Consider the following 287,588-nt stretch of genomic DNA (forward strand, 5'->3'; position numbering starts at 1 on the left):
ACTTAACAGCTGCATGATTGATGTAACAACTGCGCTTATTTGCTTAACGTATTTGGCATGAAAGGTCGTAAAACAGGACATGACTCCCTTAACAACTGTCTTGCTTAGCAACGAAGATTGGAGGCTCCGTTGTGGTCATAAGCCAAGGACTACCTATATTTCAGATAAACTTTTGGCTCCCAATCAGCCCCCATGCATGAATAATGAAGAAGACTGAAGGGCAAAAAAACACAGAAAAGAAATAATGGTTGAAGGCCAGGCATGCTTTAAATTAAAATAATCAGTCAGGGCTTTTAAGTTCCAAAGTAGCTATTTCCAGATAACATAATAACAAAATAATAGTGTTGAAGGGACCTTGGAGGTCCTCTAGTCCAACCCCCTGCTGGAACAGGAAACCCTACAGCACTTCAGACAAATGGTTATCCAATCTCTTCTTAAAAACTTCCAGTGTTGGAGCATATGCAACTTCTGGAGGCAAGTTGTTCCACTGGTTAATTGTTCTGTCAGGAAATTTCTCCTTAGTTTTAGGCTGGTTCTTTCTTTCTTTCTTCTGTCTTTCTTTCTTTCTTTCTCTTTCTTTCTTTTTTTCTTTTTTCTTTCTCTTTCTTTCTTTCTTTCTTTCTTTCTGTCTGTCTTTCTTTCTTTTTTTCTGTCTGTCTGTCTGTCTGTCATTGAGAGCATATACACCAAGACAAATTCCTTGTGTGTCCAATCACACTTGGCCAATAAAGAATTATAGTTTTAATTCTGTTCTGTTCTGTTCTGTTCGTCTATTATCTCTTTCCATTTATCCTTCTCTATCTATCTATCTATCTATCTATCTATCTATCTATCTATCCATCCATCCATCCATCCACCTACCTACCTACCTACCTACCTACCTACCTACCTACCTACTTTCCAGAGGTGGGTTTCAGCAGGTTCTGACCAGTTCTGGAGAACCGGTAGTAAAAATTCTGACTGGCCACACCCCGATCTATTCTCTGCCTCCCTAGTCCCAGCTGATCGGGAGGAAATGGGGATTTTGCAGTAAAATTCCCCCGGAGTGGGGTGGGAATGGAGATTTTACAGTATCCTTCCCCTGCCACGCCCACCAAGTCACACCCACCAAGCCACACCCACAGAACCGGTAGTAAGAAAATTTGAAACCCACCCCTGCTACCTTCTTACCTACCTAATCATCTATATCTACCCATCTATCTATCTGAATGCAGAATAACAGAGTTGAAAGACCTTAGAGGTCTTTAAATCTAGCCAGCTAAACCAGGAGATCTTGTTGGAAATGGTTGTCCAATCTCTTCTTTAAAAACTCCAGTGATGGAGCACCTACAATTTCTGGTGGCAAGCAGTTCCACTGGTTTATTGTTCTCACTGTCAGAAAATTTCTCCTTATTTCCAGGTCGAATCTCTCCTTGATCAGTTTCCATCCATGATTCCTTGTCTGGCCTTCGGGTGCCTTGGAAAATAGCTTGACCCCCTTCCTCCTCTCTGGGGCAGCCCCTCAAATATTGGAAGATGCTCTCCTGTCTCCCCTGGTCCTTCTCTTCCCTAGATCAGCCATGTCTTCTGTCCATCTATGGTTCATTCAGATGTCTGTCTTTCTTTCTTTCTTTCTTTCTTTCTTTCTTTCTTTCTTTCTTTCTTTCTTTCTTTCTTTCTTTCTTTTCTTTCTTTCTCTCTCTCTCTTTCTTTCCCCCCTTCCACCTTCCTTCCCTCCCTCCCTCCCTCCTTCCTTCCTTCCTTCCTTCCTTTTGCTTTGGAAAATAGCTTGACCCCCTTCCTCCTCTCTGGGGCAGCCCCTCAAATATTGGAAGATGCTCTCCTGTCTCCCCTGGTCCTTCTCTTCACTAGACCAGCCAGGCCCAGTTCCTGCAACCGTTCATTGTATGTTTTAGCCTCCAGCCCCCTCATCATCAGATGGACTGACAGGTGCTGTAACCTGAGCTGAGCTCCCTCCTCTGCACATCAAGGGTGACATCTGATCTCATTATAAATATCCTTAATCCTTTTTTCCTGGCAGCCATCTGGAGTGGATCATCCCTGCCTTTTTCTGGAATGTGGTTTTTTTCAGATTCCCAGGCTATTTTCCACCCGAGAGATTTCCTGGTTGTCTCTCATCCAAATACTAACTTGATACCATCCCGCTTGGCTTCCTACGATTCACTGAGACGTCAATCGTCAACGAGAGGACAGGCAGTCCTCGACATACGACCGTTCGTTTATGGACCGCTCGGTGTCACGCAGGGGGCTGCCTTCAACCACGGTGGCAAAGAGCCTGTAGTACAGTGGACTAAAGCACTGTTATTAACATCTGCTGCTTGCAATTACTGCAAGTTCGAATCTCCCCAGGCTCAAGGCTGACTCAGCCTTCCATCCTTTCTAAGGTAGGTAAATTGAGGACCCAGTTTGTGGGGGCAATAAGCTGACTTTGTATAAATATACAAAAGTATGAAGGCTATTGCTTAACGCCCTGAGTCTCCGGAGAAGGGCGGCATATAAATTATTATTATTAAATTTCTATACCGCCCTTCTCCCTGAGGACTCAGGGCGGTGTACAGCCAAAATTAAAAAACATGCAGTACAAATATTAAAAAAACAATTAAAAGATATATAAATTTGGCCCAATTAAAACTCATTACCAATTAAAACATTTAAAAATTTCTTCTTAAGCCAGCCCGGCATGCTTGAAAAAATTAAAATTTAATTAAAATTAAAGCAAAAAAAAAAAAAGGAAGGTCATAAAATGGAGCAAGACTCACTCAACGCCTCTCACTTAGCAAGAGGAACGTTCGGGTCGTAAGACGAGGACTCCCTGTAATTTCAAGCGGTTGCTAAACAAGCGGTCGTAAGTCGAGGACTAACCTGTAGCATTTCCCGGAAGCCTTGTGGAGGGGGTCTATGTTCTTATTTTGGCCTACTTCGTAGGGCTGACATTACGCAACCCCGCCAGGACTTACCTTGATCACAATGGCGGCCACTATGCCCAGCACCGCGAGGGCGACCAGGCCCAACTTCCACATGCTGAACCGCTTCAAGACGAAGAATTTAGCCCAATCCACCTTCTTCTGGCTGTTCGGGGGGTACCGAATACCGTTGACGGCTTCCATCTTGAACGTCCTGATGAGGCAGCCGCGCTTATGGGAAAAGATATCAAAGCCAAAATGGCCGTGGTAGGCGCCCATGCCACTGTTACCTGTGGGGAGAAGCAGATTTCGAGGGAAGGGGTCATAGCTGGGGAGAGGGGAGCTGTATAAAAACCAGGAGACGGCGAGTTCTAGTCTCCCCCTTAGGCATGAAAGCTGGCTGGGTGCCTTTGGCCCAGTCACCAGGAGACGGTGAGTTCTAGTCCTGGCTGAGGTATGGAAGTCAATTGGGTGCCTTTGGCCTAAACACTGGGGGATGGGGAGTTCTAGTCCCGCTTTAGACATGAAAGCCAGCTGGGTGCCTTTGGGCAAATCACCAGGAGACGGTGAGTTCTAGTCCCGTCTTAGACATGAAAGCCCACTGGGTAACTTGGGGCCAGTCACCAGAGGACAGTGAGTTCTAGTCCTGGCTGAGGTATGAAAGTCAACTGGGTGCCTTTGGCCCAAACACTGGGCGATGGTGAGTTCTAGTCCTGCCTTAGACATGAAAGCCAGCTGGGGGACATTGGGCAAATCACCAGGAGACAGTGAGTTCTAGTCCTGCCTTAGACATGAAAGCCAGCTGGGTGCCTTTGGGCAAATTACCAGGAGATAGTGAGTTCTAGTCCCGCCTTAGACATGAAAGCCAGCTGGGGGACTGTGGGTGAATCACAAGGAGACAGTGAGTTCTAGTCCTGGCTGAGCTATGGAAGTCAACTGGGTGCCTTTGGCCTAAACACTGGGGGATGGGGAGTTCTAGTCCCGCCTTAGACATGAAAGCCAGCTGGGGGACATTGGGCCAATCACCTGGAGACAGTGAGTTCTAGTCCCACCTTGGGACACAAAAAGCAGCTGGGTGACTTTGGGCGGGTCCCTTTCATCCCAACCTACCTCACAGGGTTGTTGTTGTAGGGAAAAAAGGAAGAGGAAGGAGCACTAGGTATGTTTTGCAGGTTTGAGTTACTTATAAAGCAATAAAGGTGGGATACGAATAAATAAATAAAACAAAAGTACATTGAAAAACCTAATTAACAAATAAAAAAGTGAGGCTGTTGATAAAAATAGGATCGCCAACGTCCAATTACAGATACGGCACAAGAATAGTAATAATAATTAATAAACAAAAATAAATATACATCTCTTCCCTTTCAAACCTACTTATCTATTGTGCAAAAGATGTCTAGTTACTTTGGGCACACCTGGCCAAATGGGGACGTTGAATAAGTCAACAGGTGTTGTGTTTAATGTTAAAATGTTTGTGTCCTTTTCCAGCATTCCTGCTCACTGGCTAGCTTTGATCAAACCTGGTTAAATAGCAATAGCATTTAGATTGATTTGATTGATTGATTGATTGATTGATTGATTGATTGGTTCGATTTATATGCTGCCCTTCTCCGGAGACTCAAGGCGTCTTACAATGCGTTAAGCAACAGCCTTCATACTTTTGTATATACCTGCTTAGTAGGGCTTTCGGCCCTCCCCAAGTGGTGTTCTTTTTTATACAAAGTCAGCTTATTGCCGCCACAAACCGGGTCCTCATTTTACCTACCTCGGAAGGATGGAAGGCTGAGTCAACCTTGAGCCTGGTGAGATTCGAACTCGCAGTAATTGCAGACAGCTGGCAGCTAAGTGCTACTTAACAGCACTTTAGTCCCCTGCGCCACCAAGGCTCTTTCAAGACCTATTTAGACCTATATACCACTTCACAGTGCTTTTACAGCCCTCTCTAAGCGGTTTACAGAGTCAGCACATTGGCCCCAACAATCTGGGTCCTCATTTTACCAACCTTGGAAGGACAGAAGGCTGAGTCAACCTTGAGCCGGTCAGGATCGAACTCCTGACTGCGAGCAGAGTTAGCTTGCAATATTGCATTTATAACCACTGGGCCACCACAAATTCCTTCCTTCCTTCTTGCCTTCCTCCCTCCCTCCCTTTTCTTCCTTCCTTCTATCTTTTCTTCCTTCCTTCCTTCTTTTCTTCCTTCCTTCGTAAAGAATATCCCTTAGACTTATATACCGCTTCACAGTGCTTTTACAGCCCTCTCTAAGCGGTTTACAGAGTCAGCCTTTTCCTCCAACGATTTATTTTACCGACCTCGGAAGGACGGAAGGCTGAGCCGACCTTGAGCCAGGTGAGATTCGAACTGCCAAACTGCAGCTAGCAGTTTGTTTGTTTGTTTGTTTATTTATTTATTTATTTATTTATTTATTTATTTATTTATTTATTTATTTATTATATTTCTATACCGCCTTTCTCCCGTAGGACTCAAGGCGGTGTACAGTCAAGAAAAATATAGACACACAAACATCATAAAATTGCTAATTAAAATTATTACTTAGTTTGGTCAATTAAATAAAAACCCAGAATTAGATAACATTTAAAAAAATAAAAAATCATTCACATGTTCATATGTTTAGCCCCGCCTGTTGAAACATCAGGGTCTTGAGGGCACGGCGGAAAGTCAGCTGAAGTAGCCTGCAGTGCTGCACTCTAACCACTGCGCCACCTTGGCTCTATGCATAGCACACTGGGACTGGGAAAGTGGCCTTGGGGGAAGGAGGAATCTAAGCAGAAAATCTTTCTAATTAGGAAACCCAAAACGACTTCCATTCTGAGACTCACCAACGCCTCCGAAAGGTAAACCTGGAATGGAAAAGTGCATGATGACGTCGTTGGCGGTCACTCCGCCGCTGGAGGTCTCGGCAATCATTTTATTGATGACCTGGGAGGCAAGAGAGAAGAGAACAGAGAGTGCAAAGGCTGTCGATACGTCAGTTCGTTTGGATGAAAAACGGAAGGACGGGAGGGAGGGAGGGAGGGAGGGAAAGAGCAAGGAAGAAAGAAAGAAAGAAAAAAAAAGAAAGAAAGAAAGAAAGAAAGAGAGAGAGAGAGAGAGAGAGGAAGGAAGGAACGAAGGAAGGTAGGGAGGGAGAGACAGAGGGAGGGAGGCAGGGAGAAAGAAAGGAAGGAAGGAAGAAAGGAAGGAAGGAAGGAAGGGAGAGATGGAGGGAGGGAGGCAGGGAGAAACGAAGGAAGAAAGGAAGGAAGAAAGGAAGAAAGAAAAAGAAAGGAAGGAAGGAAGGTAGGGGAAAGAAATAAAGGAAGGAAGGGAGAGACGGAGGGAGGGAGGCATGGAGAAAGGAAGGAAGGTAGGAAGGAAGGAAGGGAGAGATGGAGGGAGGCAGGGAGAAAGAAAGGAAGGAAGGGAGAATGAAAGAAAGAAAGAAAAGGAAGGAAGGTAGGGGAAAGAAATAAAGGAAGGAAGGGAGAGACGGAGGGAGGGAGGCAGGGAGAAAGGAAGGAAGGAAGAAAGGAAGGAAGGAAGGAAGGGAGAGATGGAGGGAGGGAGGCAGGGAGAAAAAAAGGAAGGAAGAAAGGAAGGGAGAGACGGAGGGAGGGAGGCAGGGAGAAAGAAAGGAAGGATGGAAGAAAGAAAGGAAGGAAGGGAGACACAGAGGGAGGGAGGCAGGGAGAAAGAAAGGAAGGATGGAAGAAAGAAAGGAAGGAAGGGAGACACAGAGGGAGGGAGGCAGGGAGAAAGGAAGGAAGGATGGAAGAAAGAAAGGAAGGAAGGGAGAGACGGAGGGAGGGAGGCAGGGAGAAAGGAAGGAAGGGAGAGACGGAGGGAGGGAGGCAGGGAGAAAGGAAGGAAGGAAGGAAGAAAGAAAGAAAGGAAGGAAGGGAGAGATGGAGGGAGGGAGGGAGAAAGAAAGGAAGAAAGAAAGAAAGAAAGAAAAGGAAGGAAGGAACTACACCTCTGAATAAAAAAGAAAAGTTTTATATCCGAAGGAGATCCCTCCAGGTACCCAAAAGGAAGACAGTCCTGAATTTAAAGAGATGGAGCCTGCCTGGAACCTGGGAAGGCAAAGTCTACCTTGTTGCTGTCGGAGAAGACGTAGAGGGCGAGGGGCTTCTCGCGCTGGTTGATGAACTGGATGGCTTCCTCCACCCCCTTCACTGTGACGATGGGCAGGATGGGGCCGAAAATCTCTTCCTGCATGATCCGGGCTTCCGGATTGACGTCCGTGAGGATCGTGGGAGCTAGAAAGAGAGGAAGGGAGAGAAGGCCACAAAAATAGCCACGGTTCTCGGCTGCAGGCTAAGTGGCAGGGCTAGCCACAGCACTGGGTGACACAGAGCAAGCATCTGTTTTGATGTATCTGTATTTATATTCATCGAGAATTTTACAGAAACTGAAAGACAAAGGAAGGGAGGGAGGGAGGGAAGGAGGGAGGAAGGAAGGAGAGAGGGAAGAAAGAAGGAGAGGAGGGAGGGAGAGAGAGAGAAAGAATGAAAGAAAGAAAGAAAGAAAGAAAGAGGGAGGGAGGAAGAAGAAAGGAGAAAGAAAGAGGGAAGGAGGGAGGGAGGAAGGGAGGGAGGGAGGGAGAGAGAAAGAAAGAAAAAGAAAGGAAGGAAGGAAGGAAGGGAGGGAGGGAGGGAGAGAGGGAGGAAGAAGGAAAGAGAAGGAGGGAGGGAGAGAAAGAGAAAGAAGGAAAGAAAAAGGAAGAAAGGAAAGGAGGAAGGGAGGAAGGGAGGAAGAAGGAAAGAGAAAGAAAGAGGGAGGGAGGGAGGGAGAGAGAAAGAAAGAAAAAGAAAGGGAGGAAGGAAGGAAGGAAGGAATGGAGGGAGGGAGGGAGGGAGAAAGAAAGAAAAAGGAAGAAAGAGGGAGGGAGGGAGGAAGAAGGAAAGAGAAAGAAAGAGGGAGGGAGGGAGGGAGGGAGAAAGAAAGAAAAAGAAAGAAAGAGAGAGAGAGAAAGGGAGGGAGGAAGGGAGGAAGAAGGAAAGAGAAAGAAAGAGGGAGGGAGGGAAGGAGAGAGAGAGAAAGAAAGAAAAAGAATGAAAGAAAAAGAAAGAGAGAGAGAGAGAAAGAGAGAGAGAGGGAGGGAGGAAGAAGGAAAGAGAAAGAAGGAGGGAGGGAGGGAAGGAGGGAGAGAGAAAGAAAGAAAAAGAAAGAACGAAAGAAAAAGAAAGAAAGAGAGAGAGAAAGACAGAGGGAGGGAAGAAGAAGGAAAGAAAGAAAGAGGGAGGGAGGGAAGGAGGGAGAGAGAAAGAAAGAAAAAGAACGAAAGAAAGAAAAAGAAGGAGAGAAAGAGAGAGAGAGAGGGAGGGAGGAAGAAGGAAAGAGAAAGAAAGAGGGAGGGAGGGAGGGAGGGGGTTGTTGTGTTTTCCCCCTGGGGAGGTTTTGGGGCATCTGACTGGTTTGGGGGCTCACCTATGAAGCAGGCGGACTCATCCGTTTCACCCCCGTAGGCCACCTTCTGTCCTTCCAAAAGGCCCATCAGTCTCTTGAAATGACGCTTGTTCACAATCCGCTCGTAATCCGGGGAGTCCTTAACGTTCTCGCCGTAGAACTCCTGCAAGGGAATCAACACGGATGGCTCCCTCCAAGCCGGGGGGGGGGGGTCAAACTTGATTTCATCGAGGGCCGCATCGAGGTTGTGTTTGACCTTGGGGGGGGCGGGGTCACCGTGGCCAGCTCGACGTCACTCGTGTCGGGGGCGCCTGGGGTGGCCCAAGCGCAAACAGTCTCCCGAGCTCCGTTTACGGCTGCGACGGCCTCCTGCAACGCTCTGCCAGCGAAAACGGAGCTTGGCCTTGAGTTAGCACCACGCAGGCCGGATCCGGCCCCCGGGCCTTGAGTTAGACACCCCTGCTCTAGGTAATCAGGACCGGCTAGTCCTCGACTTACGACCGCAATAGGGACGGAGCTTCTGTCACTAAGAGAGACGGTTAAGTGAGTTGTGCCTGATTTTTAAGAGGGAGGGAGGGAGGAAGGAAGGAAGGAAGGGGAAAGTAAAAAATAGGAAGGAAGGAAGGTAGGAGAAAGTAAAAAATAGGAAAGGAGGGAAGGAGGGAGGAAAGAGAGGAAAAAACAGAAGGAAGGAAGGAAGAAGGGAGGGAGGGGAAAGTGAAAAATAGGAAGGATGGAAGGAAGAAAGGAAGGAGGGAGGGAGGAAGGAGGGAGGGAGGGAGGGAAAAAGGAAAAAATAGTAAGAAGGAAGGAAAGAGAGGAAAAAACAGAAGGAAGGAAGGAGGGAGGGAGAAAGGACAAAATATGGAGGAAGGAAGGAAAGAGAGGGGAAAAAAGAAGGGAGGGAGGGAGGGAGGGAGGAAGGAAGGAAGGACAAAATTGGGACGAAGGAAGGATAGAGGAAAAAACGGAAGGAAGGAGGGAGGGAGGAGGGAGGGAGGAAGGGAAAAAGGAAAAAATAGGTAAGAAGGAAGGAAAGAGAGAAAAAAACAGAAGGAAGGAAGAAAGGAGGGAGGGAGGGAGAAAGGACAAAATAGGGAGGAAGGAAGGAAGGAAAGAGAGAAAAAACCAGAAGGAAGGAAGGAAGGAGGGTGCGAGGGAGAAAAAAGAAAGGAAAAAAGAAAAAATAGGGAGGAAGGAAGGAAAGAGAGAAAAAAAAACAGAAGGAAGGATGGGGAAAAAAAGACCGATTTTTCCAGCCTGATTTCCTTCAATATAAAAGGGAAGAATTTGTAAATTTGTATTTACTGTATTAAGATTCTGTTATTTTATGCCTGTGGGGTTTGTCTCATGGCCTGGCCTACCTCGAAGGGTTGGGGTTGGGGATTACGCCCTTCTCCTGCAGCTGCACCACCAGGAGGCTTTTGCTAAACCATCAGTGCAAAAGACAAGCAACTTCCCTTTTACTGTTACCCCAAAATCTTTGTGCTACAGCTTGCAATGGAAGCTGCTTTGCTGCTAATCCCGGCGGAGGAAAAAAGTTTCCTCTGGAGTTTTGGTCAAGGAGCAACGCACGTTTCTCTGTTTTTGAAGAGTCAACTGGCATTTGCCCAGAAACTCCCAAATTCTGATGCCGTCATGACCCTGTCTTGCCCCACAACAGGAATTGGCCTTTCCCAGACACAGGAGACCCCCGGCCTAGTTCTTACCTTGACGGTCTTTTTAATGATCTCCACAACGGTCTTCTGAATGGATGGATTGCATAGGATATAATCCGGGGCAATGCAGGTCTGGCCACAATTCATGTACTTCCCCCACGCAATCCGCCTAAAAGGATTAAAGAATCCCAGAAGGTTAAGAGTAGGAAGGGGTTCTCCAGAGGTCATCCAGCCGAACCCCAGGTTCAGGCCAGGGATCCACATTACAGGTAGAACTCGACTTAACGACCGTAATTGGAATTTTAAAAAATTCCAATTCACGAAATCCTAAATTGAAGCGTGCAAACCAGCGTCTGCATTTCCTGCGTCGGATGAGGAGAGCACCTCTTTCTCCTTCTGTCCTGGCCACTTTTTACAGAGGCACCACGGAGAGCGTTTTAACAAAACCGCCTCCCTGTTTGGTTTGGTGGCCGCAGTGCCTCAGATAGAAAGTCCCTACAGAGAGTGGTGAGGACAGTGGAGAAGATTACAGGAAGTTTGCTTCCCGTCATTCAGGATATTGCTTAAAACTGCTATGTGCTTAGAGCTCAAAGCATTGTTAGAGACCCCACATACCCACTTCACGGTCCATTTCTGTTGCTCAGCTCTGGGAGGAGATTCCAAAGTATCTATAGAAGGACTACCAGATTCTGGAAGAGCTTTGTTCCCTAGCCCATCCGTCTGGTAATCTCGCAAGATTCGTTTTTCTCACCATGTACACGTATACATCCGAACTAGACTGTGTTGTTTCTCTGTGTCATATAATCTATGTGGGTATATGCATAATTTTGTATTTACTTATTTATCTTGTCATGTTTATATAGTGTATATTGGAGTATATGCTGATTAGTGTAGACTCAAAGTGACAATAAAGTTATTCTATTCTACCCTGTTTCCCCGAAAATAAGGCATCCCCTGATAATAAGCCCAATCAGGCTTTTGAGCGCAGGCGCTGAAATATCCCCCCTCCCCGAAAATAAGACCTCCCCGAAAATATTTAACTGCATGCACAGCTGGTCCCCACCATTTCTTCTGATTAGGGTTAGGGAGACAGAGCTGAAAATCAGGTAAGACGGCAAGAGAAGCCCCATCTTATTCCACGCGGGGTGGAGTTCGGGGTTCAAAAAAATATAAAACAGGGTCTTATTTTCAGGGAAACACAGTATTCTAATCTATTCTATTCTAGTCTTAATTCTATTCTATTCTATTTTAAATTTTATTCTATTCTATTCTAAATTTTATTCTATTCTATTCTTAATTCTATTCTATTCTATTAATTCTATTCTATTCTAAATTTTATTCTATTCTATTCTCTATTCTATTCTAAATTTTATTCTATTCTATTCTTAATTCCATTCTATTCTATTCCAAATTTTATTCTATTCTAAATTCTATTCTATTCTTAATTCTATTTTATTCTATTCTAAATTTTATTCTATTCTATTCTTAATTCTATTCTATTCTAAATTTTATTCTATTCTATTCTCTATTCTATTCTAAATTTTATTCTATTCTATTCTTAATTCCATTCTATTCTATTCTAAATTTTATTCTATTCTAAATTCTATTCTATTCTTAATTCTATTTTATTCTATTCTAAATTTTATTCTATTCTATTCTTAATTCTATTCTATTCTTAATTCTATTCTAAATTTTATTCTATTCTATTCTAAATTCTATTCTATTCTATTCTAAATTTTATTCTATTCTATATTCTATTCTATTCTAAGATTTTATTCTATTCTATTCTTAATTCTATTCTATCTATTCAATTCTTAATTCTTAATTCTATTCTTCTCTTCTCTTTTCTTCTCCTCTCCTCTCCTCTTCCTTCCCAACACTCTCCACTCCTCTCCTCTCCGCCTCTCTTCTCTTCTTCTCTTCTCTTCTTAAATACATGCCAGTTGCCAAGCATCTCAGTTTTGATCATGTGACCGCAGGGATGCTGGAACAGTCGTAAGTGTGAAAAACGGTCATAAGCGGACTTTTTTCAGTGCCGTTGAAACGTCGGTCACTCAATGAGCCATTGTTAAGTCGAGGGCTACCTGTAGAAGATGCCAAACTACTCACCTGCAAGCCACCTCAAGATTGCAGTCCTCATCGATGTAACAAGGGCTCTTCCCGCCCAGCTCGAGAGTGACGGGGGTCAGATGCTTGGAGGCGGCTTCCATGACAATTTTGCCAATGGCGCTGTTGCCCGTGTAGAAGATGTGGTCGAACCTTTGCTTCAGCAGTTCCGTCGTCTCCGGCACCCCTCCGTTGACCACCGGATACAGATCCTGGGGTGGGACGTGGGGGGGACACAGAGGGGATACAGAGAGTCCTCGAATTACGACCACAATTGAGCCCAAAAGAGATGTTGCAAAGTGAAATATTTGTTAAGCAAGTTTGGCAAATTTTATGACTCTTCTTGCCACCGTTGTTAAGCGAATCCTTGCATTTGTTAAATGAGTCACATGGCTGTTAAGTGAATCTGGATTCCCGGTGGACTTTCCTGGTTAAAAGGTCGCAAAAGGGGATCACGTAACCACCACTCCCCCGGGACATTGCAACCGTCATAACTATGAGTCCGTTGTCAAGCATCCAAATATAAATTATGTGACCTTAGGGAGGCTGCCACGGTCGTTAAGTGTGAAAAAGGGTCGTAAGTTCACTTTTTTCAGTGCTGTTGTCATTTTGAACGGTCACTAAATGAACTGTTGTTAAGTCGAGGACCACCTGTAGATAAATAAATGGGTTTTCATCTCCGCATACAGGGAGTCCTCGACTTACAACGATTCGTTCAGCGACTGCTCAACGTTACAACAATACTGGAAAAAGTATTCGCAGCATCGTCCGTGGTCACCTGATCAAAATTGAAACAATTTTATAATTTCAAAGGTTCGGTCTTCAAAAGAGCATTCAACATTTTAATTTCTAATCTTAAATGTTTTTTAAAAAAACTTCAAAACATTTTCAATATTTTAATTGGTCCTGTTTAATAGGCTGAGGTTTACGCAGGTAGTCCTCGACTTACGGCACAATTGACCCCCAACATTTATGTTGCTAAGGGAGAGAGAGTGGCTAAGACAGTCCTTGACTTACAACAGTTTGTTTAGTGACCAAAGTTAACAATGGCGCTGAAAATGTGACTTATTTTTCAGAGTTATGATCTTTGCAGCATCCCCATGGATCATGGGATCAAAATTCAGATACTTGGCAACGAGTTTCATATTTATGACGGTCGCAGTGTCCTGGGTCAGTTGATCCCCTTTTGCGACCTTCTGACAAGCAAAGTCAACGAGGAAGCCGGATTCGCTTAACAACCATGTGACTCACTTAAAGAATTGCAATGATTCACTTAACAACCGGTGGCAAGAAAAGTTACAAAATTGAAGCCCAAACTTTCCCTTGCTAAACGAGATGTTCAGGGAGTTTTGCCCCATTTTACAACCTTTCTCGCCGCAGTTGTTAAGTGAATCACTGCAGGTGTTATAAATTCATAACATGGTTGTTAAGTAAATCCGGCTACCTTAATGACTTCGCTTGTCCAAAGGTCGCAAAAGAGGAGCACGTGACCCCAGGGACACTGCAACCGTCATAAATACGAGTCAGTTGCCAAGCGTCCAAAACTTGATCACGTGGGGATGCTGCAACAGTCATAAGTGTGAAAAAAAAATGGCCATATACAAGTAGTCCTCGACTTACGACCACAACCGATCCCCAAATTTATGTTGCTGAGTGAGAAATTTGTTAAGTGAATTTTGCCCCCTTTTTACGACTTTTCTTGCCACATTTCTTAAGGGAATTCACTGCAGTTCTTCAATGAATCACACGGTCGTTAAATGAATCTAGCTTCTCCCTGGACTTATCAGAAGGTCGCAAAAGGGGATCATGTGACGGTCACATTTATGAGACCATCATAAATGTGAGTCAGTTGTCAAAGATCCAAATGTAAATCATGTGAACCTGGAAACACTACAAGGGTCGTTAAGTGTGAAAAACGGCCCCAAAGTCACTTTTTTTCAGTGCCGTGGTAGCTTTGAACGGTCACTAAATGAGCTGTTGTAAGTAGAGGACTACCTGTACCACTTCTTTTAGTGTTCTTCTAACTTCGAACAGTCACTAAACGAATGGATGTAGGTCGAGAACTTCCTGTAGTGTGTTCTGCCCCAGCTACGGACCCCAAAGAACGCAGCACACACAAAGTCTGTACAAACCTTAGTTTACTAAATTAAATCAGTCTTTTTTTCAAACAAAGGCTGTTAATTAACTCTCTTAACAGCCTACAAGAATCCAAAGAATAAAGAATCGTAATCTTACTATGGTTGGCAGAAAGCCCAGAAGCAATTTGCAGGAAACTGATAAAGAGAATTAAGATCAAGATGCGAAGGAGAGTGAATGAAGTTGTTCCCTGCAAATTGCTTCAGTCGGCATTCCTCCTTAAATAGGCTAAGGGAGTGGCCAATTAGCCCCAAGCCTTACTCTCGAGGAGACCTCCTCCTGAGGAGCCACTCCTGCCTTTTGGCAGCTCTGCGCGCCCGTGCATCGAGAAGAGGCTCCTCCTCTTCTTCCTCTTCACCCGTGGAAGCTTCTGGAAGTTCTGAAGGCCCTGGCTGAATCCCTGTCTCTGGCACCACGTCTTCTCCAGCCTCCTCACTGTCTGACTTGAGTGCCAGCTGCACAGGCTGCTGGCGCAGCACCACACCAGCCTCCTCGCTGTCGGAATCAGCTACTAGCTGCACAGGCCGCGTACGGGCCACAACATAGTGGCCTTTTGGAGTGAAACACAACCACACGCACAAAAACACACAAGCCCTGGCTGTTGGCAAATGAAACGCAACCACACCGCGAAGCCACACAGCAACAATTGTTCACCCTCACCTTGTCGAGGTATTGAGGCAACAGCTTTTCAAACATCTTGGCTGTGTTCTCGCTGACCTCTGACGGCTTGACCACGACAGCATTGCCTGAAAAACAACACATAATGCAGGAATGGAGAATGAAAGGACACCCTGAGGTCATCCAGTCCAACCCCCGTGCTCCATGCCGGAACCCAAATTACAGTTGGTCGTCAACTTATCATCACATTTGGGGAGGCCAGAATTTCCACCGTTAAGCAAAACGGTTGTTAAGGGAGGCGGGTCTGACTTTACAACTTTTTCTACCACGGTCACTGAGTGAATCTTTGTGGTCCTTAAGTGAATCGTGCAGATTTTAAGCGAAGTGACTTCTCCCGCTCCTCTGGGTCATAGGTAGCTTTTTTTGGAAAAAATTGTTTTGGTAACAATTGGAAAATTGTTTTGGTAACAATTTTGGAATTGTTGCTAAGCTACCAGTTGAGGCCTAGCTGAATTTATTCCGTCTTTAAGAATGAATTGAAATGAATGTTATTTTACGGGGTTTTTTTGCTATATGTTTTATGATACAGGTCGTCCTTGACTTACAAAAGCTCATTTAGTGACCATTCGAAGTTACAACGGCACTTTAAAAAGTGACTTATGGCCGTTTTTCACATTTACGACGGTTGCAGTATCCCTGTGGTCACGTGATTCGGATACTCAGCAACTGGCTCCTATTTATGACGAAGGCTGCAGTGTCTCGGGGTTACGTGATCCCCTTTTGATCGGCGAAGCCAGATTCATTTAGTAACATGTTACTAACTGAACAACGGCAGCAATTCGTTTAACAATTGTGGCAAGAAAGGTCGTAAAAAGGGGCAAAGCTCCCTTAACGGAAGTCTCACTTAGCAACGGAATTTTTTGCCTCATTCCTGAAGAAGCTTCTTGGATGAGAAGCGAAATGTCTTCAAAGAAAAAACAGAAAGTCAAATTTATTTATTTATTTATTAATCAAATGGTATGGTTAAAGAGATAGAATAGTGGGAAATAATTCGAAAATTGTATTGTAGTCTTATTTGAATTAAGAACTAGGTTTCAAGGTTAAATTGCTATATTTTTGGGATTAGAGATGGGATCTAAATTTGGTGAAGTAATAGGGAAATAAAGATTTATTGAGCATTATACGAAGTAAAAAATGTGGGGAACTTTTAGAAAGGGAAATAAGATTTTTAAACATAAACATGTTTGACCTGTATTCTTAATAGGATTTAGGCTAAGAATTGTGAAATGTATTATGAGGTATTAATTGAATTGAGATTTAAAATGGATTAATAGAAGGGTAATTAGAAGGGTAAGTTGCCCAGAGTCCCTTGGGAGTTGGGCGGCATAGAAATATGATTAATTAAATTAAATTAAATTAATTGTTTTGATTAAATAAATAAGAGTAAACTTTTTATAAGATGGTAATAGGGGAGATAGGTCATTTAAGATTAAGCATTGTTAATAGTGAGGATTTAGGGTAAGAATTGTGAAATGTACTATGAAGTATTAATTGAATTAAGATTTAAGGGGGGTTAATAGAAGGGTAATTGTTTTCATTAAGTAAATTTGATTTAATTTTTTTTAAAGATGGTATTAGTTGAGATAGGTGAGTTAAGCTTAAGAAATAAGTGTTATGGCAAAATAGAATATACAAAATTTTGTTAAAGATGGGAAAAAAGAAACCTGTATAAATTGATGACTGGATCAGGGCTCTGTTCCAAAAAGATGTTAATTTGTGTGTTGGAAAAAATAAAAATATAAAAAAAACCTTTTTGCAAAAAAACAAAAAAACAGAAAGTCCAGTTGCCTCTTGGAAAAAAAAGCACCTTTGGGACACATCTGGAATCCTGCATCCAGTTTTGGTCACCACATTAGAAAAAAGGATGCTGAGACACTGGGAAAAGTGCAAGGAAGAGCAACTAAAATGATCAAAGGTCTGGAGATTAGAAATATATAAAGAACGGTTGCAGGATTTGGGTTTGGCTAGTCTAAGAGAAAAGAAGGACCAGGGGAGACATGATAGCATCTTCCAATATCTCAGGGGCTGCCCCAAAGAAGAGGGAGTCAAGCTATTCTCCAAAGCACCTGAGGGCAGGACAAGAAGCAATGGGTGGAAACCAATCAAGGAGAGAAGCAACCTGGAATTGAGGAGAAACTTCCCCACAGTAAGGACAATTAACCAGTGGAACTGCTTGCCACCAGAAGTCGTGGGTGCTTCATCACTGGAGGTTTTTAAGAAGAGACTGGACAGCCATTTGTCTCAAATGGTATATAGTGTCTCCTGCTTGAGCAGGGGGTTGGACTAGAAGACCTCCAGGGTCCCTTCCACCTCTATTCCGATGGTGAGGATTTCAAGTGAGTAAACCACCTACCGGCAGCGATGGCTGCTATCAGAGGCTGCATGACCAAGACGAAGGGGTAGTTCCACGCCCCGATGACCAGGACCACCCCCAGGGGCTCCCGATGGATGTAGGTCTTGTCGCTCAATGTCAGGACCGTCTTCTCCACGGCCTGAGGGCTGGCCCAGTCGGGAAGCTTCTCCAGCATCAGGTCAATCTCGCCCAGGACGATCATAAATTCGTAGCTGAAGCTGTTGAATTCACTCTGCAAGAGTCACGTCCGTGTCGGTTAGGGGTGGGTGGGTTTGATATAAAATTGTGAAACAAATACAAGAAAATCAATAAAGACAAGCAAGGGCCACCTTGCAACGGGAGGGGTACCAAATAAATTTAATAAATTTAGTAAATAAGAGCTCTTATGTTTTATGTTAGTATGTTTCCTTGTTTTCTTGTAGACGTTTCATGACCCAACTAGGTTACATCATCAATCCTAGAAGGGAGAGGGGTTTGCAGGGAGGAGGAGGAGGAGGGTTTTCTTGCAGACGTTTCATGACCCAACTAGGTTACATCATCAATGCTAGAAGGGAGAGGGGTTTGCAGAGAGGAGGAGGAGGAGGGTTTTCTTGCAGACGTTTCATGACCCAACTAGGTTACATCATCAATCCTAGAAGGGAGAGGGGTTTGCAGAGAGGAGGAGGAGGAGGAGGAGGAGGAGGGTTTTCTTGTAGACGTTTCATGACCCAACTAGGTAACATATTCAGTGCTAGAAGGGAATGAGGTTTAGGAAGAAGAGGAGGAGGAGGAGGAAGAGGGGGAGGAGGAGGAGGAGGAGGAGGAGGGCGACTGCAGGGTCCTTGGTGCTCTCTGAGCTTGCTTGTAGACATTTCATGACCCAACTAGGTAACGTCATCAATGCTACCAGTAGAAAGGAGTGCTGTTTGCTGTCAGTTTATATTCCTGTGTCTTGCCTGTCTGCGTGGGTGTGGCCGATTTAAGGGATTCTTGGATTGGGCTGAAAACCAGCAAAGCTCAGAGAGCACCGAAGACCCCTCATGTCAACCCTGAGCTACAAATATTCTCCTTTATTGATTGTAATTGAGCCTGAAATTTCAGTTCTTAAGTGGGGACAGTTGTAATGCGGGTCAAACCTGATTTTAGGGTCTTTTCTCTGGAGATCATTAAGTGAACGTGGAGGTTGAAAAGTAAACACAGCCGTCATTAAATGAATCCATGGTTTGCTAAGGGACTTTTTTACTAAAAGCCACTGCTATTTCTTCCATATATGAAGGAGAATCAAGATGGGAAAATATTGAGTTTCTTCCTCACACTTTCCTGACTTCCTGGGTAAGCTCCTGTTTTACTAAAAGCCACCGTATATTTCTTCCATATATGAAGGAGAATCAAGATGGGAAAATATTGAGTTTCTTCCTCACACTTTCCTGACTTCCTGGGTAAGCTCCTGTTTTACTAAAAGCCACCGCTATTTCTTCCATATATGAAGGAGAATCAAGATGGGAAAATATTGAGTTTCTTTCTCACGCTTTCCTGACTTCCTGGGTAAGCTCCTGTTTTACTAAAAGCCACCGCTATTTCTTCCATATATGAAGGAGAATCAAGATGGGAAAATATTGAGTTTCTTCCTCACACTTTCCTGATTTCCTGGGTAAGCTCCTGTTTTACTAAAAGCCACCGCTATTTCTTCCATATATGAAGGAGAATCAAGATGGGAAAATCTTGAGTTTCTTTCTCACGCTTTCCTGATTTCCTGGGGTAAGCTCCTGTTTTACTAAAAGCCACCGTGTATTTCTTCCGCATATGAAGGAGAATCAAGATGGGAAAATATTGAGTTTCTTCCTCACACTTTCCTGATTTCCTGGGTAAGCTCCTATTTTACTAAAAGCCACCGTATATTTCTTCCATATATGAAGGACAATCAAGATGGGAAAATATTGAGTTTCTTCCTCACACTTTCCTGATTCCCTGGGGTAAGCTCCTGTTTTACTAAAAGCCACTGTACATTTCTTCCACATATGAAGGAGAATCAAGATGGGAAAATATTGAGTTTCTTCCTCACACTTTCCTGATTTCCTGGGGTAGGCTCCTGTTTTACTAAAAGCCACCGTTATTTCTTACATAAATGAAGGAGAATCAAGATGGGAAAATCTTGAGTTTCTTTCTCACGCTTTCCTGACTTCCCGGTGTAAGCTCCTGTTTTGCTAACAGTACCATGTATTTTCTTCCTCTTCGGGCTAAAACTTTACTGCATCATCAGGGGAGAGCAGCAGCCCCCACTTCCATCTCCCCAGACCCCCTCCCCTCCAGTTTTCCTGAACCCTGCCAGGAGAAGAAATCCTGAGTCTCTTTCAACAATTAATTCCTTTGCAAGAGAAACTCGGTGTATTGTGGTCGATTTTTTCTTCTCACCCTCCAAGCAAGATCTCTGTCAGCGTTTCGACCGCTGGCATAGAGAGCAGAGGAGAGAGAGAGATAAGCTCTGAACTTTTGCCTGCTAAATCCCTTTGAAGTCGGGTTGTCGTGGAAATGAAGGGGGAGACATTCCTGGGAAATGACGAGACAAGAAGTCTGAAGAATGACTTGGAAGATAGCCAATGAGAAGCAGAGATTTGGGGATCGGAAAGGGAGGGATTGGGGGGGCAAAAGGTCAGTCTTGTCCGCATCGAGTCATGATCCGGTGGCTGTGCTCAATTAAAGAAAAGATTTCCTTAAAGATTGGCAGTTTGGAAATTCATTTTATTTTGAGATAGCATCGAAGTCTGACAATCTCCCTGGCCCGGGGAGAAGTGGGCCCTCATCCCACCTGCAATAGGGAACCCCAGGTCAGCTGCATTCGGACAACCAAACGGCTACTTGTGTATCCGCTCCATCCCCAGCGTTCTCTGCACCAACGTCAACACACCCAAATGCGACAGCACCAACCTTGTTGAGATCCGCCTTCAGGGCTGCGGAGAACTCCTTCTCTTTCTCCTGCATCATCTTCTTCAAGGCTTTCAGCTGCTGGATCCGGAAAGCCAACGGACGCGTCTTGCCCGTATTAAAGGCAGCTCGGGCCTGCTCCACCGTCCGCTTCAACTTCTCCATCGCAGTTCCTTGGAAGCTGCGAGAAGACAGAAAAGGTCAGTCATGGCAACTAGGATTGAATGAGGGCGAAGGCGAGATAGCACTGATAATGTTCCCTAGTTTGGTAATGAAACGTCTACAAGAAAACAACAAAGTTTAGAGAGCATCAAGGACCCACAGTCCCTCTCTTCCTCCTCCCTTTCCGCAAACACCATTCCTTTTCAGCACTGATGATGTTCCTTAGTTGGGTAATGAAACAATCAAGCTCAGACAGCACCAAGGACCCCCCAGTTTTCCTCTTCCTTTTCCTGCTCTTTCTCCTCCTCTCCAGCAAACCCACTCCCTTGTAGCACTGATGATGTTCCCTAGTTGGGTTATGAAACGTCTTGCCAGAAAACAACCAAGCTAAGGAACCCACAAGCCTCCTCCTCCTCTTTCTCCTCCTCCTCCCCTTCTCCTTCACTCCATAAACCCCTTCTCTTTTAGCACTGATGACGTTCCTTAGTTGGGCCATGAAACATCTGCAAGAAAAGAAACTCAAGGAGCACCAAGGATCCTACAGTTTGACCCTGAGCTACAGATATTCTCTTCTATCAGTAAGGTAAGTTTTTTTTTAACTGTTTGACTATTTTAATTCGGTTAACCTTGTTCAATTTTTTTTTAATTGCTGTGTTTGTGTTTGTACTACTCCTTGATCGAACACCTTCTGCCCAATGACTGTAATTTTGTGTAATCTGGATATCGTAATAATAGAACACTAGTTTAACCATAGAGTATAGCCTCCTCTTCCGTTCTCGTCCTCTGGAACATTAGCAATTAACCAATAAATAAATAACTACTAACCTATGAAGGTAAAATGGATTTTAACCCATTTCTTGGTTTAGGTGTCAATTACAAGGGCTGGGCCTTCCATTTTGTGGTGGACAGGTGTGGCAATGAATTCATAATTTAAACCTTCTAGGCGTGGATCATGGCAATCGCATCCTGCCCCCCATTCCCCCCCCCCCCCAATCACCAATGCATCTCTTGGTTAATTTACAAGCCTTTTAACAATATTCAGTCGTGAGGGCTCCTAGCAAAGTAATCTCCAAAATTGGCAATTTTAAGACTTGTGGACATGCTGGCTGGGGAATTCTGGGAATTGAAGTCCCCAAGTCTTAAAAGTTGCCAGCTTTGGAGACTCCTTGCTTTAGAGTTAGTCAAAACATATGAAGAACGGTTACTGGGCATGGCTAGTCTAGTGAAGAGAAGGACCAGGGGAGACAGGAGAGCATCTTCCAATATTTGAGGGGCTGCCCCAGAGAGGAGGAAGGGGGTCAAGCTATTCTCCAAAGCACCCGAAGGCCAGACAAGGAATAATGGATGGAAACTGATGAAGGAGAGATTCAACCTGGAAATAAGGAGGAATTTTCTGACAGTGAGAACCTTCAACCCATGGAACAGAAGTTGCCTTTGGAAGTTGTGGGAGCTTCATCACTGGAAACTTCCAAGAAGAGACTGGACTGCCATCGGTCAGAAATGGTGTAGGGTCTCCTTGCTTAGGCAGGGGGTTGGACTAGATGACCTTCAAGGTCCCTTCCAACTCTGTTAATCTATCTATCTAACTTTGCTCTCCAATCTGTCCTGGGATTTACAGGTTAAAATTTTGAACAGGTGCTTTTTTTGAGGCCAGCTGGATTTAGCTCATCAAATTGGAATGCCATTGTCCTTTCCGCAGCAGGTGAGAACGTCAAAGCTTGGCCAAGAATTTGTGGTCTCCTGATCGCAACCCCATTGTGTTCTCAGCCAACACCCACACCAAGTTTGGATTTCTTAAGAGGCTTTTTAGCAACGCAGTATCTTGGCAGGCCACCATGTCCAACAGCACAACTCCTTCTTCAAACAGCTTGAGTGGAAATTCAAAGCTTCTCCACTCTAAAAATCAGGTTTTTTCTTTCCTGTCTTTAAAAGGTTTCACGGTCACTAAGAGGGGTTATGGGAGAATCAGGGCCAAGAACGAGAAAGGAGGAAAGCAGAACCCTTGATGTGGTCTCAATGGTACAGGGAGTCTTCTACTTACGACTGTAACGTAGTCTGCTTATTACAATCGGAAGTCTTTGACTTACAATTTAGAAGAGGAGAGGAGAGGAGAAGGGAAGAGAAGAGAAGAGAAGAGAAGAGGAGAGAATGGAATGGAATTAAATTGATTAGAATTAGAATGGAATGGAATGAAGGGAAAGGGAAGGAAAGGAAAGGGAAGGGAAAGGAAGGGAAGGGGAGAGGAGAGGAGAGGAGAGAATGGAATGGAATTAAATTGATTAGAATTAGAATGGAATGGAATGGAATGAAGGGAAAGGAAAGGAAGGGGAGGGGAGGGGAGAGGAGAGGAGAGGAGAGGAGAGAATGGAATGGAATTAAATTGATTAGAATTAGAATGGAATGGAATGAAGGGGAAGGGAAGGGAAGGGAGGAGAGGAGAGGAGAGAGAATAGAATGGAATTAAATTGATTAGAATTAGAATGGAATGGAATGAAGGGGAAGGGAAGGGAAGGGAGGAGAGGAGAGGAGAGGAGAGACAATGGAATGGAATTAAATTGATTAGAATTAGAATGGAATGGAATGAAGGGGAAGGGAAGGGAAGGGAGGAGAGGAGAGGAGAGGAGAGACAATGGAATGGAATTAAATTGATTAGAATTAGAATGGAATGGAATGAAGGGGAAGGGAAGGGAAGGGAGGAGAGGAGAGGAGAGGAGAGACAATGGAATGGAATTAAATTGATTAGAATTAGAATGGAATGGAATGAAGGGGAAGGGAAGGGAAGGGAGGAGAGGAGAGGAGAGGAGAGACAATGGAATGGAATTAAACTGATTAGAATTAGAATGGAATGGAATGAAGGGGAAGGGAAGGGAGGGGAAGGGAGGAGAGGAGAGGAGAGAGGAGAAGAGAGGAGAAGAGAAGAGAAGAGAGAATGGAATGGAATTAAATTGATTAGAATTAGAATGGAATGAAGGGGAAGGGAAGGAAAGGGAAGGAAAGGGGAGAGGAGAGGAGAGAAGAGAATAGAGAATAGAAAATAGAATAATAGAATAGAACATAAAAATAGAAATAAAACAGAATAGAAAATAGAACAGAATAGAATCTGGAAGGGACCTTGGAGGTCTTCTAGTCCAGCCCCCTACTCAAGCAGGAGAACCTATACCATTTCAGATGTGACTGTCTATAGTCTTTTTCTTAAAAAAAACCTCCGGTGATGGGAGCACTCACAACTTCTGGAGGAAAGCTGTTCCCCTGTTTAACTGTCAACACTCCCAAAGGTGCTTTTTTTCAGGAGGCGATTGGACTTCCTTGTTTTTTCTTTGAAGACGTTTCCCTTCTCATCCAAGAAGCTGCTTCAACTCTGACCGGATGGTGGGGAACGGAAGGATTTATACTCCTTGCAGACAAAGCTGGTCATCTGCATCCTTTTAGAGCAGTGGTTCTCAACCTTCCTAATGCCGCGACCCTTTAATACAGTTCCTCATGTTGTGGTGACCCCCAACCAGGGGTGGGTTCTGTGGGCGTGGCTTATTTTGTGGGTGTGGCTTGGAGGTCATGTGACTGGGTAGGCGTGGCTAGCTGGTCATGTGACCGGGTCGCCATGGCTATATGTATAGGGACTACTCAGAGGGCTGAAAAAAGTCATTTCTGACAGGTCCTCGCACTTTTGACTGGTCCTCACACTTATGACCATCCTCACATTTATGCCTGTGCAGCATTCTTAACAACCATGTCACTCATTTCACAACTGCTTCTCTTCACCATGATGACAAGATAGGGCAAAAAACGTAAAATGTGAGGACAGTCGTAAATTCGAGGACTGGTCAAAAGTGCGAGGACCAGTCAAAAATAGCTTTTTCAGCCCTCTGAGTAGTCCCTGTGCACAAAAGGACTACCCAGAGGGCTGAAAAATGTGATTTCTGACAGGTCCTCGCACTTTTGACCGGTCTTTGCAGTTATGACTGGTCATCATTTATGCCCATTGTACCATTCTTAACAACCGTGTCACTCATTTCACAACTGCTTCTCTTCACCATGGTGACAAGATAGCGCAAATACGTAAATTGTGAGGACAGTCGTAAGTTCGAGGACTGGTCAAAAGTGCGAGGACCAGTCAAAAATAACTTTTTCAGCCCTCTGAGTAGTCCATATGCATAAAAGGATACAGCAATAGAGAGGGATGAAGGAAGGGAAGGGAAATTAGAGGAGGAGTGAAGGTAAGAGAGGGAGGGAGAGAGGAGGAGAAAGAGAAAGAGGAAGAAGGGAGGAGAAGAAGAGGGGGGGAAGAGAAAGTAAGAAGGAAAGAAAAGAGAGAGGTGGTAGGTTTGAGGAGAAAGATTGCTGTACAATAAAAAAGATGAAAGGGAAGAAAGTCAACCCCAAACAAATATTAAGATATTAAAATAAAGAATGAATTGTTAAACTTTAAAGAATAAAAGAGAACAAATATGAATAAATAGCAATAATTAGAAACACACATACAAACATACAACATATTTTCTTTGAACAGAGTATTTGGCCGGTTCACAAATTTAAACAGTTGTAGGAGGTTAGCACCCACCCCTTTCCTAGAAGAATGAAATATTTTGGGAAATATTAAAAAGGCAGAATATTATATTTCCCTACCTGGATGAGAAATGGAGAAGCATATTTTACAGACAAAGCAGCTCCCACCTTCCTGCCCCCCACCCTTTGTTAATGGGCCAGAGGCAGAAAGTCAATCCTTTGTCAAAGGATATTTGCAACACAATAGCAACAGAAACTAACACAATAGTAACAGAAACTAACACAATAGCAACAGAAACTAACACAACACATCAAGCCATGTGATCCTGTCCACCATTAAACCATCTTTCCAAGCAGTCTCCATGTTTCCAGTGTCTTTTTCCCCACTTGGAGCAGAACCCAGAAGGATATTTCTTCCAACACAGTATTTAGTCATTTCAATTAAATTTACAATTTCTATATTTCCTTTTTACCATATTTATTCCTCATCTATTTTTTTTAAAAAAAACAATATTACCCTTCATCCTCATCTCTAATCTTAATCAAATTCAATTTTTCCCTTCTATTCTATATTATACCCCTTCGCATTGTCATCTATTTTTATATCCATCCTCACATTGATTATGTAATACAGTTGTTTAATACAAATTCAACATTTTAATATAAATCAATTAGTTATATAACTATCTTTTTTGTATATTAATCAATATGAACATGAATATTCCAATTATTTCCATGCAATCCAATTTCTTACACATCAATTAATTATATTTACCAATAATAACAAACCAAATAATTTCCCCCGTATATTCCTCCAAACCACAACTTAACCAATTAATAGTATCTCAATTATTACAATTCCCTAGTTAAATAGAACTTTTTTTCTTTTGTGTTTTAAAATCTTGGAACTCTCCTCTTTTGCCCTAAATTTCCCATTGTTTGCAGTTTTGCACCTACCTTTTTTGGTGAGGAAAAAGAAAAAGAAATCTCTCTCTGCCTCATTTTGTCACGTTGCAGCCATTTACTTTCGCTTTCGCTTTTCAGCATAGCTAGAGGGAAAAAAAATCTGCTCCAGGAATTTACCTCTTTGAAGCCCAGCGGCAAGAATTTAAAGTTTTTTTTCCCTCTAGCCACCAGCTGGGACTCCGGAGGCAGCAAGATTGGGAGTGGGCAGGGTAAGCGAACGGCGACCGGGCGATCCAACAGATGCTGAGGGTGAGGGTGAGTGAAGGCGGGGGGGGGCGAGAGAGGGCTTTGGCGGCCCCTGTGAAATGGCCATTCGACCCCCAAAGGGGTCGCGACCCCCAGGTTGAGAACCGCTGTTTTAGAGGGTCGTTGAGGCCACTTGGAGGTTTCTCTGTGTCCTCGGGGGTCACCTGAGTGGTGCAAACGATTCCTGTAATCTGCATTTTTTTCCTCCTGAAATCCATTCCTGCCCCCACACCATTCAAAGGGGGTTGATCCCAAATTGTATAGCTAAACGTCTGTACAGATTCTCAGTTCTCCAGCTTATGGTTCCATTCCTCACCATCCAGTCAGAGCGGAAGAAGCTTCTTGGATGAGAAGGGAAACGTCTTCACAGAAAAACCAAAAAGTCCAGTTGCCTCTTGGAAAAAAGCACCTTCGGGACAACCATGATTAGAGAATCTCTAATCAAATTAGTCTCACTTAATGTCTTGGGTGAATCCAGTCCAGGAATCTAGCCCAGGAATGCGGATGATACTAAGCTGGCATGAATAGCCAACGCCCTAGATATTAGGCTGAAGATCCAGATGGATCTTGACAGATTTGAACCCTGGGTCCTATCTAACAAACTGAAATTCAACGTAGAGGAAAGTAAAGTCTTCCACTTAGGCAAGAAAAGCCAAAAACACACATATAAACTGGGGGAAACCAGGCTTAGAAGTATAAGTATAATTTTATTTCTATACCGCCCTTCTCCCGAAGGACTCAGGGCGGTGTACAGCCTATTTAAAAACACAAGACAAACATCAATTAAAAATTTAAAATTATTAAATAAATTCGGCTCAATTTAAAACCCCAGAAATTTAAAAAAAAATTTAAAAAAATAAAATTTAAAATTTAAAAGAAGCAGTAACTGTGAGAGGGATCTTGGAATCTTAGTGGACAACCAATTAAATAGGAGTTAACAGTGTGCGGCCGGCAGCCAAAAAAGCCAATGCAGTCCTAAATTGCATTAACAGAGCATACAATCAAAATCAAGGGAGGTACTAATACCATTCCATAAAGCCTTAGTAAGGCTACACCTAGAGTACTGCATCCAGTTTTGGTCACCATAGTATAAAAAAGGATGTTGAGATTCTAGAAAGAGTGCAGAGAAGAGCAATAAAGAGGATTAGGGGACTGGAAGCTAAAACATGCGATGAACGGTTGCAGGAACTGGGCATGGCTAGTCTGGTGAAGAGAAGGACCAGGGGAGACAGGAGAGCATCTTCCAATATTTGAGGGGCTGCCCCAGAGTGGAGGAAGAGGGTCAAGCTATTTTTCCAAAGCACCTGAAGGCCAGACAAGGAATAATGGGTGGAAACTGATCAAAGAGAAATTCAACCTAGAAATAAGGATAAATTTTCTGACAGTAAGAAACAATCAACCCATGGAACAGAAGTTGCCTTCGGAAGTTGTGGGAGCTTCATCCCTGGAGGCTTTCCAGAAGAGACTGGACTACCATCTGTCAGAAATGGTGTAGGGTCTCCTGCTTGGGCGGGGGGTCGGACTAGATGACCTCCAAGGTCCCTTCCAACTCTGTTGTTCTATATTCAATGGAACAGAAGTTGCCTTCGGAAGTTGTGGGAGCTTCATCCCTGGAGGTTTTCCAGAAGGGACTGGACTGCCATCTGTCAGAAATGGTGTAATGTCTCCTGCTTGGGGGTGGGGGGCAGAGGGGGGTTGGACTAACAGTAACAGAGTTGGAAGGGGCTTTAGAGGTCATCTAGTCCAACCCCCTGCTCACGCAGGAAGACCTATACAAGGGATTCGAACTGCCGACCTTACAAGGCCCCTTCCGACTCTGTTAATGTTAAGCTATTCAGTTTCAAAACAGAGCCAAACTTCCAGAAGAGAGAGAGAGAGAGAGAGAGAGAGAGAGAGAGAGAGAGAGAGAGAGAGAGGCAGCTTCCCCTGTTGAATTCCTGACTCTGCATGAAGAAGAATTAGCATTATTATTATTATTATTATTATTATTATTATTATTATTATTTTTGCACTTAAACCTGCACAAAGCTGCCTGGACCGTCCTCTAAAATCGACCCCATCTCTCCTCCGCCCCACATCCTTCCAGTCCCGGCCCATCCTGAAATCCTGTTATTTTTCCCAGCCAAATTCTTGCTTTTTTTTTACCAAGGCACAGAAATTCAAGGTAGCCCATCTCTCTCCCCCTTTTTTGGAGCAAAGCAGTCAGACATTCCCCAGGAAAGCTCACCGTAAGACTTTTTGCTAAGAAATCTCTCTTTTTTTTCCCCCAGCCAGCAGGCAGCAATTCAACAGGGCCAGCTGTGCAACAGGGAAATGCAGGCAGACATTCCCCAGGAAAACTCACCGTAAGACGTTTTGCTAAGAAATCTCTCTTTTTTCCCCCAGCCAGCAGGCAGCAATTCAACAGGGCCAGCTGTGCAATAGGGAAATGCAGGCAGACATTCTCCAGGAAAGCTCGCCGTAAGACGTTTTGCTAAGAAATCTTTTTTTTTCCCCAGCCAGCAGGCAGCAATTCAACAGGGCCAGCTGTGCAACAGGGAAATGCAGGCAGACATTCCCCAGGAAAGCTCGCCGTAAGAAGTTTTGCTAAGAAATCTTTTTTTTTTCTCTCCAGCAGACAGAAATTCAACAGGGCCAGCTGTGCAACAGGGAAATGCTTGGATAAGAAGGACCAGCCCTGCAAAAGGTTTAGCAAGAACTTAAACACCCCCACCCCCACACAAGCCCCAAATTAGGCAGGAATCCCACAGGTCGATCCCCCCCTACCCAACTTTCGCTTTACCTCTGCAAAATCCGGGAAGCGGCAGGCAGACACTCAACAGGAGCAGCTGCCTTCCCCAGCAGTAGATCCAAATGGGAGGGAGGCTCCGCACCTGTTGAACTTCCGCCTGCCTTGCTAGGAAATAACAGCCCCCAGTTGTTATTTAAAGCTTGCAGCGACCGTTCCCACGTTTCCACTCCCACCCGTGTTCAGCGACACGCCACTCCCACGCGTGACCCTTCTCCAGACGGGTCTTTCCGCCTTCCGGCTCCATGCCCGACTACTGGCAAAGCTCTCTTCCGGTTTAGGCAAGCCCCGCCCCCTCTCCCTAGCGCTGTGCGGTTATTTTTTGTCCTCTCTCGCGTCCCTGGAATTTAGTCTCGCGAGATAATCTAACCAGGCGCCCCGGGATGAGGAGACAAAGAAGCTGCTCTCGGCTGCCGCCCGCGGTGCTCTGCGGTACTGCAGATGATCCGCACGTTATAATATAATAGGCTGGATGAATGGATGGATGGATGGGGAATTCTGGGAGTTGAAGTTGCCTGGCTTAAAAGTTTCCAGATTTGAGAAACACTGCGCCTGCTCAGTTTAAGACCGTAGATACAAGGTAGTCCTTGATTTACGACCACGACTGAGCCCAAGATTTCTGTTGTTCAGTGAAACAAGTGGATTTTGTCCCATTTTACGACTGCCATAGGTTGTTCAATTAGTAACAGGGCTGTTAAGTGAATCTGGCTTCTTCCCCCAATTGATTTTGCTTCGCAGAAAGTTGCAAAAGGGATCACATGACCCCGGGACGCTGTGACGGTCATAAATACGAGTTAGTTGCCAACTTTGATTATGTGACCGTGGGGATAGCTATAATAAACGGTCGTAATTGTGAAGGACAGTCGTAAAATCCCTTTTTTCGGGGTTGTTGTAACTTCAAACAGTCACTAAAGGTTAGGTTTCCTGCCTAAGCAGGGGGTTGGACTAGAAGACCTCCAAGGTCCCTTCCATCTCTTTCTCTTCTCCCCTCTCCTCCCCTCCCCTCCCCTCCCCTCCCCTTCCCTTCCCTTCCATTCTATTCTATTCTTAATTCTATTAAGAAGAGCCGAGGTGGCGCAGTGGTTAGGGTGCAGTACTGCAGCTACTTCAGCTGACTGCTAGTTCAGCAGATCAGCGGATCAAATCTCACCGGCTCAAGGTTGACTCAGCCTTCCATCCTTCCGAGGTGGGTAAAATGAGGACCCAGATTGTTAGGGGGCAATATGCTATTTAGTGTACTGTCGATTGTTGTAAGCCGCCCAGAGACCTCGGAGAGTGGGCGGCATAGAAATATTAATAATAATAATCTTTTTTTTTTTTAATTTGATTTATATGCCGCCCTTCTCCAGAGACTCAGGTCGGCTTACAGTGCGTTTTATTTTTATTTATTTTATTTTATTTTTCAATTTATATACCGCCCTTCTCCCTAAGGACTCAGGGCGGTGCACAGCCAGAATTAAGAACATAAACTACAAATATTAAGAACAATTAAAATATATATAAATTTGGCCCAAAAATTTAAAAATCACAAACCAATTAAAACATTTAAAAAATGTAAAATTTAAAAATTTCTTCTTAAGCCAGCCCGGCTTGCTGGAAAAAGTGGGTTTTAAGGGCACGGCGGAAGGCACTGAGTTAAGCAATAGCCATTGCGTTAAATAATAGCCGCCCTTAATACTTAATTCTTAATACTTAATACTAATATTCTTAATACTATTTTACTCTTTCTCCTCTCCTCTCCTCTCCTCTCCCCTCCCTTACTCTATTCTACTCTAAATCAGGGGTCTCCAACCTTGGCAACTTTAAGCCTGGTGGACTTCAACTCCCAGAATTCCCCAGCCAGCAAAGCACTTAAGGACCACACAATGCTACCCCCTCCTCTTCCTCTTTCTTCTCCTCCTCTTCCTCTTCCTGATACTAATCCCCCCCCCTTGTAGCACTGATGATATTACCTAGATGGGTCACGAAACGTCTGCAGGAAAACAACCAAGCTCAGAGACCACCAAGGACCCACAGTCTTCCTCCTCCTCCTCTTCCTCTTCCTCCTCCTCCTCCTCGTCTTCTCTGCAAACCCCAGTCCCTTCTAGCACTGATGATGTTACCTAATTGGGTCATGAAACGTCTGCAAGAAAACGAGCAAGCTCAGAGAGCACCAAGGACCCCCACAATGCTCACCCCCTCCTCCTCCTCTTTCTTCTCCTCTTCTTCCTTCTCTTCCTCCCCACTTCTAGCACTGATGATATTACCTAGATGGGTCACAAAACGTCTGCAGGAAAACAACCAAGCTCAGAGAGCACCAAGGACCCCCACAGTCCTCCTCCTCCTCCCCCTCCCCCTCCCCCTCCCCCACCACAAACCCCACTCCCTTCTAGCCCTGATGATGTTACCTAGTTGGGTCATGAAACGTCTGCAAAGAAACACCCAAGCTCGGAGACCACCCAGGGCTCCTCTACAGAAATATTCCTGCAAATTTTATTATTTCTGGAAAACTTGCTGCTACTCAGACAAATTTGGAACTCCTAAATTAGGCTCCCATGCCAAATGATTTAAAGTTTAAGTCCTTTCCATTTAAATTGGAGAGCCTTGGTAGTACAGTGGTTTAATGCACCCTGTTATTAACACAGCTGCCTGCAATTTCTGCAGGTTCGAATCTTACCAGGCTCAAGGTTGACTCAGCCTTCCATCCTTTCTAAGGTGGGTAAAATGGGGACCCAGTTTGTGGGGGCAATAAGCTGACTTTGTATAAAATATACAAAAAGAATGAAGGCTATTGCTTAACGCCTTGTAAGCCGCCCTGAGTCTCCGGAGAAGGGCAGGATATAAATCAAATTAAAAAAAATAAATAAAAAAATTTAAAGCAGTCTCTTCTTTATAGCTAACAAGCACCCTTCCCACGGCATCAGATAAGGTTCGGCTCAGTGGTGCGTTGCTCCCGGTTCGCAAGAACCGGTGGTAGAAATTTGTAGTAGTTCGGAGAACCGGTAATAACATTGGCTGGCCACGCCCCCGAACCCGTCCCCGGCCCGATCGCCGCTCGCTTACCCCGCCCACCTCATCAGAGGCTTTTTTTTTTTTTTTACTTTTAAAAGCATTTTTTCTACCACCTCTTCGGCCGAAAAAATGTTTTTAAAAATAAATAAATAAAAAAAAAGCCTCTGCTGATCAGGCAACTCAGCTGGGATCGTCAGAGGCTTCTAAAAGCATTTTTTTCTGCAACCTCTTAAAGTTGTAGAAAAAATGCTTTTAAGAGTAAAAGTCACGTGATTCAAAATTCAGACTCTTGGCTACTGGCATGTACTTATGACGGTTTTCCCGGGATCACGTGATTCCCTTTTGCGATCTCCTGACAAGCCAAGTCAATGCAGAAGCCGGATTCACTTAACAACCGGGGTGTGGGTGTGTGTGCTAATTACAATGACTCACTTAAGCGTGATAAAAAAAAATAATCATATAAAATAAGGAGAAAATTCGCTTCACTGTCTTGCTTGGGCGGGGAAAGTTTGAGCTCAATTGTGGTCATAAATCAAGGACAGTTGGCAATTATTTGCTTAATCTGGAGGGCCCCCGATTGGGAGAAGAGGCCAAAATGATTAAAAACTCCCATGCCAGATAAGATAAAATTAACCGAAGGTCACTGACTCTCCTTCTCATAGGAAATGAACAATGCCTCACAGTTATGAAAAGGAAGATATTTTAAGAAAATTATGGAATGTGCTGAAATGAGTAAATTGACATTTGAAATTAGAGAACAGGAAGATAAACAATATTACAAGGTATGTAATATTGTAATATTGTTTATCTAAGATATGGGACTTATTTTATCAATGGCTAGATACTAAAACATGGAAATGAAATATGAAATCTAAAATATGTTATAATATAATATGTGAAGATATTTTTTTCTGGAATGATAATGCCATTGTTAGATAAATGATAAATGAGGATCATGATACAAAGATATATATCAGGTTGATGATATGAGAAATTAGATAATTAGTAAAATATGAATATGGGGACGAAGCACAAGGGATTTGTAACCGACCGACACGCTGTTTGCAATTGTTATGGAAGATGGATTTTTAATGTTTTGTTTGTTTAAAAATTTAAAAAAAAAAATTTTTTTTAAAGGAAGATATTTTCACCCACTGAATTATTAGCTGGCTTCGTCACTTTGTACTAAATATGCCAGTCTTCCCCTCAGAAATGGGCTGTAAATGCTACAATCCTCGATTTACGACCACAATTGAGCCCCAGATGTCTGCCGTTAAGCGAGACAGTTGTTAAGTGAATTTTGCCCCCGTTTTACGATGTTTCTTTCTACATTTATTAATCCCTGCAGTTGTGAAATGAGTAACATGGTTGTTAAGTGAATTTTGCCCCAGTTTTACGATGTTTCTTTCTACATTTATTAATCCCTGCAGTTGTGAAATGAGTAACATGGTTGTTAAGTGAATTTTGCCCCCGTTTTACGATGTTTCTTTCTACATTTATTAATCCCTGCAGTTGTGAAATGAGTAACATGGTTAAGTGAATTTTGCCCCCGTTTTACGACGTTTCTTTCTACATTGATTAATCCCTGCAGTTGTTAAATGAGTAACACGGTTGTTAAGTGAATCTGGATTCCCCCCCTTGACTTGGAATGTCGGAAGGTCGCAAAAGGGGACGTCACGTGACCCCGGGACACTGCGACCATCATAAGTATGAATCAGTTGCCAAGCATCTGAATTTTGATCACGGGGATGTTTACACAGGTCGTTAAAGAGTGAGAAACACTCCTAAGTCACTTCTTCCGGGGCCGTCGTAACTTGGAACGGTCACTAAATGAACTGTTGTAAACCGAGGACTACCTGTACTGGCAAAGTGGGCCTTGCTATTTCTAAGATACTACTTGATGCACTCAAACAGGTCAAGTCCCAGGTAGCCAAACACGCTTTGCAAGTTGCATATTCAGTCCTATTGCAGCACAGAGCGGACTCTTGCTGACAAAGTGGAAGCGAATGATCAGGTAGCTAGTCCTCAAGGTTTTGTTGTTGTTTTGTTTTAAATTCCTAGCTGAACAAACCTTTTTATTGGCAAGGCTGGGCTGCAAACCCTTCAGCCTAATTTCAAAAACTCATAGAATCAGAGGGTTGGAAGGGAGCTTGGAGGCTCTTCTTGTCACAGGTGGACTTCAAAAATTTTAGCAAGGGGTTTTCTGCCCGGTTGCTGGGTGGGCGTGGCCATGGTGGGCATGGCCTTTTCACCCTCCCCGGGCTCCGGAGGCTTTTCTTGAGCCTTTGGGAAGGCAAAAATGGCCTCCCCGGGCTCCGGAGGCCCTCTGGAGGCCGGCCCGTTTCCGGCCTTCCCGAACTTCCAGTAGGCCCGTTTTTCGCCCTCCCCGAGCCTCCACGCGCACCCGGCACTTTCCTGCATCCAAAACGGGCCGCGTGGGGACTTCTGGGAGAGGAGTAGTGGGATGGGAGGGGCCAGCCAGGAGTGGGATTTGGGGGTTCTCCGAACTGCACCGAATCTTAGCTAGAGGGTCTCCTGAACCCCTGCGAGCCCCCAACAGCCCACCCCTGGTTCTAGTCCAGCGGGCCCCAACCTTTCCCACGGCGGTGGGTGACCGCAGTGGGTGGGGAAGCGATGCTTTCACACACGCAACTTAATCTTGCACATGGGCAAATGGAGCTTCACGCGGACTGGTTCCCAATGGGTCACGGACTTAAAGTGGATAAGGTAAATAATACAATAATGTGAATAAAGTGAATGATATAAGGTCAGCTATATGAATATTGGAGGACCCTCTTTATTCACATTATTATAAAGAAAGAAATGGGCTTGTTCAAAGACTACACTGTCAGCGAAATTCCATTCTTGGCAAACATATATCTTCTGAGGGGCCTATCTGTCAAAGATGCAAGGACCATGTATAATATATATCTTCTGAGGAAGATATCTGTCAAGGATGCAGAGACATCCATCTGAAACAAAAACTTACTTATTAATCCAAGGCCAGCCATGAATCTACGCATCAGCGGATACGGAACTAAGGAGGATATTTAGCTAAAATTATCTCATGTACTATAAATTAAGGCAGGAATTTAGTAATTAAAAAGTGTCAATTATCATGTAACGGATGTATGTTAACCATCTATGGAAAACTGCTGTGCCAGCAAAGTCCTTTGTCTTGGATATGTATAAAAGCAGATGTATCAGAACTCTTCCTTTGTTCAGAATTGCAGATACAAATCTGGTTCGGAAACTGCGCAAATAAAACTGTCTCTGGCTGACCCAGGAATGTTGTTTGGTCCCATCATTCCATAACAGACTGGTATCAGTCCGTGAACCAGAGTTTAGGGACCCTTGCTGTCGTCGAATGCCCCAGCTCAAACAGGAAACCCTAATCCAGTGATGGCTAACCATTTTGCCATCGTGTGCCAGGAGTGGGCGGGGGGGGGGATGTCGCGCGCGAACGTGCCCACACCCAAAATTCTATGCGCCCTGCCCCCGTGCATGCGTATGCAACCCCTCCAAGTTGGCAAATGGGCCGTTTTCGTCCTCCGGCGGGGTGGAGAAAGCCATTTTCGCCCTCCCCAGACTCCTAGAAAGGCTCTGGAGGCTGGGGAGAGCCAAAAACGGGCCTTCCCCACCCCCACCCACCCCCGAGGCCCTCAGGAGGCAGGAAACAGCCTGTTTCCTTACTTCTGGTGGGCCCAGAAGGCCCGAAAAATCAGCTGGCGCGTGTCAGAGCTGAGCTTGCGTGCCCAGCGATATGGCTACGCGTGCCATCTGTGGCACGCGTGCCATAGGTTCACCATCACGGCCCTGTTCAATTCCGGACAAATGGCTCTTGTCTTGTACGAGTACAGATGAGATGAAACCTGGCTCAAAAACAGTCGTTGCGAGAGGGACCTTGGAGTCCTAGTGGACGATCCCTTAAACACGGGCCAGCCACGTGCGACCGCCGCCCAAAAAAAGCGAATACGGCCCTTGGTTGTGTAAACAGAGGCACAGAATCAAAATCACGTGAAATATGACTATCGCTTCGTAAAGCTTTAGTTGGGGTAGATATAGCAAATAAGAAATAAGGTATAAATATATCATGTTTATGTTGAGCTACATGGCAAGAGAGCTATGCTGGGGCATGCAGAAGATCTGGTTGTTACCCCATTATGATGGTGGGAATTAATAATCCTGAAGAAATCCACTATTACAGATATTATATGGAATACAATTATAATGTCACTCGGGTGGTTGTTTCCTTTTTATATATATATGAAGATACTCATTATTGATGGGGGCAGATGATAACTGAGGACTTTGAACATTCTTGCTGCAATCAGGATGCTATGTTACCCTAATATGGATGATGGAGTTAACAATCCAGTGGAGAGACATCAAAGAAGACATTATATGGATTATAAATTTAAAGTCATTGATTTTATCTATATAAGGGAGTATATATATATATTTTTTAGTAGGGTGGGCAGAAGAATAAAGATATTAAGAATTGTTATGTATGGTAATTTTGTAGGAAAGTGGGTGGAGACAGGCTAGTTTATTGATTGTTTAGTTTAAGAAAAGGGATGTTTAAGAGATACATTTATGGGAGTGGAGGAAATGGATAGAGTTGAATAAATGTTAAATTAGGATTTATTATATAGTTTTTTAGGGGAAGGCTGCTTTGAAATGTTATATTAATATATACTAAAGATTAAATGTTAAATTAGGATTTATTATATAGTTTTAAAGTGGAAGGTTGTTTTGAAATGTTATATTAGGAGGAGAAAAAGGGCAGATTATTGCTAAATTGGGAGTTATAACAATATGCTAATTTAGAAGTTATTATACAATGTTATAGTAGAATGTTATTCTGAAATGTATGGTAAAAGGGGGATGTAATAATATTATCAGAAAGAAAGGGTCAGTATTTGGGGGATGGAGTAAGGGGATGGTAAAATATTATATAATCTGTTACGATTTTGGATTTTATTTTGAAGATGCCACAGGGGGACGGGTGGTGAGGGGGGGGGTTAGGGAGGAGGGGGGAGAAAAAAGGGGAAAAATTTGTATTTGAAAAACTTTTTCAATAAAAAAAAAAAAGAAAGAAATAAGGTGAATAAAATAAATAATCATACCAAGTCAGATACATAAAGTCAGATCAAATCCATGAACTCTGAATAACCTTCTCTATTAAACTTTCACATTATTATAAGAGAGAAATGTGCTTGTTGGAGGCAGCTGAACCCCATTATTGGTAAATATATCTTCTGATGGGGCCCAGCTGTCATCCATCAGGAAAGCTCAGGAATGGTGTTCTGGTGGATGAAAGACTCTGATAAGGAGGAGAAGCTAAGCAATTACATCATAGATTTCCTCATAATTACTTGACCTATGGCCCTGTGTCAAAACACACTGATTCTATATATTTTCTTAATAGAATCAAAACTACGGAAATACAGATATATGTGAACATCTGAAAGGACATGCATAGGGAACAGAAAGTTACTTATGGTTTAAAGTACAGCCATAATTTCTGCATTTAAACATTACAGCACTTAAAGGAAAGTTGTAAACTATAAAGTGATGGGAGTAGTAAAAATGCGTAGCCAACATAATTTTATTAACTAGCATGTAATGGTTTGGTAATTAGTAAAGTGTAATGTAAGTATAATGTATTTATAATGTAACCATATATGAAAGCCGGAAAGGCTCATAGAACTCTTTTGTCTTGAAAACATATATAAATCATGAAATCATAACTCGTCTTGGTTCAGTTTTGCAACAACCAAAAACTGCACTGAACCTTTGCGCAAATAAATGCATCTGTCTGTTTTCCAGCTTTTCATTTCTATAACATAGTAAGGCCCACACCTGGAATACTGCAACTTATTTTGGTCACCGAACTCCAAAAAAAGATGTTGAGACTTTGGAAAAAGTGCAGAGAAGAGCAACTAAGAGGATTAAAGGCCTGGAGACTAAAACATATGAAGAACAGTTGCAAAGAAGGACCGGGGTGAGGGGACATGATAGCAGTGTTCCAATATCTCAGGGGCTGCCCCAAAGAAGAGGGGGTCAAATTATTCTCCAAAGCACCAGACAAGAAACAATGGATGGAAACCAACCAAGGAGAGAAGCAACCTGGAATTAAGGAGAAACTTCCTAACAATGAGGACAATTAACCAGCGGAACTGCTTGCCACCAGAACTTGTGGGTGGTGCAACACTGGAGGTCTTGAAGAAAAGACTGGACAGCCACTTGTCTGAAATGAGATAGGGTTTCCTGCCTCCGGATGGGGGGGGTTAGACTAGAAGACCTCCAAAGTCCCTTCCAGCTCTATTCCAATTCTGACTCTGATGGTTATCTTAGATCTCTGCCTTCTGCAAAATGTCCCGTTTTGCAATTTGGTTAGAGAAGGACAAAGGAGAAATGAGATTTGGGGGGAGAGGGGAAGCAAAATATAAAGAACGGTTGCTGAAATTGGGTATGTCTATTTTGATGAAAAGAAAGACTAGGGGTGACATGATAGCAGCGTTTCCGTATTTGAGGGGCTGCCCCGAAGAAGATTTGGGGGGTCAAGCTATTCTCCAAAGTGCCAGAGGGCAGGACAAGAAGCGACGGGTGGGAACTCATCAAGGAGAGAAGCAACCTGGAATTGAGGAGAAACTTCCCAACGGTGAGGACAATTAACCAGTGGAACAGCTTGCCACCAGAAATTGTGGGTGCTTCATCACTGGAGGTTTTGAAGAAGAGACTGGACAGCCACTTGTCTGAAATGACATAGGTTCTTCTGCCTGAGCAGGGGGTTGGACTAGATGACCTCCAAGATCCCTTCCAACTCTGCAACTCTGCTATTCTATTCTATTCTATTCTATTCTATTCTATTCTATTCTATTCTATTCAAAATATTCTATGTCTGAGTGGTGTAGGAGGCTAATGCCTCCTACTAAGGCAGCATTTAACATCTACTAAGCATTTAACTCCTACTAAGGCAACATTTAACATCCAGCTGCCTGCAATTACTGCGAGTTCAATTCTCACCAGGCTCAAGGTCGACTCAGCCTTCCATCCTTTCTAAGGTGTGTAAAATGAGGACCCGGTTTGTGGGGGCAATAAGCTGACTTTGTATAAAATATACAAAAGTATGAAGGCTATTGCTTAGCGCTTGTAAGCCGCCCTGAGTCTCCAGAGAAGGGCGGCATATAAAAACAAATAAAAATAAAAAATATGTCAATCCTTCCCTTCCTCTGCAAGAAAAGGTTTCCTTACCTGCTTTATTAAGATCCAGCAAATTTGTCCGTGTCAGAGAATTTTCAGGCTGGGTTTTAAACTAAATGTTGAACAGGCTGGACGAGAAATTGCAACAGACGGAAGAAACCGTGCACTTCGTTTACGCGTGCCCATTCCTAACTATTACCCAAGTTTCAAAGAGCATCAAAACACTAGGCCATAAAGGAATATATTGTGGCCGATGATCTCCTTTGAAGTAAATCTTTTTTTATGCCATCGATAAAACGGCAACAGATCTCTGGGAGCACCTGTGCCTTTATCGCGCCGTAAAGGGGAAAAAAAACGAAGAAGCAGAAAACAGAAATGGAGAGGAACCGAGTGGCTTTGAGAGAAGAAGAAAGTTAACTGTAGGTTCAAAAGAAAAGTGCATTGGCAGTGCGAACCAGTGGTTAGGGGGGGAACGAAAGCTTCAAAATACAAAGTTCCATTTTTCAAATACCTTCCCGAGTTCTCTTGCCTTCCTTTGACGATTTCTCAAGGGTGAAACGAAGCATTTTTGGGTATATAAAGTGAAAAAACCTGTTTATCGCGTTGTGACATTTTAAAAGTCCTTGGCGTTACAATTGCTCAACAGTAGAAGTTTCTATGTACCCTAATGTTCAGCCAAAATGTTGGAGATGTGACTGCTTAGATGCTACATATTATCATGTTTGGTGGACTTGTAAGAAAGTTAAGGCTTTTTGGATAAAAATTTGGTGGGTCATGCAGAATGTTTTTAAGAAAAAAAAAATTCAATTTTCTCCACAATTGTTTTTATTGGGTATAGTTAAGGGTTTTACATTGGGTGAAATTAAGTTGATATTGTATATGGTAACAGCAGCGAGATTATTGGTAGGTAAATACTGGAAAAATGAAGCTTTGCCCACTATCGAGGAATGGACTTTGAAGATGGCCAGTTTTGCAGAGATGGCGAAGATTTCAGCATACTTAAAAGATCGCTCACAAGAGACTTATGAATGGGAGTGGAAAAAGTGGATAGATTATGTGCAGAACAAATATCAAACTAGGAAGTATCAAATAGCTTTTCACTGAAAGTATTATATAAAGATAGAAATATTTGAGTTTTGTGAAGATGAAAAATTATATGGGGGATGGAGGGGTTCAAGTTTTATAAAAAGGGGGTTTTGATTGGATTATATTCTGTGGAAGTCCGGGGGGGAGGGGTGGGTTGGGGGGGTTGGGGAGGTTGGGGGGGGTTGGGGGGGGGAAAATGGGGTGAAAATGTAATTGTAAAACTTTTGCAATAAAAAAAACAACAACAGTAGAAGCTTCTTTCTCTTTTTTTACTTCTGCTAGAAGTTCCCCGTAACAAAATTCCTTAAGAATTAAAAAAAAAAAAAAATCAGGGGCAGCTGCCAGATTGTGAGTGACGCCTTAAAAGTCGGATGAGACTTTTAAGTGGCCGCAACGGGCACCTGATGGTTTAAAAAAAAAAGAAAATAAAAATATTTTAGGATTCATTGCACACATATTCCTCTTTCTTTGGAAGACGCCTCAATTGATTGGGCTGATGGATTCAGTTCCCCGAAACGATTTGGAACTATTTGGAAGACGGTTAACCTGAAGCTCAGCTGATTTAGAAGAATTTCTTAACAAATCCCACTCCCTCCTAGGCACTGATGGTGTAACCTAGCTGGGTCGTGAGACATTTGCAAGAAGACCGCCAAGCTCTGATAGCACCAAGGACCCCCACGGTCATCCTCAGTGTTGAGGGTAAAACTTGCCCTCTGCAAAACGGTACAACGGACCAGACAGCGAATCGATACGTTGCTTAGCAAAACACACAGATACTCACAGACTCTGAACGTTTAAAGAAAAATAAACAGTCTTTACTTGTAGTAAAAAACAAACTTGGCTTCTCAAAACAAAGATAACACTTCTTCAAATAATCACGGTTCAACACAAAACATAGTTTGCTTACAATCCCAGTTCTCTTCGGTAACACAGACAAAGTTATAGTTTTCTATATATTATCTACCCAACCGTAGGATAAGCATCCAACACTCCTCCTCCTCCTCCTCCTCCCCCCCCTCCTCCTCTTCCCTGCAAACCCCACTCCCTTCTAACATTGATGATGTAACCTAGCTGGGTTGTGTGAGACATTTGCAAGAAGGCTGCCAAGCTCTGATAGCACCAAGGAACCCACAATCGTCCTCCTGCTCCTCCTCCCTGCAAAAACCCTTTCTAGCACTGATGATGTTCCTAAGTTGGGTCATGCAATGTCTTCAAGAAAACCACCAAGTTCAAAATGTACCAAGGACCCCCCCCCACAGTCCTCCTCCTCCTCCTCCCCTCCTCCTCCTCCTCCAAGACCCTTCCCTTCTAGCACTGATGATAGTAACCTAGTTTAGGTCACAAAAACTCTGCCAGGAAACTACACAGTTCAGAAAGGACCAAGGACCCCACAATCCTCCTCCCCGTCCTCTTCGCTCCACAACCCCCCTCACCTGATGATGATGATGTTGTAACCTAGTTGGGTTGTGAAACATTTTGCAAGAAAACCACCAGCTCGGAGAGCACCCAGGACCCCAGGACAAATTCACCCCTTGAGCTACAAACCTTCTCCGCCCTTATATGCCACCCTGAGTTTTCGGAGAGGGGCGGCATATAAATTTAATTAATTAAATTAAATTAAATTAATTAAATTATCTTCTATTTATTTCTCCTTTCACCCAAAGGAATCAATAATAATAAAAGATTATTAAGTATTGTTGTTTCACAATCAAAACATTGTGAATTAAGGCATGGATCCCCCACACACAGCCCTTCCTTAACCGTTGAAGTCCAGCTGGGCTTCAAGGCAAAGACTTCAACCCAAGAGCCTTGGTGGCGCAGCAGACTAAAGTGCTGTTAAGTAGCACCAGCTGCCTGCAATTACTGCAAGTTCGAATCTCACCAGGCTCAAGGTTGACTCAGCCTTCCATCCTTCCGAGGTAGGTAAAATGAGGACCCGGATTGTGGGGGCAATAAGTTGACTTTGTATAAAAAAGAACACCGCTTTGGTGGGGGGGCGAAAGCCCTACTAAGCAGGTATATACAAAAGTATGAAGGCTATTGCTTAACGCATTGTAAGCCGCCCTGAGTCTCCGGAGAAGGGCGGCATATAAATCGAATCAATCAATCAATCAATCAATCAATCAATGGAAGGAAGAAAGGAAGGAATCTGTGGTGGCACAGTTGTTATAAGGCAGTATTGCAGGTAACTCTGCTCAAAGTCAGGAGTTCGATTCTGATCGGCTCAAAGTTGACTCAGCCTTCCATCCTTCTGAGGTAGGTAAAATGAGGACCCGGATTGTGGGGGCAATAAGCTGACTTTGTACAAAAAAAGAACACTGCTTGGGGAGGCCCGAAAGCCCTACTAAGCAGGTATATACAAAAGTATGAAGGCTATTGCTTAAAAAGCATTGTAAGCCGCCCTGAGTCTCCGGAGAAGGGCGGCATATAAATCGAACCAATAAATAAATAAATAAAACAAATCTCCTAACAGGGAACCTCTTCAGATGCAAACAAAATTTCTCCCAAAGTTGACAGATCAGTGCAAAGGGATTCCAACTTCAGCCTTGCAACTCATGAGATATTCTCTGGGTTTACTGCTTTTCCTGTCTCGGAACAATTTCCCCCCACTTTTAGCTAGACTAAGTTTAAAAAATCTGAAACACTCAACGCAAAGGAAGAAGAAGCCAACTTACCCGGCGCTGAGATCTCGTCCGGAGTGGCCTTTGTCCTTCGCAACCAACAAAATACTGTTGTTTTTTTTTCCTCTCCACCCTTCACAGCCTCCCTCCCTTCCCACTGCATTGAATTTTGGATCTGAGCCCAGGACACTGTACCGTATTCTCATTAAAACACCATGCATGTAAAAAAACACACACAGCTGTGCTCTCCCAAGGAAAGAAAGACAATCTGGAAAAAAAAAAACCAAATTAAATTTAACTCTCTTTCATCTGCAGTTTTTTTTCTTGGTTTTTTTTTGGGGAGTTCTTTTTCTTTTAATTTACTTGACCGAGGGAAGAGAGAGATGGTTTGCTATTGTTGTTGTAGTAGTAGTAGTTGTTGTTGTTTAAAGCTGTTGTGGTGATTGCCACAATTTTTAAGAGCCCGGTTGCAATTCTGGGAGAAAAAAAATAAATAAATATGTGTGGGTTTGATTTTTTTTCTGAGATTCCCGGTGTCTTTCAACCGCTTTGAAATAGAATAAAATAGAAGAGGAGAAAATGCTGGCTGGACAATTCTGGGAGTTGAAGTCCACAAGTCTGAAAGCTGCCAAGTTTGGGGACCCCTACCCTATAGAGACAGTCCTCAACGTACGACCACAATTGAGCCCCAAATTTCTGTGGCTAAGCGAGACATTTTTTAGCTCTTTTTGGCTTTTTGGCTTTTTAGCTTTTTAAGTGTAACTTGGGTTTTAATTGGATTGTTTTAAATTGTGGGTCAAAGCTGTATAATTCTTTTAATTGACTTTAAATTTTGTATTGGTATGTTTTTTATCCTTGTCTGTGCACTGCCCTGAGTCCAATAGGAGACTGGGCGGTATATAAATTGAATAAATAAATAAATAAATAAATAAGTGAGTTTTGCCCCATTTTGCGACCTTTTTTGCCCCCCGTTGTTAAGCGAATCCCTGCAGTCATGAAATCAGTCACCTGGTTGTTAAGCGAATCTGGCTTCCCCCCATCGACTTTGCTTTGTCAGAAGGTCGCAAAAGAGGATCACGTGACCCAGGCACACTGCAACCGTCATAACTATGAGTCGGTGGCCGAGCTTCTGAATTTCGATCCCGTGACCGTGGGACTGCTTGCCATGGCCATAAGTGGGAAAAAATGGTCGTGTCACTTTTTTTTTTCCAGGGCCGTCGTGACTTCAAACGGTCATTGGAATGAATGAACCGTCGTAAGTCGAGGACTCTCTGAACCATTCAAGCGGTTGTCCAATCTCTTCTGAAAAAAAAAATATCTGCACTGGAAAAAAATTCAACCTTATTTCTGTTTTATAACAGAATAAGAAGAAGAATAGAATAACAGAGTGGGAAGGGACCTCGAAGGTCATCTAGTCCAACCCCCCGTCCAAGCAAGGAGACCCTACACCATTTCTGACCGATGGCAGTCCAGTCTCTTCTCGAAAGCTTCCAGTGATGAAGCTCCCACAACTTCTGTTCCATGGGTTGATGGTTCTCACTGTCAGAAAATTCCTCCTTATTTCTAGGCTGAATCTCTCCTTGGTCAGTTTCCATCCATTGTTCCTTGTCTGGCCTTCAGGTGCCTTGGACAATATTTATTATTCATTATTTATTACATGTATTTATATGCCGCCATTCTCCCGAAGGACTCAGGGCGGCGAACACAAGTTAAGAAACATGTACAATAAAATCCCATTTTAAACCAAATAACTAGAATAGCTTGACCCCCTTCCTCCTCTCTGTGGCAGCCCCTCAAATATTGGAAGATGCTCTTTCTTTCTCTCTCTTTCTTTCCCTCCCTTCCACCTTCCTTCCCTCCCTCCCTCCCTCCCTCCTTCCTTCCTTCCTTCCTTTTGCTTTGGAAAATAGCTTGACCCCCTTCCTCCTCTCTGGGGCAGCCCCTCAAGTATTGGAAGATGCTCTCCTGTCTCCCCTGGTCCTTCTCTTCACTGGACTAGCCATGTCTTCTGTCCATCTATGGTTCATTCAGATGTCTTTCTTTTTCTTTCTGTCTTTCTTTCTTTCTTTCTTTCTTTTCTTTCTTTCTCTCTCTCTCTTTCTTTCCCTCCCTTCCACCTTCCTTCCCTCCCTCCCTCCCTCCCTCCCTCCCTCCTTCCTTCCTTCCTTTTGCTTTGGAAAATAGCTTAACCCCCTTCCTCCTCTCTGGGGCAGCCCCTCAAATATTGGAAGATGCTCTCCTGTCTCCCCTGGTCCTTCTCTTCGCTAGACTAGCCATGTCTTCTGTCCATCTATGGTTCATTCAGATGTCTTTCTTTCTTTCTTTCTTTCTTTCTTTCTTTCTTTCTTTCTTTCTTTTTCTTTCTTTTCTTTCTCTCTCTCTCTCTCTCTTTCCCTCCTTTCCACCTTCCTTCCCTCCCTCCCTCCCTCCCTCCCTCCTTCCTTCCTTCCTTTTGCTCTGGAAAATAGCTTGACCCCCCCCTCCTCTCTGTGGCAGCCCCTCAAATATTGGAAGATGCTCTCCTGTCTCCCCTGGTCCTTCTCTTCACTAGACTAGCCATGTCTTCTGTCCATCTATGGTTCATTCAGATGTTTCTTTCTTTCTTTCTTTCTTTCTTTCTTTCTTTCTTTCTTTCTTTCTTTTTCTTTCTCTCTCTCTCTTTCTTTCCCTCCCTTCCACCTTCCTTCCCTCCCTCCCTCCCTCCCTCCTTCCTTCCTTCCTTCCTTTTGCTTTGGAAAATAGCTTGACCCCCTTCCTCCTCTCTGGGGCAGCCCCTCAAATATTGGAAGATGCTCTCCTGTCTCCCCTGGTCCTTCTCTTCGCTAGACTAGCCATGTCTTCTGTCCATCTATGGTTCATTCAGATGTCTTTCTTTTTCTTTCTGTCTTTCTTTCTTTCTTTCTTTCTTTTCTTTCTTTCTCTCTCTCTCTTTCTTTCCCTCCCTTCCACCTTCCTTCCCTCCCTCCCTCCCTCCCTCCCTCCCTCCTTCCTTCCTTCCTTTTGCTTTGGAAAATAGCCTGACCCCCTTCCTCCTCTCTGTGGCAGCCCCTCCAATATTGGAAGATGCTCTCCTGTCTCCCCTGGTCCTTCTCTTCGCTAGACTAGCCATGTCTTCTGTCCATCTATGGTTCATTCAGATGTCTTTCTTTTTCTTTCTTTCTTTTCTTTCTTTCTTTCTTTTTCTTTCTTTCTCTCTCTCTCTTTCTTTCCCTCCCTTCCACCTTCCTTCCTTCCCTCCCTCCCTCCCTCCCTCCCTCCTTCCTTCCTTCCTTTTGCTTTGGAGAATAGCTTGACCCCCTTCCTCCTCTCTGTGGCAGCCCCTCAAATATTGGAAGATGCTCTCCTGTCTCCCCTGGTCCTTCTCTTCACTAGACTAGCCATGTCTTCTGTCCATCTATGGTTCATTCAGATGTCTTTCTTTCTTTCTTTCTTTCTTTTTTCTTTCTTTCTTTCTTTCTTTCTTTTTCTTTCTCTCTCTCTCTTTCTTTCCCTCCCTTCCACCTTCCTTCCCTCCCTCCCTCCCTCCCTCCCTCCTTCCTTCCTTCCTTTTGCTTTGGAAAATAGCTTGACCCCCTTCCTCCTCTCTGGGGCAGCCCCTCAAATATTGGAAGATGCTCTCCTGTCTCCCCTGGTCCTTCTCTTCGCTAGACTAGCCATGTCTTCTGTCCATCTATGGTTCATTCAGATGTCTTTCTTTTTCTTTCTTTCTTTTCTTTCTTTCTTTCTTTTTCTTTCTTTCTCTCTCTCTCTCTTTCTTTCCCTCCCTTCCACCTTCCTTCCCTCCCTCCCTCCCTCCCTCCTTCCTTCCTTCCTTCCTTTTGCTTTGGAAAATAGCTTGACCCCCTTCCTCCTCTCTGTGGCAGCCCCTCAAATATTGGAAGATGCTCTCCTGTCTCCCCTGGTCCTTCTCTTCACTAGACTAGCCAGGCCCAGCTCCTGCAACCGTTCATCGTATGTTTTAACCTCCGGTCCCCTCATCATCCTGTTTGCTCTTCTCTGCACTCTTTCTAGAGTCTCAACACCTCGTTCTCTGCCGTCCCCTTCTTCTTTTGCCCTCCGTCTTTCCCAGCATGAGGCTCTTCTCCAGGGAGTCCTTCCTTCTCATTAGGTGGCCAAAGCATTTGAGTTTCCTCTTCAGGATCTGGCCTTCTAAAGAGCAGTCAGGGTTGATCTCCTCTAGGACTGACCAGTTTGGTCGCCTTGCAGTCCAAGGGGCTCGCAGGAGTCTCCTCCAGCACCATCGTTCTCTAATATAGGCGTACGTTAAGTATGTCTATACACACACTTACACTCCCCCTTTAAACCTAAACATATTAAACTGAAATGGGAGGGCCCAGCTGAGTTTGTGGTTTCTTCCCCAAATTCAACATCTTTTTCACATTGTGGCAATGTCAAATTTTTCACAAGTCACTTTTTTTCAGCGCCGTGGTAACTTCAAATGGTCACTAAATGAACGGTCATAAATCAGGGACCACCTGTATCATAAAACATAGCAAACAAAATATGATTATGTAAAATAACATTCGTTTCATTCCTGTTTTGGGAGGGCGAGGAATTTAAACCTTCCTTCTTCTTCTATCTTTTCTTTTAAAAGTTCCTTCAAACGGATGCCTAAAGCAGACTTTTTTTCAGTCACCGAGTTAGAGTTGGTTTATGTCTCGGAAACCCTGATAATTTTGAGGTTCCCGACGGAAGGTCGGTACACGTGATCCTCGGTTTATGACCACAATTGGGCTCACAATTTCTGCTGCTAAATGGAAGAAGTTTTTTTTTTTTTAAAAAGTGAACCGTGTCTGATTTTAGAATTATTTTTTTTTGCCCTGGGCTCTTAAGCAAATTGCTGCTGTTGTTAAGCGAATCATGCGGTCGTTAAGCGAATCTGGCTTCCCCCCTTGACCCTTGGCTTGTCAGAAGCCAGCTGGGAAGGTCGCAAAAGCGGATCGCAGGGCCCTGGCGGGATGCTGCACCTGTTTGTAGATATAGGCTGGTTGCCAAGCACCCGAATTTTGATCAGTGACCACGGGAATGCTGCAACAGTCGTAAGTGTGAGAACTGGTCATAAGTCACTTTTCTCAGTGTTGTCGTAACTTTGAATGGTCGCTGCACGAATGGTTGTAAGTCGAGGAGTACCTGCACTTGCTAAGGGAACATAGTCTCCAAATAATGTATTTTCTTTGCAAGACAGGCAACAATAATATAATTACAGGTAGTCCTTGATTATGACCACAATTGAACCCCCAAACTTATGTTGCTAAGCGAGACAGTTGTTAAGTAAGTTTTGCCCTATTTTACGACTTTTCTTGCCGCAGTCGTTAAGTGGATCACTGCCGTTGTTAAGTTAGTCACACCGTTGTTAAGTGAATCCAGCTTACCCCTTGGCTTTTCTTGTCAGACGGCCGCAAAAGGGGATTGTGTGACACCTGGACACTACGACCGTCATAAATATGAAACCAGTTGCCAGATATCTGAATTTTGATTCCATGCTCCATAGGGATGCTGCAAAGGTCATAACTGTGAGAAATATGTCACATTTTCAGCGCCATTGTTAACTTTGAACAGTCACTAAACAAACTGTTGTAAGTCAAGGACTGTCTTAGCCACTGTCTCTCCCTTAGCAACAGAAATGTTGGGGGGTCAATTGTGACCATAAGTCGAGGACTACCTGCGTAAATCTCACCCTATTAAAACAGGACCAATTAAGATATTGAAAATGTTCTGAAGTTTTTTTTTTAAAAAAAACATTAAAATTAGAAATTAAAATATTTCATGCTCTTTGAAGACGAAACCTTTGAAATTATAGGATAGTAACCATTTCAAAGGGGCAAACGAGGAGGGAAATGTAAGCCAGTTTAATTTGGCAAGAGTCAAAACGAAACTTGTGTTAACACAAAAATAAAACCGAATGCAAAGTGAAATTTGGAAGGCGTGCAAAATGCAATCCTCGGATTATTGGAGTCTGCACCCGAGGCGCCAGTCCCGAGCTGTTTGCCTTAAAGGGCATCGCCGCCTCCCAAAAGAGCTTAAACAAGCAAGGTTTATAATTCCCTTCCCATGTTTCTCCAAGGGATTCTGGAAGTTGCGATCTCGAAATTATTGGGAAGCTGCCACGGTGAGCCGAGCCAATTAAAAGCGAGAAACTTGGATGGATGAACTGACCCAACAGGTTTTAAATGCTCAATTGGTTTCATTTGAGGAGGGGAATGATGCCAATCTTCTTTAACCATCTCTCTTTCTTTTAAATGCAGCAAACTGCTTTTGCGTGTTTTGAGCAAACAGGCCAGCATCTGGCACCGGATTCGTTCTGCTTTTCGACATCTAATTACGGTTTTGGCTGGCCTGGTCCAGAGTAAGGATTGCTCAAGCGGCCAAAGGTAGCTTTGCAGAAAGAATAGAAATTGTGAATTTATTTGCTTGGTTGAATCATTGTTCGTACTCTAAAAAACAAACAAACCCCAAAATGGTGGGAACTGGAGAGGCCGGCTGTCTTATGCGGTTGGTTGGAAGATGCATCTAGATCAGGGTTTCCCAATCTTGGCAACTTCCACACCCAGAATTCCCCAGCCAGCCATGCTTTAATTTGGGTGGACTTCCACTCCCAGAATCCCCCAGCCAGCATGCTTTAAGATGGGTGGGCTTCCACTCCCAGAATCCCCCAGCCAGCATGCTTTAAGATGGGTGGGCTTCCACTCCCAGAATCCCCCAGCCAGCATGCTTTAAGAGGGATGGACTTCAACTCCCAGAATCCCCCAGTCTGCATGCTTTAAGAGGAGTGGATTTCAACTCCCAGAATCCCCCAGCCAGCATGCTTTAAGATGGGTGGACTTCCACTCCCAGAATCCCCCAGCCAGCATGCTTTAAGATGGGTGGGCTTCCACTCCCAGAATCCCCCAGCCAGCATGCTTTAAGAGGGATGGACTTCAACTCCCAGAATCCCCCAGTCTGCATGCTTTAAGAGGAGTGGATTTCAACTCCCAGAATCCCCCAGCCAGCATGCTTTAAGATGGGTGGACTTCCACTCCCAGAATCCCCCAGCCAGCATGCTTTAAGATGGGTGGGCTTCCACTCCCAGAATCCCCCAGCCAGCATGCTTTAAGAGGGATGGACTTCAACTCCCAGAATCCCCCAGTCTGCATGCTTTAAGAGGAGTGGATTTCAACTCCCAGAATCCCCCAGCCAGCATGCTTTAAGATGGGTGGACTTCCACTCCCAGAATCCCCCAGCCAGCATGCTTTAAGATGGGTGGACTTCCACTCCCAGAATCCCCCAGCCAGCCTGCTTTAAGAGGGGTGGACTTCCACTCCCAGAATCCCCCAGCCAGCCTGCTTTAAGATGGGTGGACTTCCACTCCCAGAATCCCCCAGCCAGCCTGCTTTAAGATGGGTGGACTTCCACTCCCAGAATTCCCCAGCCAGCCTGCTTTAAGATGGGTGGACTTCCACTCCCAGAATCCCCCAGCCAGCATGCTTTAAGATGGGTGGACTTCCACTCCCAGAATCCCCCAGCCAGCCTGCTTTAAGAGGGGTGGACTTCCACTCCCAGAATTCCCCAGCCAGCCTGCTTTAAGAGGGATGGACTTCAACTCCCAGAATTCCCCAGTCTGCATGCTTTAAGAGGAGTGGATTTCAACTCCCAGAATCCCCCAGCCAGCATGCTTTAAGATGGGTGGACTTCCACTCCCAGAATCCCCCAGCCAGCCTGCTTTAAGAGGGGTGGACTTCCACTCCCAGAATTCCCCAGCCAGCCTGCTTTAAGAGGGATGGACTTCAACTCCCAGAATCCCCCAGTCTGCATGCTTTAAGAGGAGTGGATTTCAACTCCCAGAATCCCCCAGCCAGCATGCTTTAAGATGGGTGGACTTCCACTCCCAGAATCCCCCAGCCAGCCTGCTTTAAGATGGGTGGACTTCCACTCCCAGAATCCCCCAGCCAGCCTGCTTTAAGATGGGTGGACTTCCACTCCCAGAATCCCCCAGCCAGCATGCTTTAAGATGGGTGGACTTCCACTCCCAGAATCCCCCAGCCAGCCTGCTTTAAGATGGGTGGACTTCCACTCCCAGAATCCCCCAGTCTGCCTACTTTAAGATGGGTAGAGTTCCACTCCCAGAATCCCCCAGCCAGCCTGCTTTAAGATGGGTGGACTTCCACTCCCAGAATCCCCCAGTCTGCCTACTTTAAGATGGGTGGAGTTTGATTCCCAGAATTCTGGGAGTGGAAGTCCACCCCTTTTGAAGCATGCTGCCTGGGGGATCCTGGAAATTGATAGTCCCCATTCAACAGTGAGAAACTCTTGATGTAAGTGAGGGGGAACAATTTTTCCCATTGCCCCTGGGACACCCCACCCACCCACTCTTAATTTCAGCAGGATCTCTGGAAGACCAAGCAATCTTTCCCTCTTGCTTATCCCATTTCAGTTCATCCTTTCTGGCTGCAATCCTGTTCAAAAACAACTGGAAGAAAGAAAGAAAGAAAAAAAAAAAAACGGTACATGGGTGAAATCTGTCACTTGAGGCTGGAAAAATTGCTGGCTTGATTGAAAAGGATTTTGCACAGTGTTGTCCGGGATCCTGGCATTTTACGGGATAAAAGGAGAAGGTTCATTGCTACCTTAAGGCCTGAGTAGTCTTAAAATTTCGGAGGGTGGAACCGTGGGAGAGAAGTGGAAAACAGAAGATAAACGGAATAGCAAGCTCACAGTATTTAGTGTCAAGGCCGGGATTACAGAAGGGCGTGGGAAACTTTTAATGAACTTTTAATTTTGAATTGTTATGGTCTTTGCCTCTTTTTAAATATGTAGGTCTTTGGTTATTCGGGTCTTCTCCCACGTAAAATTGGAGGTTTCTTGGCGACGTTTCGACGAAGTCTCATTCGTCATCTTCAGGCTGGTGTTCTCGGCTTCGTGCTTCCAGGAGCAATGTGAGATCGCAGCTGTCTCTTCCTTTTAACTGCTAGTGGGGGTGTGAGCTGATTGGGTGGGAACTTGGCTGTGTTCTGATTGGGTGGAGGTGTGTTCTGATTGGTTAGGGGCTTGGCTGTGCTCTGATTGGATGGGGGTTGGTTGTGCTCTGATTGGCTGGGGGTGTGTTCTGTTTGGGTCGGGGCTTGGTTGTGCTCAGCTTAGTCTGAGTTGCAGGGGGATTTGAGCTGGTGAGCTGTGTTGTTGTTGTTTGGCTTCGTGCGATCTCACATTGCTCCTGGAAGCACGAAGCCGAAAACACCAGCCTGAAGATGACGAATGAGACTTCGTCGAAACGTCGCCAAGACACTTCCAATTTTACGTGGGAGAAGACCCGAATAACCAAAGACCTACATATATATATATATATATATATACATACCATTTTTATATTTTAATATTTCATTCGTATGCCACCTGGAGTCCTTCTGGGAGGAAGAACCACGGTGTTTAAAATTTGAGAAATCAAAATAAACTCAGTTGCTAAAGAGGATTTATTCTTCTCAATCCGAAGCAGAAATCGGCTTTGTTGATATCCCAAAGTGATCGTTTTGAAAAGCCAGACCGAGATTTTAATCACACGTTCCGTCTTTCCATCCAAGGTTTGTATTGTCCTGACTTGCAAAATTAATTAATTAACCAGGAGTCTGGTGGCATCACTTCTAACGAAAGTTGTTTCAGGTTTTTGTGAACTGCCAAAAATGACAAATCATGTAATTTAAATCCCGATGCTTTCAGAAGCCTTAATTTTCATTTCATTTTTTCATTTTATTAAATTTGTATACCGCCCTACTCCCGAAGGACTCAGGGCGGTGAACAGCCATAGAATAAAACATATAGATACAAAATTTAAAATAGAATAAAACAGATTAAATAATTTGGCTGAATTTTAAAACCCCAATAATTTAATCTAATAATCTAATTGATGAAATAAGAATGTCTTGAGCGCACAATGGAAGGTGTGCAGATCCGGGATCCTCTGTATCTCTGGGGGGAGCTCATTCCAGATCGTCGGTGCCCCCACAGAGAAGGCCCTCCCCCTGGGGGCCGCCAGTCGACATTGTTTGGCCGACGGCACCCGGAGGAGCCCCTCTCTATGGGAGCGAACTGGTCGGTGGGAGGCTATTGGTGGTAGTAGGCGGTCCCGTAGATAACCAGGTCCTAAGCCATGGAGCGCTCTAAAGGTGGTAACCAAAACCTTGAAGCGCACTTGAAAGACCACTGGGAGCCAGTGCAGCTCGCGCAGGAGAGGTGTTACATGGGAACTCCACGTTGCTCCCATAACCACCCGCGCGGCCGCACTCTGTGCCAGTTGGAGCCTCCGGGTGCTCCTCAAGGGGAGCCCCATGTAGAGAGCGTTACAATAGTCCAGACGGGAGGTGACGAGGGCATGAGTGACCGTGCGTAAGGAGTCCCGATCTAGAAAGGGACGCAACTGGCGGATCAGGTGAACCTGATGAAAAATCCTCCCGGTCACGGCCGTCAGGTGCTCTTCTAAAGACAGCCGTGAGTCCAGGAGGACGCCCAAGTTGCGAACCCTCTCCGTGGGGGCCAATGATTCGCCCCCAGTAGTCAGCGATGGCACCAGCTGACTATATCGGGACGTCGGAAACCACAGCCACTCGGTCTTGGATGGGTTGAGCCTGAGCCTGTTCCTCCCCATCCAGATCCGTACGGCCTCCAGGCACCGAGACATCACTTCAAGGGCATCATTGGGGTGGTCTGGGGTGGAGATGTACAGCTGGGTGTCATCAGCGTACTGGTGGAACTGCACCCCGAAACCATGGATGATCTCACCCAGCGGCTTTACATAAATGTTGAACAAAAGGGGCGAGAGGCCCGATCCTTGTGGCACCCCACATATAAGGGGCCTCGGGGTCGACCTCTGCCCCCCAGTCAACACAGACTGCGACCGGTCGGAAAGAAAGGAGGAGAACCACCGTAGTACGGTGCATCCCACCCCCAACTCTTCCAACCGGTGCAGCATGATACCATTGTTGATGGTATCAAAAGCCGCTGAGAGATCTAATAGGACCAGGACAGAGGAGCACCCCCTGTCCCGAGACCTCCAGAGATCATCCACCAACGCGACTAATGCCGTTTCCGTGCTGTGCCCAGGCCTGAAGCCCGACTGGAACGGATCTAGATACATCGTTTCATCCAGGTACTGGGGGAGCTGTCGCGGTACCACACTCTCAACAACCTTCGCCACAAAGCGAAGGTTGGAGACTGGACGATAGTTAGCCAATACTGCCGGGTCCAGGGAAGGCTTCTTGAGGAGAGGCCTCACCACCGCCTCCTTCAAGGCGGCAGGGAAGACACCCTCACCCAATGAACCATTTATAATCCCCTGGAGCCAGCCTCGCGTCACCTCCCAGGAAGCCAGCACTAACCAGGAGGGGCACGGGTCCAACAAACATGTGGTCGCGTTCAATCTACCCAGAATCCTGTCCACGTCATCTGGGGTCACAGGATCAAACTCATCCCAGATAACATTCTCAGGACCTGCCTCCGTCATCCCCGCTGTAATAAATTTTGTTAAGTCAGAAATGGGGCTACTGGACTCCTTCCTGATTTTTTTCCGTGTTTTTTCATATTTTGCAATTTTAAGACGTCTAAGGTTCAACTCCCAGAATTCCCCAGCCAGTGTTTTAAAATGGGTGGACCTGATCAGTTCCTGTGCTGGCTGGGGAATTGAAGTCCATCCATTTTAAAAAGACTGGCTGGGGGCTTCTAGAAGTTGAAGTCCATCAGAGGTGGGTTTCAGCAGGTTCTGACCAGTTCTGGAGAACCGGTGGCGGAAATTTTGAGTAGTTCGGAGAACCGGTAGTAAAAATTCTGACTGGCCCCGCCCCCATCTATTCTCTGCCTCCCGAGTCCCAGCTGATCGGGAGGAAATGGGGATTTTGCAATATCCTTCCCCCCCCCCCGGAGTGGGGAGAGAATGGAGAGTTTACCGTATCCTTCCCCTGGAGTGGGGTGGGAATGGAGATTTTGCAGTATTCTTCCCCTGCCATGCCCAAGCCACTCCCACCAAGCCATGCCACGCCTACCAAGCCACACCCACAGAACCGATGGTAAATTTTTTTGAATCCCACCACTGAAGTCCACCCATCTTAAAGGATGCAAGCTAGGGAATTCTGGGAGTTGAACTCTGCATATTTTACTGTGCTGGCTGTGAATTCTGGGAGTTGACCCATCTCAAAGCATGCTGGCTGGGGAATTCTGGGAGATGAAGTCCACCCGTCTTAAAGCATGCTGGCTGAGGAATTCTGGGAGATGAAGTCCACCCGTCTTAAAGCATGCTGAATGGGGAATTCTGGGAGTTGAAGTCCCCCCATCTCAAAGCATGCTGGCTGGGGAATTCTGGGAGATGAAGTCCCCCCATCTCAAAGCATGCTGGCTGGGGAATTCTGGGAGTTGAAGTCCCCCCATCTCAAAGCATGCTGGCTGGGGAATTCTGGGAGTTGAAGTCCCCCCATCTCAAAGCATGCTGAATGGGGAATTCTGGGAGTTGAAGTCCCCCCATCTCAAAGCATGCTGGCTGGGGAATTCTGGGAGATGAAGTCCACCCGTCTTAAAGCATGCTGGCTGGGGAATTCTGGGAGATGAAGTCCACAGGGTATAATTGGCAATAGTTCCTCACCCCTGCTATAGAGGGCAATTTCAAAATTAGAGATGGGAAGCCCTGAAAAAAAAAAAAAAACTAGAAAAATGGGGGTGGGTGGGGAAAAACAGGGTTTGTTTTTTCTTTCCCCCCAAAGCCATTCGGGGACACCCCCCCCCCAGAAATTATTATGCTTTTTAAACCCTGTTTTTTTCCTGCAGGCCTTCCCATCTCTAATCAAGATCCAAGAGGACCCCCGGTAAAACTGGAAGAACAAACCAGGATTAGCCAGACGAAGCTCAACTAGGCCCAAATCCAAAGACTGTGAAGTCAAAGGCAGGAACAGGGATCAGGCTATCATCTGATCACGCCGTGCCAAGGGAAGCAAGCCCGTCACACTTCCAAGGGTGTGTTGCAGCACAAAAGGGCACGAGTTGTTTTGCAAGGGAAACTATGGCAATATGTGTGGGCAAGTGTCCCAGTTCAAGGTAATCTCTTTAGCCACCTGGCCTAAATTAACCCTCCTCTTGATGGAAAGCAGCGGTTCAGCGTGGGAAGGATCCTTCTTGGCCTGATGGTTCAGGCCAGGGTTTGTTTTTCAACCTGGGTAACTTTTAAGGCAGGGCTCTCTAAGCCTGGCGGACTTCAACTCCCAGAATTCCCCAGCCAGCTTTTGCTTTGCATCCCACCACTGAAGTCCAGCCCTCTTAAAGCATGCCGGCTGGGGAATTCTGGGAGTTGAACTCTGCGCATTTTACTGTGTTGGCTGTGAATTCTGGGAATCAACCATCTTAAAGCATGCTGGCTGGGGAATTCTGGGAGTTGAAGTCCACCCATCTTAAAGCAGGCTGGCTGGGGAATTCTGGGAGTGGAAGTCCTCCCCTCTTAAAAGATGCTGGCTGGGGAATTCTGGGAGTGGAAGTCCTCCCCTCTTAAAGCATGCTGGCTGGGGAATTCTGGGAGTTGAAGTCCACCCATCTTAAATCATGGCTGGCTGGGGAATTCTGGGAGTGGAAGTCCTCCCCTCTTAAAAAGATGCTGGCTGGGGAATTCTGGGAGTGGAAGTCCTCCCCTCTTAAAGCATGCTGGCTGGGGAATTCTGGGAGTTGAAGTCCACCTATCTTAAAGCATGTTGGCTGGGGAATTCTGGGAGTTGAAGTCCTCCCCTCTTAAAGGATTCTGGCTGGGGAATTCTGGGAGTGGAAGTCCACCCTTCTTAAAGCATGCTGGCTGGGGAATTCTGGGAGTTGAAGTCCACCTATCTTAAAGCATGTTGGCTGGGGAATTCTGGGAGTTGAAGTCCTCCCCTCTTAAAGGATTCTGGCTGGGGGATTCTGGGAGTGGAAGTCCACCCGTGTTAAAGCATGCCAGGTGGGGGATTCTGGGAGTTGAAATCCACTCCTCTTAAAGCATGCTGGCTGGGGAATTCTGGGAGTCGAAGTCCACCCATCTTAAAAGGATGGAAGCTAGGGAATTCTGGGAGTTGAACTCTGCACATTTTACTGTGTTGGCTGTGAATTCTGGGAGTCAACCATCTTAAAGCATGCTGGCTGGGGAATTCTGGGAGTTGAAGTCCACCCCTCTTAAAGGATGCAAGCTAGGGAATTATGGGAGTCAACCCATCTTAAAGCATTCTGGCTGGGGAATTCTGGGAGTTGAAGCCCGCCAGGCTTAAAGTTGCCAAGGTTGGAGAGCCCTCTTTTAAGATGAGTGCACTTCCAAATCCCCGGATTCTCCAGCCAGCCAACCAACCCTGGTTTGTCTTTTTCTGCCTTAAAAATGGCACCCTGGTTTTCAACAGTGGCAGCCAAATGCTTCCAAGAAAGATGCCCCCCAAAGCACCTTCCCCATTTAAGAAGCTGTCGCCAAAAGAAGAGAATATATGTGTAGCTCAGGGTTGGAAGCGTGGGGGTCCTTGGTGCTCTCTCCGAGAGTGATTGGGTGATTTTCTTGCAGACGTTTCATATACCTGACTCGGGAACGTCATCAGAGCTAGAAGCGAGGGGGGTTTGCAGAGAGGAGGAGGAAGAGGAAGATGACGATGGAGTCCTTGTTGCTCTCTGAGTTGGGGTGTGTTCTTTTGGGGGTCAGATATTTCATGACCCAACTAGGTAATGTCATCAATGCTTTAAGGAATGGGATGGAGTGGAGGAGGAGGGAAGAAGAGGAGGAGGAAGAAGGGAAGGAGGACCGTGGGGTCCTTCTTGGTGCTCTCTGAACTTGGTGGTTTTCCTGCAGACGTTCCATGAACCAAGTAGGTAACATCATCAGTTCTTCCTCTCCTCAAACCCCCCTCCCTTCTAGCACTGATGATGTTACGTAGTTGGGTCACGAAACGTCTACAAGAAAACCACCAAGCTGAGAGAGCACCAAGGACCCCACGGTCCTCCTCCTACCCTCCTCCTTTCCTTTCTCTTCTTCCTCCCCACTTTCTGCTTCTTCACCCCACAAACCACACTCCCTACTATCACTGATGATGTTCCCTAGTTGGGTCACGAAACGTCTGCGAGAAAACCACCAAGCTCAGAGAGCGCCGAGACAAGTCGTCTTCCTCTTCTTCACCCTCCTCCTCCTCCTCCTCTCTGCAAACCCGTCCCTTCTAGCACTGATGATGTTCCCTAGTTGGGTCACGAAACGTCTGCAAGAAAACAGCCAAGTTCAGAAAGCATCAAGGACCCCACAATCGTTGTCCTCCCCACCTTCCTTTTAGCACTGATGATGTTCCCTAGCTGGGTCATGAAACGTCTTCAAGAAAACCACCAAACTCAGAGAGCATCAAGGACCATACAGTTCCTTCCGTGAACATTTTAATTGCAACTCGCCATCCCAGAATCGGGTCGAAACTTTTCTGGGAAGAGGCATTATTGTTCCTTAGGCCAAATGAAAACAAACTAACGAAACAGATAAAACATCGACACCTTGATTTTGAATCCGATGGTCAAACCCTGTATTATATATATATATATCTATATATAGGAACATCTGAGTATCAGTTTATTATTGTTTCACTTGCTTTTTTTTTTTTTTAAACTTTAATATACATTTATACAGGCCATAATAAAAGTTATCAACAGGGTTTTTTGTTTTTTTCTTTTTCTCTTCAGTTAGTACACTACGGGTCGAGAATTAAACGCATGCAGTTACAAAGGAGAGGTAGTCGTAGAAACACCGTATTAAAGATCTAAAAATACAAACGTCGTATAAATTAAAAAAAAAAAAAAAAAATAGAGGATAGAACACTTTCAAACGAACTTCCGAAATTGCTTGTTACTGATAAATAAAAGTAAAAAGTACATTACTTTGTCAAAGGAAAAAATAAAGGGAAAGGGGGAAAAAAAAAAGGAGAGATAAACGCACGAAGACATATTCTTCACACTCTTGTTAAATTCGAGGGTGTTTTAAATGCCAATCAACTTCCATCCGAGGAAATTTTGACTGTTCTTTTTTTTTTTTTTAAAAAAAGAAGGGATTGAAATGATTCCATTATAAACAAGCTTATTTTTTTCCCCCCCCGTCCTTTCAAGTGATGGCAGTAAGAAAGCCTCCAAAGAGGACCAACTATGAAATTCCTGTTTTTAAAATAACTTTTTGAGTTGTGGAAAGGGGTGGTTGGAGGAGGAATAAGGAGAGGCGACGGACAGGACAGATGTCCTCAAAAGCTGCTCCAGATAAACCTGATTATAATGATTTCTTAATGCAACTAAACAAGCCAGGATTATAGGACAGGGAAGGAAACCAAGTCAGAATGTTATCGAAAATCAGGTTTTTTTCTCTCTCTCCATCTTAGCAATGCTAAGACCCATAAGACTTCAACTCCCAGAATTCCCCAGCCGGCTATATAGGGAATTCTGGGAGTTGGAAGTCTGCACCTCTTTAAAAAGTTGAGAAGGTCGAGAAAATGCCACTCTATAGAGTATTTACTCAAGTATTAAGATAAAGGGCTATAAAAACCAAAGAATTCACTGTACGACACGTCTACACAACTTCGAAACGTCTCCTAAGAAAGCTGCAGGTTTGAAGTCCGAGAGGATTTTTTTTTTTTTTTGGGGTGATGATGTCGTGGTTTTTTTCCCCTCCGTCTCTCCTGCACCCTCAACGAGTCAATAATGAATTTATCGTTTCCCCTTCTCTGCCCGGCCAGGAAGAATGGATAAGTTGTGCCTTTTCTGTATTTTTTTTTTTTTTAATTATCAAAATAAAATAAAATAATAATAATCCCCACCGATACACAGTTTAGTAAATTAGTGCAATATAAAGTATTCGGGCGAGAGGGAATTCGGGAAGAACATCAAGCTCGTACGTCTACGACCGACCTTCTCAAAAGGTCTCTCATTTTGCCGTCTCAAAGTTATTTATTTATTTAATTTATTTTGCAAAATGCATCCTGATGGTTGGAGGCGGGGAGGGGGGGGAAGTCTTCGCGCCACCCACGCCCGGCTGCAAAGCTTCGCGGGGACGGAAGTCCAGAGCGAACAACGTTGACGCCTTCGTTCGGTTTTGTCCCGCGATTACAAACGTTCGTCCTGTTTCCCCGAAACGGGAACCAAAATTTGGAGGGGGGGAATCTTTCCAGAGAAGGATGCTGGTTCCGTACACTCGTAATCTACGGCGAATCGTTGCTTTGCCAAGATTAAAATTGCGGTGGAAATGGGTATAAAGAGTTTTCCCCGTCTGGCTGTGAAACGAAAGACGGACAGAATGTTTGTCTAAGGGCATTTTTTTCTCCCCACAACATTATTTGCAATTGTTCTTTCTCCGTTTCACGAACTGTTTTTTTTCTTCTTCTTCCTTTGATAGAAGCCAGCTTTCCTTCGGGATGGGAAATGCCCAGATTTTGGCTACACTGAGTGGTCCCTGGGGAGTAGGGTGGAGGGGGTTGGTGGTCTTCTATTCATAGACGGCGACGGCGTTGCAACACAGAGCTGAGAGTCTCCGTTCGATACTAGCTTTATCTGAAAAACGAAACAAAGGGGGGAAAAAAACCCCAAGGCATTAAGACCGTGATGGCGAACCTACGCCGCGAGTGTCAGAGGTGGCACACAGTGCCCTGTCTGTGGGCACGCAAGCCACGTTGTGACCTAGGCTCACTTAGTCATTACAGGACACAATTATTCTCAAACACACCTATTTTATTATAACAGCTGAGAATTACTTCATTCCCAGCTTAGTCCAAATTAATTCCAAAACAAGTCCTTCAGAAAAAGTCCTTTGGGCTTATCACAAACCTTTATCTTCTTTAGCACCCTGCCAAAGGCCTTTCTTGGCAAAGCCCCACGAAGTTCAGAAACAAGAGATGCCGACTAGAAACAGATTTAGCAATGTTGCTTTCCTACAAAGAGCCCAAGAGCCTTTGCTGCTCTTTTAAGCTTTATGGGAGGGGCAAATCATCTCCTGGCCTTACTCCCAAGTTGTCCTTTTTGCTTCAGCTGCTCTTGCCTTCTGGCAGCTCTGTGCATGCGTGCACTAGGAACAGGCTCCTCGTGTTCCTCTGCCTCTCTGCTGTCAGCCTCTGGAGGCTCCATGCATCGCTCCCAGATGGCCCTGGCCCCATCTCTGCCTCCGACACAGAACCCTCGTCTGGGCCTTCCCCAGACTCCAGGACTGGCCCATGATCCTCCCCAGCCTCCTCACTGTCCGACTCCGCTGCTAACTCTGTGGGCTGCTGGCAGACCACTTTACTTACTTTTACTTCTGATTTATATACCGCCCTACTCCTGAAGGACTCAGGGCGGTGACAGCCAACAATAAAATACATACATACAAAATTTAAAAAGCAGAGATAAAATCAAATTAAACAGTTTGGCCCAGACAGATTTAAAACCCAATCAATTTAAAACAAATTTAAACTTTGAATATTAAAAATACTAAAAAATATTAAAAATGTTTAAAAAGAGGGAGAAAGTTAGGCCAGGCCCGTCTGGGGAAATAAAAAGGTCTTTAGAGCGCGGCGGAAGGTGCGCAGATCCGGGATCACAATAAGCCGTTGCCCGAGTTCAGCTCCGCTGCACCTGTGCGTGTGCCTCCCACCAGCCAGCTGGTCTCCAGGTCTCTGCCGTGTATGCGCAAGGGACAGGACACGTGTGAGGAGTGTGTGTGGGGCTGTGTGCGGGGGGAGGGGGCTGCGTGCGCATGTGCAGGGGCATGGCACGTGCGTGGGGTGTATGCATGCACGGCCGTGCATTCATGCGTGGGGTGCACGCGGGGGTGTGCACCCATGAATTGAGCCGGGACGCATGCGCAGGGCTGTGCGAACATTGCATTTTGAGGGCTTGGGCGCACATGCATACATGCGCACTCGGTCCGGAAAAGGTTAGCCATCACTGCATTAAGACATCAGCGTGGTGGTGAGTAACGCTTGCTGTGCGTTGGAAGCCTGTGGGCCTGCTCTGGGTCAGTCAAGCAAAATTTTGGAAAAAAAGCACGCGGGATGACGTACGCTAAGATAGATCTACAACTGGTTGCAAGCTCGCCGCGTTTTGCAACTTTTGCTTTACATAAGCTCGGATTTCAGTTAGGAGGGTTGTGTAGATGTTCTTGCTAGATGGAGATTCTCAGTCCTCCCAGTCTTTTTTTTCAAGAAGCATTTGTGTTTCTTTGAAGACGTTTTGCTTCTCATCCAAGAAGCTTCTTTGGTTCTGACTGAAGGATAGAGGATAGGATTTATATTCCTTGCAGTCATCTGGTTGTTTGCACGAGTTGCTGAGACCACTGGGAGGTTTATTCGTGCCTTCAGGGCCCCCCTGAATACAGGTAGTCCTTGACTTACAACAACCCCAATCGAGGCCAAAATTTATGTTGTGAAGTGAGACATTTGTTGAGTGGGTTTGGCCCAGTGGTAAAATTCAAATTTTTTTACTATGGGCGTGGCTTGGTGGGCGTGCCAGGGGAAGGATACTGCAAAAAGCGGCAAATCTAGCTTGTTTCAATGTGCTCCTCAGAGCAGTTTTTAGGAAGGAAAATGTGGAACAAAATAATTTCGCGGCACAAGGATGATCTGGTAGTTCAGGCGCGAGAGCGTCAAAAACCCATGTTCTGTTTTACGGGTGGTCCTCGACTTACGATTGTAATTGAGGCTGAAATTGCAGTCATAAATTGGGCCAATTGAGGGTTACCGCGTGACTTAGCGACAAAAATGTTGAGCCCTAAGTCGAGGACTAACCGTATAACACAAAATGAGCAGCCTCCAAAGGGAGAATGCCATTTTTGTATACGGGTAGTTCTCAACCTCCGTCAGCGATTCGTGTACATTAATGAATGGTAATTTATGACTGCCGTTTTATTTTTCGGCTGCGCTGTGCTTTTTTCCCGAGGTATGTAATTCTATAAAAGTAGCAAACCCCTCACGTACAACGGTTGATGTTCTCAATGTCAGCCGGATCCTGCAAGATCTTCGCTAGGCCTTCCATCAACAACGCGGCTTTGTGGTACCGGTAAGCAATGTCTTCGGTCTGCTGAAACATCTCATCCAAGGCTGCTGCCTGGACCTGAGGAGGAGGAGGAGGAGGAGGAGGAGGAGGAGGAGGAGGAGGAGGAGGAGGAGGAGGAGGAGGAGGAGGAGGAGAGGCAGTTGAACAGAGGTCAAAAAGAAAAAGACAGGAGACACTTTCTCTCTCTCCTTCCATCCATCTATATCATCCACAGTTTCTTTCTTTCTATATCTATCTCTCTAATCTATCATCAATCCATCTACTACTTATCTATCTATCCATATCTATCCTTCCTTCCTTCCATCCATCCATCCAATCACACATCCATTGCCTATCTATCCTACCTATCCTATGTATCATCTATCCATCCATCTATCCATCTATCCATCCATCCATCTATCTTCTATCCATCTCTCTCTCTCTCTCTCTCTCTCTCTCTCCTCTCTCTCTCTCTTGGACTAGAAGACCTCCAAGGACCCTTCCAACTCTGTTATTCTATGCTATTCTATTCTATGCTATTTTATTCTATATTCTATATGCACCAAAGACAAATTCCTTGTGTGTCCAATCACACTTGGCCAATAGAGAATTCTATTCTATTCTATTCTGTTCTGTTCTGTTCTACTCTACAATACCATGTCTCTGAGCATGTGTCTGAGTTTCCTGCCTAAGCAGGGGGTTGGACTAGAAGACCTCCAAGGACCCTTCCAACTTTGTTAAATTAAAAAAAATTAAATCTTCAGGGCCTCCAACTACATAATTTATGGTAGATTCCAGGAAAGGCTTCAACCTTCCATCTTGGGACCACACAGCCCTGGGGGATGTTCGAGCTAAGGATAATGAAGTCTGATGAAAGATCGGTTAGACAGCGTCACCAGAAACTTTTCCCCAAATTAAGAGGAAGAAGTAATGAGCTGAAAGCACTCTTAATTAATCTCCAGGTGCCTCCAGGTTGTGCCGGAGTTGTTTTGCGTGCCTGGTTTAAGAGCAGCAGGAGGCTTTCCATAGCTAATCTTCAAATTTATGACCGTAACGGGGGCCAGGATTTCTTTTGCTAAAAAGCGAGACGGTTGTTCAGTGAGCCGTGTCTGATTTTGCAATCTTTGTGTGTGTGTGTGTGTGTGTGTGTGTGTTGTTAAGTGAATCATGCCGTTGTTAAGCAAATCTGGCTTTCCCCATTGATTTTGTTCGTCAAATGCTGGCTGGGAAGGTGTTGTGGCCAGTCAGCGGCCTGTGCAGCTAGTAGCTGATTCCGACAGCGAGGAGGCTGGTGTGGTGCTGCACCAGCAGCCTGTGCAGCTGGCACTCGAGTCGGACAGTGAGGAGGCTGGAGAAGACGTGGTGCCAGAGACGGGGATTCAGCCAGGGCCTTCAGAACCTCCAGAAGCTTCCATGGGTGAAGAGGAAGAAGAGGAGGAGCCTCTTCTCGATGCACGGGCGCGCAGAGCTGCCAAAAGGCAGGAGTGGCTCCTCAGGAGGAGGTCTCCTCGAGAGTAAGGCTTGGGGCTAATTGGCCACTCCCTTAGCCTATTTAAGGAAGGACGACGACTGAGGCAATTTGCAGGGAACAACTTCATTCACTCTCCTTCGCGTCTTGATCTTAGTTCTCTTATCAGCTTCCTGCAAATTGCTTCTGGGCTTTCTGCCAACCCTAGTAAGATTACGATTATTTATTCTTTGGATTCTTGTAGGCTGTTAAGAAAGTTAATTAACAGCCTTTGTTTGAAAAAGACTGATTTAATTTAGTAAACTAAGGTTTGTACAGACTTTGTGTGTACTGTGTTCTTTGGGGTCCATAGCTCAGGCAGAACAGAAGGTGGCAAATGTCGATCATGTGACCCTGGGATGCTACAGTCATGATATATACAGGCCTGCCGCATAGCGGCCAAATTTCAATCACGTGACCCTGGGGACGCTGCAGCAGTTGTTAAGTGTGTAAGATCGGTCATAAGCAGAGGTGAGCTTCAAAAATTTTAGCAAGAGGTTCTGTGCCAGGCTGCTGGGTGGGCATGGCCATGGTGGGCATCAGGACGTTTTTGCCCTCCCCGGGCTCCAGAGGCTCTCCTCAAGCCTCTTGGTGGATGAAAAAATGGCCTCCCCAGGCTCCGGAGGCCCTCTGGAGGCCAGAAAGGGGCCTGTTTCTGGCCTTTGCGAACTTCCCATAGTCCCGTTTTTCGCCCTCCCTGAGCCTCCACGCGTGCCCTGCATTTACCTGCATCCAATACGGGCCGCGTGGGGACTCCTGGGAGGGGAGGGGCGGAGCCAGCCAGAAGTGGGATTTTGAGGTTCTCTGAACTGCATAGAATCTTAGCTAGAGGTTCTCCCGAACCCCTGTGAACCCCCAGCATCCCATCCCTGGTCATAAGTCATTTTTTTCAATGCCGTTGCAACTTGGAACAGCCGCTAAACAAGTCAAACGCGAAATCAGGAGATTCCGTCAGTTCTAAAGAGTATAACAATTTATTGCAAGCTTAATCTCTCTATGGGTAGTCCTCGATTTATGACAACTGAGCCCCAAAATTCTGTTGTTAAGTGAGTTTTACGACCATTCTTGCCACAATTGTTAAGCGAATCACCTGTAGTTGTTAAATTAGTGAAGTGAATTAGGATGTTAAGTGAATCTGACTTGGCTTGTCAGAAGGTCGCAAAAGATGTGACCCATGAAGACAGCAATGGTCATAAATATGAAACCAGTTGCCAAGCGTCTGAATTTTTGATCATGTGACCTCGGGAATGCTGCAACGGTTGTTAAGTGTGAAAAGTGATCAACAGTCAGTTTTTTCAGTGCCGTTGTAACTTTAAACGGTCATTAATCAAGTTGTTGTAAGTTGAGGACTGTAAGTACAAGAATCTGAGCTATTAACAGTCAAGAGAAATGAGCGGAGGATAAGAAGGGCATTCAAGTTGAACTAGACTTTTGCACCACTTCTTTTGCGGGTGCAAAGGGACTCATGACTTATGACATGTTTGACTCCTCCTTCGGGCTCAGCCTGGACGTCTCTTACAACCAATGGTTGTAAGTCAAGGACTACCTGTGGAAAGGAAACCACTGCGTGCTGCCTCCTCCCCCACCCTCCCCCATTGGTCTGTAAACTGTCTTCTCTACTGCACAGTGATCGATCCGGTCAGTTTCCCTGCTTTCTTACCATTTCCACCGCGCAGCTGTAGATGAGCTTTTCGGCCGTGACGCTGTTAATTTCATCGACAAAACGTTGCTTATCCGAGAAAAAGTGGTTCAGCTTTTCGGTCAGCTTCTTGCACATGGCGATGCAGAATTTATACCTTTCGTTCAGGTTTTTGACAACTGCAAAGGAAGAAAAAAAAAATTGCAATCAATTAGCAAATAAATAAATAAATAAATAAAATTCTCATTTGGCTCTTTGGCTGTTATGACAGAATGAGGAAGAGTATATGCATAATTTGGTATTTATTTATTTAAATACCATAAATTTATTTAGAGCCTTGGTAGTACAGTGGTCTAAGGCACCCTGTTATTAAGACCAGCTGTCTGCAATTACTGTAAGTTCAATTCTCCCCAGGCTCAAGGTTGACTCAGCCTTCCATCCTTTCTAAGGTAGGTAAATTGAGGACCCAGATTGTGGGGGAAATAAGCTGACTTTGTATAAATATACAAAAGGATGAAGGCTATTGCTTAGCGCATTGTAAGCCGCCCTGAGTCTCCGGAGAAGGGCGGCATATAAATCAAATTTAAAAAAAAACAAACTATAAAACTATAAATTTATTTATAGTTTAAATAAACAAATTAGTCATGTTCATATAGTGCATACTGGAGGAGTGGTGTGGTGGCCTAGAGGTGGAGCTCTCGCCTCACAGTTGGGAGGCGGTGAGTTCGATCCTAGGTAGAAGCAGCTATTTCTCTCTCTGGGCACAATGAGAATATATTTGCTGAACAAAACTCCTCACTGGCAACAGGAAAGGCATCCGGCCAGTAAACACTCAGCTCCATTTAGTTGCTCAGACTCCACCCGTATAGATAGATAGATAGAGTATATTGGACATGCTGATCCTTTAAGAGCTGTATGCAATGAAATTTCATTTTAATGTATGCCGATTAGTGTACATTCGGAGTGACAATAAAGTCACTCTAAGTCAAGAATAGATTTTTGGTCACCAGGAAGTGTCATGAGACCCATGTACAAATCAACAAACCTCACACATTGCAGCTGACTTTTTGGTTTCGCAACCTTTTCCTTTCGGCCATGGGTCTCCACGACTGACATGTGGACTTCAACTCCCAGAATGTATCGGTTTCAGCCTCAATTAAGAAGGCTGGGCACCACATTTTGTGTTGAACGCACGTGTTCTTGAATAATAAGAATCTGACCAGGGGTCAGTTCTAATTTTTTTTACTACTGGTTCTGTGGGCATGGCTTATGTTGTGGGTGTGGCTTGATGGTCATGTGACAATTCTTTAGGATTTAGCAGAGGTACTGGTCTACCAGGTTTTTAAAGTGCTTGCAGAGCTGTACCGATCTACCCATTTGTTTTTGGAGGCCCCGGTCTAATCATTTGTTTTTGGAGGCATCGGTCTACCCATTTGTTTTTCAAGCGCTCTGGTCTACCACCACACTGTCTATTAACACTGATCAGCTGTAGGGCGGCCCTTTGAAGCCCTGCGGCAAGAGTTTAAACAGTTTTTTTCCTTCTAGCCGATCAGCTGGGACTTGGGAGGCAGCAATAGATTGGGGGTGGGGCCAAATAAAAGGTAAGAATAACGTGGGGGCGCGGAAGGACGCAGCTCCCAAACAAAGAGAACCAGTTCGGTGACGTCATATTGTCACCGCTATCGGCTTGGCCGAACCGGGAGAAACCCGCCACTGAATCTGACCCTTCGTGGCATGAATTGCGGGGAGTCACAGCCTGCCCCACCCCCACCCCAATCACTCATGCACCTCTTAATTTACACTATCCAGTTGTGAGGCCCCTAACGGAGTAACTCAGGGGTCTCCAAACTTGGCAACTTTAAGGATTGCGGACTTCAACTCCCAGAATTCCCCAACCAGTGACTGATCAGTGGAACAGCTTGCCTCCAGAAGTTGTGAGTTCTCCAACATTAAGTTTTTTTTAAAAGAAGAGATTGGGCAACTATTTGTCTGGAATGGGATAGGATTTCTTGCCTGAGCTGGGGGTTTGACTAGAAGACCTCCAAGGTCCCTCTTCCAACCCTGATATTCTGTTAAATGTTCTCTGGAAACAGAGAGGGTCTGTTACCCAACACTGGTTGCCTCCTCTAAGGACTTGTGACCCATTGTGCAACACAACATGCACTCCGCAAAGAAACCAGGCGTGGGAGGCACGGAGCCACAGAATGATCTCCATTTAGGAGTGGCGATTTGGCAATAAATGGCTACTGCTAGTAGCACCCATGAGTAAGGATGCTAGCCTTTTGGTTATCTGAAGGCATCTATTTGAGTAACACCCTGAAACTCAGCTGAAATGTTTGCCTTTGCAGGTTGTCCTTGACTTGCAACCTGTGATGACCCGAGCGAGGCAGGAAGGCAACAGAACCAGCGAACCGGTATGAGTCCCTTTATTGGCACCAACTTTACCCGCAACGTCCCGTTTACTCTCCGGCCTGGAGAAAAGCTCTCCCACAAACCTGCAGCAGCTTCTGGCTGCAGATCCTCCAGTCCAAATGCAGTAAGCAGAATGACTGCAATCAGTCACTCCAGCAGGGCAAGATAAGGAGTCCCAGAAGCAAAGAATAATTCCAGCGAGACACGTTAAGCACACAGAAGCATGGCAATAATTCAAACAGTCAGGAGAAAGGCCAGGAATGCAGGCCACAACTCTAAACACTAGATGAATTGGTTGGTTACCACCTTTAAAGCGCTCCATGGCATAGGACCCGGGTACCTTCGAGACCAACTCCTGCCACCAATAGCCTCCCACCGCCCAGTTCGCTCCCACAGAGAGGGTCTCCTCAGGGTGCCATCAGCCAAGCTATGTCGGCTGGCGACACCCAGGGGGAGGGCCTTCTCTGTGGGAGCCCCAGCCCTGTGGAATGAACTGCCCCCGGAAATACGTAAGATCTCCGACCTCCGGGTGTTTCGTTGCGCATTGAAGACCCTGTTGTTCCGCCAGGCCGGGCTATCAACTTAATAATTTTAAATTGGGGTATTTTAAATTTTTGGGGTTTTAAATCGGCCAAATCTATTTAATTATTTTAATTTTTAATTATTGTTGTGTCTTGTGTTTTTAAATTGGCTGTACACCGCTCTGAGTCCTTCGGGAGAAGGGCGGTATAGAAATAAAATTATTATTTATTATTTATTTAATTCAGCGTTTGTTCCTGACAAACACCCCTCCCGACTGCCTTTCCTTTAAACTCCATCCCCAGGTGTGCCTTGTGAAGGGAATCGGGGCCCTCTCCTTCCTCCTAAGACTGCACCCCACGTTGCTCTCTTCTGGGTTCTTCCCTGCGCGCCGTAGGATGAGGAGAGGGGTTGGGCCTCGCTCTTCATCTGAACCCCCTCTCCCTTGTTCTGTTGTGGCTCCGTTGCCTTGACAGATGCAGACTCTGAGAGTGAGGGAGAGGAGTTGGCAAGGCCTCCCTTTCCAGGACCCTCCTCTCTGGCAATGCCTCCGGAGGACACCGAAGGCCAAGAGATAGGCCCAGAGCCAAGCACGTCCCGCAGCCACAGGTGGACACAGAAGGAGATAAGTGCTGGCTGGATCCTCGACAGCAGCGCAGGGAAAAGCGTGCGCAGCAGAGGGGAAGGCGTGCCAGAGATTAGCTGAGTCACTGGACCACACCCCACAGGGTATAAATGTGGGTGTGGTAGCCGGTTCAGTTTGTGATGAGCAAAAACTAGAAATACTCCATGATCTCTGCATTACTGGATTTCTGCCTGCCTTGTCGGACTGCATTTGGACTAATCCTTGTATTGCTGAAACTTTGCCTGCTTTATCGGAATGCTTGCAGTCTAATCTTTGTTTTGTGTGAGTAAAGTCTGAATTGGAAGCTAGCCACTGGGTTGCTGCCAGCTTTATCTTCAAAGAGTTTTGTCGTGTGGCTTATTAACTCCGGGCCGTCTGTGGGGGTGCGTGTGTGGGACGGGGACAGAACATTTTCTACCTCTCCCCTGCTCTGCCTAGCCTGACTTTGTCCTTCCCCAGTTTCCTCCACACCCAATGGGAGCCACTCTCTCGCTCTCTGTCAGCTGTTTGTCTTCCGTCTCAGATTCAGAGGTCACAGGGGGAGCATCAGGATTTTAGAGATGCTTAGGTGGGGTATGGCCAAAAAAAGGTTGGGAACCACTGGAATAGATAGCTAGCTAGCTAGCTAGAAAGAACCAGTGGTCTAGGGCAGTGAGGGCTAACCTTTTTGCCATCATGTGCCAAAAGCAGGGGGAGCATGGGGGGGTTACACACGTGCATGCCCACACCCATAATTCAATGTGCCCCACCATCGCACACGCGATCCCCTGCACGACCCCCACTTTTGGCACGTGATGGCACGGTGGGCCTGGTAGGCCCGTTTTTCACCCTCCCCAGGCTCCAGAGGCTTTCTTGGAGCCTGGGGAGGATGAAAAACGGGCTTCCCCACCCCGCTGGAGGCTAGAAACAGCCTGTTTCCCGATTTCCGGTGGGCTCGGAAGGCCCAAAAATCAGCTGGCCAGCGCATGCATGTGCACCGGAGCTGTGCTACGGCAACACTCACGTGCCCACCGATATGGCTCCGTGTGCCATAGGTTCACCATCATGGGTCTAGGGCAGTGATGGCTAACCTTTTTGCCGTCGCGTGCCAAAAGCAGGGGGAGTGCGGGGGGGGGGGGTGTCTCTCTCTCGCGTGCCCACACCCATAATTCAATGCCCCCCCGTGCATGCATGTGCGATCCCCCCGCGTTCCCCCCACTTTTGCCACGCGATGGCACAGTGGGCCAGGAAGGCCCATTTTTTGCCCTCCCCAGGCTCCAGAGGCTTTCTTGGAGCCTGGGAAGGGTGAAAACAGCCCTCCCCCCCACCGAGGCCCTCTGGAGGCCGGAAACGGCCCATTTCCCAACTTCTGATGAGCCCAGAAGGCCCGAAAATCAGCTGGCCAGCACGTGAATGCGTTCTGGAGCTGAGCTAGGGCAGGTGCCCACAGATATGGCTCCGCGTGCCACAGGTTCGCCATCACGGGTCTAGGGTCTCCTGCTTGAGCAGGGGGCTCAACTAGAAGTCCTCCAAGGTCTCTTCCAGCTCTATCCTGATTGACCGATGATGCACACTTTGCGTGAACTCCGAGATTGGAAAACATTCTCGAACTTTCTCCAGGAGAAACGCCGCCGGGCTTACCTTGCTTCACCGCAGTCGAGAGATTCAGCTTGGCTGATTTGATCTGGGCTTTGGCCAGGTGTAAGGAGGAGGCCAGGAGCTGGGCTGCCTTCATGTACAGGACCAGCTGTTCCACTTGCCTAGGAAACAAGAGGGCTGTCAGGTTTCGAGGTCGTTGCATTTCAAAGAAAGTCTTTGATGAAAAACTCCCATTTATTAAGCGCGACATTCTAACTCCGACTCCATCGCAGCCAACATGGACTTCCAGACCCAAAACCCTCCCTTTTCGTTCCCCACTCCTCCTCTGCACTCATTGGCCATCTTCCAAGTCACTCTACCCCTAATCTACTGCTCCAGCTCCAAGGAATTTCCCCCCTCCCATCCCATCTCCTAGGGGATATTATCTCCAGGGAAAATCAGTAGGTGAAAAGTCAAACGTCCCTTTCCAGACGCCTCCGCTTCTCCTTCTTATGTCAGCACTAGAATAAATGCAGCTTGAAGTGCTGACAAGGGCAACATCAATCTTGTCAATCTTTCCTTTGCTAAACTCAAGGCTCTCAAGGAGAGGTCCCTCCCCTGGCCACCCCCCCACTTCCTGTTGCAACTTCTGGGTGGCCGAACGTCTATGGAGATTCTCCGTCATCCAGGTCATGGCTGTCCCAAAGGTGCTTTTTTTCAAGAAGCAACTGGACTTTCTTGTTTTTTTCTTTTGAAGACGTTTCGCTTCTCATCCAAGAAGCTTCTTCAGTTCTGACTGGATGGTGGGGAATGGAAGGATTTATACTCCTTGCAGACAGCTGGTCATTTGCATCCTTTTAGCAAATCATTGAGGCCGCTTGGAGGTTTATCTGTGTCCTCACCTGAGTGGTGCAAATGGGTGTGGAGCCTTCTACAACACAGCTCCTATCAGCAGTTCCAGAGATTTGTCTGTGACCCTGAGGACACAGAGAAACCTCCAAGCGGCCTCAACGACCCTCTAAAAGGTTGCAAATGACCAGCTGTCTGCAGGGAGTATAAACCCTTCCATTCCCCCAACCATCCGGTCAGAGCTGAAGAAGCTTCCTGGATTGGAAGCAAAATGTCTTCAAGGAAAAGCCAGAAAGTCCAGTGGCCTCTTGAAAAAGCACCTTTGGGATGTCAGCTGTTCTAAGTAAAGCTGCCCTTTTGCAATTGACCGATGGAATTTTGCCAACGGGGCCAATGGTGTCCCCAGTGGTGTTCCAGATGTTTTGCGATTGTTCGTGTTGATTGCTTATTTAGTATCCTACAACTATAACTGAGTATTCAATCTTAATGATTTATGATGAATGTATTTTATGATCATGATTTATAACTTGTTGCTTGTATGCACACTGAGAGCTTCTGCACCGGAGATAAATTCCTTGTGTGTCCAATCACACTTGGCCAGTAAAGAATTCTGTTCTATTCCTGTTTTGTTCTATTCTCAATAAAGATTCTATTCTATTCTATTCTATTCTATTCTATTCTATTCTATTCTATTCTATTCTATATTCTAATTCTATTCCATTCCACTCCTGTATTGTATTGTATTCCCTTTTCTATTCTATTCTATTCTATTCTATTCTATTCTATTCTATTCTATTCTATTCTATTCTAATTCTAATTCTAATTCTATTCCATTCCACTCTTGTATTGTATTGTATTCCCTTCCCTATTCTTTTTTTCTATTCTATTCTATTCTATTCATTTATTTATTGGTTTGATTTATATGCCGCCCTTCTCCGGAGACCCAGGGCGGCTTACAATGCGTTAACCAATAGCCTTCATACTTTTGTATATACCTGCTTAGTAGGGCTTTTGGCCCCCCCTAAGCGGTGTTCTTTTTTATACAAAGTCAGCTTATCGCCCCCACAATCTGGGTCCTCATTTTACCTACCTCGGAAGGATGGAAGGCTGAGTCAACCTTGAGCCTGGTGAGATTTGAACTCGCAGTAATTGCAGGCAGCTGGCAGCTATTCTATTCTATTCTATTCTATTCTATTCTATTCTATTCTATTCTATTCTATTCTATTCTATTCTATTCTTCTATTCTATATTCTAATTCTATTCCATTCCACTCCTGTATTGTATTGTATTCCCTTTTCTATTCTTTATTCTATTCTATTCTATTCTATTCTATTCTATTCTATTCTATTCTATTCTATTCTATATTCTATTCTAATTCTATTCTATTCCATTCCATTCCATTCCTGTATTGTATTGTATTCCCTTCCCTATTCTTTTTTTCTATTCTATTCTATTCTATTCATTTATTTATTGGTTCGATTTATATGCCGCCCTTCTCCGGAGACTCAGGGCGGCTTACAATGCGTTAAGCAATAGCCTTCATACTTTTGTATATACCTGCTTAGTAGGGCTTTTGGCCCCCCCTAAGCGGTGTTCTTTTTTATACAAAGTCAGCTTATCGCCCCCACAATCTGGGTCCTCATTTTACCTACCTCGAAAGGATGGAAGGCTGAGTCCACCTTGAGCCTGGTGAGATTTGAACTCGCAGTAATTGCAGGCAGCTGGCTTCTATTCTATTCTATTCTATTCTATTCTATTCTATTCTATTCTACTCTAATTCTTTCTTGTTCTATTATATTCTGTTCTTATTGATATTCTACCATGTTTCCCTGAAAATAAGACCCTGCCTTATATTTTTTTGAAGCCTGAAATAAGCGGTTGGCCTTATTGCCATGCACTCAAAAGCCTGATTGGGCTTATTATCAGGGGATGTCTTATTTTGGGGGAAACTGGGTATTCTATTCCATATTTTCCATTCCATTCCATTCCCAATAAAGATTCTACTCTGTTCTGCCCTGCCCTGCCCTGCCCCTATTCCCATTCCATTAAGGATAAAAGCAAGACTGCTCCTGATTATGGGTGCACCTCTAGGGCAACCTGCCACGTGAGCCTGGATCAACTCAACATATCTGCACCTTTCTCCTCTACAAAGGTATGAAATCATGTGGGGGAATTTATGTATTTATTTATAAATTTTACTCGCCATCCATCTTACTCAGGGTAACTCTGGGCAGCTTACAGTCATAAAAATATAAAACCTGCAGAAAGATTTTTAAATATATATGTATGTATAAATAAAATGTGGAATGTTGAAACGGTTTTGGTAAGAGCGGGAAAGCTGGAAGATGAACCTCCCTGGGCCGGAGGAGATTTCCACGGAAGAAAGCCAGGCGTTTGAGGGATCACCCACCCCCAGTCTTTGCTCAGCCGGCTGATCTGATCCACCACGACGCTCTCCTGGATCTGGTAGAGGGAGACAGCGGAGTTGCAGAGCTCTGGGTTGCCACTCCGGATGGCCGTCAGGTCCAGCACGCACTCCGTGAAGGCCAGCATCAAATTCAAGTGGCGTAGGGTGTCCGTGTGCTCCCTCTGGAGAGAAGCAAGCAAAAGGCCAGCTTAGATTTTCACCTGGGCTCTCAGGCCACCAGGAGGATGCAGCCTTCGCGTGAGACAAATTCCTTGTGTGTCACACACACACAAATCGCATTGGGCCAAATAAAGTATTCTATTTCTATTTCTATTTCTATTTCTATTTCTATTCTATTCCTGTTCTGTTCTATTCTGTTGTTTCTGTTCTATTCCTGCTGAGTTCTGCTCTGTTCTGTTGCATTCTATCCTATTCTATTTCATTCCTATTCGAGAGAGAGAGAGGGGGGGGAGGGAGGGAGGTAGAGAGAGAGTGAGTGAGTGAGAGAGAGAGAGAGAGAGTGAGTGTGTCAAAACCCCCAGGTCTGGAGGTGGCTGATGAGGAGGAGGAGGAACAGCTGGGTCCAGTGCCTCACGCATGGATGCACAGAAGGCAGAGGAGAGGAGAGCAGTGGAAATCTATGGGCCGGTCCTCAGGACGGAAGAGCCACCATTGCTAGCGAAGCCCCACCCTAGCTCTGGGGATAAAAGGCAGGGTCGGAGATGAATAGATGGGGCAGACAATTATTCATCTCCCAGCCAGATGGACTTGTTAGCCTGCTGGGGGAGAGGGGAGAGGGAGAGAAAGGGAGAGAGAGACTTTTTGCCTGGGCTGCTGGTGCTCCTAATAAATAAATCTTTGAGTTAACTTCAGAGGGTTTGTCGTATTTGGGGAGCTGGGTCAGAACAGGGCTCAATTGTGGTCATAAAACGAGGACTAGCTGTACCTGCATAGCCTCCCTCGAGTCAAAGGGTTTGAAGACCTTCTACGTTTGCGAAATTGTGCTATTAATGTCCTGGACAGGGCGCATTAGGGCTAAGTGCAAGGCTATGTTCTCTGCCACATAGCCTTCCCACACTCCAGATTAATGCTGCTATAAATATTAGTCCTGGCAAAGACGGTGCAATTCCTTGGGGCTGGGTAAAGATTTATTTCGTGATTTGATTTCCACAGCCACCCATCTCAACGAGTGTCTCTCGGCAGCAGGCATCATAAAACACAGGAACAAATTAAAAACAATTACAATGCCAAATATATCTATCTACTTATCTCTCTCTCTCTCATATCTATCTATCTATCTACTATCCCTATCTCTATCATCTATCTATCTATCTATCTATCTATCTATCTATCTATCTATCTATCTATCTATCTATCCCTATCTACCTACCTACCTACCGACCTACCTACCTACCTACCTACCTACCTACCTACCTACCTACCTACCTATCATCTCTCTCTCTACTATCCCTATCTATCTATCTACTATCCCTATCTATCTATCTATCTATCTATCTATCTATCTATCTATCTATCTATCTATCTACAGCACCAATTGTAACAAGGACGCTAATGCAGCCATGAAAAGGGACTTTTAAGATAAAAATCTTGACATAAGCTGTTTTGTTTACCAGTACAGGTAGTCCTCGAACCTATGACCACAATTGAGCCCAACCTTTCTGTCGCTAAGCGAGACATTGGCTAAGTGGAGTTTTGCTCCATTTTACCACCTTTCTTGCCACCGTCGTTAAGTGAATCACTGCAGTTAGTAACCTGGTTGTTAAATGAATCCGGATTCCCCGTTGACTTTGCTTGTCAGAAGGTCGCAAAGGGGATCACATGACCCCCGGGGGGGGCACACTGCCGTCATAAACATGAGTCAGTGGCCAAGCGCCTGAATTTTGGTCGCGTGCAACCGTCGTAGGTGTGAAAAACAGTCGTTAAGTCAGTTTTCAGCCCCGTTATTAACTTCAAATGGTCGCTAAATGAACGGTTGTTATGGTGAGGACTCCCTGTTCTCCATTAACCTTGTAAAGGGGTGAAATCCGGCAGGTTCTGACAGGTTCTGGAGAACCGGGAGCGGAAATTTTGAGTAGTTCGGAGAACCGGCAAATACCACCTTCTGGCTGGCCCCAGAGTAGGGTGGGAATGGGGATTTTGCAGTATCCTTCCCCCAGGAGTGGGGATGGAATGGAGATTTTGCAATATCCTTCCCCCAGGAGTGGGGAAGGAATGGAGATTTTGCAATATCCTTCCCCCAGGAGTGGGGAGGGTATGGGGATTTTGCAGTATCCTTCCCCCCAGGAGTGGGGAGGGAATGGGGATTTTGCAATATCCTTCCTCCAGGAGTGGGGAGGGAATGGGGATTTTGCAATATCCTTCCCCCAGGAGTGGGGAGGGAATGGAGATTTTGCAGTATCCTTCCCCCAGGAGTGGGGAGGGAATGGGGATTTTGCAGTATCCTTCTCCCAGGAGTGGGGAGGGAATGGGGATTTTGCAGTATCCTTCCCCTGGAGTGGGGAGGAAATGGGGATTTTGCAGTATCCTTCCCCCATGAGTGGAGAGGGTATGGGGATTTTGCAGTATCCTTCCCCCAGGAGTGGGGAGGGAATGGGGATTTTGCAATATCCTTCCCCCAGGAGTGGGGAGGGAATGGAGATTTTGCAGTATCCTTCCCCCAGGAGTGGGGAGGGAATGGGGATTTTGCAGTATCCTTCTCCCAGGAGTGGGGAGGGAATGGGGATTTTGCAGTATCCTTCTCCCAGGAGTGGGGAGGGAATGGGGATTTTGCAGTATCCTTCCCCCAGGAGTGGGGAGGGAATGGAGATTTTGCAGTATCCTTCCCTTGCCATACCCACCAAGCCACGCCCACAGAACCGGTAGTAAAAAAAAAAAGTGGATTTCACCACTGTCTCAAACCCATATACCTCCATCAAAGTTTCTTCAGGCAGTTCTGGAGCTTCAAAGCTGGGAGGCGATGCGCCGTAAGGCATGTACTTCAAGCAAGGGGCTGCCTCAGCACCAGGAGGAGAGGTTCCCATATAAATCCCGGGTGGGGAGCCCATCAGGATCCGGCCACTGGTAGAACACAGGGAGCCCCCGGAGCTGTTAGAGCCAACTAAAAGGCAGGAATTAAAAAAAAAAAAAAAAAGGAAGAAAAAAGACACATCACAACACTGTGTAAGCTGAACAGATCCTCCCCAGCGAAGAGAATATTTGTAAATCAGGTATGAATTGTGGGGATCCTTATTGCTGTCTTGAGTTTGGTGTTTTTTTCTTGAAGACGTTTTCACGACCCAACTAGGTAATCTCATCAGTGGAAGAAGGGAATGGGGTTTATGGAGGAGGACGCGGAGATGACAACTGTGGGGTCCTTGATACTCTCTGAACCGGGTAGCTTTCTTGCAGAGGTTTCATGACCCAACTAGGTAACATCATCAGTGTTAGAAGGGAATGGGATTTGAGGACTATTTGAGGGATTTGAGAAGGACTCAGGACGGGGTACAGCCTGATTAAAAGCACAAAGACAGACAAAATTTAAAAATAATTAAAATTATTAAATAATTGGCTCAATTATAAAACCCCCAAATTTAAAATCCCACATTTAAAACCAATTAAAATCTTTACATTGATAGCCCGGCCTGGCAGAACAAGGTTTTGAGGGCACAGCGAAATACCCGGAGGTCGGAGATCTTACGTATTTCCGGGGGCAGTTCATTCCACAGGGCTGGGGCTCCCACAGAGAAGGCCTTCCCCCTGGGTGTCGCCAGCCGACATAATTTGGCCGATGGCACCCTGAGGAGACCCTCTCTGTGGGAGTGGACTGGCCGGTGGGAGGCTACTGGTGGCAGAAGACGGTCTCGAAGGTACCCAGGTCCAATGCCATGGAGCGCTTTAAAGGTGGTAACCAACACCTTGAATCGCACCTGGAAGACCACTGGGAGACAGTGCAGCGCGCGCAGGAGGGGTGTCACGTGGGCACAACGATTTGCGCCCATAACCACCCGCGCGGCCGCATTCTGGATCAGTTGGAGCCTCCGGGTGCTTTTCAAGGGGAGCCCCATGTAGAGAGCATTGCAGTAGTCCAGTCGGGAAGTGACAAGGGCGTGAGTGACCGTGTGAAAGGCGTCGCTTAAGCCAAGCACCAAGGACCCCCAAGTCCTTCTCCCCCCCCTTCTCCACAAACCACACTCTCTTTTAGCACTGATGATATTACCTAGTTGGGTTTTGAAACATCTGCAAAAAAGCAACCAAGGTCAGAAGGCACCAAGGACCCCCACAAGTCCTCCTCCTTCCACTTCTCCACAAACTTCACTCCCTTCTAACACTGATGCCGTTACCTAGTTGGGTAATAAAATATAGGCAAGCAAATAACCCAGCTCAGAGAGCGCCAAGGACCCCACCATCAAGGCCGCAATCTGCCACCTGGGACCTCTTCCTGAGCTAGTGAAACAGCCTGAAGGATATGGGATGCCCAAGGAGGCAGAGATTATTAATTGCCAAGTGTGTTTTATTCCCCTGGACCTTCACTTCTTGCGGCTTCTTTCTGCACTGACCCAATTCTCTAGTCCAATGATGGCTAACCTTTTTGCCATCGTGTGCCAGGAAGGGGGGGTCGGGTTCATGCGCACGCCCAAACCCATAATCCTATGCGCCCCACCCTCTGCATGCGTGCACAACCCCCCATTCCCTCCCCCCACTCCTGGCACGCAATGTCCCGGTAGGCCCATTTTTCCTTCTCACCTGGCTCCAGATCTTCTCTATGCATCTGGGGAGGGCGAAAACAGCCTTCCCCACCCCCTCGGAGGCCCTCTGGAGGCCTGAAACGGCCCATTTCCCAACCTGGTTGGACAGGAAATGACGTTTTTTGGTGTCCCCTGCCTCCGGAGGCAGGAAACAGCCTGTTTCCCTACTTCTGGTGGGCCCAGAAGGCCCGAAAATCAACTGGCCGGCATGCGCGCCAGAGCTGAGCTGGCGTGCCCACTGATATGGCTATGCGTGCCAACACGCATAGGCTCTAGTCCCTTCTTCTCCAGTCCCAAAAGGTGCTTCTTCCAAAAGGCAACTGGAGTTTCCTGGGTTTTTTTCCTTGAAGATATTTCCCTTCGCGTCCAAGAAGCTTCTTCAGTGCTGACTGAATGATGGGAAAGGGAAGGATTTGTATTCTTTCCAAGTCGTGTGGTCGTTAGTACTCTGAAGGTTGGTGGTTAGCTCTCCGAGGGACACTGAGGCCACTTGGGGGTTTATCTGTGCCCTCAGGGTCACCTGTATCAGAATGGATGAGGGTTTGGAACTTTCTTGGGACTGCTGAAAGGAGTATATTTTAAACAGGAGGATAGGTGGTGTCATATCCGGGGGCGGGCTTCAAAAATTTTAGCAAGGGGTTCCCTGCCCAGTTGCTGGATGGGCGTGGCCATGGTGGGCGTGGCCTAGTCGGCCTCCTGCACCACGGTGAGGGAAGGGGCATTTTTGCCCTCCCCCGGCTCCGGAGGCTTTCCTTGAGCCTCCAGGAGGACGAAAACGGCCTCCCCAGACTCCAGAGGCCCTCTGGAGGCTGGAAACAGGCCTGTTCCTGGCCTTTCTGGCCTTCTGGTAGGCCCGTTTTTTGCCCTCCCGTGTGTGCCCTGCACTTACCTGCATCCAAAATGGACCGGGGGGGAGACTCCTGGGAGGGGTGGGGCAGGGAGCCAAGAGTGGGATTTGGGGGTTCTCCGAACTGCACAGAATCTTAGCTAGAGGTTCTCCCGAACCCCTGCAAACTCCCAGCAGCCCACCCCTGGTCATATCCCTCTCTCTCTCTCTCGAGAGAGAGGGCTCTTCCATTTTAACACAGATGGAATTTTAACACACCTGGAAACCTGCATCCAGTTTTGTTCACCACGTTACAAAAAAAGAGGTTGAGACTTTGGAAAAAGTGCAGAGAAGAGCAACTAAGATGATTAAAGGGCTTGGAGACTAAAAGAACACAGTTGCAGGAACAGGGTATTTCTAGTCTGGAGAAAAGAAGGACTAGGGGGGTCGTGATAGCAGTCTTCCGGTATTTGAGGGGCTGCCACAAAGAAGAGGAGGGGGGTCAACCTATTCTCCAAAGCACCAGAAGGCAGGACAAGAAACAACTGGATGAAAACTAATCAAGGAGAGAAGCAACCTAGAAATAAGGAGAAATTTTCCTAACAGTGGGGACAATTAACCAGTGGAACAGCTTGCCACCAGAAGTTGTGGGTGCTCCATGATCCACTGGAGGTTTTTAAGAAGAGATTAGACAGCCATTTGTCTGAAATGGTACAGGATCTCCTGCTTGAGCAGGGGGTTGGACTAGAAGACCTCCAAGGTCCCTTCCAGCTCTATTCTGATGGATTTCTTTCATCCCTCTTTCAAGACCACTGTTCCTTTCTGCCTAGAGCAGGGGTCTGGAGCCGCATGTGGCTCTTTCACACCTCTGCTGCGGCTCCCTGTCACTCAAAATATGCATCACGATTGCCAACGTGCGACACCCACCGACGCGCAATTTATTAAGCTTTTTGACCTCCGGTAGGCCAACCATGGATAAATCCAAGAAAAGAAAAGTTTCAGAAGAAAACAGAATCTTTAATTCAACTACATATGCTAGTTCTGTGGCCGCTTAGGAAATAATCAGGCACGGGAAGGGTTTTGTGGCTCCCGGTGTTTTCTTTTCTGTGGGAAACGGGTCCAAATGGCTCTCTTGAGTGTTTAAGGTTGCAGACCCCTGGCCTAGAGTGTGGACTTCGCTGTCTTCAAAAGACCTTTGTCTTTCAGATGCAGATGGACTTCTGAATTTTGTCCTGATGGGTGTGTTCTCCTGTGTGGTTTTCAAGGAAAAAAAAACCCCCAAGAGAGTCCAGTTGCCTTTTGAAAAGCACTTTTGGGACAACCATGACCTGATGACTGAGAATCTCCATGGACATCCTTCTTCGAGTCTTCTTGGAGATCAGGAGTTCTCTTTGAGATGGCTAACTCAGAAAACATCCCCGCCTGGCTGTTCTCCAGACAGAATTTGCTCAAGGCCCTTTGACCCTGAAGGAGGAGTCACTTCCTCACCTGACATCGTCCGAGCTCTGAGTACCATGTGGGTGCAGGTCGGAGGCGTGGCACTGTTTGGAGGCGATCCTACAGTGAACATCACTGCCCTGGAACTGGCTCCAACTGGCATGGACGGATGTCCTCCAGTGATGCCACAGGCCCCCGAGGGAGCTGGGGAGGAAAGATTACCGGATTAGATCTCAGAAGAAGCTGGAATAGTGAATGTAAGGCGGTGTTTCTCAAACTTGGTAGCTTTAAGATGGGTGGACTTCAACTCCCAGAATTCCCCAGTCAGCAGGCTTTATAGAGGAATGGGTTCCAGCTCCCAGAATTCTCCAGCCTGCATGCTTTAAAAAAATAGGTGGGCTTTGATTCCCCAGAATTTCCCAGCTGGAATGTTTGAAAATGGGTGGGCTTCAACCAGGGGTGAAATGCTCCCGATTCGGACCGGATCACGTGATCCCCTTTTGACGAGCAAAATCAACAGGGAAGCCAGATCCACTTAACAACCGTGTGAGTCACTTGAGCACCGCAGTGATTCACTTAACAACGAAGTCCAGGGGGGAGCAAGAACCTGCAGTGAAATCATAAAATGAGGCCAAACTTAACACCTGCTTGGCAACGGCAAATTGGGGCTTGAGCAGGGGTGAAATGCTCCCTGTTCGGACCGGATCGCCTGATCCGGTAGCGATGGTGGTGGGTGGTTCGGAGAACCGGTAGCAAAAATCCCTGCGGCCCCACCCCCCATGCCCAGCTGAGCAGCGGGATTATCAGAGGCTTTTTTTTTTTTTTTTTACTTTTAAAAGCATTTTTTCTACAACCTCTTCAGCTGAAAAAATGGTTTTAAAAGTTAAAAGAAGCCTCTGATGGTCACGCAGCTCAGCTGGGATCATCAGAGGCTTTTAAAAGCATTTTTTTTCTGCAACCTCTTCAGCCAAAGAGGTGGTAGAAAAAAATGTTTTTAAAAGTTAAAAACAAAAAAAAGTTGGCCCACCCAGTCACATTACACTCCCCCCACCAAGCCACGCCCACAGAACAGGTAGTAACAGATTTTAGATTTCACCCCTGGCTTCAACTTCCAGAATTCCCCAATCAGCATACTTTAATGAGGACCCAAATTGTTGGGGGCAATATGCTGACTCTGTAAACAGCTTATCTTTTCTTTATGTACTCCGAGAGCATGTGCACCGAAGACAAATTCCTTGTGTGTCCAATCACACTTGGATAATAAAGAAGTCTATTCTATTCTATTCTATTCTATTCTATTCTATTCTATTCTATTCTATTCTATTCTATTCTATTCTATTCTATTCTATTCTATTCTATTCTATTCTATTCTATTCTTCTTTATTCTGTTTTATATCACTTTTTGTAATGACAAAATCTCTGTGTCCTGTATTTTGCTCCTGGGTTGTCTCAAAATCTTCGAGACTGCCTGCTGCTACCGACAACCTCCCATCGACCCGTGCGCTTCCACAGAGAGGGCCTCCACGCGGTGCCATCAGCCAAACAATGTAGGCTGGTGACCCCCAGGGGGAGGGCCTTCTCTGTGGGGGCACCTACCCTATAGAACCAGCTGCCCCCTGAGATAAGGAGAATCCAAGACCTCGGTGCCTTCCGCCGCGCCCTTAAAACTTTCTTTTTTCATCAAGCCGGGCTGGCTTAACATATTTTTAAATGTTTAATTGGTTTGTCATTTTAAACTGGGGCCAAATTAATATATATTCTTTTAATTGTTCTTAATGTTTATATTGTATGTTTTTATCTGGCTGTACACTGCCCTGAGTCCCTTGGGAGAAGGTGCGGTATATAAATTTGAAATAAAAAAAAAAAAAAATAGTAGTCACATTGTAAATACTCTTGACAATGGATTATGAGGCAAGCTGACACAGGAAGGGACAATTTTCAAAGCCAGACGTATCATTACGGCTGTGACCCCAAAGTTGTTTTTTCAAAAGAGGCAACTGGACTTTTGTTTGTCAAACCAGTTGCCTCTTGAAAAAGCATTTTTTGGACAACCATGACCTTGGATGACGGAGACTCTCCAGAGACATTATGGCTGGGACCCTCAACCTGAGTGGTTCCAAGTGCCCATATATACATATAAATACTAAAAAAAAAGAGAGAGTATTTGTAGGCCAGGGCTGAACAGTGGGGTTCTTGATGCTTCCCGAGTTTAGCTGTTTTCTTACAGACATTTCATGACCCAGCTAGGTAATGTCATCAGTGCTAGAAGAGAGTTGGGCTTGCTTTTATTTTATATACAACTGGCTTGTCCAGTTGTATATAGGTTTTCTTGGTGGTGGCTCAGTGGCGAAGACGCTGAGCTTGTCGATCGAAAGGTCGGCAGTTCAGCGGTTCGAATCCTTAGTGCCGCGTAACGGGGTGAGCTCCCGTGATTTCTCCCAGCTCCTGCCAAACTAGCAGTTCGAAAGCAGGTAAAAAATGCAAGTAGAAAAATAGGGACCACCTTTGGTGGGAAGGGAACAGCGTTCTTTGTGCCTTTGGCGTTGAGTCATGCCGGCCACATGACCACAGAGACGTCTTCCGATAGTGCTGGCTCTTTGGCTTTGGAGATGAGCACCGCCTCCTAGAGTCGGGAATGACTAGCACATATGTGCGAGGGGAATCTTTACCTTTTACTGTCAATTTGTCTGAGTTTGTGGTTCCTTGACTGGAGTAAACAGTGAGGAAACTCACTCGCTTCTAGCACTGATGATGTTACCTAGTTGGGTTACGAAATGTCTGCAAGAAAATGACCAAGCTCAAAGAGCATCAAGGACCCCACATATTCAGTTCCTTGTTCCCCCTTTTTATAGGGGAGGTGTAGGAGTTGACCAGGCTGAGACCGAGGAAGGGGTTGAGTGTGTCATTACTGAGACCGAGGGAGGGGTCAAGTGTGTCTGGCCTAACCTCTCCCATTCTCTTTTTAATGTAAATTTTAATTTGTTCTTAACCTGGGGTTTTAAATTTGTCTTGGGCTAAATTGATTTAATCAGATTTTACTTCTGCTCTTAAATTTTTGTATTCTATGTGTTTTATCTTGTGCCTGTTCACCGCCCTGAGTCCTTTGGGAGTAGGGAGGTATATAAATCAAATAAAATGAAAATGAAATGAAATTAGTCTCAAGTCCCTTTGCGCCCACAAGAGATCTAACTCCAGCCCATCTTGAATTCCGTTGACTCTTATCTACCAATTTGTTTTGACGGTTTAGCAGTTCAGATTCTTGCAAGTGAGCACTGACATGTAATCAAAATAGTCCTTTGAACTGGCCTGGTTCTTGATTTATTGTGCCCGACATAAGGCACCTTATGGTTTTTCTCTCTCTTCCCCATTGCATGCGGAAGAGGTCAAAACAACCTGCGCACATCCCTTCACCTTACCTGTATCCATCGGCCGCTCGGTATTAAGGCTGTCAGTGCTGCCCTGGTAGAGCTGGCTGCTAAGGGCCCCCTTTGCTGGTTGATCTGACAGCTTGCTGGTACTTACAGACCTGCGAAAGGAATGAAGGAGATGGTCAGGATAGGCTGTGTGTGTGTCTGACCTGAATTGGAGATGCAGTGGTGGGATTCAAATAATTTAACAACCGGTTCTCTGCCCTAATGACCGGCTGGGTGGCCGTGGTGGGCATGGCCAGGGGGTGTGACAGGCAGCACTCTGCCTCCTGCACCCCCCTGGGAGCAAAAATGAGCTGTGGGGGGGGGGCGCTGTGCCATACCCCCTGCGCCTTGTTTTGGGCCTAGTAGGCCTCTATGCAGCCTCCTAGGAGCAAAAATGAGCGGTGGGGGGGCGGGGGGGCTGCGCCACACCCCCTGCGCCTTGTTTTGGGCCTAGTAGGTCTCTATGCAGCCTCCTGGGAGCAAAAATGAGCCATGGGGGGGGGGCTGCGTCACACCCCCTGCGCCTTGTTTTGGGCCTAGTAGGCCTCTATGCAGCCTCCTGGGAGCAAAAATGAGCCATGGGGGGGGCTGCGTCACACCCCCTGCGCCTTGTTTTGGGCCTAGTAGGCCTCTATGCAGCCTCCTGGGAGCAAAAATGAGCCATGGGGGGGGGGGGGCTGTGCCTCACCCCCACGCCTTGTTTTGGGCCTAGTAGGCCTCTATGCAGCCTCCTGGGAGCAAAAATGAGCCATGGGGGGGGGGGGGGCTGCGTCACACCCCCTGCGCCTTGTTTTGGGCCTAGTAGGCCTCTATGCAGCCTCCTGGGAGCAAAAATGAGCTGCGGGAGGGGGGGACCTGCGCCACACACCCCCGCGCCCCGTTTTGGGCCTAGTAGGCCTCTTTGCAGCCTCCTGGGAGCAAAAACGGGCTGCGAGGGAGCTGCGCCGCACCCCCCTCTCGCGCCTCGTTTTGGGCCTAGGAGGCCTCCCCGCACTTACCTGGGAGCCAAAATGGGGCTTGTGAGGATTCCTGGAAGGAGTGGGGCCAGCCACCAATTTAATTACCCGATTCGCCCGAACCGGCTGAATCTAGTGCAAAAATGGCAACTTTAAAAGATTTGTGGACTTCAACTCTCAGAATTCCCCTGGCTGGGGAATTCTGGAAGTCCACAAGTCTTCAAAGTTTCCAAGGTTGGAGTCGAGTGATCTAGTGATTTCTCCTCCTCTCAGAAAAATCTCCCGCAACCTTGAGGTTCTCCAGATGGCAAAGACTCCGATAATCCTGTAGTCAGGCTAATGTAGGAGAAGGAGTGGCGGAAGCTGGAGGTGGAGTTTTATTTATTTATTTATTTTTCAAATTTCTATACCACCCTTCTTCTTTCGGACTCAGGGCGGTGAACAGCCAAAGTAAAACATTTGTACACAAAAGTTAAAATAGATTTAAAATAAATAAATAAAGTTTGGCCCATAATTTAAAACATTTCAATTCAAAACCAATTTCAAATTTTAAAAACCCACCATAAAATCAGGACAGCCCGGCTAACTGAAAAAAATAGGTTTTAAGGGCCCGACGAAAAGTCCGGAGGTCTGATATCGTGCGTATCTCCGGGGGCAGGTCGTTCCAGAGGGCTGGTGCCACCACAGAGAAGGCTCTCCCCCTGGGGGTCGCCAGCCGACATTGTCTGGCTGTTGGCATCCTGAGGAGGCCCTCTCTGTGGGAGAAAACTGGCCAGTGGGAGGCAATTGGTGGCAGAAGACGGTCCCATAAGTACCCCGGCCCTAAGCCATGGAGCGCTTTAAAGGTGACCTTGAAGCGCACCCGGAAGTCCACCGGGAGCCAATGGAGCTCGCGCAGGAGAGGAGTCACATGGGAGTGCCCCCTCGCTCCCATAATCCCCCGCGCGGCCACATTCTGCACCAGTTGGAGCCTCCGGGTGCACCTCAAGGGGAGCCCCATGTAGAGAGCGTTACAATAGTCCAGACGAGAAGTGACGAGTGCTTGAGTGACCGTGCGTAGGGAGTCCCGATCCAGAAAGGGGCGCAACTGGCGTATCAGGCGAACCTGACAAAAAGCCCCCCTGGCCACGGCTGTCATATGCCCATCTAAAGACAGCCGCGCATCCAGGAGGACACCCAAGTTGCGGGCCCTCTCCGTGGGAGCCAATGATTCACCCCCAATAACAAGCAATGGCGCCAGCTGGCTATACCGGGACGCCGGCAGCCACAGCCACTCGGTCTTGGAAGGGTTGAGTCGCAGCCTGTTTCTCCCCATCCAGACCCGCACAGCCTCCAGGCACTGGGACATCACTTCCAAGGCATCGTTGGCATGGTCTGGGGTGGAGTTAAAAGAGGGATCAGCCTAGAATCCCTACCCGTGTTTCCCTGAAAATAAGACTGGGTCTTACTTTCTTTTGGGCCCCAAAATAAGCACTAGGCCTTATTTTTTGGGGGGCAGGGAGTCTTATTTCCCCCCCCCCATGTACGGGAGTCCCACTTCTGCTTGCTCGTGGCAGGGCAGGAAGCCGCATGGCATCCCAGTGCCACCGTGAGGCGGGTGGTGGTGGTGGAGCTGCCCCATGTGCCCCAACACCTCCCTCACCTCATGGCGGCACTGGCCAAAAGAATATGACAACAGCCAATATGACAACAGCCAATATGACAACAGCCAATAAAATATTAAACGACATGTACTCGCACAGGAACAGGAAGCTCAATTACAAAGCCCAAAGAAGGTATAAACCTTCTCCCACCCCAAACTCCATTTTGTCAGCTGTCCCAAAATCACATGCGGTTCGGTGGTTTTGCTTCATCAATAAACGGAACCTTTCTTTCTCATCAGCCTCCATGTTTGCAGTGTCTTTCTCCTAAGCTTGGAGCTGAAACCAGATGGATATCTCTTCCAACAAAACTCAAAAATCAAAGCTTGGGGTTGTTTCTAATCCGTCCGCGGTGATAAAAGAAATGCAAAACACATTTTAAAAAAGCACCGTGGGAAAAATCTTGCCAGGAAAAACACCCAGCCTCTCTCTGGCCCGAGCTACACACTGCAATGAAGGCTGCCAGATGGGGAATTTATTTATTTTTTGGGAGCGAGTTCTTTGAAACGAGGCACGTCTACCGTCCCTCGTGCGGGACTCTCCGCTTCCAGAAAACGGCTTTTATTTTGCTTTTAAGTGCTTTTAAGGTTTACGATCGTGCAAGGACGGCAGCTGGAACGAGCCTGGAAGGCAGCATATATATATATATATATATATCTTCCGATCGATGCTAAATGCTTCCAGGCCTGACCACCGTAAATAGGGCGTAACGATTACAGCCATTATAAAAATAATAACTTCCACTTATCAAAAAACAAAACACACCCAAGAACTCTTGTTAGGATCTCAACACAAGAGGGAGCAGCCTCATTATGTATTTGTTGGAAGAGAGTTTATCAGCAATCTTAAAACGTAACTGAGTGATCATGTGCCATCAAGCTGTTGTTGACTTTTCTAACCTAACTAACTAACCTAGAGAGTTAGTTAGAGCCTGGTGGCGCAGCAGACTAATAGCCTGTTATTAACATTCAGCTGCCTGCAATTACTGCAAATTCGAATCTCCCCAGGCTCAAGGTTGACTCAGCCTTCCATCCTTTCTAAGGTAGGTAAATTGAGGACCCAGTTTGTGGGGGCAATAAGATGACTTTGTATAAAATATACAAAAGTATGAAGGCCTGGCCTGGCCTAAATCTTCCCCCTTTTTAAATGTGGAAATTTTAAATTTTAAAATTTAAATTCGTCTTATTTATAGGGGTATGGGTAAGGCGTTTTAAATTGGGGAGCCATTTTAGATTTAATTCTGTTTTAAACGTATTTTAATTGTTTATATTGTATGTTTTTTAATTTTGGCTGTTCACCGCCCCGAGTCCTTCGGGAGAGGGGGCGGTATAAAAATCTAATAAATAAATAAAATAAAATAAATAAGGCTATTGCTTAACGCATTGTAAACCGCCCTGAGTCTCCGGAGAAAGGCGGCATATAAATCAAATTATAAAAAAACAAAAAACCCTAGACAGACCCAAAGATGCTTTTTTCAAGAGGCAACTGGACTTTCTGGTTTTTTTTTTTTTTGAAGATGTTTCGCTTCTCATCCAAGAAGCTTCTTCAGCTCTGTCTGGATGGGAATGGAAGGATTTATACTCCTTGCAGACAGCTGGCCATTTGCATCCTTTTTAGAGGGTCGTTGAGGCCACTTGGAAATTGTCTGTGTCCTCAGGGCCGCCTGAGTGGTGCAAGTGGATGTGGAGCCTTCTACAGCACAGTCCTTTTGGCAGTTCCAAGAAGGCTCTACTCAGGCGACCCTGAGGACATAGACACACCTCGGAGTTGGACACCCCTGCTGTAGAATGTAGGACGGGGATCAGTACCTGCCAAAGGCCGTCTTTCCGTGTTGATCTCTCGCCTGCTTGTCACTACTCTGCGCGGCGTGGAAGGGTGTGAGCTCTCTGGCCTCCCCCATGTCCTTCGGCTGCAGCAAGAGGTCTGAGGGCGCCTGCCGACTGATGAGGCCCACCAAATTTGAAGATGCCTGGGTCTTGGGGATTTTGAAAGGAGCCATCGCCTATCGGAAAAGAGAGAGAGAGAGGGGAGAGAGAGAGAGAGAGAGAGAGAGAGAGAGAGAGAGAGAGAGAGAGAGAGAGAAAACCTTCCTGAATTTTAAATTATACATAGTCCTCGATGTACGACCACAACCAAGCCCGAAATTCCCGTGGCTGAGCGAGTGTCAGGTTTCGATGTCATCTCAAATAAAATAAATTGCATTTCCAAACAAATAGTCTTTGACGAAATCTTTCATTTTATTAAGCATGACAATCTGTTCCCGATCGTGGCGTAGCCAACTCTGACTTCCTGACCCCCAAACCTTCCCTTTCCGTTCCCCAATTCTCTGCGTCTCATTGGCCGTCTTCCAAATCACTCTCCCCATATCTACTATTTCAGCTCCCAGGAATGTCCCCCCTCCCATCTCATCTCCTAGGGGATATTATCTTCAGGGAAAATAAGTAGGTGAAAAGTCAAGCATCCTCTTGCCAGCTGCCCCCTCTTCTCCTTCTTATGTCAGCACTAGAGTAAATGCAGGTTGAAGTGCTGACAGCGAGACATTTTTTAAAAGTGAGTTTTGGCTCCATTTTACAACTTTTCTTGCCATGGTTGTTAAGTGAAGGGTTTCATTTGTTAAGCTCGTCACAGGGTGGTTAAGGGAATCTGGATTTCCCATGGACTTTGCTTGCCAGAGGGTCACAAAAGGGGATCATGTCAGTGTATAAGAGTTCATGAATTGGAATAGACATGGTAACAGGTCAAGCCAACGGGGACTGTTTGGTGACCTGGAGGGCTCGGAGCCTGGGCGTGGCTTAGCTTGACTGATTTGTATATATGAGTTGCTTTGTCCTTGCAATATAGCCTCTGTATTATATTTGATTCTTTGCTTCTGGATTCTGAGTTCTGGTTCTGGCTTCTGCTGCATGGGTATTGTACACATGCATCATGATTTATATATAAAGAAGTTTCTTTTATACATGAATCCTGCTGAATTCTTTACTTGTGTGCTGGCTGGATTGCTGCAAACTCTAACAGATGACATAACCCTGGGACCGTCATAAATACGAGCCAGTTGCCAAGTGTCCAGATTTGGATCACGTGACCCTGAAGATGCTGAAAGGGTCATGTGAAAAACAGTCGTTAAGTCATTTTTCTCAGCATCGTTGAAACCAGTGGTGAAATGTAAAATTTGTTACTACCGGTTCTGTGGGCATGGCTTGGTGTGTGTGGGGGTTAATATGACTGAGTGGGTGTGGCCAACTTTTTTTTTTAACTTTTAAAACCATTTTTTAAATGCTTTTAAAGCCTCTGACGATCCCAGCTGACTTCCCTGATCGGCAGAGGCTTTTTTTTTTACTTTTAAAAGCATTTTTTCAGCCGAAGAGATTGTAGAAAAAATGCTTTTAAAAATAAAATAAAAAGCCTCTGATGATTACGCGGCTCAGCTGGGCAATGGGGATGGGGAGGGATTTTTGCTATCGGTTCTCCGAACCACCCGTCTCCATCGCTACAGGATCGGGCGATCCGGTCCGAACCGGGAGCATTTCACCCCTGGTTGTAACTTTGACCGGTCACTAAATGAACTGTTGTTAAATTGAGGAATCTCTGTAGCTACATGGACTGGATTCAGGCCTTTTAAAGCTCTTGAAAACAAGAGCTGATTATTATTTAGCTATCACCCGACATCGGTTGCTTGTCGTTGAAGGTGCTGGCCCACATCTCATGTGGTCCCAAATTTGGCTTAGGGTCACTCATTCACACACTCACCGCTATGGTCAACAGCCAACACTCAATCACTTCCCAAAGAACACCATGTGTAGGAAGAAATATCCTTCTGGGTTCAACTCCAAGTGGGGAAAAAGACACTGGAAACATGGAGACTGCTTGGAAAGATGGTTTAATGGTGGACAGGATCACATGGTTTGAGTTCCTGAACAGAAAAGGGCCAAGTCCCTGGGTTTTATGCTCTCTCTGGCTTTGAACTTCCTGGGGCCCCGAAAGAGTATCCTGATTGGTTGTCAGACTCCCAGGGGGTGGGGGTCTTAGCTAGCCTTGCTGGCTGATGTAATCTTCCCAGGTGCCATGGGGTGAGTTTCTGTTGCTATTGTGTTGCAGATGGGTCCTATTGTCAAAGATTGAGTTTCTGCCTCTGGCCCATTAACAAAGGGGGGGGGGGGGAGGAGGCGGCAGGAAGGTGGGAGTTGCTTTGTCTTTAAAACATGTTTCTCCATTTCTCAACCAGGGAAACACAATATTTCTGCCTTTTTAATATTTCCCAAAATATTTCATTCTTCTAGGAAAGGGGTGGGGGCTAACTTCCTACAATGTGGAACACCCAGTTCTTTTATAACAAACAAGAGATCCAGCGAATTTAAAACAACAGCAAAAACTTTGCTGATTACAGTGTACATCGTAATGGTGGGTGTGAGAGGGATTACAGATTAACAGAGTTGGAAGGCACTTTATAGGTCATCTAGTCCAACACCCCCCCCCCCCGGGGCTCAAGCAGGAGACCCTACAGCATTTCTGACCAATGGCAGTTCCAAGACAAATGGATCTTGGAGTCCTAGGGGACAATCCCTTAAATATGAGCCAGCTGTGTGCAGCAGCTGCCAAAAAAGCCAACACAGTTCTAGGCTGCATAAACAGAGGGATAGAATCAAGATCAAGTGACCCTTTGGAATGAACTGCCCCGAGACACGAAATAACCCTGATCTCCGTGCTTTCCGCCATGCCCTCAAAACCCTGATGTTCCAACAGGCGGGGCTAAACATATGAACATGTGAATGTTTTTAAAATGTTATCTAATTTTAGGTTCTATTTAATTGGGCCAAACTATGTTATAATAATAATTTTAATTAGCAATTTTATGATGTTTGTGTATCTATATTTTTCTTGACTGTACACCGCCTTGAGTCCTCTGGGAGAAGGCGGTATAGAAATATAATAAATAAATAAATAAATAAGTGTTAAGACCACTTTATAAGGCCTCGGTAAGGCCACACGTGGAATACAGCATCCAGTTTTGGTCGCCACGATGTAAAAAAAGATGTTAAGACTCTAGAAAGAGTGCAGAGAAGAGCAAACAGGAGGTTTTAAGGGACTGGAGGCTAAAACAGATAAAGGTTGCTGGAACTGGGTATGTCTAGTTTAATAAAGAGAAGGACCAGGGGAGACATGATAGCAGTCTTCCAATATCTCAGGGGCTGCCCCAAAGAAGATTTGGGGGTCAAGCTATTCTCCAAAGCACCTGAAGGCAGGACAAGAAGCAATGGATGGAAACTCATCAAGGAGAGAAGCAACTTAGAACTAAGGAGAAATTTCCTGACAGTGAGAACAATTAATCAGTGGAACAATTTGTCTCCATCACTGGAGGTTTTTAAGAAGAGACTGGACAGCCACAAGTCTGAAATGGTACAGGGTCTCCTGTAACCAGGGGGTTGGGCTAGAAGACCTCCAAGGGCCCTTTCCAACTCTGTTATTCCATTTCATCAGCTCTCTGTCTCACCTACACACACACACTCATCCACACTTACCCACATCCTTCTCAATGAGGCTGCCAATGGGACAGAAGCTGCCAAGTCTGGATCCAAAGGACCGCTCAAAGAGTGGGTGAGCTTCAGGATCTCTTTGGTTCCCCCCAAATCCTTCCTTCGTTGCTTCTCAAGACTGGCCGTTGTGGATTCCAATAGTCTGGGAGGCGTTGATGGGGTTTGGGGAGGGGCTTCCCATGTGCTCAGGCTTAAATCCTTTTGTCTGGGTCAGGTGACTTTCCTTCCTTTGTTGCCTTAACGACTTGGTTCCTTCTTATCTATACTGCCCCCTCCCCCACTCCCCTCCTCAAGGGATCTTGGTGCTTGGCTTCCTGCTTATCTGCCTGCTTGGTCTTTAGGCATGGCAGCTGAAGTCTAGTCCAGGGGTCTCCAACCTGGCAACTTTTAAGACTTGTGGACTTCAACTCCCAGAATTCCTCAGCCAGCTTTGCTGGGAGTTGAAGACTTGTGGTCTTAAAGTTGCCAAGGTTGGAGACCCCTGGACTAGTCTCACAAGTAGAAACCAGGGGACGGCGAGTTTTTGTACTGCCTTGGTCACAAAAGTCAATTGGGCGACTTTGGGCCAATCACCAGGAGACGGTGAGTTCCAGTTCTGCCTTAGGCATGAAAGGCGGCTGGGACTTTGGGTCAATCACCAGGAGACAGTGAGTTCTAGTCCCGCCTTAGGCATGAAAGGCGGCTGAGTGACTTTGGGTCAATCACCAGGAGACTGTGAGTTCTAGTCCCGCCTTAGGCATGAAAGCTGGCTGGGTGACTTTGGGCCAATCACCAGGAGACTGTGAGTTCTAGTCCCGCCTTAGGCATGAAAGCTGGCTGGGTGACTTTGGGCCAATCACCAGGAGACTGTGAGTTCTAGTCCCGCCTTAGGCATGAAAGCTGGCTGGGTGACTTTCGGCCAATCACCAGGAGACTGTGAGTTCTAGTCCCGCCTTAGGCATGAAAGCTGGCTGGGTGACTTTGGGCCAATCACCAGGAGACGGTGAGTTCTAGTCCTGCCTTAGGCATGTAAGGCAGCTGGGCAATTTTGGGCCAATCACCAGGAGAAAGTGAGTTCTAGTCTTAGGCATGAAAGGCGGCTGGGTGACTTTGGGCCAATCACCAGGAGAAAGTGAGTTCTAGTCTTAGGCATGAAAGGCGGCTGGGTGACTTTGGGCCAATCACCAGGAGAAAGTGAGTTCTAGTCCTGCCTTAGGCGTGAAAGCTGGCTGGGTGACTTTGGGCCAATCACTAGGAGAAGGTGAGTTCTAGTTCTGCCTTAGGCATGTAAGACGGCTGGGTGACTTTGGGCCAATCACTAGGAGAAGGTGAGTTCTAGTTCTGCCTTAGGCATGTAAGACGGCTGGGTGACTTTGGGCCAATCACTAGGAGATGGTGAGTTCTAGTCCTGCTTTAGGCATGAAAGCCGGCTGGGTGACTTTGGGCCAATCACCAGGAGACAGTGAGTTATAGTCCCATCTTAGCCATGAAAGCCAGCTGGGCAATTTTGGAGACAGTGAATTCCAATTTACAGAAAACATCTATCTCAACATCAAGCGTCTCCCAATCTCAAGGCCTTGAGGAGAATACAGGCAGTCCTCCACTTACAACCGGTTGCTTAGTGACCATTCAAAGTTATGACAGACACCCCTCCCCCTAAAGGGACTTGTCTCATGCTGCTTGGCCCAAAGTCACCCAGCCGGCTTGCATGCCTAAGGTGGGACTAGAACTCACCTTCTCCTGCTGATTGGCTCAAAGTTACCTTGCTGATTTTCCACTCTAAGGCAGGATTAGAATTCACCGTCTCCTGGTGATTGGCCTAAAGTCACCCCAATCAGCTTTCATGTCAAAGGCGGGAGTAGAACTCACAGTCACTGTGATTAGAACTCACAGTGATTGGCCCAAAGTCACCTAGCTAGCTTTTGTGCTTAAAGCAGGACTAGAACTCACTGTCACCTGGTGATTGGCCCAAAGTCACCCAGCCAGCTTTCAAAGTTAAGGCGGGACTAGAATTCAGAGTCTCCTGGTGATTGGCTCAAAGTCAACTTTGCTGACTTCTACTCTAAGGCAGGACTAGAACTCACAGTTCCCCTAGTGGCGCCTTCACCACGAAACCGAACTGCTTCTCTGCATAGCAGCTTCTGACACTCACCTTTGTGGGAGAGCCAATGATGGTTGGCAGGGGAGTTTTGAAGGGCCAGTCCGAGCTCCGCGGAGATGACCCCATGTGTTTGGTAGGCGATGTCCCCAGACTGACCGGCCGGGTGGGCTGGGGCGAATGGCCATAGCTGCAGGCTGTGTAGGATGGGCAGATGGGATCTGAATGCTGCTTCCGAAGTTTCTGCTTGTTCTGGTAAATGTCCGTCAGGGTGGGCGTGTTTTGCAGTCGAGCTCCTGTCAACAGGAGGGACTGTGGAGACTGGGACTGCGTTGCCGAGGAACCTGGCAGGGAGGAACAGAAATATTATGGGATTCAGGGCATCTGGTCAATAACGCACTTGCATCAAGCATTTTTTCAACCTTGGCAACTGTTAGATGGGGGGGGTCTTTCACTCCCAAAATTCCTGAGCCAATCTGCTTCAAGATGGGTGGACTAAGACCCAGAATACTCAGCTAATCTGCTTTAAGAGGGGTGGACTTCCACTCCCAGAATCCCCCAGCCAGCATTCTTTAAGAGGGGTGGACTTCCACTCCCAGAATCCCCCAGTCAGCATGCTTTAAGAGGGGTGGACTTCCACTCCCAGAATCCCCCAGTCAGCATGCTTTAAGAGGGGTGGACTTCCACTCCCAGAATCCCCCAGCCAGCATGCTTTAAGAGGGGTGGACTTCCACTCCCAGAATCCCCCAGTCAGCATGCTTTAAGAGGGGTGGACTTCCACTCCCAGAATCCCCCAGTCAGCATGCTTTAAGAGGGATGGACTTCCACTCCCAGAATCCCCCAGTCAGCATGCTTTAAGAGGGGTGGACTTCCACTCCCAGAATCCCCCAGTCAGCATGCTTTAAGAGGGGTGGACTTCAACTCCCCTCCCCTTTAGTCTGCGCAGCAGACTAAAGCACTGTTAAGATAGCACCAGCTGCCTGCAATTATTGCAAGTTCAAATCTGACCAAGCTCAAGGTTGACTCAGCCTTCCATCCTTCCGAGGTAGGTAAAATGAGGACCCCGTTTGTGGGGGCAATAAGCTGACTTTGTATAAAAAAGAACACTGCTTTGGGGGGGGGGGAAGCCCTACTAAGCAGGTATATGCAAAAGTATGAAGGCTATTGCTTAACGCATTGTAAGCTGCCCTGAGTCTCTGGAAAAGGGCGGCATATAAATCGAACCAATAAATAAACTCCCAGAATTCCCCAGCCACCATGCTTTAAAAAGAGTGAACTTCAGCTCCCAGAATGCTTTAACATGGGTCGTCTTTCACTTCCAGAATTCCCCAGCTATCGCACTGAAGTGCGGACTTCAGCTCCCAGAATTCCCCAGCCAGCATTCTTTAAGAGGGGTGGACTTCAACTCCCAGAATCCCCCAGTCAGCATTCTTTAAGAGGGGTGGACTTCAACTCCCAGAATCCCCCAGTCAGCCTGACAACTGATGTACACCCATTTTGAAGCATGGTGGCTGAGGGATGCTCTGGGAGTTGGTCCATGTATCTTCAAGTTCCGAGAGTTGGGAACCTCTGATCTGGTCGGATCAGATCCTGGTCAGTGAGAATTCTGGGAGTCGGAATACACCCATCTGAAAGCATGCTGGCTGCGGAATTCTGGGAGCTGAAGTCCACCCACCTTGAAGGCCCAAAACGGGCCATTGCCGGTGTGTGTGTGTGTGTGTGTGTGTGTGTGTGTGTCATGCGGGGGGCATTGCATTATGGATGTAGGCACGCACTTGCATGACCCCCCCCACTTCCCCCCACTTTTGGCACACGACGGTAAAAAGGTTAGCCATCACTGCCCTATATCCATGATGGCGAACCTATGGCACAGGTGCCAGAGGTGGCATCCAGAGCCTTCTCTGTGGACACCCTTGCCATCGCCAGCTGTTCTTCTGGGTTCCGTGGTGTACATGCACGGTGGATAGCTGGTCTGGCGCGCATGTGCACCGGTCAGCTGCTCTCTTCCGGGTTCTGGCACACACATACTCCAGTTTTGGTACTCGGCGCCGGAAAGATTAACCATCACTGCCCTATATCATTCCAGACAAATGGCTGTCCAATCTCTTCTTAAAAACCTCCAGTGATGGAGCATTCACAACTTTTGGAGGCAAGCTGTTCCACTGATTAATTGTCCTCATTGTCTGGGAATTCCTCCTTAGTTCTAAGTTGCTTCTCTCCTTGATTAGTTTCCACCCATTGCTTCTTGTCCTGCCTTCAGGTGCTTTGAAGAATAACTTGACTCCCTCTTCTTTGGGGCAGCCCGAGATATTGGAAGACTGCTATCATGTCTCCCCTGGTCCTTATTTTCATTAAACTAGACATACCAGTTCCTGCAACTGTTCTTCCTATGTTTTCGCCTCCAGTCCCCTAATCCTCTTTGTTGCTCTTCTCTGCATGCAAGAATAATTTCAACAAGTTTGATAGAATAGAATAAAAATATCAATAAGAATAGAATGGTATAGAAATATCAATAAGAATAGAATAGAAATAAGAATAGAACAGAAAAGAAATATCTAGAATAGAATAGAATTATGAATAAGAATAGAATAGAATAGAGTAGAATAGAATAAATAGAATAGAATAGAATAGAATAGAATAGAATAGAATAACAGAGTTAGAAGGGACCTTGGAGCTCTTCTAGTCCAACCCCCTGCTTAGGCAGGAAACCCTACACCACTTCAGACAAATGGTTATCCAACCTCTTCTTAAAAACTTCCAGTGTTGGAGCATTCACTACTTCTGGAGGCAAGTGGTTCCACTGATTAATGGTTCTGACTGTCAGGAAATTTCTCCTTAGTTCCAGGTTGCTTCTCTCCTTGATTAGTTTCCATCCGTTGCTTCTTGTCCTGCCCTCAGGTGCTTTGGAGAATAGCTTGACTCCCTCTTCTTTGGGGCAGCCCCTGAGATATCGGAAGACTGCTATCATGTCTCCCCTGGTCCTTCTTTTCATTAAAGTAGACATACCCAGTTCCTGCAACCGTTCTTCATACGTTTTAGCCTCCAGTTCCTTAATTATCTTTTAATTACCATACTGGATGGGGATCATGGACAAGAGAGTCATTCCCATCCGCTGGTCGTACCAATCCCATTCTTTTTTAAGCCACCCGCTCAAGAAAGGCATAATGAATGTGATGAGAAAAATTAACCGCCACTGATGCGAGGGGGGAGGAGGACCAAGGGAGGAAGAATGCTCTGGTCATCCCAGGTCACCCAAGTGGCTCAAAGAAATCCTTTCATGAGCTACAAAGGGAGGACAACAAAGCCCTCGCAGTCTTTCCCATCAACAGGATGTTACGGCACAAGTCAACTGGGGTGACGGCAGCGGCTTGTCCTCGCAAAGTCCTTCTAAGCGGGCCATGCTCACAGAAAGCATCCGAGCACATGTGCGGCCCAGAAAGACAAGTTCAGGCAAGGAAAGAAATCTCCATCACCCCCATTCCAACATTTACTGATCTCTCTCTCTCTCTCTCTCTCAAATGCCTCTAGGCACTTCAGTCGTACAGAGACGGAGATTGGATGCCTAGAGAAGCCTTGTTTTAGTAGGGTTTTAGTTACCTAGCAACAATCTGTTAGTCATTCAGTCTCCACCTAGCTATAGGTAGATAGGTCTCCCTCATCTATCAACTCTGTCTGTCTCTGTCCGTGTATCCATTGTCTCTCTCTGTCCATCCATCATCCATCCATCTACCCACCTATCTATCCATCTGTCAATCCATCTTGTCATCCATGCATCCATCCATCTTCTCTCATCCATCCATCATCTTCTCATGTCCATCTATCCATCCATCCTTCCTTTTCTCTCATCTATCCATCCATCTTTTCCCACCCACCTCTCCATCCATCCATCCACCCATCTTCTGTCATCCATCCATCCGTTCTTCCTTTTCTCTCATCTATCCATCATCTTTTCCCACCTACCCCTCTCCTCCGTCCATCCATTTGCCCATCCATCATCTTCTGTCATCCATCCATCCATCCATCCACCCATCTTCTGTCATCCATCCATCCATCCATCCATCCATCCTTTTCTCTCATCTATCTATCCATCTTTTCTCACCCACCCATCCCTCTCCATCCATCCACCTGTCTATTTATCCATCTGCCCACCCATCATCTTGTCATCCATCCATCCATCCATCTTCTTCTCATCTGTCCATCCATCCTTCCTTTTCTCTCATCTATCTATCCATCATCTTTTCCCATCCACCCACCCTTCTATCCATCCATCCACCCACCCATCATTTCTCATCTTTCTCTCTCTTTCCTCTGTATCACCTATCATCTCTCTCCCTCTCTTTCTCACATAATACTGGTGGACGTACCATGGCTTGGATGCTGAAAGCCTTGGAGACGTTCTCCATCCCTCCCCCCTTTTACAAAACGGAGCACCCAGACGTTTGAAGATCCAGAACCGAACTGGCCTCTCATCTAACAATTCCTCGCCCTCTGTCTCTTAAGCAGTCGAATTATCTCCACCAGCCTCCTAAACGTGCTTGGGTAAGAAGGCTTCAAAACTCTGGGCAGAGGGACTCTTTGATGTTTCGTACCTTCACAGCCAAAAAGCTGTCCCTTAAAACTCAGATGGGGGGGGGGGAACGGGACAATGAAGAGAAAGTGCTCACCTGAAGAGCTTCGGCCCCTTATTTCGTGCCCTTGCAGCTGCCCGCAACAGCAATGCCCAAGTTGCTCAGGTATGGTACCAACTGGTGGGGAAAAGAAATAGTGAAATTGCTGAGGGGTTCCCCCCCCACACACGAATGCAACCACAGGTAGTCCTTGACTTACAACCACAATTGAGCCCAACATTTCTGATGTTAAGTGTGACATTTGTTAAGTGAGTTTTGTCCCATTTTATGACACAGACAGACAGACAGACAGATATAGATAGATTAGATTGTTAAGATAGAATTCTTTTATTGGCTGAGTGTGATTGGACACAGAAGGAATTTGTCCTTGGTGCATAAGCTCTCAGTGTACATAAAAAGACAAGATACATTCGTCAAGAATCATAAGGTACAACACTTAATGATACTCAAAGGCAGGGGTGAAATCCAGCAGGTCCTGGAGAACCGGTAGCGGAAATTCTGAGCAGTTCGGAGAACTGGCAAATACCACCTCTGGCTGGTCCCAGAGTGGGGTGGGAATGGGGATTTTGCAATATCCTTCCCCCAGGAGTGGGGAGGGAATGGGGATTTTATTTATTTGTTTGTTTGTTTGTTTGTTTGTCAGTCAGATTTATATGCCACCCTTCTCCCGTAGGACTCGGGGCGGCTCACAACAATAAAACAACCCAACAATAGATAAAGATTAAATAATATTAAAAACCAATTTAAAATCCCCAAATCCCCAAAGTTAAAATTCACGGCACATCAGGGAAGTTGCTGAAAGAGCCATGTCTTTAGGTCGGCGTGGAAGGGGCAGAGGTCGGGGGCCATCCAGAGCCCGGTGGGCAACCCATTCCAGAGGGTCAGTGCGACCACAGAGAACGTCCTCATCCTGAGGGCCGCCAGCCGACACTGTCTGGCCGAGGGGACCCGGAGGAGGGCAGCCCTATGTGAGCGCACTGGGTGGTGGGAGGCCGGTAGGAGGGGATCCTGCAAATACCCTAGGCCCATGCCATGAAGGGCTTTATAGGTGAGTACCAGCACCTTGAAGCGGATCCGGAGGACCACCGGCAACCAGTGCAGCTCGCGCAATAGTGGTGTTATATGGGAGTAGTGGGACGCACCCGTAACTACTCGCGTGGCCGCATTCTGGATCAGTTGGAGCCTCCAGGTGCACCCCAAGGGCAGCCCCATGTAGAGGCATTGCAGTAATCCAGCCGAGAGATAATGAGAGCATGAGCAGTATCCTTCTCCTGAACGCCCACCACGCCCTCCAAGCCACGCCCACAGAACCAGTAGTCAAAATATTTGGATTTCACCACTGCTCATAGGGTACAAATAAGCAATCAAATCATACTAGGAAACAATCAATATCAGTATAAATCGTAAGGATACCAGCAACAAAGTTACAGTCATGCAGTCATAAGTGGGAGGAGACGGGTGGTGGGAACGATGAGAAGATTAATAGTAATGCAGCCTTAGTGAATAGTTTGACAGTGTTGAGGGAATTATTTCTTTAGCAGAGTGATGGCGTTTGGGGAAAAACTGTCCTTGTGTCTAGTTGTTCTGGTGTGCAGTGCTCTATAGCGTCGTTTTGAGGGTAGGAATTGAAACAGTTTGTGTCCAGGATGGGGAGGGGTCTGTAGCAGGGGTGGGTTCTAATTTTTTTTTACTACCAGTTCTGTGGGTGTGGCTTATTTTGTGGGCGTGGCTTGGTGGGGAGGGTTTAATGGGACTGGGTAGGCGTGGTCAACTTTTTTTTAATTATTTTTACTTTTAAAAGCATTTTTTCTACAACCTTAAGAGCTTATAGGAAAAAAAATGCTTTTAAAAGCCTCTGACGATCAGGCAACTCAGCTGGGATCGCCAGAGGCTTTTAAAGGCATTTTTTTCCCCTATAACCTCTTCGGCTGAAGAGGTTGCAGAAAAAAATGCTTTTAAAAGCCTCTGACAATCCCAGCTGAGCTGCACGATCATTAGAGGCTTTTTTTTTTTTTTTTACTTTTAAAAGCATTTTTTCAGCTGAAGAAAAAATGCTTTTAAAAGTTAAAAAAAGAAGAAGAAGAAGAAGAAGAAGTCTCTGCTGGGCACGGGAGGGGTGTGTGTGTGCTACCGGTTCTCCGAACCACCCGCCATCGCTACCGGATTGGGCAGTCCGGTCTGAACCAGGAGCATTTCACCCCTGGTCCCTGGCCCGTTTTGGATGCAGGTTAAGTGCAGGGCGCGCACGGAGGCTCGGGGAGGGTGAAAAATCGGAAGTTTTGGAAGTTCTAGAGGGCCTCCGGAGCCTGGGGAGGCTGTTTTTGCCCTCCCGGAGGCTCGAGGAAAGCCTTTGGAGTCCGGGGAGGGCAAAAATGCCCCACCTTCCGCTGTGGTGCAGGAGGCTGACTAGGCCACGGCCACCCAGCAACCAGGCAGAGAACCCTTTGTTAAAATTTTTGAAGCCCACCCCTTTTGCGACCTTCTGACAAGCAGAGCCAATGGGGAAGCCAGATTCGCTTAACAACCGTGTGACTCACTTAACCACTGCAGCGATTCGCTTAACAACTGTGTCAAGAAAGATTATACAAATGGGACAAAACTCACTTAGAAAACGGACATTTTGGGATCCATTGTGGCCGTAAGGACTACCTGTAGAGGTCAAAGAGGTCGCCTGGGGTTTTAAATGATGGATTTTGTGCTGTGTTGGGTCTCACCTAGTGGCGAAGGGGAATACGGCCTCGAAGAGCCCGTGGACAGTCTGCGCCCCACAGTCTGGACAGTGTCAGCCGGCACTGGGGAGCTGGAGCCGGTCTTCAGGAAGCCCAAAGGGCTGGTGTTTGACCGCCGCACCGCCCCAGATCTGAAAGAAGAGAAGAGAAACAAAGTCTGATAAAAAGAAACCTAGAACAGAGGTGGGCAATTATGGCCCTTTTATGACTTGTGGACTTCAATTCCCAGAATTCCTGAGCTAACATGGCTGGCTCAGGAATTCTGGGAGTTGAAGTCCACAAGTTGCCCACCCCTGAACTAGAAGACTAGTGAAGACACCCAGCAGATAACATAGTGAAAATTTTTATTTATTGAAATGACTGCCCATTTGGCAACATCCCGACAGGAGGGTAATATTGAAATGTTTAATGTTTGATTTTAGGACCATTTCCTTCAAAATTGTGGAAACCTCTTGGGGAAAGTGTATTTTTGACGTTTGATGGCTAATCACACCACTTTTTTTTTTTGGAGTGTCAAGATGATCCTATTCCACTGCTGGAATGGCCTGGGAATAGCCCAGACCTGAACCCAATGGAAAATCTAGGGAGCCGACTAAAGAAACTGGTTAGTCAGAAGCGACCCAGCAATAAAACCCAGTTAATAGAAGCCATCATTCAATCTTGGTTTCACATGATAACAGCTGCAGAACTCAAAGACTTGGTTCACTCCATGGGAAGACGTTGTAAGGCCGTCATTCATACTAAAGGTTACCCAACGAAGTATGAACTGACATGGGGATCATTTTTGCATATCTCCTTTTTTCTACGTGTTTCACTTTTCTTCTTTGTACTGTAACTGCTATTCTAATAGCAAATCCTTCTTAAAAGTGATTGCATTACGTTTTGGATTAAATTATCTTTCCATTGATGTATAATTTTATGGTACTACTGCAAAAAAAAGAAAAAAGAAAAAAGAAAAGTGGTGTTATTAGCTAGTTTTAGAAAATACACTTTTCCCAAAAGGTTTCCACAATTTGGGCCACTACTGTACATATACACACACACAGAGTTTGGTCTAATGGTTAAGGCACCAGGCTAGGAAGCAGGTGAGCTTGAGTTCAAGTCCTGTCTTAGCTATGATGAAAGCCCGCTGTGTAACTTTGGGCCAATCACCAGGCGACTATGAGTTCTAATCCCGCCTTAGGCATATAAAGCCAGCTGGGTTACTGTGCACCAATTGCTAGGAGAAGGTGAATTCTAATTCTGCCTTTGCCATGAAAGCCGATTGGATGACTATGGACCAATCATCAGGCGATGGTGAGTTTTAGTCCCGCCTTAGCCATGAAAGCCAGCTGGGTGACTTTGGGCCAATCTCTCTCTACCTTCTATATCTATCTCTTATCTCTTATCTCTTTCTATATCTATCTATCTATCTATCTATCTATCTATCTATCTATCTATCTATCTATCTATCATCTATCCATCCATCCATATACCTTATATCTACCTTCTATATCTATCTCTTATCTCTTTCTATATCTCTATCTATCTATCTATCTATCTATCTATCTATCTATCTATCTATCTATCTATCTATCTATCTATCTACTATCCATCTCTATCTATCTATCTATCTATCTATCTATCTATCTATCTATCTATCTATCTATCTATCTATCTATCTATCTATCTACTATCCATCTCTATCTATCTATCTATCTATCTATCTATCTATCTATCTATCTATCTATCTATCTATCTATCTATCATCTATCCATCCATCCATATACCTTATATCTACCTTCTATATCTATCTCTTATCTCTTTCTATATCTCTATCTATCTATCTATCTATCTATCTATCTATCTATCTATCTATCTATCTATCTATCTATCATCTATCCATCCATCCATATACCTTATATCTACCTTCTATATCTATCTCTTATCTCTTTCTATATCTCTATCTATCTATCTATCTATCTATCTATCTATCTATCTATCTATCTATCTATCTATCTATCCTGTTTCCCCGAAAATAAGACATCCCCTGATAATAAGCCCAATCGGGCTTTTGAGGGCATGCGCTAAAGTAAGCCCTCCCCAAAAATATTTAAATGCAGAACTGGAAATCAGGTAAGACGGCAAGAGGAGCCCCATCTTGCTCTATGCGCCCCAAAATAATAAGACCTCCCTGAAAATAAGGCTTATTTCAGGGTTCAAAAAAAATATAAGAAAGGGTATTATGTTTGGGGAAACAGGGTGTCTGTCTGTCTGTCTGTCTGCCTATCCATCCATCCACCTTTATACCTATACCTATACTTATCTTTATCTATCTATCATCTATCTATCTATCTATCTATCTATCTATCTATCTATCTATCTATCTATCTATCTATCATCTATTCATCCATCCATCCAACCTTTATACCTATCTGTCTATACCTCTCTCTCTCATCTATTCATCCATCCATCTATCCATCTACCTTTATACCTATCTGTCTATACCTATCTCTCTCTCTCTCTCTCTCTCTCTCTCTCTCTCTCTCTCTCTCTCTCCATTCATCCATCTTTATACCTATCTGTCTATACCTATCTTTATGTATGTATGTATGTATGTATGTATGTATGTATGTATGTATGTATGTATGCATGCATCTATCTATCCATCCCTCCCTCCCTCTCTCTCTCTCTATCCATCCATCTCTCTCTCTCCATCCATCCATCCATCCATCCATCCATCCATCCATCCATCCATCTATCTATCTCCTCCTATAATCACAGTTCAGTGCAACAAGGCAAAGTTCTGATAAAGGCCATCCATTCCATTCTAGGAAAATTCTACTTAGAAATTAAAAAAACAAACAAAAAAAAACACAACTTCTGTGTCTACCACTGGTGAGGCAGTACAGCCAGTCCTCTCCTTAAGGCCACATTTGGAATTAGAATTTCTGTTGCTACGCAAGTTGTTTGCTAAGTGACTCACACCCAATTTCATCTTTTTTTTTTTCCTCCCCTGGGGTGTTAAGCAAACCCCTGCAGTCGTTAAGTGAATCGTACGGTTGCTAAGTAACTCCGGCTTGCCCCACTGACTCCGACTGCTGGGAAGGTTGCGTAGGGGGATCCCCTGACCCCAGCATGCTGCGGTTGTCGTAAATACAGGCTGGTTGCCAAGTTCTCGAATTCTGATCACATGACTATGTAGATGCTCAATGGTTGCAAGCGCGAGGACCGGTTGGAAATCACATCGTAATTCTGAACTGTCGCTAAACAAGCAGTTATAGACTGTACAGGTAGTCTTCCATTTAAAACAGTTCGTTTAGCGACTGTTCAAAGTTACGACGGCACTGAGAAAAGTGACTTACGACCGTTTTTCAACACTTACGACCTTTGGAGCAGCCTCCCTATGGTCACGTGATCAAAATTCAGATGCTTGGCAACTGACTCACAGTTATGACGCTGGGGGTCACGTGATCCCCTTTTATGACCTTTTGACAAGCGAAGCCAACGGGGAAGCCCTATTCACTTAACGACCGTTTTACTAATTTAATAACTGTAGGGATTCACTTAACAACTGTTGTTCCGCCAGGCCGGGCTATCAACATAATGATTTTAAATTGGGGTATTTTAAATTTTTGGGGTTTTAAACCGGCCAAATCTATTTAATGATTTTAATTTTTAATCATTGTTGTGTGTTGTGTTTTTAAATTGGCTGTACACCGCCCTGAGTCCTTCGGGAGAAGGGCGGTATAGAAATAAAATTATTATTATTATTATTATTATTATTAAATATCGTAAAAGGGGGCAAAACTCACTTAACAAACGTCTGGCTTAACAACATGAATTTCGGGTTCAGTTGTGGTCGTTAAGTCGAGGATTAGCTGTTATCTGATCTTTGCTGGGGAAGCCAGCCAAACGCAGGTAATCCTCAAGTTACAACAGTTTAGTTTATAGTGACCGTTCGAAGCTACAAGGGCGCTGAAAATAACGACTCATGACCATTTTTCACACTTACGGCCGTTGCAGTATCCCCATGGTCACGTGACCAAAATTTGGATGCTTGGCAACTGGCATGTATTTATGTTGGTCCGTGTGTGTGTGTGTGTGTGTGTGTGTGTGTGTGTGATGTGATCCCCTTTTGCGACCTTCTAACGAGCAAAGTCAACAGGGAAGCCAGATCCACTTAACAACCGTGCGAGTCACTTAAGCACTGCAGTGATTCACTTAACAACGAAGTCCAGGAGGGGAGCAAGAACCTGCGGTGAAGGCATAAAACGAGGCCAAACTCACCGAACAACTGAACACCTGCTTGGCAACGGCAATTTGGGGCTCAAGGGTGGGTCGTAAATCAAGGACTGCCTGTACCAGGGTGATGAGCGGAGAGGAGATCGCGGGAGTAGGGAGGTCTTACCTCGGTGACCCGTGGGGGTTTGAACCGGGACTGGTGGCCGATGTCAGGTTCTGCTCTATGAGCTGGTAGTTCCGTAGCTGAGTAGGGACTGGGATGGGCACAGTTTCGCTCCGGGGGGAGACGGAAGGCTGGCACTGCCTGTAGATGGGAGACAAGGAGAGCTGCAATGAAGAGAGGCAGGCCAACCTCTGGACCGTGAGGAGCGTCACGAAATCCTCTTCTCCGTGCCGGGGGTGGGGGAGACTTTCACGGCTGTGCGCCCGACGGCTCAGACGCCAGTACGAAAGAGACCAGAGGGGTGCCTGCTGCTCATTCACAAGAAGAGGGAATGCTTACAATTGAGGGCTGGCTGGAAAATTTGGTCATGTAATAATAATAATATTTTTTTAAATTTTTTTAAATTTTTATATGCCGCCCTTTTCCGAAGACTCAGGGCGGTTTACAATGCATTAAGCAATAGCCTTTTGTATATTTTTTATACAAAGTCAGCTTATTGCCCCCACAAACTGGGTCCTCATTTTACCCACCTTAGAAAGGATGGAAGGCTGAGTCGACCTTGAGCCTGGTGAGAATTGAACTTGCAGTAATTGCAGGCAGCTGGATGTTAAATGCTACCTTAGTATGAGGCATTAGCCTCCTATGCCACTCAAGCTCATAATAATAATAATAATAATAATAATAATAATAATAATAATAATAATAATAATAATAATAATAATATTTTTTTAAAAAAATATTTTTAATACAAGTAATGCATACAATGCAAACATATACATACACATCTAAATACAAAAAAGAAAAAAAAATTCAAATAATACAGTGCACCCCTACCCCAGGAGACCATTTCCCCCCCCTTATATTTCTTCTTCTATAACAGCTAAAAAATATACAATCTATTCTGAATGTGCCTTTATCCCCTCCAAAACAGCATATATTCTTGAGGAGGTTTATTCCCTTTGCCTTCCACCAACACTGATTTTATAAAATGCCCCCATATAATAATAATAATTGAATTTTTAATTTTTTAATTGAATTTTAAACTGTTTTAAATTGGATTTTAATTTTATGTCATTTTTGATAGGGAACTATACATTTTGCCGTTGTGAGCCGCCCTGAGTCCTCGGAGATAGGGCAGCATATAAATTGCATAAAATAAAATAAAATAATTTTATTGTCATTGTACATGTATACACAGTATTTATTTTATTTTATTTTATTTATTTAATTATTTATTTTTATATGCTGCCCTTCTTCAGGGACTCAGGGCGGCTTACAATGCGTTCATTGTTCATTCATACTTTTGTATATTTTATACAAAGTCATCTTATTGCCCCCACAAACCGGGTCCTCATTTTAGCCACCTTAGAAAGGATGGAAGGCTGAGTCAACCTTGAACCTGGTGAGAATTGAACTCGCAGTAATTGCAGGCAGCTGGATGTTAAATGTTGCCTTAGTAGGAGGCATTAGCCTCCTATGCCACTCAGGCTCCTATTTCTTTGAATATCCCAATTTCGTTCCCAGTATTTAGCCATCACTAATCTAGCTGCCATTATCAAATGTACGATCATTTCTTTTTTTGGCTGTTGTCTCATTTATATCCCGTTGTGTTCCACCAGCAACAATAAAAGAGCCTTGGTGGCGCAGCAGACTAAAGTGCTGTTAACTAGCACCAGCTGCCTGCAATTACTGCGAGTTCGAATATCACCAGGCTCAAGGTTGACTCAGCCTTCCATCCTTCCGAGGTAGGTAAAATGAGGACCTGGATTGTGGGGGCAATAAGCTGACTTTGTATAAAAAAAAAAAGAACACCGCTTAGGGGGGGCCAAAAGCCCTACTAAGCAGGTATATACAAAAAGTATGAAGGCTATTGCTTAACGCATTGTAAGCTGCCCTGAGTCTCCGGAGAAGGGCGGCATATAAATCGAACCAATAAATAAATAAATAAATAAATAAATAAATAAATAAATAAATAAATAAATAAATAAATAAATAAATAAATAAATAAATAAATAATCAAACAAATAAATAAATAAATAATGCAATTCTTGGCAGCGTATCCCAATTTACATTCAATAGTGCTCTAATTTCTCTAAACAGCATGTCCCATATTTTTTGTGCCAAGAATAATAATAAAAAAAAGAGGTCGCAATATAAACATTAAAATAAAAAAGAGAGAGAGAGAGAAAGAGATTGTCTCCTTCTCTTCTTTCTGGTGGTTTTGAGACAGGACGGGCAGGCGCCGAGTCCCGCTTCTCCACTCCCGCCCCCCCTCCCTTTAAAAGCTTTTCAAAACAAAATCTCCCTTTCTAGGAAAACCCACCAGGGAAGAGAGAACAGGAAGTTCAGAAGTTAGGACGCCGAGTTTGTTTATTCAAGGCTCATAAAGTCAGGAGACTTGGGGAAAAGGAGGGGGGGGGGAGAGAGACGGAAAAACACATGATGCAACTTATCCCTGGATAGTCAAAACAAAGCGGGGGTGGGGGAGAAGCACCTGGGCAGAGGGAGGGCACACACCTGCTTGCTTTCGGCGCCTAGGGGCTGCAAATGCCAAGCGAAGGTGGCAGCCTCTGGAAGATGGACGGGCTAAGAATTTGGCCTGTTTCTGTCTCCCTCCCTTCCCAAAAAAATCTCAGTTCAGCTCATTGGCTTCGAACGCCTTCCAGATCACACACACACTTGGGAGTGTAAGAAGCAGGGAAGTCACTTGCAGCCTAGTGACTTCCATTAGAGGAGAAAATTCTGGGATTTTGTGTGTGTGTGTGTGTGTGGCGTACGCTGAGATTTTCAGAAGACAAGGTTAACACGGGTAGTCCTCGACTTACAACATCTCGTTGTCGGGGTTACCCAAAAACACCCCCAACGAAATAAAACTTGTTTTTATTTAAATAAAACAGACCGACACTCATTTAGTAACCGTTTAAAAGTTACAGTGGCGCTGGAAAAAAAATGCAACTTTTTTTTTTTTTAATTTGATTTATATGCCGCCCTTCTCCGGAGACTCAGGGCGGCTTACAGTGCGTTAAGCAATAGCCTTCATCCTTTTGTATATTTTATACAAAGTCAGCTTATTGCCCCCACAAACTGGGTCCTCAATTTACCTACCTTAGAAAGGATGGAAGGCTGAGTCAACCTTGAGCCTTGGAGAGATTCGAACCTGCAGTAATTGCAGGCAGCTGGTCTTAATAACAGGGTGCTTTAGAGCACTGTACTACCAAGGCCCTTTAGGACCATTTTGCACAGTTGCGACCTTTGCAGCATTCCCCGTGATCCATGTCATCGAAATTCGGATGCTCAGCAGCTGGTTTATACTTTTATGACCCGTTGCTCTGTGTCCCAACGTCTGGGGGGGGTGAAAATGGGCTCGTTTCCGGCCTCCGGAGCCCGGGGGAGCCCCTTTTCGCCCTCCTGGAGGCTCAAGGAAAGCCTCCGGAGCTGGGGAGGAAGAAAATGCCCCCCCGCCACCACCGTGGTGCAGGAAGCTGACTAGGCCATGCCACCATGGCCACACTCACCCAGCAACTGGGCAGAGAACCAGTTGCTAAAATTTTTCAATCCCACCCTTGACGGAATAGAAGGGAAGCAATTCAGAAGGTTTATTTGAGGCTTCGGTTATCTCTGTGGGGGCAGTCATGCAAAAAATGCCGCCCCCACCCCCAAAAAAGGACCCTGCCATGACCCCCCTCCAGCACTGGTGTTACAGCCAGGGAGTGAAACCGGCTTGTACTTACCCTCCGCACATCAGGAACTCGCTCGAGGCTCTCCGGCCCACGGTTGCCAGGGGGAGATCGTCTGCAGGGAAAAAGAGACAGATCAAACAACAGCCAAAATTGTGGAAACCTTTTGGGGAAAGTGTATTTTCTAAAACTAGCTAGTAACACCACTTTTTTGGAGTAGTACCATAAAATTATGTATCAATGGAAAGATAATTGAATCAAGAATGTAATGCAATAACTTTTAGGAAGGATTTGCTATTAGAATAGCAGTTACAGCATAAAGAAAAAAGTGAAACACGTAGAAAAAACGAGATACACAAAAATGATCCCCATGTCAGTTAATCCTTCGTTGGGTAAACCTTAGCATGAATGACGGCCTTACAACGTCTTCCCATGGAGTGAACCAAGTCTTTGAGTTCTGCAGCTGTTCTCATGTGAAACCAAGATTGAATGATGGCTTCTATTAACTGGGTTTTATGGCTGAGTCGCTTCTGACTAACAAGGTTCCTTTAGTTGGCTCCATAGATTTTCAATTGGGTGAAGGTCTAGGCTATTCCCAGGCCATTCCAGCAGTGGAATAGGATTATCTTGAATCTCCCCCCCCCCAAAAAAGTGGTGTTTATTAGCCATCAAACCTCAAAAATACAACTTTTCCCAAAAGGTTTCCATAATTTTGGCCACTTACTGTAAACAAGTGGCTTGTCCATTTGTGATACCCCACTCAAGGAACTATCAATTCAGAATTTTGGATAAACAAGCTAACAGAAAATGACAGTCTATTCAAGGAACTATTAAGAATAAACCCAACACTAAGTAGCTAATTCTGTACAATTTCTGGTTGGGCGTTATGGAAATTGTACTCCTTTACATTAAAAATTTGCAAGATTTAAGAATAAACCCAACACTGACAGGGCAAGGCATTAGTACAGGGGTCTCCATCCTTGGCAACTTTAAATCTGGAGGACTTCAATTCCCAGAGTTCTTTGCTGGCTGGGGAATTCTGGGAGTTGAAGTCCACCAGGCTTAAAGTTGCCAAGGTTGGAGACCCCTGCATTAGTATATAAATAGAAAGCAAACCAAAGTCACCTCTAACACTGAGGATGTTACCTAGTTGGGTCACAAAAACATCTGCAAGAAAACTACCCAGCTCAGACAGCATCAAGGACCCCACCGTCTCACTCCTCCTTCCTTTCCTCCTCTTCTTCCTGCCCCCTCCTCCACTCCATAACACCCCCTTCCTTTCAGCACTGATGATGTTACCTAACTGGGCCATGAAACATCTGATAAAACAAAAGACAAAAAAACAATCCAACTCAGAAAACACCAAGGACTCCATAGTCTTCCTCCCTCTCCCCCTCCCTCTTCTCCACTCCATAACCTCCCTTTCCTTCTAGCACTGATGATGTTACCTAAATGGGTTATGAAACATTTGACAAAAAGAAACAACCCAACTTAGAGAGCACCAAGGACTCCATAGTCCTTCTCTTTCTCTTCCTCCTCCACTCCACAAACCCCACCACCTTCTAACGCTGATGACGTTATCTAATTGAGCCAGGAAATGTCTGCAAGGAAACCACGAAACTGAGACAGCACCAAGGACATCCATCCTCCATCCACCCATCCATCCATCCCAGCCTAATCGAGGAACTACCAAGAAAAACTCCCGCTTAACACTGTCAGGGCAAGCAAGCTACGATAAATGAACAGAGAGCAAACCCCACTGCCTTCTAGCACTGATGATGTTACCTAGTTGGGTCATGAAAGGACTGGCAAGAAAACAACCAAGCTCAGAGAGCACCCACCATATCAACTGGGATTGCCTTTGCTAAGTGGGCTGGTCACGTGAGAATTCCTTTAACAACCCTGTTGCTCAGTGGTGAGTTGACCCTCTTAATTAGGGTCATTAAGTGAGAACTACCTGTAGAACAGGGGTGTCAAACTCAAGGCTCGTGGGCCGGATCCGGCTCACGGGGTGCTTAGATCTGGCCCGGAGAGCCGCTCTGGAAACAGCAAAGGACTGGCCCGTGGTGCCTCTGCCAGCTAAAATAGAGCTCGGGGGTGGGGGTGGGGTGTCAGCCCCCCCCCAAGGCTCTGTTTTTGCTGGCAATAAGAGCCTTGGTGGCGCAGCAGACTAAAGCGCTGCTAAGTAGCACCAGCTGCCTGCAATTACTGCAAGTTCGAATCTCACCAGGCTCAAGGTTGACTCAGCCTTTGTATAAAAAAAGAACACTGCTTAGGGAGGCCGAAAGCCCTACTAAGCAGGTATATACAAAAGTATGAAGACTATTGCTTAACGCATTGTAAGCCGCCCTGAGTCTCCAGAGAAGGGCGGCATATAAATCGAACCAATAAATAAATACATACATACATACATCAAACTAAAAAAAGGAGAAATGTTTCCCCTTTTGCATAGGAGCCTGAGTGGCGTAGGAGGCTAATGCCTCCTACTAAGGCAGCAATTAACATCCAGCTGCCTGCAATTACTGCGAGTTCGAATCTCACCAAGGCTCAAGGTTGACTCAGCCTTCCATCCTTTCTAAGGTGGGTAAAATGAGGACCCGGTTTGTGGGGGCAATAAGCTGACTTTGTATAAAATATACAAAAGTATGAAGGCTATTGCTTAACGCATTGTAAGCTGCCCTGAGTCTCCGGAGAAGGGCAGCATATAAAAATAAATAAATAAATAAAAAAATTTGAGCATGCAAGGGACAGGAAAGGAGAAAGGGAAAGAGGAAAGAAAGAAAGAAAAAAAGGGAAGATGAAAAGAGAACCAGGAAGGAAAAAGAAGGAAAGAGGGGAAGGAAGAAGAATGGAGAATGAAGAGGGAAGGAAAAAGAAGAAAAGGAAGGAAGATTATAATGAGAGTGAGTGAGGGTCTCAGGGAAATCCTGCATTAGCTCTTGGCCACTAAAGGTGCCCCCAAGATGACTGACATCGAGCTGACCACGCCCTCCAAGGTAAAACCCAACCCTGATGCGGCCCTCAATGAAAACGAGTTGGACACCCCTGCTGTCGAACAAATGAAGGTATTTTCTTTTTTCCACTGTCCGCAATAAAGCAATTTGATCCTAAACATTCTTTCCAACTGCAATTCTATACACACCTCCTGCTCTGGTTTTTATAAAAATGTTGATTCTTTGAAGGTCTCCTTCTCTACCGAGAGTTCAGAAAAGGAAAGGGTTAAGAAGGCGAGGAACTCAAAGAGGAATGTATTCCTCTGAACTGGCACTTCTCTCCGATAGAGAGAAACAAAACATGTTTTTCATTCCGTTGAATGGGAGATAACTGTGCAAACACAGGTGCCCTGATAAATGAAAAAAAAAAAAGAAAAGAAAAAAAGATAAAAGCTTGGATATTAAAACTTCTCAAACCCTTTACTGGTGTCAGGCCTGGAAGCCATCTTTTACAGCTTTTTTTTCTACTGTGGGAAACTGGGAGGGGGGGATTGTATAGAGCATGGGTGATATGTAGTCAAAATAACATTCTTTTCTCAGAGAGTCAAGGCCACGGTGCCCTGTGTCAGCACTTCAACCTGCATTTACTCTAGCGCTGACATAAGAAGGAGAAGCGAAGGCGTCTGGAAAGGGACGGATGACTTTTCACCTACTTATTTTCCCTGGAGATAATATTTCCGAGGAGATGAGATGGGAGGGGGGGAATTCCTTTGAGCTGGAGTAGATTAGGGGTAGAATGACTTTGAAGATGGCCAATGAGTGCAGGGGAGTGGGGAACAGAAAGGGAGGGTCTTGGGGCTGGATGCCGGTGTTGGCTTCGTTTGGACTCAGGTTAGGATGTCGTGCTCAATAAAAAGGAGTTTTTTCTTCAAAGATTTTGTTTGAAATGTATTTTATTCGAGACAACCACAAAACTTGACACCCTGCAGCTGCCATGAGGGGACTGGGAGGTATCTTCAGTTTTGGATGGTGCATTGATTGGACCATGTGATGGACATGTGGGTGCTGGGTAGGGACTTGAACTTTCTTTTGGGTGGGGAAAACCTGGAAGCTTTCAGATTTGGGTTTTCCCAGATGTGCCAATATGACATCTCCAATAAAATGGAACTTTGAGGAATGCCTAGCCTCGGAGTCTTCTTTCGTTGGGGGTGTTACTTGGAACCCTGACAACAGGGGAATGATTGAAGTCTGGGAAACTTATTATTATTATTAGTCATATTTCTATGCCGCCCACTCTCCGAGGACTCTGGGCGGCTTACACCAAAGACAGTATACTAAATAGCATATTGCCCCCAACAATCTGGGTCCTCATTTTACCCACCTTGGAAGGATGGAAGGCTAAATCAACCTTGAGCTGGTGAGATTTGATCCGCTCATCTGCTGAACTAGCAGTCAGCTGAAGTAGCTGCAGTACTGCACTCTAACTACTGCGCCACCTCTGGCCTCTTGCAGTCAAACAGGAGTGCAGCTTATCAGGTGCTTTGGAGACGAGGGTTTGGCAGCACAAGGAAACAACAGCCTTACGACTTACCGTGTTTCCCCAAAAATCAGATCAGGTCTTATATTAATTTTTGCTCCAAAAGACATTTTGGGCTTATTTTCCGATTAGGTCTTATTTTGGGGGGAAATATAGATACTAAATGCATCCATCTGGCTGACAATCTTAACTGGGGCTTATTTTTGGAGTAGGGCTTATCTTATGCACATCCTGGAAAAAACATGCTAGGGATTATTTTTTAGTTAGGTCTTATTTTCGAGGAAATACGGTACTAAATGCACCAGTGGTGAAATCTAAAATTTGTTACTACCGGTTCTGGGGGCGTGGCTTGGTGGTGGTAATGTGACTGGGTGGGCGTGGCCAATTAAAAAAAAACTTTTAAAAGCATTTTTTCTACAACCTCTTCGGCGAAGAGGTTGCAAAAAAATGCTTTCAAAAGGCTCTGACCATCCCAGCTGAGTTGCCTGATCGGCAGAGGTTTTTTAAAAAGCCTCTGCTGATCAGGCAACTCAGCTTGGATCATCGGAGGCATTTAAAAGAAAAAAAAGGGGTTTTTTTCTTTTAAAAGGCTCTGACGATCCCAGCTGAGCCGCACGATCATCAGAGGCTTTTTTTTTTACTTTTAAAAGCATTTTTTTGGCCGAAGAGGTTGTAGAAAAAATGTAAAAACAAAAGCCTCTGATGATTGTGCGGCTCAGCTGGGCATGGGGAGGGGGGCAGGGATTTTTGCTACTGGTTCTCCAAACCACCCACCTCCATCGCTACTGGATCAGGCGATCCGGTCTGAACTGGGAGCATTTCACCCCTGAAATGCACCCATCTAGTTGATGATCTTAACTGGGGCTTATTTTTGGGGTAGGGCTTATCTTACGAGCATCCTGGAAAAATCATCCTGGGGCTTATTTTGGAGGAAACAGGTTACTAACCAGCCATCAACACCCCAATCAGCATCTAAAAAGCCACACACAGCAGACACCATGTAAATACCACAGACAGAACAGCGCAAAGCACACACACTGCTAGAGAGAACTTCTCTTGAAGATGGGCTCCAGAAGTCCGAAAGCTCGGAAGACAAAACCTCCGGTCCCGGTGACCGACCCAGATTGGATCCTGCAATATGACTCAAACCTGCTACAAAACACACAACTTAACTTTGCCACACTCCTCAGTGGAAGTCAGTTAAAGCGTCAGCAAAGAGAAAACTGAGAATTATGGGAAACAGCTGGTTATTCATAAAGCGGGAATCTTACACGACTGGTCGGAAGAGATGTTGTGTGGAACCAGGACGAAGTCATCGGTGTCGCAGGAGGAATTCTTGCTACTGGTGCTGGCAGAATCTTTGGACACCTGAAGGTAATTCGGAGGTCCCAAGGGTGGAGAGGACAGGTTGTCTTCTTGGATGTGCTGCATATCTGGAAGGGACTGGAGAGAAGATGGAAGAATCTGAGGCAACAGGTTTGCAAAGGCAGGTGGGGAAATTCTACCTATTCTCTCTCGATAGCAGAAGTATTGGCAACTTGGAAGACCTGTGAACTTCAACGCCCAGAATTCCCTAGCCAGCATGTTGAGACTTTGGAAAAAGTGCAGAGAAGAGCAACTAAGATGATTAAAGGGCTTGGAGACTAAAACACATGAAGAACAGTTGCAGGAGGATATATCTCCGATAACCACCTTATATTTTCAATTTACTGACTGGAACTAGAAACTGTATTGGAGGGAACTTCAAGGCCACCCCAACGATGCCCTTGAAGTGATGTCCCAGTGCCTGGAGGCCGTGCGGATCTGGATGGGGAGGAACAGGCTCAGGCTCAACCCATCCAAGACTGAGTGGCTGTGGCTCCCGGCATCCTGATATAGTCAGCTGACTCCATCACTGACTATTGGAGGCGAGTCATTGGTTCCCATGGAGAGGGCGCACAATTTGGGCATCCTCCTGGATATGCAGCTGTGCTTGGAGGAACATCTGACGGCTGTGGCCAGGGGGACTTTTTATCAGGTTCGCCTGATCCACCAGTTGCGGCCCTTCCTAGATCGGGATTCCTTGTGCACAGTCACTCATGCCCTCGTCACCTCTCGCCTGGACTACAGCAACGCTCTCTACATGGGGCTCCCCTTGAAGAGCACCCGGAGACTTCAGCTGGTCCAGAATGCAGCCGCATGGGTAGTGACGCTCCTGCATAACACCCCTCCTGCGTGAGCTGCACTGGCTCCACGTGGTCTTTCGGGTGTGCTTCAAGATGTTGGTCATCACCTTTAAAGCGCTCCATGGCATAGGACCTGGATACCTTCGAGACCGTCTGCTGCCACCAATGACCTCCCACCGACCGGTGCGCTGCCACAGAGAGGGCCTCCTCAGGGTGCCATCGGCTAAGCAATGTAGACTGGTGCCCCCCAGGGGGAGGGCCTTCTCTGTGGGGGCACCTGCTCTCTGGAATCAACTGCCCCCAGAAATACGAAGAATTCAAGACCTCGGTGCCTTCCGCCGTGCCCTGAAGACCTTCCTTTTTCAGCAAGCCGGGCTGGCTTAATGCTTTTTAAATGTTTTTAATATGTTTTGCTATTGTTTTTTAACTTTGGGACCAAATTTATATATTTCTTTTTAAATTGTTTTTAATGTTTGAATTCATGTTTTTTACTTTGGCTGTACACCGCCCTGAGTCCTTCAGGAGAAGGGCGGTCTATACATTTAATAATAAATAAAAAAATAAAAAAAAAAGAAGAAGAAGAGAGGACTTTGAAAGCCCGGGGAAAAAAAGTCATTAAACCAAAGCATTTTTACTTTTGGCCAATGATATGCTTGGACAAACTTAGGTGCCAATGCCGTTTCCGGCTACGATTCAGGGCCTCCTGCATGGCTTGTTTTGACCTAAGATATCCCACAAGGAAAACATGTCCTGTTCACTGAGCTGTCACCCTTGCCCTTAAAGTTCACAAGTAAAGAAGTTCTTCGGTCCAGTTCATGCAATATTTTATTAATATATTTACTCCCATTGATGTGGCCGCCCATTTCATCAAAGAAGCGACCTCGGGCGGTATACAACAAAGCTAAAGGAATTAATAAATACCTAAAATCCATTATCAGGATTAAGGATTAAAAAGACACATTAAAACCATAAAAACAAAGGGAGAACAAAGAAAACAGCAGACGAAGGGATGCTACTAAGAATAAGAACAAAGATACTAGTTCACCTGTCCCCGAGGGTCTGAGGCCTACTGGTCTAACCAAATCTTAAGAGCCGTGGTGGCGCAGTGGTAAGAATGCAGCACTGCAGGCTACTTCTGCTGATTGCCAGCAGTTCGATCCTGACCAGCTCAAGGTTGACTCAGCCTTCCATCCTTCCAGGGTGGGTAAAATGAGGACCCAGATTGTTGGGGGCAAGAGGCTGACTCTGTAACCACTGTAAAAGGCCCTATGGAGCAGTATGTAAATCTAAGTGCTATTGCAAAGGAAGGAAGGAAGGAAGGAAGGAAGGAAGGAAGGAAGGAAGGAAGGAAGGAAGGAAGGCAGGCAGGCAGGCTGGCACAGTTGTTATAATCCAGTATTTCAGGCTAACTCTGCCCACAGCCCTGAAATTCAATCCTGTCCAGCTCAAGGTTGACTCATCCTTCCATCCTTCCGAGGTGGGTAAAATGAGGACCCAGATTGTTGGGGGCAAGAGGCTGACTCTGTAACCACTGTAAAAGGCCCTATGGAGCAGTATGTAAATCTAAGTGCTATTGCAAAGGAAGGAAGGAAGGAAGGAAGGAAGGAAGGCAGGCAGGCAGGCAGGCAGGCTGGCACAGTTGTTATAATCCAGTATTTCAGGCTAACTCTGCCCACAGCCCTGAAATTCAATCCTGTCCAGCTCAAGGTTGACTCATCCTTCCATCCTTCCGAGGTGGGTAAAATGAGGACCCAGATTGTTGGGGGCCATCGGCTGACTCTGTAAACCACTTAGAGAGGGCTATAAAGCACTGTGAAGCAGTATATAATCGAAGTGTGATTGCTTTCGCTATCTGAAAGGGGCTTTCAGAGGCTCAGAAAGTGATGAGGCCAACCTGAGCTCTGGAGAGAGAAGATTCCACAATATGAGATGCCCCTCCAGTAAAGATGCCAAATGTAGAAGAGCAACAAAGATGATTAGGGGTCTGGAGCCTAAAAGATACGAAAAACGGTTGCGGGAACTTGTCCAAGTCTAACAAAGAGAAGGAGTAGAGGTGATATGACAGGAGTCTTCCAATATTTGAGGGGTGGCCACAAAGAAGAAGAGGTCGACTTATTCTCCAAAGCACCAGAGGGAAGGACAAGAAGGAACAGATGGGGTAGGGTAAGGGACGGTAGAGTAGAGTAGAGTAGAGTAGAGTAGAGTAGAGTAGAGTAGAGTAGAGTAGAGTAGAGTAGAGCAGAGCAGAACAGAATTAGACTAGAATAGCGTACAGTAGGGTAGGGTAGAGTAGACCATAACAGAATTAAAGTAGAGTAGAGTACGGTAGAGTGGGGTGGGGTGAGGAGGGGTAGAGTAGAGGAGTAGAGGAGAGCAGAGCAGAGCAGAGCAGAATTAGACTAGAATAGTGTACGGTAGGGTAGGGTAGAGTAGACCAGAACAGAATTAAAGTAGAGTAGAGTATGGTAGAGTGAGGTGGGGTGAGGAGGGGTAGAGTAGAGGAGTAGAGTAGAGTAGAGTAGAGTAGAGTCGAGTAGAGTAGAGCAGAACAGAATTAGACTAGAATAGTGTACGGTAGGGTAGGGTAGAGTAGACCAGAACAGAATTTAAGTAGAGTACGGTAGAGTGGGGTGGGGTGGGGTGGGGTGAGGAGGGGTAGAGTAGAGGAATAGAGTAGAGTAGAGTAGAGCAGAGCAGAACAGAATTAGACTAGAATAGCGTACGGTATGGTAGGGTAGAGTAGACCAGAACAGAATTAAAGTAGAGTAGAGTAGAGTACGGTAGAGTGGGGTGGGGTGGGGTGAGGAGGGATAGAGTAGAGGAGTAGAGTAGAGTATAGTAGAGTAGAACAGAACAGAAACAAAACAGAATGGAATAGGAATAGAATAGAACAGAACAGATATTCTTTATCAGCCAAGTGTGATTGGACACACAAGGGATTTGCCTCTGGTGCATAAACTCTCAGTGTACACACACACAACAACAAAGTGATGTCATAGATCATAAATCATAGTTACAGCGATTCATCATAAGATACAAACAACAAAGTGGTAAGTCGTAAGATACCAACAGGAGACGATAGCAGGAAAGATGAGAAATGAGGGGATAATAGTAATACAGTCCATCACATGGCTGAATTTCTTAGGCCTATGACAGTGTTATGAGAATTAAAAAATGGAAGCCTAATAAAGAGAGATCCCTCCTCCCCCTCCCCAATTCAGAAATACAGAGAACCAATTTTCTTTCCAAATCGGAGCAGGACTTACTGGGGGAGAAGCAAACCGGCAGGAGGGAGAGCTACCACAGGATCCGCCAGAGACTGACCCAGCAGGTGCCGGAACAGGTACAGGACAAGCTGAATGGAGGAGAACAAAAACAAAAACAGGCAGAAATGAAACCACAGACAGGTGGGCTGCAAGAATGAACAATTTCAAAAGGACAATCATCACTCTTGCAGAGTATCCGGACAGGTGCATGCCTCCAGGGAGCTGCAGTCTAGATGAGGGGTCTCCAAACTTAAAACCACTTTAAAACTTGTGGACTTCAACTCCCAGAATACCCCGGTCAGTCCATTCATCTTAAAAGTTGCCAAGTGCTGGCTAGGGAATTCTGGGAGTTGAAGTCCCCAAGTTTTAAAGTGATTAAATTTGGATGGCTGGGCAATTCTGGGAGTTGAAGTCCCCAAGTTTTAAAGTAATTAAATTTGGATGGCTGGGGAATTCTGGGAGCTGAAGTCCACAGGTCTTAAAAATTGCCAAGTGCTAGCTGGGGAATTCTGGGAGTTGAAGTCCACAAGTTTTAAAGTGATTAAATTTGGATGGCTGGGGAATTCTGGGAGTTGAAGTCTACAAATCTTAAAGTTGCGAAGTGCTGGATGAAGAATTCTGGGAGTTGACGTCCACTAGTCTTAAAGTTGCCAAATGCTGGCTAGGGAATTCTGGGAGTTGAAGTCTACAAGTTTTAAAGGGGTTAAGTTTGGATGGCTGAGGAATTCTGGGAGTTGAAGTCCCCAAGTCTTAAATGTTGCCAAGTTTGGAGACCCCTGGTCTAGAGTGTATAAATACTGAAGCAGATATCAAGACAAGGTAGTCCTTGGTTAACAACCGCTCGTTCAGTGACGGTTCAAAGTTACGACAGAACATGGATGAGGGGGCCTTACAACCTTGTAGTTCCAGCCATCCCAGTGGGCCCTGTGGTCAGGTCATCACGATCAGGGCAGGTGGGAATCGGCTGGCACTCATGACGGTTGCAGAGTCTATCGCTGACGTGATTCACTGTTTGTGACATTCCCTGCTGCCTCCCCACAAGCAGGGTCACTGGGGAAGACGGTAGGAAAGACGGTTGTTTGGGGAGGCCTCCCCTACCTGTGCACTTTCCCCCAGGCCCTCTGGGTTCATGACCTGCCAGCCACTCACACATCCACCCAGCAGCAGCCCTGCCACACGCTCTGGCCACTCAAATACAGGTAGTCCTCGACTTACGACAGTTCCATTTAGTGACCGTTCGAAGTGACAACGGCACTGAAAAAAGTGACCTAGGACCCTTTTTTCACACTTAACGACCGTTAAAACATCCCCATGGTCGCATGATCAAAAACTCAAGACGCTTGGCCAGTGACTCGTATTGATGACGGTTGTCCTGGGGTCATGTGATCAACTTTTGCGACCCTCTGACAAGCAAAGTCAATGGGGGGAAGCCAGATTCACTGAACCGCTGTGCCAATAACCTAACAACTGCAGTGATTCACTTAACAACGGTGGTCAGAAAGTCGTAAAATGGAGCAAAACTCACTTAACAACTGTCCCACTTAGTAACAGAAATCTGGGGCTCAATTTTGGTTGTAAATTGAGGATTACCCCTGTAAAAAATAAGCAACCAAACTATTAACCAGGGGTGAAATCTAAAATTTGTTACTACTGGTTCTGTGGGCGTGGCTTGGTGGGGGGGGGGAATGTGACTGGGTGGGCGTGCCCATTGCAGTGTCCCGGGGTCCTGTGATCCCATTTGGGACCTTTTGACAACCAAACTCCATGGGGGAAAGCAGATTCACTTAACAACCAAGTTACTAATTTTACAACGGCAGTGCTTCGCTTAACCAACGTGGCAACGAAAGCCGTAAAATGGGGCAAAACGCAACGAATTTCTTGCCGAGCCACCTAAATTTTGGGCTCAAGCGTGGTCGTTAAGTCGAGGGCTACCTGTGTTTGAAATCAATCAAGGTGAAAACAGACAAATCCGTCAACAGGCCTGATTTTATCCTCCCATCTCAGGGGTGGGCAAATGTGGCCCTTTTAGAACCTGTGGACTTCAACTCCCAGAATTCCTGAGTTTAGTTTAGTTTAGTTTTAGTTTTATTTGATTTGTATACTGCCCTACTCCCGAAGGACTCAGGGCGGTGAACAGCCAAAGGATAAAAAACATAAATACAAATACATAAATACATTTTTATTCCATCAGGCTGGCCTGGCCTAACTGTTTCCCTTTTTTCCCTTTTTAAAATGTAAATTTTAATTCGTTTTTAATTTATTGGGGTGTTTTAAATCTGTCTTCGGCCAAATTGTTTAATTCGATTTAATTCAGTTTTAAATTTTGTATTTATGTTTTTTATCCTTTGGCTGTTCACCGCCCTGAGTCCTTCGGGAGTAGGGCGGTATACAAATCAACTAAAACTAAAACTAAAACTAAAACTAAAACTAAAACTAAAACTAAAACTAAAACTAAAACTAAACTAAACTCAGGAATTCTGGGAGTTGAAGTCCACAGGTTGTAAAAGGGCCACATTTGCCCATCCCAAAGGCCTACTAAAGGAAAGATCTCGGTGTTTCATCCATGCCTTACGGAAAGCTCAAAGGGTCAGTCGAGAAGGGCATTTTGGCTTACATTTTTTGACTGTCGAAACCTGATCCAGGAACGGGTGACCGAAGAAAGCTTCTGTAAGAGAAAAAAAAAAGGAAAAACACCACAAACTTTGAGTTTAGAAATTGCCTTTACAATCAAAGCCCGCTTGTGGCTAAGAAAGCATTCATACACGGTTAGGGCAAGGTTTCCAAAGGCAGAGACATAAAAACTTAGCCCGGGATTTTAAAAGAGGGCATTGCCCACTCCTTTGGCTTCGCGCAGTGACCGGCCAGTGATATTGAGTGATCTGTGGCAGAGATGGAATCTCATCTGGTGTCTTGTGACTGTCACTTCCCAGCAGGTGGGAGATGCCGTCCCGAAGCATTCAGAGAAGATCAAGCTGGAGAGGTTTCTATTTATTACATCGGTGTTTCCTAATGTCAGCCATTTGCAGATGGGTGGACTTCAACTCCCAGAATACCCCATGCTGGCTGGGGTACTTTGGGAGTTGAAGTATACCCATCTGATCTGAGGCAGGAAATCCTTAACCCACTTAAAACGCGTATGAACTTTATAAGAACAAAGGAATAGCGGGATTTAGAATAGAATAGAATAGAATAGAATAGAATAGAATAGAATAGAATAGAACAGAATAGAATAATAGAGTTGGAAGCAGGATGGATTTGATTTAAATCGAGTTGATTTAAATCACAATTTAAATGATTTAAATCACTAGTAAAAAGGCTTGATTTAAATCATAATTTTTAAAGAGCAACTGTCATCTCTGCTCCTCCTTTGACCCGCTGTTGACTCACCGATAGTCCCAGTGTTGCAGAATATACAGCCTCCTGCTACATAACTAAGCTCCGTTTTTAATGCTGAAGAAACTAAATTATTTATGTATCTTAAATAGAAAACTATCTTACGATAGATTTTTACCCCAAAAGTTTTTTTATTAAAATAAATTTGATAAAAATAAAAAAAAAATCCGATTTAAATAAAAAAAAGAAATCCGATTTAAATCAAAAAAATCTGATTTTTTTGATTTTTTTTTTTTTTAAAAAAATCATTGATTTTTATCCACCCTGGTTGGAAGGGACCTTGGAGGTCTTCTAGTCCAACCCCCTGCCCAGGTAGGAAACCCTACACCACTTCAGACAAATGGTTACTCAATCTCTTTTTAAAAACTTCGAGTGTTGGAGCATTCACAACTTCTGGAGGCAAGTAGTTCCACTGATTCATTGTTCTCACTGCCAGGAAATTACAGTCATTCGTTTAGCGACCGATGTTTGAAGTTGCAACCGCACTGAAAAAAGTGACATACAACTGGTCCTCACACTTGCAACAAACGCAGTCATGTAATCAAAATTTTGGCATGTGTTTACGACGGTGACAGAGTCCCACGATCCCCATTTGCGACCTTCCCGGCCAGCTTCCAGCAAGTCAAGTCAACGTGGGAAGCCGGATTTGCTTAAGGACCGTGTGATTCACTTAACAACTGCAGCAGTTCGCTTAACCATGGCAAAAAAGGTTCTAAAATCGGATGCAATTCACTCAACAACCGCAACAGAAATTCTGCTCCCAATAGCAATAGCACTTAGACTTACATACCACTGCATAGGACCTTTTACAGCCCTCTCTAAGCGGTTTACAGAGTCAGCCTCTTGCCCCCAACAATCTGGGTCCTCATTTTACCCGTCTTGGAAGGATGGAAGGCTGAGTCAACTTTGAGCCGATCAGAATTGAACTCCTGACTTTGAGCAGAGTTACCTGCAATACTGCCTTATAACAACTGTGCCACCACAGATTCCTTCCTTCCTCTTTTATACAGAAGGAACACTCAGAATAATTTTCTTTCTTTCCTTCCTTCCTTCGCAATAGCACTTAGACTGATATACCACTTCACAGTGCTTTTACAGCCCTCTCTAAGCAGTTTACAGTCAGCCTCTTGCCTCCCAACAATCTGGGTCCTCATTTTACCCACCTCGGAAGGGATGGAAGGCTGAGTCAACCTTAAGCCGGTCAGGATCGAACTTCCGGGCTGTGGGCAGAGTTTAGCCTGCAATACGGCCTTCTAATCGCTAGAGCCACCATACCTGTTAAGTCAAGGACTACCTGAACTATGGTGATTTCATTTCAAGGGACTCACCGTCACACGCTGCCTGTCCTGTCCTTAATTTCATGAAGGGCGAATCTGTGCAGAGGCAGCTTTCTTGCCAAGACTGTTTTGCCTCCATTTGAGATGGGGAAGACTATCAACTCTCCTCCCAGAGGACTCTCTGCCCTTCTGAGCTGCTGAAGGGCGGGAATCAGAATCGATCAAGAGGGCATCTGGATTACGGTCAGAAACTGGCAGGCTTTTACCATAGGTGGTGCATCCTGGGGTTTTTTCTCCGGCTCCGTCACTCAAAATATGTGTCATAACCGCCAATGTGTGACACTCGCCGGCATGCATTTATTGAGCTTTTCAACCCCCGGTAGGCCAACCATGGATAAATGCAAGAAAAGAAAAGTTTCGGAAGAAAACAGAATGTTTAATTTAACTACATGTGCTAGTTTTGTGGCCGCTCAAGAAATAGTCAGGCACGGGAAGTTTTGTGGCTCCCGGTGTTTTCTTTTCTGTGGGAAACGGGTCCAAATGGCTCTTTGAGTGTTTAAGGTTGCAGACCCCTGGCCTACGGATTATGGGAGCGACGGGGCGCTCACATATGACACCTCTCCTGCGTGAGCTGCACTGGCTCCCGGTGGTCTTCCGGGTGCGCTTCAAGGTGTTGGTGACCACCTTTAAAGCGCTCCATGGCTTAGGGCCGGGGTATTTGCAAGACCGCCTTCTGCCGCCAATAGCCTCCCACCGACCAGTTCGCTCGCACAGAGAGGGCCTCCTCAGGGTGCCGTCGGCCAGACAGTGCCGGCTGGCGACCCAGAGCCTGCTCTGTGGCAGCACCTGCCCTCTGGAATGACCTGCCCCCTGAGATACGCACGATATCAGACCTCCGGACTTTTCGTCGGGCCCTGAAAACACACTTATTCCATCTAGCCGGGCTGGCTTGATCCCATCCTCTCAGTTTTTAATTCAATTCGGTTTTAATTGGGTTGTTTTAAATTTTGGGCCAAAATTATTTAATTGTTTTTTAAACTGTTTTTAAATTTTAGATGCTATGTTGTATCTCGGCTGTACACCGCCCTGAGTCCCGTAGGAGAAGGGCGGTATAGAAATAAAATAAAATAAATAAATAAATAGAGAAAAGGAGGACTGGGGGACAGACGGACATGAAAACAGTATTCCAATATTTGAGGGGCTGCTACAGAGAGGAGGAAGGGGGTCAAGCTATTTTCCAAAAGCACCTGAAGGCCAGACAAGGAACAATGGATGGAAACGGAACCAGGAGAGATTCCAGTTAGAAATAATGAGAAATTTCCTGACAATGAAAACAATCAACCGTTTGCCACCGGAAGTTGTGGGAGCTTCATGACTGGAAGCTTTCAAGAAATGACTAGACAGCCGTTTCTCAGAAATGGTATAGGGTCTCCTACTTGAGTAGGGGGTTGGACTAGATGACCTATAAGGTCCATGGGTATGTCTAGTTTAATGAAAAGAAGGACGGGGGGGGGGGACGGACATGATAGTAGTCTTCCAGTATTTGAGGGGCTGCCCCAAAGAAGAGGGGGTCCATCTATTCTCCAAAGCACCTGAAGCAACAGGACAAGAAGCAACGGATGGAAACTAAACAAGGAGAGTGTCAGCGTTTCAGAAAACCCCCAGCTCCAATTAAAAACTCTGAAGCAAGCATTTTTCAAAGTTCTATTTACTAGAATACGTAAACTGGCACATGTGGGAAAACCCGAATCTGCGAGTTCCGGGTTTTCCCCTCAGTAAGTCAAAACCCCAAGTCCAGCCCCTGCACCCATCAGTCTGTCATCATCCGTCCCAACGTGAGCCATCCCTGCAACCGCTCCTCCTCCAGATGCATAAACACCATGACCTTGAGAATGTTATTATGTCTAACTACATTCACTCTCCTAAATCCCCCCCCCTTCCTACTTTCCCAAGCGCAAGAAGTTGGCAGCATGGAAGCTTCTGGTGCTAATATGGCTTCCAAAGCTGACAAGAGAGAAGCAACCAGAGAGTAGCAACTAAAACATGAAGAACAGTTGCAGGAACTGGGTATGTCTAGTCTAGTGAAGAGAAGGACTAGGGGAGACATGATAGCAGCCTTCCAATATCTCAGGGGATGCCCCAAAGAAGAGAGAGTCAAGCTATTCTCCAAAGCACCTGAGGGTAAAACAAGAAGCAACGGGTGGAAACTAATCAAGGAGAGAAGCAACCTGGAATTAAGGAGGAATTTCCTGATGGTTAGAACTATCACCAGTGGAACCACTTGCCTCCAGAAGTTGTAAATGCTCCAACACTGGAAGTTTTTAAGAAGATGTTGGATAACCATTTGTCTGAAGTGGTGTAGGGTTTCCTGCCGAAGCAGGAGGTTGGACTAGAAGACCTCCAAGGTCCCTTCCAACTCTGTTATTCTATTCTATTCTATTCTATTCTATTCTATTCTATTCTATTCTATTCTATTCTATTCTATTCTATTCTATTCTATTCTATTCTATTCTATTCTATTCTATTCTATTCTATTCCATTCCATTCCATTCCATTCCATTCCATTTTCTATTTATTTATTTATTTTATTTTATTTTATTTTACTTTATTAACCTAGTTATCTTCGAGACCGCCTGCTGCTACCGACAACCTCCCATCGACCCGTGCGCTCCCACAGAGAGGGCCTCCTCAGGGTGCCATCAGCCAAACAATGTAGGCAGGTGACCCCCAGGGGGAGGGCCTTCTCTGTGGGGCACCTACCCTATGGAACCAGCTGCCCCCAGAGATAAGGAGAATCCAAGACCTTGGTGCCTTCCGCCGTGCCCTTAAAACTTTCTTTTTTCAGCAAGCCGGGCTGGCTTAACATATTTTTAAATTTTTAATTGGTTTGTCATTTTAAACTGGGGCCAAATTAATATATATTCTTTTAATTGTTCTTAATGTTTGTATTGTATGTTTTTATCTGGCTGTACACCACCCTGAGTCCCTTGGGAGAAGGTGCGGTATATAAATTTGAAATAAAATAAAAATAAAAAAATAAATTTTATTTTATTTATATACCGCCTTCTCCAACAGGACTCAGGGCGGTGAACAGCCAAGATAAAACATAACATATAAAATTTAAAAGCAGTTTAAAAGACATTAAATAATTTTGGCCCTCAATTTAAAACAACTCAGTTAAAACCAATTACAAATTAAAACCGAAGGGATGGGATCAAGAATAGAATAGAAGGTTGACTCAGCCTTCCATCCTTCCGAGGTAGGTAAAATGAGGACCCGGATTGTGGCGGCAATAAGCTGACTTTGTATAAAAAAGAACACCGCTTAGAGGGGGCCGAAAGCCCTACTAAGCAGGTATATACAAAAAAGTATGAAGGCTATTGCTTAACGCATTGTAAGCCGCCTTGAGTCTCCGGAGAAGGGCGGCATATAAACCGAACCAATAAATAAATAAATAAAATAAATAAAATAAATAAATAAATAAATAAATAAATACATACATACATAAATTAAATTAAAGTAAATAAATAAGTAAATAAATAAATAAATAAATAAAGTGGGGGCAAAACTCCCTTAAGAAATGTTTAACTTTAGCAACAGAAATTTTGGGCTCGTTTGTCGTCATAAGTCAAGGACTAGCTGTACTCTTAAGATTCCTTCTGCTGTTAAAACTTTAAAAATGGACAAAGGAAGTTGGTGTTGATTCGAGAGAGCTCCCACCCCCTCGAAAACACCCGCAATCTACAACTGCGTTAACTCTTTCATTGGGTGAGGGGTATCCAAAAGGACACAGAAACACCCACACGGCGTGCGTGTGGCCGTGTGCAACGTTTTGTTGGTCTTATGTTGGCAACAACTGGCAGTTGGAAAACTTCCCTCCAAGTTCTGCTCTTCAACAAACAAGAAGAGCGTTCACCTTTTAACCTTCCAGGTGGGACGATTAAGTCATCCTTTTATTGACAAAAGGTTCCTTGGAACTTCGCAGGAAAAACAGTGTGTGTGGTTTTGTGTGTGTGTGTGTGTGTGTGTGTGTGTGTCAATGATTATGGGGCGGATGCTCTCCACACGCCTCCCATAAACCTCCCCCATTAAAAAAAAAAAAAAAAGCTTTGTGTTTTTCTGCTGCGAATTGTTGGCGGAGGATGATTAAACAAAGCTTAAATCAAGGTGTATTGGCAAAGCAAACAGCAAGGGCTAAAACCGAGGGCACATCGGCCAACTGGAACATTTGAAATCCCTGGAGGACATCCCTAGGAAGAACAGGTTGTTCTGAAATCCAGACGGAACAGTCTTGAAAAAAATCTATGCCGGAAAAATACAGCCGCCGTTACCTGGGACGAGAACAGAGCGTCCCGGACGATGAGCTTGCAAGAACCAATGGAGCGATCGCTTTAAAAGGGCTCTAAATATTTCTTATCTTACTGATTAAACTTCCACTGGACCGGTGTCCTTGTATCTCAAGATTGAGCAAGGATTTTTTTCCACCTTTGGCTTCCAAATATCGGCTGGGGTTTTTTTTTCTTTTTCAATCTAGCCGCCAACTACTTTAAAATGTGGGTAATCCTCGACTTACGGCCACACTTTCGGTTGCTAAACAAAACCAGCTGTTCAAGGAGAGCTCTGCCTCATTTTTACAAACTTTTCAGGCTACGGTTGTTCAGCGAATCGCTGCGGTTGTTAAATTAAGTCACACGCTTGTTAAAGCGAATCGGGCTTCCCCCGTGGATTCGGTTTGTCAGGAGGTCGCAAAAGGGGATCACGTGACACGCCCCCACTCTTCGGGACACTGCGACCGTTGTAACGATGAATCAGTTGCCAAGCGGTCGAATGGGGGACGACGATGGGGGATGCTGCAATTGTTATAAGTGTAAAAAAAACGGTCATAAATCACATTTTTCAGTGCCGTTGTAAACTCTGAATGGTCCACTAAACAAGCTGTACCATCCTTTTTCAGATGATGATCAAGAATGGGGAAGAGGGAAGTGTGTATGGTTAGTTAAAAGGTAAAGGTTCCCCTCGCACATCTGTGCTAGTCGTTCCTGACTCTAGGGGGCGGTGCTCATCTCCGTTTCGAAGCCGAAGAGCCAGCGCTGTCTGAAGACGTCTCCGTGGTCATGTGGCCGGCATGACTCAACACCAAAGGCGCACAGAACGCTGTTCCCTTCCCACCAAAGGTGGCCCCTATTTTTCTACTTGCATTTTTAACCTGCTTTCAAACTGCTAGGTTGGCAGAAGCTGGGACAAGTCACGGGAGCTCACCCCGTTACGCAGCACTAGGGATTCGAACCGCTGAACTGCCGACCTTTTGATCGACAAGCTCAGAGTCTTAGCCACTTAGCCACCACGTCTGATTTGTTAATGGTGTTCAAAACTAGACAAAAGCCGAGCTAAGCAGTTAATTCTGATTTTCCTACGTCGACTGAATGAGACCGGAAAGGCTCAGGCTGGTGCATTGGTTTCAGGGAATGCTTTGGGGGAAACGTCTTCCCAGCAGATGTGCTGACGGCAAAAATCTAAATTTAGAAAATGTAGAGAGAGCCAGTTTAGTCCAGTGGTTAAGGCACCAGGCTAGAGAGCAAGAAACTGTGAGTTGAAATCCCACGTTAGTCATGAAAGCCAGCTGGGTGACTTTGGGCCAATCACCAGGAGACGGGGAATTCTAGTCCCACCTTAGGCATGGAAGTCAACTGGGTGACTTTGAGCCAATCACCAGGAGATGGGGAGTTCTAGTCCTGCCTTAGGCATGAAAGTGGCTGGGTGACTTTGAGCCAATCACCAGGAGACGGTGAGTTTAGTCCTGCCTTAAGCATGAAAGTTGGCTGGGTGACTTTGGGCCAATCACCAGGAGACGGGGAATTCTAGTCCCACCTTAGGCATGGAAGTCAACTGGGTGACTTTGAGCCAATCACCAGGAGATGGGGAGTTCTAGTCCTGCCTTAGGCATGAAAGTGGCTGGGTGACTTTGGGCCAATCACCAGGAGACGGTGAGTTTAGTCCTGCCTTAAGCATGAAAGTTGGCTGGGTGACTTTGGGCCAATCACCAGGAGACGGGGAATTCTAGTCCCACCTTAGGCATGGAAGTCAACTGGGTGACTTTGAGCCAATCACCAGGAGATGGGGAGTTCTAGTCCTGCCTTAGGCATGAAAGTGGCTGGGTGACTTTGGGCCAATCACCAGGAGACGGTGAGTTTAGTCCTGCCTTAAGCATGAAAGTTGGCTGGGTGACTTTGGGCCAATCACCAGGAGACGGGGAATTCTAGTCCCACCTTAGGCATGGAAGTCAACTGGGTGACTTTGAGCCAATCATCAGGAGATGGGGAGTTCTAGTCCTGCCTTAGGCATGAAAGTGGCTGGGTGACTTTGGGCCAATCACCAGGAGACGGTGAGTTCTAGTCCTGCCTTAGGCATGAAAGTGGCTGGGTGATTTTGGGCCAATCACCAGGAGACGGTGAGTTCTAGTCCTGCCTTAGGCATGAAAGTGGCTGGGTGACTTTGGGCCAATCACTAGGAGACGGTGAGTTCTAGTCCTGCCTTAAGCATGAAAGTTGGCTGGGTGACTTTGGGCCAATCACCAGGAGACGGTGAGTTCTAGTCCTGCCTTAGGCATTAAAGTGCTGGGTGACTTTGGGCCAATCACCAGGAGACGGTGAGTTCTAGTCCTGCCTTAAGCATGAAAGTTGGCTGGGTAACTTTGGGCCAATCACCAGGAGAAGGTGAGTTCTAGTCCTGCCTTAGGCATGAAAGCTGGCTGGGTGACTTTGGGCCAATCACCAGGAGACGGTGAGTTCTAGTCCTGCCTTAAGCATGAAAGCTGGCTGGGTGACTTTGGGCCAATCACCAGGAGGAGGTGAGTTCTAGTCCTGCCTTAGGCATGAATGCTGGCTGGGTGACTTTGGGCCAATCACCAGGAGACGGTGAGTTCTAGTCCTGCCTTAAGCATGAAAGCTGGCTGGGTGACTTTGGGCCAAACAGCAGGAGACTGTGAGTTCTAGTCCTGCCTTAGGTATGGAAGTTGGCTAGGTGACTTTGGGCCAAACACCAGGAGATGGGGAATTCTTATCCCGCATTAGGCATGGAAGTCGACTGGGTGACTTTGGGCCAATCACCAGGAGAAGGTGAGTTCTAGTCCTGCCTTAGGCATGAAAGCTGGCTGGGTGACTTTGGGCCAATCACCAGGAGACGGTGAGTTCTAGTCCTGCCTTAAGCATGAAAGTTGGCTGGGTGACTTTGGGCCAATCACCAGGAGACGGTGAGTTCTAGTCCTGCCTTAGGCATGAAAGTTGGCTGGGTGACTTTGGGCCAATCACCAGGAGAAGGTGAGTTCTAGTCCTGCCTTAGGCATGAAAGCTGGCTGGGTGACTTTGGGCCAATCACCAGGAGACGGTGAGTTCTAGTCCTGCCTTAAGCATGAAAGCTGGCTGGGTGACTTTGGGCCAATCACCAGGAGACGGTGAGTTCTAGTCCTGCCTTAAGCATGAAAGCTGGCTGGGTGACTTTGGGCCAATCACCAGGAGGAGGTGAGTTCTAGTCCTGCCTTAGGCATGAATGCTGGCTGGGTGACTTTGGGCCAATCACCAGGAGACGGTGAGTTCTAGTCCTGCCTTAAGCATGAAAGCTGGCTGGGTGACTTTGGGCCAAACAGCAGGAGACTGTGAGTTCTAGTCCTGCCTTAGGTATGGAAGTTGGCTAGGTGACTTTGGGCCAAACACCAGGAGATGGGGAATTCTTATCCCGCATTAGGCATGGAAGTCGACTGGGTGACTTTGGGCCAATCACCAGGAGAAGGTGAGTTCTAGTCCTGCCTTAGGCATGAAAGCTGGCTGGGTGACTTTGGGCCAATCACCAGGAGACGGTGAGTTCTAGTCCTGCCTTAAGCATGAAAGCTGGCTGGGTGACTTTGGGCCAATCACCAGGAGAAGGTGAGTTCTAGTCCTGCCTTAGGCATGAATGCTGGCTGGGTGACTTTGGGCCAATCACCAGGAGACGGTGAGTTCTAGTCCTGCCTTAGGCATGGAAGTTGGCTGGGTGACTTTGGGCCAAACAGCAGGAGACTGTGAGTTCTAGTCCTGCCTTAGGCATGGAAGTTGGCTAGGTGACTTTGGGCCAATCACCAGGAGATGGGGAATTCTAATCCTGCATTAGGCATGGAAGTTGGCTGGGTGACTTTAGGCCAAAAACCAGGAGACAGTGAGTTCTAGTCCCCTCTTAGGCATGAAAAAAGAGCCATCACCATTTTTCATACAACTGATGCTGCCTCCCCAGAGTCACGTGATCAAAATTCAAATGCTTGGCAACTGGCTCATGTTTACGACGGTTGCCGTGCCCCGGGATCATGTGATCCCCTTTTGTGACCTTCTTAATGGGGAATCCAGGTTCACTTAACAACTGTGCCCCTAACTTTACTGCAGCAATTCACTTAACTTCTACGGCAAGAAAGGTCACAGAATGGGGCAAACCATTCCCAGTTAACAACTGTCTCGCTTAGCAACCAAAATCTGGGGCTCCATTGTGGCCGTTAAGTCGAGGACTACCTGCAGGTACAAATGTTTTAATGAAATCCATTCCAATTCCCAGACAAAGGTTGAACAACAAAGGCAAGAGTTCTAAATGCCCTTCTTTTCTCTCTTCCCTCCCCACCCTTCCTTCTTTCTCTGATGTTTGTTGAGTCACGTCTTTCTGAGAATTTGTTTTCAACCGAGAACAAAGTTTACTCAATTCCAGGCAAAGTGAAATATGGGCAAAAGGAGAGAAAAAAACAAAACAAAACAAAACAAGCCCATTCTTCCCCGCAGGCAATTAAAGTCAAATTGGAGCAATTGTTTTCCATCTCCTGGGCATCAGCTGATTGGCGACGGAACACAACTTGAGTTGGCAACACGACGATGTCGTCAGAAACTTTCCCAGACAACAATCGCAAGAGCCAAGAAAGATGTTAAAGAGACGTCAGCGCTATAAATAACTTGGCAAAGCTATTTTCAGAACTGGTTTTGTTCTAGCAATTTATATTCCCCCCCCACCCCCCGTTATTATTAATCATTAACGCAACGGGTCCGACTTTACAAGCTGCCTACAGCTTGTTCCTGCTTTCAAATGTGACTTAAAAGAAATAAAATGCAGCCTTGGAACGCGGCTGTGCTTCTAAGAAATTCAGGATTATCTAAGCATCTCACGCTGTTTACCAGCCACCGTCCTTAACTGGAAGCCTTCCAATCAACCGTCGCCGGGCATGGCTGGGCATTGAACCAACCGCTGAGCCGAAGTGACAAACCCAGGGGGGGAAATTGCCCATTCTGTGGGTATTGGCTTTTTAATGCCAATGTCTGTCAATTAGAGCTCAAAAAAAAAAAAAAAAAAAAGGAAATAAAAGGAAATGCCATCAGGAAATCAATCCAGATGGATTGAAAGAGCCTAGCCCAGATAATAAAACCCCCATCCGGCTAGGTGCAGGGCCAAACAATAGGCTTGGAAGTCACTGAGAAAGGATCTACTACTTACTTTTTATAATTGTCTTCTAGTGGATAGAATAGAATAGAATAGGGTAGGGTAGGGTAGGGTAGAATAGAATAGAATAGACTACGGTAGGGTAGGGTAGAATAGAATAGGAGTAGGGTAGGGCAGGGTAGAATAGAATAGAATAGAGTACGGTAGGGTAGGGTAGGGTAGGATAGAATAGGGGTAGGGTAGGGTAGGATAGAATAGAATAGAATAGGGTAGGGTAGGGCACGGTAGAATAGAATAGAATAGAATAGAATAGAATAGAATAGTATAGAATAGAATAGAATAGAGTACGGTACGGTAGAATAGAATAAGAGTAGGGTAGGGCAGGGTAGAATAGAGTAGGGCAGGGTAGAATAGAATAGAATAGAATAGAATAGAATAGAATAGAATAGAATAGAATAGAATAGAATAGGGTGGGGTGGGGTAGGGTAGAATAGAATAGAAGTAGAATAGGAATAGAATAGCTTTGTCACTTTGAATGTACACTAATTGGATTACATCAAAAATGAAATTTCGTTGCTTGCAGCTCTTAAAGAGTCCAATTTTACACTACATAAACATGACAAGGAGGCCAAGACATATAAAGAACGGTTGCTGGAATTGGGTAGTCTAACAAAGAGAAGGACTAGGGGTGACGTAATAGCAGTGTCCCAATATCTCAGGGGCTGCCACATTTGGTGGTCAAGCTATTCTCCAAAGCACCTGAGGGCAGGACAAGAAGCAAAGGGGGGGGGGGAAGGGAACTAATCAAGGAAAGAAGCAACCTGGAACTAAGGAGAAATTTCCTGCCAGTGAGAAAAATTGATCAGTGGAACAGCTGCCCTCTAGAAGTTGTGAATGCTCCAACGCTTGGAAGTTTTAAATAAGAGATTGGGCAACCGTTTGTATGAAATGGTGTCGGGTTTCCTTCCTGAGCAGAGGATTGGACTAGAAGACCTCCAAGGTCCCTTCCAGCTCCATTCTGATTGATTCTGTTCTCTATTCCTATTCTAATGAGCCCTGGTGGTGCAGTGGTTAGAGTGCAGGCTACTTCTGCTGACTGCTGGCTGCCTACAATTTGGCAGTTCAAATCTCACCAGGCTCAAGGTTGACTCGGCCTTCCATCCTTCCGAGGTGGGATAAAATGAGGATCCAGATTTTGTTGGGGGCAAGAGGCTGACTCTGTAAACCCCTTAGAGAGGGCTGTAAAAGCACTATGAAGCCGTATATAAGTCTAAATCAGGGGTGAAATCCAGCAGGTTCTAACAGGTTCTAGAGAACCGGTAGCGGAAATTTTGAGTGGTTCAGAGAACTGGCAAATACCATCTTTGGCTGGCCTCAGAGTGGAGTGGGAATGGAAATTTTGCAATATTCTTCCCCCAGGAGGGGAGGGAATGGAGATTTTGCAGTATTCTTCCCCTGAAGTGGGGTAGGAATGGAGATTTTGCAATATCCTTCCCTTGCCACGCCCACCAAGCCATGCCCACAGAACCCGTAGGGGAAAATTTTGGATTTCACCCCTGGTCCAAATGCTATTGCTATTCTATTCTAATTCTAATAAACTATTCTTTTCTTAAGTCAAGCATTGTTTCTATCTAAAGGTTCAACTTGTGGGAAGTCTGACATCCAGGGGTCATCTGATCACCAAGCAAAGTCAGAGGGGAAGCCAGATTCACTTAGCAACCACGTTCCTCACTTAACAACGGCAGTGATTCACTCAACTATGGTGGCAAGGAGGTTCATAAATGGGGAGCCCCCCCCCCCCCGCAAAATTCACCTAACAACTGCCTCTGCCTAGCAACAGAAATATTGGGCGCCATTGTGGTCGAGGATTCCCTGAACCGAGTCTATTGTCAGACTTCGATGCTATCTCAAAATAAATGAATTTCCAAACTGCCAATCTTTAAGGAAATTTTCTCTTTATTCGAGTACAGCAACCGGATCATGGCTCGTGCGGCCAGGACTGAGCTTTGCCCCCCAATCCCTCCGTTTCCGATCCCCAATTCTCTGCTTCTCATTGGCTATCTTCCAAGTCACTCTTCTGACTTCTTTTCTCGTCAGTTCACAGGAATGTTTCCCCCCCTCTTCATTTCCAAGGAGACCGAGCTTCAAAGGGATTTAGCAGGCAAAAGTTCAGGCTTTATCTCCCTTTTCTATGTCAGCGCTCTATGTCAGCGCTGAGACGCTGACATCTATAACACGAGGCAGGTGATTTTGCCACTAACGGTAATTATTCTGTTCCAATTTATTTTAATTTTTTAATCCCGGTCTGTCTGGTTGGTTCTGGGCTGGCACTGGGGGCGAGGTGGATTGGGGAAGGGCTTACGCTACAAGCTGTTCCGTTTTACTTTGCTCCCTCTCCCATTGTCCTACTTGGGAGGCAGCTGTCGGAAAGCGTCCCCCTTGGGCGTTATGTTTGGGGTAAGCGGAAGGGGCTGCGAAGCGCCAGCCAAGCCTCGGGATGCAATGACCCTGCAGAGAGCTTTAGATCCGATTCCAGAAAGATCCTTCAAAGCACGAATCGGCATCTGTCTGCAAGTCCTTCAAGCCACAACAGCTGCGTCAAAGGACGGCCTCGCACGAGCCAGAGAAAGGACACTGTTGCTTTCAGAAGTTGTCGACGGGAGCTAAATTTGTCTCCCGCAACAAGTGCGCAGGGTTGTGACCCAGGCCCAAGTAGGTAGTATCAGACACAATCAGTTCTAAAGAAACAGACTTCATTAGAACAGCTGAGAATTAACTCATTCTCACCGTAGTCCAAACTAATTCAAAACAAATTCTTCACAACACAATTCTTCAGCCTTATCACCAACCTTGGTCTAATTAGGCAACCTGCCAAAGGCTTCTCTTGGCAAAAGTTCAGGAGCAGAAGACGCCGACAAGAAATAAATGCAGAAAGACAAGAAACAAATCTGTCAACGTTGTTTTCCGACAAAGAGGCCAAGAGCCCTTGCTGGTCTTTTCAGCCTTACTGGAGGGGCCAATCATCTCCTGGCCTTACTCCCGAGTCGTCCCTTTTGCTTTAGCTGCTCTTGCCTTCTGGCAGCTCTTCTCATGCGTGCACTAGGAACAGGCTCCTCCTGTTCCTCTGCCTCTCTACTGTCAGCCTCTGGGGGCTCCGGAGTCCACGCATCACTCCCCGATGGCCCTGGCCCCATCTCTGCCTCCGACGCAGAGCCCTCGTCCGGGCCTTCCCCAGCCTCCCGGACTGGCCCATGGTCCTCCCCAGCCTCTTCACTGTCCGCCAGCTCTGCAGGCTGCTGGTGGACCACAACATGCAGTCAGAAGCACCTTTTCTATAGAGATTCTCATTGGTGGGCTGCTGTCGGTTCGTTGTTACATCCTTCGTTAACAACTTTGTTGTTACATCCTCAAACCCTCACAGCTTCAATCTCAAACTGTCCACCGTGAACCTCACCCCATTCCTAAGAGGTCTGTAAAGGGGGCGCTCATAAGCGCACCAGCGAGCCTACCGTCCCTGTCCTACTACTCCCATTTATTTGTATTCATTTCTTTCGTTCATATCCACGTTTATATTTATACCTATCTTGTACATGTTTGACAAACTAATAAATACAAATACAAATAATAACCCCAACAAAGAAGAGCCTGTAGTACAGTGGACTAAAGCACTGTTATTAACACCAGCTGCCTGCAATTACTGCGAGTTCAAATCTCACCAGGCTCAAGGTTGACTCAGCCTTCCATCCCTTTCAAAGGTAGGTGAAATGAGGACCCAGATTGTGGGGGCAATAAGCTGACTTTGTATAAATATACAAAAGTATGAAGGCTATTGCTTAACGCATTGTAAGCCGCCCTGAGTCTCCGGAGAAGGGCAGCATATAAATTAAAGCAAAAAACAAAAACAAACAAACAAACAAACAAACAAAAAACAGGAAAGGTTGTCTCAAATGCTGGCCAGCTCAAGTTGACCTTTCCTGCAACGAACGAAAACTTCCACAATCCATCAATTTGAGCTTCTTTGTAAAAGTCACACTGCCCTATTCGTTTGAACGGATCACTGCTCCGATTGCAAACCGGATCGGACACCGTGTGTGTGTGTGTGTGTGGGGGGGAGAAATCAGTTCTCTTTCCCTACTGGAAAGAAAGAAAGGAAAAAAGGAAAGAAAAGAAAAAAAAGAAAGGAGAGCTTTTTAAAAAGCATCCCAGATCTTTTACTCACCAAAGTCCATTCTGTCTTTCTGGTTTCTCTGAAGCAAGTTCAGAAGCAAATCGGACAAGTAAGCTGAGGTTTCCCTGGGGATGCTAAAAGCAAAGCAAAAAAAACCAAAGCAAAACAAAAAAGGCAAGAGTTTTAGGGTATTTTTCGGAGTATAAAACGCACATTAGTTTTGGGGGAGGAAAAAAAAAATTTTTTTGCCTCTGCCTACTAGCATCCATCGGTATTCATCTGGCTAGCATCCTTGCAGCAAACAGCCTGGTCAGCTTCAGCATGTCATCACAGCCTGAATTAGCACAAACAGCTGATTGGCGGTTGGATTGGCCTCTTGGAATACCACCAATCAGCTGTTCCAGGCTGCGGGGATCACCAGAGCCTATCGCCGCCTCCTTGCATCATGTTTTGGCCTACGCACATCGCGTTTTTGGCCTCCGCACGCCCCAATTTTGGCCTCCATGCATTGCATTTTCAGCCAGTTCCAGGCGGCAGGGATTGCCGCTGATCCCCGCCGCCTGGAACTGCTCAAAAATGCGGCGCACGGAGGCCAAAAATGCGACACACGGAGGCAGCGATGTGCTGTGGCGATCCCCACAGCCTGGAAAGGGTCTAAAACGGGGCGTGTGGAGGCCAAAAACATGACGCATGGAGGCCGAAATTGGCGGGTGGGTGGGGGCTGGCGGGTGGGCAGGGCTTCCGTAACATTCGGTGTATAAGACGCACCGCAATTTTCACCCATTTTTTGGGAAGGGAAGTGCATCTTATACTCCGAAAAGTACGGTATGGTGGCAGCTTCTCCTGAGGTTCGAAGCCATCCAGATGGGCTGGAATACCATGCCATCCTGCAACTACCTGGAGGGCACAGCTACCTTGGGGGGGGGGCGGCAAGGCTAGGACAGACAAAGGCATTGGAACCGGTTGCCACAATTGAGGGGAGGTCAACCTTACCTCGGGATGAGGTTCCTGTTCTTCTCGTAAAACATTCGCAGATCCTGAGGACTATTCGCCTGAAGAAAAAAAAAAAAGAGAGATTAATTTAGATTATATAGGTCGTTTATAGAGGTTGGCTTCACTCAATACCCGAAACCAGACGGTGGTTTGTTTGGTTCTGATATTGCACAACAGGGCTTAGCAACCACAGTGTTTATTTTAGAAAGTTTATGAGGATGATTAGCAGAGTCCTGGAACCAAGGGAGCAGCAAATGGGGAGTCCGTGTCAGGGCAAGCTGCTTGTGTATCAACAGAGAGCAAACCTCACTCCCTACTAGCACTGATGATATTACTTAAGTTGGGTCATGAAACGGCTGCAAGAAAATAACTCTGGTGGAAGAGCTCTGGTGGCTCAGCAGACTAAAGCACTGTTATTAACATCCGTTTACATCTGCTGCCTGCAATTACTGCAAGTTCAAATCTCACCGGGCTCAAGGTTGACTCAGCCTTCCATCCTTTCTAAGGTAGGTAAAATGAGGACCCAGTTTGTGGGGGCAATAAACTGACTTTGTATAAATATACAAAAGTATGAAGGCTATTGCTTAATGCATTGTAAGCCGCCCTGAGTCTCCGGAGAAGGGCGGCATATAAATCAAATTTAAAAAAAAAAAACCAGGCTCAGAAAGAACGAAGAACCCACCATCCATCCATCCATCCATCCACCTCCCACAACAGTTAATGAAGGAACCACCAAGGACACCCTATCAACACTGACAGAGCAAACCAATAGTATATATAAAAAGAGAACAAACCCCACTCCCTTCTAGCACTGAAGATGTTACCTACTTGGATCATGAAATGTCTGTAAGAAAAGAAGCAAGCTCAGAGAGCACCAAGGACCCCGCAGTCCTCCTCCTTCTCTACTCTTCAAATCCCATTCCCTTCTAGCTCTGATAATGTTACCTAGTTGGCTCATGAAACGCCTACAGGAAAAGAAGCAAGCTCAGAGAGCACCAAGCACCCTGCAGTTGCCCCCCTCCCCTTCCTCTTTTTCTTCTTCATAAACCCCATTCCCTTCTAGTACTGATGATGTTACCTAGTTGGGTCATGAAATGTCTACAAGAAAAGAAGCAAGCTCAGAGAGCACCAAGCACCCTGCAGTTGCCCCCCTCCCCTTCTTCTTCTTCATAAACCCCATTCCCTTCTAGTACTGATGATGTTACCTAGTTGGGTCATGAAATGTCTACAAGAAAAGAAGCAAACTCAGAGAGCACCAAGGACCCTGCAGTTGCCCTCCTCCTCCTCTCCCTCCCCCCTCCTCCTCTTCCTCCTCCTCTTCTTCATAAACCCCATTCCCTTCTAGCACTGATGATGTTACCTAGTTGGGTCATGAAATGTCTACAAGCTCAGAGAGCACTAAGGACCCTGCAGTCGCCCTCCTCCTCCTCTCCCTCCCCTCCTCCTCCTCTTCTTCATAAACCCCATTCCCTTCTAGCACTGATGATGTTACCTAGTTGGGTCATGAAATGTCTACAAGAAAAGAAGCAAACTCAGAGAGCACCAAGGACCCTGCAGTTGCCCTCCTCCTCCTCTCCCTCCCCCCTCCTCCTCTTCCTCCTCCTCTTCTTCATAAACCCCATTCCCTTCTAGCACTGATGATGTTACCTAGTTGGGTCATGAAATGTCTACAAGCTCAGAGAGCACTAAGGACCCTGCAGTCGCCCTCCTCCTCCTCTCCCTCCCCTTCCTCCTCCTCTTCTTCATAAACCTCACTCCCTTCTAGCACTGATGATGTTACCTAGTTGGGTCATGAAATGTCTGCTAGAAAACCACCAAGTTCAGAGCACCAAGAACCAACCAACCAACCATCCATCCATCCACAACAGTCTAACCAAGGAACCACCAAAGAAACCCCAACAACACTAGCAGAGCAAACCACTAATATAGATGAAAAGAGAGCAAACCCCCTTCCCTTGTAGCGCGGATGATGTTGCCTAGCTGGGTCATGAAACGTCTGCAAGAAAACCGCCAAATTCAGAGAGAGCCCCCAAGGACCCCCTCTCATTTCAACCCCGCCCCGCCAATATTCTCCTTCGGTCTTCTCCTCTTCTCTGCGCCTACCTGAAAGGGTGGCTTCCCAACCAGGCACTGGTAGATGACCGTGCCTATACTCCACAGGTCGGCTTTAGCATCGTAGTGTTGGGACATGATCACTTCCGGTGCCTGGAAAATGAAAAGGAGATTGAGTAGCAGAAGGGAGGGAGGGAGGGAAAGTGGCAGCCGTGGGAGGGGCCAGCGCTCAGGGGACAGGTGTGCTAAGCTAATGCAGGGCAGGGAGGGAAATATTACACTTCCCACAATCTTAGCAAAACAACCCAATTTGCATCCCCTCCTCCTGCTCATCCACCCCTTCCCAGCAACCAGGGTGGATAAAAATCAATGATTTAAAAAAAAAAAAATCAGATTTTTAAAAATTTAAATTCGATTTTTTTGATTTAAATCGGATTTTTTTGATTTAAATCAGATTTATTTTAATAAAAAAAAACTTTTGGGGTAAAAATCTATCGTAAGATAGTTTTCTATGTAAGATACATAAATAATTTAGTTTCTTCAGCATGAAATGGAGCTTAGTTGTGTAGCAGGAGGCTGTATATTCTGCAACACTGGGACTATCGGTGAGTCAACGGTGGGTCAAAGGAGGAGCAGAGATAACAGTTGCTCTTTAAAAAATATGATTTAAATCGAGTTGATTTAAATCAAGCCTTTTTACTAGCGATTTAAATCATGATTTAAATCGCGATTTAAACCAACTCGATTTAAATCAAATCCACCCTGCCAGCAACCTTATCTAGCTTTCACCAGGTGGGGTTAGAGCAGTGTGTCTCAATCTCAGCGAGTTTAAGACCTGTGGACTTCAACTCCCAGAATTCCCCAGCCGGCTTAGCTCTACCTACAGCCGAAGGAAACCAAGAAAGACTTCACTCACCATATACATCGGGGAGCCGCAGAGGGTGGCCGCCATCATGTTGCTCTGGAGGTAACGGGCGAACCCAAAGTCAGCTGCTTAAAGAAAAACAGACCATAGTTGAGCTCTCAACTTCTGTTAATAGCAGAAGAAAAGAGTTGGAAGGGACTTTGGAGGTCATCTAGTCTGACCCCCCCCTCGCTCAAGCAAGAGGACCTAGGCAGGCATAATGCGGCCCAATCTTTCCCAATCTGGGACCTCCAGAGATCTGTGGCTTTGACTCCCACACAATAGGTCAGGGAAATAACACTTGGTATATCCAGCTTTGGATGGAAACCATTTCTGGACTTTGTGCTTGGGACAGAAAAAAACCCGAACTCTTGATGCTCGGTTTTACTGATTAATATAGTTATAGATTTAATGTAATTAATATAGTTATAGATTATATACAGCGTTCTGTGCGCCTTTGGCATTTAGTCATGCCGGCCATATGACCACGGAGACGTCTTCGGACAGCGCTGGCTCTTCGGCTTTGAAATGGAGATCAGCACTGCCCCCTAGAGTCGGGAACGACTAGCACATATGTGCGAGGGGAACCTTTACCTTTACCTATAGTTATAGAAATAGCTTGTTAAGTTGGTGAAGTAAAAAGTTGAGGTTGAAATTATATTTTGTACTTTACTGCTGTAGGAAGTTAGCACCCACCCTTTCCTGGAAGAGTGAAATATTTTAGGAAATATGAAAAAGGCAGAATATTATATTTCCCTGGATGAGAAATGGATAAGCATATTTTGAAGCAGCTCCCATCTTTCTGCCCCCCACCCTTTGTCAATGGGCCATTAAGGTCTGGGCTAGTCTATTCTACATAACAAAGATCTACCTCCTTCAGGCAGAGCCATAGTAGGAATTGCCAAAGATCCAACAAAGATAGGATTAGCCCTCTACACAATATCAGCAGAAACTCACCACATGTGACCTGGGAAGCACATGTGACCATCAGCCAGCAAGGCTAGCTAAGACCCCCACCCCCTGCGAGTCTGACAACCAATCAGATTACTCTTTCTGGGCCCCAGGAAGTTCAAAGCCAGAGAGGGCATAAAACCTGAAAAACTCGCTGTATCTGCCCTTTTCTGTTCAAGAACTCAAGCCATGTGATCCTGTCCACCATTAAACCATCTTTCCAAGCAGTCTCCATGTCTCCAGTTTCTTTTTCCCCACTTGGAGCAGAACCTAGAAGGAGATTTCTTCCAACACTGCCTTGAAAATAACTGGAAGTCAATCCTGTTTTTTCTTTTCTCCTGCACCTATACCTCTCTTCCCCCTTTCTTATTTTTCGACCATCTCCATCTTCATTTTCATTTTTTTTACATTATGCTAGTTTTTAATAAAATCCTTTCAAGAAAGGAAAGGACATTTGGTTAGGATGGATGCCATAATACCAGGACTTCTTCACTTAATGACTCCTTCCAGCATCTCCCAAGCTGGTGCACTGAGAGTGTGTGGAATCACTAGAGGTGATTCTCAGCCGGCTATGAATTGCGTGTATGATTGATGGAAGCAGTTCAAGTATGCGAACAAGAGTCTGCCTTGTTCAAATCCGTCTCGAGGTGAAACATTAATTCTGACCGTGGGGAAACGTCAGCCAACTGTGCAAGCTGCAGGTTGTAGTCAATCAGAGCTAACCTTTAATGCAATGATGGAGAACCTTGGAGGCTTGGCACGCCACAAGTGTTCTGATCTAGGCTTCCCCAAAAAAGCACAAAGCAGAATCCTGGTCCCGACAAAACCCCTTTTATTAAACAAACGGTGAATTCCTCTCGTTCACCTTCAGCAAAGTCTTTGAATTTAGTCACCGACTTTATCTGGCTTGGAGAGCTGCCAGGCCGATATCTTCAAAACTTGGAGAGTCACAAAACAATTAAACGAACTAATTGTCTCCTGCAAACTCCACTCCCCTTTCGCTCCTCTTTTATTCCCTCTGGGAGGGGCCCTTCATCGTTCACCTGGGGCCTTACTCCCAAGTCGACCCTTGTTCTTTAGCTGTTCCCTTTGTCGGGCAACTCTGCGCATGCGCACACTGGGAACAGGTTCCAGCTGTTCTTCTGCCCCACTGATGTCCGACTCCGAAGGCAGATAACTGGCATACGGCCGTGGCCCCCTCTCTGCCTCCGACGCAGAGCCCTCATTAGAGCCTTCCCCAGATTCCAGGACTGGTCCAGGTTCTTCCCCAACCTCCTCACTGTCTGAATCTGCTGCCAGCTCTGCTGGCCGCTGGTGGGCCACAACAAGAAGTTAAGAAAATGACTATTTTGACTCTGCTAGCATGTCACACCCTGTCCACTTAAGGCTTTTCCGAACTTCTCCCCTCTGGAAGTCACGTGAGAGTACCCTGCTCTTGTGGGGCCTTACAAAATAGTGCAAAAATGCTTGCATAATTTTTGGATGCCTTATTGCCATGATGGCGAACCTATGGCACGCGGAGCCATATTAATGGGCACGCCAGCTCAGCTCTGGGGCACATGCGTGCGCCGGCCAGCTGATTTTTGGGCCTTCTGGGCCCACCAGAAGTAGGGAAACAGGCTGTTTCCTGCCTCTGGAGGGCCTGGGGGTGGGTGGGTGGGGAAGGCCCGTTTTTCTTTCTTACCTGGCTCCAGATCCTCTCTGTGTATCTGGGAACGGCGAAAACAGCCTTTCCCACTCCCTTGGAGGCCCTACGGAGGCTGAAAGGGCCCATTTCCCCACTCCCGATGGGACAGGAAGTGATGTTTTTTCCTGTCCCCAGCCTCCAGAGACTCCTAGAGAGGCTCCTACAGACTCCTAGAGAGGCTCCTAGAGAGGTTCTGGAGGCTGGGGACAGCAAAAAATGTCACTTCCTGTCCCACCGGGAGTTGGGAAATGGGCCCTTTCAGCCTCCGTAGGGCCTCCAAGGGAGTGGGAAAGGCTGTTTTTGCCCTTCCCAGATACACACAGAGGATTTGGAACCAGGTAAGAAAGAAAAATGGGCCTACCAGGCCATCATGTGCCAGGAGCGGGGGGGGGGGGGGAGGGGGGTTGCACACATATGCGCGTGGGCACATGCGCGCGTGACCCTCCCCCGCCCCCCTCTCCTGGCATGCGATGGCAAAAAGGTTAGCCATCACTGCCTTATTGGTTCTGTGAGAGTAAGGATGTCTTGTGCAGTTTCACAAGGATCCAGAGACCTGGGGGTCTAAGACAAGTCACTGAAGCTAACTCAGCACAGCCAACTTGCCATGGGACTGTTCAACGCTGCATTAATCATTTCATTCAGTTACTTTTATTATTGGTGACCACGTTTTCGTCGAAATTATTGCAGGTCTTGTATTTCGGGATTGACTTTATTATTATTATTGGCCACGGTTCCGTTGAAATGAAGTTAACTTTTGTATTTGTTGAATTCTCCCATGATGAGTCGGCCGTGGTGAGTTGTTAAGTTGTTCCAGAAGCAACTAGACTTCCTTGGTTTTCTTTGAAGACGTTTCGCTTCTCATCCAAGGAGCTTCTCCAGTTCTGAGTGGATGGTGGGGAAGGGAAGGATTTTATACTCCTTGCAGACAGCTGGTCATGTGCATCCTTTTAGAGAGTCGTTGAGGCCACTTGGAGATTCATTTGTGTCCTTAGGGATCACCTAAGTAGTGCAAATGGATGTGGAAGGGGAGGGTGGGAATGCTTGGGGGAAAGCGAAAGTAACTGCTGTATCTCCCTGAGACACCGCTTCAAGGTCACACAGCTGGGAAAAGAAAGCAGGTAGCTTGAAGTGACCATCCCGAAAACAACTTGTTTGAACCTGATTGGTGATGGTAGGTCAGCGATGGGAGGCAGTTATGGAAGGGAAAAGTTGAATTTAGGGATTCTGGCACACAATGATCCAGTTCCGGTTATGCATTACTACAATACACCTGACTTCTAATAAAATTATACCTTCCTCAACAAATGGAGCCAAGGATCATTTCTGTTTAGAGATTTAAGTGTTGGCAGGTCTGAGAAGCCCACTGTGGCTTTGCAAAGTAACTTTTGAGGAGGAGCTCCTTATTCATTCTACAAGGAGCCCGTGCCGAGCAATCGGTGGTGACTTGCCTATCTTGACGCGGATGCCGCTGACATTCGATTTCCTGCGACTGGCGTACGACAGCAGGATGTTCTGCGGCTTCAGGTCCCTGTGGATGATGCCTTTGCCGTGGAGAACGCGCATGGCAGCCGCGATCTGCTGCAGGAAGACCCGGATGGTATCCTCGCTGAGCGTTCCTTTGGCTGGGAGAAGGGGCGGAAAGAGGGTAAAATTATTTCTTTAACTGCCTTCAGCATTTCCAGCGCTTCCTAAATGCAGGTGGGCTGTTCAGGGAATGATGGGATCCGGACCTCTAAATCAAGAGTTCCTCAACCTTTCTGGGTTGGTGGATGTAGTGGGGTGATGGATAGGGGATGATTTTGTGGGAGGGGCAAGCGCATGTGTGTGTAAGTGCCATCATTTGCGGCGAGACTCGTGCGAGTATGGCCGCAAGTGCTTGTGACGAGCCTCATGCAAGTGGGGGCCGTGAGTGCCTGCATGGGGCTCGCGCGAATGGGGCTGGGCACACGCCAGTCACTTACATGGCACGGTGGCCATTAGCTTGTGGCCTGATAGTTGGGACATAGCGCACAGATTAGGGAGCCCTGCTCTAAAAACAAGCATTTCAAAAGATTGCACTCTGGCTGGATTCTCCTTGATGCAATAGTTTTCGACTTCTGAACATAACTAACCCCAAAATTTATGTTGCTAAGCAAGACAGTCGTAAAGTGAGTTTGCCCCATTTTAGGGCCTTTCCTGCCACACAGTTTAAGTCAATCACTGCAGCTGTTAAATCAGTAAAGGGGTTGTGATGTGAATCTGGCTTCTCCGCTGAATTGGCTTCTCGACCTTTAGTTGAGGAGATTTCTGCACAGAGAATTTTAGCAATAAATCAACTTAATTGAACCTTCGTATGTGGACCTGATCTTTCTCGCCTGACGAGGCCATAAAACATGCAGTTTATCAGGCAGCTCTAGCTAAAGACGTCTAGGCTTTGAATGAAGCCCAGCCAGGCACGTCTGGCTCATGTGATGGACTTTGACTTCTATACTGAAATAACAGCAAGGGACAACGAAAATGGGAGTCAAATCCTGTATATCTGGAGAGGAACATATTTTCTAGAACAATACAGGTCATATCTCGACTTATGATTACAATTGAGCCCAGGGTGGATAAAAATCAATGATTTTTTTTTAAAAATCAAAAAAATCGGATTTTTTTGATTTAAATCAGATTTTTTTGATTTATTTTTTTTTTAAAAAATTGATTTATATGCCGCCCTTCTCTGGAGACTCAGGGTGGCTTACAATGATTTATTTTAATAAAAAACTTTTGGGGTAAAAATCTATCGTAAGATAGTTTTCTATTTAAGATACATAAATAATTTAGTTTATTCAGCATGAAATGGAGCTTAGTTACGTAGGAGGCTGTAGATTCTGCAACACTGGGACTATCGGTGAGTCAACGGCGGGTCAAAGGAGTAGCAGAGATGACAGTTGCTCTTTAACAATTATGATTTAAATCGAGTTGATTTAAATCAAGATTTAAATTGTGATTTAAATCAACTCAATTTAAATCAAATCCACCCTGATCCTTAGTAAAAAGAACCCTTTGCTTTAACCAAATGAAGGTTTCTCTTTCCTAAGGGATCAGACTGTGGCAGCTCTGACCACAACTGCCTTGCTTTAGCAATTGAAATTCTGGTTCTTACTGGACTCGTAAGTCGAGGACTACCTGAACTGACTACCTACCTTGAATTTAATTAAAAAAAAAAAAAGTTGTACAGGTAGTCCTCGATTTACAACAGTTCGTTTAGTGTCCGTTCAAAGTTACAACGGCACCGTAAAAAAGGAACATGACCAATTTTCACAGTTACAACCTCTGCAGTCACGTGACAAAAATTCATAAGTTTGGCAACTGGCTCATATTTATGACCTTCGCTATGTCCCAGGATCATCTGATCCCTTCCGACAAAGCAAAGTCAGTCAAGAAGCAGTTTCGCTTCACAACGGCAGTGATTCAGTTAACAACTTGAAAGGTCGTAAAACGGGGCAAAATGCAGTTAACAAATGTTTCCCCTTAGCAACCAGAAATTTTGGGCTCGATGGTGGTCTTAAGTCGAGGACGACCTGCGTTAGGCCAGAAATTTTGTAGCCCGACACCCTGCTTTTTCTCAGTGTCCCAGAAGGCCACGCTGGCTTCTGAAGGGCACACAACATCACTCGCACCTTCCCACAACAGCTGTGCAATGATGCTCAAAGTCCCAAAATAGCTACCTTGAATTTTACAGTTCACTGGACCCTTAAAAAGTATTTCTCCTTAGTCTCCAATTCCTCTTGGGGGGGGGGGAATGATTCCTTTCCAAAAGTATGATCCCTCCCACTCCAGATCATACAGCAAATGTCCGGCACCAGGTCTCCAGAAATCAAAACAAAGGCAGCTGTCTATTAGGCCCAATTACAGGTACCGTATTTTCCCAAAAATAAGACCCTGTGTCTTATAATTTTTTTGAACCCTAAAGTAAGTGCTTGGCCTTATTGCCATCTGCTCAAAGGCCCGATTGGGATTTTTTTTTTTTTTTAATTTGATTTATATGCCGCCCTTCTCCGGAGACTCAGGGCGGTTTACAATGCATTAAGCAATAGCCTTCATCCTTTTGTATATTTATACAAAGTCAGCTTATTGCCCCCACAAACTGGGTCCTCAATTTACCTACCTTAGAAAGGATGGAAGGCTGAGTCAACCTTGAGCCTGGTGAGATTCGAACCTGCAGTAATTGCAGGCAGCTGGTCTTAATAACCAGCTTAATAACAGGGTGCCTTAGACCAATGTACTACCAAGGCTCTTATTATCAAGGGATGTCTTATTTTGGGGAAAACAGGATAGTCCTCAACTTACGGCCACAATTGAGACAAAATTTACGGTATTTTTCGCACTTTAACAGTGGTTCTCAACCTTCCTAATGCCGCGACCCTTTAATACAGTTTCTCATGTTGTGGTGACCCCCAACCATAAAATTATTCCTAAAACCATTGAAAATATGTGTTTTCCGAAGGTCTTAGGCGACCCCTGCGAAAGGGTCGTTCGACCCCCAAAGGGGTCGCAACCCACAGGTTGAGAACCACTGCACTATAAGATGCTCCGGATTGTAAAACACACCTAGCTTTTGGGGAGGAAAACAAGAAAAAAAAAAATCTGCCTCTACCTCCCAGCAATTTGCCTCCTTGCAGCAAAAAAGCAAACAGGCTGGTCAGCTTCAGCACAGTCTGATTTAGCACAAGCAGCTGACTGGTAGTTGGATTGCCTCCCAGAATACTGCCTATCAGCTGTTCCAGGCTGCGGGGATCGCCACCGCCCATCGCCGCCCCCACCCATCGCCACCGCCATACACCCCATTTTCAGCTTCCATGCGCCCTGTTTTCGGCCTCCGTGTGCCTTATTTTTGGCCCGTTCCAGGGCAATCCCCACCGCCTGGAAAGCGCAGAAGCCAAAAATGGGGCGCGCAGAGGCGGTAGTGATCACAGCCTGAAGTAGCAGATCAGCGGTATTCAGATGGAGGCTGATCCAACCGCCAATCAGCTGCTTGTGCTAAATCAGGCTGTGCTGAAGCTGACCAGGCAGTTTGCTGTAAGGAGGCAAATTGCTGGGAGGCAGAAGCCGGCTGGTGGGCTTCGGCAACATTCGCTGTATATGGCGCACAGACATTTCCACCCACTTTTTTGGGGAGGGGGGGAAGTGTGTCTTATAGACCGAAAAATACGGTATGTTGCTAAGTGAGAAATTTGTTAAGTGAGCTTTGCCCCCATTTTACGGCTTCCCTACCCCCCCGAGGCCCTCCGGAGGCCGGAAATGGCCCGTTTCCCGACTTCTGGTGGGACTGGAAGGCCCGTTTTTTGCTCTCCCCAGGCTCCAGAGGCTTTCTAGGAGCCTGGGGAGGGCGAAAACGGCCTTCCCCAGCCCCCTGGAGGCCAGATACAGTCCGTTTCCCAACTTCCGGTGGGCCCAGAACACCCAAAAACCAGCTGGTCACGGCACGTATGTGTGCTGGAGCTGAGCTAGGGCAACGCTCATGTGCCCACAGATATGGCTCCGTGTGCCACCTACGGCACGCGTGTCATAGGTTCGCCATCACGGCCCTATACCATTGCAGACAAAAGATCGTCCAATCCCTTTTTTAAAAAAACCTGAGCACCCACAACTTCTGGAGGCAAGTCGTTCCCCTGATGAATTGTTCTGTCAGGAAATTTCTCCTGACACTTGACCATTATTGCAGGTAAAGAGCAGGAAATTGTTACCTTGCAAGTAATCTGCTAGGTCTCCACCGTTGCAATACTGCGAAAGAGAAGAGGAAGGAAGGACCACTATCAGAAGGGATGAAGACTATACACTTGATCTATTTGATCTAAAACCCCTCCGCACGTCCCATAAATTTTAAATTTTATATACTGTTTTTATGTTTTAATATTGTATTGTACAGTGCCCAGACTCCTACTGTGAGGGAGATGGGTGGTTGCAAAATGTGGTAAATAAAATCAAAATAAAATATACATCTACTGGTTCAGAGTATAGTATAGTATAGTATAGTATAGTATAGTATAGTATAGTATAGTATAGTATAGTATAGTATAGTATTAGTATTAGTATTAGTATTAGTATTAGTATTAGTATTAGTATACTATAGTTTAGTATGGTATAGTATAGTATTAGTATACTATAGTATAGTATAGTATTAGTATACTATAGTTTAATATGGTATAGTATAGTATAGTATTAGTATACTAGTTTAGTATGGTATAGTATAGCATTAGTATTAGTATACTATAGTTTAATATGGTATAGTATTAGTTTAGTTTAGTATAGTATTAGTATACTATAGTTTAGTATGGTATAGTATAATATTAGTATTAGTATACTATAGTTTAGTATAGTATAATTTTAGTTTAGTTTAGTTTAGTATAGTATAGTATAGGTATACTAGAGTATAGTATAGTATAGTATAGTATAGTAGAGTAGAGTAGAGTAGAGTAGAGTAGAGTATAGTAGAGTAGAGTAGAGTAGAGTAGAGTAGAGTAGAAGAATATAATAACAGAATAGAATATTGTGTTTCCCCGAAAATAAGCCCACTCCAAAAATATTTAAATGCATGCGCATTCTGTCTGCTTAGGGTTAGGGAGACAGAGCTGGAAATCAGGTAAGGCGAAAAGAGGAGCCCCGTCTTGCTCCACGCGCCCCAAAATATTAAGACCTCCCTGAAAATAAGGCCAAGCGCTTATTTCGGAGTTCAAAAAAATATAAGACACGGTCTCATTTTCGGGGAAACACGGTAGAATAGAAGAACAGAATAAAATAGAAGAATAGAATAGAAGAATAGGAATCGAAGAATCAAATCGAATCGAAGAATCGAATCGAATAAGAGAGTCAGAAGGGACCTTGGAGGTCTTCAAGTCCACCCTCCCTGCTCAGGTAGGAAACCAAATACCATTTCAGACAAGAAGTTCAAGAACACCCAAAGCACCCAGACTGGTTTCCTTGCTTGTCTAAAAATTCTTTTATCTTGATTTTATTTTCAGAATATGGGGGGGGGGGGAGATCTTCTGCTTCTCCCTGGCACTGCATGCTGCATTAACATGCAACCTTAAATATAAATCATGTTTCTAATCCCAGACATAACCCAGCAAAATGACAAGAGACTCTGGAAATTATAAAAAAAGAACGGGACGCTTGCGTGTCAGGGGGGTCGACACGCACGGCTGCTTCTCCAGGCAATGGGACTGCAGTCTTACATCCCGCAGTTGACGATTTCACAATCCAGGGGGAAAAAAAAAAAAAAAAGAAGCGTTTGCCAATGGAAACACTGTGTGCATTTTTATTTATTTATTTTGCACAATTATTCACACCCACTGCAGATACAGTGTGGAGAGAATCATAAATATTTTTGACGCTTTTATTTAACGGAACTCGCCGAGTACCGAAGGTTTAATAGTAAGAGAGAAATCAGCAGCCTAGCTTTTTAGTTAGCAGAAAGAAGTCAGTTGGGTTATGGACCGGGAGATGTAGCTGAGCCACACACAAAAACTATATTTATCTCTTGGCGAATTGATGGGACTTAAAAAGTGTTCCTCAGAAAGAACAGAGAAAGGGGAAAAAAAAGAAAAAAAGAAAAGCAGGTTAAACAATAAGCCACCAAAAAACCCCCCAGAAGGTATAAGGTTTATTTTAGGTGTGGATTCTAGCTAATTAGCTCATTGATGAGGACTTCTAAGTCTGAAATAATTAGAAATAGTGGAAATAATTCTGGAAAAATATTCGGTAGTCATTCCCTCTCCCCAGCCCCAACTAGCTAATATCCACACCCCAAAACAAACCCAATGCCTTTCTTCCTTTTGCCTGATGCATCTGAATGCACCCAACTGTCACCTGTATAGATGCACAATTTTGCAATGCACCGCACTGCACCAGCTCAATTGGGCGATACCGATGGCAAGCTTAAAAAAAGCCATCTTTTTTTCCAAGGGCTGAAATTTAACAAGGCTGCCACGTGTGCAGACTTTTTTAAAAAAAGGAGCAGCATGATGAAAATCTGATTTTCTTTCCTGGGCTATTTAAACCTCTGACCGTTCTCCTTCTTGGGCTATTGCTAGTTGGACCCCCATTTCTTATTTCCTTCACATACACACACACACTCATTATATATATTTTTTCATTTGAGAGCAGGCATCAGAATTTCATTTTTATGTGACAATTGTGTACAGAGGAAAAATGACAATAAAGATTATTTCTCTAAATTCTCTTTTCTCTAAAGTCTGGCATGACATGCTGTCCCCCTCTCCTTTAATCCACAGGCACACATTTCTTCTGTGGGGTCCTTGATGCTCTCTGAGCTGGTATTTTTTTTCTCTCTCTCTCTTGCAGACGTTTCATCGCCCAGCTAAGTAATACCATCAGTGCTAGGAGGAGGGAGTGGGGTATGCTCTCTGTTTACGACTTGTCGGTGTCGGTGGGTGTATTCTTGGGGGTTGATTCATTAGGCTGCGGTTTACTGTGAGCTTGCTTACCTGAGTTGGTAGTTCCTTGATTGGGGTATTGCCCTGACACTTGTATATACCATATTTTTCAGACTATAAGACACACTTTTTTGTCTCCCAAAAGGGGGTGAAAATGTCTGTGCATTTTAGACTGAATATTGCCGAAGCCCCACCCACCCGCCATTTTTTTGCCTCCGCACGCCCCATTTTCGGCCTTTTTCAGGCCCATTTTCGGGACTTTTTTCAGCCCATTTTTGAGGCTTTTTTCGGCCCATTTTCAAGGCTTTTTTTGGATGATTTTTGAGGCTTTTTTTGGCCAATTTGTTTGGGAAAAAATGGCCTGAAAAAAGCCTCAAAAATGGGTCAAAAAAGCCTTGAAAACTGGCCAAAAAAAAAAAAAAAAGCGCCTCGAAAAGGGGCAGAAAAAAGCCTCGAAAAGAAGTTGAAAAAAGCCTCGAAAACTGCCCCCCCAAAAAAGGCCTAAAAAACAGACAGAAAAAAGCCTTGAAAATGGCCCGAAAAAAAGCTGGAAAAGGCCCGAAAATATGGGGGGCGTGGAGGCCAAAAACGTTTTTTGTCGATTTCCTCTTCTAAATTTCAGTGTGTCTTATAGTGCGAAAAATACGGTAAACAGAGAGCTAACCCACTCCCTTTAGTCCTGATAATGTTACCTAGTCGGGTTATGAAACGTCTGTTTGTTTGAGTTGGTATTTCCTTAACTGAGGTGTTGTTTAAAGGCTTGTTGTTGGTCTACTGTTAATCTTGGTGATCATTTTGGCTTCTCTGGGTACTGATTGCTGGAGGAGGTGTTTTAGTCCAAGTAAACAATGTTTATGTCAGCCCTGAGATGGCCGAGCTGAGGCCATTTTCTTTTTCTGCTTCAGTGCTGACACACACTGGAGCTGTGGATAGGAAGGAGAGGGGGGGGGAGTAGAGATAGCTGGGGGGCTGTAGCCAAAATAAAGACTGCTTTTCCATGGGAGCCAAGGACATTCCAGCAGGGGTTCAGGAGGAGGAGACTGAGATCACCTAGCAACAGTACTGTATGCTGATTGGACAACGTGACTATTTTGGGAAAGTGGCAAACTTTCACTTTTAATAAGGTGAAAATTGAGGGAACTTTAGAGTCGGTTTTCACCAGCTTTGTGCCAATATATATCCTAATAAAATGAGGAACTTTCCTGCCTTGGAGTTCTCTCTGCTATGGATGTATTACTTGGAACCCTGACAATTTATTGTAAACATACCCTAATCAAGGAACCACCAACTCAGACAAACAAATAATATATAAAAGCCTAATCAAGAACACTCCCACCAACACTAACAGGCAGGGTGGATAAAAATCAATGATTTTTTTAAAAAAATCAAAAAAATCAATGATTTTTTTTTAAAAAATCAAAAAAATCAGATTTTTTTTATTTAAATCGGATTTTTTTGATTTTTATCGAATTTATTTTAATAAAAAACTTTTGGGGTAAAAATCTATCGTAAGATAGTTTTCTATGTAAGATACATAAATAATTTAGTTTATTCAGCATGAAATGGAGCTTAGTTACGTAGCAGGAGGCTGTATATTCTGCAACACTGGGACTATCGGTGAGTCAACAGCGGGTCAAAGGAGTAGCAGAGATGACAGTTGCTCTTTAAAAATTATGATTTAAATTGAGTTGATTTAAATTGTGATTTAAATCAACTCGATTTAAATCAAATCCACCCTGCTGACAGGTCAAGCCACTGGTATATAAGCAGAGAGCAAACCCCACTTCCTTCTAACACTGATGATGCTACCTAGCTGGGTAATGAAACGCCTGCAAGAAAACCGCCAAGTTCAGAGAGCACCAAGGACTCCACAGTTCAACCCTGAATATTCTATTTTATTGGTAGCACATTTCCTTAGCTGTTCTAGGTTTTGCAAGGCAATGTATGGGTGAATGAAAAAAAAGAGGACTTTTACTTCTGTAAATATAGAACATCAAATACTAACCCACATATATTTTATAGCATAAATCACATAACACTATGCATTGGAACCCAAATCTTGTGGATCAAAAATATTTTGGGGTGGATTTTCTATGGTACTGTACATACAGTAGTGGCCAAAATTGTGGAAACCTTTTGGGAAAAGTGTATTTTCTAAAACTAGCTAATAACATCATTTTTTTTCGAAGTAGTACGATAAAATTATATATCAATGGAAAGATAATTTAATCAAGAATGTAACACAATTAACTTTTAGGAAGGATTTGCTATTAGAGTAGCAGTTACAATATAAAGAAGAAAAGTGAAACACATAGTAAAAATGAGATATACAAAAATGATCCCCATATCAGTTAATATTTAGTTGGGTAACCTTTAGCATGAATGACGGCCTTACAAGGTCTTCCCATGGAGTGAACCAAGTATTTTACTTCTGCAGCTGTTATGTGAAACCAAGATTTATTATTTATTTATTTATTTATTTTTAAAATTTTTATACTGCCCCCTCTCCCGAAGGACTCGGGGCGGTGAACAGCCAAGATTAAAAAACATACAATATAAACATTAAAATACATTTAAAACAAAATTAAATCCCTAATGGCTTTCCCCAATTTAAAACCCCTTACCCATAAAATTCACCAATAAAAATTTTAAGCCAGCCCGGCTTGCCAAAATAGAAACGTTTTCAGAGCCCGGCGAAAGGTTCAGAGGTCTGGGATCAGTCGTATCCCTGGGGGTAGCTCATTCCAGAGGGCGGGTGCCCCCACAGAGAAGGCTCTACCCCGGGGGGTCGCCAGTCGACATTGCCTGACCGACGGCACCCTGAGGAGGCCCTCTGTGGGAGCGTGTTGGCTGGTGGGAGGTTATCGGTGGCAGAAAGTGGTCTCGTAAATAACCGGGCCCTAAGCCATGGAGCGCTTTGAAGATGAGAATCAGTACCTTGAAGCGCACCCGGAAGACCACTGGAAGCCAATGCAGCTCGCGCAGGAGAGGTGTTACATGGGAGCGCCATATTGCCCCCATAGGTACCCGCGCGGCTGCATTCTGCACCAGTTGGAACCTCCGGGTGCTCCTCAAGGGGAGTCCCATGTAGAGAGCGTTGCAGTAGTCCAGGCGGGAAGTGACAAGGGCATGAGTGACCGTGCATAAGGAGTCCCGATCCAGAAAGGGGCGCAACTGGCGTATCAGGCGAACCTGATAGAAAGCCCCCCTGGCCACGGCCATCATATGCTCTTCTAAAGACAGCCGTGCGTCCAGGAGGACACCCAAGTTACGCGCCCTCTCCGTGGGGGCCAATGTCTCGCCCCCAACAGCCAGCAATGGCACCAGCTGGCTATATCGGGATGCCGGCAACCACAGCCACTCGGTCTTGGAGGGGTTGAGTCGGAGCCTGTTCCTCCCCATCCAGACCCGCACGGCTTCCAGGCACCGGGACATCACTTCAAGGGCATCGTTGGGGTGGTCTGGGGTGGAGATGTACAGCTGAGTGTCATCAGCGTACAGATTGAAGGATTGTTTCTATTAACTGGGGTTTATTGCTGGGTTCTTCTGACTAACAAGTTTCTTTAGCCGGCTCCATAGATTTTCAATTGGGTTAAGAAGGTCTGGGCTATTCCCAGGCTATTCCAGCAGTGGAATAGGATTATCTTGAAACTCAAAAAGAAAAAAGAAAAAAAAGAGTGATGTTATTAGCCGTCAAAACTCAAAAATATACTTTCCCCAAAAGGTTTCCACAATTTTGGCCACTACTGTATGTACTAAATTTAGAACAATTCAGGGGGTCCCTACCTGGTTTTGGGGAAGCTGGGGAGGATGACAAAAGGAAAAATAACTCAAATTTAGCCACAAAGAAATTCAAATCATAAATATACACACCTCCATTACGAGAAAGACAGAGTTGGGCATTTCCTGAAAGAAAGGAAAAAAAGAAACATCTCATTAAAGAAGAATAATGGAAGCTTTCTTACAATAAATAATTCCTTTTCACCCACCCGCCATTGATCTATCTTGGAGATATTTACGGCATTGACCACAAAAAGACAGAAATTTATTGTTCGGAGATAATCAGTTTTGATTTTGAAATTGGCACGATGCTCAGCTTTCAAATACAGCTTTAAAAAAGACAAGCGTAGACAGTCATAGATGTGGATTTTGCATTACAAACCACCAAAGAAACAATTATAATTGGATACAGAGCAGTGGCGGCACAGTGGTTAGGAATGCTGTATTGCAGGCTGACTCTGCCCACTGCCAGGAGTTCAATCCTGACCTGCTCAAGATTGACTCAGCTTTCTGTCCTTCCGAGGTGGGTAAAATAAGGTCCCAGATTGTTGGGGGCAAGAGGCTGACTCTGTAAACCGCTTAGAGAGTGATGTAAAAGCACTGTGAAGCGGTATATAAATCTAAGTGCTATTGCTATATAATTTTATATCTGGCAGGATTGTGCAGTTCTTTGGATCTATGGTGCTTTGGAATAACTGAAGGCGATTTCATACCAATTTTTTTTTTGGCAAGTCCGTAACCCAAATTCATTTTTTTCTTCCCGGGACTGTGCTACAATTGTAGTGGGCATTTACACAACTCCAGTAAAAGACAACATAGCTGCTTTAAGAAGTTGGAAGCTAGGCAGTGGAAGAGGGTAGAGGTGGGAGAAATATCTAGATTGAAAAGCCAAGAAGTAGATAGAGATAAAGATCCAAGAGAGGAATATGGGAGGCAAGTCAAAAAAAAAGCATAGCAATTAAAAGTATTGAAGCGGGCAAGAGACGATGGATAGATGATTTCCTTGATGAGGGTGTGACATTGTCCAGATGAGGGTTATATCAGTCGGATCTGATGCTGGCTGAGTCATAACTTTTGACCACTCCCCTTGCTCCGCCCCTTTCATGCCCAGTTTAGACTCAGTCGGCCTGAGAGAAACATCTCCTACAGATCTGGCTATACAGCCCAGGTCTGTTCAATATCACAGAATTGTAAGTCTTTTTGACCACCTTTTTATTTCTATAGCTTAAAATTGTTACTTCCCCTTTAAAATTTTTTCCCCCCCTTCTATTGTAGCCTGCCGGTTTTGCTTTGCTAGAGCCTCCTAAGCTGCAGGCTTTGCTTCGCTCCTGGCGGCGGCCATTTTGAAAGCCCCATTTTAAAAGGGAACTTTTTTCCTTTTTCTTTTTCCTGTCTTTTTTGGGGGGGATTTTTTTGATCTATCCCACCAACGATTGTTTAAGGGGCCCTAGACCACAATACCACCAACAATAATAGCAATTACCTAATTTTAAGGGAAATTGCCAAATCGGGCCGCCGCCCACCCTACAGCGATCCCAAAACCGCTGATCAGCTGTAGAGCGGTTAATTGAAGCCCCGCGGCAATTTTAAAAGGAAATTTTTGCCGCTTTGCCACCAACGAGTCTGCAAGTTTGGGGGGGGCAGCAAGCTTCTTCTTGCCTCCCCCTGTGGCATTTCCAGCCAGTATTTTTATTTTTTTCTCTTTGTGGCTGGGGGGGCGCTGAGGAGGTCCGTTTCTAGGCTTGCCTAGACAGATACCTCCAGAGCAGAGTTTTCCTCCTGCTCAAGTGTGACCTGGCAGCCATCGTGCTTAACGCCAGAGTCATTGCCATCTCAAATTTCAACCACGTGGTGAAACTGAAACCAAAAGCTATTTCTCCAGTCGACATCGTGGTCGCAGTGAGTATACTAAAGATGGCGGATCGCTCTTCCCATGGGGAGGAAAATACTATGTACACTGGGAAGAAATCAACTTCCAAACGTAAGCACCTTTCTAAGCCTGAGGAGAAGGATTTAGCAAAGAGGCATAAATCTCTAGAAAAGCAAGCTAGTGAAGTGCCTGCAACTGAGCCTGATAAGGGGACCCCCCCCCCATCTACCCCCCCTCCTCCCATTTCAACTGTTAGCCAGGCCTGGTCTTCGGAGGGAGAGGGTAATGTTCTTCAACAAGACCAAAGCAATTTGCAAAACCCCTTTGCAAGTCAATTAATGACCCCTGCAACTCCTGTATTTGGTGGGCCTGCAGCTGCAGCTGCTTCAACAGGTGAATCCTCTATGCCTGTGCTAACCCCCGAAGATCTTTTAAAAAATGTGCCAGAAGGATTGAGAATTCTGATTGAACAGGCCATTGCTTCTAGAATGGCAGCCAATATTCATGGTCACCACTCTGGCTCTGCTATTTCAGAGCGATCTGCCCGTATTAGAATTTCTCCTGCAGTCAGTCTTACTGGCTCTCATTCTCCTGCAGCCTCCAGAGTTAGTGAAGCCTTTGTGTTTGAGGAAGAGAGACATTCTGACCTATCAGATGATGAGGGGATAATCCAAGATCAACCTGCCTTTACAGGATTATTTCCCCCCAATAAATTCAAGTCTTTATTGCATAAGGCTCGCTTAACAGCCGCCTTAAAGGAAGATGAATACTTTCAAGAGATGCAGGAGGCTCAAAAGGGTGGACTACAGGGACCCTTTTCTGAGCCCCCCCCTCAACTTTGTTATGTACCAACTCCACAACTGTTCATAGACGTGGTAAAGAAACAGTGGGCTGGGCCTGCAACCATGGCATCTGCACATGGTTCAGATAAGAAATATTATGCTGTTGCTCCAAAGTTTGCTCAACTCTTGCAAGTTCCACCTGTAGACAGTCCTGTAGCGGCCCTTTCCTCTTCTTCTTCATACGTAACTGGGGATACTTCTGAAGGTCTAAGGCCAGAAGACAAAAAGTTAGAATTTCTGTTTAAAAAGAACCATCAGGCCTCGGCATGGGCAATTCAATCAGCTTCATCAGCCTCATTTTTTAATAGAACTACCATCCTTTGGCTTCAACAGTTACAGGCAAGGGTACCCCCCAGTGAGGTTCGCCTTCATCAGGATATTAATAAAATCATTGCTGCCACTCAATTTTCGGCTGATGCAACCTTGAATTCAGCCAAATTTGCATCCAGAGCCTTAGCCTCTACAGTTTCAGCCCGCAGGATGCTCTGGCTTCGCCAATGGCCTGCTGACCTTAAGGCCAAATGGCGCTTGGCTGCAGCTCCATATTCTGCAAACAGACTATTTGGGGAATCACTTGACCCTCTTCTTGTAGAGACACGGGACAAGCGAAAAATTTTGCCCTCAACATACAAACGGGCTGAAGGAAGACCCTCTCCATATTACAGAAGGCCTTCCTTTCGTTCCTACCCCCAGGGAGGCCCCTCCAGGCAGGAATATCTTCAGGGATCCTATCGATCCTCGGACCGTCAATATTTTCGGGACAGGAGCAGACAATTCCAGCCCAAACGGTCCTTTCGGGGTTCTGGTTTCCGCCAGTCCCGCAGTCGTAAGTGACTCACTACCAAATCCTCCAGTAGGGGGTCGCCTGTCCCTCTTCGCGGACAGGTGGGAAAGGTCATCTTCAGACCTTTGGGTTCTTTCAGTTGTAAAATTCGGCCTCCCCCTGGAATTTCTCTCCAGGCCTCCAACCCGCTTTCTTCAATGTCCAACTTCCAAAAGCGAATCCAGACGTCAATTAATGAACCAAGCAGTTCAGCACCTACTACAGATTCACGCCATAGAGGAGGTCCCCCACGATCAATGGAAACAGGGGTATTATTCCATCCTGTTCGTAGTTCCAAAGCGGTCAGGGGGGTGGAGAGCCATTCTGGACTTAAAAAATCTCAACTCATACATAGTGTATCGCAGATTCAAAATGTGTTCACTAACCTCTATTCTTCAAGGGATTCGTCCCAACGATTTTCTAGTTTCCATAGACCTCATGGAGGCTTATCTTCACATTCCCATCCTGCCAAAGCATCGACAGTATCTCCGATTCAGCTATGCAGGAAAGCATTTTCAATACCGGGCTCTTCCCTTCGGACTGGCATCTGCACCAAGGGTCTTCACAAAGGTCCTGGCGGTGGTGGCGGCTCACCTGAGACAACAACCGGTAAGGATCCAGGCTTACCTGGACGATATTCTGATTCAGGCTCACTCTCAAGAGCAAGCCTTACACGACCTACACCTCACGATTCAAACCCTGAACAACCATGGGTTCTTGGTCAACTACAAAAAAAGTCAGTTAGTGCCAGTCACCAGGATCACCCATCTTGGCGCCATCATAGACGCAGCCCAGGGGACCGTCTACCTAACCTTGGAACGACGGTCAGACATCAGGGACCTAGTAGCTCTCATTCGCAGAACTCCATCAGTTCCATTGGCCACTCTATCCAAGCTCTTAGGCAAGATGGTCTCCTGCGTCCAGATCGTCCCATGGGCACACCTTCACGCTCGCCACTTGCAGTGGTTCCTGCTTCCTTTTCAAAAGAAACGCCAAGCTCACACCATGTTAACAGTCAAAGTTCCACTCTCAGTCAGGCGATCGCTAGGTTGGTGGACATCGCCTTCTCTCGACAAGGGGTGTCTCTTCATGAATCACGACCGACTTGTACTCACTACAGATGCCAGCCTTCACGGATGGGGGGCTCATCTTGCATCACACGTGGCTCAGGGCCGTTGGTCTGCATCAGACCTCGCCAACCCTATCAACTGGCTGGAGCTGAAGGCCATTCGTCTCGCTCTCACGCACTTTCACCGGTTCGTGCAACACCGTCATGTTCTGGTGTTGACAGACAATATGGCGGCGAAGGCACATGTCAACCGTCAAGGGGGCACCCACTCAAAGCGCCTCATGGAGGAATCATTTCGCCTGGGCAAGTGGGCAGAACAACACCTCCTCTCCATCAGAGCGGACCACATTGCGGGGTCGGAAAACACACAGGCGGATTTCCTGAGCAGGACAGAGGTGGACAACAGCGAGTGGCAGATTCATCCCGACATATTTCATCAGATTTGCAACAGGTTCGGCATCCCAGCCATAGATCTCTTCGCCACACACCTGAACAATCAGCTTCCTCGCTTCTTCTCGAGGTTCCCGACGCCAGGGGCGGAAGGGGTCAACGCTCTCCGTCTCACCTGGCCGCCGGGTCTTCACTATGCCTTTCCACCGCTGCCTCTGATTCCGGCCCTGATTCGGAAGGTCATCGCCGACAGAGCAGAAATTATCCTCGTGGCTCCCCACTGGCCACGCCGTCCGTGGTTCGCAGACCTGGTCAGTCTCTCCACATTTCACCCTTGGAGGATTCCACCAGACGAGATTGTACTGCGTCAGGGGAACCTTCTTCATCCGGACCCTCAGTGGCTCCAACTGACTGCATGGCGCTTGAAGGGGCCCGTCTAAGGCAGGACAATTATTCAGATAGGGTGATTCACATTGTTCAAGCCTGCAGACGTAAATCCACAGTCAGACTCTACAATATCTCCTGGCTCGCTTTTTATAGGTGGTGCCGTTCCCGGCAGATAGATCCTGTTTCAGCCTCACCTGCCCAGATCTTGGAGTTCCTCAGAGATGGGTTTGACCGTGGTCTGGCCCATAGTACCCTTCGGAGACATGTGGCGGCTCTGTCTACGGCCTTGTCCAGTCCATCCGGCCGACCACTCACTCAGCACCCTGTGATAAAAAAGTTCCTGCGAGGAGCCAGGCTCTTGCGGCCCTCCTCGATTCATAGATACCCTACTTGGGATTTGCCCAAGGTCCTTAACGCTTTAACTGAGACTCCCTTTGAACCCCTCCGCACGGTTCACCTTCGCTTTCTCACCCTTAAGGTGGTTTTCCTTATAGCCATAACTTCAGCCCGTCGCATTTCGGAGCTGGCAGCCCTCTCAGTTAGGGAGGATCTCTGTGTTTTCCGGCCGGACACAGTTAATTTGAGATTGGACCCTTCCTTTATTCCCAAGGTTAATTCCCCCTTTCACAGGGCCCAAGAGGTTATTTTGCCCAATTTCTGTTCCCGGCCCTCTCATGCCTTGGAACGAAGGTGGCATACCTTAGATGTACGGAGGGCCCTAAAGATTTATATCAAAAGGACTGCTCCCTTCAGGAAGTCAGAGGCTTTGTTTGTTTCCTTTTTGCCAGGCTCCCTAGGGCTCAAAGTCTCTTCTGCCACAATTGGTAGATGGATCAGGGCTTGCATCGCCTCGGCATATCAGGCCCAGGCGATTCCTGTTCCCAATAGCATTACTGCCCACTCCACTAGGAGTGCTGCTACCTCAGCAGCTTGGGCAACTCAGGCCTCCCTTGAGGAGGTATGTAGGGCAGCCACCTGGTCTACCCCCTCGCCATTTATTCGTCATTACAAGATAGATACCTTTGCTTCTGCTGAAGCGTCATTTGGCAGGAGGGTTTTGCAGCAGGTGCATCGTGCGAGGGTCTCTCCAGGCCCTTCGACATCCCGCCCTTGAGACAGCCAAATCTTTGGTATGTCCCTCATCTGGACAATGTCACACCCTCATCAAGGAAATTGGGCATTGGTCTTACCTTAAATGCCAGATTTCTTGAGGGGGGTGACATTGTCCAGCCCCTCCCTCTGTCTCAGTGCCTGTACAGTTTATTGTTCTTGTTCAGTAGTTTTTTTCCAGTTGTCCCGTTGGACCGAATTACTTCCTCCTGATAACGGTGGTTCCTGTTGGAGATACTTCTGGTGGCCTTCCTTCGTCAAAACTGAGCATGAAAGGGGCGGAGCAAGGGGAGTGGTCAAAAGTTATGACTCAGCCAGCATCAGATCCGACTGATATAACCCTCATCTGGACAATGTCACCCCCCTCAAGAAATCTGGCATTTAAGGTAAGACCAATGCCCAATTTCTCCTTTTTGTTGTTGTTCTGACTTGCTTTTATTTTTCTCTCTTTCTTTGATTTTTTTTAGGTAGGTGACATGATTAGAAGTTAGGTAGGATAGAAAGAAAACGTTTTTTTAAATAAAGGGTGACATTTATTTATTTATTTTATTTAGCGTATGGCTGGTCCCACACAATATTAAAACACTTCATTTTTACAGGTTAAAACAATTAAAACAATTTGAAAAAAAGCAGTAAGAAAACCTAAGAGGAAAACAGAAATAACATTTCAGAGTTTAATGTCGAGTTCGGAGATCCAGTCAGTAGCTGTCGTTGTTACGCAGAGGAAGTCCCTAAAATCTCCTGGATATCTTCTGTTAGAGCATTCCCTCACTATATGTTGGATAGTCTGTCGAGGAGCCCCACAATCACACTGCGCTGAAGGTGTCTTTCCCCATTTATACAAGGAGTCGGCACACACCCCATGAGTCGTTCTAATTCTATTGTATGTCACCCATATGTGTCAGGGTAGATTAATATGCTCAGAAATAGAAGCAGAAGAACTGTTGTGGCTCCGACCCCCGAGCCCGTCTTATCGGAGGAAGGTGGCTCCGAAAGGGAAGGAGAGGAGTTGGCCGGGCCTCTCTCTCCAGGACCCTCCTCTCTGGCAATGCCTCAGGTGTCTCCCGACGGAGAAGAGATTGGCCAGGAGCCAGGTATCCCCGAGCAGTTGCAGTCGGACAGTGACGGAGATGAGTCTTGGCTGGATCCACGCCAGCGTCGGAGAGATAAGCGCACGCAACAGAAAAGGAGGCGTGCCAGAGATTAGGCTGAGTCCCTGGACCACACCCCACAGGGTATAAAAGGGAGTGTGGTGGCCAGTCAAGCCTTGTGATGAACAAAGCTGAAAGCTTCCACGCCATTCTGCATTGCCGGACTTTTGCTATGGGCTTTGCTGGATTATCTTTGGACTTGATTGACTCTGTAATTATTGAACATTTTACTTTGATGTACCAGAAGCGGAGAGAAGTTCTCTCCTCCCTTCGTAAGTAAAAGACTCTTGGCAGGCAGCCACTAGGTTGCTGCCAAGTTCCGTTATCAAAAGGGAGTTTCTTGTCGGCTGGTTTGGTTTTTAACTCTTGGACATCTGTTGGTGTGCGTGTGTGGGACGGGGACAGAACAAGAACACCAAGACTGACGCTGAAGATGTTACCCAGCCTGGTAGTGAAACGTTCGGGAACCAAACCCACAAGCTCGGAGAAGGAACCTTTACCTTCATCCTACACCTGAGCTACAGATATTTGCCACTTTTGCAAAAAAAAAAAAAGAAGCTTCCTTAAGGCAGAGAAAGTTTCTTCTACAGCAGGGAGTGTCAAACTCAAGGCCCGTGGGCTGGATCCGGGCCCGGGAGGTGCTTAGATCTGCAGCAGCACCGACCACAAGGATGCCGTGACGGTCGTAAGTGTGAAAAACGGACCCAAGTCCCATTCCTCTGTGCTGTGGTAACTTCCAATGGTCACGAAACGAATGGTTGTTAAGCCGAGGACTTCCTGTATTAACTTTGGAGTAAGGGATCAAAACCCACCGGGGGCCTTGAGATGTCATGTGGCTGTTATGTACTATCACCTGCCTCCCGGTTACTCATTGATAAAAAGTAAACAGCTCGTGGGAAGGCTGCTGGGACGGCCTTCAGCTCTCCCACTGGCAAATGGGGCTCCCCCAGTAATGACACAACTCTTAACTTAGCTGGAAAAACCACCCGAGGGGGGGGGATTGTTTGCATGGAAACACACATCCTTTTTCACCGAGTTATGTCCTCGCTTTGCAAACACAGCCCTTGGACTTAAGCGTCCTCAAACGTCCTATTCTGAATTTCATCATCATCAGCCAAATTATTTAATTCGTTTTATTCTATTTTAAATTTTGTATTTATATGTTTTATTCTATGGCTGTTCACTGCCCTGAGTCCTTCAGGAGTAGGGCGGTATACAAATTCAATAAAATAAAATAAAAAAAAAATAAAATCGTTTTAAGCCATGGTTTACCCACCGCAGGATGAAGGCCGCTTCCGCCCGTTTCCAATCCATACAGGTAGTCCTTGACTTACTCAATTGTGGTCATTAAGACGAGGACTACCTGTACAGTCAGGTAGTCAACTGGGCCCCAACTGGACCAGTTTCCCCAACTGAGCCCGCCCAATGAAACAAACAAAACGTTCAAAAATTAATATATTTACAGCAGTGGTGGGTTTCAAATTTTTTTACTACCGGTTCTGTGGGTGTGGCTTGGTGGGCGTGACAGGGGAAGGATACTGTAAAATCTCCATTCCCTCCCCACTCCATGGGAAGGTTACTGCAAAATCCCCATTTCCTCCCAATCAGCTGGGACTCGGGAGGCAGAGAATAGATGGGGGCGGAGCTAGTCAGAAGCGGTATTTATCGGTTCTCCAAACTACTCAAAATTTCCACTATCGGTTCTCCAAAACTGGTCAGAACCTGCTGAAACCCACCTCTGATTTACGGTATGTACTACCAAGCACATCTAAATTATATTAAAGTAACGAAAATGCATTTACAATCATTTACAACTGAGCAACCCCTAAGGTTTGGGAATTGAAAGTTGAAAAATTTGACATTCCCTAGCCCACCATTCTCTGTCTTGTTTTAGGTCTCTTTCGTGGACGCTATGGATCCAGTGGGATCCATTCTGTGACCATTTTATCCAGTGCGCAGAATGGATTCTGAATTTATTGGCCGAAAAAGATGCTATTTGCTTTTCACCAAATGCTTGACTGACTATCCTGCAGGAATAGAATAGAATAGAATAGAATAGAATAGAATAGAATAGAATAGAATAGAATAGAATAGAATAGAATAGAATTTTTTATTGGCCAAGTGTGATTGGACACACAAGGAATTTGTCTTGGTGCATACGCTCTCAGTGTACATAAAAGAAAAGATACGTTCATCAAGAATCATAAGGTACAACACTTATTGATAGTCATAGGGAACAAATAAGCAGTCAAATCATATTAGGAAACAGTCAATATAAATCATAAGGATACCAGCAACAAAGTTACAGTCATACCAGTGGTAGGTTGCCCCCGGTTCTATAGAACTGGTAGTAAAACTGGCGGGAGGCTCCGCCCACCGACCATGACATCACCAAAACGCTTCTGTGCATGTGCAGAAAAGCCCGCTGCAAACCAGTAGTAAAGGTAAGTAGAACCCACCCCTGAGTCATACAGTCATAAGCGGGAGGAGATGGGTGGTGGGAACGATGAGAAGATTAATAGTAGTGCAGACTTAGTCAATAGTTTGACAGTGTTGAGGGAATTATTTGTTTAGCAGAGTGATGGCGTTCGGGAAAAAACTGTCCTTGTGTCTAGTTGTTCTGGGGTGCAGTGCTCTATCGCGTCGTTTTGAGGGTAGGAGTTGAAACAGTTTATGACCAGGATGCGAGAAGTCTGTACATATTTTCCCAGCCCTCTTTTTGACTAGTGGAGTTCTCCATGGAAGGCTGGTTGGTAGCCATGGTTTTTTCTGCAGTTCTAATCATCCTCTGAAGTCTCTGTCGGTCTCGTTGGGTTGCAGAGCCAAACCAGACAGTTATGGAGGTGCAGATGACAGACTCAATAATTCCTCTCTAGAACTGGATCAGCAGCTCCTTGGGCAGTTTGAGCTTCCTGAGTTGGCGCAGAAAGAACATTCTTTGTTGTGCTTTTTTGATGACGTTTTTGATGTTGGCTGTCCATTTTAGACCTTGCGATATGGTAGAACCTAGAAATTTGAAGGTTTCTACTGTATTTCTGGACCACTGTTCTTATCTTTGGCCAGGCTGCTCCGGAGTGACTGTTTTAAAAAAGGTAGTTCTCGACTTACAACCCATTCATTTAATGACTGAAGTTAGAACGGCACTTTAAAAAACAACAACTGTCTTATGAGCATTTTTTTTCACATGTAGGACCGTTGCAGGATCCCCCGTGGTCGCGTGATCAAAATTCAGAACGCTTGGCAACTGGCTTGTATTTATTTATTATTTATTTATTTTGTCACATTTCTAGGCCGCCCAACTCCCAAGGGACTCTGTATTTATGACAGCTGCAGTGTCCCAAAGTCACGCGATCCCTTTTTGCAACCTTCTGACCAGCAAAGTCAATGGGAAAAGCCAGATTCACTTAATAATTGCGTGACTAACTTAACAACCGAAGCGATTCACTTAACAGCTGTGGCAAGAAAGGTCGTAAAAGGGGGCAAAACTCACTTAGCTCTTCTTGCTGAGCAAATAGCAATTTGGGGCTCAATTGTGGGTCATAAGTCGAGGACTAACCTGTAGGCCAAAGAACCTAGAAGACGTCCGTGACCTATTCTTCTGGTTAAATGTCAATAGGTAGGTAAATTATATATAAACCTATATATCTACGGGACCGCCTGCTACCACCAATAGCCTCCCACCAGCCAGTACGCTCCCATAGAGAGGGGCTCCTCCGGGTGCCGTCGGCCAAACAATGTCGACTGGCGGCCCCCAGGGGCAGAGCCTTCTCTATGGGGGCACCTACTATCTGGAATGAGCTCCCCCCGGAGATACGGAGGATCTGGATCTGCGCACCTTCCGTCGCGCGCTCAAGACTGTCTTATTTCATCAAGCTGGCCTGGCCTAAATCTTTTCCCCTTTTAAATGTAAATTTTAACTTGTTTTTAAATTATTGGGTATTTTAAATTTGTCTCAGCCAAATTATTCAATTCGTTTTTATTCTATTTTACATTTTTGTATTTATGTGTTTTATTCTGTGGCTGTTCACCGCCCTGAGTCCTTCGGGAGTAGGGCGGTATATAAATCCAATAAAATAAAAAATAAAATAAATAAATGAATAAATAAACCTGTCTGGAGTTGCGCCATGCATTTCTCTAAAAATAAACCACTCTGCCCCTAAAGCGAAGCAGAAACAAAGGGCCCAATAACCAGGCATAATCTGAATTGCAAGGTCTAAAAAGAAGAGAAAGAGCTTACATAAGTGTTCTGAATAATACCACTCGCTGCAGAGCCCCATAAGAGAATACAAGCTCCGGAGTTTTATTTCTAATGAGGCCTCTGGCTTTACTCTCCTTTATTGGAAAAGAAAAATTAAAAAAACAGACGAGACTCAGCAGAGAAAAGAAGGCAGAGAAGGGAGGCCACTGCAGGATGCAGCTGAGGCCAGCAAAATGCATGTATAGGCAGCTGACAAAGGAACAATACAAGCATGCACAGGGGTGGGGGTGGGGGGGTGGTGGCACAGGATCAGTGGTTAATTCCAGGGGGTGATGGAAGGAACGTGGTGGCCCGCCCTGGGATGAGGCTCAAAAGGGTCTCCTAAACGGGAGGCCCAGCCATCAGCTGCTCATGACAGGAAGGGTCCAGTGAGAGCATTTAGACCACTCTATTCCCTTTCCTGAACAGCCCGGCGTACTAGTCTACAGTGTCCCCTCATGACCGACAATTTATGTATTTATTTGTATCCTGTCCTTATTATTTCTTAGAAATAACCCATATCCACCATGCCTTTGTCCTATTTTCCCCAAAACAACAACCCTGTGAGATGGGTTGGGCTTAGAGTGTGTAACTGGGCCAAAGTCACCCAGCCAGCTTTCATGCCTAATGGCGGGACTAGAACTCACTGTCTCCTGGTGATTGGCCCAAAGTCATTCAGATGACTTTCATGCCCAAGGCAGGACTAGAGCTCACCTTCTCCTAGTGATTGGCCCAAAGTCACCCAGCCAGCATTCATGCCTAAGGAGGGACTAGAACTCACTGTCTCCTAGTGATTGGCCCAAAGTCACCCAGCCAGCATTCATGCCTAAGGAGGGACTAGAACTCACTGTCTCCTAGTGATTGGCCCAAAGTCACCCAGCCAGCATTCATGCCTAAGGAGGGACTAGAACTCACTGTCTCCTAGTGATTGGCCCAAAGTCACCCAGCCAGCATTCATGCCTAAGGAGGGACTAGAACTCACTGTCTCCTGGTGATTGGCCCAAAGTCATTCAGATGACTTTCATGCCCAAGGCAGGACTAGAGCTCACCTTCTCCTAGTGATTGGCCCAAAGTCACCCAGCCAGCATTCATGCCTAAGGAGGGACTAGAACTCACTGTCTCCTGGTGATTGGCCCAAAGTCACCCAGCCAGCATTCATGCCTAAGGAGGGACTAGAACTCACTGTCTCCTAGTGATTGGCCCAAAGTCACCCAGCCAGCATTCATGCCTAAGGAGGGACTAGAACTCACTGTCTCCCGGTGATTGGCCCAAAGTCATTCAGATGACTTTCATGCCTAAGGCAGGACTAGAGCTCACCTTCTCCTAGTGATTGGCCCAAAGTCACCCAGCCAGCTTTCATCCCTAAAGTGAGACTAGAACTCACCATCTCCTGGTGATTGGCCCAAAGTCACCCAGCCAGCATTCATGCCTAATGGTGGGAATAGAACTCACCGTCTCCTGGCAACTGGCTCAAAATCACCCAGCTGGCTTTCATGCCTAAGGCGGGACTAGAACTCACCTTCTCCTAGTGATTGGCCCAGTCACCCAGCCGGCTTTCATGCCTAAATTGGGACTAGAACTCACCGTCTCCTGGCAACTGGCTCAAAATCACCCAGCTGGCTTTCAAGCGTAAGGCGGGACTAGAACTCACAGTCTCCTGGTCTCCATCCTAGTGCCTTAAACACTAGACCAAGCTGGCTTTCTCTGCCTCCTGAACTGCCTGAAAAGTCAATATCAATCAGAATATAGCTGGAAGGGACTTTGGAGATCTTCTAGTCCCGTGATGGCGAACCTATGGCACGCATGCCACAGGTGGCACACGGAACCATGTTGCCTGGCACGCCGGCTCAGCTCTCAGCCTCTCTAGGAGACTCTGGAGGCTGGGGACAGCAAAAAAGTCACTTCCTGTCTAACCGAAAGTTGGAAAACGGGCCCTTTTGAGCCTCCGGAGGACCTCCGAGCGGGTGGGGAAGGCTGTTTTCGCCCTCCCCAGATGCATAGAGAGGATCTGGAGCCAGATGAGAAAGAAAAACAGGGCTACTGGGCCATTGCGTGCCAGAAGGGGGGTGGGGCAGGACACATAGAATTATGGGTGTGGGCACACACGCACGTGAACTTCCCCCGCCTTCCCCACTTCCTGGCACGCGACAGCAAAAAGGTTAGCCATCACTGTTCTAGTCCAACCCCCTGCTCAAGCCGTGGCCTATACAAATATTCAGACAAGACAAATAATAAATAATAGACACATGGTCCGAATAGTTGGGATCAAACTGAGAAAAAGAAGAAAAGCCAGAAGAAAAAGGACTCAAATCCAAACCTTAGAGGCAGGCCCAGAGTTCAAAGCTGAGCGGCCAGCCAGAGAACATCAAAAAAGACCTGGAGTTGTACAGCAACACCAGCCCGCCCACACAGATGTCCTCAAGATGCCCTGCATGCTATATTTATTGTTACTATGGGGGCAGCAGTAAAAACTTTGAAAGGGAGCCAATGGGATTAAAAAAATCCCACACGCTGTATGGAGGAGGATGCCTGTAACCTGACCAGTAACTAACACAGTGGAGACTAATGCTGTATTTGTTTATTTAGTCATGATTATGTAGGGTATATTGGAGGTGGTGACTTTTTGAGAGCTGCAGGCAACGGAATTTCATTTTAATGTATGCCGATTAGTGTACATTCAAAGTGACAATAAAGCGGTGGCTCAGGGGCTAAGACGCTGAGCTTGTCGATCGAAAGGTTGGCAGTTCAGCGGTTCGAATCCCTAGTGCCGCGTAACGGGGTGAGCTCCCGTGACTCGTCCCAGCTTCTGCCAACCTAGCAGTTCGAAAGCAGGTAAAAAATGCAAGTAGAAAAATAGGGACCCCCTTTGGTGGGAAGGGAACAGCGTTCCGTGCGCCTTTGGCATTGAGTCATGCCGGCCACATGACCACGGAGACGTCTTCGGACAGCGCTGGCTCTTCGGCTTAGAAACGGAGATGAGCACTGCCCTCTAGAGTTGGGAACAACTGGCACATATGTGCGAGGGGAACCTTTACCTCTATTCTATTTCTACTCTGTTCTACTCTGTTCTACTCTGTTCTATTCTATTCTATTCTATTCTATTCTATTCTATTCTATTCTATTCTATTCTATTCTCTCTTCTCATTGCTATTCTACTCCTCTACTCTACTCTACTGTAAAACAAAAGGGCCCCCATTAGTCCAGGAAAGCAAAATAAAGCAGCCACAGCAGAATTAATCTTACAGGCACAGTCAGTCCTTAGCTTACGACCACAACTGAGCCCAACATTTATGTTGTTGAATGAGAAATTTGGTGAGTGAGTTTGTCCCGTTTCACGCCACATTGGTTAAGGGAATCACTGTAGTTCTTAAATTAGTAACAAGGTTGTTAAGTGAATCTGGTTTCCCCCCTTGACTTGGCTTGTCAGGAGGTCGCAAAAGGGGATCACGTGACCCCAGGACACTGTAACCGTCATAAATACGAGTCAGTTGCCAAATGCCTGAATTCTGATCACGGGGGATGCTGCAATGGCCCTAAGTCACTTTTTTCAGTGTTGCTGTAACTTTGAACCAGGAGTGAAATGCTCCCGGTTTGGACCGGATCGCCCGATCCAGTAGCGATGGCGGCGGGTGGTTCGGAGAACCGGTAGCAAAAATCCCTCCCCCCCCATGCCCAGCTGAGCCGCACAATCATCAGAGGCTTTTTTTAAAAAACCTTTAAAAGCATTTTTTCTACAACCTCTTCGGCCAAAAAACTGCTTTTAAAAGTTAAAAAAAAAAAAGCCTCTGACGATCGTGCGGCTCAGCTGGGATCGTCAGAGGCTTTTAAAAGCATTTTTTAAACAACCTCTTCAGAGATTATAGAAAAAATGCTTTTAAAAGGTAAAAAAAAAGCCTCTGACGATCCCAGCTGAGTTGCCTGATCATCAGAGGCTTTTAAAAGCATTTTTTTTCACAACCTCTTCGGCTGAAAGTTAAAAAAAAAAAGTTGGCCACGCCCACCAAGTCACATTACCCCCACCACCACCAACCCACGCCCACAGAACCGGTAGTAACCAATTTTACATTTCACCACTGCTTTGAACGGTCACTAAATGAAGGGTTGTAAATCCAGGACTACCTTTATCAGCAAAAGAAATGTGGCATGATTTCCTCAACGGGCGCCTCTTCTTTCTTTTAAGCACGGTGCATCTTGACAAAAGTGCTCTTTCTATTTGCTGATGGGCTGCCATCAGCTCTGTGGGAAAACCAGCTTCCTCACTGAACGCTTGGTAACAGCAATCACTCCTGACTCAATCAATCAATTAATCAATCAATCAATCAATCAATCAATCAACCACTGGTTAATTGTTTTCACTGTTAGGAAGTTTCTCCTTAATTCCAAGTTGCTTCTCTCCTTGATCAGTTTCCATCTGTTGCTTCTTGTCCTGCCTTCTGGTTCTTTGGAGAATAAGCTGACCCCCTTGTCAGGTTTCGATGTCATCTCAAATAAACTGCACTCCCAAGCAATTAATCTTTGCTGAAATATTCCATTTATTAAGTACGACAGATCTGGCCCCGACTTCGTCGTAGCCAATACTAACCCTCTGACCCCCAAACCCTTCCCTTTCCGTTCCCCAATTCTCATCTTCTCACTGGCCATCTTCCAAGTCAGTCTCCCCAGCTTCTGACCTCACCCCACAGGAATGTCTCCCCTCCCATCCCATCTCCTAGGGGATATTATCTACAGAGAAAATAAGTAGGTGAAAAGTCAAGCCTCGTCTTTTTATGGCAGCATCAGAATGCTGATACCCCTCCTCTTTGGGGCAGCCCCTCAAATACTGGAATACTGCTAACATGTCGTCGTCCCCCCCCAGTCCTTCTTTTCTCTAAACTAGCCAAACCCAAATCCTGCAACCGTTCTTCATATATTTTTGTCTCCAGGCCTTTAATCATCTTAGTTGCTCTTCTCTGCACTTTTTCCAAAATCTCTACACCGTTTTTGTAGCGTGGTGAGCAAAACTGGATGTGATATTCCGGGCGTGGCCTTACTAAGGATTACTAAGGACTCGGTTTTTATTTCGGCCGATTGTCAAAATTATTGCAGCTCAGAATCGGTGACTGATCTTTGCCTGCACCTCTTCCCTCCCGAGGCCAGCCTCTTTTCATGTTAGGATTTAACAGTTTTCAAAAAGAGGAACTGTCTTATTATTGATCCAATCTGCGCTGAGAGTGTTTGTTTTAGAGCGATTTTTCCCCCCCGAGCAGCAGAAGAGAGTAAAACCGCAGTGAATATTTATATAACACGGTTCTTAAAATATTTTTGAATCCAAAGTCCTGAGAATCGGGACGTTAAAACATGTTGTTCTAAAGCAGTGGCATCTCTCACACTTTCCTTTGCCAAGGATTTAAAAAAAAAAAAAATCCATAAAAATTACTGGGTGTATTTTTTGGCCCGAGATAAATGCTAGCCACAGATGGATTCTTAACAACCAAAAACTGCCTCAGTTGTGGATGCTTCAATGAATAATCAAAAATGATTGACATGTGGAGACAGTTCATAACTGCCTGTTACTAGAGCATATCTTATTTATTTTTTATCCCACTTTTATTATTTTGTAGCTAGCTCCATACATAATGCTCCTTCCTCCTCCTATTTTCCCCACACAACAACCCTGTGAGGTGGATTGGGTTGAGAGTGTGTGACTGGCCCGTAATCACCTAACTGGCTTTTACAGGTAAGGTGGGACTAGAACTCACAGTCTCCTGGTGATTGGCCCAAGGTCATCCAACTGGCTTTTGTGCCTAAGGCGGGACTAGAACTCACAGTCTCCTGGTGATTGGCCCAAAGTCACCCAGCTGGCTTTCATGCCTAAGGCGGGACTAGAACTCACTGTCTCCTGGTGATTGGCCCAAGGTCACCCAACTGGCTTTTGTGCCTAAGGCGGGACTAGAACTCAGTCTCCTGGTGATTGGCCCAAGGTCACCCAGCTGGCTTTCATGTTTAAGGCAGGACTAGAACTCAAGAGTCTCCTGGTGACTGGTCCAAAGTCACCCAGCCAACGTTCGTACTTAATGCGGAACTATAACTCACCGTCTCCTGGTGATCGGCCCTAAATCAAGCAGCCGGCTTTTACACGTAAGGCGGAACTATAACTCATAGTCTTGTGGTGATTGGCCCAAAGTCACTCAGCCAGCTTTTACACCTAAACTGGGACTAGAACCTTAACACTTGCATTGGTATGACACCAACCGATTCACCAATTAGACATTACAGGTGGCAATTTTTCTTATTTTGTTGCCTGCTATTATTGTGGGCACTTCTAAAATGAGGAACTGAAAGGAAGCCATGGCTGCTAGCCAATCACCTCAGCATCCTGTTTTGCCCATTTCAGGTATCAAGAAATGTTGTGGTCTGTCTGTCTGTCCATCCGTCCATCCTATCATTAATTTACCTACCTACCTACCTACCTACCTACCCATCCTTCCTATCTATCTATCTATCTATCTATCTATCTATCTATCTATCTATCTATCTATCTATCTATCTATCTATCTATCCTCTATATCTATCTATCTATCTATCTATCTATCTATCTATCTATCTATCTATCTATCTACCTACTTACTTACCTACCTACCTACCTACCTACCTACCTACCTACCCATCCTCTATATCAATCATCTACCCACCCATTCTCTATATCCATCCATCCATCCATCCATCCATCCATCCATCCATCCATTCATTCATCCATCCATGGACCCCTCACATCCTGGACATAAACTGTTTCAACTCCTACCCTCAAAACGACGCTATAGAGCACCGCACACCAGAACAACTAGACACAAGGACAGTTTTCCCCCAAACACCATCACTCTGCTAAACAACTAATTCCCTCAACACTGTCAAACTATTCACTAAGTCTGCACTACTATTAATCTTGTCATCGTTCCTATCACCCATCTCCTCCCACTTATGACTGCATGACTGTAACCTTGTTGCTGGTATCCTTATGATTTATATTGATATTGTTTCCTGATTGCTTATTTGTAACCTATGACTATCATTAAGTGTTGTACCTTATGATTCTTGGTGAATGTAGCTTTTCTTTTATGTACACTGAGAGCATATGCACCAAAGACAAATTCCTTGTGTATCCAATCACACTTGGCCAATAAAAAATTCTATTCTATTCTATTCTATTCTATTCTATTCTATTCTATTCTATTCTATCCTATTCTATTATTCTATTCTATTCCTATTCTATCCCTCCCTCCCTCTAATCTATCTATGACTTTCCTTACTTTATTAAAGCATTAATTACAATCCATTCCTACTTTCCCAGGATGAGAGCCAAAAGGGGGAAAACGCTTACTGTTCCAAATTACAACCCTGTAAGTTGTCCTTGACTCCTTTTTCAAAAGGAGTTCACTGTCCTGACAATTTATTTTGTCTATCCGAGGTTGAAATTAACCCACTTTTGCTGAAGTTGGCCAATGGGCTTTGGGTTAATTATTCCAGCAAGGCCAACGGCAGACTTTGGGGCAGTTGACGATTCTGTGCCAATATTTACAGATGTGCAGATTTTTGACTGGACTACAGTCCGGCTTACGATGAGCAGCTGACTTTTAACATTGGATGCCAAGGGTTCAAAACAGGAGCTTCTCAATCTACAGGCAATCCTCGACTTATGACAACTGAGCCCAAAATTTCTGCTGAACAGAACAACATTGAAACATGTGTTAAAGTGAGTTTTGCTCCATTTTACCACTTTTCTTGCCACAGTTGTTAAGTTGAATCGCTGCAGTTGATAAGTCAGTCACCCGGTTGTTAAGTGAATCCGGCTTCCCCATTGACTTTGCTTGTGAGAAGATCGCAAACGGGGATCACGTGATCTTGGGACATAGCAATGGTCATAAGTATGAAACAGTTGCCAAGCACTTGATAACATGATCATGGGGACTGCTGCAATCGTCGTTAAGTATGAGGATTTTTTCCAATGCCGTTGTAACTTTGAACGGTCACTAAATGAACTGTTCTAAATCGAGGACTACCTCTATTTCAGTCCTGTAATTTACAACTGTATTCTTCTCAAGGAGTCCTTTACAGGATCCAGCAGAATACCTTTCTAGAATCAGGTGCCCTCCAGGTCTGTTGGGGTGACTACAGATAGTCCTCGACCATTTTTTCACACTTACGACCATTCCAGCATCTCCATGCTCACGTGATCAAGATAAGAGAGCCTTTTCTGCCATGGCCTCTGCCTTTTGGAACATCGTGCACCTTGATGAAAGCTAGCTGGGTGATTCTGGGCCAATCACCAGGAGATGGTGAGTTCTAGTCCTGCCTTAAGCATGAAAGCCAGCTGGGTGATCTTGGGAAATCACCAGGTGATGGTGAGTTCTAGTCAGGGTCGATAAAAATCAATGATTTTTTTTAAAAAAATCAAAAAAATCAGATTTTTTTTATTTAAATCGGATTTTTTTGGTTTTTATCAAATTTATCAATTTTATCAAATTTAACTTTGGGGGTAAAAATCTATCGTAAGATAGTTTTCTATTTAAAATAATAATTTAGTTTATTTAGCATGAAATGGAGCTTAGTTATGTAGCAGCATGAGGCTGTATATTCTGCAACACTGGGACTATCGGTGAGTCAACAGTGGGTCAAAGGAGTAGCAGAGATGACAGTTGCTCCTTAAAAATTATGATTTAAATCGAGTTGATTTAAATCAAATCCACCGTGGTTCTAGTTCTGCCTTAAGCATGAAAGCCAGCTGGGTGACCTTGGGCCAATCACCAGGTGATGGTGAGTTCTAGTCTCACCTGGCCATGAAAGACTCTTAAGTGTCTCCTTCAGGAAGTCGACCAGAAGAATGAAGCAGGAAGGCCTCTGAGAGACAAACGGGGTGAGGGTGGGGACTCTTGCTGACACAACCCACAAACTAGGGACAAAATCATACCACTGAAACTCATCACAGCTCAGTTTTGATGACACAATCTCAACCCACAGAGAGATTGGGAGTTGAGGGGGGGGGGCAATGGGAATGATTGGCCTCTAGTTCCTGCTCCCAGACTTTTCAAAAAAGAAAAGAAGTAAAAACACACCATCAGCCGTTCCGACAGCCTTTGTGCTCTCACAGGAGGCCAACCCAGCTGGACACACCTCGCCTGACAAGTGAATTCGTCCCAGAGAGGCTCTTGAGGAAATATCAATTTCTGCACACAGTTTCTTTCCAACCCACACATTCTCCTGGGCAAACGTCCTTTAAATTTGACTTTAGCGATTGTCATCAGCAAGGGCGGGCGTGCAAAACGAAAACTTTCTTCCCCTTAAAATGCTAACTAGAAACTTAGGGGCACTTGGGAAAAGAGAGAAGCCTCCTTTTCCATTCCCTCTCCCGTCCTTCCCGATTATTTCAGCATTTTATATAGAGATCTTTCCACTAGTAGTAGCACGGAGCCTCCTAAAATGCAAACATTACGGAATCTGTTGAAGAAATAATAATTTAATATGTTTTTCAGTGTTGTACGCTGCCCAGAGGAGTTAGGAATTTGACAAACAAGGCCTCTACAGCGATGTTTCTTCATCTTAGCAACTCCTTTAAGACGCGTGGACTTCAACTCCCAGAATTCCCCAGCCAGCTCACGCTGGCTGGGGAATTCTGGGAGTTGAAGTCCACGCGTCTTAAAGGAGTTGCTAAGGCAGAGAAAAACAGGGTGACGTCATTAAGTTTGTGCTGTGTAAACACAGCTGACGGGCAAAAAGGGAGGCCAGCCTTGGCGGGAATCCTCTTTTAATCGTTTTAGCAGACGTTTGGTACAATGGATGGTACGTTCGGCAGCTCAATTTTTCATGGGATTTTCTCTCTTTCTTTTGGTAATTTGTTATCATCTCAAGAAACGGCGTAAATCTCTGCACTGTCTACTTTGTAATTCAACACGTTTCCCCACTCCAGTCCATTATAGCACCTCTGTAACAGGCTGTCTGTCTGTCTATCCGTCCATCCCTATCTAATCACCTACCCACCTATCTTCTGCATCTATATACCTATCTGTCTATCTCTTATCTACCTGTATCTATTTATCTCTCTTCTCTGTTTCTCTATCTACCTACTTTTTATCTATATTTATACCTATTTATATCTTTCTATCTTCTGTCTGTCTGTCTATTCATCCATATCCATCCATCCATCCATCCATCCATCCATCCATCTCTATCTATCTATCTATCTATCTATCTATCTATCTATCTATCTATCTATCATCTATCTATCATCTATCTATCTTCTCTCTCTCTCTCTCTCTCTCATCGCATCTATCTATATCCATATCTATCCCCTATCTATCTATCTATCTATCTATCTATCTATCTATCTATCTATCTATCTATCATCTATCTCTATCTATCTATATCATCTCTCATCTATCTATATCTATCTATATCTATCTATCTATCTATCTCATCTCTCATCTATCTATATCTATATCTATCCCCTATCTCTCTCTCTCTCTCTCTCTCTCTCTCTCTCTCTCTCTCTCTCTATCTATCTATCTATCTATCTTTCTCTATCATCTCTCATCTCTATCTATCTCCTATCTATCTATCTATCTATCTATCTATCTATCTATCTATCTATCTATCTATCATCTATCTATCTATCTATCTATCTATCTATCTATCATCCTATTCTACCTATCCTTATTCTATCTATCCATCTCTAATCCTTATTCTATCTATCCTTACTCTCTCTCTCTCTCTCTCTCTCCTTTTACTTTTACATAGTAGTATAAAGTAGCCATTTCTATCTCAACTAATCAATCTAATCGGTAAAACCCAAAATCAAAGTTTCATATTTTTTTCCCACCTCGTGCACGAAGTCCAAAAGTGGTTTCCAAGCAGAAACAAAATTGCATTTTTCTCTTTAATCAAAACAGTCCATTTGGCCATCTCTGCTAACATCATCAACTTTAGCAGCCATTCGTCCATGGTGGGGCTCAAAGAGTCCTCCCATTTTTGTGCATAAAGTAATCTTACTGCCCTCAATATATATAATAACATCAAAGTCCAAATTTACTTCCCCCCCCCCCCAAGTAGGGATTTACTGGCATTTAATTAATCTGAAGAAAAAGACAGAAGTGACACAGAGATGTGGGCCCTTAAGGGCAGCTTCTTACAGGAAAAAGGGAAAAGGAATCATGTCCCCTAATTAGATTTGGAAGGAAACATGATTTCTTTTCCTGGGGATCTGCAGGTGTCAACTTTATAATTAAAGGTGAAAAAGAAACAAGGAAGAAGGAAGAAGGAAGGCACTTTGTAGTCCAGGATTAAAAGTAGAAAATTTTATATGGTGCACTCGAATACAAACACTGCTGGACTGGTTTTTCAAATTAATTGGTGCTTAGTCTTCCTATGCCCTATTTCTCAAACTATAACAAGGATATTGTGAAATACCTTCAAAAAAGGAGACTAAATAGGAGCACACAAAACTCCACGAGAAATGAACGGATTTAAATGGATAAAAAGCAAGTTTATTAAAACTTGGGGGGAGGGGCTTTTTAGTAAACAGGGTGGATAAAAATCAATGATTTTTTAAAAAAAATTTAAAAAAATCAGATTTTTTTGATTTAAATCGGATTTGTTTTAATAAAAAACTTTTGGGGTAAAAATCTACCGTAAGATAGTTTTCTATTTAAGATACATAAATAATTTAGTTTATTCAGCATGAAACAGAGCTTAGTTACGTAGCAGGAGGCTGTATATTCTGCAACACTGGGACTATCGGTGAGTCAACAGTGGGTCAAAGGAGGAGCAGAGATGACAGTTGCTCTTTAACAATTATGATTTAAATCGAGTTGATTTAAATCAAGCCTTTTTACTAGTGATTTAAATCATGATTTAAATTGTGATTTAAATCAACTCGATTTAAATCAAATCCACCCTGTTAGTAAAGTTTAATAATAATGAATAACAGAGTTGGAAGGGACCTTGGAGGTCTTCTAATAAAATAAATAAAAAATGGAATGGAATGGAATGGAATGAAATGGAATAGAATAGAATAGAATAGAATAACAGAGTTGGAAGGGACCTTAGAGGTCTTCCAATCCAACCCCCTGACCAAGCAGGAAACCCTATACCATTTCAGACAAATGGTTGTCCAATCGCTTCTTAAAAACCTCCAGTGATGGAGCATCCACAACTTCTGGAGGCAAGCAGTTCCACTGATGAATTGTCAGGAAGTTTCTCCTTCCTTCCAGGTTGCTTCTCTCCTTGATCAGCTTCCATCCTTTGCTTCTTGTCCTGCCTTCAGGGGCTTTGGAGAATAGGTTGACCCCCTCTTCTTCCAGAATAGGTTTTCAATGAGTGTCTATTTTATTACCCTGTTGTCCAACTGTTCGTGACATTTTTGAGAAGGTAGAGAAACACTACTTTGGCCTCTTTCCTTGACCCTAAACACACAACAAACACACACGTTTAGGGTCAAGGAAAGAGGATAAAGCATGCTGCATCCAGTTTTGGTCGATGCAAGAGTGCAGAGAAGAGCCACAAAGATGATTCAGGGACTGGAGGCTAAAACATATGAAGAACGGTTGCAGGAATTGGGTATGTCTAGTCTGATGAAAAGAAGGACTCGGGGAGACATGATAGCAGTCTTCCAGTATCTCAGGGGCTGCCCCAAAGAAGAGGGAGTCAAGCTATTCTCCAAAGCACCTGAAGGCAGGACAAGAAGCAATGGGTGGAAACTCATCAAGGAGAGAAGCAACCTGGAACTAAGGAGAAACTTCCTAACAGTGAGAACAATTAATCAGTGGAACACCTTGCCACAAGAAGTTGTAAATGCTCCATCACTGCCAACAAAACTAATGCAGTCCCAGGCTGCATCAACAGAGGGATAGAATCAAGATCACGTGAAGTGTTAAGACCACTTTATAAGGCCTTAGTAAGGCCACACTTGGAATACGGCAGTCAGTTTTGGTCGCCACAATGTAAAAAAGACATTGAGGCTCTGGAAAGAGTGCAAAGAAGAGCCACAAAGATGATTAGGGGACTGGAGGCTAAAACATATGAAGAACGGTTGCAGGAACTGGGTATGTCTAGTCTGATGAAAAGAAGGACTAGGGGAGACATGATAGCAGTGTTCCAATATCTCAGGGGCTGCCCCAAAGAAGAGGGAGTCAAGCTATTCTCCAAAGCACCTGAAGGCAGGAGAAGAAGCGACGGGTGGAAACCAATCAAGGAGAGAAGCAACTTAGAACTAAGGAGAAATTTCCTGACAATTAGAACAATTAACCAGTGGAACTACTTGCCTCCAGAAGTTGTGAATGCTCCAACACTGGAAGTTTTTAAGAAGAGACTGGACAGCTGTTTGTCTGAAGGGGTGTAGTGTTTCCTGCCTAAGCAGGGGGTTGGACTAGAAGACCTCCAAGGTCCCTTCCAACTCTGTTATTCTATTCTATTCTATTCTATTCTATTCTATTCTATTCTATTCTATTCTATTCTATTCTATTCTATTCTATTCTATTCTATTCCTATCTCTATCTAGCTGTATCTATGTATATATCTATGTGTATCTATCTATCTATCTATCTATCTATCTATCTATCTACCCACCCACCCACCATCCATCCATCCATCCATCCATCCATCCATCCATCTATCCATCCATCATTTTAGTAGTGGTCAGAACACAACCGCCATTCAATTGGAGAAAGTGGAGACAGCCAGCTTGCTGGCTGGGGAATTCTGGGAGCTGAAGTCCACAGACCTTCAAGTTGCCAAGGCTGAGAAACCCTGGGGTAAAGCGAAGCTAAATTGGAATGAGAAACGACACTTGGAAAAGTGAGACTCAAAGCCAAGTGTTAGCACTTCTATTCCTACCCCAAGAAATGCCATAGATACCAAAGAAAACCAGCGTGGATGCTCAGCAATTCGGGGGGGGGGCATTTAAAAGAAGAAAAAACAAAGGATTTGAGGGATTCGGCTCTTAAAAGATTCGCCTCTGCTTTGCAGACTACGTATTGTTTATATTTATTTGATTTTCACGGCTGCCAATCTCGACAAATGAGCGTGGGCGGGGTACGTCATAAATATTAGCCCCGTGTTGTCAAGTATCTCAACATGGAAAAGTCATTCAGCCGTATTTTTGTCGACTGCGCCGATACCAAATGATTTATACTACTGTACGTTCAAACCGCCTGCCAAGTCTCGTATTTTATTACAGGCATGGCAGAGCTCTGACGCTCGCACACATCCTTTCCGCTGTAAAAAAAAAAGCTATTCATTAAGTCAAGAGCTGGAAAGGTTGACCAAACCTCCAAGTCTTGTTGGCATGGTCACCAAACAGGAAAAGCTTCACGGCAAAACGTTTGCCAAGCCAGCACACCTATTCAACGATCCAGGAACGAGACAGGGGCAAGTCGCATTTCCGAAGAAGAAACTGCGGTTCTTCCTTCCTTATTAGAATTTCATGCAGAACTGGGAGGAGGAAGAAGAAAATCCTCGGGCTAAAGGAGGAAACACATTTTTGAGCAAACGTTGAGAAGAATCAGTGACAGGATTACAGGGTTGGAAGGGATCTCGGAGATCTTCTAGTCCTGGGATGGCGAACCTGTGGCATGCAGGGCCGTATTAACAGCTGGAGTGATTCACTTAACAATGGTGGCAAGGAAGGTCGTAAAATGAGGATAAATAATTTCACAACTGCCTGGCTTAGCAGCGGGAATTTTGAGCTCCACTGTGGCCGTAGGTAAGAGCCTTGGTGGCGCAGCAGACTAAAGCACTGTTAAGTAACACCAGCTGACTGCAATTATTGCAAGTTCAAATCTCACCAGGCTCAAGGTTGACTCAGCCTTCCATCCTTTGGTAGGTCCCTATCTAGATCGGGACTCCCTACACACAGTCACTCATGCCCTCGTTACCTCTCGTCTGGACTACTGCAACGCTCTCTACATGGGGCTCCCCTTGAGGTGCACTTGGAGGCTCCAACTGGCGCAGAGTGCGGCCGCGCGGGTGGTGATGGGAGCGACATGGAGTTCCCATGTAACACCTCTCCTGCGCGAGCTGCATTGGCTCCCGGTGGTCTTCCGAGTGCGCTTCAAGGTTCTGGTTATCACCTTTAAAGCGCTCCATGGCTTAGGACCTGGTTATTTACGGGACCGCCTGCTACCACCAATAGCCTCCCACCGGCCAGTACGCTCCCATAGAGAGGGGCTCCTCCGGGTGCCGTCGGCCAAACAATGTCGACTGGTGGCCCCCAGGGGGAGAGCCTTCTCTGTGGGGGCACCTACGATTTAGAACGAGCTCCCCCCGGAGATACGGAGGATCCCGGATCTGCGCACCTTCCGCCGCGCGCTTAAGACTTTTTTATTTCATCAAGCTGGCCTGGCCTAAATCTTCCCCCTTTTTAAATGTGGAAATTTTAAATTTTAAATTTGTCTTATTTATAGGGTCATGGGTAAGGCGTTTTAAATTAGGGAGCCATTTTGGATTTAATTCTGTTTTAAACGTATTTTAATGTTTATATTGTATGTTTTTTAAATTTTGGCTGTTCACCGCCCCGAGTCCTTCGGGAGAGGGGGCGGTATAAAAATCTAATAAATAAATAAATAAATAAATAAATAAATAAAATAAATAAAATTGCAGGCAGCTGAATGTTAATAACAGGCTATTAGTCTGCTGCGCCACCAAGCTCTTAAAATTCATTTAACAAAAGTCTCACTTAGCAACAGAAATTTCGGCCTCCCTTGTGGTCGTAAGCTGAGTCCTACCTATAGTTCTAGACCTACGGCCACAATGGAGCTCAAAATTCCCGCTGCTAAGCCAAGGCAGTTGTGAAGTTATTTATCCTCATTTTACGACCTTCCTTGCCACCGTTGTTAAGTGAATCACTCCAGCTGTTAAGTTAAAAACACAGTTGTAAACTGACTCTGGCCTCCCCATGGATTTTGCTGGTCAGAAGGTCGCAAAAGGGGATCATGTAACCCCTGGACACTGCAACCGTCATAAATATGAGCCAGCTGTCAAGCATCCACTTAGAATAGAATAGAATAACAGAGTTGGAAGGGACCTTGGAGGTCTTCTAGTCCAACCCCCTGCTTAGGCAGGAAACCCTACACCACTTCAGACAAATGGTTATCCAACATCTTCTTAAAAACTTCCAGTGTTGGAGCATTTACAACTTCTGCAGGCAAGTTGTTCCACTTATTAATTGTTCTCACTGTCAGGAAATTCTTCCTTAGTTCTAAGTTGCTTCTCTCCTTGATTAGTTTCCACCCATTGCTTCTTTTTTTTTTTATATTGAAAAGTTTTATAAGAAATACAAACATTTTCACCCCCCACCCCTCCTTCCCCTCCCTCCCCTCACCCCCCCTAGACTTCCCAGAACAAGCATTCACAAACCAAAAACTAGAATATGCTAACAAATTATTACATTACATATTCTCCCTAGGTCCTTAACTCCTTATAATTCAGAAAAAAAAAAAAACCCCAGATATAAACTACTTAAAATTATTTCATTCATAAGCTATATGAATCTTCTTGTTCGGATATTTCTTCTGTATATAATCAATCCATCTTCTCCATTCCGATATATATCTCTCATTTAAGATATGATGAAATTTTTGCCATTTCTGCCAAATGCACAACTTTTAATGTCCATTCCTCAATGGTGGGTGGATCTTCCTTCTTCCAGTACTGTGCCACCAGTAACCTGGCAGCCGTTATCAAGTTCAAAACCAGCTTAGTCTCTATTACAGTACAATCCGTAACTATTCCCAACAGAAAGAACTGTGGTGTGAATTTAATTTTTTTCTTCAAAATGTTTTGAATAATCCACCATATTTTTATCCAAAAAGCCTTAATTTTTCTACATGTCCCATTGCTTCTTGTCCTGCCTTCAGGTGCTTTGGAGAACAGCTTGACTCCCTCTTCTTTGGGGCAGCCCCTGAGATATTGGAAGATTTCTATCATGTCTTCCCTAGTCCTTCTTTTCATTAAACTAGCCATGCCCAGTTCCTGCAACCGTTCTTTGTATGTTTCAGCCTCCAGTCCCCTAATCCTCTTTGTTGCTCTTCTCTGCACTCTTTCTAGAGTCTCAACATCTTTTTCACATCGTGGCAACTAAAACTGGATCCATGTATTCCAAGTGTGGCCTTCCCAAGGCCTTATAAAGTGGTCTTAACCCTTCACGTGATCTTGATTCTATCCCTCTGCTGATGCAGCCCAGAACTGTGTTGGCTTTTTTTGGCAGCTGCCCAAAAAAATCCAAATGCAAATCACGTGACCATGAGGACGCTGCAATGTTGCGGAATCACGAAAGGGGATCACGTGACCTGGGGGACATTCAAACTGTCCTAAATTATGAGCCAGTTGACAAAGCGTCTGAATTTTGATCACGTGACTGTGGAGATGCTGCAACGGTCGTTTTAAGCATGAAAAAAAAACGCCCGTAAGTCACTTTTGGGGTACTGTTGTTAACTCTGAACGGTCACTGAACGGATGGTTGTAAGTCGAGGACTACCTGCATTATGGACCTTACCTCATTGTTGTTGTTTTTTTTTTTGGCCTTTCTTTTGTTCTAAATTCCCCACATGCTCAAGGGACTTGTTGGGAAAGGGGAAGCCTGCGTGCCCGTTATGGGCAGACTGACCAAAACAGATCCAGAACAGCAGAAGCAGCTGTGAAGGGTTCATACAGATAGTCCTCGACTTACAACCATTCATTTAGCGACCGTTCCAGTTTACGACAGCCCTGAAAAAAAAAAAGTGGCTTATGACCGGCCTTCGCACCTGTGATTTTTTTTTTTTTTTAATTTGATTTATATGCCGCCCTTCTCCGGAGACTCAGGGCGGCTTACAATGCGTTAAGCAATAGCCTTCATCCTTTTGTATGTTTTATACAAAGTCAGCTTATTGCCCCCACGAACTGGGTCCTCATTTCACCTACCTTAGAAAGGATGGAAGGCTGAGTCAACCTTGAGCCTTGGAGAGATTCGAACCTGCAGTAATTGCAGGCAGCTGTGTTAATAACAGGATGCACTAAACCCCTGTACTATCAAGGCTCTTGATTGTCGCAACATCCCCAAAGGCAATTGAGCAAAACTTGGGTATTTGGCAACCGGCATATATTTACAATGGTTGCGGCCACCTGAGGTCACCGTCTGCAATCCCTTCCCTGACCGCTTCCAACAGGCAAAATCAATAGGGTCAACTAGATTCGGTTTCACTTAGCAGCCATGTGATTCGCTTAATAACGGCAGCGAAGGAGAAATTTCCTAATGGTGAGTGAGAGCAATAAACCAGTTGGGACTGCTTGCCTCCAGAAGTTGTGAGTGCTCCATCACTGGAGGTTTTTAAGGAGAGATTGGACAGACATTTGTCTGAAATGGTATAGGGCAGGGGTCAGCAACCCCCGGCTCTGGAGCCGCATGTGGCTCTTTCATCCCTCTGCTGTGGCTCCGTCGCTCAAAATATGCGTCACAACCGTCAATGTGTGACACCCGCCGGCACGCAATTTATTGAGCTTTTCAACCCCTGGTAGGCCAACCATGGATAAATCCAAGAAAAGAAAAGTTTCAGAAGAAAACAGAATATTTAATTCAACTATATATGCTAGTTTTGTGGCCGCTCAGGAAATAGTCAGGTATGGGAAGAGTTTTGTGGCTCCAGGTGTTTTCTTTTCCATGGGAAATGGGTCCAAATGGCTCTCTGAGTGTTGAAGGTTGCCGACTCCTGGTCTTCTGCACGAGTAGGTGGTTGGACTAGAAGACCTCTGAGGTCCCTTACAGCCCTATGATTCTGGAGGGGAGGGAGGGGGGAGAGGGAAGGAAGGAGGGAAAGAAGGAAGGAAGGAAGGAAGGAAGGAAGGAAGGAAGGAAAGAAGGAAGGAAGGAATTCTAATGTTCTATGATTTGCTTAACACCCATGGCAAAAAGGTTAATAACATTGGGCCAGAGTCACTTAATGACTGCTTTACTTAGCAATGAAAACTGTGGCCCCAACTTTGGTCATAAATCAAGGACTACCTGTGTACAAGCAGCCTGTGGGTCACAAAACAGCAAAGCACCCGTAGGTAATCACAATGTTTTACATCCTATGTTTTGGGGAGAGGACATGTATAAAGAGCCTTGGTGGCACAACAGACTAAAGCGCTGTTACGTAGCACCAGCTGCCTGCAATTACTGCGAGTTCGAATCTCACCAGGCTCAAGGTGGACTCAGCCTTCCATCCTTCCGAGGTAGGTAAAATGAGGACCCGGATTGTGGGGGCAATAAGCTGACTTTGTATAAAAAAAAGAACACCGCTTAGGGGTGGCCGAAAGCCCTACTAAGCAGGCATATACAAAAGTATGAAGGCTATTGCTTAACGCATTGTAAGCCGCCCTGAGTCTCCGGAGAAGGGCGGCATATAAATCGAACCAATAAATAAATAAATAAATAAATAAATAAATAAATAAATAAATAAATAAGATTAAAACAGAGTCATAAAGATTGTAGCAATTTGTCAGGAATGGAGGTTCCAGCTTTGGGGGCAGGATCAGACAGGCAAACCACAATAAATGCAGATGGGGGGCAGAATCAGTTAATCTGGATTTCAGGGCAAATGCTGTGTCTTTCCTGAGACAAACTGCATTGCAGCTGTGATGTTCTGCCTCTTTCCTCCAGTTTATGCTGGTGGTAGGAAAAACTAGTAAGAGATTCAAAAAAAAAAAAAAAATATTGGACTTCTGCCCTAACTTTCCCCAGGGGAAACATACCCGAGAAGATGCAGAAAGGAGAGATGCAGGCAAGGAAGCATTTTTGCATCCAGAAACACAAAGTTGGGCTGGCAAGGTTGGGTGGGGCCAAAACTGTGCGATGAGTAGCAAATTCACTGCCAGGTCCAGGGTGGATAAAAATCAATCATTTTTTTAAAAAAATCAAAAAAATCAGATTTTTTAAAAATTTAAATCGGATTTTTTTGATTTAAATCGGATTTATTTTAATAAAAAACTTTTGGGGTAAAAATCTATCGTAAGATAGTTTTCTATTTAAGATACATAAATAATTTAGTTTATTCAGCATGAAACGGAGCTTAGTTATGTAGCAGGAGGCTGTATATTCTGCAACACTGGGACTATCGGTGAGTCAACGGTGGGTCAAAGGAGGAGCAGAGATGACAGCTGCTCTTTAAAAATTATGATTTAAATCGAGTTGATTTAAATCAAGCCTTTTTACTAGGGATTTAAATCATGATTTAAATTGTGATTTAAATCAACTCGATTTAAAACAAATCCACCCTGGCCAGATCTGTATAAAAGACACAGCAGCTGCTAAAAGATCAAGGCAGATCCGAGGCACCAGCATATTAGCAGCCTCATCTTGTTTCCATAGGTGGGGGAATCTCCTAAAATTTGAAATCAAATTCAAGCAGTGGAAACGTCCCAAAGGTGGAGCATTTTTTCAGGAGGCAACTGGACTTCGTTTTTTTCTTTTGAAGACGTTTCGCTTCTCATCCAAGAAGCTTCTTCAGCTCTGACTGGATGGTGGGGGAAATGGAAGGATTTATATTCCTTGCAGACAGCTGGTCATTTGCATCCTTTTAGAGGGTCCTTGAAGCATTTGGGAGTCTGACTTTTAGCCATACAATTTGGGATGAACACCTTTTGAATGGGGTGGGAGTAAAGTAGGACGTAAAGTGAAATTTGGATATAAGAGTGAAATAATACGGGGTTGGCTTGGATGATCTCTGAAGGATCCCTTGACTTGTTATTGTAAGAGACAGTTGCTGAGTTCAAAAAGTCAAACCGCAGAGTTAGCTAAATGTCTACTTCCATGTCAAAATGCAGAAGTAAAAACCACATAGATAAGTACAAATCAGCTTTCCTGCCTAAGAAATAAGGGGGCCTAGCCATTAAGACTAATTCACATATTTCCTGTTTTTGCTACTACTGAAGAGTATAAGAATGTGTGTTTTTTAACAGAACGTTGTTCAGATGTTAGATGAATATATTTCTGTCTGAACCTTATCTTGGCCAAAATAAAAGCTTTTCTTGATTTCGAAATCCGACTCCTTTAATTTTCTGCAACAGGAGTAGGAATGGATTTCCAGAGGAAAAAAATTGCAGACTACAGGAACCGTTTTAGAATAGAATAGAATTCTTTATTGGCCAAGTGTGATTGGACACATAAGGTATTTGTCTTGGTGCATACGCTCTCGGTGTACATAAAAGATGCATTTGCCAAGAATCATAAGGTACAACACTTAATGATAGTCATAGGGGACAAATAAGCAATCGAAGCATAGAATAGAATAGAATAGAATAGAATAGAATAGAATAGAATAGAATAGAATAGAATAGAATAGAATAGAATAGAATAGAATAGAATAGAATAGAATAGAATAGAATAGAATTCTTTATTGGCCAAGTGTGATTGGACACACAAGGAATTTGTCTTGGTGCATACACTCTGTGTACATAAAAGATGCATTCGCCAAGAATCCTAAGGTACAACACTTAATGATAGTCATAAGATACAAATAAGCAATCAAATCATACTAGGAAACAGTCAATAGAAATCTTAAGGATACCAGCAACAAGGTTATAGTCATACAGTCGTAAGTGGGAGGAGATGGGTTTTGCACCACTCAGGTGACTCTGAGGACACAGAGAAAACTCAAAGTGGCCTGAAAGACTCTCTAAAAAGGATGCAAATGACCAGCTGTCGGCAAGGAATATAAATCCTTCCATTCCCCACCATCCACTCAGAGCTGAAGAAGCTTCTTGGATGAAGAGCGAAACGTCTTCAAAAGAAAAAAAAAAGAAAAAAAGAAAGTCCAATTGCCTCCTGAAAAAAGCACCTTGGGGACAACCATGACTTGGATGACTGAGAATCTCTACAGACTCTAAGCAGTGGAAATCAGATTTAATTATTAGAGCCCCGAGGCTGGATCCAAGCAAGGTACTGAATAAAAGGAGGATTGCATCCTTCAATATATATGTAAATGCGTACAGGAGGAAAACAATAAGTGTAATGGAGTCTAAAAATAATTAACAATATGTGGAGGTTCGCAATCATCCAGCTCATGGTTGTCCCAAAGGTGTTTTTTCCAGAAGGCAACTGGATTTTCCTGGGGTTTTTTTCCTTTGAAAATGTTTTGCTTCTCATTTGCTTCTTCAGTTCTTCCCTGAAAAAAGCTTCGTGGATGAGAAGCAAAATGTTTTCAGAGTTAAAAAAAGAATAATAATCAAGAAAATTCATCATCAGTTGCCTTCAGGAAAAAAACACCTCTGGGACAATTAAGAACAGAGTTACCAAAATAAATCCAACTAAAAGCCTTGGTGGTGCAGTGGACTAAACTGCTGTTAAAGTAGTATTTAGCTGCCAGTTGCCTGCAATTACTGCGAGTTCAAATCTCACCAGGCTCAAGGTTGACTCAGCCTTCCATCCTTCCGAGGTAGGTAAAATGAGGACCCGGATTGTGGGGGCAATAAGCTGACTTTGTATAAAAAAGAACACCGCTTGGGGGGGGCGGGGGGGCGAAAGCCCTACTAAGCAGGTATGTACAAAAGTATGAAGGCTATTGCTTAAAAAGCATTGTAAGCCGCCCTGAGTCTCCGGAGAAGGGCGGCATATAAATCGAACCAATAGATAGATAGATAGATAGATAGATAGATAGATAGATAGATAGATAGATAGATAGATATTATACAAAGTCCTAATCCTATATACAGGTAGTCCTCAACTTACGACCAGCATCGGGCGCAAAATTTCCCTTGCTAAAGGAGACATTTGTTGTGAATTTTGCCCCATGTTATGACTTTTCTTGCCACAGTCGTTAAGTGAATCTCTGCAGTTGTTAAGTTAGTAATACGGCTGTAAAGTGGATCTGGGCTTCCCCCCCTTGACTTTGCTTGTCGGAAGGTCGCAAAAGGGGGATCGCGTGACCCCGGGACACTGCAACTGTCGTTAAGTACATGCCAGTTGCCAAATGTCTGAATTTTGATCACGTCAAAACCGTGGAGATGTTGCGACGGTCATAAGTGTGAAAAATGTTCATCGGTCCCCCCCCCTTTTTTTCCAGCGCCGCTGTAACGCTGAACGGTGACCAAATGCATAGTTGGAAGTAATAACAACAACAACAACAGTAACAGAGTTGGAAGGGACCTTGGAGGTCATCTAGTCCAAACCCCTGTTCACGCAGGAGTCCTGTACTAGGGATTCGAACCGCTGAACTGCCGACCTTTCTGATCGACAAGCTCAGCGTCTTAGCCACTGAGCCACCTAGCCAGGCTAGTTAGTTAGGACTACCTGTATCTCTTCACTATAGAGGGGATCAGGAAACCCCTATAACCGTAATGGCGAACCTATGGCACGCGTGCCACAGGTGACACGTGGAGCCATATCAGTGGGCACGCGAGCTCAGCTCCGGTGCGCATGTGCGTGCTGGCCAGCTGATTTTCAGGCCTTCTGGGCCCACCAGAAGTCAGGAAACGAGCCGTTTCCAGCCTCCGGGGGGTGGGGAAGGCCGTTTTCGCCCTCCCCAGGCTCCTAGAAAGTCCCTGGAGCCTGGGGAGGGTGAAAAACGGGCCTACCGGGCCATCACTTGCCAAAAGTGGAGGGAGCGCAGATGTGTCATGAGCGCATGTGCGGGGATTGGGGCGCATAGAATTATGGGTGTGGGCACGCGCACTGGTGACCCCCCCACGCGCTTTTTTTTTTTTTTAAATTTGATTTATATGCCGCCCTTCTCCGGAGACTCAGGGCGGCTTACAATGCGCTAAGCAATAGCCTTCATCCTTTTGTATATTTATACAAAGTCAGCTTATTGCCCCCACAATCTGGGTCCTCAATTTACCTACCTTAGAAAGGATGGAAGGCTGAGTCAACCTTGAGCCTGGCGAGATTCGAACCTGCAGTAATTGCAGGCAGCTGGTCTTAATAACAGGGTGCTTTAGACCACTGTACTACCAAGGCCCTTCACTCACTTTTAGCGCGCAATGGCAAAAAGGTTAGCTATCACTGCCCTATAACATCCCTCCCTTCTTATGTCTTCTATGAAGATTCTTCAGTCATCCAGGTCGGAGCTGAAGAAGCTTCTCGGATGGGGAGCGAAACGTCCTCAAAGAAAAACAGGGAAGTCCAGTTGCCTTTTGAAAAAGCACCTTTGGGGATCCCTCCTTCGTCACATTCTCCCCCTCCTACGCTTTCTAAGCGCTATCTGCTTCCCTACCAACATGAGAGTAAGTACCAGAGAAGTAAGACCTTATTTCTAGGTTAGAATATTATTAATTTTGATAACAATGTAAATTAAAATGAATATTTTATTGTTCGTGATTAGGTAGGGAATTAGAGAGATATTTCCGGAAATGAGGGAAGAATGTAAACAACTGGAGTGATTGTAATAGAGAAGAAGCACAAGGCGTAAAGTGAAGTTATTTAAAAATAAAATTGAACAGGATAAAAAATGATGGAAAGAAAATAATGTCAGCACTCCAAACTACATTCGTTCCAGTGCTGACATAAGGAGAGGAGAAGAGGGGGCAGCTGGCAAGAGGACGCTTGACTCTTCACCTACTTATTTTCCCTGAAGATAATATCCCCTAGGAGGTGAGATGGGAGGGGGGACATTCCTGGGAGCTGAAGTAGTAGATATGGGGAGAGTGATTTGGAAGATGGCCAATGGGACGCAGAGAATTGGGGAACGGAAAGGGAAGGTTTGGGGGTCAGGAAGTCAGTGTTGGCTACGATATGATCGGGGACAGATTGTCGTGCTTAATAAATGAAAGATTTCATCAAAGACTATTTGTTTGGAAATGCAATTTATTCTGAGACGACACTGAAACCTGACAAATAATATGGCAGAAGTTTAAATAAGAAGAGATGGAGAAAAGATGAAAAATTTGTGATAAAGGATGTATAAAAGAGATAAATAATAGAAAAAAAGAGAAGATTAAGATATATTATAATGATGGTTTGGATTAAGTTGTATGAGAGGTGACCTGGTCACACTCTGTTCATAAAATATGTATGATGAAAAGAAACATTCTTGTTAGGAATTTTTACAAAACCATATTCCAAAGAAATAAAATATTCGATGCTACACATCTTAACAGCACCACGAATAGCATATGCAAAAAACTGGAAACAGGAAAGAACTCCAACTGAGGAAGAATTGATAGATAAGATTTTAGAATGCGCTGAGATGGACAGATTAACTAAAGAAATTAAGGAAAAAGAAGAGACAGACTATTATAGAATATGGAATAAATGGTATAATTGGCTTAAGACTAGAAATAAAGAATAATAACTATAAGGAGAGAAGATTAGAAGTACAATATATATATATAACAAATGTATGGAGTGGAATAAAAATGTATAAAACATGAATGTAGAAATGTATAATATTAAAGATATAATTAAAATATATAGATCTCTATAGGGGGGGAGGGAAAAAAAAGATAATGGGAGGAAAAAGAAGTAGTAGTAAGAAATGAAGACATAGGGGAAGAAAAACAAAGTAACAGATGGAAGACCACGATGAAACAATGCTTAAAAATGATAAGATATCTATATGTTGTATGTTGTGTAAATGTCATATATGTGTTATAATAAAATTACAAATTTTATAAAAAAAAAAAAAAAGAAAAAATTTTCAATAAAACTTGTCTTAAAAAAAAGATCTTATTTCTAGGTTGAATCTCTCCCTGATCAGTTTCCACCCATTATTCCTTGTCTGGCCTTGGAAAATAGCTTGACCCCCACAGAGAGGAGGGGGTCAACCTGTTTTCCAAAGCACCCGCTTTCTGCCTCCTAGAGAGGCTCTGGAGCCTGGGGAGGACGAAAACAGCCTTCCCCACTCCGCCTAGAGAGGCTCTGGAGCCTGGGGAGAACAAAAACCGGGCCTTCCTTCCACACACACACACACACACACACACCCCTGCAGGCCCTCCGGAGGCAGAAAACAGCCTGTTTCCCTACTTCTGGTGGGCCCAGAAGGCCTGAAAATCAGCTGGCCGGTGCATGCATGCGCACTGGAGCTGAGCTCACATGCCCACCGATATGGATCCATGTGCCACCTGTGGCACGCGTGCCATAAGTTTGCCATCACGGATGTAGGGTCTCCTGCTTGGGCAAGGGGTTGGACTAGATGACCTACAAGGTCCCTTTCCAACTCTGTTAAAAAACCAGAACGAACACAATTTGCTCCCACCAGAAAAACAGGGGAAGGCAATTTGCTCACCCCAGGATAAAGCTGCGATTTCATAAATAAATACGACGGCATCCAAGCATCACCGGGAGACGCCGTTCGCTGCCTCTTAAGAAGCACATTATCTGTCCTCAAGCACATTACGCTAATAATCTTTTCACCTGGAATGAAGAGAAGCGGAGGCGCCGAGGGTGCGAGGCAGAGAAAGGGAGGAGAAAAATCCATGAAGCGAAGCACGGCTTGAATGCTTAATTTTTATTTTTCAATTTCACCAGCCTTTTAAAAGGGCCGTAAAGCTCAACTGGCCAATTTGCAGGCAGTTGGAACTTCGGCCTCGTTAAGTTTAGAGTTTAGGGATATACGGGCCGTCCTCGACTTACGACCACAACTGAGCCCAATTTCTGTTGCTAAGTGAGACCTTTAAGTGAGCTTTGCCCCATTTCCTGGCACCGTCGTTAAGTGAATCACCGCAGTGGTTAAAAGTTAGTAAGTAAGTAAAAGTTTGTTGAAGTGAATCTGGTTTCTTCCCCCATTGACTTTGCCGGTCTCAAGGTTGCAAAACGATCACATGACCCCAGGGACACAGCGACCGTCATAAATACGAGTCACTTGCCAAGCGTCTGATATTTGGATGATGTGACTGTGGGCAGGATGCAAAGGTGGTGAAAAATGGTCACAAGTCCCTTTTTCCAGTCACATAGTAACTCTGAATGGTCGCTAACTGAACCGTTGTAAGTCGAGGACTACTGGTAATCCTTTAAAAAACCTCGATGTCAGGTTTCGAGGTCGTCTCAAATAAATTGCATTTCAAACAAAGCCTTTGAAGAAACACTATTTATTAAGCACGACATTCTAATTCCGACTCCATCGCAGCCAACACTGACTTCCAGACCCAAAACCCTCCCTTTCCGTTCCCCACTCCCCTGCACTCATTGGCCATCTTCCAAGTCACTCTACCCCTAATCTACTGCTCCAGCTCCAAGGAATTTCCCCCCCTCCCATCCCATCTCCTAGGGGATATTATCTCCAGGGAAAATAAGTAGGTGAAAAGTCAAACGTCCCTTTCCAGACGCCTCCGCTTCTCCTTCTTATGTCAGCACTAGAGTAAATGCAGGTTGAAGTGCTGACACTCGGCACTTTGCCATTAAGCTATCTACAATCATTTCACCAATGTCCATTTGCGTAAATCTATTTAGCACCGATCCTGGGCAGAATGTGTGCGATTGGGAAGTATCAATACCGAACTTAAGACAAAAAAATGAATTAATTAATAAAAATATTAATCAACTTGATGGCACAGAATTGACCGATTGTAAACTGAAGAATACCAACTGAGTTCCTACTGCAGGCACCTGCCAAGTCAATCCCTCACTTGAGACCTCTCCAACAGAAACAGCCAGCCTTTATTTTGAAAGCAACCCAACCTACACAGGTAGTCCTCGACTTATGACCACAATTGAGCCCCAAATTTCTGTTACCATGTGAGACATTTGTTAAGTGAATTTTGCCCCATTCTACGACCTTTCTTGCCACAGTTGTTAAGTGAATCCCTGTCGTTGTTAAATGACCCGTGTTTGTTAGGATATGGTAGAAATCTAACAAGTTGTCCAGGCAATATATGTGTTCTATCACTTTAAATGTATTCTGTAACTTTAAATGTAATGCTGAGTCATTGTAATGACTAATGACTGCTGACTGAATGCTGACTGCAATTATCATAATTGTACTGTTGAGTCATTGCACTGCTGACTTCACTTATCCTAAGTGAATAATTACTAGTGTAAACTGTATATAAGGAAAAAGCCGAGCTATAGTCATTGTTGGACTTGCTCTCATCATTGCTTGACTGGAACTGTTGATTGGAACTGTTACTGTCGTGTGTGAAGACGTGGATGGATATGCTACCATCGTGATTTGTTACCAGCGTGAATTACTGCTGTTTGTAAGTAAGAAGATATCTGTAACTTCGGACTGATTTGAATGGCTAAAGACTTGGATTGATTAAAAGACTATGCAATTGTTTTTCACTACAAAGTAAAAGCTTTGTTAAACCAGTTTGTATGTATTGTATTCATTGCTCTCAGTACCGTTTCTCTGTGTACTCACTCTGCTGGTTGGTAACACAACAATATCCTTAACAGTGTTCCCCCCAAAATAAGACCCTGTCTTATATATATATTTTTGTCACCAAAAATGGCACCAGGTCTTATTTTCGGGAGGGGGGAGAAAGAGATATTGTCAACTGATTCACCTCACTTGCACGCATCGCCCCTGGCCTCCTTTTCGCTGTCAGAAGCCTTCAGGAACTTCTGCAGCCGGCAAGGATTTCCTGAAGGCTTCTGTAGTCAATAACAAAGCTCTGGATCGATCTGGAGCTCTGTTATCGGCTGCAGAGGCCTTCAGGAAAGCCTTGCCGGCTGCGGAAATGGGGTGGCAAGGCAGGTGTCGGGGTGTGCGAGGCCTGGCTGCAACTGTCCGAAGGTAAGTAGTAGGGTAGCTCCAACCCCTCCATCCCTACCCTAGCTTAATTTTTACCCATGCACCCTGGAGTGGACGGAGATCTTAATTAGGGCTTATATTGGGCACACGTGTGAAAATCAAGCTAGGACTTACTTTTGGGGTAGGTCGCATTTTCAGGGAAACACGGTAGTAACACGGTTAAGTGAATCTGGCTTTACCGTTAACTTGCAAAAGCTGATCCCAGGATGCTGGGACACTGCAACAGTCATAAATGTGAGTCAGCTCCCAAGTGTTTTGAATTTTGATCACGTGACCACAGGGATGCTGCGACGGTCGTAAGTGTGAACAATGCTGATAAGTCACTTTTTTTTTTCCAGTGCCGTTGTAACTTCGGTCACTAAATGCATTCTTGTAAGCCAAGGACAACCTGTATCCTTTTAGTCAGATTCAAAGCAGTGGTTCTCCCACAACTCTGTGTGTTTGTCAACCAAAAAGGTGTCTCCCCCCCCCCCGCTTCACAATAAAAAGATTTCTTATGCTTTGGTGGAATGCACATTTTCACAGGTGTTTTTTTTTTTATTGAAAAAGTTTTAAAACAAACACAATTTCCCCACAATCCCCCCTCCCAACCCCCCCTCCCCCTCCCCGACTTCCCAGAGCAGAACACAAGGTATTTCTATTGACCTTTAACAATAAACTAAATTGCATAACCAATCTTTTTTTTTAATTTCAAACGATCGATAAATAAATTGCATAACCAATCATTAAACTAACACCCCCTAAAAAAAAATTCTTAACCCCCCATATATAAAATCCTATTTCTTAAACATAATACTTCTAATATCAGTTATATAGCGCTTATACAAATAAAAAGAGATCATTCATAAGCTATTTGATATTTTTTGGTCTGATACTTATTTTGTATATAATCAATCCATCTTCTCCAGTCCTGTATATATACCTTTCTTGTGTGTGATCCTTCAGATATGCTGAAATTTTAGCCATTTCAGCTAAATTAGTTACTTTCAATATCCAATCATCAATAGTAGGCAAAAAGTCCTTCTTCCAGTGTTGTGCTACCAACAATCTTGCTGCTGTTATCAAGTTCAAAATCAATTTAGTCTCTGCAACTGTACAGTCCGTAGTTATACCCAGTAAGAACAACTGTGGAGTAAATTTCAGTCTCTTTTTAAGAATATTCTGCATCACCCACCAAATCTTTATCCAAAATGCTTTGATTTTTCTACAAGTCCACCATATATGATAATAAGTTGCATCATCACAGTCACATCTCCAACATTTAACTTGCACATTAGAATACATACCGTATTTTCCGGCGTATAAGACGACTTTTTAACACATGAAAATCTTCTCAAAAGTCGGGGGTCTTATACGCCGGGTGTCGTTCTCCTGTAACCAGGCAGACCAGCCCGAAAGGCTCTAACGAGCCTTAAATGGCTCTGGCGATCCCAAATCTGGCGATCCCAGCTCTGACAATCCCAGCTGAGTTCCCTGCAACTCAGCTGGGATGGCCAGAGCCATGTAAAAGGGAAAAAGTTTTCCCCCTCCAGCTTGCTTACCTCAGCTGCTAGTCGCAACGCTTGCCTTGCTTTGCTTGCCTGAATCTATTCAGGCAAGCAAGCAACTCCCTGCCTGCAATCAAGCAAGGAGGGAGTTGTGGACTTCAACTCCCAGAATTCCTCAGCCAGCAAAGCAAAGCTGGCTGAGGAATTCTGGGAGTTGAAGTCTACAAGTCTTAAAGTTGCCAAAGTTGGAGACCCCTGTTCTATTGGGTAAGTTTTTTTCCCCTTTGGGAGCTTTAAAAAAAATAGTCAATTGGGGTTTTTTTAGTTGTTCTTTTTTAGACCTAGCCATTTAAAGTTTAGGAAGTTTTAAATTTAGCTTTCATATAAAAATAAAATAAAATAAAATAATATTTGTGCAGCTTTCTGAGATTTAGTGTGTTTCTGTAGTGTTTCACTCCAACTACACAAACACACAAAATCTCACAAAGCTGTATGTGGAATTTGGTGTGTGTAAAGTGTGAAAGTTGGTTTTTTGGACTTTTTGTGGCTGTGTGAGGTTCCTGCTTGTTGCAGGGGCCATTTTGGGTCTAGCACAGCTGCTTTTACATTGTGGGTGAGCCAGTTGTGTTGTGTTGTGTGTGTTTAGAGTGTGAAAGTTTTTTGGGGGGGCTTTTTGTGGCTGTGTGAGGTTCCTGCTTGTTACAGGGGCTATTTTGTTCTAGCACAGCTGCTTTTACATTGTAGGTGAGCCAGTTGATGTTTTTTAATTTTTATTTGGTGTGCATTGGAAGAGGGGCAGTCTTATATGGCGAGTATAGCCCAAACCCTATATTTTAACAGGAAAAGTCGGGGGTCGTCTTATACGCCCAGTCGTCTTATACGCTGGAAAATACGGTACATGATAATTTTTTAGGATCTAAGTGCCATCTATAAAACATTTTATAAAACATTTTCACAGGTGTTAACGCCGATACTAAAACACTACTGTTAAAAAGAGGATGTTCGGGGCAAGAAATAAAACAGGTGAGAGCCAAGAACAGACACTGTATAGTGACACAGGTTCATTAAAAAAATATGCAATGGACGACTCAGAAACACAAACTTACCTGGACGTCGTACAGGGCCACAATATTTTCATGCTGCAGTTCCTGGAAAATAAAAGACAGATAGTTCAGAGAGAAACCTGACAAAGCCAGTCCTGTACAGGTATGTTGTGGACAACCAGCAGCCTGTGGAAGCTGGCAGAGGAGTCGGACAGTGAGGAGGCTGGGGAGGAACATGGGCCAGTCCTGGAGGCTGGGGAAGGCCCGAACAAGGGCTCTGCGTCGAAGGCAGAGATGAGGCCAGGGCCATCTGGGAGCGATGCATGGACTCCGGAGCCTCCAGAGTCTGACAGCAGAGAGGAAGAGGAACAGGGGGAGCCTGTTCCTAGTGCACACATGCGCAGAGCTGTCAGGAGGCAAGAGCAGCTAAAGCAAAAGGGACAACTCAGGAGTAAGGCCAGGAGATGATTAACTCCGTCCAGAAGGTTTAAAAGAGCAGCAAAGGCACGTGGGCTCTTTGTAGGAAAGCAACATTGCTAAATCTGTTTCCAGTCGGCATCTCGTTTCTGAACTTCATGGGGCTTTGCCAAGAAAGGCCTTTGGCAGGGTGCTAAAGAAGATAAAGGTTTGTGATAAGCCCAAAGGGTTTTTTTTCTGAAGGACTTGTTTTGGAATTAATTTGGACTAAGCTGGGAATGAAGTAATTCTCAGCTGTTGTAATAAAATAATTTTGTTGGGGACTAATTGTGTCTTGTAATGACTAAGTGAGCCTAGGTCACAACAAGGTAGTCCTCAATTTACGACCGCAAATGAGCCCAACATTTCTGTTGTTCAGTGAGATATTGGTTAAGTGAGCTTTGCCCCATTTTACCACCTTTCTTGCCACCGTCATTAAGCGAATCCCTGCAGTTGACAAGTTAGTAACATGGTTGTTAAGTTAAGTGAGTCTGGCTTCCCCATTGACTCTGCTTGTCAGAAGGTCACAAAAGGGGATCCCATGACTTTGGGACAGAGCAGCGGTTGTAAGTATGAAGCGTCTGAATTTTGATCACATGACCATGGGGATGCTACAGAAGGTTGTAACTATGAAAAAATGGTCAGAAGTCCCTTTTTTCAGGGCCCTTGTAACTTTGGTCACTAAACAAACTGTTGTAAGTCGAGGACTACCTGTAGATGCTGCTATCAAAATTATTTCCAGTTTCTTCCCGAGAATCAAATAAGTGACGGCCACCGAAGTTATAATCTATAGGTTTAACTGCACCAGTGGTGCCACTGCTAAGGAAGTCCCTAAAAAAGGATGATCTCAGGTGACCCTAGAATGTGAGGAAGTTCCACTGGGACATCTTCCACCTTGGAACTAAGAGGTCTTCTAGTCCAACCCTCTGCTCAGGCAGAAGACCCTATACCAGGGGTGCCAAACTTGATTTCACTGAGGGCCGCATCAGGGTTGTGTTTGAGCTCGGGCGCTGGGGGGGGTGACTAGGGGGCATGGCCAGTTCGATGTCTGTTTTCAGCCGCGATGGCCTCCTGCAGCTCTCTGTCAGCGAAAATGGAGCTCGGGGGGGGGGCATGCGGCCCTCTTGAGCACCATTTTTACTGGCAGAGGGCTGCAGGAGGCAGTCGTAGTTGAAAACAGGCCCTCCCTAGCTCTGTTTTCACTGGCAGAGGCACCACGGGCTGGTCCTTGGCTGTTTCCAGGCTGATCCTGTGGGTGTGATCTAAGCACCCCGCCTTGAGTTTGACACCCTTGCCCTATACCCGTGATGGCGAACCTATGGCATGCATGCCACAGGTGGCACATGGAGCTTTATCTGTGGGCACATGTTACCCTAGCTCAACTCCAGTGTGCAAGTGCGCGCCAGCCGATTTTCAGGCCTTCCGGGCCCACCGAAAGACAGGAAACGGGCTGTTTCCAGCCTCTGGAGGGCCTCCGGGGGCAGGCGGGGAAGGTAGGTCCATTTTTCGCCCTCCCCAGACTCCTAGAAAGCCTCTGGAGCCTGGGGAGGGCGACAAACGGGCCTACCTGGCCCATCGTGCCAAAAGTGGGAGGAGCACAGGGGGGGCATTGAATTATGGGTTTGGGCACGTGTGCTACTCCCCCCGCGCCCCCCCGCTTTTGGCACGCGACGGCAAAAAGGTTGCCCTATACCATTTCAGACAAATGGTTATCTAATCTCTTCTTAAAAACCTCCAGTGTTGGAGCATTCACAGCTTCTGGTGGCAAGCTGTTCCGCTGGTTAATTGTCCTCACTGTCAGGAAATTTCTCCTTAATTCCAGGTTGCTTCTCTCCTTGATTAGTTCCCAGCCAAGGGAACTAATGAGCCAAGGGAGAGTGGTTGCCAAGTTTTCAATCAACCCACCCTTCGGATGCCTTTGAAACCCGTCCCATGTTAACTAGGCCCAGGAATGGTTTCTCAGAAACAGGCAAACGGGTTTCTTGGAAACGTTGACTCACCAAAGCCAAGGAAGGGCTCTAGGCTACGTCCAAGAAAGATACTTTTACAGATGTCCAGTTTCCTTCCTGGGTTTTTGTAAACAAAGAGAGCAAAAAAATTTTAGGTCACCGACGCCCTTTTGATCTTTTCTGAGGAGATGGTTGGCTTCAGGTTTTATTATCCTGGCAAAGGCAGGCTCTGAAATAAGAAACCGGGGTAGTCTTTCCTTACTTTGGGTTGACTTTGGGTATGAGCCAGCCGTGTGCAGCATCTGCCAAAAAAGCCAACACCGTTCTAGGCTGCGTAAATAGAGGGATAGAATCAAGATCATGTGAAGTGACGATACCGCTTTATAAGGCCACCCTTGGAATAGTTCCATCCTGTTTTGGTCGCCACGATGTAAAAAAGAGGTGGAGACTCTGGAAAGAGTGCAGAGAAGAGCCACAAAGATGATTCAGGGACTGGAGGCTAAAAGATATGAAGAAGGGTTGCAGGAACTGGGTATGTCTAGTTTCATGAAGAGAAGGAGTAGGGGAGACATGATAGCAGTCTTCCAGTATCTCAGGAGCTGCCCCAAAGAAGAGGGAGTCAAGCTATTCTCCAAAGCACCTAAGGGCAGGACAAGAAGCAACGGGTGGAAACTAATTGTTTTTTTTTTTTTTAAATTTGATTTATATGCCGCCCTTCTCCGGAGACTCAGGGCGGCTTACAATGCGTTAAGCAATAGCCTTCATTCTTTTGTATATTTATACAAAGTCAGCTTATTGCCCCCACAAACTGGGTCCTCAATTTACCTACCTTAGAAAGGATGGAAGGCTGAGTCAACCTTGAGCCTGGGGAGATTCGAACATGCAGTAATTGCAGGCAGCTGGATGTTAATAACAGGCTATTAGTCTGCTGCGCCACCAGGCTCCTGTTGGATGCTTATCCTACGGTTGGGTAGATAATATATAGAAAACTATGTTCCGTACCTTTAACTGCTACAAGATGACTAATTGGCTGTGCTAAGCAGACATAAAAGAAGGCAGGAAGTTAATTCACTTCTGCTCCTGATATTAGAAGGTTGAACTGCTGAAAGGAACTGTGTCTGCGTTACTGAAGAGAACTGGAATTGTAAGCAAACTTATGTTTTGTGTTGAACCGTGATTATTTGAAGAAGTGTTATCTTTGTTTTGAGAAGCCAAGTTTGGTATTTTTACTACAAGTAAAGACTGTTTATTTTTCTATCAACGTTCAGAGTCTGTGAGTATCTGTGTATTTTTGCTAAGCAACGTACCTATTCGCTGTCTGGTCCGTCGCACCACTTTGCAGAGGGCAGTTTTACCCTCAACATTAATCAAGGAGAGAAGCAACTTAGAACTAAGGAGAAATTTCCTGACAGTGAGAACAATTCATCAGTGGAACAACTTGCCTCCAGAAATTGTAAACGCTCCAACACTGGAAGTTTTTAAGAAGACGTTGGATAACCATTTATCTGAAGTGATGTAGGGTTTCCTGCCTGGGCAGGGGGTTGGACTAGAAGACCTCCAAGGTCCCTTCCAACTCTGTTATTCTATTCCATTCTTGACTTAAACCTTCCCCAACTCAAAATAGCTGGAGGAGAGGAAGGAGCCAAAGCCAACGGGCTGATCAGTGGAAAAATCCAAACTAAAACAGCCATGACTGATTATCCTTGGCTTGAAGTAAAAGGAAAACTTGATATTTCTGATGGCTTTTTTGAACGTTAGGGACTAGAAACTCAGCCAGCCATGGCATCAAAATCACAGCCAGGCAACCATTTGAGTCCAATGTTTTGAATTTAGCACAGAGACCTGATCTCTATCCACAAAATCTGTTTTCCCCCAATCATCGAGAGCTAACTGCTCTGAAGAATCTATTACAGGTAGTCCTTGACTTACAACAGTTATTTAGTGACAAGTTACAACGGCGCTGAAACAAAGTGACTTACGACCGTTTTTCACACAACAGTTGCAGCCTCCCCTGTAGTCACGTGAGCAAAATCCAGACGCTGGATTGACTCATATTTATGGCAACTGACCCATATTTATGACGGTTGAAGTGTCCCAGGGTCAGGTGATGACTTTTTGTGACCTTCTCACAAGCAAATTCAACGGGGGAGCCAGATTCACTTAACAACCATGTTACTAACTTAACAACTGCAGTGATGCCCTTAACAACGGTGGCAAGAAAGGTCGCAACATGGGACAAAACTCAATAAATGTCTCACTTAGCAACAGAAGGACTCAATTGCGGTCGTAAATCAAGGACTACCTGTATTTTAAGCAGTTACTAGAAATGAGACACAGCCTTCCTTTGCTCCTTCTCAAGAGATTTTCTCCAAATTTACCTTTACCTCACTGTTGTTAAGCTTAATTTTAATGTTTTTAATGCTTTTTACATCGATGCTTTTACATTACTGTGAGCTGCCCAGAGTTACTGGGTGAGATGGGCAACATATAAATTTAACAAAACAAACTGTTGATTCTGCAGAACAGACATTGCCCCTGCCTGACACCACTTCCACATTTGATTGATGAGTGGGAACCAAGTGACTGGTTGTGGCTTTCATTAAGCTTGACGCTGCAAGAAGATCTGAATGTCAAACAGGATGTTGTCACATGTTCACTCTAGCATAAAATACTTATTTTTTTTTAAAAAAAAATTGCTTATGCTCAGACCACAACTTTCTGCAAGAAAAAAAAAAAAGAGGAGTGCTTGTTTGCATAAACAATAAGCTGAATAAAAAGTTGAGAACACCTGCACTCCTTTTTTTTTTTTTTTAATTTGATTTAAATGCCGCCCTTCTCCGGAGACTCAGGGCGGCTTACAATGCGCTAAGCAATAGCCGTCATTCTTTTGTATATTTATACAAAGTCAGCTTATTGCCCCCACAAACTGGGTCCTCAATTTACCTACCTTAGAAAGGATGGAAGGCTGAGTCAACCTTGAGCCTGGTGTCTTGAGTCTACGATTAAGAATGGGGAACCACGGCCCTTTTAAGACTTGTGGACTTCAAGTCCCAGAATTCCTGAGCCAGCTGTGCTGGCTCAGGAATTCTGGGACTTGAAGTCCACAAGTCTTAAAAGGGCCATGGTTCCCACCCCTATACAGACAAGGAATCAACTAATAATTAGCTAGCTTGGGGCCTTCCTCAATCGTGGGCCCCCAGTTTGGACTTCAATGCTTATATTTGCCAGCCTGGGTGGGAGTCAAGGAGCCACCGCATCTGGAGGGCATCACATTGGGCAAATTTGAGGGAGGGGGTCCACGCAGATTGCAGCAAAGGTTCAGTGTAGTAACCTAAGAAGCCACCGGAAGGGGCCTAAGGAACAATTCCTGCACGCCAAGTTTGAGAGCATCAGAGACAGTATGAGCTAAGTCAGAGAAGCCGTTTGGTCTAGTGGTTAAGGTGCCGGTCTAAACCAGGAGACTGGGAGTTCTAGTTCTGTCTTAGGTAAAGAAAGCTGGTTGGGTGACTTTGGGCCAATCACCAGGAGACTGGGAGTTCTAGTCCTGCCTTAGGCCCAAAAGTCGGCTGGGTGACTTTGGGCCAATCACCAGGAGACTGGGAGTTCTAGTCCCGCCTTAGGCACAACAGTCAGCTGGGTGATTTAGGGCCAATCACCAGAAGTCTGTGAGTTCTAGTTTTGCTTTAACTATAAAAGGCAGCTGGGTGACTTTGGGCCAAATCACCAGAAGATTAACAAACAATGGTAAGAAAGGTGGTAAAATGGGGCAAAAGTCACTTAGCAACTGTCTTGCTTAGCAACAGAAACTTGGGGGTCGTAAATCAAGGACTACTTGAACCCCCTTCCCGCGAAAAACACATTTCTGGAATTTGGCCATTTTACTGCCACATTTTGGCAATATTCTCTTGGAATGCTCTGAACAGGTTCCTGGAGGCTGCAGGCGGTCTTGCTCACCTTGGCCATAACCTAGGGTTTATAAAACCACAATTACTGGTTTAACCAAACATATAATGCCAAAACCAAGCCAACCACATGATTTTGGCAAAAAAACCAAAAAACCCCCCAAAAAACAACCCAACACAAACTCAGAATGCACACATTGTAAAGATAGTCCTCAATTTATGCAGGTAGTCCTTGATTTACGACCACAACTGAGCCCAAAATTTCTGTGGTTAAGCGATGCATTTGTTAAGTGAGTTTTGCCCTGTTTTTTCATACATGGATACATTCCTGATCTCTTAAGATGCCGATTAAAGTCAAGAAATCCACCAATCTTGACAGCGCGTAAGTTGATGGCCGATCATTAGAACACCACACAAAACTGGATGGAGGCGTGGAATAGCTGTTCCCCCCAAGATGTATCAGTCCTAATAGCATACCTCCAGGATTTAGCCTACCCCGACACATATGGGTGACATATAATTGAATTAGAACAACTCATGGGGTGTGTGCTGACTCCCTGTATAAATGGGGAAAGACACCTTCAGCACAATGTGATTGCGGGGCCCCTCGACAGACTATCCAGCATATAGTGAGGGAATGCTCTAACAGAAGGTATCCAGGAGATTCTAGGGACTTCCTCTGCGTAACAACGACAGCTACTGACTGGATGTCCAAACTCGACATTAAACTTTTCCTTTTAGGTTTTCTTACTGTTTTTTTTATTGTTTTAATTGTTTTTAACCTGTAAAAATGAAGTGTTTTAATACTGTGTGTGACCAGCCATACGCTAAATAAAATAAATGCCCTGTTTTATGATCTTTCTTTTGCCTCAGTTGTTAAGTGAATCACTGCTGCTGCTAAGTTAGTAACTGGGTTACTAAGTGAATCTGGCTTCCCCATTGATTTTGCCTGTCAGAAGGTCGCAAAAGGGGATCGCGTGACCTTGGGACACAGCCAACGGTCGTAAGTATGAACCAGTTGCCGAGCGTCTGAATTTTGATCACACAATCATGGGGGCCGGTACAAAGGTTGTAACTGGGAAAAATGGCCACGAGTCTTTTTTTTTCAGTGCCGTTGTAACTTTGAATGGTCACTAAATGAACTGGTGTAAATCAGGGTGGATAAAAATCAATGATTTTTTAAAAAAAATAAAAAAAAATTGGATTTTTTTTGATTTTTATCGGATTTGTTTTAATAAAAAACTTTTGGGGTAAAAATCTATCGTAAGATAGTTTTCTATTTAAGATACGTAAATAATTTAGTTTATTCAGCATGAAATGGAGCTTAGTTATGTAGCAGGAGGCTGTATATTCTGCAACACTGGGACTATCGGTGAGTCAACAGTGGGTCAAAGGAGTAGCAGAGATGACAGTTGCTCTTTAAACAATTATGATTTAAATCGAGTTGATTTAAATCAAGCCTTTTTACTAGTGATTTAAATCATGATTTAAATTGTGATTTAAATCAACTCGATTTAAATCAAATCCACCCTGGTGTAAATCAAGGACTACCTGCGATTGGTCACCTAATGACCATTCAACGTTATGACGCATCCCCCGCAAAGTACATGAGATTCGGAAATTCTGTCTGACACACTCCCAGGTCACATGACCTCATTTCAGTTGCTCAGCAACCAGCCTGTATTTACAACCATTTGCAGCCTCCCACGATCAATGACCACGATTTAAAGTTTTTTTTTTTTGGCAAGAACAAGTGTTTTACTTCCAGTTTGGGGCAAAAATGCCCCTTAACAATGGGTTCACTTATCGACCGCAGATTTACTTAAAAGACCATGACAATTTGCTTAAGGATCACTGCCAAAAAAAAAAAAAAAAAAAAAAACACACCCTAAAAGGCCATAAAATTGGATTGGTCATGTGGTGTCTCACTTTACGACTATCACAGACAGGCTCCATGACGGTCATAAGTCAAGGACTTCCTGTACACTTATCCCAGGATAGAAAGCAAGAAAAAGAAGGCTCTAACAACGAACAAGATGCTACTGCCATCAGGAGCTCTTAAAAGCCTTGGGGCCAGTGCAGAAGCGAGTACAGGACAGCTCAAAATTCCTGCAACCGTTCCGTACAAAAATTCATTTTTTCATCCCTGCAACTGTTTTAGCCTCCAGCCCCCTCGTCGCCTTTGTTGCTTCTCCTCTAGACTCTTTCTATATTCTCAACATCTTTTTTTGGGTATCCGGTTTCGGTCACCACAATAAGGATGTTGAGACTTGCAGAGAAAAGCAGCAAAGATTATTAGGGGACTAAACATGAGAGCCTCGGTGGCGCAGCAGACTAAAGTGCTGTTAAGTAACACCAGCTGCCTGCAATTACTGCGAGTTCGAATCTCACCAGGCTCAAGGTTGACTCAGCCTTCCATCCTTCCAAAGGTAGGTAAAATGAGGACCCGGATTGTGGGGGCAATAAGGTGACTTTGTATATAAAAAGAACACCGGTTAGGGGGGTCCCCGAAAGCCCTACTAAGCAGGTATATACAAAAGTATGAAGGCTATTGCTTAATGCATTGTAAACCACCCTGAGTCTCCGGAGAAGGGCGGCATATAAATCGAACCAATAAATAAATAAACACGTGAAGAACAATTGCAGGAATTGGGTTTGTCTAGTCTAGAGAAGAGGAGGACCGGGTGGGACATGATAGCATCTTTAATTTTTTTTTTTTTAATATGATTTATATGCCGCCCTTCTCCGGAGACTCAGGGCGGCTTACAATGCGTTAAGCAATAGCCTTCATCCTTTTGTATATTTATACAAAGTCAGCTTCCAATATTTGAGGGGCTGCCCCAAAGAAGAGGGAGTCAAGCTATTCTCCAAAGCACCTGAAGGCAGGACAGTATACAATGGGTGGAAACTAGCCAAGGAGAGATTTTTAAAAATGGGATTTTAAATTTGGGGTTTTAAATTGAGCCTATCATTTAATTATTTTAATTATTTTTTAATTTTTTCCCGTCTTTGTGCTTTTAATCAGGCTGTACACCGCCCTGAGTCCTTCGGGAGAAGGGCGGTATAGAAATAAAATAAAATAAAATAAAATAAAATAAAATAATAAAATAAAATAAAATAAAATAAACCTAGAACCAAGGAGAAAATTCCTGATCGTGAGAACAATTAATCAGCAGAAGTTGTGGATGTTCCATCATCACTGGAGGTTTTAAAGAAGAGATTGGACAACCGTTTGTCCAGAATGGTATAGGGCTGTGATGGCGAACCTGTGGCACGCAGAGCCCTCTCTGCAGCCACGCCATCGGCCCAGCCCAGCTCCACCGCGCATGCGTGCCTCCAACTGGCCATTGGATCTCTGCTGCGCATGCGGAAAGGGGGGGGCTCGCATTGCATTTTGGGGTTTTGCATGCGTGTGCGTGCCCCCTGCGCCCCATTTTGGGCGTGGAAGGCCTGCACCAACCTGGAAGCCAAAAATGGGCAAGGGGGGAAGGCAGGGTGTATGTGTGGGGGGTGGGGCGCATGCGCGGGGGGGCCACTCGCAGTGCATTTTGGGGGGTTCCAGCCAGGGTGGATTTGATTTAAATCGAGTCGATTTAAATCACAATTTAAATCACTAGTAAAAAGGCTTGATTTAAAGCAACTCGATTTAAATCATAATTGTTAAAGAGCAACTGTCATCTCTGCTCCTCCTTTGACCCGCTGTTGACTCACCGATAGTCCCAGTGTTGCAGAATATACAGCCTCCTGCTACATAATTAAGCTGTCAGACGTCGATGCTATCTCAAAATAAAATGAATTTCCAAACTGCCAATCTTTAAGGAAATATTTTCTTTAATTGAGCACAGCCACCGGATCATGACTCGATGCGGACAAGACTGACCTTTTGCCCCCCCAATCCCTCCCTTTCCGATCCCCAAATCTCTGCTTCTCATTGGCTATCTTCCAAGTCATTCTCCAGACTTCTTGTCTTGTCATTTCCCAGGAATGTCTCCCCCCTTCATTTCCACGACAACCCGGCTTCAAAGGGATTTAGCAGGCAGAAGTTCAGAGCTTCTCTCTCTCTCTCTCTCTGCTCTCTATGCCAGCGTCGAAACGCTGACATAAGCTCCATTTCATGCTGAATAAACTAAATAATTTATGTATCTTAAATAGAAAATTATCTTACGATAGATTTTTACCCCAAAAGTTTTTTATTAAAATAAATTCAATAAAAATAAAAAAAATCCGATTTAAATGAAAAAAATCTGATTTTTTTGATTTTTTTAAAAAAACATCATTTTTATCTACCCTGGTTCCAGCATGCACACACGCATTCGCGCACGCTTTGGGCACCAAAAAGGTTAACCATCACTGGTATAGGGTTTCCTGTCTGAGCAAGGGGTTGGACTAGAACAGTGGTGGCGAACCTTTTACTCACCGAGTGCTGAACAGGTATGAGCTTTGCGCTCTTTGCGTGCGCTCATGCTCTCCGCGCTATTGTGCGGCTCCTCCTCCCTGCCCTGCGCACACAACCACACCATCTGCGCAGGTTTCACGTGGCTCCCCCATGCGCTGCGCACGCAATCGCACCATCTGCGCATGCACACGGTTTTCATGTGCGCAATACACACAGGCGAACGCTGTCTCTCGCACGAATGTGCAAACGTGCATACATGCGCAGTAGAGCTCCGAAGGCCAGCTGGGTCCCCCAAATTGCATGCACGCGCACCAGAGGCCCGAACACCAGCTGGGGGAGCGTGCGCATGCACGACTGCAGGTGAGTGGGGCGACAGCTCGCGTGCCCAGAAAGATGGCTCTCCGTGCCACCTTGGGCACGCGTACCATAGGTTCACCATCACGGGACTAGAAGATTGCCGAGGTCTCTTTCAATCGTTATTCTCTTAAAATGTCAACCTCTTCTTTCTATCCTTGTGCTCCATGAATACTCAGAAAAACTGAAGTCCCGTCTACCATCACAATCCTTTTTCCAATCTAAGTAGAAATGGCGTTTGGCGTCAATTGGTAGATCTGCACCAAGGGTATTTCCATTATCCTGAACCCTGATTTTTTTTTCACTGTAGAGGCAAGGGACTAAACCCGGAATTTCCCTTTCTGCAAAATGCATGCTTTACTACCGAACTGCGCACATTCCTACTATCTTGTCTGTGGAGTTTGCGAGGATTCTGCACCCTCCGGAATAAATTAAAAGGATTGTGCGCAGGCAAATGTGGTTCGTGCCGTCAGCCTCTAGACGGCTGCCAGATCACTGTCATCAGCCAAGCATCTCTAATTCAGAAATTTCCAACACATAACTCAGGTTGTTCCTTTTGCCTCGCTTAGCATTTTGCTTGGAACAAAAAAAAAAAAAAAAAAAAGGAAAAGCTAGGGCAACAGAATTATGAATGTTCGGCACCATTCCGGAAGTCCTCATCTATCTATTCCAAACCAAATTGAAAAGAGAAGAGAGTAAAAGGGAAAAAGCAAAACAAAAGGCCCTCAAATGAAGGTTAAGTCTATGTACACAGGTAGTCCTCGATTTACAACCGCAACTGAGCTGAATATGTGTTGCTAAGCAAAGCGTTGGTTCAGTGAATTTTGCCCCATTTTACAAGCTTCCTTGCCACAGTTAAGTGAATCGCTGCAATGATTAAGTTAGTGACACGGTTGTTAAGTTTAGTTTAATTTAGTTTAGTTTAGTTTATTTGATTTGTATACCGCCCTGCTCCCGAAGGACTCAGGGCGGTGAACAGCCAACAATAAAATACATAAATACACAAAATTTAAAAACCCGATAAAATCAAATTAAATTATTTGGCCCAGACAAATTAAAATACCCCAATAATTTAAAAACAGATTAAAATTTACATATTTAAAAAGGGAAGAGATTAGGCCAAGCCCGCTTGATGGAATAAAAAGGTCTTCACAGCACGGCGGAAAGAGCGCAGATCCGGGATCCTCCGTATCTCCGGGGGGAGCTCATTCCAGATGGTAGGTGCCCCCACAGAGAAGGCTCTCCCCCTAGGGGGAGAAGTGAAGTGAATCCGGCTTCTCTCTTTGACTTTGCTTGTCAGGAGATCGCAAAAGGGGATCATGTAACCCTGGGTTTCTACAACCCGTCACAAATACGAGCCAGTTGCCAAGCATCCAAATTTTGATCGCGTGAATATAAATATGAGCAGTCATAAGCCACTTTTTTTCAATGCTGTTGTAACTTCGAACTGGTCACTAAACAGACTGTTGTAAGTCGAGGACTACCTGCACAGTCAATATAAATAAATGTCACAAGCCTTGTGAAATCTAAAACTAGGAAAAAAAAGACACTGATTTTTTTCCAGACTAGTCAAGCTCTGTTAGGTATCAACACAATGCTAGGTTTGCTGTGATTGTCGGAGCTCCTCATTTTGTGTGTTCCACAACAGCATTAAGGAGGCTTTTTTTGGGGGGGGGGGTTGGAAGAAAACAGCCTTCAAAATACAATACCTTCAAAATTTTTATCTCCTTCCCAAGCAGGAGCTGCGACTTGGACAAGTTCTTTTTGTTAATGCTCTTTATAGCCACTTCCCAGTCCGTTTTCTGGAAAAGAGGATGGAGAAAATGTTTTAAGTACAAGCACATTTTCTTATTTTGTAAACAGTCACGAGAAGCAAGCAGATCTGGTCTCTCATCCTCCCCTCCTTTTCTTAAAAGCTTTAAGATGATTAAGATTCCTGGAAGAAGCACGGAGTCCTCTTTTTTTTAACCTGGTCTAACAGCTTTCCCAACTCCTAATTACAACTGCCAACACTCCCCCCCTTAGGACAGTTTAAAGTGGCTAGGGAATTCTGGGAGTTGAAGTCCACAAGTCTTAAAGTTGCCAAGGTTGGACACCCCTAGTCTAAAGCCTTAGGAGAATATGTCAAGTTGCAAACAGCTGGTATAAAGAGGACAATTTACAATCAGAACCCACAGGACCAAACCCTTCCAGTGTGCAACTTAAGCAGGTTTTGCATGTTCCAAAGACAAGAATGGGGGGGGGGGGGGCACAATAACAGGGATGTAGGGATGAGAGGAAAACTCACAATTTTCTCCTTCTAGCCTTGCCCTTTTTAGGGTCAAGGCAATCAGCTTCAGCACACTCTAAACTCACATTCAACTGATTAACAGACAAGATCAGGGACCTCCTACTGTGTTAGATCAGTCAAGCAATAGTACCTTTCAAGAGACCTCCAGACCATTCCCTTATCTTGAACAGAGTGCCCCAGAAGCTCCCTGTCCCAGTAAGATTGCAGGTGCCCAAAAGGAATCTCACACACACACACACACACACACACACACACACACAGGGAGAGGGAGGGAGGGAGGAGGGAGAGAGAGAGAGAGGGAGGGAGGGAGAAAAATCCCAAATTGTTCAAAGTTATCCAACAACAACAACAAAAAAAAACATTTGTGAAGATCCAAAAATATCTGTTAAGTCAAGCTAGTAAATTCACAGAAAGATCTCTGAGGGACAGCTTGGCCCCTGCAGTTAGGCAGGCAGAATTATTATTGATTAAATTTGCCAATCTTGCCATGGGGCTGCTCCAGGCAGCTTACAATAATAATAAAGAAGAAAAACCCGAAAGGAATGTAAACAGAAGTAAAATAGAACCATAAAATAAACAATGAAAAAGGGACACAAGGAGAACACATCAACACGATAACCAAGAAACAAAACACACCCAACACCAAGAGCTTCTTGCAAAAGAAGGCAAGAAAAGAAGGAATCCTCCTCAGAATTCGAGGACCCATTTGAAATCAGGCAATCGGATGGCTCCCTGGATCCTGGCAGGAAAAGCAACTCAAGAAAAAGGAGATTGTGTTTGTGGGGGTTTGCTCCCCCTCCAACCACAAATAAAATAGCTACCATCTATTTACACAAGCTCGAAACTTCATTCAAACCTTTGGACAGGTGGTTGGGCAGCCCGCTGGCAAAACCCACGACTACCGACTACAAAACCCATGATCCTGTAAACCCCCAGCCTCCTTTTTTTTAATTAAAAGAGGGCAGGTTTGCCATTGGGGTGGACGAGAGGAGAAAAGGTTGGGAGGCAATCCGAGGCTGACATCATCCCATCCTGAGTCTGCTGGGGGAAGGAAAACAAGGTTGGCAAGCCCAGAAGCGGGCAGCGGTGCCCACCCCCGAAAAAAAAAAACAGGGAAGGGGGGGAGAGGGGAAGGAAAACCAACAATTTTGGTGATAATACACCCAGCTTTTAAAAATATACACCACTTTCCGGTCCAGGGGTTTACCAAACCTCAGAAACCTAGAGAAGCAGAGAAAAAGGGCAGCTAAGGAGAAAGGCTTCCCAGGTAAATTGGGGGGTGGTGGAAAAAAGCACAGGAGCCAACTTCAACCCTATATATATATATATATTTTAAATTTGATTTATATGCCGCCCTTTTCCGGAGACTCAGGGCGGCTTGCAATGCGTTAAGCAATAGCCTTCATACTTTTGTATATTTATACAAAGTCAGCTTATTGCCCCCACAATCTGGGTCCTCATTTAACCTACTTTAGAAAGGATGGAAGGCTGAGTCAACCTTGAGCCTGGTAAGATTCGAACCTGCAGAAATTGCAGGCAGCTGTGTTAATGACAGGGTGCATTAAACCACTGTACTACCAAGGCTCCTTGGTATATTCCCCTTCCTTCCCAAATCTGGCAGCCCTGTAAGCCCCCCCCACCCCAGCCCACCTTCTCCAACCATCACCCTAGGACCCGAGACCCTAATTCTCTCCCTTCGCCCACCCGTCCACCCCCCCGTACCTTGCGGTGGCGACCCTTAAAGACCACGGCGAAAGCTCCATGCCCGATGAGGTCTTTTTTGCTGTATTCAAAATCCCCCACCACCTCCATGTTCTTCAGGGGGGCATGAAGCTTGAGGGGTGGGGTGGGGACAACAGCAGGGAGGAGGACAAGGAGAAAGGGAAGGACAAGCCGAAGCTCACATCAGCAGGCTGGGGGAGGAGAGGCTAGGAGAGGGGGGGCTGGCTCTGCCTGCGTCCTGGGCCCCCCCAACGCAAGGGGGCACCTGCTGGCATGACGCTGCTGCTGACCTGGGGAGGGTGGCTGGGGGGCACCGGCCAGCTTCCCATAGGCGGTGGGTGTTTTCTGGCATGGGGTGGTGGTGGTGAATGGAAGAGAAGCGGGGTGGGTGGCTGGGAAGCCTCTTTGGGAAAGAAAAGATGCAGAAAAAGCCCCCGAGGTTTAAAGAAGCGGCCCTTTCATATAGCCAAGCATTTGAGGTTAATGCCAAAATTGGTAAAAAATCTTTAGAATTGGGGAGGGGGAGAATTAAGCCCCTTTAGAAAAGCCCACCTTGTCCTTTTTCTTTAAAAAAGAATGGGATTTACAGGTGGGGAAGAACATAAAAAGCCATAAAGGAGCAAAAAAGCAGGTTGCTGTCATTCAAAGCCCCCTTTTAAAACGAGGGGTTTTTTTGGGGGGGGGGGTCGTCCCTGGCAGTTATGATAATGCTTGAAGGGGGGGGGAAGGAATAAAAAAAAGGGGGGGCAATGACAGTTGCCCCGAGGGGGGGGGGAGAGAAAGAAACAGGATAGATAAGAGGGGAAGAAAAAAACCCCGTTAATACAGGAAAGATTAAGATAAAGGGAGGGGAGAAAGGATTATTATTATTATTATTTTTCTCCCTTGCTTTTGCGATGCCAGGGAGGCGATAGAAGGGAATCAGAATCGCTTTGGAAGGGTGGAAGGAGATTAAAACCTTCCCCACCCCCCCAAGAACGAGGTCTGGCCTGAGAATTAAAGCGGGGAGTGGGTGAGGGAATTCACCCCCCAGGGGTCCCTGCCCATCGCTCTCTTACATCCTTGTCCCTCCACCCCAACTCTGCCCAGGCTTAAAAGAAGGGGAGGGGGGGCAGGCGGCCCTTCCTCGCAGAAGCGGCCGGAGAGAAGAGGTTTGAAAACGAGGGTTGGGTGAGGGGGGGGGAAAGGGTCTTTGCAGGGGGGAAAGGGGTCCTCCGCTTTAGGCCGCTGCCGCCCCTCGCGTCTTCCGAGCGCCGTAATCCAAGACCTTCCCACACCGGCGTCCGGCCGCGACTGGCGAAACTTCCGCGCGGCGCAGCTATTTATATAGGACGCCGCGCGCAGGCGCTTTTTTTCGGTCTCCCTCCGCCGGGGAAAAAAAAAAAAACAAGAGTGGGCGGGGCAAAGCGGGCGCGAGGGGAAAAAAAAAAAAGAGTCCGCGCGCGGGAAAATTTGAGGGCGAAAAGTTGCCCAAATGTGGGGGGGAGGGGAATGGCTGTGGGAGCCCTCTTGATATTAATTAAAAAAAGAAAATTAAAATTAAAATAATAAGCCGTTAGAAGGTAGACGTAGACACCCGCACCTAAATCAAAAGGATTCTAAAGGAACTCCCGCAGCCAAAATGTTGTTCTGAGGCAGAGGTTGGCAGCATTTGGGCTTCTCAAGGAGAGAGACCTCAGTGAGGAGAGGTGGTCAATTTTTTTTTTCCTGGGACTCTGCTCCTCTGGCCAAGTTATTCAGCAGGCCTCTTTTGAGATGTGCCCCACTTACTGCTTTTTAGAAATGGAGCTGTCCTTTTTTAAAATTTTACTGGGCTAAAGTAATATATAGTATAATCTGTCTAGGTTCTTTTAAAAAAAAAACATGCAGGTTCAGCCTATTCATGCCTCATGGCTTTTCTAGGGTTCAAAGGTGTAGGGAATTAGGAACTTGATTTAAATTTATTTTTATCCATATATTATTTATGTAGCCAGAGTAGCCTACTCTGCAGGGGTGTTGTGTGTAAATACAAGTATAGGTAGTTCTCAACTTACGACAATTGACCTCGACATTTCTGTTGCTAAGCGAGGCAGTCACTGAGTAAATTTTGCCCCATTTTATGACTTTTCTTGCCAAGGTTAAGCCAATCAATGCCTTACAGGTGGTCATCAAGTTATGACCACAAATGAGCCCAACATTTCGGTTGCTAAGTGAAACATTTGTAAAGTGAGTCTTGCCCCATTTTACGACTTTTCTTGCCACAATCGTTAAGTGAATCATTGCATTTGTTAAGTTAGTGACACGGTTGTTAAGTGAATCTGGCTTTCCCATTGACTTTGCTTGTCAGGTCGCAAAAGCAGATCACGCGGCCCCAGGACACTGCAACCGTCATAAATATGAATCAGTTGCCAAGCATCTGAATTTTGCTCATGTGACATTGGGATGCTGCAATGGTCGTATGAAAAACGATCGTTAAGTCACTTTTTCAGTGCCGTTGTAACTTTGAACGGTCACTAAATGAACTTTGTAAGTTGAGGACTACCTATATTATGGTAGTAATACGGTTGTTGAATGAATCAGGCTTCCCCATTGACTTTGCCTGACAAGGTCACAAAAAAGAATCACTGGGACTTCAACCGTCATAAATATGATCTGTCCTGAGGTCACGTGATCCCATTTTGCGACCTTCTGACAAGCAAAGTCAATGGGGTAGCCAGATTCACTTAACAACCATGTGACTAATTTAAGAACGGCAGTGATTCACCTAACAACTGTGGCAAGAAAGGTTGCAAAATGGGGCAAAACTCACTTAATGACTGTCTCACTTAACAACAGAAATGTTGGGCTCCATTGTGGTCTTAAACCAGGAGTACCTGTATGCTAATCCATAAATCCTGATAAACCACAGATGTGTTTACAAATCTCAACCCAATAAAGCTCATTTCTGAAATTTGGGAATATTACGGTGTCGGGTTTCATTAACTCCCAGAATTCCCCAATCAGCTTCTAGGGATTAAAGTGAATTCTGGGAGTTGAAGTCCACACATGCCCAGTTTGAGAAACACTGCAATAAAGCATAGTATGGTTGGATGCCATATTAAAAAAAAGGCTTAGCATCTGCTTTTTAGGATGTAATAAATGTAAAAATAATGCACGTATTGCTCAGATGGGTGCCCTAGAATCAATGATGGAGTATGCGCCTTTTTGCTGTGAATTTTTTAATCTCATTGCACACATACAAAATTCTCCCCACTTCCTTATGATCCAAAAATAAACCCAGGAACTCCTAATCCTAATTTCCTCCCTTGTTTTAATTTTGTGGTGCTATCTCATTGCAATGGTTAACAGGTGTTGGAAGAAATGTCCATCTGGGTTCAGTTCCAAATGGGAAGACAGACATTAAAAACATGGAGGCTGATTGGAAAGTTGGTTTAATGGTGGACAGGACTAAATGGGTTTGAGGTCCTGGGCAAAAAAAGGCACATGAGAGAGAGAGATTTATACCCTCTCTTGAGCCCCGCTTTGGAGCTTCCTGTTCCTGTGTAAGAAATGTATTCTGATTGATGGAGCCATGCAGGGATAACTTTGTAGGTTGTCAGACTCCGAGGCTTGGTTGATTCTTGCTGGGTGATGATGTAATGAAGGGGCTTTGGGCAATTCCTATTACGGCTTAATGGCTTTGTCCTGGTTTGAATCTTGAGGGAGGGCTAATCCTACCATCCTGGAGTGGAAGGACTTTTGTCTTGTAGATAAGATGGCACCAAAATATCTGCGGCGGCCGAGTTTCTGTGTCCCTTAAGATTTCTATTTCTCTTTTAGGGGAAATATTCTTGCCCTTTTAATATTTCCTAGAGTATTTCATTCTTTTAGGACAGGGGTGGGTGGTAACTTCTTACACAGGTAAAGAATACAATGAGACACATTTCAGATGTTTGGCTTGCAGCAATGACCTGGCACGACAGCAATTTTGGCGAATACATCACGAGACCTTAGATCCAGTAAGGTGAAAATTTAAACAGTTAGATTTTTAAACAAATCCTCTGAAAAGCTCAAAACAAATGAACTTTTTAGTGAAATGTGTGAAGTAAGGTATTAATTGCCATTTAGCAGCCTGAATGCTCCAACACCGGAAGTTTTTAAGAAGAGATTAGACCACCATTTTTCTGAAACGGTATAGGGTTTCCTCCCTGAACAGGGGGCTGGACTAGAAGACCTCCAAGGTCCCTTCCGACTCTTGTTATTCTGTTCTGTTCTGCCTTTTAATGGTCTCCCGTTCAATTACCAATCAAATCACACCTTGCTGCCTGCTGTTTGAGGCTATTGATCCAAAGGAGCAGATGGGTTTTTATTTAAGAGGCCTAGAACATTTATTTTGCTGTTATGAAATAAATGCATTTATTTGATCATAGGACTAACGATTACCGAAAAGAGGCCATTTGCTTAAATGGCTTTAAAAAAAAGGACAAAAACTCCTGGAGCCAGGAAGCAAATCTATGAATGACTATTACTGGTGTAAAATATTCATCTGCTACTTCTTCACGGCTCCTGACCTCCGAGGCAGCTTCAAAGATGACAGGGATAATATTAATCAGGAACAAAAGGTACCTTTTGATAAAGACTTTTGCGGGGCCTTAAAAAGATTTAAGTTATTTTGAGACACCAAATTTACCCTGCCGTGAAACTTAAAAATTAAAATAGTTTTTGCTGTGGCAAGCAACGGCAGCTATCCTTTCGACATCCTAATATTTCAAGGGTGAGTTACTCATAGGGCACAGCTTGGGGTGAGCTGCTGGGGGTTCGGGAGAACCTCTAGCTAAGATTCGGTGCAGTTTGGAGAACCCCCAAATCCCATTTCTGGCTGGCCCCGCCCACCCCGCCATTCCCCTCCCAGGAGTCCCCACGCGGCCTGTTTTGGATCCAGGTAAGCGCAGGGCACGTACAGAGGCTCAGGGAGGGTGAGCTAACGTATTAAAAGATGAACGACTAAAGATATTGCATTAACCGAACCCCATTTCAATGGATGGGGAGATCAGGGGACGCTAAGTGGAGCCTCCAAGTTCAGGAGCAGTCTAGCAAGCAGCAAGTGAACGACAGCAAGGGACGAATAAGGGTCAATAAGAGAATCAATCAGATCCCCCAAAACATTTCTGAACATTTTAGCCAATGCTTACACATTTTAGTGATTCCTTCAATTCTCAGCGCTTCCCTTCTCTGTTTTCTCAGATGTCTTTGCATTGTGAGGAAGGGCAGTTTTATTGCAGAGGGCTACTTTAAAAAGCTGTGTCTTGGTAGTCCTCCAGTTACGGCCATTCGCTTAGCGACCGTTCAAAGTTATGACGGACCTCCCAAAAGCTACAGTGCTTACAGGTAGTCCTCAACCGACAACCAGAATTGAGCTCAAAATGTCTGTCGCTAAGTGAGTTTTGCCCCATTTAAAAACATTTATTGCCACAGTTGTTAAGTGAATCATTGTCGTTGTTAAGAAAGTAACACAGTTGTTAAGTGAATCTGGCTTTGCTTGTCAGGTCGCAAAAGGGGATCACATGACCCCGGGATGCTGTGACCGTCATAAATATCTGAATTTTGATCACTTGGGATGCTGCAATGATCATAACTGTGAAAAATAACCATAAGCCACTTTTTTTCAGTCTTCTTCTTGTATCTACCGTCACTAAATGAATGGTTGTAACTTGAGAACTACTTCTATACAACTTTCCTCCTCACAATGCAAGAGAAACCACTGGATGGGGAAAGAACAAAAATAACGAATCACATCATGCTAAACCACCGGGCCGCTTGATAGCAGAGTTAGTCCACCCCGATTTTGGGACGTTAAGCGAGAACTATCCCTGCAATTTTCTTTTATCACCGTAAAACATTTTGATTTAAAAACTGGAGACACGATTTCTAAAAGGATATAATGAAGAAATACCATCCGCAAAATAAAAATAAAAATTGCAGCACTGATCTAGAAGTCCCGTCTTCTAAGGAGCTCCAGATTTCCTGCCAGCCTCCATCGTTTCTTTGGCCGACTCCATTCCATCTTTGCTTCTTCGTTTTACTGAACGTTTAGTCAAAATTGTGGCTGCTTTTGTGCTATATCTTCAGTCCACTCTGATTTTTTTTCTGGTTGTTTTTCACTCTTCCTAGATAATATATATATTTTAAAGTGGTCGAAATATTTAAATTCAGCCATGCCTGCTGATACCTTTATTTCATTTCTTGAGAGTCCCAATTCCTTCTATACTCACTTCAGTTTGCTATTCGAGGGAATGACATAATTATATCCATCTTACTGACAGGAGTCCAAAGCAAAGGAATGATGGCTTATTTGTGACCAGCATAGTTCCTGCTTATGCTGTAGCATCCATGTTGATAGTAACATGAAAATATTCAATATATTTTTCTAGCGTTCGATATATAAGGAAGTCGTCTGCCAAGTATTCTGTACAATGGCCCCATTCTCAAACCCCCAAATCTTCCCTAAAACAGGAGGAGGAGTAGACCATAGTTAGCGCCAGAAAATAATTTTCCTTTCGCCAGTCCTTCCGCTATCGTCTCCATCTGTTGGAAAGAGAAAAAAAAAATGCTTTGACAACTTGGCCTTGAAGTCCACACATTTGAAAACTGCCAAAGGTTGAGAAACATTGAATTAGAGTAAAATGTTTTGTTCTAAAGATTTATATGGGGTCTTTATTTTATTTTATTTTATTTTATCATATTTGTATACCGCCCTACTCCCGGAGGACTCAGGGCAGTGAACAGCCAAGATAAAAATACAAAGAAACATACAAAAGTTAAAAACTATTAAAAATTCTCTCTGAGCTTGGTTGTTTTTTTCCCAACTAGGGAAAAACTACCAACTACCTAGTTGTTTTTACCCAACTAGGTAGTATAATCAGTACAAGAAGGGAGTGGGGTTTGTGGAGGGAAGAGGAGGAGGAGGAGGACAAAGAGGAGGAGGAAGAGGAGGAAGAAGGAGGTGGAAAAGAGGAGGAAAAGGAGAAAGAGGAAGAGGAGGAAGAAAACTGACAACTGTAGGGTGCTGCTCTCTAAGCTTGGTGATTTTCTCGCAGACATTTTCTTACCCAACTACATACAGTACTGGCCAAAATTGTGGAAAAGTGTATTTTCTAAAACTAGCTAATAACACCACTTTTTTTTTTTTTGCAGGAGTACCATAAAATTATATACCAATGGAAAGATAATTTAACCAAGAATGTAATGCAATAACTTTTATGAAGGATTTGCTATTAGAATAGCAGTTACAGTATAAAGAAGAAAAGTGAAACACGTAGAAAAAACGAGGATCTGCAAAAATTATCACCATAGAAAAAAAAAACGAGATATACAAAAATGATCCCCATGTCAGTTAATCCTTAGTTGGGTGACCTTCAGCAAGAATGACGGCCTTACAAACGTCTTCCTGTGGAGGGAACCAAGTCTTTTAGTTCTGCAGCTGTTATCATGTGAAACCAAGATCGAAGGATGGCTTCTATTAACTGGGTTTTGTTGCTGGGTCGTTCTGACTAACAAGGTTTCTTGTCGGCTCCCTAGATTTTTCATTGGATGAAGGTCTGGGCTATTCCCAGGCCATTCCAACAGTGGAATAGGATTATCTTGAAACTCCCCCCCAAAAAAGTGGTGTGATTAGCCATCAAACCTCAAAAACACATTTTCCCCAAAAGGTTTCCACAATTTTGGCCACAAGTGTAACATCATCAGTACTAGAAGGAAGTAGAATTTCCTCTCTGTTTATGTTCAAGCGGCTTGCCCCGTCACTGTTAGCGGGACTGTTCTTGTCGGTTCCTTATTTAGGCTGCTGCTTACTGTTTAGTTGTTTGGCTGGGTGTGGTGGTTCCTTGATTGGGGTACTGCAGTGACAGGACAAGCCACTTGTATATAAAAAAAGAGAATGCAAACCCTCCACCCTTCTAGCACTGATGATGTTCTCTAGTTGGGTAATGAAACGTCTGCAAGAAAACAACCCAGATTAGGGAGCCACAAGGACCCCATAGCTTTCCTCCTCCCCATTCTCCTTCTTCTTTCTCCTCCTCCCCTTGTCTTTCTCCTCCACGACCCCTCTATTCTAGCACTGATGACATCACCTAATTGGGTAATAAAATGTCTGCAAAAAAACCGCCACCAAACTCAGAAATTGGCAGGGGACCCACAATTCCCCTCCTCCTCCTGCTTGGACCCCAAAGTTCAACCCCCGAGCTACAAATATTCTCTTCTATTGGTACATATTTATATTGTATAAAATATTTTAAAAATAGATTAGGCAGGAGAGAGAGAGAGTAACGACAGAAACTAACTGTGTATTAAGAGTCAATTGGATCCGTGGCTATAGAAACGGAATAAAAAAAACATGTGCATGCAACATGTATGCATGTCATTACATTTACATACAATTACATGTATGTGTTGTGACTCCGGCTCCCGAGCCTGTCCTCACGGAGGAAGTTGACTCTGAAAGTGATGGGGAGGAACTGACAAGGCCTCCCTCTCCAGGACCCTCCTCTCTGGCAACGCCTCAGGCTCCAGCTGAAGGCCAGGAGGAAGGCATGTCGGAGCACCTACTAATAGGGAGTGATGAAGATCAATCTTGGATTGATCCCAGGCAGCGTCGGAGGGAGAGGCGTGCGCAGCAAAGGAAGAGGTGTGGAAGGGCCAGAGATAGCTGAGTCACTAAGCCATGCCCCACAGGGGATAAAAATGGGTGGGGTTGTTCTGTGACGGACAAAAACTGCATATCGTGAGCTTCGGATGGGATATCTTTCGGAATTAAGGCTTGGACTTTGTGAATGACTTCTGACTACTCTTTTGTGCCTTGTGAACTCTTGGTTGCCCCAGCAACAGACTACAGATACGCTGACTCCTGTTTCTAGAAGTGATAAGAAACTTGGCAGGCATTCGGAAAGTAGCTGCCAGAACTTTTATCTGCCAAAGGATTCAGGTCGGCTTGTAAAAATAAATTACTGGTAGACATCTTTTGCTCGTGTGTCTGCCTATGTGAGGTGGGGGGACAGAACAGTATACATGTACATGTAACCCTGCAGCCAAGATATTAAAAGACGCTTGCTCCTGAGGAGGAAAGCTATGGCAAATCTAGACTGCTTACTAAAAAGCAGAGACATCACCCTGCCAACAAAAGTGCGTATAGTCAAGGCTATGGTTTTCCCAGTTGCAATGGATGGCTGTGAAAGTTGGACCATAAGGAAGGCTGAGTGCCGAAGAATGGAGGCCTTTGAACTCTGGTGCTGGAGAAGACTCCTGCGAGCCCCTTGGACTGCAAGGTGATCCAACTAGTCAGTCCTAGAGGAGATCAACCCTGACTGCTCTTTAGAAGGCCAGATCCTGAAGAGGAAACTCAAGTACTTTGGCCACCTAATGAGAAGGAAGGACTCCCTGGAGAAGAGCCTCATGCTGGGAACAATTGACGGCAAAAAAAGAAGAGGACGGCAGAGAACGAGGTGGCTGGATGGAGCCACTGAAGCAGTCGGCGTGAGCTTAAATGGACTCCAGAGGATGGTAGAGGATATTTGAGCCTGACCATCTTAATAAAACAAGACAGAGGAAAGGGATGGGGGGAAGCTTACATCCGGAGACATTTGTCCTTCCCTCCACTTGCTACTCGTTGGCCATCGGGACTCCAGTCTACCGCAAACACCTGGAAAGGAATATATCACAAAAGCCAATCAACAACTACAGTGAAGAAGTTGAAACAACTTTAAGCTGAGCCCCTCCTACCAAATAAGGGAGAAAACAGAAATATGTTTCTCAGGGATCGTGTTTATGGAATTTCAAACCCACCTTGAGGACTAGAAAATTTGTATCACTCAATAGCTGCTAATTTGCCATCCAGAAAAACAGTCAGCAAAAGAGTGCTTGGTACAATACTACAGTCTATACAATCCTACCCTCACCTGTTGCTCTACAGATCAGTGTTTCTCAACATCAGAAACTTTAGGAAGAGTGGACTTCAAGTCCCAGAATTCCCCAGTCTGCATGATTCGAGATGAATGGACTTCCACTCCCAGAATTCCCCAGCCAGCATGCTTTACGAAGGGTGGATTCCCACCCCTAGAATCCCTGAGCCAACATGCTTTAGGATGTGTGGACTTCCACTCCCAGAATTCCCCAGTCAACATTCTTTAAGACGGGTGGACTTCAGTTCCCAGAATCCCCCAGCCAACATGCTTTAAGACGGGTGGACTTCAGTTCCCAGAATCCCCCAGCCAACATGCTTTAAGACGGGTGGACTTCAGTTCCCAGAATCCCCCAGCCAACATGCTTTAAGACGGGTGGACTTCCACTCACAGAATCCCCCAGCCAGCAGGCTTTAAGATGGGTGGACTTCAACTCCCAGAATTCCCCAGCCAACATGCTTTAAGACGGGTGGACTTCCACTCACAGAATTCCCCAGCCAGCAGGCTTTAAGATGGGTGGACTTCAGTTCCCAGAATCCCCCAGCCAACATGCTTTGAGAGAGGTGGACTTCATCTCCCAGAATTCCCCAGCCAACATGCTTTAAGAGAGGTGAACTTCCACTCCCAGAATCCCCCAGCCTGCATGCTTTGAGAGAGGTGGACTTCATCTCCCAGAATTCCCCAGCCAACATGCTTTAAGACGGGTGGACTTCCACTCCCAGAATTCCCCAGCCTGCATGCTTTGAGAGAGGTGGACTTCATCTCCCAGAATTCCCCAGCCAACATGCTTTAAGAGAGGTGAACTTCCACTCCCAGAATCCCCCAGCCAACATGCTTTAAGACGGGTGGACTTCCACTCCCAGAATTCCCCAGCCTGCATGCTTTGAGAGAGGTGGACTTCCACTCCCAGAATTCCCCAGCCTGCATGCTTTAAGAGAGGTGAACTTCCACTCCCAGAATCCCCCAGCCAACATGCTTTAAGAGAGGTGAACTTCCACTCCCAGAATCCCCCAGCCAACATGCTTTAAGACGGGTGGACTTCCACTCCCAGAATTCCCCAGCCTGCATGCTTTGAGAGGTGGACTTCCACTCCCAGAATCCCCCAGCCAGCACGTTTGGATGGGTGGACACCACATATCTAAAGGGAATTCTGGAAGTTGAAGTCCATATACAGTATTTCAAGATTGTTGAGAAACACTGTTCTAGATGACCACAAGTATCATCCATCTTATGTCATTGAAGGCTCCCCAAGGCAATCTGAGGAGGGACCAGCCATACCTCATCGGCATGTCCAGGCAGGTCAACGGCCAATTTCTGCGTCTTGGCGTCCCACACTTTGAGGGTGCTGTCGCTGCTTCCGCTGACCAGCAGACGACTGTCGGCCGACCACGCAATCTGGTACACAGCTGAGACGTGTCCCCGCAGGGAGGTGAGATACCTGGGGTTGGAAAAGGCCAGTTACGGTGGGAATTCCCTGCCCCACTCATTTCCCCAAGTCTGTCTCTTTTTCTTTTCTTTTTTTTGCAAAAAGTTTTTTTTTTCCAAACATACAAATTACATCTTTTTGGAACAGAGCTTTGATCCGGTCATCAATTTGTTCAATTTTTTATCATCTTTAACAAAATTGTATATATTCTATTTTGCCGTAACACTTATTTCTTAATCTTAAATCACATATTTCAACTAATACCATCTTAGAAAAAGTTTACTCATATTTACTTAATCAATATAATTACCCTTCTATTAACCCACCTTAAATCTTAATTCAGTTATAATACATTTCACAATTCTTACCCTAAATCCTCACTATTAACAATACAGTTCAAACAAGTTTATATTCCAAAATTATTTCCATTTCTAAAACTTCCTTACATTTATTATTTCATGTAATGCTCATTAAATCTTTATTCCATTATTACTTTATCAAATTTAAATCTTATCACTAATCTTAAAAATATAGCAATTTAAAAATTAATGTTTAAATGTTAAATTGCTATATTTTTAAGATTAGTGATAAGATTTAAATTTAATACAGTTTCCCAATTATTTCCCTAAATTCTATTTAACCATACCATTTAAATAAACACCAATTAAGTAATTTTTGTTTGTAAATCATAATCATATATTATTTCAATTTTCTTTTCTTTGCTTAAGTGAAAAATGTTCAAATTATTACAATTGTTATAAGTATTTAAACAATATCCCAATTATTATAGCTATCAATTTTCTCAAATGATACCGTCCAACATCTTAATAAAAATTGATACATTATATCCATTGATATATTTTCTTTTTACATAATCTAATTCAACCTTTTCTTTTATCATTCCCGTTATCTTTTTCTTTTCTTACTATTGGTTGTCCTTGTCTTACAACCATTCATTTAGTGACCGTTCAAAGTTACAAAGTTACATAATTTGCTTTTTTCAGGCACTGAAAAAAGCAAATTATGACTTTTTTTCACACTTTTGACCAAAGTAGCATCCCCACGGTCACGTGATCAAAACTCAGATGGCTTGGCAAATGGACTCATATTTATGACGGTCGCAGTGTCCCGGGATCCCCTTTTGCGACCTTCCAATGAGCAAAGCCGACGGGCGAAGCCGGATCCACTTAACAACCGTGTTGCTAACTTAACAACGGTAGCGAATTCCTTAACAATCGTGGCGAGAACGGTCGTTAAAACAGGACAAAACTCAAGTGCCAACGGTTCTGCTTAGCAACGGAAATGTGGGGCTCAATTGTCGTAAGTCAAGGACTACCTCTACTGTATGCATCCCTGCTCACAACAGAATTGTAATATGAAAAAGGAAAAAAAAAATCCAAATTGGAGCTGACATCTCTAATCTTGGTGACTTTTAAGACTTGCGGACTTCAACTCCCAGAATTCCTCAGGCAGCCATGTTGGCTGAGGAATCCTGGGAGCTGAAGTCCCCAAGTCTTAAAAGTCACCAAGATTGGAGACCCTTGGACTAGAACATGTCCTGAACAAGAGTCACTCCAAAAACGTCCTCCAGAAAAACCTCACATCTGGATCGATGTGGTCCAGAGGAAGGAAGGAAGATTCCATAACATTCCAGAATAACGCCCCCTCCCCCCCATTTAACCTACTTCCCGGTCCGTCCATCCCAGAGCTTGATTGACTTGTCGAAGGACGCGCTGGCGATGGTGCGGGTATCAGGGGAGAAAAGGACTTGATTGATTAGCGCTTGATGGCCTGTCATTCTCGTCAACGGCTTCTTATCTTCGGCGGGAAGCCAAAGAAACAAGGTGAAGTCATCCGATCCAGAGACGAGCCTTTCCGGTCCTTGGCCCTGGGGAAGAAAAGAGCAAAATAAATAAATAAATGTGACTTCTGCGTGGAAAAGAGAAGATTTTGAAACAGCCTTGCATTTGGGGTATTTCGCAGCCAGGCATAGAACTTGAACCTTTGGAACTCGCTGCCACAAGAATGTAGTAAAGAGGCCCGAGGTTTCCAAAAAACGCCTCCATGTATATAATTGACTTACGACAATTGAGGCCAATGCTTCTGTTGCTAAGCGAGGCAGTTGTTCAGTGAATTTTGCCTTATTTTACGACCTTTCTCATCACAGTTGTTAAGTGAATCACTGCGGTCGTTAAGTGAGTCACACGGTTGCTAAGTGAATCCGGCTTCCACCCTTGACTTTGTTTGTCAGAAGGTCGCAAAAGGGGATCATGTGATCCCCCCCGGGACACTGCAAACGTCATAAATCCGAGTCAGTTGCCAAGTGTCCGAATTTTGATTGTGTGACCATGGGGACGCTGCAACGGTCATAAGTATGAAAAATAGTCCCATGTTCCTTTTTTCAGTGTTGTTGTAACTTCGAATGGCCACTAAACCAACTGTTGTAAATTGAGGACCTCCTCAATTTATAACCCGAGCACACAACATGAGCCTTTGGAATTCACTGCCACAAGAGGGTATGTGACCCGATGATTCCAGACTAAATTTAAAACATTTTATTAACACAGTTGGAAAGCATCGGGGTAGGAGCGATGGAAAACGCCTTCTCGCATACATCTAGTCCTTGACTTAGAACCATTCATTCAGTCACTTTTCCAAGTTACAACAGCACTAATAAGTGACCTGTGACTGCTCCTCACACTTACGACCGTCACGGCATCTCCATGGTCACGTGATTAAAATTCGGGCGTTTGGCAATCAGCATGTATTTATGATGTAAGCAGCATCCCAGGGTCATGTGATCCCCTTCTGAGACCTTCCCTGTTGTTGTCCGCCAGCAGCCTGCGGAGCTGGCAGCGGAGTCGGACAGTGAGGAGGCTGGGCCAGTCCTGGAGTCAGGGGAAGGCCTGGACGAGGGCTCGGCATCAAAGGCAAAGATGGGGCCAGGGCCATCTGGGAGTGATGTGCGGACTCCGGAGCTCCCAGAGTTGGGTAGCAGAGAGGCAGAGGAACAGGAGGAGCCTGTTCCTAGTGTGCGCATGCGCAGAGCTGCCAGAAGGCAAGTGCAGCTAAAGCAAAAGGGACAACTCAGGAGTAAGGTCAGGAGATGATTGGCCCATCCCATAAGGCTTAAAAGAGAAACAAAGGCACTTGGGCCTTTTTGCAGGAAAGCAACGTTGCTCACTCTGTTTCCAGTCGGCATCTCGTTTGTTTCTGAACTTTGTGGGGCTTTGCCAAGTAAGGCCTTTGGCAGGGTTTCGAAGAAGATAAAGGTTGGTGATTATCCCGAAGGACTTCTTCCAAAGGACTTTTGTTGCAACTAATTGGGACTTAGCTGGGAATGAACGTAATTCTCAGCTGTTACGATAAAATAGGTTTTTTTGGGACTAATTGTGTCTTGTAATGACTCAGTAAGCCTCGGTCACAACATTCCCAACTGACTTCCGGCAAACAAAGTTAATCAGGGAAGTTGGATTCATTTAATGACCGTATGATTCACTCAACAACTTCAGCGATTCACTTAAAACCATCGCAAAAAGGGTTATAAAATAGAACGCCACTCTTCCCAACGGCTGCTTCGTTTAGCAGCTGAAGTTCTGGTTTCAATCGTGGTCACAGATCCAGCAGTATCTGTATTGCGAATGGAGACGGGTAGCAAAACGTTACATGGAATATTCTGACTTAAAAGATCCACCCAGCCAGCTAAAATGAAGATTCAAAATCATGAATTTAATTTGAATTTCACTCTCCTTTGCAGCCTTCAGAGAAACAAAACAAAAAACAACAACTCATTTTTAGAAGGAACCTCCAGTGAGATGACAACACAGAAGTTTGCGTGAACTGTGAGCTCCATCTGATAATTTTAAAATTTATTCTATAAATATTTGGGTAGCGGCTTATTTTTTTAAAAAAAAAAAAATTGAAGCATCACGATCAACTATGATTTGATTGCGACAAACTAGATTCTTGACTGATCACGAAGAACGTAAACTAAAAGTCAAACAATTTTTGAAGACCTCCCCATCTTAAATATCCAATGTCCAATTGCTAAAAAAAAAATATATATATCTGGGAGTCTTACCCTGATTTGATTGTACCTCGATAGTGCGTTTTGCTTGATCTCTGCCACTGTAGGAAAAGCAAAAGGAAAGGAAGGATAAATACGATGTGTGGATGTTACAGGTAGTTAACGACAGTAATTGATTAGAATCAGAATGGCGCTGGAAGGGACCTCGGAGGTCTTCTAGTCCAACCCCCTACTCAAGCAGGAGACTGTATACCATTTCAGATTAGTCACTTCTTAAAAACCTCCAGTGATGGAGCACCCACAACTTCTGGTGGCAAGCTGTTCCACTGGTTAATTGTCCTCACCGTTAGGAAGTTTCTCCTTAATTCCAGGTTGTTTCTCTCCTTGATTAAGTTGCCATCCGTTGATTCTTGTTGTGCCTTCAGGTGCTTTGGAGAATAAGTCAACCCCCTCTTCTTTGGGGCAGCCCCTCCAATCCTGGAATTCTGCCATCATGTCCCCCCTACTCCTTCTTTTCTCTAGACTAGGCTGGCTGGGGAATTCTGGGAGTTGAAGTCCACCCCTCTTAAAGACCCCAAGAGAAACACTGAACAAGGGAACTCAAAAATGCCAGATGCTCTTACGTGATCCGCTCAAATCCTGGGGGTTGATAGAAGCTTTGGCCGGCTCAAAGGCTCCTGTCCGGAGGACATAATCCGTGCTGAGGGCCATCGTATTGACCCAGTGGGCGTGGCCCTGCAAGGTGCGGCACAGGATGCCCTGAGGACGACAAAAAAAACCCGAGGCATCAATCCCTTCCCTTCATTCATTCTGTGGAGAGACCCCCTTCCTCTTGGAAAGATGTTAAGCCCCCCCTTTGACTCATCCCACCAAATGTGGCAATCTGGACTTCCGCAAGGGAGAAGACAGGAAGCACCACCTTGTGGTTAAGGCATCTGGTTAGGAAGCGGGAGAAAGCGGGAATTCTAGTTCTCCTTTAGGCATCAAACCCAGCTGGATGACTCTGGGCCAATCACCAGGAGACTGTGAGTTCTAGTTCTGCCTTAGGCATGAAACTCAGCTGGGTGACTATGGGCCAATCACCAGGAGACAGTGAGTTCTAGTCCTGCCTTAGGTATGAAACCCAGTTAGGTGACTATGGGCCAATCACCAGGAGACTGTGAGTTCTAGTTCTGCTTTAGGCATGAAATCCAGCTGGATGACTATGGGCCAATCACCAGGAGACTGTGAGTTCTAGTTCTGCCTTAGGCATGAAACCCAGCTGGGTGACTATGGGCCAATCACCAGGAGACTGTGAGTTCTAGTTCTGCCTTAGGCATGAAACCCAGCTCAGTGACCAAGGGCCAATCACCAGGAGACTGTGAGTTCTAGTTCTGCCTTAGGCATGAAACCCAGCTAGGTGACTATGGACCAATTACTAGGAGACAGTGAGTTCTAGTTCTGCCTTAGGTATGAAACCCAGTTAGGTGACTGTGTGCCAATCACCAGGAGACTGTGAGTTCTAGTTCTGCCTCAGACATGAGACTCCGCTGGTTGACTATGAGCCAATCACTGGGAGACGGTGAATTCTAGTCCCCCACGGAAGCCAGTGAGTGACTTTGGGCCTGTATTTCTCTCTCAGCCCATCCCACCTTACAGGGTTGTTGTTTGTAGGGAGGAAGGTGTGTTGGATGTATTCACCGCCTTGAGTTATTTGAAAAAAAATACATAAAGGTGGGATACAAACAAATATATAAAATCATAAATGAACAAATTGATAACTGCGCTGCGTTGCCCAGGATAACGAAACCACGATGGGGACAACATGCAGAGGTGGGAAGATGGAAAAAGAGGTGCCAAGCTATTTTTTTATTTCATTTATTCAGTCTGTCTGCTGCTGTATTCCCCACGACCGGGCGACTTACGTCCTCGGCTCTCCAGACTTTGATGGTGCGGTCTTGCGAAGAGGAATACAACAAGCCGTCGCCCCCCCAGCGGAGGCAGGTGACCGACTGAGTGTGGCTGGTGAGGATTTTGTCGTAGCGGCCGGCCACTGTGTCCCAGATTCGAACGCTGCCATCTTTGGAAGAGCTGGCTAAGTAGCGACACTCGGGATTCCTGAAGGCAGAGTTAAAAAGAGAGAGACAGAGATAATAGAGAGATAGACAGAGAGATAGATAGATAGATAGATAGATAGAGATGAGAGATAGAGATGAGAGAGATGAAAGATGAGAGAGATGAGAGAGAGATGAGAGAGAGAGAGAGATGAGAGAGAGACAGGGATGAGAGATAGATAGAGAGATGATAGAGAGAGAGAGAGATGACAGAGAGATGACAGAGATAGAGGTGAGAGATAGAGAGTTGACAATTAGATGAGAGAGAGGGTGAGATGAGAGATGATAGATGATAGAAAGAGTTAGAGATAGATGAGAGAGAGAGACAGGGATGAGAGATGAGAGATGAGAGAGATGACAGATGACAGATAGAGAGAGGTGAGAGATAGAGATGATGGATAGAGAGAGAGAGTTAGAGATAGATGAGAGAGAGATAGGGATGAGAGATATAGAGAGATATGAGAGAGAGATGAGAGAGAGATGAGAGAGAGAGAGATGAAAGAGAGAGATGACAGATGACAGATAGAGAGAGGTGAGAGATAGAGATGATGGATAGAGAGAGAGAGTTAGAGATAGATGAGAGAGAGATAGGGATGAGAGATATAGAGAGATATGAGAGAGAGATGAAAGAGAGAGATGACAGATGACAGATAGAGAGAGGTGAGAGATAGAGATGATGGATAGAGAGAGAGAGTTAGAGATAGATGAGAGAGAGATAGGGATGAGAGATATAGAGAGAGATGAGAGAGAGATGAGAGAGATGAAAGAGAGAGATGACAGATGACAGATAGAGAGAGGTGAGAGATAGAGATGATGGATAGAGAGAGAGAGTTAGAGATAGATGAGAGAGAGACAGGGATGAGAGATGAGAGAGATGACAGATAGAGAGAGATGAGAGATAGAGATGATGGATAGAGAGAGAGTTAGAGATAGATGAGAGAGAGATAGGGATGAGAGATATAGAGAGAGATGAGAGAGAGATGAGAGAGAGAGATGAAAGAGAGATGAGAGAGAGATGACAGATGACAGATAGAGGTGAGAGATAGACAGAGATGACAGATGAGAGAGAGATTATAGAGTTAGAGATAGATGAGAGAGAGACAGGGATGAGAGAGATGAGAGAGAAAGATGACAGATAGAGAGATGAGAGAGATGATAGATAGACAGAGATGATAGAGAGAGTTAGAGATAGATGAGAGAGAGACAGGGATGAGAGAGATGAGAGAGAAAGATGACAGATAGAGAGATAAGAGAGATGATAGATAGACAGAGATGATAGAGAGAGTTAGAGATAGATGAGAGAGAGACAGGGATGAGAGATAGAGAGAGATGAGAGAGATGATAGACAGAGATGATAGAGAGAGTTAGAGATAGATGAGAGAGAGACAGGGATGAGAGATAGAGAGAGAGAGATGAGAGATAGATAGATAGATAGATAGAGAGAGAGAGAGAGAGAGAGAGAGAGAGAGAGAGAGAGATGAGATGAGATGAGATGAGAGAGAGAGAGAAGTTGTGAAATTTATCCTAAAAATAACTGAAAACAGGCAAAGGTTCAATAACTCTAACCCACTCTGTTGCAGAAGGGGAAAAAGAAATGGTTGTGGACTCCATCTTGACTTTTCGGACGATTTTAGGGTGCCGAGTACAGGATTGGGCTTTTCTCCTTTGCACCTTAGGTGGAGGAAATGCAGTTGAAAAACTACAGGAATGATAGGAAAGAAATGATTGCAGGTCGTCCTCAACTTACAACCACAACCGAGCCCAAAATTTGTGTCGCTAAGTGAGAAATGTGTGAAGTGAGTGTTGCCCTCATTTTACGACCTTTCTTGCCCCGTTTATTAAGCGAATCATCACAGTTGTTAAATTAGTCACACCGTTGTTGAGTGAATCTGGCTTCCCCCTTGACGTAGCTTTGTCAGAAGGTCGCAAAATGGGATCTCGTGACCCTGGGACACTGCGACCCTCATAAGCAGTGGCTCCGCCCACTCGCTTCTGGGCATGCGCAGAAGCGTTGCGCGCGCAAGAGTGCCCACGAGCAAACCAGTAGCAACAGGATTTGAAAACCCACTACTAATCGTAAGTGTTAGGAAATGACTATTTGTCTAACTAGTTGGTCAGGCAATATATAAACTAACAATGTATGTTTGCAGTCAAAAAGGTATTATATTGCTTTAAGGCTGTATTGCATCATCCTGTATCCTGATTGGCTAAGCTCTGTAGCCAATGTACTTAAGGGAAGTCTGTATCATGGCTTGTGTGGACACTACACCATTTTACCTACTTATTTGCTGTAACTCTCTACCTCATGATCACTGTTTGATCATAGCTACATGTTGCTCTCTACTATTTATTGAATGTTTTGATATTGAACTTGTTCCTGTTTTGAAACTCAAGAAGAACTGTTTTTATTGTGTATGACTACAACTGGTAAGAAGACTTTGTACTTGGAATATCCCTGGATTGATCTTTTAACTCTCGCCTTATCTGTGTTATGACTTGGATTGTTTTTTGGACTTTGCTTTACTTTTTCTTAAAAGTAAAAGACTACTACAACTCAGCGTGTTCGTGTATTAACTGTGATTGTTCACAACCACTCCCAGCCGCTTTCATGAGTATACTCAGAGACTCTGCTCAATAACCCACAACATCGGTTATGAGCTAAGAATATCCTTAACAATAAGTACGAGCCAGTTGCGAAGTGTCTGAATGTAAATCACATGAGCATGGGGATGATGCAACGGTCATTAAGTGTGAAAAACGGTGATAAGTCACTATTTTCAGTGTCACTGTAACTTCGAACTGTCAATAAACGAACTGTTGTAAGTCGAGGACTACCCACAATGGGGATTTAAGCCAAGATGGTGATTTAAATTAAAACTGTTATTTAAGCTACGATTGCAATTTAAGCCACGATTAGAATTTAAGCCATGACTGTAATTTTTTTTTGGGGGGGGGGGGTAAAGTTTTTTTTAAAAAATTTTTTAAACACACAAATATACAATACATCTTTTCTGAAGAGAATATCGGCCCGGTTTTAAATTTGTACAAATTTTGTTCGTCTTTAACACAGTTTTTATATGTTCAATTTTTCTCATAGCATTTATTCTCTCTAATTTAAAAAAAAAACCAATATTACCCTTCATCTTAACTTCTCATCCTAATATAATTCAATTTTTCTTTTCCCTCCTTAAATTTAATTTTAAATTCACATAACATAGTACAATCTCCAATTATTTCCTTAAATTCTCTTATTCTAATCACCAATGATTCTTTTATCAACTATTCGAAATAATACAATTCAACGTATTAGCCACGATTGTAATTTAAGCTCCTCTAGTTTAGAAGTGCAGAGTCAGGGAATGGCTATTGCCTAACTGGTTGGGTTGGCAATATATATAAACCATCAATGCATGTTTGCAGTCAAAATGTAATGTATAGCTTTAAGGTTGTAATGCTGTATTGCATCATACTGTATTCTGATTGGCTAGCTCTGTAGCCAACGTACTTAAGAGGAAGCAGGAATTATGGCTTATTTTTCTTATTACATTATTATTGCTACCTCTGCTCCTCTCTGCCTGTTCTCTCTGCATGATCACTGCTTGATCATTGCCACTTGTTGTTTTCTACTGTTTTAATGATTGTTTTACTGCTGTACTTGTTCCTGTTTACAACTCCAAAAAGAACTGTTCTATTGCATATGACTACAACAACGGGTAAGAAGACTTTGTTCTTGGAATATCCCTGGATTGACAATTTAACTATCTTCATCTGTGTATGACCTGGATTGTTTAATGGACTTTGCTTTGTTTTTTCCTAAAAGTAAAAGAATATCACAACTCGGTGTGTCTGTATTGACAGTGCTTATTCACGATCACACTCAGCCGTTTTCTTATGTGCAAAACCTTGCCACTCAAGGATTACTCTGCGCATATTCCTTAACACCAGGGAAGATTGAGGTGAGGGGTGGGGATAGGGGGCTGGAGTGGTGACTTACAAATGCAGAGGTTCCCAGCAGAGCGAAGTGATCCACTTGGAGTGACCCACTAGAGTACGGCCAATCTGGAGCCCGGTGCTTGGATCCCAGAGCATTATCTGCACAGAAGGTACATGGGACACATTAAGAAACACTTTCTCAAAATTATTTATGCGTTTGTGCAGAGGTGCCTAAATTGATTCTGTTTTGATTAAACAGAAAAATATAATTTTGTTTCTGCTTGGAAACCGTTTCTGGACTTTGTGCTCGAGGTGGGGGAAAAAAATGAAACTTTGATTTTGGGTTTTACCGATTAGACAGATTTGTTTGTCAGCGCTTCGACGCTGGCATAGAGAGCAGAGGAGAGAGAGAGATAAGCTCTGAACTTTTGCCTGCTAAATCCCTTTGAAGTTGGGTTGTCATGGAAATGAAGGGGGGGGAAAACATTCCTGGGAAATGACGAGACAAGAAGTCTGAAGAATAACTTGGAAGATAGCCAATGAGAAGCAGAGAATTGGGGATCGGAAAGGGAGGGATTGGGGGGCAAAAGGTCAGTCTTGTCCGCATCGAGTCATGATCCGGTGGCTGTGCTCAATTGAAGAAAAGATTTCCTTAAAGATTGGCAGTTTGGAAATTCATTTTATTTTGAGATAGCATCGAAGTCTGACATTGTTGTTATAGAAATGGCTAGTTTATACCACTATGTAAAAGTAAAAAGTTGAGGTAGGGAGGTTACTACGGTATCTTATTCTACTGCACCGAAGGGAGTTGGTAGTCAATGCCTTTTCTTTCTTTTTCCCCTCCTCCCCTTCCACTCTTCCCTTCCCCTTTCCTATTTTTGCTACCATTTGTTTTCGTATTTTTTTGTATTTCATGTTATAAACCAATCAATAAAAGAGAGAGAAAAAAATTGCTTATGTATTTGTATCTTCCCTTTATTATTTTTATAAATAATTCAAGGTGCTGAACATACTTAATACCCCTCCCTCCTCCTATTTTCCCTACAACAACTACTCTATGAGGTGGGTTGAGCTGAGAGAAAGTGACTGGGTGGCCCAAAGTCACCCAGCTGGCTTTCATGCCTAAGGCAGGACTGGAACTCACCATCTCCTGGTGATTGGCCCAAAGAAACCCAGATGCCTTTTATGCTGAAGACAGGACTAGAACTCACCGTCTCTTAGTGATTGGCGCAAAGTCACCCAGTTAGCATTCATGTCTAAGATGAGACTAGAACTCACTGTCTCCTGGTGATTGGCCCAAAGTCACCCAACTCGTTTTCACGGCTAAGGTGGGACTAGAACTCCCAATCTCCTGGTGATGGGCCAGTCACCGAGCCAGCTTTCATGCCTAAGGCGGGACTAGAACTCACCGTCTCCTAGTGATTGGCGCAAAGTCACCCAGTTAGCATTCATGCCTAAAATGAGACTAGAACTCACTGTCTCCTGGTGATTGGCCCAAAGTCACCCAACTCGTTTTCACGGCTAAGGTGGGACTAGAACTCCCAATCTCCTGGTAATGGGCCAGTCACCGAGCCAGCTTTCATGCATAAGATGGGACTAGAACTCACTGTCGCCTGGTGATTGGCCCAAAGTCACCCAATTCATTTTCATGCCTAAGGCGGGACTAGAACTCACAGTCTCCTGGTGATTGGCCCAAAGTCACCCAGCCAGCTTTCATGCCTAAGGTGGGACTAGAACTCACTGTCTCCTGGTGATTGGCCCAAAGTCACCCAACTCGTTTTCATGGCTAAAGTGGGACTAGAACTCCCAATCTCCTGGTAATTGGCCCAAAGTCACCCAGCTGGCTTTCATGCCTACAAGCTGTACTAGAACTCACCGTCTCCTGGTGATTGGCCCAAAGTCACCCAACTCGTTTTCATGGCTAAGGTGGGACTAGAACTCCCAATCTCACGGTGATTGGCCCAAAGTCACCCAGCTGGCTTTCATGCCTAAAAGCTGTACTAGAACTCACCGTCTCCTGGTTTCTAGCCTGATGCCTGAACCACCAGACCAAAATGGCTACTTTAACTAGCAAAACTGGCAACTTTTAAGTTATGTCCTTTCCTGGATCGTGAGGCCCTGCGCTCAGCCACGCGTGGTCATCTGGTCATCTCTTGTTTGGATTACTGCAATGCATCCTACCTGGGGCTACCCTTGGAGAGTATTCGGATGCTACAGCTGGTGCAGAATGCGGCAGCGTGGGCAGTCTAAGCTGCCCCTAGGATGGTCCATATAATACAGCTGTTATTCCAACCTGGATTATTTGATCTTTGGTTCCGGGTTCAATTCAAGGTGTCGGTTATCCCCTTTAAGTGACTTTTGCCCTGTTTTATGACCTTTTTTGACCACAATTGTTAAGTGAATCAATGAGGTTATTAAGTGAATCTTGCGGTCATTAAGCAAATCTGGACCCGCCCACCCCTTGACTTGCTTCTCGGATACCAGCTGGAAAAATCGCCAGTGACAAAGACAGCAAGTGCCATCAGCCAATGCCCAATTTTTGTTCACGTATGCGTGGGAATCAGGGGTGAAATCCAGCAGGTTCTGGCGAACTGGTAGCAGAAATTTTGATCAGTTCAGAGAACTGGCAAATGCCACCTCTGGCTGGCCCCAGAGTGGGGTGGGAATGGAGATTTTGCAATATCCTTCCCCTAGGAGTGGGGAGGGAATGGGGATTTTGCAGTATCCTTCCCCTGCCACGCCCACCAAGCCATAACCACGCCCACCAAGGCACGCCCACAGAACCGGTAGTAAAAAAAATTGGATTTTCACCACTGGTGGGAATGCTTTGACGATTGTAAGCGTGAAAACCACTCATCAGTCACTTTTTTCCGTGCCGTTTTAACTTCCAACAGGTGGTTGTAAGTTGAGAACTGCCGGCATATGTTTCTAGTCCTCATGAACCTCGGCGTTCTCAGAATTGTGTGCTCCACGGGGGTAAGACGGCACACGACCCACCTCAAGGAAACAGGAACAAAGCCGAAACCAGTTTTTACCTGCCCGTTCTTACACCCGGATGCCAGTTTTCTTCCGTCGGGCGACCAAGCGATGCTCAGCACCCAATGGCGGTGACCTGTGGAGGTATGAAGAAAAGGAGAGCGACTGGTCCATGAACCCAGAAGATTTCAAAATGCTTATTCTAAAGTCAGTGTTTCTCAACCTTGGGCACTTCAAGACGTGTGGACTTCAACTCCCAGAATTCCCCAGCCAGCATGGCATAGATCCGTGATGGCAAAGCTATGACACGCGTGCCAGAGGTGGCACGCAGATCCCTCTCTGTGGGCACACACGCCGTCGCCAGCTGCTCTTCTGATTTCCGGCACGCACATGCACGCTGGTAGCTGGTTTTGTGGGTGCCGGAGCAGCGGAAAATGGCCCAGAAAAAGGCGAAAAAATACACCTTTTCAGGCCATTTTTTTGGGCTGTTTTTGGCCTGAAAAAGGCCGAAAAACGGCTCCAAAAATGGCCCGAAAACAGCCTGTTTTTTAACCCAATTTGGGCCGTGTTCGGGTCCTCTGGCGCCTGTGAAGACCAGCTGGTCGGCGTGCGCATGCACACGCTTTCCGGTTTGGGCCCTCGGTGCTGAAAAGGTTCGCCATCGCTGGCACAGATCAATGTTTCTCAAACATGGTGTGAAGTTTCCGAAAGATGCCCTAATTAGTTCACGAGCCGTGAGCCGAACTTCAAAAGAAATACAGTCATTTATTAGGAGCACCATTTCGGCAATATTCGGATGCAGTTAGAACTAATGCCACGTAGATTTACGTTCCCCTATGACCCTGTCTCTCCCCTCCTCCCTGGCCATGTCATAAATCACATTCTCCAATTCACCACTTTGGCTGACTGTGAAACCCAACACCCTCCGACTGATTGCGGTCAGGAAGAATGTATGGAATGCAGCTTCAGTTAGGGAAATCGATCAGCTCCATCAGTTCTCCCTCCCTCCTGCTCATGGCAACTTGAAAACTTTGCAAGTTGACATATGGCCCCTTTTAAGATGGCTGGACATCCACTCCAGCTGGGGAATTCTGGGAGTTGAAGTCCACCCGCCTTTCAGTGGCCAAGACTAGGGAGCAGTGGCCTACACAGTCCCCCTTCCGCATGTCGAGACTCACCCTTGGCTGTAAAATGCGGGGTCTCCGTGTTCAGGTCCCAGAAGCGGACGGTGGTGTCCCCGGAGCCGCTGGCCAGGTACCTGGGGAGACACAGTCTCATGCTGACAGAGCCAAGGTAAGGCAGTGAGCAGAGGCCCTTCAGGGGTCAAAAAAGTCAAGATGGCAACCGAAGCCCCCGGTGAGCCCTTCAAGGTAGGCCAGACTTTGAAGCTGAAGTCATTAATAAAGATTAATAATATAAGGTAGTCCTCCACTTACAACTAAAAATTCATCCTGAAGCGGACGTGAGGCGTATGTGACGGAGCCCAATTTTGCAAACTTTTTGTCACGGTCGTTAAGTGAGACATTGCATGATTGGTGACCTTCCCCATTGATGTTGCAGGACTCCACAACCATCATACTATTGTACTCTTAACCTTGACCTGGCATTACACAAATGGTCGTTAAGCGAGGACTATCTGTACTACTTTTATTACAGGTAGTCCTCGACTTATGACCACAACTGAGCCCCAAATGTTGATTGCTAAGCGAGACAGTTGTTAAGTGAGTTTTGCCCCATGTTATGACCTTTTCTGCCTCCGTTGTTCAGCGAATCACTGCAGGTGTTGTTAGGAACAAGGCTGTGAAGTGAATTTGACTTTCCCCATGGACTTTGTCACGTGATCACACAACCCAGGACACTGCGGCCGTCATAAATGTGAGTTTACACACACATACATAAATATATATAGTTATACATAGTTATACAGGTAGTCCTCAACTTACAATAGTTCTTTTAGTGACCATTGAAAGTTAAGGCATTGAAAAATGTGACTTATGACCATTTTTCACACTCACGTCCATTGCAGCGTTCTGGTGATCATGTGATCAAAATTCAGACGCTTGGTAAGTGACTCCTATTTATGACGGTCGTAATGTCCCGGGGTCACGCCAGGAGTGAAATCCAGCAGGTTCTGAAGAATCGGTAGGGGAAATTTTGAGTAGTTCGGAGAACTGGCAAATGCCACCTCTGGCTGGCCCCAGAGTGGGGAGGGAATGGAGATTTTGCAGTATCCTTCCCCCAAGAGTGGGGAGGGAATGGGGATTTTGCAGTATCCTTCCCCCCAGGAGTGGGGAGGGAATGGGGATTTTGCAGTATCCTTCCCCCAGGAGTGGAGAGGGAATGGAGATTTTGCAATATCCTTCCCCCAAGAGTGGGGAGGGAATGGGGATTTTGCAGTATCCTTCCCCCAAGAGTGGGGAGGGAATGGGGATTTTGCAGTATCCTTCCCCTGAAGTAGGGTGGGAATGGAGATTTTGCAGTATCCTTCCCCCAGAAGTGGAGAGGGAATGGAGATTTTGCAGTATCTTTCTCCCAGGAGTGGGGTTGGAATGGAGATTTTGCAGTATCCTTCACCCAGGAGTGGGGTGGGAATGGGGATTTTGCAGTATCCTTCCCCTGGAGTAGGGTGGGAATGGAGATTTTGCAGTATCCTTCACCCAGGAGTGGAGAGGGAAAGGAGATTTTGCAGTATCCTTCCCCCAGAGTGGGGAGGGAATGGGGATTTTGCAGTATCCTTCCCCTGGAGTAGGGTGGGAATGGAGATTTTGCAGTATCCTTCCCCCAGAGTGGGTTGGGAATGGAGATTTTGCAGTATCCTTCCCCCAGGAGTGGGGTTGGAATGGAGATTTTGCAATATCCTTCACCCAGCAGTGGAGAAGGATTGGAGATTTTGTAGTATCCTTCACCCAAGAGTGGGGAGGGAATGGGGATTTTGCAGTATCCTTCCCTGCCACGCCCACCAAGCCACGCCCACAGAACCGGTAGTAAAAAAGTTTGGCTTTCCCCACTGGATCACATGATCCCCTTTTTAACGACCTTCCGACAGGCAAAGTCAATAGAGAAGCCAGATTCACTTAATAACCCTGTGACGACCTCAACAACTGCAGGGATTCTCTTAACACCGGTAACAAGGAGGGTCGTAAAACAGGACAAAATTCACTTAACAAACGTTCGAGGCAGACGGGGGGAGGCGAGGCTCAATTTAGAGCGGAAAAGCGAAGCTAGTCAAAAGCCTGCCGTTTTTGTACGACGGATAGCAAGAGAAATTTTTGGGTTCCATGGCAGTCGTAAGTCGGGGACACCACCTGGACTTATGTCCACAATTGGGGACGTTAACTCCCTGCCCCTCCGGCCCCTGATCGGCTTACTTCCCAGTGGGGCTGAAGGCCACCGAGATGACGGCCTCGCTGTGGCCCTCCAAGGAGCTGGTGCAGCGGGTCACCGCTCGCACCCGGAACACGGCCTGGGGCTGGTAGACGATCTCGACCACCCGCTCGGTCTCCAGGGTCAGTTCGGCCAGGGTCTTCTGCAGGGAGGCCACGATTTCGGACTCCTGGACGTAGAAGGCCAAGGGGACGGGCTCCTCCTTGGAAGGGAAAAGACGGGGAAGGGGCCGGTCAACGATTGGTCGGCAGCAAGGGGTGAGGCACAGAAGGGAAGGGAAGGGAAGCTTTATGGTCATTTTTTTTTTTTTTTTACTGTGAGCAGACTGGGGAGGAAGGAAGGTCGCAGGAAGTAGAAGAGGAAGGGGAAGGAGGAGAGGAAGGAAGGATGGAGGAAGGAGAAAGAGAGGAAGGGGAAGGAGAAAGAGCAGGAGGAGGAGAAAGAAAGGAGGAAGAGAGGGGGAGGAGGAAGGAGAAAGAGGAAGGAGAAAGAGAAAGAGAAGGAAAAGGAAGGAAGGGAAGAGAAAGGGGGAGAGGGGGAGGAAGGAGAGGAAGGAGAAAGAAGGAAAAAGAGAGGAAGGGAAAGGAGAAGGAGAAAGAGGAAGGAGAAAGAAAGAAGGAAGGGAGAGGGGGAGGAGGAAGGAGAAAGAGGAAGGCCAAGGAGAAAGAGAAGGAGGAGGGGAAGGAAGGATGGAGGAAGGAGAAAGAGAGGAAGGGGAAGGAGAAAGAGCAGGAGGAGGAGAAAGAAAGAAGGAAGGAAGAGAGGGAGAGGAGGAAGGAGAAGGAGAAAGAGAAGGAAAAGGAAGGAAAGGAACAGAAAGGGGGAGAGGGGGAGGAAGGAGAAAGAAGGAGGAGGGAGGGAGGAAGGCAAGAGAGAGAGGAGGAAGGAAGGAGGAAGGAGAAAGGGGAGAAGGAGGAAGGGAAGGAAGGAAGGAGGGAAGGAAGAAGAGAGGGGGAGGAAGGAGGAGGAGAAGGAAGGAAGGAAGGCGAGAGAAGGAGAGAGGGAGAAGAGGAAGGAAGGGGAGAAAGAGAAGGAGAAGGAAGGAAGGAAGGGACGAGAGAGGGGGAAAGTGGGAGGAAGGAGAGGAAGGAGAGGAAGGAGAAAGAAGGAGAAGGAGGAGGAAGGAAGGAAGGAAGGAAGGAGAGAGAGAGGGAGGGAGAGGAGGAAGGAAGTAGAAAGGGAAGAAAGATAAGGAGGAGGAGAAGAAGGAAAGGAAGGAAGGAAGGGAGGGAGGAATGAAGGAAGGGAGCCCCACCCCCAATTGTACCTTCTCCAGGAGGGTGTTGCAAACCAACTGAAGCTTTTCCGGGGTGATATCCACGGGGACATCAAACGGGGCCCCCAGAACCTCCCCGGATTCATCTTTGAACTGGATCAGGAGCCGCTCAATATCCGCCGTCATTTTGAAACCGTGGAGGACGTCGGCTCTTTGCACTCCGGCCTGGGAACCAAGAGGGGGGAAAAAACCAAAACTTCAAGGCAGCCCCCCCCTCAAAGCACCTACGATTCCCTCCAAGCTCTCTCGGTGCCCCCCCTTCTCTAAATCAACACCCCCTTCCCCCATCCTCGATGTTCAGAGAAGTCTGATAAGCCGCTGGGAGCAAAAATAGGGAAGAGACTGATTATTAGAACATCTGCTTTCCAGGTGAGATCAGAGCCATGCGTGTGTATGTCTGTTAGGATATGGTTTGAGCCTAACAAGTTGTCCAGGCAATATATGTGTTCTGTGACTTTAATGTGAATGTGTATTGTGTGACTTTAAAGTTTTACTGCTGATTCATTGTAATGCTGAGTCATGCTGTAATTAGATAATCACTGGTTGTAAACGTATTTAAGAAAGGTACTGTAAAGTATTCAGTTGATGATATGCTACCATTGTGTGTGGAGTTGCTACCATTGTGCTATCATTGGTTGGATGGATCTGCTACCATCGTGGTTTGTTACCAGAGTGAATTTGTTATTCTAACCAACTACTGTTTGTGTGGTAAGAAGATTTTGTATCACTGGACTGATTTAACTGGCAAAGACTTGGAATTTATTTAAAGACTACGAGACTGTTTTTCTACTATAAAGTAAACTTTTGATAAACCAGTTTGCACATCTCTTATTCATTGCTCTCAGCAACGTTTCTCTGTGCTCTACACTCTGCTGGTTGGTAACACAACAACAATATCCTTAACAATGTCAAAAAAGTCGAGACTGAGGCAATGAGGCATTTAAAGAGGGGCACAGCTCCTGTCTTGACTTTCTGGTTCTTCCCTCCTTGGGTGGATGCTGAACCTAGATCCTAGAACCGTGATGCTGAACCTGTGGCGCGCGTGCCACAGGTTGTTCTGTACCCGTCCCACACGCACACACACCAACAGACGTCCAAGAGTTAAAAACCAAACCAGCCGACAAAATCCTTTTCCTTATGATAACGGAACTTGGCAGCAACCTAGTGGCTGCCTGCCAAGAGTTTATTACTTACGAAGAGGAGAGATAACTTCTCTCCGCTTCTGGTACATCAAAGGAAACAGCTCAATAATTACGGAGTTAATCAAGTCCAGAGATAATCCAGCAAAGTCTATAGCAAAAGTCCGGCAATGCAGAATGGCGTGGAAGCTTTCAGCTTTGTTCGTCACAAGGTTTGACTGGCCACCACGCTCCCTTTTATACCCTGTGGGGTGTGGTCCAGTGACTCAGCCTAATCTCGGGCACGCCTTTTCTTCTGTTGTGCACGCTTATCTCTGCGACGCTGGCGTGGATCCAGCCAAGACTCATTACCCTCATCACTGTCCATCTGTGGCTGCGTGGACGTGCTTGGTCCCAGCCCTATCTCTTGCCCTTCAGCGGACACCGAAGGCATTGCCAGAGAGGAGGGTCCTGGAGAGGGAGGCCTTGCCAACTCCTCTCCTTCACTCTCGGAGTCCTCTCCTGCCAATGACACAGGCTCAGGTAATGGAGCCACAACACAGGTGGCACACGGAACCATATCTGTGGGCAAATGAGCATTGCCCTAGTTCAGCTGATTTTTGGGTATTCCAGGCCCACTGGAAGTCGGGAAATGGGCCATTTCCGGCCTCCAAAGGGCCTCCGGTGTGTGTGTGTGTGGAGGCTGTTTTTGCCCTTCCCAGGCTCCTAGAAAGCCTCTGGCGCCTGGGGAGGGCAAAAAACAGGCCTACTGTAAACCTTTTTGCTGCTGTGTGCCAAAAGGAGGGGGAGCGCAGGGGATCACGTACACATGCGTGGGGGGTGGGGGGGCATTGAATTATGGGTGTGGTTGTCCACGCAAGTGACCCCTCCCCCGTACTCCCCCCGCTTTTGGCACACGACGGCAAAATGCTTAGTCCTCACTGTCCTAGAACACAGGATAGCAGGGTTTGGAAGGGACTTTAGAGGTCTTGTAGTCCAACCCCCCGCTCAAGCAGAAGAGCCTATACCATTTCAGAGAAACGGCTGTCCAGTCTCTTCTTAAAAACCTCCAACGATGGAGCACCCACAGCTTCTGGTGGCAAGCTGTTCCACTGGTTAACGGTCCTCACTGCGAGGAAGTTTCAAGAGGCCACTGGACTTTCTGGTTTTTCTTTGAAGACGCTTCGCTTCTCATCCAAGAAGCTTCTTCAGCTCTGACTTTGTCTTCAAAGAAAAACCAGAAAGTCCAGTGGTCTTTTGAAAAAAAAGAGTACTTTAGGGGCAACCATGTCCTGGATGACGGAGAATTTCCCGTAGACACTTTAAGCTTCTGTGTTTTCTACTTATTATTAATCGAAGCCAATTCGATTTAATTCTGTTTTTAAATTATTTTTAAATTTTATATTGTATGTATTTTAATTTTGGCTGTTCACCGCCCTGAGTCCTTCGGGAGAAGGGCGGTATACAAATTTAAATAATAATAATTATTATTATTATTATACTTGTTTTACTTGGAACAGTTTCCATCCTGCCAAACGAAACCTTGTACACCATCAAACATCCACATCTGCCTATATTCCCAAGATCCTTGGGAAGGGCTGGCTAGGAGGACTAAAATGCCAAAAATCCAGTCTGAACATCTGGCTGGCTGTGCAAGGAACCGTCCTCGTCATAATAAATTACCCGTAGTCCATTGCAACAGGCTGCCTGGCTTGGAATAATTCTGCAACAAGACATATATTATTAAACAAGAACTTCTGCCTATCTCAGGTCCTTGGAAAAGACTCGATAGGGGGGATAAAAAAAAGCCAAAATCCAGTCTCAACATCTGGCTGGCTGTGCAAGGAACCGTCCTCGTCATAATAAATTACCCTTAGTCCATTGCAATTAAGGCTCCTTGATTTGGAATAATTCTGCAGCAAGACATATATTATTAAAACAAGAATTTCTGCCTATCCCAGAAATTATAGTGGGTATAATTTATGTATAGGGTATAGTGAAGGATTTTTCAAGGGGTGAGATAAAATTGGTATTATATATGGTGACAGCAGCTAGGTTATTGATTGGTCAATATTGGAAAAGGGATGTTTTGCCTACTATTGAAGAATGGACTTTGAAGGTGGCCAGTTTTGCAGAAATGGCGAAGATATCAGCATACTTAAAAGACCGGACTCAAGAGACCTATGCATGGGAGTGGAAGAAATGGATAGATTATGTGCAGAATAAATATCAAACTAGGAAGTATCAGATAGCTTTTAGTTGAATGTTGTGTAGAAATGTATAGTATATAGGGGGTAGATTACTGCTATGTAGAAATGTATAGTGCACAGGGGGGAGAATAGAGGGGTGGTAAAGTATGATATGATATAATGTGGGTGGATGGATTTCACCTTGGGGAAGTCATGGGAAGAGGGGAGGGTTTGGGGGGGGTTAGGGAGGGAAAGGGGGGGGAAATGGGGAAAAATTTGTATTTGTAAAACTTTTTCAATTAAAAAAAAAATGCAAAATCCAGTCTCAACATCTGGCTGACTGTGCAAGGAACCGTCCTCTTCCTAATAAATTACCCGTAGTCCATTGCAACAGGCTGCCTGACTTGGAATAATTCTGCAACAAGAACGTCTGCCTATCCCAGGTCCTTGGGAAGGACTCGATAGGGGGGATAAAAAATGCCAAATCCAGCCTGAACATCTGGCTGTTGCACGCATGCCACTTGAGCACCATCGGCGTTGACAACATCCCTGTCCGTCAATGGCAAAAGGCAGCTTTGTGTGCAACAGCTGACAATCCTGCAATCCTAATAATAATCCAATATTATTAAAACAAGAATATCTGCCTATCCCAGGTCCTTTGGAAGGACTCGATAGGGGGGATAAAAAATGCCAAATCCAGCCTGAACATCTGTTGGGCGAGAACCACTTGAGCACCATCGGCGTTGACAACATCCCTGTCCGTCAATTGCAAAAGGCAGCTTTGCATGCAACAGCTGACAATCCTACCAGGAAACTTTTAATATTATTAAACAAGAATATCTGTCTATCCCAGGTCCTTGGGAAGGACTCGATAGGGGGGATAAAAAATGCCGAATGCAGCCTGAACATCTGGCTATTGTGTGAGAGCCACTTGAGCACCATCGGCGTTGACAACATCCCTGTCCGTCAATTGCAAAAGGCAGCTTTGCGTGCAACAGCTGACAATCCTGCAATCCTAATAATAATCCAATATTATTAAAACAAGAATTTTTCTGCCTATCCCAGGTCCTTGGGAAGGACTCCATAGGGGGGATAAAAAAATGCCCAAATCCAGCCTGAACATCTGCCTGACTGAGCGACCAAGCACAACCAGGATGAGAACGAGATGTAGGGGGCAACCCTGAGCTGGGGGTCAGACTAGAAGACCTCTAAGGTCCCTTCCCACTCTTCTGAGTCTGTTGTTGCTTGGGACTGCTGGTCCTTCTCTGCTCCCACCCCCAGGGCCCCAAAGCTCCACCCACCCAGCCACCCTTTCCAAAATACGGGGTGCTGCTGCCTTACCTCCCGCTCCCAACTTTGCAAAAATCACCCCTCCAAACCTGCAGCCGGACCTTTCTGCTCCAACTTGCCTCCACGTGGGAATGGAGGCTCTACGTCATCAGTCCGCGCCGGGCACAGTTCTTACTCGGCTGCCACCTGCTGGAGGAAGAGGGGATCTTCCGCAAGACGCTGGGAAAACTTCCTTAAATGTGAGAACTTTTTTTTTCTTTCTTTCCTTCCTTCCTTCTTTCTCCCTTTCCTTTTTCTTTCTTTCTCCCTTTCCTTTCTTTCTTTCTCCCTTTCCTTTCTTTTTTTCTTTCTCCCTTTTCCTTCTTTCTTCCTCCCTTTCCTTTTTCTTTCTCCCTTTCCTTCCTTTCTTTTTCCTTCTCCCTTTCCTTCCTTCCTTTCTCCCTTTCCTTTCTTTCTTTCTCCCTTTCCTTCCTTCCTTTTTCTTTTCTTTCTTTCCTTCTTTTTCTCCTTTTTTCTTTTTCTCCCTTTCCTTTTTCTTTCTTTCTCCTTCCTTTTTCTTTCCCTTTTTTTCTTCCTCTTTCCTTTTTCTTTCCCCCTTTCCTTCCTTTCTTTCTTTTTCCTTCTCCCTTTCCTTCCTTCCTTTCTCCCTTTCCTTTTTTCTCCCTTTCCTTCATTCCTTTTTCTTTCTCCCTTTCCTTTTTCTTTTTTCTTTCCTTCTTTTTTTTTCCTTCCTTTCTTTCTCTTTCCTTTTTTTCTCCCTTTCCTTCCTTCCTTTTTCTTTCTCCCTTTCCTTTCTTTTTCTCCCCTTCCTTCCTTCCTTCCTTCCTTCCTTCCTTCCTTCCTTCCTTCCTTCCTTCCTTGTCATTATGTTCTAATATTTGAGGGGCTACTTCAGAGAAGAGGGAGTCAACCTGTTCTCCAGAGCACCTGAAGGCAGGGCAAGAAGCAACGGATGGAAACCAATCAAGGAGAGAAGCAACTTAGAACTAAGGAGAAATTTCCTGACAGAACAATTAACCAGTGGAACTACTTGCCTCCAGAAGTTGTGGGTGCTTCATCACTGGAGGTTTTTAAGACGAGACTAGACAGCCATTTGTCTGGAATGGTGTAAGAAGGAGACCTCCTCCTGAGGAGCCACTCCTGCCATTTGCGCATCCATGCATCAGGAAGAGGCTCCTCCTCTTCTTCCTCTTCACTTATGGGAGCTTCTGGAGGTTCTGAAGGCCCTGGCTGAATCCCTGCCTCTGGCACCACATCTTCTCCAGCCTCCTCACTGTCCGACTCGAGTGCCAGCTGCACAGGCTGATGGCACAGCACACCAGCCTCCTCTTGTGACCCCCCCCCAGGACACTGCGACCGTCATAAATATGAACCAAACATCTGAATTTTGATCCTGTGATTGCGGGGACGCTGCAAGTGTAAGAAACGGTGGTAAGTCACTTTTTTAAAGTGCTGTTGCAACCTTTCAACAGTCAATAAATGAACCGTTTTAAGTCGAGGACCACACTGTACTAATTTAAGCAACTGTGATGGTTCATTGAACAACTGTGGCAAGAAAGGTCGTAAAATGGGGCAATCTCACTTAAGGTTTCCACTTCACAACAGAAATTTTGGGCTCAATTGTGGTCGTTAAGTCGAGGACTACCAGTACATTCTCCTTCCTTCGTACCCGTTTCCCTGAAAATAAGACCCTGTCTTATATTTTTTTGAACCCCATAATAAGCGCTTGGCCTTATTTTGGCGTGCATGGAGCAAGATGGGATATTCTGCAATATTCGGATGTAGTTAGAACTAATCCCACGTAGATTTATGTTCCCCCATGACCCTGTCTCTCCCCTCCTCCCTAGCCATGTCATAAATCACATTCTCCAATTAACCCCTTTGGCTGGCTGTGAAACCCAACACCCTCCGACTGATTGCGGTAAAAAAGCATCTATGGAGTGCAGCTTCAGTTAGGGAAATCGATCAACTCCATCAGTTCTCCCTCCCTCCTGCTTATGGCAACTTGAAAGCTTTGCAAGTAGACAGCCGTCTTACCTGATTTCCAGCTCTGTGTTTAAATATTTTTGGGGGGAGGGCTTATTTTCGGAGGGAGGCTTATTTTAGCGCATGCGCTCAAAAGCCCGATTGGGCTTATTATCAGGGGATGTCTTATTTTCGGGGAAACAGGGTAATAAACCTTTGGACCTGGGGAGCCACTCAGATTGGATCCCGCAGAAGAATGACCAATGAGTGGTTTCGAAGACAAAGATTTAAGAGCCCAGCTTCATTTTCCCCGATTTAAGATCGAAAATCGAAGCCAAAAGGCGCGCGCAGTAGAAACAAACCACACAGAGAGAAAACGGACACCAGCGCCTAATTTATATATAGATATATATTTATATTTCAATCAAAACACAATTAAATATGGTTTGAGTACTGGAATACTTGGGTATCAGACAATAAGGTGGTACACAGTACCAAAGAAACCTATACACAACTTGTTTTCGCTTTTCTTGACGACGTCTCGCTCCAGCCGATGCCGCAAAGTGATGTGCGTTTTATAGTCTATTCCACTTTCAAATGGCTGGAGACAAATCAAAAACTTTCCTAAAGGTAGTTTGAGATAATAAATCCTTTCCTTCGTTCTTTTTTGCACAAGTCTTCAGGAAACAAACGCCAATGACAACGTAAAAAAAAAATAACCCCTCCAAAGAGATAAAAACGTCAAAACAGAAAGGAAAAAAAATAACAGAAAGGGGGGAAAATAACCTTATAAGCACAACGGAGTGGATTTTTGTCTCAAGTATTCCAAACTCTTGTAAAATGTTCTCGCGCGTGGCAAGCGCTGGAGATCGGAGGAAGTTTCGGATTTATTTGGAGAAAGGAAAAAGGGAAGAAAAGAAAAGAAGAAGAAGAAGAAGAGGCAACCGACCCCCCACCCAAATTGCATTAAAGGAGAAAAGTAGAAAGGTCGGAATCTGAAACAATTCAGCAAAAAAACCCCTGAATTAACGTCTAAAAACCGGACTAGTTGTTGTTTTGCCTTAAATGGACATATTTGCAAACGAAAACAGGAAACGCACAAAAGTCCCATTGCTTATTTTTTTTCTTCTTCTTGCGTTTTTCTCAGACGGCTGAAATGTCGTTTTTGCAGAGTGAGAGAGGCGTTTTTTCGGAAGGCGAAGAAGAGAGAGAAAAGTGGAAGGGTCCCTTTTTTTTTTTAAATTAAAAAAAAAAATTGTTTTGTCTCCGACTTCTTTTCTCTTTTTTCCGGACTGGCCCAAAAATGCACGAGGCAAAGAATCCAGTTAATGGAATACTTCATTATTTCAAAGGATCTTTCCCAAAATGGTTCCAGGGTTTTTAAAACTGCTCCCTCTGTCGGTCGCGAAATCCGAAGGTACCCTGAGCCTTTTTGATTGCAAAGGTCTTCTTTTTTTTTTTTTCTTTAAAGTTTGCAATAACAACAAACAACAAAAAAACGCAGCTCGGAAAACTTAAGGGGCATTTTTTTTTTCTTCTCCGTGCCTAACTGTAGTCCAGAAGGCGAATCCTTGGTAGAAAGAGTTGGGGAAACTTCCTTCAATTGGGTCTCGAGAGAGAGAAAGGTAAGACTCTTTCCCCCCCCACACACACACTCAAGTGGGGGGAAATGCACCCGCTGATTAGGGTATGGGGCGCTGGGCAGGCAGCCGTGAGGAAGGGGTTTTTGGGTGAGGGGGAGAGAATCCGGCTCCGCTTCACTTCATAGGCAGAAGCTCCTGAAGATCATAGCTGAGAAAAAGAGAAAAAACAGGTGTTAGGAAATGATTTTACCTAACTTGTTGGGTTGGGAATATATAAACCATGAATATAGCTTTAAGACTGATGTATTGCTGTATTGCATCGTACTGTGTCCTGATTGGTTAACTCTGTAGCCAATGTCCTTAAGAGGGAGCTAGAAACCTGGTTTGTTTCTCTTTGATTGCTCTTTGCTGAACCCTTTGCTGATCTGTATTGATCGTTACTGCTTTTTGCTGTGCTTGCAACTGTAAGAACTGTTATTGTGTATGACTACAACGACTGGTAAGAAGACATTGTTATTTGGATAATCCCTGGATTATTGTTTGACTATCTACTGATTTATACGTGTTTGACCTGGACTGTTTATTGGACTACGCTTTACTATATCCTAAAAGTAAACACAACTCAATGTATCTGTGTGTTGGCTGTGGTATTCGTAACTAATCTCAATCGCTTTCATGTGCACACCCTTGCTACTCAAGGGTTGCTCTGCGAATTCCTCAACAAAAGGGGGTGATTAAGAAGCAGGGAGGGAGGGGGTCAGACTTCCATTTGTAACATCCAACTCTCTGAGCCCCTTTTTTTCACTGGGCCCTTTGGGGTAACCAGCAGACCCTCCCCCCTTTTGCAAACTGCGATGATGCCAGGCAGCCACCACCGTACCACACAGGATTTCCGATGGAAAGCCGCGTATGAATTCTGCTGACTTTGGCATCTGACAGCTGACAATGGGAATCCCGATGGATGCATGGAATCTGGTTTATCGGGTTGGCTGGCTGGCTACACATAGTCCTTGACTTACGACCATAAATTGTGGTCGTAAATCGAGATGGGCGTGAAACGGATCGCCACGTGACTGCGCCTGATTTGGACGATCTTGTTTTGCGGTGGTGGTTAAAGCAAAGTTAGCAGTCGTTAAGTGAACCAGTTGTTCAATGTGGGGAGATTTTTGGGGGCGACCACAAATATTGTAAATTGAAGTTATGGGGCTGCTAGTCTTCTGCAGCACCAATGCAAGGAGAGGTTGTAGCGCAGGAGTGTCCAACTTTGTCAACTTTAAGACTTGTGGACTTCCACTCCCAGAATCCCCCAGCCGGCATGCTTTAAGAGGGGTGGATTTCCACTCCCAGAATTCCCCAGTGAACATACTTTAAGATGGTTGGACTCCAGCTCCCAGAATCCCCCATCCAGCGTGCTTTAAGAGGGGTGGACTTCAACTCCCAGAATTCCCCAGCCAGCATGTTTTAAGAGGGGTGGACTTCAACTCCCAGAATCCCCCAGCCTACATGCTTTAAGAGGGGAGGACTTCCACTCCCAGAATCCCCCAGCCAGCCTGCTTTAAGATGGATGGACTTCAGCTCCCAGAATCCCCCAGCCAGCATGCTTTAAGATGGGTGGACTTCCACTCTCAGAATTCCCCAGCCAGCCTGCTTTAAGATGGATGGACTTCCACTCCCAGAATCCCCCAACCAGCATGCTTTAAGAGGGGTGGACTTCCACTCCCAGAATCCCCCAGCCAGCATGCTTTAAGAGGGGTGGACTTCCACTCCCAGAATCCCCCAGCCAGCATGCTTTAAGAGGGGTGGACTTCCACTCCCAGAATTCCCCAGCCAGCATCCTTTAAGAGGGGTGGACTTCCACTCCCAGAATCCCCCAGCCAGCATGGGAGTTAAAGTCCACAAGCCTTAAAGTTGCCAAGATCGGACCTCCCTGTTGTGGCAGCTCAGCCATTACCTTAGTCACCTTTTCGACCGCTGCCTCCGGGGGTTGGGCCTGTTGCATGACGTCGTTGACGATCATCTTGGCTATTCTCCAGGCCATCTCCTCTTGGGCCTAGAAACAGGGCGAAGGAGTCCATCAGCACAGGGCATTCTGGGACTGCGACTAGTGAGCAGAAACACGCTGTACCCCAGGACCCTCGCCTCCCCCTCCAATTCGCCTGGGCCCCCAACTCTATTTTCAAAGAATATTTGATGGGTCACTATGCCAAGGATGTAATCCTACATCCAGTACAGCTAGGTCTCAATTTACGACAATTGAGCCTCGCATTTCTGTTGCTAAGCGAGACAGTTGTTAAGCGAGTTTGGCCCCGTTTTACAACCTTTCTTATCCTTGTTGTTAGGCCCGGCTTCCCCATCAACTTCGCTGGGTGGAAGGTTGCAAAAGGGGGATCGTGTGACCGCCGGGTCACCGTAACTGTCGTAAGTACACGCCAGTTGCCAAGTGGATGAATTTTGACCATGTGACCAAAAGGAACCGTCGTAAGTGTGAAAAATGGTCATAAGTCACTTTTTTCAGTGCCCTTTGGTACTTTCGACGGACTCTAAATGAAAGGTCGTAAGCTTGGGGACTTCTTGTATTTGTTTAATGGCTGTTCAAACTTACTAAGGCGCTGAAAAATGTGACTTGCGACCAGTCCTCACACTTACGACCGTCACATCTGCGTGATCATGCAATCAGCATTTGGAAGCCTGATAACTGGCACATATTCACAATGGTTGCGGCATCCCAGGGTCACTATTTGCGACCATCCTAACTGGCTTCTGATAACTCAATGGGGAACGCCGTATTCATTTAATGACCATGTGACTCGCATAACGACCATGGCAAAAAGGATGATAAAATTGGGTGTGACTCACTTAAGGAACAAATCAACCTAATCAGAGGGTTCACTTCCCAATTATTCAGAGGAACTCCTTCTGCAACCATTTTTTTAAAATTCCGGAGAGGAATTTTTGCTTGTTCTCGAATTTCTGACCTAAAACCGACAGATCTACCTGCCCACCAGAGACGCAAAGGAGGTCACCAACGAGATATGACATATTTTTTTCTTAAATATGTAGTGAGGGCCTTACCTCATCTGTATTTCCTTGCACCCATTTCTTCATTGCTTGTGAAAACATGGACCCTGAGAAGTAAAAGGAGGGCTGAGGAAATTTCATGTTTTATGACATAAAATTTATGTAGTCAAAATGACTAACTGCAGAATTCTGGGGGTGGAAGTCCTCCCCTCTTAAAGCATGGCTGGCTGGGGGATTCTGGGAGTGGAAGTCCTCCCCTCTGAAAGCATGCTAGGTGGGGGATTATGGGAGTGGAAGTCCACCCCTCTTAAAGCATGCTAGGTGGGGAATTCTGGCAGTGGAAGTCCACCCCTCTTAAAGCATGCTGGCTGGGGGATTCTGGGAGTGGAAGTCCTCCCCTCTTAAAGCATGCTAGGTGGGGAATTATGGGAGTGGAAGTCCATCCCTCTTAAAGCATGGCTGGCTGGGGGATTCTGGGAGTGGAAGTCCACCCCTCTTAAAGCATGCTGGCTGGGGGATTCTGGGAGTGGAAGTCCTCCCCTCTTAAAGCATGCTAGGTGGGGAATTCTGGCAGTGGAAGTCCATCCCTCTTAAAGCATTGCTGGCTGGGGGATTCTGGGAGTGGAAGTCCTCCCCTCTTAAAGCATGCTAGGTGGGGAATTCTGGCAGTGGAAGTCCATCCCTCTTAAAGCATGCTGGCTGGGGGATTCTGGGAGTGGAAGTCCACCCCTCTTAAAGCATGCTAGGTGGGGAATTCTGGCAGTGGAAGTCCACCCCTCTTAAAGCATGGCTGGCTGGGGGATTCTGGGAGTGGAAGTCCACCCCTCTTAAAGCATGCTGGCTGGGGGATTCTGGGAGTGGAAGTCCTCCCCTCTTAAAGCATGCTAGGTGGGGAATTCTGGCAGTGGAAGTCCATCCCTCTTAAAGCATGCTGGCTGGGGGATTCTGGGAGTGGAAGTCCTCCCCTCTTAAAGCATGCTAGGTGGGGAATTCTGGCAGTGGAAGTCCATCCCTCTTAAAGCATGGCTGGCTGGGGGATTCTGGGAGTGGAAGTCCACCCCTCTTAAAGCATGCTGGCTGGGGGATTCTGGGAGTGGAAGTCCTCCCCTCTTAAAGCATGGCTGGCTGGGGGATTCTGGGAGTGGAAGTCCACCCCTCTTAAAGCATGGCTGGCTGGGGGATTCTGGGAGTGGAAGTCCACCCCTCTTAAAGCATGGCTGGCTGGGGGATTCTGGGAGTGGAAGCCCACCCCTCTTAAAGCATGGCTGGCTGGGGGATTCTGGGAGTGAAAGTCCACCCCTTTTAAAGCATTCTGGGTGGGGAATTCTGGGAGTTGAAGTCCTCCCCTCTTAAAGCATGCTAGGTGGGGAATTATGGGAGTGGAAGTCCATCCCTCTTAAAGCATGCTAGGTGGGGAATTATGGGAGTGGAAGTCCATCCCTCTTAAAGCATGCTAGGTGGGGAATTATGGGAGTTGGAGTCCACCCCTCTTAAAGCATGCTGGCTGGGAATTCTGGGAGTGGAAGTCCACCCATCTTCAACCTGCTAAGGCCGAGAAACCTCGGCTGAGGAGAATCTTCTCTTGAGGAGGGAAAAGGCAGCTCACCTTTGGACTTCTTGATGTCCGGTTCTGGCTCCGATTCCCTAATGAACTGGCCCAGGTCGCTCACGCGGCCAAACGTCATCTTCCTGCAGCAGGAGGAAGAGCGGCTGGTTAGCTATGGGGTGGGGGTGATGACGGGTTGCAGCAGAGATGGGAGGCCCACCGCAAAGAATCCACCCAGCTTCAAATCACACCTCTTTCCCCTGGGAGGCCGCTTATTTTTTTCCCCATTTCAGAGACAAAGGCCTTGTTTCTCCGACCTTCACGATAAGAAGCGAAGAGCCATTTAAAAACTGACCGTGGGGAAAATAGAACAGAACTGGGAAGGAAGGACTTGAGCAAGGCAACACAGCCCATCCCTTGAAGAAAAGTGGAAGCCAAACGGTCGTAAGCGCGAGGACTGGCTGTATGTCGCTTTTTCCCCCCCCATCTCTGTCGTAACTTTGAAGGGAGGCTATTTATTCATTCATTCATTCATTCATTCATTCATTCAATTTATATGCTGCTCTTCTCCGGAGACTCAGGGCGGCTTACAATGTGTTAAACGAACAGTCCCTAAACTTGAGGACGACTTATCATTGCGACAGGATAGGATACCGTATTTTTCAGAGTATAAGATGCGCCTTAGTTTTTGGGGGAGGAAAATAGGTTAAAAAAAATTTCTGCCTCTGCCTAGCAGGTCTCCATCTGGTTAGCATCCTTAGCCTGCTCAGCTTCAGCACATTAGTTCACTGGTTGGGGCTGATAAGCAGCTTCAAAAGCAGAGGTGTGGGTTTCAGCAGGTTCTGACCAGTTCTGGAGAACCGGTAGCGGGAATTTTGAATAGTTCGGAGAACCGGTAGTAAAAATTCTGATCGGCTCCACCTCCATCTATTCTCTGCCTCCTGAGTCCCAGCTGATCGGAAGGAAATGGGGATTTTGCAGTATCCTTCCCCTGGAGTGGTGAGGAAATGGGGATTTTACAGTATTCTTCCCTTGGAGTGGGGTGGGAATGGAGATTTTACAGTATTCTTCTCCTGGAGTGGGGAGGAAATGGGGATTTTACAGTATTCTTCCCTTGGAGTGGGGTGAGAATGGAGATTTTACAGTATTCTTCTCCTGGAGTGGGGAGGAAATGGGGATTTTACAGTATTCTTCCCTTGGAGTGGGGTGGGAATGGGGATTTTACAGTATCCTTCCCCTGCAGTGGGGTGATAATGGAGATTTTACAGTATCCTTCCCCTGCAGTGGGGTGAGAATGGAGATTTTACAGTATCCTTCCCCTGCAGTGGGGTGAGAATGGAGATTTTACAGTATCCTTCCCTTGGAGTGGGGTGGGAATGGAGATTTTACAGTATCCTTCCCCTGGAGTCAGGTGGGAATGGAGGTTTTGCAGTATCCTTCTCCCAGGAGTGGGGTGGGAATGGAGATTTTACAGTATCCTTCCCCTGCCACGCCCACCAAGCCATGCCACGCCCACCAAGCCACACCCACAAAACCGGTAGTAAAAAAAATATTGAAACCCACCACTGTTCAAAAGCACAGCTGATCGTCGGAGGAAGCGCCAGTGAGTCAAGCAGGCGAAGCGCGGAAGCGCTAAGACAAGGCAGCAGCTGTCACGAGGTTACCATTTTGGGCTCCGCGCCTCACGTTTTCAGCCTCCCGACGCTCCGTTTGAGAGCCGTTCAATGCTGCGGGGATCACCAACGCACATCGCTGCCAATGGCCGCCCGAAAATGCGACGCACAGAGGCAAAAACCGGGGCGTGCGGAGGCCTAAAACTTGATGCGCAGAGGCCAAAAATGCAATGTGCGGAGGCAGCGATCGGCGGCAATTTGCTTTGGCGATCCCCGCGGCCTTGAAGGGCTCTCAAACGGAGCATTGGGAGGCTGAAAACGCAAGCCCTGGTCTCTGGCAATCTCTGCAGCCAGGAAGAGGATGCGTGGAAGCCGAAGGGTGGGGGCCGGCGGGACTACATTCGGATTATAAGACGCACCCAAATTTTCAGCCTCTTTTAGGGGGGAGAAAAAGTGCATCTTATACTTCAAAAAATACAGTAATTCAATCTTGAAAGCCTCCCCCAAATTTGTCACGTCTTATGCTAAAGAAAATCAAGACGGGATTATCTTGAGTTTCTTTCTCACCTTTGCTTCTAACTTTCTGAACAGATTTATCTTTCTGAAGCTCTGCTCCAGATTTCTTTCACCGGAAGGGGCCATCCGGATGTTAGGTTAAAACCAGACAGACATTTTAAAAGCCCAACAGGATCACCCCAGGTTTCTGTAACCCTCAGCTGATCTCCTCCTGGGTTCCCAGCTGCCGCTCGGCATGGAAGAAGAAAAACAACTTACCCAGCGTAGGTCCGCTGATACAGAGACTCGGGGTCCAGGCTGGCAGCATCAACAATTATTGCTTCATCAAAGTTTTTCAGGATTTTTACATTGGCCTTTTTGAGGCTGGGCTGTGATGTAACGTTCGGGTATTAGGATCAGGAGAATGAAGAGGAGGATGGGAAAAAAAGAAAAAGAAAAAAGAACCTCATATAACTGTAATCTGGATTAAACTTCTCATAAAAGGACTGTCTGTCTGTCTCTATCTAATATCTCTCTTTCTATCAAATCTGTCTATTTATCTATCTATCCATCATCTATCTATATTTAATATCTCTCTCTCTCTCTCTCTCTCTCTAATAGATTACAGATGCCTGTTTCTATCATCTATCCATCTGTCTTCCATCTATCAATCTCTATCAATCTCTATCTATCTATCCATTCATCCATCCATCTTCCATCTATCAATCTCTCTCTCTTCCATCTATCAATCTATATCTATCATCTATCTATCTATCTATCCATCCATCCATCCATCCATCTTCCATCTATCAATCTATATTTCTCTCTTCCATCCATTAATCTATATCTATATCTATGTGTCTTTTTCTTTTTCGTAGGCTTTTATGTGCATATTCTTTCTAGCCAGGTTTTACCTACATAAGCTAAGATGTTCTACAGCCCTGGTTCTGTGAAATCCCATTCACAAGTTTCTGGGCTTTTTGTTTCTTGCTGACAAACAGCAACTCTGTGCTGCTCTTTGGGAGACTCAGATAGCTATTTCTGCCTTGTAAGGCGTCATCAGTGAGCCACACCCTCTTCTCAGGTATCCTCCCTGTAAAGGTACAATGTGTCTTTGTACCTTTAGGGCTGTAGAATATCTATATCTATATCTATATCTATATCTATATCTATATCTATATCTATATCTAATCTATCTATCTATCTATCTATCTATCTATCTATCTATCTCCATCCATCTATCTATCTATTTATCTGTCCATCCATCTTCCATCTATTAATCTATCTCTCCCATCCATTAATCTATATCTATATCTATATCTATCTATCTATCTATCTATCTATCTATCTATCTATCCATTCATCCATCCATTTTCCATCTATCAATCTCTCTCTTCCATCTATTAATCTATATCTATATCTATCTATCTATCTATCTATCTATCTATCTATCTATCTATCTATCTATCTATCTATCTCTATCTACCTACCTGCCTGCCTGCCTGCCTGCCTGCCTGCCTGCCTGCCTGCCTATCTATATGGAATTCATACTGGCTGGGGAATTCTGGTAGTTGAAGTCCCCAGGTCTTAAAGTTGCCAAAGTTGGACAACCCTGCCTTAAATGCCCAAACCCATCGCACAAAAACCAAAGGGTTTGTTTTCAGTAGCTTCAACTTCTCTGCTCCAAACTGAGCCTCGAGACTCACCATTTAGTAGCCTATTGTTGGTGGTCTGGTTTTCTTTTCCTTTTTTGCTGGCCAGCGACACTTTAAAGGCGGATTTAGATTCTTGGGAAGTATCAACACTGCTAAAGGTGTTGATGGGAATTGTTGCAGAAGGCTGCAGCCGGGGCGCGATGCACACCTCCAAAATCTAACTGTGCCTTTGTGCAGAGATTTGTGTCTTCCTGTCAATTGCTCAATGCTCAACTTCCGGTTCTGTGCTTTGCTGTTTGAATTTCCCCCCAGCCAGATCTTGACATTTGCAGAAATATAAATGAAACACCTAGCCCAGTGATGGCTAACCTTTTTGCCATTGCGTGCCAGGAGAGGGGGGGCGGGGGAGGGTCGCGCGCGCACCCTTCCCCCCCCGCTCCTGTCACATGATGGCCTGCTGGCCAGTTTTTCTTTCTTACCTGGTTCCAGATCCTCTCTGTGTATCTGGAAAGGGCGAAAACAGCCTTTCCCATCCCCTTGGAGGCCCTACGGAGGCTGAAAGGGCCCATTTCCCAGCTCCCTGCTGTCCCCAGCCTCCAGAACCTCTCTAGGAGTCTGTAGGAGCCTCTCTAGGAGTCTCTGGAGGCTGGGGACAGGAAAAAATGTCACTTCCTGTCCCACCAGGAGTGGGGAAATGGGCCCTTTCAGCCTCCGTAGGGCCTCCAAGGGAGTGGGGAAGGCTGTTTTCGCCCTTCCCAGATACACAGAGAGGATCTGGAGCCAGGTAAGAAAAAAACGGGCCTCCCCCCCCCCAGGCCCTCCAGAGGCAGGAAACAGCCTGTTTCCCTACTTCTGGTGGGCCCAGAAGGCCCGAAAATCAGCTGGCCGGTGCGCGCATGCGCCCCAGAGCTGAGCTGGCGTGCCCACTAATATGGCTCCACGTGCCACCTGTGGCACCCGTGCCATAGGTTCGCCATCACGGACCTAGCCAATCATCCTCGAAGGACAGAAACATACGTCCCCTGACGCGCCGTGCCAGAGAAGTCCGCTCAAGCCTTAAATCAGGGTTCACCAACCTTTCGGACCTCAGGGACCACCAAATTCATAATTTTAAATTCCACGGACCACTAATATGATCTGCCTAATGACCGGCTGGGTGGGCGTGGCAAGGTGGTCATGTGACTGGGTGGGTGTGGCCAATTCAATGTCACTCACGTTGAGGGGCGCCTTGCCAGTCTCTACTTCCTACTCTTCGCCTGCCCGCCCGGGCTCCTTAGGGCCCAAACAGGAAGCAGTTGCTGGAGCTAAGCAGCCACCAGGAGAAAGAGTTGGCAAAAGAGCTCAGTTCAAATTGGATCTGGCCGAGAAGGAGGCTCAGCAGAAGCTGAGGACTAGGAGCATAGGCTTTCCAAGCAGAGGGAAGACCTGCGGGAATGCAAGGCCAGGTACCGGCGCCTGGAGGCTCAGCGGGCTGAGATGGTCAGCCAGTTCCAGGCCATGATGCAGTCCCACTGGAACGAGGCCCTCCGGCTCTTCGCCACCAGTGGCACTTCCCTCCAGCCTTTGCCCAAAGCCCCCCACCAGGAGGCTGAAGCAGACCCCAAGTCGGAATTTCTGCCCCCCTCCGACCCACCCAAAAAGATCCCAAAGGGGGAGACTCTCTGCAGGAACACAAACGTTCATTGAACGTATCCGGCCCAGGGGCCGTAGTTTGAGGACCCCTGATTTAGTGAAATGCAAATAATTTTTCTGCGGACCACCAAAATTTTCTCACGGACCACCAGTTGGTGACCGGCGCCTTAAAGCATCCTTCTAATTTCTAATTTTAATTGTCACTCTCGGGTTTCCAAGCTGTATTTTCTCACAATTCATTGACTTCGCTGACTAGAAGTCCAGAGGACTGATCATTTACCGTGTTTCCCCCAAAATAAGACCCTGTCTTAATAATTTTTTTGGCACCAAAAAAAAAGGCACCAGGTTTTATTTTCAGGGGGGGATCGATCCGGAGCTCTGTTATCGGCTGTGTGTTATCGGTGTGCGAGGCCTGGCTGCAACTATCCGAAAGTAAGTAGTAGGGCAGCTCCACCTCCACCATGGCTAAATTCTTACCCGTGTACTCTGGAGTGAGCGGAGTCTTAATTAGGGTTTATTTTGGGGAGGTAGAGCTGTAAAAAAAAAAAAACAAGCTAGGACTTACTTTCTGAGTAGGTCATATTTTCGGGGAAACACGGTAGTCCCCAGAGCAATTAAGAAGAGGCAGGAAAAAAGAGCCTGTAGGAAGACTTAGGGTGTTGTGGCCCCGCCCTCTGAGCCTGTCCCATCGGAGGAAGAAAGCTCCGAGCATGAGGAAGAGGAGTCAGCCAGGCCTCCCTCTCCAGGCCCCTCCCCTCTGGCATTGTCTCAGGTGCCGGCCGAGGGAGAGGAGATTAGCAGGGAGACAGGTGGCTCGGATCAGAGTGACGGAGAAACATCATTCCTGGACGCACGCCTCCGAAGGCGTGATAAACGATTGCAGCAGCTCAGGAGGCGTGCTAGGGATTAGAACTGAGTCACTGGACCACACCCCAGAGACTATATAATAGAGGGTGGTGGTCAGTGATCCTTGTGACGAACAAAACTAACCTTGGATAGTCACTAAAGCCTCGTTCGGAACTGCTGAGAGAAATATTTATTGTTGTCGGACATTTGGAAGCTGAGTATTTATCTTTCTGTTTTTCTGTGAAAATAAAGGCACTTGGCAGACGGCGTGTATATCGCTGCCAAGTTGGAGATAAAGAAACTGGGTGTGTTCCAAAGTGTTTCCTTAACCCTCAGCTGGCTGTGTTTGTGTGTGTGTGTGTGGACGGGGACAGATCATAGGAGTTTTTGGGGGTGGTGGGGAAAGAGACCCACAAGTATCAACCGAGCACCTGAGAAGCAGCCCCGCTGTCCGCAGCACCCACGTGGGAGTAGTGGTCGGAAACGTTGCCAAGACCGTGAACGTTGAAGGCGAGACCTCCGCCGGCAAACTCATCTCCCCGGACCGAATGGATGAGGTCGTTCAAGTATTTGTAATAAAGATTGCTGGACAGGAAGCTGGGTAAGAAAACCTGCAGGACGGGAGAGAACGGGAGGATGGAAATGACGGCCAGCCAACGTCCTTATAGAAGAGAATGTTGGTTAGCTCAGAATTGAAGGGGGCTCCCCTCAGGGCTCCCTGAGACGGGCTGTTTTGTTTGGCAGATGTTTCATGACCCAGATGGGTGACATCATCAGTGCTAGGAGGGAGTGGAGTTTGCAGAGTGGAAGAGGAGGAGGAGGAGGGGGAACAAGGGCGAGGAGGTGGTGGAGGAGGAGTAAGAGAAGGCCGAGGAGGAGGAGGACTATGGGGTGCTTGGTGCTCTCTGAGCTTGGTGGTTTTCTTGCAGACATTTCATGACCCAGCTAGGTAACATCATCAGTGCTGGAAGGGGAGTGGAAGTCCTCCCATCTGAAAGCAGGCTGGCTGGGGGATTCTAGGAGTGGAAGTCCACCCATCTCAAATCATGCTAGCTGGGGAATTCTGGGAGTGGAAGTCCTCCCATCTGAAAGCAGGCTGACTGGGGGATTCTGGGAGTGGAAGTCCATTCATCTCAAATCATGCTAGCTGGAGGATTCTGGGAGTGGAAGTCCATTCATCTCAAATCATGCTAGCTGGGGAATTCTGGGAGTGGAAGTCCACCCCTCTTAAAGCAGGCTGGCTGGAGGATTCTGGGAGTGGAAGTCCATTCATCTCAAATCATGCTAGCTGGGGAATTCTGGGAGTGGAAGTCCACCCCTCTTAAAGCATGCTGGCTGGGGGATTCTGGGAGTGGAAGTCCATTCATCTCAAATCATGCTAGCTGGGGAATTCTGGGAGTGGAAGTGCGCCCCTCTTAAAGCAGGCTGGCTGGGGAATTCTGGGAATGAAACTCCAACCATCTTAAAGCATGCTGGCTGAGGAATTCTGGGAGTGGAAGTCCACCTGTCTTAAAGCGGGCTAGCTGGGGAATTCTGGGAATTGAAATCCATCCATCTAAAACGATGCTGAGCTTGAGAAACTCTTGATATTTTTTAAAAAAAATGATCTCAACCCCCATCAAACAGCTGTTGGAGTCCACCCCACAGCTGAGCCCTGCTCGGTCTCCTCCTTACCCAGATCCCTCAAAGTCCTGTCGGATTCTTTCAGGGAGGCCCCTGATCCGAGAGGCCCCATCCTCACCTTCTCCATGGTGGTCCAGGCCTGTCGCAGTGGAGTGGTGAAGCAGTTGGGGAGGGGTCCGCCTTCCCTGCAGATATTGGACTCAATCTCCAACCGTACGTAGTCATCGAAGCCGAGAGGATGAGTGGACTGAAGAGAGAAGTACCTATTTGAAAGGCGGGGAGGGGGAGGCAAGCAGAGAGAGGATGAATGGTAAAATGGAGACAACAAAGTTGAAAATAACTTGGGTTCATTCTTTTCAAGCATCCGGTGACTCAAATTTTGGGAGTTTTGCCCCCTTGGGGGAATGATCTTTGTCAATCTGGGATGCCCCCTTTCACTCACACATACACACACCAGTGTGATTTATAGAGAGTTTTATTGATGTTCCCCTGCAGTTCTCGTCACCCAGCTTCAGAAATGTCCCAAATAAATCCAGCCACAAGCAAGCCAAGATTAATTCACCAGGCAATGGCCGATAGTCCATAAGAGAAATGCAAAGCTGCTCCCACAAATTAAGTCCACTAAACCAATTTAAAAGTTACCAGGCCAAACAGAAAGTACATCCGTGAGAGCTCGCTTGCCAAGAGAAGTTCAGCGTCTCAAAAGTCCAGTAGGAAGCACGAATAAACGCACAGCCATGAATCAACTACGTCTCCCTACGCCTGCCGTGATAAATAGCTTCCCGGTGCAGCCCATCAAGACCAGCAAAGGGGGGGGGCTTTCTTCCCGAGTAATCTGGCTGATCTCCATTGCTCCTGCCTTTTCTCTGCCCTGGGTGCTCTCGGATCAGGTGCAGAAGGCAGTTCCCCCTCCTCTTCGCTGGTTGTCTGTCCCTGCAGGTTTTCTCCGGCTAGAGCCCCTGTAAATCTCTTTCTACTGATTGTCCCTCCTTCAGCTCATCCTCCTTAAAGCTGGCCTCCGGAGTCATCTAAGGGAAACATCACAGATGGGTATTGTGAGGTCTCCCTTGGATGGCCCCCCCAATTCTTCCTCAGAGGTCAGCTCAAGAGAGAATGAGCTCATTCCTGGCACGTCAGGAACAGGGTTGATTGATGGCTCTGAACGGCCCGCCGAAAGAGATTTGGAGGAGGCCTCAGCTGGAGAAAGCTTACACAGGGGCAGATGGCCAACAAAGAGGAGGAGGAACTGCCTTCTGCACCTGATCCAAGAGCACGCAGGGCAGAGAAAAGGCAGGAACAACGGAGATCAGCCAGATTACTCAAGAGGAGAAGGCCCTGCCTGTCTTGATGGGCTGCACCGGAAAACTGGCTATTTGAGCTGTTGGTCTGAGCTCGGCAACTTGGCTGCCCTACCCCCAAAATAAGCCCCAGTTAAGATTGCCAGCCAGATGGATGCATTTAGTACTGTATTTCCCCCAAAATAAGACCTAACTAGAAAATAAGCCCTAGCACGATTTTTCAGGATGCTCGTAATATAAGCCCTACCCCAAAATAAGCCCCAGTTAAGATTGCCAGCCAGATGGATGCATTTAGTACCGTATTCCCTCCAAAATAAGACCTAACTAGAAAATAAGCCCTAATGAGTCTTTTGGAGCAAAAATTAATATAAGACCCAGTCTTATTTGTGGGGACACACGGTACTGGCCAATTGCTTTGTGGACTAATTTTGGCCTGCTTGTGGCTGGACTTAGTTGGGACAGTTCTGAGGCTGGGTGAAGGGAATGGCTGGGGAACATTAATAAACTCGCTCAAGCGGTTACTTGTGTGTGTGTGTGTGTGTGTGTGTGTGTGTGTGTGTGTGTGTGTGTGAGTGCGGCGGCAGAGGCATTGGGAGGGGAGGGGAGAGTGAAACAGTGTCATCCCCCCCACCCCCAGCCTTCTGGGAATTGAACCCAACATTTCTGTCGCTAAGCGAGACAGTGGTTAGGTGGATTTTGCCCTGTTTTACTATTTAAATTCGCCCCATTTTAAATTTCTTTTTTGCCTTGGTTGTTAAGGGAATCAACTGCGGTTGTTAAGTGAGTCACACGGTTGTTAAGGGAATCTGGCTTCCCCGTGGGCTTTGATTGTCCAGATCCAGGGTTCTCCAACCTTGGCAACTTTTAAGACTTGTGGACTTCAACTCCCAGAGTTCCTCAGCCAGCAAAGTTGAAGTCCACAAGTCTTAAAGTTGCCAAGGTTGGAGAACCCTGGTCCAGAAGGTCGCAGAAGGAGGTCACAGGACTTGTGAGATGCTGGGTCTGACGCTGACCCTCGCCAGGGCTAGTCAAGATGAAAACTAGGAGTGCTGGCTGAGGTGGGGAGAAAGAGAGGTTTAAGAATGAGGCTTACTTATCGTACAAGATCATGGCATCGTTCTGGGCCTCCTGCCCGTCGTACTGGCCTTCCTTGGCTGCCAGCTGGGACTGGAAATTGTCTGCGGCCAGCCAAAATTGCAAGATGTTGACCGCGTCTTCTTTCTCCATGAACTGGCAAAGGGAAACAGGAGAAGGTGAGCGCAACGGGGTTTTTTTTGAAGTGCAAAAATTCACTCTGGGTGGGAAAAGGGAAGGTAGGATGAGAAAGAGAAAAAGGAAAGGTGGAGTGGAGTGGAAGAAGAAAGGAAAGGAGAAAGGAGAGGAAAGGAAATAAAATGTTCGAAGGGATGGGAAGGGAAGGGAAGGGAAGGGAAAGGAAAGGAAAGGAAAGGAAAGGAAAGGAAAGGAAAGGAAAGGAAAGGAAAGGAAAGGAAAGGGAAGGAAAGGGAAGGGAAGGGAAGGGAAGGGAAGGGAAGGGAAGGGAAGGGAAAGGAAAGGAAAGGAAAGGAAAGGAAAGGGAAGGGAAGGGAAGGGAAGGGAAGGGAAGGGAAGGGAAGGGAAGGAAAGGAAAGGAAAGGAAAGGAAAGGAAAGGAAAGGAAAGGAAAGGAAAGGAAAGGAAAGGAAAGGAGGGAAGGGAAAGGAAGGGAAGGGAAGGGAAGGGAAGGAAAGGAAAGGAAAGGAAAGGAAAGGAAAGGAGGGAAGGGAAAGGAAAGGAAAGGAGGGAAGGAAAGGAAAGGAAAGGAAAGGAAAGGAAAGGAAAGGAAAGGAAAGGAGGGAAGGGAAAGGAAGGGAAGGGAAGGAAAGGAGGGAAGGGAAAGGAAAGGAAAGGAAAGGAAAGGAGGGAAGGGAAAGGAAGGGAAGGGAAGGGAAGGGAAGGGAAGGGAAAGGAAAGGAAAGGAAAGGAAAGGAAAGGAAAGGAAAGGAAAGGAAAGGAGGGAAGGGAAAGGAAGGGAAGGAAAGGAGGGAAGGGAAAGGAAAGGAAAGGAAAGGAAAGGAAAGGAAAGGAAAGGAAAGGACAAACAAGGAAATGGGGAAGTCAGAGGGAAGGAAGGAGCAGAAGGAAGGAAAGGAAACAAGGAAAGAGGAATGGAGAAGGAAGGAAGGAGAAAGAGGAAAGGAAAAGGAAGAAGGAAAAGAGAAGGAGAGAAAAAGAAAGAAGGAGAGAAGGGAAAGGGAAAAAATGGATGAGTGGATGGGTAGGTAGGTAAAAAGAAAGAGAAAAGGAAAGAGGGAAGAAAAGGAACAAGGGAAGAAAGGGAGATGAACAGTCAAAGGAAAAGGAAAAAAGGAAAGGGGAAAATAAGGAAGGAAAAGAAAGGAAAGAGGCAGGGGAAGGGAAGGAAAAAAGTCTTCACGAAGCATTACCCTTATCTTAAAAAAAAAAAAAACCCTATTATTTAATAATTTTAATTATTTTTAAACTCTGTCTGTCTTTGTGTTTTTAATTAGGCTGTACATCGCCCTGAGTCCTTCGGGAGAAGGGCGGTATAGAAATAAAATAAATAAATAAATAAAATAAATAATCCTTGAGAATGTTTTACATTAAGCTCCTGAATAAAAGATTCGCCAATCAAATGACGCTCTCTGTTAACACGTCAGAGAAAAAGGACACGCCAACGAAAACGCCACAGACCGTGTAATAAAGGGACAGGTTTCACAACCAACACAAACCAACACCTTATGCAGGAAATAATATCTTTGGGGGGAAGAGAAGTGCACAATTTTTGCCAACGGGTAGGGTTTTTTTTTTTTTTGCTATAAATACAATTTGACAATTCGCCAGACTTCTTTCACAGCTGCGAAAATCCAATTCTGCTTTTGTTAAATTTAGGATGGTTTTTTCGCACCCCCCAGCCGGGCATAGCAGGTTCAGCAGTGAGCCAAGAACAAGTGTTCTTGCAAAGCCCTCGTGCATAGAGAACAGTCAAATACAGGCAGTCCTTGACTTATGACCACAATTGAGCCCCAGAAGTTTCTGTTGCTGAGCGGGACGTGTTTGTTAAGTGACTCCTGCCCCATTTTACGACCTTTCTCGCCGCGGTTGTTAAGTGAATCGCTACCGTTAAGTTAGTCACCCGGTTGTTAAGTGAATCCGGCCTCCCGTTGATTTGGCTTGTCAAACGGGATTCACACACACGCTTGGGATGCTGCAACCGTCATAAATATGAGTCGGTTGACAGGCTTCTGAATTTGGACCACGTGACTGCGAGGACGCTGCAACGGTCATAAGGGTGAAAAATGGCCATACTGTAAGTCACTTGGTTTCAGGGCCATTGTAACTTGACTTACAACAGTCACTAAATGAACTGTTGTAAGTCAAGGGCTACAATATCCAATTGTCCAATTTGTCAATTTCAAGACCTATCCAATTTGTCAATTTCCAATTTGTCAATTTCAAGGCCTATGGATTTCAACTCCCAATTTGGATATCCGATTTGTCAATTTCAAGGCCTATGAACTTTATAGGTCTTCCTATTATATCCAATTTGTCAATTTCAAGGCCTATGGACTCCCAATTTGGATATCCAATTTGTCAATTTCAAGGCCTATGGATTTCAACTCCCAATTTGGATATCCGATTTGTCAATTTCAAGGCCTATGGATTTCAATTCTCAATTTGGATATCCGATTTGTCAATTTCAAGGCTTATGGATTTCAATTCCCAATTTGGATATCCAATATGTCAATTTCAAGGCCTATGGATTTCAACTCCCAATTTGGATATCCGATTTGTCAATTTCAAGGCCTATGGACTTCAACTCCCAATTTGGATATCCGATTTGTCAATTTCAAGGCCTATGGATTTCAATTCCCAATTTGGATATCCAATTTGTCAATTTCAAGGCCTATGGATTTCAACTCCCAGAATTCCCCAGCCATTCTGGGAGTTGAAGTCCACAGGGTTTAAAGTTGCCAAGATTAGACACCCCTGGTCTACTGTATCTTGGAGAGCGAATGAACAAAAAAAAAACACCCCATTTCCGGAGTGTGTGTAAAGTTGTGAAGTTTGCTTTCGCAACTAACCCTGAGCTTTTAGGCACCCACAATCGAGGTCTAATCCCTTCCCATAATGTAGGGATGAGAGCCGCCTTTCTTACTGGGCCATTAGGAAGACCAATGCCACAAACCCGGATTGTCACGAACGGCGGTGCTGAATCAAGCCTCCCAGAGTCACTTCGAGAGCGAGGTGGATGGCGTGCACACTAAAAATAAATCAAATCAAAACCTCCCGGGGTTTTGCCAAGCGCGAGACGATCCAAGGAGAAGGAAAGCAATGCCTCGTCTCACCTCTGAGAAGTAGAAAAGGGCCGATTCACAGAAGAGGATATCGGCCAGGTAGACGGTCCCGCTGGTCAGCACCTCGATCTGGTATTTGCAGAAGTGATGGCTTCGCAGGAATTCGCTAAAGTGCCTGCAAGAGAAGAAAAAGAGGGTCATTTCCTCTATCAGAAGTTAGGAAGTCAGCGCCTCCTTTCCAAGAATGACAGAATGATGGGAGGGACCTTGGAGATCTTCTAGGCCCGTGATGGCGGACCAGTGGCACGTGAAGCCATGTCGCCCGGCATGTGCGGCCACCTGCAGGGTGGATAAAAATCAATGATTTTTTTTAAAAAATCCAAAAAAAATCAGATGTTTTTGATTTTTATCGAATTTATTTTAATAAAAAACTTTTGGGGTAAAAATCTATCGTAAGATAGTTTTCTATTTAAGATACATAAATAATTTAGTTTATTCAGCATGAAATGGAGCTTATGTCAGCGTTTCGACGCTGGCATAGAGAGCAGAGAGAGAGAGAGAGAGAGAGATAAGCTCTGAACTTCTGCCTGCTAAATCCCTTTGAAGCCGGGTTGTCGTGGAAATGAAGAGGGGGGGAGACATTCCTGGGAAATGACAAGAAGTCTGAAGAATGACTTGGAAGATAGCCAATGAGAAGCAGAGATTTGGGGATCGGAAAGGGAGGGATTGGGGGGGCAAAAGGTCAGTCTTGTCCGCGCGGAGTCATGATCCGGTGGCTGTGCTCAATTAAAGAAAAGATTTCCTTAAAGATTGACAGTTTGGAAATTCATTTTATTTTGAGATAGCATCGACGTCTGACAGCTTAGTTACGTAGCAGGAGGCTGTATATTCTGCAACACTGGGACTATCGGTCAGTCAACAGTGGGTCAAAGGAGTAGCAGAGATGACAGTTGCTCTTTAAAAATTATGATTTAAATCGAGTTGATTTAAATCAAGCCTTTTTACTAGTGATTTAAATTGTGATTTAAATCAACTCGATTTAAATCAAATCCACCCTGCCTGTTTGTCTTCTGGGTTTCAGGCGCTGATCAGCTGTCCTTTGCGCATGGCAGCGCCAAAAACTAGTGCGCTGATTGTTGGGTGCGCATTTACACGAGAACCTGGAAGTTCGGCTTTTCCGGAGTGTGACTCCTTCACACATGCGCAGCAGTGCCGAAAACTGGCCTGTGCATGCACGCCAGCCAGCTGATCATTGGGCGTGCATGCATGTTAGGACCCAGAAGTTTGGCTTTTCTGGAGCGCGGCCCTGACAAGCATGTATGTGTGCAATGTTTCTGCGCAGCCTTTTTGGCACTATTCGCCATCACCGTTCTAGGCCAACCTCCTGTTCAAACATGAAACTCTACAGCAGGAGTATCAAACTCAAGGCCCACGGGCCGAATCTGATCCACGGGGTGCTTAAATCCAGCCCACAGGGCCGACCTAGAAATATCAAAGGACCCAGCCTGCAGTGCCTCTGCCAGCCAAAACGGGCCGCATGCCCGTTTAAGGCCTGCTCAGCCACCTGCAGCACTCTGCCGGCCAAAAACAGCCCGCACGGAGGCATCGGGAGACTCTGAAAAAGCTTCTTGGATGAAAAGCGAAATGTCTTCAAAGAAAAAACAAGGAAGCCAAGTTGCCTCTTGGGGGGGAAAAAACACCTTTGAAACAATTATTTGTTTGTTTGTTTGTTTGTTTATTATTTATTGGTTCGATTATTTATTTATTTATGTTAAATTTGATTTATATGCCGCCCTTCTCCGGAGATTCAGGGCGGCTTACAATGCGTTAAGCAATAGCCTTCATACTTTTGTATATTTATACAAAGTCAGCTTATTGCCCCCACAAACTGGGTCCTCAATTTACCTACCTTAGAAAGGATGGAAGGCTGAGTCAACCTTTAGCCTGGTAAGATTCGAACCTGCAGTAATTGCAGGCAGCTGTGTTAATAACAGGGTGCTTTAGACCACTGTACTACCAAGGCCATATTTATTTATTTATTTATTTATTTATTTATTTATTTATTTATTTATTTATTTATTTAATTTATTAGTTCGATTTATATGCCGCCCTTCTCCGGAGACTCAGGGCGGCTTACAATGCTTTTAAGCAATAGCCTTCATACTTTTGTATATACCTGCTTAGTAGGGCTTTCGCCCCCCCCCCCCCCAGCGGTGTTCTTTTTTTTATACAAAGTCAGTTTATTGCCCCTACAATCCGGGTCCTCATTTTACCTCCCTCGGAAGGATGGAAGGCTGAGTCAACCTTGAGCCTGGTGAAATTTGAACTCGCAGTAATTGCAGGCAGCTGGCAGCTAAGAGCTACTTTAACAGCACTTTAGTCTGCTGCGCCACCAAGGCTCTTAGGATCTGGATGACTGAGAATCTCCATTAGTCAGACAGTATCTTAAAGATACAAAAGTGCTGGAAGGGTCCCTGGAGGTCTTCTAGTCCAACCCCGTGCTGAAGCAGGAAACCTTATTCCAGACAAATGGCTTTCCAGTCTCTTCTTGGAAACTTCCAGTGTTCTGGAGGAAAGCTGTTGCACTGATCAATCATTCTCGCTGTCAGGAAATTTCTCTTTAATTTTAGGTTGGATCCAGTGGTGGGATTCAAATAATTTAACCACCGGTTCTCTGCCCTAATGACCGGCTGGGTGGGTGTGGCCATGGTGGGTGAGGACATGGTGGGTGTGGCCATGGTGGGTGAGGACATGGTGGGTGTGGCCAGGGGGTGTGACAGGCAGTACTCAGCCTCCTGCACCCCCCCCGGGAGCAAAAACGGGCCAAAAAATGGGGAGGGGGATTACTGCCCCTCCGTGCCCCGTTTTGGGCCTAGTAGGCCTCCCTGCAGCCTCCTGGGAGCAAAAACAGGCTGTGGGGGGGGGTGCCCCCCCAGTGCCCCATTTTGGACCTAGTAGGCCTCCCTGCGCTTACCTGGGAGCCAAAATGGGGCGCGTGGGGGGAAAAAAAGCACAATACTGGAAAAATCTAGAAACCCCTTCAGATGATATTATAATCAAAAAACTTCTGGAATGTGCAGCAATGGAGAGGTTAACTCTAAAAATCAAAGGAAAAGAAGACTCGGAATATTTTAAAACATGCGAACTATTCTACAAGTGGTTAATTGACATATATTGAGGTTAGAGGAGTGGATTTCTGTGACATATGGATTTCATGAGAAGAAAAACTGATGAGTAAATATTTTGATGGTTATATAATCGGTACTATAATGGAAGATAGTATACTTTTCAGTAACGATTGATATTATCGCATATATGTTTATATGCCCTCCGAGTGTGGTCTTCCGAGTGCGCTTCAAGGTTTTGGTTACTACCTTTAAAGCGCTCCATGGCTCAGGACCTGGTTATCTACGGGACCGCCTGCTACCACCAATAGCCTCCCACCGGCCAGTACGTTCCCATAGAGAGGGGCTCCTCCGGGTGCCGTCGGCCAAACAATGTTGACTGGCGACCCCTGGGGGAGAGCTTTCTCTGTGGGGGCACCTACTATCTGGAACGAGCTCCCCCCGGAGATACGGAGGATCCCGGATCTGCGCACCTTCCGCCGCGCGCTTAAGACTTTTTTATTTCATCAAGGTGGCCTGGCCTAAATCTTCTCCCCTTTTTAAATGTAAATTTTAATTTGTTTTTAAATTATGGGGTATTTTAAATTTGTTCAGCCAAATTATTTAATTTGTTTTTATTTTATTTTCAATTTTTGTATTTATGTGTTTTATCTTGTGGCTGTTCACCGCCCTGAGTCCTTCAGGAGAAGGGCGGTATAGAAATTTAATAAAAATAAATAAAAATTAAATTAAATAAATAAAATATGTACTGTATCTGATTATGATTATGATGATGTTTATATGTTAACATCTTGGACACCTAGAAAACACACTGTTCGACATAGAAATGGAATATGTGATACAAAACAATAATAGATAGATAGATAGATATAGATATAGATAGATATAGATATATAGATATTACAAACTATTCTAAAAATACGAGTTCCAGGTATATTAGTAAAAAAAGAAGCAGACATTCTGCGAACTCCGGAACTTAAGATTTTAAAATGTTAAAATCTGAAGTTCCGGAGTTCGCAGTATGTCTGCTTCTTTTTTTTACTTATATATATATATTCTTGGAATATATATATATATATATATATATTATATATATATATATATATATATTTATATATATTTTATATATATATAAAATCTAGGAAAGAGAGCACACAAGGTTTAATCTGGTTGAAACAACAGAGCCGACTTACTCTTGTTCCATGGCGTTAAACACCACCGACTGTGCCATGACGAAGCAGTTGGGGTCCACCTGTCCATCTTCCCCGCAGATTTTGGCTGAAAACCCAACCGAAAGATATTTCCGTTTAGCGTCAGAGTCGACGGCAAAAGAAAAGACAGGAGGAGGCCTGCGGCTGTCTCTCGTGCCAGCAGAGGCAGAGCAGCAGAGGTGGTAGTCACTTACTTTCTCTACCGGTTCGCAAATGTGAGCGCGCCCTCACCTCCGAGCATGCGCTCGGCCTTCCACGCATGCATGCGGCTTCAAACTGTGCCCAAATAGGATGGCATAGCGCCAGGATTTTCCTCTACCGCTTGAATACCACCTCTGCAGAGCAGGCTTTGAAACCCGGGGATGGTGGTGGCGCATGATGTGTCTCCCTTCCAGCCCCATCTCCCCAAAGCTTTGTTTTCCTGCCGAGACGGTTTGGGAGCGCGACGTCTTACCCACAATGTCATTTCTCATCAGCTCTGTAATGGGTATTGGTTTAGCAGCATCGGGAGAGATATATTTGGTAAAAATGGTCACGGCATCCCGTTCAATACCTGGGAGGGGAAGAGAGAGAGAGAGAGAGAGAGAGAGAGAGAGAAGAAAAAAAAGGGACAGTGGTATTGGACTCAGTCTTGCTACGGAAAGGAGTTCGTCTGAGGTCGCAGTGAGTTGGGAACGGGGGGGTGGGGTGGGAACGGTTCACCAGTTTGCAAAAACTTCCGCAAGTTGAGTAATGGGAGGTTAATTGTGGTTTTTTTTGAGAAGGAAGGAAGAATTGCACAATTCCACTTAAGAGGAAAACTGAACTGGGACCTTTTGTTGGTGAAAAGGAAATCTCCTTTGCCCCAGAAATTAGTGACTCGTCGCTTTTGAAACCCGGAGCCTTTCAGAAATGGGTCTTCCTCCCCTCTTGAACGGTTACAGGTAGTCCTTGACTTACAACTGTAAATTGAGCACCCCATAATTGAACCCACAAACCCGTGATGGTGGTAAAATAAGTTATCACATGGTCCGGTCTGTTCACCACTTGTTCACTCTCTTGTAATCCCTTCCTCTCCAATTTCTACACTCTCCGATGGGAATAAAAACCAATAGGTCATTTACGGGACAATGTATACAGATAGTCTTTGACTTACAACTGTAAATTGAGCCCGCAATTGCGTCCAAAATTGAACCCACAAAGCTGTGATGATGGTAAAATAAGTTATCACATGCTCCGGTCTGTTCACCACTTGCTTACTCTCTTGTAATCCCTTTCTCTCCAATTTCTACACTCTCTGATGGGAACAAAAAACCCAATAGGTCAGACACGGGACAATGTATACAGGTAGCCCTCGACTTACGACAGTTCATCGAGTGACTGTTGAAAGTTACGATGGCAGTAAAATTCAGACATTTGGCAACTGATTCGTATTTATGACGGCTGCAGTGTGTGAACTCCTTTTGCGAACTCCTGACAAGCAAAGTCAATGGGGGAAGCCAGATTCGCTTAACAAAACCGTGTTACTAACTGAACCAAACTGAAGAGATTGACTTAACAACGGTGGCAAAAAGGTCATAAAAGGGGGCAAAACTCACTCAACTGTCTCGCTTAGCAACAGAAATTTTGGGCTCAATTGTGGGCGTAAATTGAGGACTTTCTGTACTGGTTTTCAAAACAGGAACTACCCTTCATGCTACAAATCTTCCTTTTCTTATAAACTTTTTAGCTGAGCTTTGCAAACCAAGGTAGCCTCTCCTGAAGAGACACCCTGTTACGTTTAGCAAATTAACAACAACAAAAAAAAATTGTGAACAATGAATAGGATGAACCGGAAGAAGGGATTAATGAAGAATTATCTCAGTTGTACTCTGGTGACTAAATTGAGATTTAGGATTACATGCATAGCACAAATGTCTCTTTGAAGCCGAAATTTCTTCCTTCTCCGGTTTGCAATCCTGGATTTTGAAGCTCTGTTCCAAACAAACCAGGGATTGTGGGTTTAATGTAAACTCAGGTCAGTCGGCAAGAAGAGGTTGCAATTTAAAGCCAGCAAATCTTATGTTTTAACTCAAAAGTTTCTCAACCTTGGGCACTTTAAGATGGGTGGACTTCAACTCCCAGAATTCTGCTATGCTGGGGGATTCTGGGAGTTGAAGTCCATCCATCTTAAATACCAAAGGTTGACAAATAACACTTTAATCTAACTTTTCCTCCTGAAGGACTGAAACCATGTTTATAGGACTATACTGGTCATCTTGTATCCCGAGTTGAGGCAGTCCTCGACTTACAACAATTCATTTAGTGACAGTTTCAAGTTACAATGGCCCTGAAAAAAGTCACGTGATCAAAATCCAGATGCTTGGCAACTGACTCACATTTATGACCGTTGCAGTGTCCCGGGATCACATCTTCCCCTCTTGTGACCTTCTGACGAGCAAAGTCAATGGGGAAGCCAGATTCACTTAACCACCGTGTGACTAATTTAACAACGGCCGCGATCCCCTTAACAACTGCGGCAAGAACGGTTGTAAAATGAGGCAAACTCACTTAACAAACATTTCGCTTAGTGACAGATATGTTGGGCTCAATTGTGGTCGTTGAGGGCAACCTGTAGGCCCTTAAATGAGGATGACCCTGGAAACTACAGGTAAGTCCTCAACTTACGACCACAATCGAGCCCAATATTTACGTTGCTAAGTGATAATTTTGTTAAGTGAATTCCGCCCCCATTTTATGACTTTTCTTGCCGCAGCTGTTAAGTGAATCCCTGTGGTTGTTACAGGCAATGGCTTTCCCATTGCTTGACAGAAAGTCATAAAAGGTGATCAAATGATCGTGGGACAGTGCCAACGTCATAAATGTGAATCAACTATCAAGCTCCAAATGTAAATCAAGTGATTATGGAGATGCTACAAGGGTCGTTAGTCTGACAAACGTTCATAAGTCACTTTTTCCAGTGCCGTTGTCACTTTTTGTTCCCATCAGAGTGTGTGGAAACTGGAGAGAAAGGGATTACAAGAGAGTAAGCAAGTGGTGAACCAGACCGGGCCACGGGATGACTTATTTTACCACCGTCACAGCTTTGTGTGATCACTAAGTGAACTGTTGTAAGTTGAGGACAACCTGTACTCGGAGAGACCGTGGACGGGGCTTACTTTTCATGAGTTTTCCTGACAAGTCCTTTAGTGCAAAGGAAGGGCTATTTCTATTGGACGCTGAGACCACGGAAGCATCTTGAGGGTCACCCGGAACAGGACAGTCCTCGTCTTCTGACGGAGTCAACCCCAAATGGGGTTTATCACCGCCTTGGCCAAGCAGCAAATGGTTCCGAAGAGTCAAAGTTGACCGGTTGAAACATGCCAAAGAGGGTTCGGAGGGACACCGGTCGTCCAGTCCTCCGTTGAGCGATTCGCCGAAGGGGGGAAACCCAGGTGGGTCCTGATGCTGCTGCTTCAGGCAAGGGGACACCGGCTCGGCCAGGGAACTGTGCTTCACCGTGTTTAAGCTGTGTGCTCTGATGCGGGACCAGGTGGTGGAGCGGAAAGTCTCGGCTTCCAGCCAGAATCGGACCAAGTGTTCCATGCGGTGGAGCTCCATATACTGGGTGAAGTACGGGAGGGCCACGGGGTCGCGCAGGACTTGTGCCAACGTCTTGGAGAGGCTCGACTTGGTTTCTTGAGCTTGGTAATCCAGGCAGGAGCGGCCTAGAGGAAGCAGAGGGAGAGAGAGAGAGAGAGAAAGTGAGGAGGGGCATGCTGGGGAGAGACTGTTGTGACCCAGCTCTCCAAACGCAACCAACCCTCTGAAGTGAACTCAAAAGATTGTAAGAGCCTTGATAGTACAGTGGTTTAGTGCACCCTGTTATTAACACAGCTGCCCGCAGTTTCTGCTGGTTCGAATCTCTCCAAGGCTCAAGGTTGACTCAGCCTTCCATCCTTTCTAAGGTCGGTGAAATGAGGACCCAGTTTGTGGGGGCAATAAGCTGACTTTGTATAAAATATACAAAAGGATGAAGGCTATTGCTTAATGCATTGTAAGCCGCCCTGAGTCTCCGGAGAAGGGCGGCATATAAATCAAATTAAAAAAAAAAAAAAGATTCCTTTATTTATTTTTATTTTATTTATTTTATTTTATTTCAAATTTATATACCGCCCTTCTCCCTGAGGACTCAGGGCAGTGTACAGCCAGATAAAAACATATAATACAAACATTAAAAACAATTAAAAGAAATATCTCTTTTAAATATCTCATTTGGCCCCAAATTTAAAAAGACAAAACTAATTAAAATTATTAAAAGAATTTCTTCAAAACATTCCGTTTTCTCCACAACTGTTTTTATTGGGTATAGTCAAGGGTTTTACATTGGGTGAAATAAAGTTGATATTGTATATGGTAACAGCAGCGAGATTATTGATAGGTCAATATAGGGCCTTGGTAGCACAGTGGTCTAAAGCACCCTGTTATTAACACAGCTGCCTGCAATTACTGCAGGTTCGAATCTTACCAGGCTCAAGGTTGACTCAGCCTTCCATCCTTTCTAAGGTAGGTGAAATGAGGACCCAGTTTGTGGGGGCAATAAGCTGACTTTGTATGAATATACAAAAGTATGAAGGCTATTGCTTAACGCATTGTAAGCCGCCCTGAGTCTCCGGAGAAGGGCAGCATATAAATCAAATTAAAAAAAAAAAAAATTGGAAAAATGAAGCTATGCCCACTATTGAAGAATGGACTTTGAAGATGGCCAGTTTTGCAGAGATGGCGAAGATTTCAGCATATTTAAAAGATCGGACACAAGAGACTTATGTATGGGAGTGGAAAAAGTGGATAGATTATGTGCAGAACAAATATCAAACTAGGAAATATCAGATAGCTTTTAATTGAATGTATTATACAGGGATAGAATAATTGAATTTTGTGAAGTTTTGAATAATATACAGGGGGTGGAGGGGTTCAAGTTTTATAAAAATTGTGATTTTGATTTGGATTATATTTTGTGGAAGTCCTGAGGGGAGGGGAGGGATGGGGGGGTTAGGGGGGGTTAGGGAGGGCTAGGAGGGGGGGAAACTGGGGAGAAAATGTATTTGTAAAACTTTTTCAATAAAAAAAAAAAAATTAAAAGAATTTGTTAAGCCAGCCCGGCTTGCTGAAATAAGAAAGTTTTAAGGGCGTGGTGGAAGGCACCGAGGTCTTGGATTCTCCTTATCTCCGGGGGCAACTGATTCCAGAGGGTGGGAGCCCCCACAGAGAAGGCCCTCCCCCTGGGGGTCACCAGCCTACATTGTTTGGCTGATGGCACCCCGAGGAGGCCCTCTCTGTGGGAGCGCACGGGTCGATGGGAGGTCATCGGTGGCAGCAGGCGGTCTCGAAGGTAACTAGGTCCTATGCCATGGAGCGCTTTAAAGGTGGTAACCAACACCTTTATAAGGAGCGCCAGCAGCCCCGGCAAAAAGTTTCTCTCTCACCGCAGGCTAACAAGTCCGTCCGGCAAGGGAGACAAATAGTTGTCTGCCCCATCTATTCATCTCCGCCTCCTGCCTTTTATCCTCAGAGCAAGGGTGGGGCTTCGCTAGCAGCGGTGGGCTCTTCCGTCCCGAGGACCGGCTCATAGATTTCCACTGCTCTCCTCTCCTCTGCCTTCTGTGCATCTGCGTGTCAGGCACTGGACCCAGCTATTCCTCCTCTTCCTCATCAGCCACCTCCAGACCTGGGGGCTGTTGACTCTCCAACTGAGGGCTGACGGACGGTCCAGACTCCGCCTCTGTCTCTCTCTGACAGATCCATTCCCTCTTCCCCCTCGGAGCTCTCAGGTTTCCTTGATGCTGATCCTGACTCCCATGCCTCCTCCTCTGAGTTAGTTGTTGGAAGGGACAGCAGCCGACAGGCCACAACAGAGACGTTCTTCGTGTTTGGAGAGAGGCACCCTATAAAATATCTCTATCATGGCCCCATCAGTTCGGAAAAGGAGCTGGAACCAGGACTGTCCAACATGGGCAGTGCATCTCCCCTGGAATGTCTGGAGAGTCCAGGGGCTTAGGACGATGCTCTCCCAGGCCCCTCCCGCATTGGGGTCGGTGGTCGACTGGGCAGGGAGCTGCCTTCCTTCACAAACAGGGGAGAGGATTGGCTGCAGTCAGGCAGTGGTGTTGAGAGGCAGCAGATCCCCACTGATGAGGAACAGCTGCCTCCCCCAACTGATTCGAGAGGCACAGAGAGCGGAGCGGAGGCAAGCTCAAAGGAGGAGGTCAGCGAGGCTGCTGGCGAGGAGGCTGCCCCGGCACTTCTCATATCTGCCTTGAATTGATTTAATGGGAGGCCATGGAGGGTGTCTTTCTTGGGAACAATCTGATTTAACTAATTTACACACAGGTACTCCTCAGGTTGCGGAGGCTTCCTACTATAGTTGTAAGTTATAAAGGTTGTAAAATGTTTGCTCAAATGATTGAGGAAAAGTCTGGCTTTCATGCCTGAGCTGGGACTAGAACTTCTCCTGGGGACTGGTTCATGGTTACCCAGCTGGCTTTCAAAGTGGGACTAGACATCACAATCTCCTAATGATTCACCCAGGCAGCTTTTATGCCTAAAACGGGACTAGAACTCTCTGTCTCCTAGTGATTGGTCCAAAGTCACCCAGATGACTTTCATGCAGAACCTGGGACTGGAAGTCTCATTCTCCAGATGATTGGCCCAAAGTCACCCAGCCGGCTAGCATATCTCGAGGGAGACTAGAACTCACTGCCTCCTGGTTTCTAGTCTAGTGCTTCAATCACTTGACTAAACTGAATCAATCAATCAATCAATCCATCACTTCCTTGCAGCTACCTATCAAAGGTATTTTAGGTCTCTAAACATGCTCACAAGGTCTTTGGACCCAGCTAGAAATTGCCAACAGTGAGATATTGGTGAAGCGGGCACAGCAGCGCCTTCATTTTGTGTGTCGCATGAGAAAAGAACATCTTCCTCCCCGTGTCCTCACCACTGTCAGCGTCTCACCGCTGGCATAGAGAGGAGAGAGATAAGCCCTGAACTATTGCCTGCTAAATCCCTTTGAAGATGGGTCGTTGTGGAAATGAAGGGAGGGGGGACATTCCTGTGAAATGACGAGACAAGAAGTCAGGAGAGTGACTTGGAAGATAGCCAATGAGAAGCAGGTAATTGGGGATCGGAAAGGGAGGGATTGGGGGGCAAAAGGTCAGTCTTGTCCACATCAAGTCATGATCCGGTTGCTGTGCTCGAATAAAGAGAAGATTTCCTTAAAGATTGGCAGTTTGGAAATTCATTTATTTTGAGATAGCATCGAAGTCTGACAACCACTTTCTCAAGAGGGACAATCAAGAGCATCCTGTCATATTGCATTATAGTCTGGTTTGGAAGCATTCCTGCTTCGGACAGGAAGGCAGTGCAGAGTGGTGAGGACAGTAAAAAAGATTATTGGCGGTTCACTCCCTTCTAACCAGGACATGGCACATTAAGAGATGCTTGAGCAAAATCGGCAGGATTGTCCGGGATGCTACACGACCTGTTTTCCTTGTTACCTTCTGGGAGGAAGTTTCCTGGTATCCGAAGCAGAACATCCAGATTCAGCCAGAGTTTTGCTCCATGTAGCATCAACCTTGTGAACTCTCAAGCTTCCTCTTTCCAATATGCATTCAAGATGGCTAACAATTAATATTTATATGTTTAGGTTTTAAGTCAGGGGTGTCACAACTCAAGTCCCGGGGGTCAGATTCGGCCCGCGGGGTGCTTAGATCAGGCCCGAGGGGCTGCCCTGGAAATAGCGGAGGAACAGCCTGTGGTGCTTCTGCCAGTGAAAACGGAGCCACGCACGGCCCCCCTAAGCTCTGTTTTTGCTGGCAGAGGGTTGTAGGAGGCCGTCGCAGCCGGAAATGGAGCTCAGGAGCTGTTGTGGCCCGTCAGCGGCCTGTGCAGCTAGTAGCTGATTCCGACAGCGAGGAGGCTGGTGTGGTGCTGCGCCAGCAGCCTGTGCAGCTGGCACTCGAGTCGGACAATGAGGAGGCTGGAGAAGATGTGGTGCCAGAGATGGGGATTCAGCCAGGGCCTTCAGAACCTCCAGAAGCTCCCATAAGTGAAGAGGAAGAAGAGGAGGAGTCTCTTCTCAATGCACAGGAGCGCAGAGCTGCCAAAAGGCAGGAGTGGCTCCTCAGGAGGAGGTCTCCTCGAAAGTAAGGCTTGGGGCCAATTGGCCACTCCCCCAGCCTATTTAAGGAAGGACGACGACTGAAGCAATTTGTAGGGAACAACTTTAGTTCATTCTCCTTCGCGTCTGGATTCTCTGCAAATTGCTTTTGGGCTTTCTGCCAACCATAGTAAGATTACGATTATTTATTCTTTGCATTCTTGTAGGCTGTTAAGAAAGTTAATTAACAGCCTTTGTTTGAAAAATACTGATTTAATTTAGTAAACTAAGGTTTGTACAGACTGTGTGTGTGCTGCGTTCTTTGGGGTCCGTAGCTGGGGCAGAACAAGAGCCCGTTTTTGCTGGCAGAGCGCTCGAGCCACCAAAGACGTCCCCGAGATGCGTGAGGTCGAGCTGGCCACACTCACCCCGGTCCCCCAAGGTCAAACACAACCCTGATGTGGCCCTCAATGAAATCGAGTTTGACGCGCCTGTTTTAAGTATAGTACTTATATATCTACCGTGTTTCCCTGAAAATAAGACCCTGTCTTATATTTTTTTGAACCCTGAAATAAGCGCTTGGCCTTATTGCCATGCGCTCAAAAGCCCGATTGGGCTTATTATCAGGGGATGTCTTATTTTGGGGAAAACATGGTAGACAGTATATCTGTGCATTATGTATGTGTACCCTTCTGAGAGGAGGCCACAGAATTTCATTTTTAATGTGCGCCAGTGTGTCCACAGGGAAAAAAAAATGACAATAAAGGTTATCTTATCAAAAGGAACCGGGCTCACCCAGGTCTCCGAAGTGTGCAGCTTCCATGTGGCTGGGCTGCTTCTTAAGGGCGGCTGTGCGACTGCTGCAGGATTCCATGTTGGCCGAGATGGCGTTGATCGCCACGTGGCTTGGTCCGGCGGCCTCGAGCAAGGCATGGTTCCTGGTACCTCTCTGCGGAGAATATCCTGGTGCAGCCGCTGGAAAGGGAACCACAAGGTGATGCTGCTTTTGAGAGCTAAAACCTGGGTTAGTTTTGCAGGGGTGGCCAGACATCCTATCCGTGCCGTATATACAGGTTGTCCTCGATTTACAACCACAATTGAGCCGAAAATTTCTGTTACGGAGCAAGATAGTTGTTAAGTGAATTTTTACCCTGTTTTACGACCTTTCTTGCCGTTAAGTTGGTAACCCAGTCGTTCAGTGATTCTGGTTTCCCCTTTTGACTTTGCTTGTAAGAAGGTCGCAAAAGGAGAGTTCACACTGCGATGGTCATAAGTGTGAGTCAGTTGTCACGCCTCTGAATTTAAATCACGTGACCATGGGGGTGCTGCAACGGTCATAAGTGGGGGTGCTGCAACGGTCATAAGTGGGGGGAAAACGGTCATAAGTCCCCTTTTGCGGTGCCTTTCTAACTTCAAACAGTCACTGAATGAACTGTTGTTATGTTCTTGATGTAATGTTCACAATTCGGACCAAACATTCTGTCACTAAGTGATACGGGCCATAAAGCACCACTGGTGGAAATTCCCGACTTTCTAAATAAATCAGCAGGGAAAGCTGCAAATGGCGCTCAAGGGATTGGATCTCTATAGGAAGTTCCTATCAAAAATTCAGAAGCACATTCCATACATTAAAATTAATCATGCTGACGAGTAGCCCAGCCCTTCTGAATCTATGAATTATAAACAGAATTATAAACAGTCCAGAAATGATGTAATTTCATTTCTTTCCACTTCCTGCTGTTGCATTCAGGATAACGGGATTGATTAAGTCAGTGTTTTTCTCAACCGTGGCAACTTTCAGAGGTATGGACTTCAACTCCCAGAATTCCCCAGCCAGCACGGCTGGCTGGGGAATTCTGGGAGTTGAAGTCCACACCTCAGAAAATTCTCAAGGTTTAGAAACCTTGGTTTAAGTCCGTGATGGCGAACCTATGGCACGTGTCCCAGAGGTGGCACGCAGACTGTCTCTTTGGGCACGCACTGTCACCAGCTGGTCTTCGCGGGCACCGGAGTGCCGGAAAATGGCCCGAAAAAGGTCCCTAAACGGCCAAAAAACAGGCCGTTTTTCCGGGATGTTTCCGGGCCATTTTCAGGTTGTTTTCACATTGTTTTTTGGGTTGTTTTCTGGCCGTTTTCTATGCAATTTTCAGGGCATTTTTCGGCCTGAAAACAGCCCAAAAACTGGCCTGAAAACGGCCTGAAAAATGCCCCCAAAGCAGCTTGAAAATGGCCTGAAAAACAGGCTGTTTTCAGGCTGTTTTCAGCTCGAAAAAGTGCCCGAAAACGGCCCGGAAAACAGCCCCAAAACAGCCAAAAAAACAGTTATTTAGCTTTTCTTTGTAACCTGGAAGAGGAAAAAATTAGTTTTCTTCGGGCTGGAGAGGAACTATTAAAATATTTTGCTGCACTATGACAGTACATTGAGTCCCTGACTTACAACAGTTCATTTAGTGACTGTTTGAAGTTACAATGGGATTGAAAAAAGTGACTTATGACCATGTTTCACATTTATGACCATTGTAGCCTCCCCATGGTCACATGGTCAAAATTCAGGCGATTGGCCACTGACTCCGATTTATGACAGACGCAATGTCCCTGGAGTCACATAATCCCGTTCTGCGACCTTCTGAGAAGCAAAGTCCATGGGGAAGCCAGATTCAGTTTATGACCATGTGACTAAACTTAACTACAATGATTCACTTAATGACTGAGGCAAGAAAGGTCGTAAAATGGGGCAGAAGTCACTTAGTAAAATGTCTCACTTATTAAACAGAAATTTGGGGCGCCATTGTGGTCGTAAATCGAGGACTACCTGTGTCTGAAAGAAAGAGGCTCGGAGTAGAGCTAGCCCCCAATTTACAACCACTTATTGTTACCACAGAACTGAGAAAGTGACTTCTGACCGGTCCCTGCACTTATGACCATTGCAGCACCCCTATGCTCACGTGATCAAAATTTGGGTGATTACCACAGTGAGTTCTGTGTAAATTCAAAGTGACTCATATTTATGACAGTTGCAGCATCTCGGATGCGACTCACTTAACAACAGCGCTGCTTATTATTATGGTTGTAAGTTGAGGACTGCCCGTAACGGAGATTCGGGAAGGTCATTTGAGCAGAATCTCCTAATGGTAAAAGATGATGGACATTTTGCAGAAATCGAGGGGAGTTCAGACTGAATCCCTAATTCCTGGGAAATTCAGGTTTTCATAGAATGGAGCCTCTTACCAAAATTGCCGGGCATCTGAGCCAGTCCAGACTCTGCAAATATGAAAGGAAAGCAGTTAATTTCTTGCTGAGGGTGTGAAATGTGACAGAAATATGATACAGTGCCCACCCCGCATAACTTTACAAGCCCTTGTAGAGTTGAGTCAGCATATTCAAGGTCAAATCCAGGTTAAAATTGGACAGTTTATGAGACCCTCAGCGCAGAATCTGAATGTCAGGGTAAAAAAAAAAGATAATGGCTTGAAAATTAAATTCCAGATCATCAGCGGGATTATTGCCAAGACAGTCGGCTTGAGGCAGAAGGAACAGCAGAGTTGAATATGTCCTTGGGCAGTAAGAACATAATAATATTGATCAGGAGTGGGGATCACAGGCCCCTTTATAACTTGTGGACTTCAACTCCCAGAATTCCTGAGCCAACATGGGTAACGAGGGTCCTTTTATGACATGTGGACTTCAATTCCCAGAATTCCTGAGCCAACATGGGGAACAATGGCCTTTTTAGGACTTGGGGACTTCAACTCCCAGAATTCCTGAGCCAATATGGGGAACCATGGCCTTTTTAGGACTTGGGGACTTCAACTCCCAGAATTCCTGAGCCAGCATGGCTGACTCAGGAATTCTGGGAGTTGAAGTCCCCAAATCTTAAAAGGGCCATGGTTCTCCATCTCTAATAGCGTGAAGGCCTTTTTGCCATCTCTCGTGCCAACCGAATATGCTCACAGGCTGACGACACTAAAAGGGCATGCTCAGTACAGCTAGTCCTCGACTCGCGACTGTTTGCTTAGCGATCTTTTAAAATTACGATGGCTAAGTTACACACCACCTGTCTTTAAAGTTTATTTTATTTATTTGTATCCTGCCTTTAACTTGCAAATAACTCAAGGCGGTGAACATATCTAACACACCTTCTTCCTCTTTTTTCTCCCACAACAACCCAGTGAGGTGGATCGAGCTGAGAGACAAGGACTGGCCCAAAGTCCCCCAGCTGGCTTTCATGCCTAAGGCGGGACTAGAACTCACCGTCTCCTGGTGATTGGCTCCCAGTCCCTCCCAGCTGGCTTTCATGCTAGAACTCACCGTCTCCCAGCTGACTTCATGCCTAAGGCGGGACTAGAACTCACAGTCCCCCAGCTGACTTTCATGCCTAAGGCGGGACTAGAACTCACCGTCTCCTGGTGATTGGCTCCCAGTCCCCCAGCTGGCTTTCATGCCTAAGGCTGGACTAGAACTCACCGTCTCCTGGTGATTGGCCCAAAGTCCCCCAGCTGGCTTTCATGCCTAAGGCAGGACTAGAACTCACAGTCTCCTGGTGATTGGCTCCCAGTCCCCCAGCTGGCTTTCATGCCTAAGGCG

The 287,588-nt window shown here is 45.4% G+C and overlaps 4 protein-coding genes across 10 annotated transcripts in view; all 4 read right to left on the reverse strand.

The window, feature by feature from the left end:
- Positions 1-42,985, reverse strand: part of ALDH3A2 (aldehyde dehydrogenase 3 family member A2) — a 46,274-nt gene extending 3,289 nt beyond the window's left edge. For 2 of the 4 annotated variants that reach the window (XM_087883465.1, XM_060685633.2), the window contains exons 1-10: positions 28,805-29,066; positions 20,149-20,326; positions 17,245-17,476; positions 14,874-14,959; positions 12,081-12,289; positions 10,023-10,140; positions 8,335-8,476; positions 6,997-7,163; positions 5,745-5,844; positions 2,958-3,193 (exon numbers count right to left, since the gene is read on the reverse strand). In XM_087883465.1, the coding sequence (XP_087739591.1) occupies positions 2,958-3,193; positions 5,745-5,844; positions 6,997-7,163; positions 8,335-8,476; positions 10,023-10,140; positions 12,081-12,289; positions 14,874-14,959; positions 17,245-17,476; positions 20,149-20,310 (1,452 nt within the window). In that variant the 5' untranslated portion in view covers positions 20,311-20,326; positions 28,805-29,066. Of the gene's footprint in view, positions 1-2,957; positions 3,194-5,744; positions 5,845-6,996; positions 7,164-8,334; positions 8,477-10,022; positions 10,141-12,080; positions 12,290-14,873; positions 14,960-17,244; positions 17,477-20,148; positions 20,327-28,804; positions 29,067-42,771 lie in introns of those variants that run through there. The other 2 variants (XM_087883464.1, XM_060685634.2) reach the window with 2 other exon arrangements.
- A 16,623-nt stretch (positions 42,986-59,608) lies between these two features.
- Positions 59,609-216,745, reverse strand: ULK2 (unc-51 like autophagy activating kinase 2). Its single transcript, XM_060685628.2, has 27 exons — positions 215,359-216,745; positions 213,056-213,148; positions 200,353-200,394; positions 157,307-157,339; positions 150,725-150,761; positions 146,459-146,632; positions 142,385-142,458; positions 141,520-141,621; positions 139,417-139,475; positions 138,475-138,557; positions 122,759-122,809; positions 120,145-120,233; positions 115,985-116,156; positions 110,298-110,358; positions 106,570-106,707; positions 102,165-102,310; positions 99,487-99,567; positions 94,877-95,166; positions 89,023-89,216; positions 84,622-84,731; positions 81,257-81,409; positions 77,125-77,315; positions 74,201-74,379; positions 71,005-71,123; positions 65,850-66,007; positions 62,625-62,760; positions 59,609-60,228 (listed from the first exon to the last, which is right to left on the reverse strand). The coding sequence occupies exons 1-27, from the start codon at positions 215,446-215,448 to the stop codon at positions 60,164-60,166; spliced, it is 3,120 nt and encodes a 1,039-aa protein (XP_060541611.2). The 5' UTR covers positions 215,449-216,745; the 3' UTR covers positions 59,609-60,163.
- A 2,958-nt stretch (positions 216,746-219,703) lies between these two features.
- NLE1 (notchless homolog 1) lies at positions 219,704-249,154 on the reverse strand. Of its 3 annotated transcripts, none has more exons than XM_087883469.1 (13): positions 249,083-249,154; positions 244,376-244,549; positions 243,093-243,310; positions 240,903-240,982; positions 239,784-239,860; positions 236,810-236,907; positions 232,627-232,819; positions 231,346-231,481; positions 230,777-230,823; positions 228,381-228,583; positions 226,548-226,707; positions 224,940-225,010; positions 219,704-221,901 (listed from the first exon to the last, which is right to left on the reverse strand). In XM_087883469.1, the coding sequence occupies exons 2-13, from the start codon at positions 244,508-244,510 to the stop codon at positions 221,889-221,891; spliced, it is 1,431 nt and encodes a 476-aa protein (XP_087739595.1). In that variant the 5' UTR covers positions 244,511-244,549; positions 249,083-249,154; the 3' UTR covers positions 219,704-221,888. The 3 variants fall into 3 exon arrangements, with proteins under 3 accessions (XP_087739595.1, XP_087739594.1, XP_060541608.2); XM_087883468.1 differs by having other exon boundaries at positions 249,033-249,152; XM_060685625.2 differs by having other exon boundaries at positions 249,071-249,136.
- A 2,183-nt stretch (positions 249,155-251,337) lies between these two features.
- Positions 251,338-287,588, reverse strand: part of AKAP10 (A-kinase anchoring protein 10) — a 66,344-nt gene continuing 30,093 nt past the window's right edge. Inside the window, exons 3-16 of one of the 2 annotated variants that reach the window (XM_060685629.2) lie at positions 286,233-286,265; positions 283,800-283,979; positions 278,026-278,574; positions 275,343-275,441; positions 274,871-274,955; positions 270,604-270,727; positions 267,349-267,485; positions 265,076-265,220; positions 263,766-263,945; positions 259,481-259,590; positions 257,154-257,236; positions 255,602-255,654; positions 254,481-254,579; positions 251,338-252,737 (exon numbers count right to left, since the gene is read on the reverse strand). In XM_060685629.2, the coding sequence (XP_060541612.2) occupies positions 252,732-252,737; positions 254,481-254,579; positions 255,602-255,654; positions 257,154-257,236; positions 259,481-259,590; positions 263,766-263,945; positions 265,076-265,220; positions 267,349-267,485; positions 270,604-270,727; positions 274,871-274,955; positions 275,343-275,441; positions 278,026-278,574; positions 283,800-283,979; positions 286,233-286,265 (1,883 nt within the window). In that variant the 3' untranslated portion in view covers positions 251,338-252,731. Of the gene's footprint in view, positions 252,738-254,480; positions 254,580-255,601; positions 255,655-257,153; positions 257,237-259,476; positions 259,591-263,765; positions 263,946-265,075; positions 265,221-267,348; positions 267,486-270,603; positions 270,728-274,870; positions 274,956-275,342; positions 275,442-278,025; positions 278,575-283,799; positions 283,980-286,232; positions 286,266-287,588 lie in introns of those variants that run through there. The other variant, XM_087883467.1, reaches the window with a different exon arrangement.

The sequence above is a fragment of the Pantherophis guttatus genome, chromosome 1 (genome assembly GCF_059756535.1).
Source record: "Pantherophis guttatus breed Tessera chromosome 1, ASM5975653v1, whole genome shotgun sequence".
NCBI lineage: Eukaryota > Metazoa > Chordata > Lepidosauria > Squamata > Colubridae > Pantherophis > Pantherophis guttatus.

Excerpts from the sequence above, each read along its gene's own strand:
- NLE1 (XM_087883469.1), bottom strand. The coding sequence starts at position 244,510 with ATGACGGCGGATATTGAGCGGCTCCTGATCCAGTTCAAAGATGAATCC. Across the intron at positions 228,584-230,776 it reads CGAGGTACAATCAAATCAGG|GGCCAAGGACCGGAAAGGCT; the intron begins GTAAGACTCCCA and ends TTTCTTCCCCAG. Across the intron at positions 225,011-226,547 it reads TGCCTGGACATGCCGATGAG|GTGTTTGCGGTAGACTGGAG; the intron begins GTATGGCTGGTC and ends ATTCCTTTCCAG.
- ULK2 (XM_060685628.2), bottom strand. The coding sequence starts at position 215,448 with ATGGAGGTGGTGGGGGATTTTGAATACAGCAAAAAAGACCTCATCGGG. Across the intron at positions 66,008-71,004 it reads CTCGACTGCGGTGAAGCAAG|TTGTCAAAAACCTGAACGAA; the intron begins GTAAGCCCGGCG and ends CTTCCTTTGCAG. Across the intron at positions 60,229-62,624 it reads CATTGAGAACATCAACCGTT|ATAAAGCTAGTATCGAACGG; the intron begins GTACGTGAGGGG and ends TTCGTTTTTCAG.